The 220,648-nt window shown below is 34.5% G+C and overlaps 1 protein-coding gene, 1 long non-coding RNA gene and 1 pseudogene across 6 annotated transcripts; all 3 read left to right on the top strand.

Moving 5' to 3' along the window:
* The first annotated feature begins 7,607 nt into the window (after nucleotides 1–7,607).
* Nucleotides 7,608–211,194, top strand: AUH (AU RNA binding methylglutaconyl-CoA hydratase). Of its 5 annotated transcripts, none has more exons than XR_007947743.1 (10): nucleotides 7,608–8,007; nucleotides 27,001–27,068; nucleotides 27,183–27,270; nucleotides 59,245–59,331; nucleotides 104,238–104,330; nucleotides 107,542–107,598; nucleotides 183,023–183,210; nucleotides 193,073–193,127; nucleotides 194,152–194,202; nucleotides 208,419–208,462. XR_007947743.1 is itself a non-coding variant. In XM_051962240.1 (10 exons), the coding sequence occupies exons 1-10, from the start codon at nucleotides 7,767–7,769 to the stop codon at nucleotides 209,821–209,823; spliced, it is 999 nt and encodes a 332-aa protein (XP_051818200.1). In that variant the 5' UTR covers nucleotides 7,674–7,766; the 3' UTR covers nucleotides 209,824–211,194. The 5 variants fall into 5 exon arrangements, 3 of the variants coding, with proteins under 3 accessions (XP_051818218.1, XP_051818210.1, XP_051818200.1); XR_007947744.1 differs by lacking the exon at nucleotides 208,419–208,462 and adding an exon at nucleotides 196,204–196,581; XM_051962240.1 differs by lacking the exon at nucleotides 193,073–193,127 and adding an exon at nucleotides 209,746–211,194 and having other exon boundaries at nucleotides 7,674–8,007; nucleotides 208,419–208,466.
* LOC127538479 (uncharacterized) lies at nucleotides 117,521–126,086 on the top strand. Its single transcript, XR_007947746.1, has 2 exons — nucleotides 117,521–119,450; nucleotides 119,670–126,086. It is a non-coding gene; the product is annotated as an uncharacterized LOC127538479 (long non-coding RNA).
* Nucleotides 161,464–165,068, top strand: LOC127538469 (actin-related protein 3-like; annotated as a pseudogene).
* Nucleotides 211,195–220,648: the final 9,454 nt, after the last annotated feature.

The raw sequence follows: 220,648 nt of genomic DNA, 5'->3' as shown, positions 1-220,648 counted from the left end.
TAAACCCTTAGCTGGTTCATCAAATAGCAACCAAATTTAATTGGTTAAAGTGATTGAAGGTATTATTGGAGGATATTAAAATGAAGGGCTGAATATAGGGAATAGTATCCCCATACCACCTTAGGCTATCACTTGAAAGAATATATATTCCACCTAAGCCTGAGCAAAACACAATCGGCTTCCCCACTTTAGATACAATTTCTTTCAAGGTTGGGAGAATCAATACAGTAAGGACATTATTAATCCTTCAAGAAAAACTAGACTTGGGGCAGCTAGGTGGCGTAGTGGATAGAGCACCAGCCTTGAAGTCAGGAGGACTTGAGTTCAAATGTGATCTCAGACACTTAATACTTCCTAGCTCTGTGATCCTGGGCAAGTCACTTATCCCCAATTGCCTCAGCAAAAAAAGAAAAAAGAAAAACTAGACTTAAATTCTGGACTTTGGAGCAAGCAGGAAGTTGTGACTCATCTCAAAATATTGGTTATTAATAATAATTTTCACACAACTTAGATGGAGTTCTGCAGATAGAGAGATTTTCTTCCAGTTGTGTGTAGTGGCTAATCAGGAATATTCCATCTTGAGCATAGAAGCAGAAGTTTAATGCCTTTTCTGAGGTGGACATAAAAAGTAAAAAATTGAAGACAGATAAACATTCATCATGTCCCTGCTATGAAGAAAATATATTCTTGAGATACCAGTATTAGAGCATGAATGTAAAAAATAAAATAAAACTGGAAGTACTCACTTATATGGCTGCTTGTTAAAGATAACATAGATTCAAAGAAAGGAGTAGCAATCATCAAAGATGCAATGATTTTTAAAATGGTGAAACTATAACAAAAGCTGCATTGATGAAATTTAAAATGAATGCTAATAGAAATAAGCCATTGTCACAGACAGAAAGAATTTATTTTCATGTATTATCAGTAAAGGGAAGCAAGGAAGAAAGCAGGCTCATGTTCTTACATTATAGTGAAGTAATCCTTCAAAGAATTGATTCATAATCATTAGGAAAATAATACATCTTAAAATTAATTTTTGAATTAGTAACTTTATAAAAGTGATTTTAAATTTAGTTCTACTATGACAATGATATTTAAGTAGTTTAATAAATTTTTATATTAAATGTTTCTGTTATTACACTGAAAAACAATGAAAGCTTGGGAGTGGCAATTAAGAATAAACAAATTCAAATTATAAGTATAATGTATTTATGTAGATATAATCATTTCTTATTTATCCTGCATATAGTTTGTACACGTCCATTTGTTTGTTGTGTTCTTCATTAGATCATCAGCTTTTTGAGGGCAGGGATTATCTTTTGCTCTTTTTCCATTCCCAACACTTAGCACAATGCCTGTTACATAATAGGTGCTTAATGTTTACTTACTAATTGAACCATTAGGGCCTTCACAAATTATATTCCTACCATAGGAAGTTGGGTTTTCCTTTCTTTCTTCCTTTTAAATCATCCTTTTAGTTTCCTAACGAATTCTTCTATAGACTCCCTTTGGCCTGAGAGATTATAGAAGTTATTTTCCCTTTTACTTCATTAGGATATATCACATATTCATTTTATCTTCATCCTCTCTTTGTTTTATTCCCTTTCACATCTTATAATTTAGTCCCACATAAAACATTGATTCACCAGTATACAAAGTGTTATAAGATTTGGTCTATAGTGTTTTGGTCTTGTTTCTATACCACAATTTCTATTTGGTAAGTGCTTTCACACTTGTTTCCTTGTGTACATTTAGGGAAAAAACAAAACAAAAACAACTTAGTGTTATATGGATATTCTGGTGGTGTCCTAGCATCCTTTTTTTTAATCTTGGATTTTTGTTGTCTCAATTGTTTTAGAAGTTTAAAGCTCTCTAAGACTCCCCTCACGCTATGCAGCTCATAATTGGCCAGCTCAGATTTCTTTGCCAAGTGACTTCTAGATGAACAGAACTGGTCTTAGTTGCATGCTGAACTCTTTTTCTCAGATTTACTGAGGTGTCATAATAATCCCATATCTATTTGTCTTGCTTCACTTTCCTTTGCTCCTCAGTTATCTGAAATTTTTTATGGTACAGTGTATAACTCTTCCTCACTATTTCTATTTTTTGCTACTATTACTACTTGAGCAAAGCTCTGTGGTATGGATCTTACATAGCACTAAGAGAAGGGGAAGGTTAGGGTGGATAATTGGCAAGTGCTTTTATCGTCTTGCTTCCAGTGAAGGCTGGCTATCAGAATTGGTGAAGAAGAGGTTGTTGAGTGAGAGATTAGGTTAGGAATCTCTTCTTTGTAAGTATATATGTGAGTATATGCATGTATATGTATACACACACATATATAAATATATATGTACATGTGTATTCATTACATTTTTTACTTGCTTGGGTTTTAGGGGTTCTTGGTCATGGAGTAAACTGAAATTGCTTTATCTCTGGAACATATCTTCTAAATATTGGGAGTTTTGAGAGGTAGTGAGAAAATAAACAGTCCAAAAATATCCAATTATGTGACCTTGAAGCTCTGAGTTATTTTATTTTATTTTTATTTTTATTTTTTTGCTGAGGCAATTGGGGTTAGTGACTTGCCTAGGATCACATAGCCAGGAAGTGTTAAGTGATTGAGGCCAGATTTGAATTCAGGTTCTTCTGACTTCAGGGCTGGTGCTCTATGCACTACACCAACTAGCTGTCCCATAGTTATTTTAAATAGAATTTCTTTATTTCGTCCTGGTGAGTTTTGCTAATTAATATAAAGGATGATTTAGAAGATTTATTAAATTTTATAATTTTGCTTGTTTTTGTTTAAATTTGTTTCAGTTTTTTTTTAGACTTCTTTACAATAATATTACAGATAAAGAAAAATATCCATTGTCACCACCACTAGATAGATACATAGATAGAAGTGATAGCTATAGCAATAATTCAAGAAAATGAAATTTAAGGAATATAAGGAGAAAAGAAACAAAAATTATCATTTGGGTAGAAATGAAAAAAAAAGATATCTCAGATTTTTGTGCAAAGACTGGACACTGTAGGAAGGCATAAAAAGGAGGAAAAGGTGGTGCCATTCTTACTTATTTTTTGAGGAAAATGAGGAGTAGGGGAACCTAGGATTCCTTCTTTCTAGACTTCATTGTGAACCCCTAATAAATTTGAAGGATGTGACTAGCTGGGAGGAAAAAGGAGATTTAGCAGCCACTGAGTGGAAAGATTCTTAATCTGTGTTATGGGCAGAACTCTTGTACTTGAAACAAGGATTCTTACAAGGAACTAACTCAGTGGAATTAATGAGACAATGGTTATCTAGTTTAACATGGTGATTAATAGTTCTTTAGTTCAATACATGTATTTAGTACTTAATATAGTTCCACAAGATTCACACCTATGATAATGTAATGATAATTACATGATAATGTAATTAGAATAGAGCATATAAGCTGGGACAAACTCAGCCAGGGTGGGACTGAAAGACAGATTCATTCCATGGTCTACCTTTGTGGTGGCTGGAGGCTGAAGTACAAGCTCTCAGACTCAGAGAGATTCATTCCAATTTCATCAAACCTCATGATGGCTGGCCTGTCCTCCTGTTCCCCCCTTTGAGACCAAGGCGGGTCCTGAAAGGCTCTCAAGAAAGAAGGCTCTAGGGAAGGAAACTAGATTTTAAAGGAGATAATAAAGGATTTGGACTTTAACACCTGGCTATTCTTGTGGTGATTATTTGACTGAAAGGAAGGCTGCTCCAAGATCTCCAGAAAACCAACAACATTATAACTCTGCAAATTAGTCGCGAATTTCAAGAATTGTTAATAGATAGGAGTAAAGGAAAAGATTTCTGTGTGCCTATTATAGAAGTCACTTCTGTATATGAGAAAAATAAAGGATAGATGTAAATTCCAGAGGTGGGGAATAATTTATTAGGCAGAGATTGGTATTGGAATTAAAGGTGTTGAAATATCAGATTATTTAAAATGCACCCTCTTCTAAATAGAATATGAATGGCAGAAATAGGGGAGATTTAAAAATTCCAGAGGATGTAGGGTGTGTGTTAAACACACTATATCATTGAAAGGAAAAGTAAGATTGCAATCAGTAATATAGGGATTTCTGAAGGATTAGAACTTTGTATGGACCCTTTCAATACCCTTATTTTGCCCTTTAAGAAATCAGAAGAGACTTAAGGATTAATACAAGACCTTAGAGCAGTAAATAACAGTGTCATGTTAGAGAGCATCAGAAGGGAATAATCCCTGAAGGATCAAGGAGGAAAATGTTTAAAGGAAGTGGCTTTGTAGAGGGAAGAGTGGGGAACGTATATTTGTCCTTATTCCCACTTTGTCTATTTCAAACAGATATTGGAAATATTGGATATAGATATTTAGAAGATATTGAAGCAATAAACCCCCCCTGAAGATATTGGCAATTACCTGATGGGGAGAGAATGTTGAATAAGGACATGACTAGGGAAATTTAACTGTATTATATTAAGGAAGCCATTGAGGTGCTTAAGCAATATGTGATGTCTTTTAAGAAAATTTGGCTGTATGGGGATATGTACAATTGCAAAACAAATATCTGAAAAGTATATAATATATCTAAAGACAAATTAGAAAGTATTGAGGAGCTGTCCCTTCAGAGGGAGAGAGCCTGGTTCCAGAATATTCAAATTAGATTTTACTGAAATGGCACTATTCATTGGTTAGTGGTCCATTTGATAGGATGGATGGGTGCTTTTCCCTGAGCTCTATTAGTAAAGATTAGTAATTTTAGTAAATCTCTATTAGTAAGAGATTAGTAAAATAACATTGGAACAAATTATAACTAGATATACATTGCTAGCGACTACTGAATTATGATAATGGAACATATTTTATTTCCTTTAAGATTTTACAAAAAATAAGAGAGAGGGGTTGCAAATTGAGTCCATCTGCCCTCATCAGGGAAAGTGAAAAGAATGAATCAGGTTCTTAAAAAACAATACAAAATTGATGTCAGATACTAAATTACTTTGGACCAAACTGTGTAGCTCAGAATGGTGTGTGGTCACTATTAAATAAAAAGCTGGAGAGATCTCTAGAAGCAAAGCAAAAGTTTATTGTATGTTCTTGTGAGAAGCGGGTGTCCTTCCTACCAATCAAGCAAAGGAGGAGATGATGAGGTTTGAATGCCCTCAATTCCCAGTGGTCATGAGGTTAGTGGCAATAAGAAAGTTGTTAAAAATCCCCTTTAATTGGCCACAGGTTTAAAAGTGAAAGAATTCACTTATTCCCAAATTATTAGTTGCCAAATGAAATATATTGGACAGAAATCAGTTTACTAAGGAACTGACTTCTATAGTGGCAAAGACTTATTAGGGAAATGGAATTTGGTGCTGAGAATGCTTTCTCAGTGGGCAGAAGGGTCTTAGCAATTAAGTTACTTTAGGCCTTCTGCAAGGAATAGTCCAGATTACTGCCCTTTTTAAGGAGTGTTGGGGTTTCAGGAGCCCAGGTTTCCCAGGCTTAGATTCTTATCAGTTTTCAACCTGGATCTCCTATTGGAATTAATACCACTTCAAAAGGGTGATTTTTGACCAGGATTTCTAATTGAATCAAGGCACTGGCATTCCAGAAAAACAACTTATCTGGGGGAATATGTCTTCCCAGAAAGGGCTAAGACTCCAAAGGGATCACAGATAAAAAGGAAATAGAGTTTTGTGGTGTTCTTTTTCTTCTTTAAAATAATATAAAGGTTCTCTCTGGGGGAGAGAGCAGGTTTCTCGGGGAGGTTTTCTGGAAGCAGCCTTAGTTTCAGTCAAAAGTAATAATCACCCAAATGTAGCCAGGCGACAAAAGATCTTTTATTGTCTCCAATATAGCCCGGTTAGCTTAGAGGCCTCTCTCTCTCTGCTTGGTTCTAAGAGCTCTTGCAGCTTTGTCCTTTGCTTCTGCCTCTGCTTTCTTCAGCCTCCAGATCCAGCACCAACTTGAATCTGTCTTGCCTCTGAGAGAAGGCTTCTGGCTCTCAATCTCCCAGAGTGCTCCTTTCCAACCCCTGTCAATGTTCCCAAGTAAAACTCCTCACTCAGAGAGGGCTTCTGGCTGAACTCACTTGACGCTCCCCTCTCAATCTAAAATCAACTGAACTCTCTTCTGCCACCAGCCAGCCAAGTGGAAAATGGAATGAATCTCTCTCTGAGAGCCTCTGTCTGTTTCTTATATATGAGAAAGAGGAATTGTGGGATACGAGAGAGAGGGATTATGGGTTTTCTCCCATAGTGCTCTCTGGCCCTAAGAGCTTCAAGGGAGGTGTGAATTCACAAAGTTACACAGTTAACTTTGTGAATCTCCCATACTTGTGAACTCCAATCAGTAAAGGTTTAACACAAGCATTGTATCAATTGGTTCTACTTAGTACCTTGTTGCAGGTGCTGGCCCCAAACATCTCAACTCTAATGACTTAACAGTTTGTAAAGATTCCAACACAATTTCTTAAAGGAAACACAACTTCAGTAAAACAACAGTTTCCCTCCAACTTTAGAAGCACCTTTTGGAATAGATTTTACACTTTAAATAGTCCCTAATGCAAACACCCCTCCCACCACAGATCATCATCCTCATTGGCTAAGGGTCTTACATTCTAAATGGGGAATTACCCAAGAAATTGAACTTGGTCACTAAGTACATAGTTGCCCACATTTGATTGAAGTAGGGAGAAAATGATGTCATGGGAGGATAGGAGGATAGCAGGAAGGGGATTTAGGTATACCCTTGAGTCAATGCTCAAGGACCTTCAGGCCTATTCCAGTTCTGAAGTAGATGAAGCCTCACTCAATTTTCACAACTGTCTTGAGAATCTCACCTCATCTCATTCAAAATGTTTGCCTATTGCTTTGTCAAAAAATTAGAATTGCCCTAGAAGAGATCTGAGGCTTTCCCCATGAGATGTTGGTATTTGGTTACCTTATTTGAAAAAGAAAAATACCCTCTTTTGAAACAAAGAATAAATTTTTAAGGAATTATTTACTGGCAGTGTCCTCATCCTTTTCAGTTCCTGGGAAACAAGAATTGTTGACTCAGACAAAACCTTTGGAGTTTGTAATTCCAGGAGACTGGGTGCTTTTTAAGTCCTGGAAGGAGCAGAAGAATGGGAAGGACATTATCAGATGCTACTGATGACCAATACTTCAATGCAGAAGCTGAGAAGGAATGAACTCATTACTCCAGGATTAAAGGACCTGTGGAGGAAACTAGTGAACGGACAATTTATAACTTTAAAAATTGAAGGGCAATTAGGAATGTGGAAGTGGGGGACTAATTGTGTTTGGATGATAGTTAGTATGAACAGGCAGAAACATAACTGTGGACAAATAACTGCATTCTCAGGGTCTCATCCAACTAAGACTATCAGCTATAGAAAAATTACAGGTCTTTACTGATAAAGGAGGTTCAAGGTCACAGCTTCTTAAAACAATGAATGACTCACAGGTCCGGTTTACAATCTGGCAAAAATTCTTAGTCGTACAAATTTTAATCACTGCAGGAATCTTAAAGCCGTAGAAGGCTCCAGGTAACAAAGTAGCAAGGGTGCAAGAGAATAATAAAGTCGTAGCGAAGGGAGTGACGTCATAACGGGTGGTTCGCCTTCCCTATTGCATCCACTGGTCGCCGCATGACCCGGAAGGGACTTCGGAGGAGAGGAGGAGTCCTCATGTCCAAAGGCAGTGGTGCAACTGGGAGTGGCGAAGGGTGACGACAGGGGCGGGGTCTGACTTGTAAACAGAAAGTATGGCTGCGGCTGGTGGTCTCGGTGTCTTGCAGGGATGCAGCGTCCGTTTGGCGGCTGCTTACTTTGCCCGTTTGGGTCATGGGATGGTGGCAGACGGCTCGGGGCCGCGAATGGGTTCGGTGTTCTGGCGTCATTGCTGGATTTCCTCGAGTGCTGGGTTAGGCCTCAGCAGAACCTACGGTACGGAGGCAAAAGGAGAAGAAGAACTGAGAGTCCGATACCTGGAGGAAGAGAACAAAGGTGATCGAGGGAAGGAGGGAGAGAAAAAGAAAGAGAGAGAACCATTTACCTTTTCCCATATCTTTTCTCTTTGATAGAATTAGAATATTACATTATTTTCCTGAGAAAGTGACTCTCACTAAGAAGTGCCTCTAGGTCAGTGTCAGTGGAAAGCATTCTCCGGCAGAACCTATCAAACTTTCTAGGTTGTCAGTCTAGACCTGTATTTCTATCGTCCGTAGCAAAATCGCCACTGAAAGACAGTCAAGTTAGACTTTCTTTCTAGTACAATAGCCCATGGAGATTGTTTTTTAAGTTTGATGAAGTATTCTTATTGAATTGTTATACTAGTGTACTAGGTAAATGTTAAAATTAGGTTTGGAGTTCAGCAAGGAATTTGGTAAAAACTTCTAAAATAATATTGAAGGAAAAATGTGGAGAAATGTAGGCTAGATAATATAGTACAGTTATTTTTATTCATTAGAAGTTGTTGATTTTTGGATCTATCCTGAAAGAAGGGTCTAAGTAGGGGCTCTGTCTAAACTTTGATATTTCCAACCTTTTTTAAAGTGACTTGAAGACCTTGATCTTATATTTATCAAATTTGTAAACTATGTGAAGCCAAGAGGATTAACTATTTTGCGGAATGAGCAAATCATGATCTAGAGATATGTTAGTAAAAGGCCAAATTTAACATGATAAAATTTTGTACTTTAATTCAAGGATCTTCATTACAATTCCATCAATGTGGATACTTTTTTTTTAAAGCCAACTTTTATTATGAGCTTAATTATCAACAATGTAAATATTTCAACTCGCAAAAGACAAAAATTTGGATTATATAAAAAATGTAAATTTTAGACTTTAAAAAGCCTGTTAAATTTAACATTGTAGTAATAAAACTATTCTGTTTGCCTTTGTAATAACAAAAATACCATTAAAAAAAAATCCTTCACATTCACTGTATTTGAGAATACATTCTTAAGTCCCTTACACATTAGTGTACATTAACCTTACACATAGTAGGTGCACATGTTTATTGAATTGAAAACACATTGTGAGCCCTCTCTGTAAGTATACACTTTTCAAGTTAAGCTGTGGTTGTAAGATTTTTCCAATGTACAGCCAACCTGGTAATGAACTTCTTGTAACTTAGCTAAACTGAATTAAGCAACAAGCATATAGGCCATTACTAGACCTTTACTCATAATTCTAGAAATCTAAATTTCAGAAACTTAAAAAAAAAAGTACAAAAGTCCTGGAGAAGACAGTTTAGTTCACATGAAATATATTTATAATTTTACTTGAATGCAACCTCAACATGACTAAACAGTGTGATATAACTACTGTAAACTAAATGATTTAAACAAATTAGAATAAAGGATAAATTTACCTCTCAGATCTGGAGAAGGAAGGAATTTGTGGCCAAAGAACTAGAGAACATTATGAAATGCAAAATGGATAATTTTGATTATTTTAAGTTTAAAAATTTTTTACAAATAAAACCAATACAGATAATAGCATTCCTTTATGTTAGATTATATATCATAACCTATTTAGCTATCCCCAATTGATGGGCATCCACTCAGTTTCTAGGCCCTTGCCACTACATAAAGGGCTGCTACAAACATTTTTATATATATAGGTCCTTTTCCCTCTTTTATGTTCTGGGAAAAAGACCCACTAGAGACACTGCTGAATTTAAGGGTGTGCAGAATTTTATAGCCCTTAGGCTATAAAATACAAAGGAATACAATGTCTTACAAAAATGAATGTTGAAAACTGTCTTTATATATATTTGGAAAAATAAAATACTATTTGTTTTGAGATCCAAATTCTATCCCTTCCTCTCTCCCTCTCCTCCCCTTTCCCTGAGATGATAAACAAACATATAGGTTATATATGTGCAATTATATAAAACATTTCCATATTGGTAATTCTGTATAAGAAGACTCAAAAGAAAGTGAAAAATAGCATGCTTCAGTCTTCATTCACTATCATTTATTTTTCTGAAGGCAGATAGTTAGCTTTATCATTAATCTTTGGGATTGTTTTGAATCACTGTATTGCTGAGAGTTAGCTAAGTCATTCACAATTCTTCATCAAGCAGTATTGCTGGTATTATGTACAATATTTTCCTGGTTCTATGCACTTCAGTATACATATGTTTTTCCAGGTTTTTCTGAAATCATCCTGCTTGTCATTTCATAGTTGATAATACCAGTTTGTGTAGCCACTTCCCAATTGATGATTATTACTTTGATTTCTGATTGTTGGAATTATCACACACAAAAAAAAACTGCTATAAATCTTTTTGTACAAATAGATCTTTTCCCCTTTATTATATGTCTTTGGGATATAGACCTACCAGTAGTTTTGCTAGATCAAATTATATTGCATGGTTTGGTTGTCTTTTGAGTATAGTTCCAAATTGCTTTCCAGAATGGTTGGATCATTTCACAATTTTATGTACCAGTTTAGTGTACTAGTTTTCCCATATCTTCAACATCTAACATTTTCTATTTTTGCCATAGTAGCTTCTCTTATAAGTGTAAGATAGCACCTCGTAGTTATTTTAATTTTCATTTCTTTAATCGATTGTGATTTAGAACATTTTTTCCCTGAGTATAGCCTTGATTTCTTTGTCTGAAAATGACCTGTTCATATCATTTGACCATTTATCAATGGGCAGTGGCTTACATTCTTATAAATTTGTTGGTTCTCTATATATTTGAAAAATGAAGCCTTTATGAGAAACACTTGTAAAGATTTTCTTAGCTTTCTGCTTTCTTGATTACCTTAGTTTTGTTTGTGCAAAAGCTTTTATTTTAATATAATTATTCAATTTGTTTTACACTTCATATGAATTCTTTCCTTCTCCATTGATGAGATGTAAAATTATTCTTTGCTTTTCTAATTTGCTTATAGTATGTCATCCTTTATGTTTAAGTCATACATCTGTTTTGATGTTAACCTTGGTACTTGATGTGATATATTGGTCTATATCTAGTTTGTGTCTTATTGTTTTTCAGTTTTATGTTTTTCAGTTTTATAAAATAGTTGAGTTATCTCAATATCAAACACTGTTTAATTTACCTAATCTATTCCATAGATCATTTTTTTAGCCAATGCCAGATGATTTTGATAATTATTGCTATATAATACAGGTTTGGCTAGACTATCTTCATTTTTTTTTCCGTTTTTCCTATGTGATATCCTTGAGTTTTTGTTTTTCCAAATGAATGTTGCTATTATTTTTTTCTAGCTCTATAAAATAATTTTTTGATAGTGGTATGGCACTAAAGAAATAGAATAATTTAGCTAGAATTGTCATTTTTATTATATTGGCTCAGTCTACCCATGAGCAATTAGTATTTTTCTTTAGATCTGACTTGGTGTGAAAATTGTTTTGCAGTTGTGTTCATATGGCTTTGTCTTAGCAAGTAGATTCCCAAGTATTTATATTATCTGCAGTGAAATTTCTGTCTCTTGCTGCTGCATTTGTTAGTAAACATTTTATACTTTTTAAAGACAATAATCAACTATTGAAAATTTTTGAGGAAGGGAAGTAACATGATCAGATATGTATTTTCAGAATATTGGCAGCTGTGTGGAACATGGATTATAGAGAAAAACTGTAAGCATAAAATATAGGAAGTGATTTTTCACTACCTGAATTAGGATATAACATTTTGGAATTAGAAGGGATATGGAAGTGAAAAGTGTTTGGACATAAAATTATTTGAGGGACAGAGAATCCCTTGCTAAAATCACTTCATGATTTCGAGTTTGGTGATTAGAAAAGAGTTATCAACAAAATTAAAATAAATATGGAGAAAGATTTTGAAGAATGAGAATGAGAATCAATATCCTGACAGGAGGAGACCCAAGAGATAGTGATTGAGAAAGACTTCAGTGCCACCATAAGTATTTTTCCATAGCTTTGCCATTATTAATGAATTAATCAATGAATTCATTGATTCAATGAATTTGATAATTTTATAATAACCTGTGCCAATTTAATGAGCATAGTGGAATCTTAAAATTGTTTTGCATTTCCATGGTAATTTGAGAAATTTTATGAATTTCATTTATATATACATATTTGTTTGAGCATGTTGTCTTCTCATTAAATTGAAAACTTCTTGAGGACAGGGACTGTTTTTTGCCTCTTTGTATTCCTAGTGCATCGTACTATGCTTGGTACCTCATGGGTAATAAAACTATTAAACTCCTAATTTCTTCCAGTAATTATAGTGGACCTTGTGGCTAGTTATGTTTTCCTTTGAATATTAGTTTTTTAGAGTTATTAGTCTTTTGGAGTTATTTGTTTGTGTCTTGAACATTCCTAACCACTATAATAGCTCTTTATCATGGGGATCTTTTTTTTTTTCTTATTATTTTTCTACTTTTCCTAAGTAGAATATTTTGCTTTATGGTGTCAGAAAGGCTTTGTGCCTTTGTAGAAGCAGTGTCAAAACAGTTTGGTTCCTGCTTTCTCTTTGGTCTTGCTGCTGCTTTCTCTAGATATAGGTAATGTTCATTAAATAATATTCATTAAAGATCTCAGGGGCACCTCAGGACCTATCAAATCCAGTATACCCAGAACTATCCAGTCTGAAATTTTTATTGCAACTTTTTTAGATTAGGATGCTGGCTTTTGAGCCCTGCCTACAGTATAGCACTTTGCAAGCTCCAGACCCTGGCTTTGGTTCTGGGTGACACAACTTTAGGATTGACTGGTTTGGGGCTGCCAACTGAAGTGCTTTTTATGTTTAGAGGGATTGAACTTCTCTGGCTCAGTAGAGCTAAGTAGAGCTTTTAGTTCTGGTTACTTAATTGCAAACTCTGGAAATCAAATTTGGAATCACATTCCATCGTTCTTATATTCCATTCCATCAGTTCATCTTACTTAGCTGCTACTTGTCCCTGGTCCATGCCCAATATATTGCCTCAGGCCAGGTCCATTGGATCTTTTTGATTTCTGACTAATGGTTTACTGGACCATAGCTTCAGGTCTCTTCTGATGTCTGCACACTCTAGCTCTAAATTCAAAGTATACAAGCTAGCTCCTGTTTCTGTTTCTTGCACAGTCAAAATTCAGCAGGGAGTGAACCTGACTGTGCAAGTAGCACACAGGGAGAGGCCCAGACACACCTGGGAGCCATTCCAAATCCCCTATGTGCTCCTGGAACCTGTCCTTGTTCAGGACTTAAAAGCTAAAGACCCCGAGCCTTCTCATTGGATAGACTAAAAAGATGTAACCATCTTTAACCAATGGTCAACAATGTTGCCTGTCTGTCTCCCCCCCTTTTTCTCTCCCCCCCCACTCCCAGGTCATATCATTTCCTGCCACTTTACCAACTTCCTATATCCCAGGGTTCAAAGTTCATCCCTCCAGAGATCATGTGGACTTCCCTTTCCCCCAGGTTGCAGCTCTGGGAACAGGGATCTTGTAACTCAATACTGAGAAATACTTCATCCAATCAGTCCTATTCAGTTCCCCCTCTTTTTCATCTGTTTGAATATTTCTCACCCATATATATAGACATCTATCTATCTATCTCTTCCACTAGGGTATCTTTGTGACCTAGGCCTTCAGGCTGGTCCCTTTTCAGTAATAACTGTAATCCACCCTTTATCATTTAGAACCAATACTTGCATATCATGAAAGCTTTCAGGAATCACTTTAGTTACTGCTGAACTTGGCCAAATCTTGAACTACTCTAGTGTACATAAGCAAGCAGGTGACAGGATATTGCTGCTTAAAACAATGACCAGGAATCAGACCTCACTTCCACCAATTCCTACTATCTGTTTTGGAAACCCAGAACAGATTGGCATCTGGTAGCCATAGAACTACAGCACTCTGGAGGCCTGGGGACCTCAGGTCTATAGTCACATCATTCCCACCTATGCAGTCCAGACCCAGATTCATTTGGGATGAAGATCTCATCTGCTGGACCTGCTTCAGGCTGACAAGGGATGTATAGCTGGCCCTACCCAGTGGGGTCTGGACTGAAGAGAGGAGATGAATGAATTGTAAGTGGCAACAACAGTGTCCAATGCTGCATGTCAGAATCAGGTCTCAGATGATTTCAGGTTGACCAAATGGTTGGAATTTCATGGTTCAGAGTCTGGAAGAAGCAACTCTCACAAGTATATTTAAAATACAAGGACTAAATATGAGCAAAAGATAACAAATAAACAAAAGTGGAGTTAATATAGAGATTACTAGGGACAGTAACCAGGAACCCCAGCCAGAAGAAGGCTGGGGGAAAGAGGGATGAGGCTATCATAAATGCCTCTCATCCAAACAGCTTTCCTAGGATAGATACCAAAAAATGTTTTTTTCCCCCCCAAATTCTTGCTTTTGTTTCCTCAAAGGAGTAGGTGCAATGTGTAGAACCATGTCCCTTCAGTGATTATGATCTCTCTCAACAAAAATCCTAGCCTTACAAGGGAAGGTTTTTACCCAATTAGTACAAGTATTAACAAAACTGAAAGCAGTTTGAAGTTCCTACAAAGGGCACATGTGACCCCCCTTTTCAGAATTTACTTGCCTGGGAGTATATGAGGGAATGCAGGATTCGGGCAATTCACCAAGGACAAACAATCAGCCTGCTTTCCTTCACCTGGAGTGAATTCCCCTTCATTTAAGAAACAGAAACCTCTCTAGGTCCGTGAAACAGTAATCATTTTTCTGCTTATTTAATGCGGAATTGTTTGGCTGTCAAAAATTCATTTTCTTTCCATATAGTCCCCTGCCATGATCATGCAAAACATGAAAAACTCATTTGAAGTCAGTATAGATCTTTGATAAGTTAAGTCATGGGTCTTGGACTGGGGTTCCAGGGACCCCAAGGACCTAGTCCCACCTTCCATCAACACCTAATCAAGGGATAAGATTGTCTGCTTTCTCTCAGTGAACAAAAGGGAAAGTGGGAATGGCCCCAAATAGTTGGGTGAAGTAGGCCTTTAGATAAAAGAAACTCTAGCCCCAGGAAGCGAAAGAGTTAAAAGATGTTATAGTTAAAAAAAAAAAAAAATGTTATAGCAGCAACCAGAAAGTCCTCCAGGGTTGGGCTGCAAATTAAAATATCTATATACCTGTGTTGTGTTTTATATCTTCCACTGACCACTTGCTCTGGTTACAGACATTTGCTATAAGAGGAAAAATCAGGAACTTGATTTCCTTAAAGCAGTTTTAATTCAGGCAATTGTCCTAATTTTTAACGTTAGACTCAGGAATAATCAGCTGGATTCTCATTCAAAAGAACACCACTGGGAAATTGAGTCAGAAGATCTTACCTTCAGCAGAGTTGGCCAAGATCATCCTTCTAATTCTTTCCCAGATATTAACTTCCACCTATAACATTAGTAGCTTTTGGCATATTACTTTCTGATGCTGGAACACTGGTTTGATGATCTATCCAGACAGTCATACCTGAATTTAAAACTCCAAATAAATATCAGCTGCAGTCCCAAAAGATTTTATCTCCTGTAGCAATTCTCATTAATCAAAGGTTCAGATGAATCTAGCTCTCAAAGAGCAGAGTAAGAGAGTGATCCTAGAAAGTTATCTTTCATATCTAAGTAGATGGTTCTAGGTTCAACATTACACAGATCATTTTGTTTTTAAAATACCCAATACATAGAAAAATTCTAAATTGCATATTGTCCATAAAAGAAACGTTTTGAAAGGGACAAAAGCAAAAACTATTATTCTTTAGATAATGATACTTTAAGATGACTCGATACAATCAATTTCACTAAAGTGATTAAACATAGTTTTTTTCTCTCCCTTTAGCTCCACTTGGCCTGCTGCAGTCAGGTAATGAGGAAGGAAAAGAAATTATCTTCATTCTTTCTTCATTCTCTGCATGATCCTCCCCAATTTAATTGAATTGCTTTGGAATTTTGAAATGGCCAATTGCCAAATTCCCCAATCATTATTCCCAATGGACTTTTTCTAAAGCTCCAACTTAGGCCAGAGTTGGAGCCTACAGGAAAGTCAGATCTTTCTTTTTCTCTTTTTTCCCCCTAACAAATTCTAGCTCACAGAACAAACATGACAAAGACATTCTGCACAAAAACACAGACAAAAATCACATGGAAATGACACTTTCCCATATACAACAGAAATACCCAAGTGCACTTTTTTCCCCCCTTTTGCTCCAAAGATTTGAGTTGGACTGCCCCTCTCAGAGCATCCAATCTTCTTCCCCCAGTCTCTAGCAAATGCACAGCTGACCGCCCTCCCCAATGTCTTGGCAGACCAGGATCAGAAGGAGTTGACCACCTTTCTAGCCAACCATAGAGTGCCCCAATCCTGTGCCGTTAACAGAACCCCTTAATCTGGATCACTCAAGGCACACAAAGATAGTTCAAGGGCACATTAACAGATAGTGCCTCTATGGATAAAACATGGCTTTGAGTTACCTGGCTCTCTTACCCAGGGTTCATCTTTGAAGACTTGTGTGCCTTCTGTTTGTATCCAAGTTTGTATCTCTTTTAGGCCCATTCTTCACAGAGAGGGAGGCTGAAAGTCTGATCTCAAAGTCAGTTGGAGAAACCAACCTAGCTCCTACCTTGAATCAGGATCCCAGCCATCTCTCTGAGAAGCCACAGATCTCGGGCCAACTTCCCTGTGTGGGATGGATGCAAGACCCCCTTTCCCAAATTAATTTATCAGAGACATCAAGAACAAAGAGAAAGCATTTATTTAATCCCTGCAGGGAGAAGCCCATACACAACTGGGAGCCATCCTAACTCCTCCAGGTACTCCTGGAACTTGGCCAGCTTTCACCTTGTCCAGGTCTTAAAAGCAAAAGAACCACGCCTTCTCATTGGATAAACTAAAAGGATGTAACCATCTTTAACCAATGGTCACCAATGTTGCCTGCCTCCCACAGGTCACATCACTTCTTGCCACTTTACTAACTTCCTGTATCCCAGGGTTCATGTGGGACACCCCTCTCCCCTTGAAGCTCTGGGAACAGGGATCATGTGACTCAATATTGAGAAATATTTCATCCAATCAGCCTTATTCTTTAGGGGGAACATAACTGGAAAAGGCAAGGATCAAAGTCTAAAGGATTTTTTTTCAAATCTTAGGCTACCCTTTGATTACAAAAACCATCTCTGTGCCCAAAAAGCTTACTTTCTTATGGAGGCAAAGTCCAGACAGCTTCTGTTCAAATGTAAAACCTCGGCCCTTGATTATTTTCTTTGATGTCCTTGTGGGTTTCAGTTTTCTAAATTTTTAATTTTCATAACTCTGTGGAAACCAAATCCCCATCCATTTCTTTCAGCTTTAAAACTTAATCAAAATTTCTTAGCATGTTAATTCATAAAGGAAAGATTAGCTGCTGTAATGCCAAAGAAACTGAACAGGATAGAGATTAGAGAACAATTTAATAATTAGTTAAATGGGAGAGATTTACTGGGACCAGATGGATCCATGGTTTGATCCCAGGGCTGAATGAGACTATCATCTCAAAGAATCCAGCCCTGAATGTCAGATACAAGATTCTTTTATAGGGTTACAAGACCGATGACATAATGGGGGAGGTACCTGTATGGGGATGACCTAATGGGGGGAGGGACCTAGGATGAGGATGACATAATGGAAGGAGGTATTGGAGAGGCTCCTGATATGCTAATGATGTCTAAAATGGATAAACACCTTTATCCCATTAAACATTAAGAGGGAATAAGTATAGCCTAAGGTCTAAGATATAAGACTTTTATCCTATCAAACATTGAGATTATAAATTACATAAATAAATTACATACATAAATTACATAAAAAACATTAAGGTTATAAATCACCTGAGGCAGAGTAACTAAATAGGACAATTAGGGAAACTGGGTCAGGACATTAAAAGAGAACTGTGGCAAAACACTGCATTATAAAAAGACCTTTATAGTAGAACAGTTATATTAGGAGACTTTAATGTAGTTAGCTATGGACAAATAATAAAATATATATATATAATTGAATAAATTGCCACAGGAATTTGAGCCCAAAGATTTAGAACATTTTCTGAATGGAATTTTCAGTGGCACATGAAATCTTTACAAAAATTGATATGCATTAGGGAATAGAGATTTTTCAAATAGAGTTCAAAAAGAGTTTATAAATTTTTTTTATAAGCATAAACTCAAAAAATTGTGGTCAAAAAATTTTAAAACTTCACAAATAAAAAACAAAGACAAAAAAACAAACAAAAAAAGAAATTCTTAGCAATATTATCCTAAATAATCAGTGGGTCAAAAGAACAAATCATGGAAACAAATAATGTGAAAAAATAATGATGAAACAATTTATCAAAAATTTGAAGATACAACTGAAGTATTTTTCTGGGGATAAACTGTGAGAAATGGATGGATATTTTGGTTTCCTTAGTTATGAAAATCAAATTGGAGAAATGAAACTTAAATTAGAAAACTGAAATCCACAAGGATATCAAAGAATATTCAAGGGTATAGGTTATCTTCTCCCAAAAGAATGTAATCTCCTTGAGGGCAGAGACTGGCTTTTGTAATCTGGGGTTAGGAAAGAATCTTTTGTTGGGAGAGGGACTGGCAGAGATCTATATTTTGTAATTCCTGTAACATCCAGTTTATGGCGAATCAGGACTTCAGAATAGGAATTAAAATGCTGCCTTTGAAGTTTCAAAGGTATTTCTATTCACCTAGGCACCCATTTTTGCAGGAATGAAAAATAAATCTTTTCTTCATTCATCAGTGAGTCGTGGAGTTCTTGGTAAGATATTTTTTCTTACAAATGGGGACTCTGTCTGGGATGCAGACATTATGAGTTGGCAGTGACCCTTGTCAAAGCACGAGGAAATGTTTCCTGTTGATTTCAATGACCTTGTGGCTCAGCTCTGGTGTTCATAGACTGTGCTAAGACCCTGGATCATAGTGGTAGGAAATCAGGAAAGAAAGTAAAGTAAGTTCTGCAGCAGCCAGGCAACTCTGTGCACAAACCAAAGAACATGGACTATTTAGTATTTTCTTTGGTATCTGGGCCCATCTTAAGGGGTCTGAAGTGTCAGATAGATTGGTAAAATGAATAATTTAATGGCACCAAAGAGTGGGAATTCCTGGGACATACCTCTTATACAGAACTGGAAGAAAGGGGATGTTAGGATATCTAGAGTTGAGTAAATATTAATGATCTGGGATCACTGGAGTATGGAGACCTCCACACTGGAGTGCAAGAATATGAGTTCTGCTCTTAATGCTATCTAATGCTCATTCTTTAGTTCTCTTAAGTTTTCTTAAATTTGTTTTCCTCTGGGCTTTGAGCAATTCACCTTCAAATAACCAGCACTAAACAGTTGTATTGATCAGCTTCAGGGATCTGACTTAAACCACTGGATCTTCAGTCAGCTTAAACTCCTTAAAATGGGACCCTGTAGTATGGCCCAGCTCAACACCCATTCTCAGCAGGAAGTAGTTTCAGAAGATGAAATCATCACCCCCTACCAGAGAACTTTGGGCTCCATTAATTTGGGAAAGAATTGGAATTGGTTGGTAAATGGACCCAAGCTATCTGTTGTAAAGAGTTCATTGATTCTATGAAGGGAGGTGATTATATAAGATTAATGCTACTCTCTGCTATTTGGGGCTTAGGCTAGGGTCATTGGGTTGAGTTGGGTTAATACCATGGAAGGATACCTCACAAACAATTCAGTTTGATGTTTGTCATATTATAGAATTATAGAGGTGTGACTAGTTGTAGACAAATAGATAACCCAGAGCACCTTTGCTCTGGAGAGCAATCATTTTGCTTCTCATGGCAGGGTGAAGGATTCCAAAATGGCATGTACCTGTGTTGTGCCACAGTTCCCTTTTAATGGATCAGTATTAGGAAATCAGTCAACTTGGTTACGTTAGAAGAAATATATTATCTCAATAGATGAAGAAAAATTTGTTCAAAGTATAACACATTTATGTTAAAATCCCCACTAACACCAGAACAGAGGGACAACTTAATACATCTTTAGTATTATCGAAAACAAATAGCAGTACTAGAAGGGCACCCACTGGAAGCTTTTCTAGTAAATAGAATAAATCATGACCACTCATCAAATTATATGAAATACATCTAGAAATACCTGAAATAACAATGAGAAAATAGAAAAATATTAAGGTATAAAGATAGGCAACTATTCTATTTGCTGTTGATTTGCTTAGAAAATCCTAGGGAATCAAGAAAAATACTAATTGTGATATTAACTTTACCAGAGAAGCAGGCTATAAAATCCAGAATACTTAAATGCCATATAATAATTCAATACAATATTCAATAATAGAAAAGGAAATTGATTTCAAATAATTAAAAAACGCATAAGATATTTTTGAAAGCAAGGATCAAAGTACAAAAAGTACTTGCATAGATTTAATTACAAAGTGCTCCTTAAAAAAAAAAAAAAAAGTCAAATATCTGGAGGAATATTAAGTAGCTAGCCAAGGCTTAATCAAGCCAATATAATAAAAATGATAATACTTCCAAAGATAATTTGCTTTTTATGCTTTACTAATCACATTATCAGAATTTCTTTATAGAACTTGTTAAAATTCTTTTGGGAAAACAAAAGGTATAGAATATTAAGGGAAAGAATGAAAAGAGGTAGTGTTGAAGAAGAAACAGAATTTCCAGCTCTCAGGTATATTATTAATCCATAAAACTATTTTATATAGGTTTAAAAAAACTGAGTAGTTCAGTGCAACAGACTAGATATTGTGATCAAATGAGGTATTTGTGAAAAGGATTTTCAAACCTTAATAGTGGTAGTTGTCAGGAAAATTGGGAAGTTATTACTGCATTATTGTGAATGACAGGTAAAGCTTTCTCAAAAAGTCCGAGACTAGGTCTAAGTCATGTAATCCCTATTCCCAGAGGACATTAGGCCTGGAAGATCATCCTTGAGCCTCAGGTTGCAGGAAGTTACATGATCTCAAGGCCTAGAGGTTTCTAAAGGTCAGAGGCAATTAACAGGAAGTGATGTTACACAGGAAGCAGACAATATTGGTGACCATTGGTCAATTATAGTTGCTTCCTTTTAGTCTATCCAGTGAAAAGGCTTGGGTCCTTTGCTATTTAATCAGGTGTTCTGGGTTGTAGTTTTTCAGGTTGACAAGCCCATGTTGGGAGCTGTTCCTATGTGCGCTTGAGCCTCTCCTGCAGAGACTAAATAAATTCTTTCTCTTTGTACCTGAAGATGCCTCTGATCAGTTAATTTAGGGAAGGGAATCTAGCACCTGTCTCACACAGTCAAAAGGTGTAGTTTTTAAAATTTAACTTTAATCATGTTATTTTACCATATATGTAAAGATGCTCAACTTGAATTTTTGTAAGATTCTGAGTTCCAATTTTTTTTCCCTCCCTCCTTCCCTTACCTATCCCTTCCCCACACTAGCAAGCAATCTGTTATAGGTTATACATGTAAATTCATTTTTTAAACATTTCCATATCAATCATGTTGTGAAAGAAAAACCAGAACAAAAGAGAAAAACCATGAGAAAGCAAAAAAACAGGAAAAAAAGGTGGAAATGCTTCAATCTGCCTTCAATCTCCGTAGTCTCTGGATGTGATGGTATTTTCCATCCAAGGTTTATTTGAATTTTCTTGAGTCATTGAATTTTTGAAGAGCTAAATCTACTGTTATAGCTGACCACACAATTTTGCTGTTGCAAAAATTATGTTTTCTTGGTGCTGCTCGCTTCACTTAGTATCAGTTCATGCAAGTCTTTCCAGTCTTCTGAAATCATCCTATTCATAATTTCTTACAGAACATTAATATTCCACTACATTCATATAGCAAGGTATAATTTTAAATTATTATCTAATTCTAATTAAATTAATTTAAATTAATGTCCATTTGGGGAAGTAATTAGGAGTTAGACATATAAAATAACTAAAATGTTCACATCCTTTGTTTCAGATTCTTTTATTAGGCTTCTTTTCCTAGTGAGGTCATTGATGAGATAATGAACACCAAAATATTATAGTAACACTTTGTGGTATAAAAGAGTTGGAATCATATTGATTTGTGGAATATATAAACAATTTCTTTTATCACAGTGAGATTCCATTGCATTTACATACTACAAATTGTTTAAAATGTACATAAATGTTATAATATTTAGTAAAATAAAGCATTATTGGATTTTGATAACTTTTTTCATTTATATGCTCAATCTACAGGGACTGATAGAAGTAGTAGTCATAGTCATTCTATTATAATACACTCTTAGCCAAGAGGTCCTGATGTAAACTGTGCCCCCTTTTTGGGGGAAGGGTGCTCCTGACTCTCAAACCCTCCCGCCCTCTGAGAGGGGCACACCCTTCCCAGATAACTACCAGATAAGTAATCTCATTCAATTGGAAATCTTGCCTAGGGCATAGGCAATGTCCTCTATTGAGTTGTTCAAACTGCTCCCCAGCTCTAGGCCAGATCCTTGAAAGCTAAAATTTTGTACTTTATTCTGTGGGCAATTGGAAAATTGTTTAGGTGTCTCAGTGGAAGCAGAGAGCCCTAGGAAAACTCATAAATTGATGCAGAGTCAAATGATTATGTTCAGGAGAATATTTTACTCAAACATTGTAAAGATAAGCAATTTTGAAAGATAATGATTGTTGAAGGTTTTTTTTTTTTTTTTTAATTCTGAAGCGCTTTTGTTTGAGTGTAAATATAAACAAAAGTATTCTAGGGAAAATTAATCTTGCAGTAGTGTGGAAGAGTGTGAAGTCCGGATTAACACCCTGGATGCCTTAGAAACAGCCTGAGTCAGGATAAACTAAAGTCCTTGATCTTTATTCTTGATCTTTGGGCGGGAGGGGGAAATGGGAGGAGGGAGAGAAGTGAAGGGAATAGACACAAACTCTCCACTACCTCCCTTCTCCTCAAAAAGTGACTGGCTTGTTTTACTCCACCCCCTAATCCTTCTTACAATACTCTGTATACACCAAAAGATTGAGCCAGCACAGAATAGTGAGAAGGACCATTTTCCAAGCATATACTAATAGAATATTGGCTAATAAGTAATTAGCCTTAATTGCTTGGTTGTCTGATTCCAGTGCACTTACTCAGAGTTTCAGCCCTTTACAGAAGAGGATTTGGACAATATGGAAACTATGATAATTCAGTCATGAGATGTTAATAAACTGGACAAGATGGTGGCATTGGGGATAGAAGAGAATGTATATATTAGACATTTTTTCCTGAGGCAATTGGGGTTAAGTGACTTGCCCAAGGTCACACAGCTAGGAAGTGTTAAGTGTCTGAAACCAAATTTGAACTCAGGTCCTCCTGACTTCAAGACTGCACCACCTAGCTGCCCCCTATATTAGACTCTTAAAGGAAGAATTGAGATCACTTAGTGATTAGCTTTATGTGGATCAAAGATAATTCCAAAATTTTGAATCTGGAGTGACCGGAAGAATGTCAACATCATGGCCAAGAAATATTCAAAGGGAATCTCTCTTTTGGAAACAATAAATTTGGTCTTGTTTATTAGAAGTCTGAGTAAAAATATCCAGCAGTTTGCTGAAAGATTAAGTATTCTATGGCAACACCTTTTTGTTGTAGTAAAAGACTGAAAATTAATTAAAGAATGACTGAACAAGTTATAGTATATAAATGTAATGTAATAATTTTGTACTTTAAGAAGTGATAGAAATAAACATTTTAAAGTACTTAATATGTACCAGCAGCTATTTTATAAATATTATCTCAATTGATGTTTACAATAATTCCATGAATTAGGTATTAGTATCTCCATTTATAGTTGAGGAGACAGGCACCACACTGATTTGCCCTTGATCATACAGCTAGTTAGTTTCTGCAACCAGATTTAAAAGTTAAATCTTTCTAATTCCAGGCGCAATCTTCAGTCTTCTATCACTTAGGGATTCAAACAAACTTGAGGTGACTCCATATAAACTGATGCAGAGTCAAGTGATTAGATTCAGGAGAGTATTTTATACAATTTCTACAGCATTGTAAAGATAAGCAATTTTGAAAAACTGAACTTTGATCAAACATGATCCCAAAGGACTGATAACATAATATTTTAGTCATGCATGGCTTTGTTTTACTTAATTATACTTATTGGAGATTAACAAGGAGATTAATTTTTTTTAATGGGAAGGGAATTTGGTGGGAAGAGTAGATTGAGCAAAAATAAAAAATAAAATAAAACAGGATCACTGAAACATTTTTTACGTGCACAAAAGGGAAGTTAAGAGGGAGACAGTTAAACTAGATGAAATTTATAAGCTTAATTTATTATATGCTTTAAATAAGCTTAAAATGATTCTGTTGGAGATTCATGGTTTTATATACAATCCATTTTTTGTTCCTTGTATATGTAAATGTGCACTCTTATTGATGTTGATGAAGTTCAAAATTATTTAAAAAATACTTTTTAAAAAGAAAATATATTCATTATTAGAGATTAGAAGACAGGCCAGGTTAGGATATGTAAACTTGGGAGTAATTTTCATAGAGGTGTTAGGTAAAATCAGAAGAGTAAATAGTATACATTATTGGCTGTTTAGCAGAATAGGAGATTGATGAAGTAAGGACTTGAGGGTAAGAGATCCGCTCTGGTCCCTGTCGAATTTGCAAACCTGAAATCTGTGGCAAAAAGGGAATTTATTTGCACTAAGAAGAAAGTTTGCTAGGAAGACAGCTTTGTTAGTGGGCAAGGCCCTGTTAGGAATATAGCAAGGTGAGTGAAGAAAATAGAATTCTTCACCGAGAAGAAAATATCTTCAGCAGTGAGCAAAATCCTGTTAGGACTTCTGCAAAGATGTCTAGGCATACAACCCTAGATTTTTTTGGGGCTGCTTTGATCTTTGTCCCCAGCTGGGGGCCAACTCCTGAGAGACTGATTTTCAATTCAATTCAATTCAAAATTGAATGAGATTACTTAACTGGGAGTTTGAGCCACTCAATATTGACTATGTCCCAGGCCTAGATTTCCAATTGAAAAGAGATTGCTTATCTTGGGAAGGGTGTGGGCTCTCCTAGAAGAGAGTTTGAGACCCCAAATCACCCTTCCCCCACAGATTAAAGGAAACAGTTTCAGGGTTTCCCCAAAGGTTAAAGGGGACACAATTTACATCAAGATGGCATTGGGTAAAATTTGTACTTGTTATTTCTGATTTAAAAAGTACCTGAAGAAAATAAGTGTGTTTCATTAAGATATTAATTAAAAATACCTTCCCCCCCCCAAATTGCTATTAATTAGTGATAACTTCAGTACATATTCAGCAACTTTTCACTTAGCATTGTATGGCATATCTTTTAAAGAATTGAAAGGTCTTTTAATAAATCAGAGTCCCTTTGCTATCAGTGATTAGTGAAATTTGACTTTGAGATGAAATTTAGCAAAGAATAAGGTAAATAGTTAAAAATGGTTGAGGATAAAAAGAGAAAAACTAGGACCAAATAGTACTCTTTCCTCGATTTTTTAATTCTAAAAATGTTAAATCTATGAAAAACCCCTTCTTTTGTGACTTCTTAAATATGTTATAAATATTATATGTTTCTGTAGAATAAATTTAACTTAAATATTAAGAACCCCAAATAATATAGTATGGTAACATCCTCCTAGTATATATAGTGTATATTGTATAAAGACATTGACTTAATATTAAAATTGATTGGTAGGAGAGGGGGAACAAAGACTGTTAAGACAGTCATTAACATCTATAATTTAATTTGGAAAGCTAGCATTTGCATGCTGTGTCAGATTACCTGACTCCTCAGAGGTCAGAGATTAGGAATAATTCACAGAGCTGATTTTTTTTTTTTTTTTTTTAACAAATTAGGGGAATAAGAAAATGACAGAAACTTGTTTTGAATTTAATTTCAAATGGATAAGTTGGCTTTTCCTAGACTTCATTAATTGTATGCCTGAAGTCCTTTCCTGCAGGTGGTGCCTTTTATATCCAGAAAATGGCCTGGAAAGAGAAATTTATGGTCAGTAGTGTAATGCCGGAGAAACTGAGGCAGGAGAGAGATTAGAGAGTTTTTAATATTTTATTAATGGGAGAGTAAGATTGACTGGACAGGACTCTCGTCTCAGATTATCCAGTCAGACAGAGATAAGTATACTGGGACCAAGGAATCCATATTGGTCCCAGGGCTGGAGGACCCAAAGAATCCAGCGTCCAGCATACAGCTGCCAGATGCCGTTCTCCAGCAATGAATGGAGGAACCCCAACTTCTTAAATACCTTTTTGGAGACAAAGAAGAGAAAGGGAGGGAAAGTTTTTTATCAGGGAGGGGAAGCCATAAAACCTAAAAATTCCAGAGACAAAGAAGTAAAGATATCATGGGTTAATCTTGGAATATTTTAAAGGAATATTGTAAATCCCTAAAAGAGTCAGGAGATCTACTCTTTTATCTTGCTAATTTATAACCTGAGAGCGAATAATCCTTAGTTTTACTGGGTCAGAGACAGAACAGTTAAGGAAACTGAGACAGGGAAACTGAGTCAGGACAGTTAAAGAAAACTGTGGCATAACAGTAGTTGGTAGAGCATATTCACTAAGTTTGGAAAGAGGAACTTAATCTCTGACTAGCCTTTCTTTGCCTGCTGGAAAGAGGGACTTAGCTTCTAGTCAACTCCCCTTTCTGTCAGAAAGGAAAACTCCTTTTTAAAGGAGTAATGCTATATTTAATTATTGTATTTTCAAAATTAACTGCTACTAAATAATAAAGTTTTCTAAATCTCAATCTGTTTACTAAGTCTCTAGGTAATCTAGATTTAAGAGATTGTTAGTTTGCCTTATTTTAGAGCTGGCCCTTCCAAATGAATGTAGCTTAATTCTATAAATAGCTGGTTTATATTCCATTAAATAGATATTCATGGTCTTGTTCTTATGTCTACACCTCTTTTTCATTCTTTTATCTTTAACCCTCCTGCTGGCAACTTCTTTAGAATATTAACTCAAGTGTTTTTGTCTGTTTATTTTTAAATTAGGAATTGTGGTGCTTGGAATAAACCGATCTTCTGCCAAAAATGCTCTCAGTAAAAATCTTATAAAAATGGTAAGTAAACAGATAAATCTATTTGCTGCTTATATTGTAAAGATAAGATACTGACATGAATCTGAAAATGTTTTTTTCTCTCTTTCCTTTCTTCCCTCCTTTATTTCTTTGTAGCTATCAAAAGCCATGGACACTTTGAAATCTGATAAGAAAGTCCGGACTGTTATAGTCAGGAGTGAAGTCCCTGGAGTATTCTGTGCTGGTATGCAAATATATTTTATTCTAAAGTTAGAAAACTGCCACAGAAGCAGTGTCCAAATTGCAAACAAATCTTAGATATTTTAAGAAGAAATATCTGTATCATGTGCTTTATCTATCAGAAGGAAATTGTTAAATTTATGCTGAATTGTCTATCTACTCTATTCTATTGAACTATCTTTCTGTTTCATAGATAGTATCAAATAGTTTTGATAATTACTGCTATATAATGTAGTTTAAGATCTGGTGTGGCTAACCCTGTATCTTTTACATTTTTAAAAATAATTTCCTTTCATAGTCTTGACTTTTTGTTCTTCCAAATGAATTTTGTTATTTTTTTTCTAATTAGTAAAATAATTTTTTGATAATTTTGTAAGAAACAAAGTTTATTTAGCAAGAACTTCACTGACTCACTGATAAATATAGGAAAGATTTTATTTTACATTCTTGCATGAATGGATGCGTTAGTAGACAAAGGCAGATTTTTATTTGTTTTTCTGAAGTGCAGGTCCCTCCTCCATTCTCTATTTATTGGGTGTTAGAGAAATTACAGAATGTGAGTCTCCACTTCTCATTAGTCTCATTACCTAACCAGCTCCTGCCCTCTAGGAGCTTACATTTTTAAGGGTCAAAGTCCAAAGGATTTTTTTTTCAAATCTTAGGCCACCATCCCTGATTACTAAAGCCAATTCCTGCCCCCAATGAACTTAAATTCTTATGGAGGCAAAGTCCAGAGCAAATGGAACACAATGATCAGACCTAAGAGAAATTAACAACTTGATCAGAAACACTAGAACAAAATATAAGATATCTGCTATTAAAAATGATGTGAAAACCAGTTAAAGGAAAGATAATTTAAGAATCATTGAAGTTTTTAAAAACCATAGGAAAAAATAAAGGACCTAAACATATTTCAAGAAATTTGAACTGACTTAACACCTCAAAGAATCCCAACAAAAGGTTATATGCCATGTATTTCATAACCAACATCTATCTAGTGCTTCTGTGTCAAAGAAAAATACTGCAAACATCTTTAAAAAATTTTTATATATCAAAAAGCCAGAGTTAGAATTATACCTAGTAGCTTTTTGTTTAATGAGAGGAAAGCTTGGAATATAGTAATTCAGAAGGGAAACAATATAATCTTATAGCCAAGAATAATTTATCTTGCAAAGCTGGGTATTTTTATTGTATTTTCCTCCCAGTTCTTTGAGAGAGGAAGACAATGAATTTTTAATGGAATAGAGGATTCTTATGAATTTATAAAAGGTCAGAGGTAAGGAAAAATATTAAAATACAAAAAGTCAAGTGCAATATAGAAAAACTTTTCAGTCAGAAGAAAATGCATGATGATGTGTTGGTAAATAATAATGGGTAAGGGAGAATAAAAACAAATATTCCTTCATAACTTTCATGTCTTCAAATGACATTAAAGGAGTTAAATTTTAAAAGGGGGATGCTATGGAGCTATTATTTCTATCCATAAGTTTTAAAGAGAAACGAGAAAGGTTGAATGTTGTGCCACAGTTCTCTTTAACTGTCCTGACTCAGTTTCCTTAACTCTTCTGCCTCATCCCCTTAGTTGTAAGCCCCCCTCCACCCCTCCCCTCTGATCCATTACCATTTGCTTTAAGGTTATAAATTGCTAATGTAAGACGCAAGATAAGGGGGAATTCAGACTTCCTGACTCCTTTGGTCCTCAAGAATTTACTTCTGTTTATTCAGACATCCTGACTCTGGCTTTTAGTAAGAATTTATAGCCACTTCCCTGATCCTGACAGAGCCAAATGGGTCTGTGAAGAAAGTTTCCCGTGTCTGTCCCCTTCTTTGTCTGTAACTTCCCACTCTCAGTATTCTGACTCTGCTCCTGCTTTGGTCTACCCCTATAGTTGAGCCATATGGCTATATATGTCATTAAGAACTCACATTGAATGCTGGATTCTTTGTGATGATAGTCTCGTCCAGTCCTGGGACCAACATGGATCTATTGGTCCCAGAATATCTCTCCATTTAATAAACTATTGAATTGTTCTCTAATCTCTGTCTGACTAGATACTTTGAGACAAGAGTCCTGTCCAGTCAATTATGCTCTTCAATTAATAAAATATTAAAAACTCTCTAATCTTTCTCCTGCCTCAGTTTCTCTGGCATTACATGATGAAAAGAGGGCACCAGAATTGGAAGGAGGAAAAAGGTGGTGGAACTTGTCATTTTTCATAATTGAGTTGCAAAAAAAAAAAAAGCATACAAATATTGAGAAAGGGCTTGGGAGAATGGGCTTCAGATGAAATTCACTCTTATCTGAAATGTACTAAGGAGAATTGAAAAAAAATCAGTCTGTTGTAGAAGTACATAAAATTCAACAGTGAAAAAATCAAGAAAAGAGAGGAAGATGTTTCACCTTAATATGAAATTAAAAGAAAAAAATTTTATAAAGAACTAAAATCTTAAGAGGGTGTACAATATTGGGGTATGGTTGAATATTAAAAACAGAGTTGAGGTAAATGAAAGGGCAGTTTTTTGGAGAGTACAGGAGATGAAAAGATCAAAGATACATATAATAGGGTAAATCTGGGTAAGGAGAAGGGCCATTTTGTTGAAGTTCAAAAGGAAGACCTCAATGTTGGGGATCACAGTGTAGTCAGTGTTGCAAGGTGTCTCGAAGAATTTGTAGGCTTAATTCCATCTCCAAGTCATAGGACAAAGCTTATTGTAATTGTAATGCCAATTGAAGCAGGCTAAGTTTCAAAAGGATTTTAGCAAAGAACCAAAAGCAAGAAGATAGATTTATAGGACAAAGTTAGATCAGAGCTTTGTATTATTTACTAATTTTATGGCTGATAGGTAGGTTTGAGGTGTAGTCTGTTTACCCTTGTCTCAGGAACTTGATTCTCAATGACAAACAGATTATCTATCTGACAATCAGTAATGTTTGTAGGAATATTCTAAGGCCAGAAGACTTTAGAATCATTGACAAATTGTTAGAACAGAAGCACCCTAAGGTCAGGGGACCTCCTCACTGCTATGTTTGACCTAGAAGCTGTGCCCCATTATTTTTCCCCTCTTAAATAGTTTGAACCCCAAATTTATTTGGGATAAAGTGATTGAGATCTCATCTTCTGAAGCTGCTTCATGTTGATAAAGAGTGTAGAGCTATTAGCTAATGATATTCAGGTTGAACAAGTAATTGAAAGTTCATAGCTTGGAGTCTGGAGGAAACAAATGTCACATGTAGGTTAAAAATGAAGGGCCCAACATGAACAACAAAAAAAAAGAATAACAAAGTGAAGTCAGTATAGGGGCAGTAGTCTAGCGGAAGAGACAAGGCTATCATGAATGTCTCTTACCCAGTTTTCTTAGGATAAATCCCAGAGAACATTTTCCCTATTTCCTGCTTTTGTTTCCTCCAAGGAAGAGAAGTAATGGGTAGAATAGTGGCATAATAGTGAAAGAAATGCTCAGGTGCCCTAAGGTGCAAGCACTGTAATGTTTAAAAGGTATTAACCACTGGGTAGAGAGGATGACATGCAGATTGGAGATAATAATTAATCTAAAATGAGTTTGATCTCCTTTAGCAAATCTGCCAGTCTTCCCCTAATATGTATCCATCCTCCAGATAGGTTTCTGGATGGGGGGTTTAATAGCCCTTTCAGAATTTACTTGGGCACAATGGGCAGTTCTGATAGATCTGTTTAATTCATTGTTCCTCCTAGCTTGTGACCATGAAAATGGGTTTTACAAGGGATTGGAAAGCATTTGTTTTTCAAATGAGTTGCTTGGTGTAGGCCAAAGAGAGTTTCCATTGACTGGCCTCTGGGATTAGAAGTTGACCTGAAGGTATTTGTAACCACCCAGAGGGGAAAAGAGTATACCTCCTTTTTTTATCTAGGGCTTGTTCCTAAACTATGATGCAATGAAGGAGTCTGGGAGCTGGGGAATTAAAGGTGCCATGGTGAGGGATAAACAGACAGTAGCATGGCCAGCTGAATCTGCAAGTCTCTTTTCCTTGGCCTGAAGTGAATGCCCCTCTGTTGTCCTGTACATAATGTTTTTCTTTTCTTTTCTCTTTTAATTTTAATAGCTTTTTATTTACAAGTTACATGCATGGATAATTTTACAGCATTGACAATTGCTAAGCCTTTTGTTCCAATTTTTCCCCTCCTTCCCTCCACCCCCTCCCCTAGATGGCAGGATGACCGATACATGTTAAATATATTAGAGTATAAATTAAATACAGAATAAGTATACATGACCAAACCATTGCTTTTTGTACAAAAAAAAATCGGACTCCAAAAGTACAGATAGCCTGTGAAGGAAATCAAAAATTCAGGCAGGCAAAAATATAGGGATTGGGAATTCGATGTAATGGTTCTTAGTCATCTCCCAGAGTTCTTTCGCTGAGTGTAGCTAGTTCAGTTCATTACTGCTCCATTAGAACTGATTTGGTTCATCTTATTGCTGAAGATGGCCAGATCCATCAGAATTGATTATCATATAGTACTGTTATTTAAGTATATAATGATCTCCTGGTCCTGCTCATTTCACTCAGCATCAATTCATGTAAGTCTCTCCAGACCTTTCTGAAATCCTGTATATAATATAACAGAAACTTCTCTAGGTGCATGGATAGCTTGCAGTAATTGTTCCCCTGCATACTTAATAGAGGAATATTTGGCTGTCAAAATTCCCTTTTCTTTCCATGTAGCCCCATGAGTATGCAAAATATGAAAGGCATATTTGGATGGATATACAGATGTTCACTCTTATTCCTTTCCCGAATTCTAAAGCTCTGATGAGGGCAAAAATGCTCTGAACCTGGTAGGGTATTAGAATCTCTAATGATTGGCCTAGGAAAAATTTAGAGGCTTCCTCAATTAGAAGGGCTATGGTAGCCACTGCTGTAAAGTGGGTGGGTTACCTTAAAGACACCAGTTTTTTTTGAGAAATAAGCTAGGGGTCTGAGATAAGGTCCCAGGGATTGAGTCAAGAATCAGGACCCCTAGGACCTGACCTTTCATCAACACAGGGCTAAAACTGGGGAAGAGATTAGTTTAACTTTCAAAGTCTTAAAAAGCCTTGCCCTGATCAGGGCGCCATTTCAGGGGAATTATGTCAGGGGCTGGAATAGAAGAATAGAGGGGCTTGGCAATAACCCCAAATGGGTAACCAAATCCTACAAAATCCATCCATAGCCAGGAAAGTACACAGTTGCTTTTTTGAGGAAGGTTCAGGTTGTGATAAGATTGCTTTCTCTCTGCTGTGAACAAAAGGGAAGTTCAAATACTTAATAGACTAATGAGCAATGTGGGCCTTTAGACAAAGAAATTTCATAGCCCTGGAAGGCTAGGAAGTTAAGGGTCTTTATGGCTGCAGCCAGAGAATCCTCTTAGGTGGGACTGCAGATCAAGATAATCATCTACATACTAGATAGCCAGTGCCTATCCAAAAATGTAGGTGCTGTCAGGGAAGCCTTCAGCTGTCTCTATATTATGGACATGTTTGCCCATGTTAATTGATAGGGATTATGTTAACCTGGATTTTCTCCCTTCAAAGATAAAAAGAAATTGTGTGTCTTTATGCAAAGGTTTGGAATAGAAAGCATCTTTAAAATCTAAGGTAGAAAACCATTGTGTCCCTTGGGATACTTGTATTGGGCTCATGGGCTTCATGGCAAATGGTCATTTGCCCTGATAATAGAAATTTGCTATAAGAGGAAAAAACAGGGACATGGTTATAATAGCATCAGAACAGATCTTTCAGCTTAAGAGCACATACATGATAGGATAAAGCAACCTTATATCTGTTTGACAACCAAATCATGCAGTAACAGTTCCATCTCATAGCCAGACTCAGCAATAATCAGGTGGGAAACAAGAAAACAGAACTGAGAAACTTAACCAAAAGGATCTGACCTTGAGCGGAGGCTAAAGGTTGTCCTCCCAGTTTTTGCACAGATAAGATGTCCACCTATGACAATTCAGGAAGTCATTCCTCTGAGTAACTTAACGGCATTTTTCTCGAATGGTGGGTTACTGACTTAGTGAATAGGCAATCAATTTCAAAACTCAAAAGAATATCAGTTACAGTCTCCAGAGATTTTATCTCTAATATCAAATTCTATTAAATGAAGCTTAGGGATAGGTAACATTATTTTTAAAAGTTTACCAGGACTTTGACATATAGGAGATTTTATTTAATATGTAGATTCTTACTAAACACATTGCTTGTTTAGAAACTATACATTCTAAACAGGCTCATTTCTCAGGGCTAATGACTTTGCTTACCTTGATGGTTTCAAGAAAACTGGCAAGCTTATAAATTAAGGGACAGAGAAAGAACTGAGTTTGCTATTGTTTTCATGGGTTGTACTGTTTGATACTTCCAACTCTGTGAAAGGAGAAAAAAATGCTACACTTCCTCATACTTGGAGGTGAACTGATAAGATTTTCACTTCATTTCTCTTGTTCCCCACACAGTAATTACCAATTTTAGATTTAACATGATGACAATAATTCCAAATAACTTAGTTTACAATTTAAAAATTTTCCTAAATAATAGCCTAAGTAATTTTGTATATGTAATTTAGGGAAGTAGGTATTTTTACCTTAGTTTTTAATTTGCATTTAATTTTCTAGCAAAAGTGAAAATACCTACTTACTTAAATTACATATATGTAATTTAGGGAAGTAGGTATTTTTACCTTAGTTTTTAATTTGCATTTAATTTTCTAGCAAAAGTGAAAATACCTACTTACTTAAATTACATATACAAAATGTTATAAAATGCGATTAACAAGGCTAAATAAGCTTTCCACCTACTTTTATTATTAAATTTATTCTGTCCCCAGCTGTTGTGGCTTTAGAAGTTCTCAGGTGTAATGTTCAGACTAGCTTTCTGGAGGACCTTGGGACCAGCCTTGATCTTAGTGCAGGAGTGAAGGAGGTAGGGGAGCCACCAAGAAGATGGTCAAAAAATGGAATGTCTCATGTACAATCCTTCTCAGTCCTTATATATCTTAGTACAATTATGTCATTAAAGCTTACTGAATATGTGTGGAGAACCATTCTATCACCATACTAAGTACTAAGTATATATGTGAGCTAGAGAACTATCATCTCATCAATTCCACTGAGTTAACACCTTGTTTCAAGTATACTTCTCCAAAGTTCCAGCCCTCTACATCTCCCATTTTCTTTTGTTTTAAAACACAGGCGGTCACATCCTCCCTGATTTCTCAGAAAGAGAAGTGAAAACACCAAAATGGAGGTGATCATGTCCTCCCTGGCTTGTCTGGGGGTGAGAATGCCAAACCAGATATTTTTAGCATGTTTCCTCTGGACTGAAGGGTCTTACTTGAAACAGATGTACATAAATCCATTAGAATGGGGGGTATTACACAAGCACATAGTAATATAACACAGGCTAGTAGTAATGTAACAAACAACATAAGGACTTATATATGTCTATAAGTTCTAGAAGGAGGGTATATAAGTAACAATCACACATATACCTCCTTCAGCAGCTAAGAGATAGTCTAAAACCAATTGTCCATTATTTCATATGTCAGAGAATTCAATGATTCCTGCAAGTTTTGAAGTCCAACAAACAGTCGCATTGACAATTTTCGATGTTCATGAGAGAGTTGTTAACAGCCATGCTTTTTTAGTGGCACATATAGTCAGAAATGGAACCACCTGATGTTTCTTGGGTCTTTTCCTTTGTTTCAAGGGTCTTTTCTGTTTTGCACAAGGTGAATACGGCTCGTTGACACCCATCTGATTCCTTCTCCATCTGTAGAGATAAAAGCAAACCCCCTCCCCCAAGCAGTTAACCTATCTGGTCCCTTCCATTCACCACTTTTTGGATCATTCCATATCACCTAGTGATTATCTAAAGATAGTGGAGCAGCTCACACTGGACACTCCCTTCCAGCAGGTTATAAAATATGTCTGCTGGAGTCAGTGCATCTTTGTCAAAAATAAAAACATTAATAGTGTACAGTGTTCTTCTCTAAGATATAATATTCTCTGAGAGCAAGTTTCTTGAGGGGCTTCTGGGAGCAGCCTTCATTTCAGTTCAAAGTAACCTCAAATGCCACCAGGAGTTAAAGTCCAGATCCTTCATTTTTTTTCCTTCCAAGTATTAGCTCCTTCCTTGGGCCCGGTTAGCTTTCTTAAATGCCTATTTCTCTCCTTGGTTCCGAGAGCTCTTGCTGCTAGTCCTTTGCCTCTGCCAGCTTCAGCCTCTCGTCTTCCCAATGTCTCCAGCCAGAACAAAGGTGAAAGTTGGAATGAATCTGACTCCACCTGCCAGAGAGTGGGCTTGTGGGTTCTGACTTGTGAATCTCCCAAAGTCAATCCTAGTTGAGGCTCCTAGTTTATATATGCTCTCTAAAGATGTGAATTCTAATGTGTGAACTCTCTTAAAGGTGTGAACTAAGTACATAAGTATTGTCTCTATCAATTCTAGTGACTTGGCATCTTGTTTCAAGTTCTGGTCCATAACAATAGTGTAAAGAGACTAATTTAAAATTCTCTAGGGTTACTTGTGACTCCCCCTTTCTTTTGTTTTTGGAAGAGTGTCTTGATGTCTCTGTTTCTCCTCTTTACTACTGCCTGCCCTTGAGGATTAAAAGGTATGCCAGTGGTATGTAAAATCTGATAAAGTGCAAAAAAGTGTACAAAATGTTTAGAAGTATATGCAGGTCCATTATCTGTTTTTATTGCTTGTGGCACACCCATAATGACAAATGCTTGTATAAGGAATTCAGTGACCACTCAGGCGGTCTCTTTTGCTGCTAATATTGCAAAAGTAAATCTTGTTCAGGTATCTACTACAACATGGATAAAAGACAGACAACCAAAAGATTCTTAAAGGGTCACATCCATTTGCCAAATTTCATTGTGTCTCAAACCACGAGGGTTTTTCCCTGGAGGTAGCATAGGAGTGTGGAAAGGAAGGCAAGCTGTACAGGCTTTCACTATGCTCCTAGCTTCCTCTTTTGTTCTCCCAAATTGCAAATGTAAAGCTCGAGCAGTCTGATGATATTTAGAATGAGATTCTTGGGCTTCTTGAAATAAAGGAGTATTGGCCAGCATAGTTAGTAGGCTATTTGCCTTTGAATTTCCATAAAAAATAGGAACTGGAAATCCTCTCACTTACTCTTGAAGTTCCTTAAAAAGCTGATATATATTAGAGGCTACAAATTTTATTTGGGCTGTGGCAATTCTTTGGACCACATCTCCTGAGTAGGCTGAATGAGATATTATATTTACATCTCTTATATGATAAGTAAAAGCTACCATGATTGCATATAATTGATTCTGCCGAGTGGACTGAAAAGGAATTCTGACTATTCTCTTTACAGTTAAGTCATGAGAATATAGAGCATAAATGTTATATTTGGATGCATCTATAAACATAATTGGTCCTTTAAGAGGAACCTTAGAAACCTTTTCTTCAAAAATCTATGGCCAATTATGTAATAGCCAGGTTATCTTTAATGGAGACCCGTGTGTAAGATTTGTAGCTGTGGCCAATAAAATTTGCCACTCTGGGATGGTTTTACAACATGTTTTACAACATTTGTGCATTAGTATAAAAGGTGTATATCTTGTGAGGTCTTATCCTAGATAATTGTAGTACTCGCTTAATGGCCTTTAGAATTCTAGCCAAAAGCACTGGGTAAGGAGTAAGGCTTTGTTCTGGTTGTGCTGGGAGGTTCACCCACTCTATCACACTGTCTCCTTGATGGACTGCTGTGGATGCCTCTTTTGTAGGAAAAACTGATATTTCCAAGGGTTTTTGAGTAATCTTTCAACCACATTGGATAAAGCCAGTTCAACTTCTCTCAAAGCCTCTTGAGCTTCTTTTGTAAACTAGTGTGGTGAGTTTAAAGTAGTGTCTCCTCTTAAAATGTCATGTAATGGTTGTAATTGATAGGTGGTTAAACCTAACACTGGATACATCTGTTGGATATCTCCTATCAGTTTCTGAAAGTCACTTAAGATGTTCAATTTCTCTGTTCTTAAAGAAAGTTTTTATACTGTAAGCATCTTAGGATATACTCCATATCCTAAATATTGAAAAGGAGCATGCTTTTGAATTTTTTCTGGAGCTATATGCAATTTGTAGTTCCTTAGTATTTCTATGGTCTTTTGTAGACATGCTTCTAACATGGATATCATCCATGTAATGTAATAATATAACTTTTGGAAATGCTTTTCTTATTGGAGAAAGAGCAGCAGCAACATACATTTGACATATAGAAGGACTATTTTTCACTTCATGTGGCAAAATTGTCCATTCATATCTTTTATAAGGCTCAGCTAAGTTAACGCTGGGTACTGAAAAGACAAATCTTTTCATATCCTCCTTATTTAGAGGGATAGAATAGAAACAATTCTTAATATCTATAACCCAAAGAAGCCATTCTCTAGGCAGTTGAGTAGGAGATGGAAATCCAAGCTGAAGGGTTCCCATAGTTTCTATCTGTTCATTTACTTTTCTCAAATCAGTCAACATCCTCCATTTTTCCAGATTTCTTTTTTACAACAAATACAGGGTAATTCCAAGGACTTAGAGAACGTTGCAAGTGTCCTTGGTCAAGTTGCTCTGAAATTCCCAGATGAGAGAAAATACAGGACAGCCAAAATAATGTAAATTTAAGAGTATTTATTGCTAGCTAGTGACTGAACCCCACCAGATCAGAGGAGTCAGTGTCAAGCGATTTCAGACACATATTTATAGAAAGAAACATAAAAGTTCCCTAATACATTTATCATACTAAAGGAATTTCATCCTAGACAAGAGGCAAAAATGATCACACTAAGGGTGACATTCCCAGATAGGCAATAAGACAATATTTCTTTGGTTATCAAGTTGTCAAGGTCTTAGGTTTTTTAGGGCAGCACATCTGGGAGTGTAAAAATACCATTTACATTAGGGTGTGGAGAGCTAGTAACATACTTCTAAGTACAGGGTTTCAACATTATGTTTCTCATGGTCCAGAGGGGTGTCCTTCCACTTCAGCTCCTGTACTATATCTAAGGCCTGAATTTTATCACTTGCTAAGGGCCACTGTTCTATCCACACTGGTGTATCAGTTTTCCATTGAATGGGAATAGGTGAGAGTTCAGGCAGGCCTTCAATAGCAGCCTTGACTAAAAAACAAGTATTCATTTGTAATCCTAACTGTTGTAAGATAATTCTTCCCCATAGATTAATGGGGATTTTTTTCTACTACAAGAGAAATAAAATCTCCTGTTTCACATTCAAATATCTATCTCAAAGCGGTAGCACTAAACTTCAGCTGCTATTGATCCTCCTATGCCAGACATATTGATGTCTGCCTTAATCTTTGGCCAATGACTGGGCCAGTTGTCACCTATAATGACTGTACGATCTGTACCTGTGTCTACCAATCCTTTCAATGGTATGCCATTTACATAATGAGCATAGGTCAGTCAACTGTAACAGCTGCAGTCTGGAATATTTCTGGATTCTGTTATTGGGAGTCAAAATCTGAGTAAATATCATCAAGTTTCCTATCAGGAGTGTGTATCAGTAAACCTGATGCTACTTTTTCTCTTGGGTAATAAATCACACATTGTTTACCTGTATTAGTGACTGGGATATTAGTTACACATTCCTCAGTTTCCCAAATCAGTGTATGATTGGACACTGTTTTGTAAACAGTCTCAGGAGGTGAAGTGATCAAACCTATTTTGCCTGTAGGCAAAGGATTTATAGGCAGGACAAAGACATTTTTCACCTTTCCAGGGCATATCTCAGTCGTCCCAGCTGCATACAACTCTATCCTCCCCAATTGTAATCTCTTTCTTCCATCAGGTTCATTCTTGGCTCATTGATCATATCAGAGTACTGAACTTCTAAAAACTTTCTGGGTGTAACATACGCTGCCATCATACTCCAAGTGTTTTTGCCTGAGGCTCTATAGCTGGGCCCCGCTTCCTGTTTACCATTTCTCTGAGTCATTCTACATTCTGATGCCCAATGGAAGTCTCTATTGCATTTTGGACATAGGATTTTGGGTCTTGTTCTCTCACCCTGTCCCCACTTTGCTACATTGAAAGTATTGATGAGTCTCTTTAGAAGTCCCTTGCCAAAAGGGACCCTGTCTTCCCATGATCAGATCTTGAGAAGTCTGCATCATAGTGTTGGTATAAAAGGTATTTGTGCCCACTGTGGCACAATGTCTTATGATCTCATATAAAGGAGCATCCTTGTATACTCCTAGTATAATTCTTCTACAGACCTCAATAGCATTTTCTTTAGCAAGTTGCCTTATCATAATTTCTGTTGCTACATTTTCATCAATAGTTCATATGACAGCTATCTGCTGTTCCATGAAATCAGCAAGGGGTTCATTTGTGCTATTTTTGTGAAGGTTTCCCCTCTATTTTTTTTCCTGGGAAGATACCCCATGCTTTGATAGGAGCAACAATTTGCGTATATGCTGTTATAGGGTAATTAATCTGTGCTAAAGTATCTGCATGAAGACTTAAACCTGCTAGGTGATCAAGGGTGACTGGTATATTAACTCCAGGTTGCCTATTTTGTTGGACTTGTAGTCTATAGAGTTTATTATACTCCGAAAGCCACAACAAGTTTTGTCCAGGTTCTAAACATGTCCTTGCTATAAATTTCCAATCATCGGATTAAAATTTCAAAAGCCAAATTGTCTAATAACATCTTAATGTAAGGTGATGTAGACCCATAAAGACTACAAGCCTTTTTCTTATCTTCAATAATTTTCAAATTAAAAGGATTGTATTTTTTCTTTCTTGACCTGGAGTCAAACTTTTCAATAACAGGGTATGCTTTTTTTCTTAAATCAGATGTATCCTTTAGCTTTAATTAATGCCTTTTGCAATCATGTCAGAGGGGGTTGAACAAAGCTGCTGCATGGGTGATGTTGATTGAGAAGCACCACACTCCTTAATTTCAATAGTACTGTATTTGACTCCTTTCTTGTCCATTTCTTCATGCTTTTCAGCTTCTTTGTCAGTAGCATCCCTCTCCTGCTCTTTTTCCTTTTTCCTTTCTTTGCTTTTTTTTTTTTTTAGAAATTAATTCCTTAAGGCCAATTATATTGTGATATATATAGAATGTTTCCTTAGGAATTGAATCTGGACCATTATTATTGTGATATTCAATTAGTTGCTCTCCCATTAGTTTCCACTTTTCTGGCTCTAATTTTTCTTCCTCAGAGAACCATGGAGACGTATATTCTAATGTATCAAAAAGTCCAATGATTTGCTTTCAATTTACCAACAAACCTTGCTCCTTTATTAATCTAACTATGCTTGCTACATACTTTCCTTTGGGTGGAAAAAGGCTCTTTTTTTCGTATTTGCCCCATTTTAGTTGAAAAACAAAAGCGACTAGTTTACTCACCCCATTTTCTGGTCACAGGAACTTCTCCACTGAACTTATGATCACATCAGTCAAGCTGTTGAGTGTAGATCCTTATGTCCATGTTTGAGCGCCAAAATGTAATGTTTGGACTAGATTTCAGGAAGACCTCTGGATCAGCCTTGATCTTAGTGTAGGAGTGCAGGAGTGCAGGAGGTAGGGGAGCCACGAAGGCTGATGATCAAAAAATGGAATGTCTCATATACAGTTTTCAGTCCTTATATACCTTAGTACAGGGGTCCTCAAACTTTTTAAATAGGGGGCCAGTTCACTGTCCCTCAGACTGTTGAAGGGTCGGACTATAGTAAAAACAAAAACTTTGTTTTGTGGGCCTTAAATAAAGAAGCTTCATAGCCCTGGGTGAGGAGGATAAACGTCCTCAGCTGCCGCATGTGGCCCTCGGGCTGTAGTTTGAGGATCCCTGCCTTAGTACAATTACATCATTAAAGCTTATTGAATATGTGTGAACTAGAGAGCCATTACATCACCATACTAAGTACTAAGTATATATGTGAACTAAAGAACCTTCATCTCATCAATTCCATGGAGTTAATACCTTGTTTCAAGTATAGTTCTCCAGAGTTCCGGCCCTCTACACTCAAAGAGTATTTTTATTAGTTTCCCTTGTTTTAGGGAGAAAACAAGACAATTCTTAAAATTGAGATAGGACAGATTTTAAAATTGACTTAATTTTAGTTAATGAAATTTCCTAAATTCTTGTTGGAATCTTTACAAACTATTAAGTCATTAGAGTTGATAGAGACAATAATTATCTAATTAAGCATGGTTCAGTATGATTGATCTGATCTTTCAAGGAGATGTTATGAGCCAGAAGAAACAAGGTACTAAGTAGAATTGATAAAAACGATGCTTGTGTTCATACCTTTAGAGCGCTCATATAAGCAAGAAGTTCTTAGGGCCAGAGAGCACTCTGGGAGGAAACCCATAATCCTACTCTCTCAGAGAAAGAGCATAATTCGAGTTCAGTGAGCTAGTCAAGGGAGTTCAGCTGAATTAGATTGAGAGGGGAGTGTCAAGTGAGTTCAGCCAGAAGCCCTCTCTTGGAGGCAAGAAAGATTCATTACAACTTTTACCTTGGTGCTGGCTAGAGGCTGAAGAAAGCAGAGGCAGAAGCAAAGGACAAAGCTGCAAGAGCTCTTAGAACCAAGGAGAAAGATAGGCCTCTAAGAAAAACTAACTGGGCTATTTTGGAGGAAGCAATAAGCGATCTGAACTTTTAACACCTGGCTGCAGTTGGGTGATTATTACTTTTAACTGAAACTAAAGCTGCCTCCAGAAAACCTCCCCAAGAAACCCTCTCCCAGAGAACCATTATATTTTAAGAAGAAAAACACCACATTTTGGCGCCCTGATTTCAGTGGAAAAGCCTCTGATCCTGATCCACTGGAAAAGTCTCCTCAACCCAGAAATTAGGGTGAGTACAACAAAGAAATTTTTTTTTAAGAGTTAAAGTAAAATTTTTTTTGAAGAATTAAAGTAGAATTTCAGCTAAGATGGGACAGATGTTTAGAAAACAGGCTTCTGTTTCTGTTCAAGGAAAATTTTAGAGAGCATTGTCAAAGTTATGAAAAGCCAAGGCTTGATTATAATTTTGCAGCAGATCACTGAACTTTTAGAAACTGTAAAGCACATATGTCCTTGTTTCTCTATGGAAAAGGAATTGGATCCAGACGAGTGGAAATTGGTAGGAGCGGGATCTTTGTCAATTCTATAATAAAAATGGACCTAACTCAATTTCCAAAGACATACGTAATACATATAATTTAATACAACTGGCTTTAGGAAATTTTATAAGTATTAAAATAAGGAAAAAGAAGAAATAGCAGCAGGGAGAGGTGCCAACTAAACTAGGGGAAAAGCAGGAAGAATCAGATAAGAATGGAGTTAAGTACAATTTTGAGTGTGATACTTCACAGCAGGAGGAATTAGATCATTCCACATCTCATGACCCTCCCCCCTCAATTAACCCTTCATAGATGGAGGAAGAAAGGGGAAGGAGAGAGGCAGAAACACAGTCAGCTTTTCCTGTAAAGCAGAATATGACAAGATTAGAAAAAGCATTAATTAAGGCAAAAAATGAAGGAGAAGACATATCTGATTTTATATATGCATATCCTGTGATTGAAAAGCTTGACTCTTCAGGTCAAAAAGAGAAAATATACTCCTTTTAATTTGGAAAAAATTAAAGATTTGAAAAAGGGTTGCACTCTTTATGGGGCTACATCCTCTTATATTAAGCTGTTACTAGATAGTTTGTGTTATGAAATCTTAACCCCGAATGACTGGAAATCCATAGCAAAGACATGTTTAGAACCTGGACAAAATTTGTTGTGGCTTTTGGAGTTTCATGAATTATGTAGGATTTAAGCCCAATGCAACAGGCAAACAGGAACTGTTGGACAAATCACTTTTGACCAACTAGCTGGTGAAGGTCAGTATAGAGAGAATTCAGAACAGATTTATTATCCCATAACAGTGTATGAGCAAATTTCTAAGGCTGCAATAAAAGCCTGGAATTCTCTCCCTGGACAGCAAGATGGAAGTAAAGCTTTCACAAAAATAGAGAAAGGTCCCAATGAACCTTTTGCAGATTTTGTGGGACGTTTGCAAACAGCTATAATAAGAACCATTGGAGACAATGCAGCAACAGAAATAATGACCCGACATCTGGCTAAGGAAAATGCCAATGAGATTTGCAAAAGAATTATATGGGTGCTAGACAAAGGTGCTCCTTTAGAGGAGATCATAAGATGCTGTGCCACAGTGGGCACAAATGCTTATTATGCCCAAACTATGATGACACATGGAAAGACAGGGTCCCTCTTGGCAAGGGACTTCTAGAGAAACTCATCAATGTTTTCAGTGTGGAAAAGTTGGCCTTTGAGAGCTCATTGTAGAAATGGAGATAGAATGAGAAGACAGGGTGAGAGAAAACTCAAAACCTCATGTCTAAAATGTAACCGAGGCTTTCACTGGGACTCTGAATGTAGATTGACCCAGAGAAGTGAGAGACAGGGCCCAGCTCCAAGGTATCAATCAAAAGATAGGTGGGGTATGATAGCAGCTGAGGTTACACCCAGAGAGTCTTTAGAAATTTAGGACTCTGATGTTATCGACCAACAGAAAAGCAATCAGGATTACTGTTGGGGAGAATACAGGCCTTTTAACCCAACAAGGTAGTATCCAGTGCAAACAGCTCCAATGTAAATTGCCAGATGATGAAGAGAAATCCCAAAAATGGTAAATAGAAGGGAATTAGATAGGTTAACTGCTTGGGGAAGATGGTTTGCTTGTATCTTACAAGTAGAGAAGGAATCAGATGGGTGCCAATGAGGCGTATTCGCCTTGTCCATCAGAAAGAAACAGAAAAAGTGAAAAACCTCAAAACAAAGGAGAAGATTTAAGAAACATCTGACACTGAAAGAGCATGGCTGACAATGAGACTGTTGAAGGAGTTTTGAAATCTTCAGGAATCATTGGATTCCCTAACACAAGATGAGACTGTTTCAGCAGGAATCATTGCATTCCTTGAGATAAAAAATTGTTGATGAGACTTTTGCAGTACTTAAATTTTCATGTTGATTCATGTTATTTGTTACCTTACTACTAGCCTGTGTTGTATTGCTTTGTGTTTATATATTTTATGTAATTATGTGTAATGCCTTCCATATTGATGGATTTATGTACACCTTGTTTCATACCTGTTTCAAGTGAGCCCCTTCAGAAACCTGTTAATCTAATTTGATTTTCTATTTCCTTTGGTGTTTTCATCTCCCTTTCTGAGATGTCAGGGAGAGCGTGACCACCTTCTTTTTGGGGTTCTCATCTCCTTGAGAAATCAGGGAGGTCATGATCACCTTATGTTCTAAAACAAAAGAAAAAGGGAGATGTTGGAATCTTTACAAACTATTAAGTGATTAGAGTTGATAGAGACAATAATTTTCTAATTTAGCATGGTTCATTGTGATTGATCTGATCTTACAAGGAGATGTTATGGGCCAGAAGAAACAAGGTACTAAGTAGAACTGATAAAAATAATGCTTGACAACCTTTAGAGAGCTCATATAAGCAGGAAGCTCTTAGGGCCAGAGAGTACTCTGGGAGGAAACCCATAATCCTACTCTCTTGGAGAAGGAGCATAAATAGAGCTTCAGTGAGCCAGTCAAGGGAGTTCAGCTGAATTAGATTGAGATAGGAGCGTCAAGTGAGTTCAGCCAGAAGCCCTCTCTCAGTGGCAAGAAAGATTAATTCCATTTTCCACCTGACTGACTGGAGGCTGAAGGACAAACCTTTGGATTTGGAGACATTCGGAGGGAGCTCTTGGAACCAAGCACAAAGATAGACCTCTAAGCAAAACTAACCGGGCTATATTGGAGACAATAAAAGATCAGAACTTAGCACCTGGCTGCATTTGGGTGATTATTGATTTTAACTGAAACTAAGGCTGCCTCCAGAAAACCTCCCCACGAAACCTGCTCCCAGAGAGAACCATTATATTATGTTAAAGAAAAAGAACACCACAAATTCTGATTAAATGTTCCAAAAAAACTTAATTGTCATTTTGGTTATTTTCCAATTCTTACAAACCATTTATTTTTTGTCAGCCAGGAAAGGGTTAAAGTGTCAGTTTTTACTGATAGGGTCCTCAGAAGTCTGACTCTTGATAATTGAAAGCAGTCTGTTTGTTGCCAGAGTTTTAAAAGTTGCAATGAACTACTTTTCTGTTTTCCTGAAGTTCCCAAACTCTTAAAATCTTGTTAATAGTCAATGCAAATAGATTACAATTTACATATCTCTTAAGTGGGCTTTGATTAGAGCTCTTTTGAAACAGATTTACTATCATATATCAAGTTTCACTAAACTAAACATATTTTCTTTCTCTCCCTCTCACCCCTTCTTTTATGTATCCCTGCTGTAGTCAGGGAAGGAGAGAAGGGGGAAGAAAGAGAAAGAGACTCTTTTTGCTCTATGCATTATCTTCCTAGTGCTGGGGAAGGCTTCATTTATACAATATAGCAGTTAACATTCATATAGCATGTTTTATGCTGAGCACTTTTGCAATCAGGTGATATTCACAAGAACCATTAATTACTATTTCTTTTTACAAATCAGAGAACTGGACAGAGATAAAATAATTTGCCATAAATTTCATAGCTAATAAATATCCACAACTGAAAAAGAGAATGGTAGGCTTACCAAATGCAGAAGCTGACTGGTTTTCTTACCTTGCACATTCTGGATGGTGCCAGGAGCACCTGGCGTCTTCCCAGGCAGTTGCTGGACAGAACTGGAATGGAAGGTGCTTAAGACTGGTGTGACTGGTCCCAGGATCTCACTTTGATGGTAGTTTTAGGTGCCAGGACTCAGGGAATGCCAACTTACTTCAATCCCATTCCCCCAAACTGGGTTGGGGAGGTGTTTGAGTAAGGTTACATGAGATCCCTCACTGTTGCTGTTTGCCCTATTTCTACAGGTGAGGTAGAATTTGAGTTTCCCTACATTTTCTTAGAGTTCTCTTTTCTTAATCTGAAATAAGAGGGGTTAGCAGACAGAGGCTATATTGATCTTGTTAACAATCCCCATGATTGAGATATCCTCAGGACTCCAGAGAATGGAGTGGAGATGGTTCCTTAATGCCTTTGGGGTATTTTCTTTCCCAAAGGAGCAGAAGGGGACTCCAGACAAGATAGTAGTCAAAGAAGGGTTAGCTATTTATCTAGTTTGTTTTTTTCCTTTTAGAATGGAGCAAAATATTAGAATATCTCCAATATTTCAGGAATTTTTCTTGCAGACTTAAAATGACTAACTGCCAAACTTGTTAATCATTGCTCTCAGAACTTTGAGAATTGGCTAAGGTGTTATTTTCACTTTAATTAGCTAACTTTATTTCTGTAGCCTCCAAATTGGCCAGAGCTGGGGTTCACAGGAAAAAAAGTTAGGCCTTTTTGCTTTTTGAGATAGGAGTCAAGGATGTTAAGAAATCTTTCCAGCATTCTAAGTATAGCATAGAAGTTTTTTGTTTTTGTTTTTGTTTTTTTGCTGGTTACATTTAAAATCTTTCCAGAGAACAAAATCTAGCTCATAGAACAAACATGACACAGACATTCTGCACATGACACAGACATTCTGCACTCAAGACAAAATGTCATGAAAGAGGACTGTGTCATCTTTGCTAAAAACCATCCTATAGTACTTTGTTTCTTCTGGCTTTCCAGAGAAAGTGGAAAGGTGGCAAAGATTCTCTAGGAACTTTGCCAAAAATTGCAAGAATTTCCAAGTCTGGGTGTCAAGGAAAATTTTCTGGGCATGGAGTTACAACGACCCAGACAAGCCTTCTCCCATTTGCTTGGGGTATCCCAGCTATAGGACTGAGGGAGAAAAAAAGGGGGGGGTCTTAGCTCGAAAAGTTGCCTCCAAATATTGAGGTTCAGAAGGGAGACCCCAAAATGTTGGGGATCACAGACTGATGTCACGAGGTGTCTCAAAAGAATTTGTACTCTTGAAACCATCTCCAAATCAAGGGGCAAAGTTTATTGTAATTGTAATGCCAATTGAAGCAGGTTAAATTCCAAAAGGATATTAGCAAAGAACCAAGAGCAAGTAGGTAGATTTATATATGTTACTTATTTACTAATATTATAGCTTATAGGTAGGTTTAAGGGGTGATCTTTTCACTACTGTCTTAGGAATTTGGTCATCACTGACCAACAGATTATCTACCTGACAGTCACTAATATTTGTAGGACTATTCTAAGGCTAGAAGACTTTAGAATCTTTGACAGAGTATTAGAACAGAAGCACTTTAAGGTCAGGAGACCTCCTCATTGCTATGTATCCCTTAAAAGCTGTACCTCATCATTTTCATTATAAAATACTGAGGGATATGTTAAGAGAGTGAGAAGGTAGTCTGTGAATGATTTTTGCTTTTAGGAAATCAAAGAGTTAGTTTAGTAGTGAAGTCATCGAGGTTGTTGATGTGTCTTTTCCAGTTGCAGTGCTCTAGTATTAATTTGTGTGGTGTTTTCTTCTTTAAAATAATATAATGGTTCTCTCTGAGAGCAGATTTCTTGGGGAGGTTTTCTGGAGGCAGCCTTAGTATCAGTTAAAAGTGATAATCACCCAAATGCAGCCAGTGGTTAAAAGTTCAGATCTTTTATTGCTTCCTCCAAAATACCCCCGTTAGTTTTTCTTAAAGGCCTCTCTCTCTCCTTGGTTCTAAGAGCTCTTGCAGCTTTGTCCTTTGCTTCTGCCTCTGCTTTCTTCAGCTTCCAGTCAGCACAAAAGTGAATCTGTCTTGCCTCCGAGAGAGGGCTTCTGGCTCTCAATCTCCCAGAGTGCTCTGTGTCTGTCCCAGAAGTACTCCTCTCCAACTCCTGGGAATGTTCCGAAGTAACTCTTGGCTCTAGCTCAACTCCAACTTGTGGCTTCTTCTGAACTGACGCTCCTCCACTCTGAATCTTTTCAGCTGAACTCCCCAAGAGAGCCTCTGTCTGCTTCTTATATATGAGAGAGTGGGATTATGAGTTTCTCCCATGGTGCTCTCTGGCCCTAAGAGCTTCAAGGAAGGTGTGAATTCGGGTATTTCATACTAAACCCTGAAATCTCCCAAATGTGTGAACTCCAATGAGTACTTAAATACTTCTTGCTTATATGAACTCTCTAAAGGTGCGAACACAAGCATTGTATCAATTCCATTGAGTTAACACTAGGATTTTTAACATCTCCCTTGAGTTATCACCTTGTTTCAAGTTGAGTTAACACTAGGATTCCAACAAATTTGATTTTGATCTCAGAACTAAGAAGGAAAACTGGGAGAACAGAGAGAAATGAAATAGAATGAAGTGTAGGAGTTCCAGAGTTGAAGGTCTTAAAGTTGAAAGTCTCTGGGTTCAGAGGGTACTATGGAAAACTTTTTTTTTCTGTTTTTCAAAATACACACAAAGGTAGTTTTCTATATCCACCCTTGCAAAATATTGTGTTTCAAATTTTTCCTCTTCCCTTTCCCCTTCCCCTAGAAAGCAGGTAATCCATTATAGGTTAAACATGTGCAGTTCTTCTAAATATATTTCCATATTTGTTACACTGTGCAAGAAAAATCATATCAAAAAGAAAAAAAAAAACCATAAGAGGAAAAAGCAAGAAAACAACAATAAAAAAAGGTGAAAATATTGTGCTTTGATCCATATTCAGTCTCTATAATTCTCTCTCTCTGAATGTGGATGGCATTTTTCATCACAAGTTTATTACAATTGTACAGGGGTCCAGCCTCTGCAGGGCTTGAGCAGGAGGAATAGGGTTGGTGTCAAAGGAAGACAGGAGTTGTAAAGTAATTTGAATGAGGAACTGATGGAAGTGATGCTCCCACTTCTCTCCGGCTCCTTGAGGCTTTAGTTTATACTATATCATGATCATACACTTTTCTTTAGGTCAACATAGTCTTCAGACATGTGTCTTTATATGTTACTACATTTGACATTTAACATTTGAGTAAGTTTTTTATGGTTGTGTTTATTGATTACATTTCTCGAAGTCAATAATGAAAGGTAAATGTTACACAAGGTTAAATGTCAGTGAATTTTGTTAGTTTACTTATGTCTTCTTTGTCAATTCTATGGATTTTTTGATTCCTGACTTGAAACCATATACATAGGCATTTAGGGCAATTCCTAGTTATTCTTTAACCATCTTTTGGTTCCTAGGTATACTGATCTTTTCTGACTCTGAATTGGTAAACACCATTATTTCTTGGACCTTTGGATTCTCTCCCATAGTGACAATGCTTTCCATAGTGTTTTCTCCTTTATCATTTGTCTCAGTGAGTGATTAGTTTTATTAGGACAGAAATATGCATGTGGATATGTTTCTAGTTAACTTGCCCAAATTCCCTTTGTTACCAGATTTTTTAGATAATGTTTTAGTGCCAATCAAGCCAATTATAAATAATATAGGAAGTAGTAGTCCACTAATGAGGATCATAGAAGGAAATGGTCCTGTATGAGTGCTGTGTACATTGGATCTCACTGCTGGGCTTTGCCAATCAGCTTAGAGATTGCAGCTTCCAACACAATTGCTTTGAATCACTTATTGTTGAAAAGAGCTAAGAGTATAATAGTTGATCATCACATAATCTTGTTTATGTATACAATGTTCTTTTGGTGTTCTACTCATTTCACTTAGCATTAGTTCAGGGAAATCTTTCCAGGCTTTTCTGAAATCAGCCTGCTCATCACTCATAGTAAATTAATATTCCATTACATTCATATACCATAATTTTTTTAGCCATTCCCCAACTGATGGGCATCCATTCAGCTTCCTGTTCTTGCCATCACAAAAAGGTCCGCTGCAAACATTTTTGTACATGTGGGTTCTTTCCCCTTTTTTTGGATCTCTTTAGAATACAGACCTAGTAGAATAGAGCAGTTTGCCTTTAGACATAGTTATAAATACCTCTCAGGACTGATTCACGTCACCACCAACAATGGATTAGTGTCCTAGTTTTCCCACATTCCCTCGAGCATCTATTATTATCTTTTCCCGTAATTTTAGACAATCTGTCATTTGCATTTCTCTAAACAATAGTGATTTAGACCATTTTTCTTCATATGTCTAGAAATAGCTTTAATTTCTGCTGAAAATTGTTTGTTCATATCCTTTGACCATTTATCAATAAGGGAATGGCTTGTATTCTTATAAATTTGAGTCAATTCTCTTATCTTTTAAATTCCCCGTCCCCTACCCTGTCCCCCCCAGTTTTCTGCTTCCCTTCTAATCTTGGTACATTGTTTTATTTGCACAAAATTGTTTAAATTCAATATAATCAAAATGATCTATTTTACATTTCATAATGTTTCCTAGTTCTTCTTTGGTCATAAATTCGTCCCTTCTTAGGGAGAACATTCTTAACAAAACAAAGGATAGAAGTAGTCAGAAATGATAACATGTGGTTTTGATTTGTAACTTTTGCTTGAAGAACATTAAAGCATTGAAAACATTAAAGAAAGTAAACTTTGGATTAGGGGAAAAAAATCCGTATGTCAATCAAATTTATATAATCAAAGATTTTCTGCTTTTGTTTGTCATGTTTTTAATGTCCTAATATGTGGTCAGTTTTTGCAAAGATGCCATGCATGCTGAAAAATAAGTCAATTCATTTTGGTTCCCATCACAAGAGATTTATTTTATTTAATTTTTCTAAATTTCAGTTCAGTTTCTTAAATTATCTTGTTTATTTCTTGTTAGATTTAATTATTGGTTGAACTAAAAGAGTTTTGTTGAAATCCCCACAATTTCTTATTATCATCCTCATTACCAAGACTTTTTACATTAAAGATTTAGATACTATGTTTTCCACATAAATATTAAATACTGACATTGTTTTATTATCTCTACTGCCTTTAAACACAAGTATTGCCAAATCTTGATATCAGTCTATACGAGCATGAAATTTTAATAAGTATATAATTACTTTGCATTTTCAATTGCATGTTAAATGGAAGTCCTCAGTGTATCATTAAGTGTTTTTGGAATATGAAAATTTCTTTTACACTTGCAGTGAGATCTGAAAAACACTGTTGAAGTTGTAGTTTGAGTTTGGAAAATGTAGCAGCTACAAATTTCATCTTTTGACAGCACAGAACATATGTAAAATATGACTTGTGATTCAGACAACCTTAGTTGTCATTGAATAATTGACTAATGTACTATGCTTTCCATTTAAAAAGTGCCATTTTGCCTTGTAATTTCAGATTAAATCAGCAATTTCCAGTCTATAGCAAAAGTGAATTTCCAAAGTCATTCAGTATTCAGTTAGTTTCCTATTGGTTAGAAAAATTTTCATTCTCAGCCTTGAGCCCTAAAAGATCACAATCAAATTTGTTTTCTCTTCTTTTGACACGAATTAGTAATTATGTAAAGGCAGTAGTTTTAGCTCTTGAAATGCTATTGAGTTATAGTTATTGAATTGTGATTTATGTTGTGCTAAGTAGTAATGAGAAATAATAAGAGCTCCATTTAAGATCTCTATTGCAATTTTTAACAGCTATAGACAAAGCATAAATGAATAAATATAATTGTGTTCCAATATAATTTATTCATCAGCACTAAACTATTATTTTAATATAATTTTCATATCACAAACTAGTATTCTATTTTTTCCAACCATTTAAAAATGTGAAAAAAAAAAACATTCTTAGCTTATAGGCCATGTGGTTTATTGTATTTGTCCCATAGACCATATTTTGCTAAACTTTAATCTTAGAAGAAAAAATAGGAGGGCTATTCTAGGGTGTAAATGAGGAAGACAAGGGAAATCACTTTCTTATAGAATCCTAGATACATGAGTTGACATTTACAAACATGGAAGAAATGAGACTGATGTGTATCACGTGAATCATAAGTTCACCTGGACTGGACAAATGAGTTTGGACACATATAAAAACACAAAAGGAGTATAATATAGAAATATATGATACTTACTGGAGAAGTAGAAGGAAGTAAGGGAGAAGTGACAAAGCTGGAACAAATTTCAACAACATAAAAACCTGTGTTGTCAGAACAGAAAAAGAATATCTGCATTCCCACAAAAATTTGTTCCTAATTTCTCAGAACTCCAGTTCAAAAGAAATTTTCATATTTTGAAATACATTTAATACTACAATTGAGACCTTTCCATGTAATCTGGTGAATCTTAGTGAATGAATGAAAATAGAGCTTTTGTTGGAAAAGGTAACCTGAGAGTCAGTATCATTAGGAGGGAGACATGCCTCTTTAAGAACCAAAAGATCAAAGGAATGGGTTAAGGAAAAGTTTCAGGATGAAAGAAAATTTATTACCTCTGGACCAGATCTTCTAGAGGACACACTAGAAATGATGCGTAGCTTTAGAGTGACTCATTGGGAAGGAAAGAAGGAAGAAAGAGGAGGAAACTTAATTCACATTAAGAACTTACATATACTTATTAACAGAAAAAAAGTCTTTACCCTTAGAGGCCTTATCTTCTAATTGGTAAAGACTAGAATTGAAGGGATTAGATTTAGGAGGATGGGAATAAACTTTTGGTAATGTGGGGCTTTAGAATTTCTGGGACTGGAAGAATATGACCAGTTGAGAATTTGTTAATCATTTGGGAATGAATTTAGGTAGATTATAATTTATCCTTAGAGGATTGGCTTTACCAGGGTAACATCCTTTCAAAAAATAAGACCACCCTGAGGAGGGGACCAGCAGTAGCAGCCAAGGAAATGGCATTTTTTTCCTTCTATTAACAGGCCAGACCAGGCTAGGGGAGTGTCCCTAAATGGAATGGTATCTCTTTCTCCCTTATGATCACATATTCATAATTAATTTGCCCATATCAACATCAGAAAGATCAATTTGCTCATTGTATTTCAGAGAAAAAGACAATGAAAAAATAATTCACTGCATAAGGATTTTAGCTGTATGATGAAATATACAAATAAATTCAGAATTTTAAAAGTGCATTGGATTGGTGAAAATGTAATCAGCTGGATTGTTCAGGAGGATTTATAAATGATTTTTTGTTAATCTTTTAGTTATCAGTTGATATCTATCCTATGCAAGTTATTCTCAAAACTAGAGGTGTTCTACAAAAATCCTTTTTATGAGAAAATAAGTTTTCTCATAGCTAAATCAGTGGAAAGACAATCCAAAGAAAGAAAAGAATATGCTAGTATCACTTTTGAATATTGATTGATAATTATAAATAAAATACTGATATGAATGCTATCACATCTAAAAAATATTATTTATGAGCAGGTTGTATTCATACTACAGATTCAAGAATAGTTCATAATTTGAGCAATCATAAATTAAATTCATAATATTAAAAAGAAAAAAATTCAAAACCACTCTTGCATTTAAGAACTTAGGGTAGTTCCAAAATACCAAAAGAAATACTTTATAGAGGTAGGCAAAATAATAGCATAAGTTGGAGGAATAAAAGATTTAAGAATCTCAAGGGAATAAGTAAGAAGAAGGGGGCAATTTATTTTTAGATCTTAAATCATGTTATAAATTGTTAGTAGTCAAAAATGTTATCAGTTAAAAGTAAATCAGAGAGCAGACTAGACAAGGAAGGAAAAGGACCAACATCTTAGTGTTCACTAAACCTAAGACTTTATGTTGCTTGGGGATGAACTCATTTGAGTTCTTTAACAAGAACTAATGGGAAAACTTTGAAAGAACTTCGACAGAAATCAAGTTTAAGTTATAATCTTGTTACCCGGTGCCACAATGAACTAAAAATATACATACATGTGTACACTCATACATAAACACACAACATATATATTACCAATACATATATGTGTATGTGTATATACATATACACATATGTATATGTAAGCCCTTGCATATTAAAGGTCATACCACAAAATAACCAAATAACAGAGGAGAATCTGATCATAGTTTTTACAACTATTGATGGAGAAACTTTTTTTTTTTTTTAAAGATTTTGGGGGTAATTTTTATTATAGCCTTTTTTTTTATTCCTTTGCTTCTCCCATATTATCAATTTTTCTTAAAAAAGAAAGAGAAAAATATAAACAAAACATGTACATGTATATATTTTTATGCATATGCATACACACACACGTGCATATACATATAGGGCAACTAGATTGTGCTGGGCATCTTCTTGAATTTAGATCTGTTCTTAGAAACTTTGCAGTTGTATTACTCCAGGCAAAACATTTAACCCTATTTCCCTCAGTTTCCTCATTTGTAAAATGAGCTAGAAAAGGAAATCACAAACTATTTTAGTATTTTTGCCAATGATATCCCAAATAGGGTCATGAAAGTTGTGCACAACTGAAATCACTGAGCAACAGATATATGTACACACATATATGAGACAATATATGCTATTTTTCGCATTTGTGAAATGCTCCTTCCACCCAACTTTCACTTTTAGCTCCAAGAAGCAATAGAATGCTCAGTGGACATAGTCCAGTAAAACATTTTGGCACACAGGCTTAACCAGGTTGAGGGTAACTGAAGGGTTTCAAACACTTGAGTGAGTTTGATGGATATCTATCCCAAGCATAAAAATATTTCACCTGGCCGAATGGACAGATGTGAACAATGGGCCACGAAAATGACTGAAGCAGGTACCATGGAATACTTAGAGCTTGGTTAGACATTGAAGATACCAAGATCTTCCATTGTATCTCAGGCCATCACCAGTCATCTTTACTTGTATTGTGCCATTGCACTTGAGTCACTCTGGAGTAGACTCCACTCTGAATAACTTAAAGCCAATTTATGCTTTAGTTAGAAGACATGACCTATATCTTTTTACCCTTTTTACTTATCATAATCCTGTGGATTGTCAAACAGCAGGTATATATGCATGAGAAGCTGTGTCAGCATGCTGCGCATAGGCAATCAAGTGTATCTTCTCACTAGATGTAAGCAGCAGTGGGATTTGGCAGCCTCTTAGGGTTCTGAGCAGCAAGCTCCCTGTCTCCCCCCCCCCCCCCCAATATTTAATAGTGTTTAATCAAATTACATGTAAAGGTAATTTTCAACATTTCATTTTTGTAAAATTTTGATTTCCAATTTTTTCTTTTTCCTTTTTATCCTCCCTTTCCAAGATAGCAAGCAATCTGATAAAAGTTATATATGTATATACATATATATATATATATATATATATATATATATATATATATATATATATACACACACACACAGAGAGAGAGAGAGACCGAGAGAGAGAGAGAGAGAGAGAGAGTCATGTTAAACATATCCTCATTAGTTGTGTTGTGAAAAAAGAATCAGGACAAAAAGGAAAAACTGCAGGAAAGAAAAAACCAAAAAAAAAAGTTAAAAAAGTAATTTTCCATCTGCATATAGTCTCCATAGTTCTTTCTCTGGATGTGGATAGCATTTTTGCCTCATGAAAGTTTGGAATTATCTTAGATCATTGTATTGCTGAGAAGAGCTAAGGCTTTCATAGTTGATCATTGCACCAAGTGGTGCATCCAAATTCTTAAAGAAGTAGTTAAATGAATTGCAAGAAAAAATAGACAGCAAAATGATAGTTGTGTATGTGTGTGTGTGTGGGGGGGGAGGTGGGGGGTGGGGCTTCAAATATCCCTTCTCAGAACTCAATAAATCCCACCAAAAATAAACAAGAAAGACACTAAGAAAGTAAATAGAATATTAGAAAAGTTAGATATGATAGATCTTTGGAGAAATCTGAATTAGAATAAAAAGAAATATAACTATTCTAAGCAACAGTTGCCACCTTCGTAAAATTAGACCATGTAATAGGGCACAAACCCCTCAAAATTGAATGTAAAAAGGTAGAAATATCTACTATATTTTCAGATCATAATGCAATAGAAATTATAATCAACAAAGAGCAGTAGAATAACTTAAAAATTAACTTGAAATTTAAAAACTTTGAACTTTGAAATTTGTCAAAAACAAATCATAGAAACAATAATTTATTAAAGAGAATGACAAAATGAGATAAATATCAAAATTTATGGGATGCATTCAAAGCAGTGCTTGGGGAAAATTTATTTCTCTGAATTCTTACATGAACAATATGACCGTACTTTTTTTCAGTGAATTAGGCGTACAACTAAAAAAAACTTTAAAAAGAACAAATTAAAAATTTCCAATTAAACAAAGCTTGAAAATCAAAAGTGATATTAATAAGATGGAAAGTTAAAAAAAAAACTATTGAGCTAATAAGTAAATATAGGAGTTTTATGAAAAAAAAAAGAGACAAGCCATTGATTAATATATAAAAAAGAAAGAAAACCAAACAGCCAATATCCAAAAAAATATATATATATTAAAAAAAAAATTAGAGTTAAATAATCACCAATGAGAAATTAAAGCTATAATTAGGAAATATTTTACTTAATTATATACCAATAAATTGGACAATTTGAATAAAATTGAAGAATATTTAAGAAAATATAAAATACATTAATTAACAAATCAGGAAATAGAAAGCCTAAATAATCACATCTTGGAAAAAGAAATTGGAAAAACCATTAATGAATTTCCTGGGAAAAAATTCTCAGGACTAGATGAATTCATGAATGAATTCTGCTAAAATTTAAAGAATAATTAATTCTAGTACTATATAAAGTATTTGGAAAATAGGCAAAGAAGAAACCCAACCAAACTTCTTTTATGACACAAATATAGTTCTGGTAACTAAACTGAGAAGAGCTAAAAAAAAATTATAGACCAAATTCTCTAATGAATACTGATACAAACAATTTTAACAAAATATTAGCAAGGTGATTATGGCAATATATCACAAGAATTATACACTATTAGCAGGTAGGATTTATACTAAGGATCCAGAGTTGGTTCAATATTAGGAAAACCAACAATTCTAATTGACCAAATCAATAACAAATCTAACAAATTATATTATTTTAATAGATGCTGAAAATGTTTTTGACAGCACTAATTCCTATTAAAAACATTAGAGAGCATGGAAACAAAGGGAATATTCTTTAAAATGACAAGTAGTATCTGTCTACAACTCTCAGCAAATATTTTTTGTAAAGGGGGTAAACTTGAAACTTTACCAAAAAGATCAGGGGTAAATATAGTTATTATCATATCACTGTTATTCACTATAGTATTAGAAATGTTAGCTTTAGCAATGAGAGAATGAAATTGAAATTAGAATAGGCAGTGAGGAAAGAAAACCATTTGTAGATGACATGATGGTATACTTAGAGAACCTAGAATTTCAACTAAAAATTATTTGAAATAATTAACAACTTTAGCACAGTTGTAGATATGATACATATAAATCATCACTACTTTTATATATCACTAACAAAGCTCAGCAGCAAGAGATAGAAAAAATTCCATTTAAAATAACTAACAAAAAGTCAAGAATACCAAGGGGATCAATGGAAAAAATTACAAAAGAAGGTATTATAGTAATACTAAATCTCAAACTATAAAATTAACTATCAAAACCATCTGGTGTTCTCCAAGCAATAGAGAGATAAATCAATGGAATATATTGGTTACACAAGACAAAGTAGGCAGTGACAAAAGTAATCTCATGTTTGAAAAACCCATTTAATTAGTTTAGGATAGTTAGGGGTACTTCATTTAAAAAAAAAATTCCATATCTCAACTTTGTGAATTGTAACTTTCTCTCTGAAACTTCTAGTGAGGGGTCTTTGACTAGCATAGAACTCAGGCCCATATTTTTCCAGACCAATAGAAATGGCTCTTCTTTGCATATAGGAAATAGATCATGTCTAACAGCATATTGAATACAGTGCTGGCCCTGGAGTCAGAAGGACTTTTTCTTCAAGTCTATCCTTAGATACTTTCTAGCTGTGCAACCATGGGTAAGTTAGTAAATCCTTTTTATCTCAGTTTGCTCATTTATTAAATAAGCTGGAGAAGAAAATGGCAAATTATTCCATTACTGAAATACCATAAAAATCCCAAATGCAGTCACATAAAGTCAATTATGACCAGAAATACCTGAACAACAATGATATTGGAGATTGGAATCTCAGGTTTTGTTGTTTTTTTGCTTTGGGTTATTTCCTCAGGATAGAAGGGTAAAGTCAGGGCTGGCTTTAGTAGCACACATAGTGTTCCTGAGGAATAGGAGGAGGCACAAATTTTTGCTATAATGAAATGAAATCAGTTGCCAGCATTAGCAGTGGAGTAAGGATCAGTTTTGTAGCAATTATCTCAACCTGCTCTGCCTAGTCAGAACTCCAAGGAACAAGATGCCCTTATATTAGGTATTCCCTGGTCTTTATTTTTCTGCTTCATTTTGTGTGTTGTGTTTCTCCATTAGATTGCAAGCCTCTTGAGGACAGGGATTATCTATCTTTATTATTAATTTTATTCCTAGCACTTAGCAGAGTTCCTGGCACATTGTACAAATGCTTGTATTGAAATATTTATTGGATTGGTAGTAAGGGGAAGAAGCAAAGACCTTGGATAGCTGGGGAAAGAGGGTTCAGGAAAACATGTGAGTCCCTGAGACTAAGAAATGAATAGAAGTCCCCAGCAGGAAATGGCAAAAAGCATAGATGTCACTTGTAGTAGCACTGTCAGAAGAGAGGGTACTGGCACATTCAGTGGCGAAGTGCAGATTCACTGCAACCCATTGCTTACTATAATGTGAAGTTGATTAAAATTTTCATATTGCATCATTCCTTCCCAGAGACCAAGATGTGATACTGTTGAGAAGAGACTTGCTTTATTGGCAAGGTGAAAGTATATAACCAGTCCACACACAAGAAAGCTGGCAGTGCCTTTTGAATTAGTTCATAGGAAAAAGTTCTGTATTCCCTTTCTCTTCTCATAAGGCTTCTAGGGGAAGGGAGGTCTTGTCTTATGGATCAGAAGCACTAAGTAGATAATAATATTATATTATATTATTTATTTGAATTTATTTTATAATTATTATATTATAATAATGAATTTATTTATGCCTACATATATATATATATGTGTGTGTATGTATGTATGTCTTTTGTAGGTGCAGACCTTAAGGAAAGAACTCAAATGAATTTAAAGGAAGTTAGTTCTTTTGTCTCCAAATCAAGAGCATTAATGAATGAAATGGGTGAGTAAACTCATTGAAGATGACATTAAAAGTGTCATAATATGTGAATAAATGCTTGTGCATAAGAGTTTAGCCAGAAGTATATTTGTAATTAAATTATTATGACTTATAGATAACTGTTTTTAAACTATGCTCAGTATAGTATCTTTTTGGAAAGTGTGTGTGTGTAATCTTAAAAACTGACATTTAACTAATTAGCCTTGAATTGTTATATTAAAAGATTGAATAATAGCATTAAGTTGAAAGACCTTTAAGATGATTGTCTAATCCCCTCATTCTGTAGATGAGAAAACTGAGGCTCAGAGGAATTAAAATACTCACTGAGGGTTACAAAGATAGTGAATTGCAGAGCTAGGATTTGAATCCAGATCCTTTGACTCTAGACTTGTCTCTCTGTTTGTTGTCCTTTTAATTAAGTAACACAAGTACCATATGTGGTAAATATGAACTAGATTCAGGAGAGTAATAGATTATTTTAATAAATTATTTAAAAATAGCATAATAGAGATTCAATTCATGACACCAGAAATTATGTTTTAGGCATTCATCACAGTTGCAAAGGAATGCTATTTATTATGTGAGTTAACACACAGGAGTTAGCATGGAAAGGGTTTTAACAATTAACAAGGGGAAAGATAAGTTCCCTTTTGGAACTTACAAATAACCAGAAGTAAGATGCCATTAAAGGGAATGTGCCATGAGATAGGAGTATGCCATTGACAGGTAGGCTAAATCTATAGAGGAGTTTAGCAGAGTAACTCCAAACAGAGGTTATCAAGGGAAGGGGATTACACTATTGACTGGCATGCTAACCTTAAAGATGTGAAATTGTGCAAAACATTTTTGTATTAGCTACCTTTTTTTTGGTGGCGGGGGAGCAAGAAAAATAAAATGAAAAATGTAGATTTTATTTCTACACTCAGTATTTTTCATTATGATTTCTTTGGACTTGTCTTGATCAGAGTAGCTAAGTCTTTCACAGTTGATCATCAAAATATTGCTGGTACTATGTCCAATGTTCTCTTGGTTCTGCTCACTTAACTTATATAATTAATATATCTTTTCAGGTTTTTCTGAAATCACCTTGCTTTTTATTTCTTTTAGCACAGTAGTATTCCATCACAATTATGTGCCACAACTTGTTAAGCCATTCCCTAAATGATGGGCATTTAGTTTTCAATTCTTCATCATCATTAAAAGAACTTTGATAAATTTTTTTAAATATATGTTCTTTCCCTTTTATCTCTTTGGGATATAAACTTAGTGATATTACTGATCAAAGAGTATGCACAGTTTTATAATCCTTTGGACATACTTCTGAATTGTTCTCCAGAATGGTTAGACCAGTTCATAATACAGCAATAATACATTAGTTTGCCTATTTATTTATATCCCTCTAGCATCTGTTATTTTCCTTTTCTCTCATGTTAGCCACTCTGTTAGGTGTAAGGAAACATCTCAGAGTTGTTTTAATTTGTATTTCTTTAATAAATGATGATTTGGAGTGTATTTGTGACTTCATAGCTTTGATTTCTCTTTTTTTGAAAATTGTTTATATCCTTTGAACATTTATCAATTGGGGAATGATTCTTATTTTTTATAAATTTGACTTAGTTCCCTATGTATTTGAGAAATGAGGCCTTTATCAGAGAAACTTGCTGTTTAAAAACAAAACAAAACACTTTCATGCTTTTTATTTTGGTTACATTGGTTTTGTTTGTATAAAGATGGAAATGGCAAAGCACTCCAATATCTCTACCAAAAATACTCCCAGACGAGGTCACAAAGAGCCAGACATGACTGAAATAATTAACTGACAATAATAAAAATCAAAATTATTCATTGTATTTTCCATGATTCTTTCTATCACTAATTTGGTCATTAAGCTCTTCCCTTACTCATAGATCTGAAAGGTAAAATTTTGTTCTCCTAATTTGCTTATGATATCACATTTTTGTCTAAATCCCATTTTGACCTTAACTTGTTACATGGTCTATATCTAGTTTCAGCCAGACTACTTCACAGTTTTCCCAGCAGGTCTTGTCAGATAATGAGTTCTTTTCCCTTACCTTCCAAATTGGGAACTTTGGGTTTCTCAGACCTGGGTTACAATGGTCATTTCTTGCTCTATCTAATTAATTGTTCCCTCACTTTGTTTCTTAGCAAGTACTCAATTGTCTTTGCAAAAAAGAAAAATAGCCATCTGTATTTTTACTTCCAAGTATCTATAGATTTCCTCTACATAGAGATTATACTTCGTGTGTGTGTGTGTGTGTGTGTGTGTGTGTGTGTGTGTGTGTGTGTGTGTGTGTGTCTTAAGGGGAATAGATTTCATTAAACAGACTCAATAGGTAAATTTGTCAGTTTTCATTAGAGGATTCACTATGGCCTTGTTAAGTGGGGAAATTTACATATCACTAAGCTAACTAAGAAAATTCAACCTAAGGGAAATATTCTCTTAGTTTCCTAGTTCTTTTACTAAGTTATGTTAAGATGCTATTACATTGTGTTAAGTTGCTGCTGTCTAGTCTTTTCTGTCCTGTCTCTTTGTGACCCTGTTTGAGGTTGCCATTTCCATCTCCAGCTCATTTTATACATAAGTATTTGAGGCACACAGGATTAAGTAATTTGCCCAGGATCACACAGCTAGTAAGTGTCTAAGGTCAGATCTGAAGTTAGGAAGAAGTGTGACTTTAGACCAGCATTCTCTGTCATCTAATTGCCCTTCAATTAAGTAGAATAACTAACAAATAATTAAAACACTTCCCTTTATTTTTTTTATCAGGAAAATGTTATACAGTTAACACTGTTATTCTATAAGTCAGCTTTTGATTAGGTGACTAATAATTTTTGGTCAACTGTTCAACTTTCAGCTTTTCCAAAAAGTTTCAGGAGAAATGGCTCTGAGCCCAAATAATAAATAAAAGGAATTTGGCTACATCTCTCTTGAAATCAAACGTAAACACTATGGAACATTAAAACCAAAGGAATACAATAATGATCATTAATATTAAATAACAAAATTTCCTTGTTCCTGATAAACTATCCCAGTGTTCATTAAGTCAGCATGTTTCATTTTTGAATTCCTAGCTGTCACATGTAGCCATTTAATCCCCAAGCAGTTTTCTTTGGAAATTCTGAAATAAGCCTTATTCTCAGGGCAGTTCTGGAAGCCCTTCTAGTAGACCCACTTATTTGATTCCAAGTCATGAGCAGAGATACCTTATTTAAAGTTCTATATTTTCAGTAACAGGGACTCGACACAATTTAGAACAATCCTTTAAATTTGGTTTTCCAGTAATTACTTTGTGTGGTAAAAACCAGCTCAAACTTTATAGAATTAATCTGATTAACAATAGAGCTATTAGAACATCAAATTGGGAAATCACTATTCCCCTAAAACATGAGAGAATCTTTCTATCTCTAAGTAAACCCTATACTTAATATAGACAATCTTATCCACAAGCTTTGAAGTTTCAGTTCCAGGGTAGAGAGGCCCAACTTTGTAGCCCAACCAAAGGAATAAGAGCATACCTGGAGGTAGCAACATGGATTAGGGGTAGAGAGAAGTGTCCAATGTTGGGCCTTAGGATAAAGCTCAGACAGTAATAGTAAGAAGGGCCTGAGACTTAAGGCATCATTCCTCACACCTCAGGACTAGAACTTGATTATAATAAATAGCTGCTAAAAATAAAACAATAAAAATAAAAAGGAGTAAACAAAGAAAAAGTGGATGGTGAATAACCCCTCCTTTTTCCAGGGAGAAACATCACATGGTCTCAAACACAGAAAAAGTTCTTGGAAGCACTTTAAAAATCAAGTAAGATCAAGGAAAAATTAGAAAAAAAAATCAATCTAAGAAAATCAAGAAAATTATGAAAAGAAAGTTCTCCAGCTGGAAATAGAGAAATTCAAGAAAGAAAATAATTCTTTGAAAACAAGAATTGGATGAAGAGAAGCTACTGATGTTATGACACCAAGAAATAATAAAACAAAATTAAAAGAATGAAAAATAGAAGAGAATGTGAAACACTTTATAAGAAAAACAACTGATCTGGAGAACGGATTGAGGAGAGACAATTTAAGAATTGTTGGTCTCCCTGAAAAATACAGTTAAAAAAGATTTTGATATAACATTACAAGAAATTATCAAGGAAAATTTCTCTGAAGTTTCTAGAACAAGAAGGCAAAACAGAATTAGAAAAAAATCTGCCTATCGTTATCTGAAAGAGATTCCAGGAGAAAAAACTTAAAGCAATATCATAGCCAAATTTCTAAATTTTCAAGTTAAGGAGAAAATATTGTAAGCAACAAGGAAAAAACCCAAATATTGTGGACTTACAATAAAGATTTACATGAGACCTATCAACTACTATATTGAAAGATGATGGGTCTTGGAATACTGTATTTCATGGAGCAAAAATACTATATTCTATGGAGTTGGGGTTATGACTAAGGGTAACTTATCCAACAAAGTTAAGTATGATTCTGAATGGAAAAAAAAAGTCGTTTAATGAACTAAAATATTTTCAGGCATTTATGACAAAAACAGCAGAACTTAATGGAAAATTTGACATATAAAGTCAAGGAAAAGTATAAGGTAAATATTAAAGAACAATTATAAAGGCCTCAATGAGATTACATTGTTTACTTATATTTGAAAATGTTATTAGTACTCTTATGACTCTCATTATTTGTGTAATTTGAAAGAAGGGCTTGGGCTGAGATGTTATGATGGAATATTCCAAAAAGCAAACTCTAGGAAGAAATAGAAAGGAGTAAACATGATTGAGTCAAAGCAAACATTGATATAGAAGTAGTAATTTGGAGGGACTAGTGCTGGAATTCTTATTCATTAGAAATGGATTAAAGGAGGAACAACATACATTTCTAGAAGTATTCTATATTTAGAAAGAAATAAGTCATGTTTTCAGGAAACATAGTAAATATATGTGTGTGTATATATATCTATACATATATATACAGTATATATCCTACTTCTTAGAAGAAACAGTCTAATTTTTTACTTTTTCAAATTAAAGTTTACTAGTCTGTTAATACTGAAAAACTTTTATCCTATTAACCTTCTTTGAGGATATATATTATCCTCATATTGTCTTGAAAGAATTAGATACTTTAAAGACCTAAATGTATAACTTACCTTCAAGTTGTTTTAATTCAGTTTCCAGTTTGAATTGTTTCAGATGTGACTAACTCTGTGACCCTATTTGGGTTTTTCTTGGCAAAGATACTGGAGTAGTTTGCCATTTTCTTCTTCTGTTTTAACATGTGAGGAAAACTAAGTTAAAGAGGATTGAAATGAACTAAAGAAGATGAGTCTTTCTGACTCCAGACCCCTATCTATTATTATCTAGGCCCTATCACTATGCCATTTAGCTGGATGGGAGGGCAAACCCCATTCTTTATTGTAGTCTAGATGTTTTTGCCATAGCAGTGGTGGGTGGAATGGCTGGTACTGGAGCCCTTTTTATGTCAAAATCCCTTGCTTTTTCACTCTCTCTCCCTTTGCTGGTATCAGTTCTATTCTTTCCCCTCCATTTCTTCTTTTCATAATCTTCAAATGTAAACTGGTGATGTCTTTGCTTTAGCCCTCATAGGGGCCAATCAGATTTTGCAGTTCCCCAATTCCTGCCTTCCCTCTGTGTGGATAGTTATTTATTGAAGTTATGCTTTCTCTTGCTGTGGTGCTGTGTGCTTTGAGGGATGTGGTATTTTTCTTCTTTAAAATAATAATCTTTCTCTCTGGGGGAGAGCAGGTTTCTTGGGGACGTTTTCTGGAGGCAGCCTTAGTTTCGGGTAAGAGTAATAATCATCCAAAATTCAGCCAGCTGGTAAAAATGCAAACGTTTATTTTCTCCTTCCAAAATAGCCTGGTTATTTTTAATTAGTGCCTCTCTTTCTGCTTGGTTCCAAGAGCTCCCTCCAAATGTCTCCAAATCCAAAGGTTTGTTCTTCAGCCTCCAGCCAGCCAGGTGGAAAATGGAATGCATCTCTCTTGCCTCGGAGAGAGGGCTTGTGGGCTTCCTCCCAGAGTGCTCCTCTCCGATCCCAGTCAATGTTCTGAAGTAACTCTCTCTAACCCGAAGTAACTCTCTTCCGAGAGAGGGCTTCTGGCTGAACTCACTTGACGCTCCCCTCTCAATCTAATTCAGCTGAACTCTCTTTTGCCACCAGCCAGCCAAGTGGAAAATGAAATGAATCTCTCTCTGAGAGCCTCTGTCTGTTTCTTATATATGAGAGAGTGGGATTGTGGGCTATCTCCCAGCATACTCTCTGGCCCTAAGAGCTTCAAGGGAGGTGTGAATTTGGATATCTCATACTAAACCCTGAAATCTCCCAAACATGTGAACTCCAGTGAGTAAAGATGTGAACACAAGCATTTTATCAATTAGTTCTACTTAGTACCTTGTTTCTGGCCCAAACATCTCCTTGTAAGATCTGATCAATAATCTATCAACTCTAATGAGTTAGCAGTTTGTAAAGATTCCAGCAGAGGGTTATACTACCGAGCCCTGTCTCTTTGAGTTTGTGACTTTTGGGGGATTAGCTATGTCTGCTCTTTATAGTTTGACAGGCCAGAACTAAGATCCTGTTGGCCTCAGAACCTATTTATAAGAACATGTGCTGATGCTCTTCTAGCACATTTCTAGATAGATACACCAAGCTTAGTGTACCCCAAGGCTCCTATGTTTATATTAGTACTGTCACAGACTTTCCCAGGGTGACAAGATCCTAAGAATCTTCTAGAAATCCCTTTGCTAGTTAAGTGCTTTTAGAGTTTTTATTGGACAGATTTCTTGATATGGTCACTAGTAAAGAGAAAAGGGAAAAAGAAGAAAAAAGTATTATTTCCTTCCCCCTGAAGGAATAATAAGGGGAAAAAAATGTGGAGAACAAAAGCAACAGATTCTAGACTTTTCCTTCTACTTTCAAGAGGATCAGATCTCAGGCCTCAGCAGTCTGATGGTGCCAAATATATACTGCACAGTGGATTTCCTAATGCAAAGTGGTGATTGATGAACTGCAGCTGCATCAAGAGCACCAGGACCATAGTAGAGACATTTCTGTGTAGTCTGCAATTCTGTATCACCTTTTACTTCAAGTTCATCAATAGTAAAATGAATATGACATGGTTATCAGTTTTTGCATGCTTCCTGACCTGTGATCTAAGTTGATACCAAGGCTTTCCAAGTATTGCTGCTTGGTATTCCCTAGCTTAATTACCCACTAAAACCTATTTCTTCCTCTGGCTCTGTTAGAATGGTGATACAAAATATTTGCCCCATTAGAAGCCTCTCCTGAAGTGAGTGCCATACTAGGGCCTGGGTAAGGACTGTCCCTTATCTGGATATAGGATGTCACTAGATGGGTTTAAGGGATCTCTTTTATTCCACATAAATTCACAATCAGCATAACCGGGCAAAGATCATTTTATCTCTCCCATATCATTAGAAATGGAGCCACTCCCACAATTTTATTCCATAGTCCTTGAAGCTCTTTATGAAAAGAAGTTATACTAACCATTGATGAAGAGACTTGCCAATTGAAAGTTATCTGAGCAATTTCCCTGGGATGTGCAAAACCCCTATGGATTACTCATATTGAAGCCCAGGTGATTGTGTAGGCACTAAAACAAAGTATTTGAAGTTTTAAGCAGTTTTTTGCTCATGATCATGGAACTTGAGGGTATGGAGTAGTCTTATGTCTAAAAACAATCCATTCTTTTCAGATATATTTTCTTAGAGACTGCAACCAAAAAGTTGCTGAACTTGAACTGGGGTAGTGTTGTTTTTTAAGGACATGCCATTTGGGAAGTGGGGTACCCTACTATGATAATGACATGACAACAAAGATGTGGTTTCAAAAACTCATTCAACACATAACATCATCTACCTGAAAACCCAGCAGACCTAATCTCAGATTCTTTAGTAAAATGGATCCTCTGATTAGAGGTAGTGATACAATGAGACCCATAAAGAAGTAGGAGATCCTTTCCCCCCTTCTCACCTTGTTAGAGGTCTTCTGGTGCATCACCCAACTTATAGTAGGCAATTCTGAATAAAGGGTTATTTATTACTTAGTAATAGTAACTAGGGCATCATAGTAGGAGAATAACTACTTTGCAAAATCAGTATAATAAGTGGCTTCTTTGGGAAGTTTTCATCTTCAGAAACCTCACAATCATTTGGTCTGGCCATCCTTAGGTTAAGTATTTTACGGCTGTTCTGGATCTCACTTGAGGCACATTTATAGATGTTTTGGTAATTGGGGGCCCATTAGAATATCCAAGTGAGGAATATCTGTTCTCTAAAACCTAAAAAATCCAGTAAGCATTTTGGTTTCTCTTTTGGGTTGTAGGGAATTCAGTGTTAGACTGCTTTCTAGAGCCCCCAAGTTGGGGTGCCAAAATATACTATGCTTTCTGGAGCCCCCACAATATACTATCTGGTGCCAAAATATACTCTCTGGACTAGCTCTCTGGAGGATCTTGGGACCAGCCTGAGTCCTTGGTCTTAGTGGAGGAATGATGAAGCAGGGGACACACAAGGCTGGTCAAAGATGGAGTCCTGGAGTGTGTTTATTTCAAGTCCTCTCAGTCCCTAAATACCTTAGTACAATTACATCATGCCAATTACATGTGCCCACTATAAAATCATTGTATCACCACATCACCACATCACCTTACTCAAGTGCTAACTAGAAGCACCCTGCTATTGATATATAAATGCATCTTTATTGTAAGTATCCTTGACTTCTCAGGAAGGGTGAGATGCCCCAAGGAGAGATGGGGAGCCAAACCAGACATTGTCAGCCAGTTCCCTTTGGGCTGAAGGGTCTTATACCTCACCCAGAGTTCCCCATCTGTGGTGCTCTACATCAGACCTTTATTATGAATTGTATTTTGAATTCATCTGGGTTCTTCCTATCAGTTATATTCCTCAAAACTACTAAGTAGGTTAGGCCCTGATTTAATTAACCTTTGATCAATTAATGGGTTACTTTCTATCCCTTATTCCTTATATGGTTACCATTTAATTCAGGACCTTACCTATTCTAGCTTCATAGTCAATATTGTGTTACCAGTGGTGTACTTCCATGCCAGGGGAAAATGACTTAAGAGAAAGGAAAACTGTTCCCTAAGTGTTCCTCACAGGCAAAGGAATGGGGGAAAAGTAACATTTATATAGCATCTACTATGTGCTAAGGCACTGTACAAATATTTTTTCTCATTGGGTTCTTATAACAATTCTGGGAGGTGGATTAGTGTGATTATTCCCATTTTATTGATGAGGAAACTAGGCAAATAGAGGTTAGGTGACTTGCCTGCCCAGGGTTACATAGGTAAGTATCTTAGGCCTTCTTGACCTTAGGGCTAGAACTGTAACCACTGTGTTTTTGCCTCCATGAGTCAATCTATTGATATTTACATCTTAGGCACTGTGCTGGAGATATAAAAGAGGCAAAAGAAGCTTATAGTTTAGTTTAGTGGGGAATAATATGCAAATAAATATATACAAAGAACAGAGAAATAGTAAGTAATAATAGTAATTAGAGGGAAGCAATAGAGAGCCAGTGCCATGTTCAGATCTATCTATACTGTAGGAAAATTGCAAAGAAAAAAGCAAATCTACTAAAAATAGATTAGAAAGGGAGAGACTTGAGTAGTGCTGATTTGTCAGTAGGATATTGTAGTAATCCAGGTGTGAAACGATCTGGGCATTGAACTAGAGGGTTGGCACGTTAAGATGAGAGAAAAGATATGTTTAAGAGATGTTGCAAAGGGGAAAAAGGGCATTGACAATGGGTTGTATATGGGAGAGTAAGAGATAGTAGTAGACATGACAGTTACTTCAGCTTCCTTTTCTTGTCTGCTATAGACACACACACAAGACAATCTGCCTTTTTTTTTTTTTTTTTAAAAAAACTGGCCAACAAATTTTATTGTAAAGGAAGTTGGTATAAGTTAAGTACTTCTCCACCCTTTTTCTTCTTTGTTACTAGAGAGATACATTGAACATAACATCTGTAGAGGGCCAGAACTCTGGAGAAGTATACTTAAAACAAGATGTTAACTCAGTGGAATTGAGGAGATGATGGTTCTTTAGTATACATATTTTTAGTACTTAGCATGGTGATGTAATGGTTCTCTAGTTCACACATACTTAGTGTACTGTAATGATGTAATCATATCAAGGTATTTAAGGGCTGAAAAGGACTGGAAAGGGGACATTCTATCTTTGACCAGCCTCGTGGTGGCTGTCCTGCCTTCATCACCAAGGACTCGAGCTGAGCCCGAGGTCCTCCAGAAAAGCTACCCTGAACATTAGAAACATCCACTCCCACAGGGTACTTGGAGTATGCCTTTTGAAACAGGTTTATTAAGAAAGCAATTCATCAGCAGCCTAAAGGGATGCCAGTGACACTGTATTGTGATGTCCAGAAGAGGTTCAAAGCTTCCAAGTTTAAGACTTCTCCAAAGATTCTCATACTACTTGGTAGTCCTGGACCACTCAACTTTCTTATATTTAGATTTAACGGACTTTAGACATGACTTATAGTCAAGGTGAATTTTCCCTCCTGAAGCTCAGTTCTTCCTTATCTAGAAGCCATATCTCCAAGTTTTAGAAAGAGAAGAAGGATGTCAGTTATATCAGGGCTACTGGAGACCAGTAGTCAGGTTACCATCAGTATTCTACAGGACCACAAACAGATTACAGAAGCACTCTGATTTTCACTTGAGGAGCGTTAGGGGACAAACAGTTCTCCTTGTCAGCCACCTCTCTGTGAGTCACCACTCACTGAGCTCATTGCTGCTGGGTGTCAATGGAAGTCTCTTCATTTATTAAGGGTAAGATATGATGCTGGCACCATTTAAGTTTAATGCTGGGAAGAAATGAGACACTCAAAAGTCCTAAGAAAAGTGATTTGCTTAGCTGTAACATAGAGATAATATTAGCAGAAATATAGTAGTTTTGAATAGACCCTTATCTCTATTTGGAAACATTAAAATGTTTCTTAATGACTTAAATATTTAAAAGAAATAACATTGTACAGAATAGATTTGCAGTTTTATGTGCAGTAATCTTTATTATGCTATGTTATGGAAATGTTTTAATACAAAAATTAAAAATAAGGAAAGATAAACATAATTAGGTGGAGCAGGTAATGATGACTTGTGGGATCTTAGGATTTCCACTAAGTCAAAGAGGACCAGATTTCATGCAAATGAATCTTCTTTATATTCTTAGAAGATGAGTTGCATCAAGAGGAACAGGGGCAGTCAAATTCCAGGGAGAGTCTCTTTTTAGGGAAAATTAATCATGTAAAGAGGAAGGTTTGAACTAGGTTTTTCTTTTTGACCGCCATGATAACTTTTCTACCTTGTACCCTGTAGATATTTGCTGAGGTGTGTGTGTGTGTGTGTGTGTGTGTGTGTGTGTGTGTGTGTGTGTGTGAGAGAGAGAGAGAGAGAGCTGTGCTCCTCTAGAGCCTTCCAAGTTACCTTCATGTGAAATATTGATAGTTTTCGTGACCTACTGTCATCAAGTGACAATCAGAAACATGACATCAAAATATCAAAAAAAAAAAAAAAAAAGTCAACTTGGTAAACTTCTTATGGCAATGACCCAGTTTGAACTTAGACTTTTCCTTGGTCAGTACTGTGCCATAATGAGACATTAGAGTAGCACTATGATTAGGCGGCTCAAGTGATTGTTTTGGATAGAATGTTGGGCCCTTAGACAATTAGCCAGGAAAACTATATAAAAACTATGCCCAAAGAGCTGTAAAACTTTATGTATAACCTTTGGTCCAGCAATATACTATTTGATCTGTATCCCAAAGAGATCAAAGAAAAAAAGAAAGGATATATATGTACAGAACTATATATATCTATCATCTTCAGTTGTGATAAAACATTGGAAACTGAGGGGCTGCCCATTAGTTGGAGAATGGTTCAATCATTCATGGCTTATAATTGTATTGAAATAATACTGTGCTTCAAGAAATAACGAAGGGAATTGTTTCAGAAAAACCTGGGGAGACTTAAATAAACCGATGCAAAATGAAGTGAGCAAAATTAGGAGAACATTGTTCATAGTATTAGCCATATTGTAACAATAAATAACTGTGAAAACTTAGCTACACTTAATTGCTGCAGTGATCCACAAGAATTCCAAAGATCTCATGATAAAAAATGCTCTCCACTTCCAGAGAAAGAAGTGATATCAGTGCAAATTGGAACTTTTTTTTCATTTTCTTTTTCTTTTTCTTTCTTTCTTTCTTTTTTTTTTTTTTTTTTTTTGGTAATATAGCTAATATGGAAATGCTTTGTTTCACTTCAAATGTATAATGAATACTATATTGTTTGCCTTCTAAATGGAACTCAAAATAAAAGAATGGTATATTCTCTCAGTAATCTTGAGATTTATTTGATTTTAATTAATTATTTCTGTTCTCTCAAGTGAAACTTTTTTTTGTTTGTTTGTCTTTTTAGTTGGGATCATTCTTCCAGTTTCTCTAGAGGGTGCCATGAGCAAATATTTTTAGGTGAAATAAGTACTATGTGTTAACAGATTTGAAGTATTGTAGCCTTATTTACAATTTCTGGTGGAAGAGTGTGGGCATCACAAAGATAAACAGTATAAGGTAATTTATTCAAGTTTTTAAAAATAATGTTAGTTATTATGAGTATTATTGAAATGAAGGGTACTATGGAGTTGGATTTTGGAAGACCTGTGTTTGACTCCTACATCCCACACTGTTTAGCTCTGTGACCCTGGGCAAATCACTAAACTTATGTGTTGTCTTCTCCTTGTCCATAAAAAATTGCTACTAATAATAGGATGTGATGAAAATCAAATGGATGATGAATGTTGTTATTATTAATGTTATCTCATTCTTCTGTAGAATGCAGATAATGATGGTCCTAGAGCATGTCAATGTCCATCCCTTGGCTGCTATGGGAATAGGTGGATATAATACTGAGGTCAGGAAAATCTGAATAAGAGTTCTCATTCACTTATTTAGTAGCTGCTCTAGGACCAGGGAACATTCTAGGGTCATTCCACACCTTTCAGCAGACGTTTCTTTATCTATAAAACGAGGAGTGATATTAATAGTATGTCCAATAAGTTGTTTTAAGTATCTAATGAGATTATATGTGTTCATATAAATATATGTATCTGCACACACACATACATACACAGAGATGTATGTATATATTATATTTTACTAATTTCAAAATTATGTCCTCTGTGTTTGCAATTTTTTATGTTTAAAAATGACTGATTTTTATAAATCAATTAAAGTATTTTAAATGTAAATTCCTTTTCTTTATGGTTACACAAAGCATCTTCAGGATCACTCCAGTGGCAGATAGAGATATCTACTTTATTGTGTTTTCTCTGGGTTTCAGTTTTTAAAGCTTCATTGAATCTCTATATATGTTATTATGAGAGCCAGTTCTGTTACTGTTGGTAAAGTTTGTCACCACATTGGCAACAGAATCAATAATTTTTGGGGCATTTGTAAAAATCATCTGCTCATCATTGGGGGCTTATGATCATATGTCAGCATAGGATGGGTTCATATGAGTAAAATCTTAGATTCTTGAATAACTTAAATAAGCTAAGTAGAAAGTTCTGAGGACTGAGTAAATAAAAATTAATTTAAAGTTGAAGAATCATGGATACTTGTATAGAGGAGGTTTTATTTGACCTCATCTTTGAGGGCCATAAGCAATCATAACGAAGACAGGATAGATTCTCTCAGGGTAGAGAGCATAGAGAACAAAAAGTATGGTGTCAAAGTACATAGCTCAGTACTCTTTGGAAAAGGCAATTTCTCCTACAGCATAGTGTAGGTGGAATTAAGAACTACTTAGTTATATTCCTATAGTAGAGAAAACCTATAAGATTTATTATGGTATAATTAGAAATTCAACTTGCTTCCTTCTGCCTGCTCCAACTCAGTACTTTGTCATTGCATTTACTTCTGTAAGACAATAAAACAATTTGGGAATATGATTGGCTATTTAGAGTAAGGCTACATTGCTGATGTCTTTACTCTACCTCCCACTGTCATTTCTTGCCCAAATATTTGTCATCTGGCCAAGAAATTATTGTTCTTCAGACCCTTTACTATCTAGATCTGTAGATTCTTCTTTTCTTGGATTTATTTCCTGGGTTATGGGGGAATGACAGCTTTGCTGTATTGGACGCTAACCTTGCCTTTCTCATTTTTGAATTGTAATTCTGCCCTTATATCTTGTTGTCTGCAGAATCCTTTTTATGTAGCTAAATAAACTCTGTTCTTTTTGAATTTATCTATGTCTTTATTTGTTATATATCTAGAGCCTTGGAGAAACTGGCTCATTCAGAACAAGATAAGGAGTGACACTGTCTTCAATAAAAAAAAATGATTTAAATTTCTGAGTTCCATGCCATGGCATGCTTTGCATTTGAGTTCTTTGATATTTGGTAGAATCCCTTTGCTCTGGATTCAGAGTACCGATCCCTCCTCAGCTGTTTTGCCTCATAGATACTGTAGTTGACTTGGCTGAGTATTTAAATATTAACTATCTTTCTATTTTGCCAGTCTTATACCCTAGGTAGGAGTTGTCTTTTTACTTCAGGATGTGTGGGACAGTGACCCATATCCAAATTAAAAGCAGAGATTGTCAAGATTTAAAAAAAAAAAAAGATTTATTACCATTTCCTTAGAATGGGCAACTCCTAACAAACAAGGTGTCTGTAGAGGAGTGCAAAGCACAAACTGCAAAACACAAGATTAAATTGACCCTAAAAGTAGAAGTCCCATCCCCATTCCCCACCCCCATCTCCATTCCTCTCTGACCTTTTCTCCCATTATCTGGGGAGGCTTACATTCTAAACAGGAAAACCTTCCCAGAAACAAAAGAATATTAGTAGATAACAAACTCTTAGTTTAAATTTCTTTAGAGAACCTGTTATACAAGCAGATATTCTTGGATGAGAGAATTCTATTAACTGAATTCCCAAAGCCATCATCCCCCCTTGAAAGAAGTACCTAAATGCTAATTAAGAGGTGGGGGTAAACAGGAGGGAAAATGTTCATCCAAAACAATCGAACAGCTGCAGCTTTTTAGCTATAGCTCAGCTTGTTATTGTAGTCTCAAGTCACAATTAAGGCATAATTTAGGGTCACATTCCCATGAGAAATTCTTCACTCAGTTTATCCCATTCAAGGGGAATTCCTTCACCAGGACATTTTCCTCATTACTAACACATAATTTCTCTTTTTGTCTGTTGTTTGAACTCTCCAAAGATTGGAGGTTAGATTGGGAAAGGTTACTGTTATTTGTCCAAGCAGTTGGTTAAGTTAACTATGACAGTGTGATAACTCAGACATTTGAAAAACTTGTCATGCTAATGTGTTTGAGATATTGAAAGTCACAAATGAGCTGCAGGCTGTGGCCCTGATCCCAGCTAATACTCAGTGTCTTAACTGTGTTTTTTTCTTTTTTTTTAATTGAATAAGTGGAACATTTCATATTATCTCAAAATTATGGCTAATCGCTCATTAGTGGATATTGTAGATGAATTTCTTTAGAAACTCTAGGATACTGTGATTTCTTTGCTTCTTCCTTGCTAGTTAACTACCAAATCTTCTAGTTCTATTAGAGAGAAAGAGTCATATTTTGGCTCCTAAGTCAGAATTTAGCACTGAATGCTCTTGAAGTGATACATTTAATATTTGGAAGGTTTGATAGTACCTATTTAGAATGAATTAGCCTTGGTGGGGATCATGAACAAATTTGGTAAGCATGTCTTCATCTTTATTGGTATTCTGGTCTATCGTCTTTCTTCTCTTTTATTTTTAAATACATTTTTATTGATATCTTTTGTTTTAGATAAATTATTTTTTCCATTTATATAATTTGTTACTGCACAAACTTTTTAGTGGTTCAGCTTACTTCACTTTGAGTATATATCTTCTGTGCTTCTCCATATTATTATTATTTCTTACAGCAAGTAATATTCTATTACATTTCTTACTTCACAGTTTGTTTAACTCTTTTCCAGTGAATTTGTATTTATTTTGTCTCCAGTTCTTTGCCATTCCAAAAAGTGCTTCTGTAAAGTTTATGGTGAGACTGTCCTTTTTTTGTCATGTACATTTCTGAGATATAAATTAACAGTGAAATCTCTGGATCAAAATTACAGACATTTGAATCACTACTTCTCATAATTCTGGATAGCTTTCCAAAATGATTTGGCCCATTTACAGTTTTGCAACCAACACTATAGTGTTCCTGTCTTTTCCACAATCCGCTTCCAGTTTTTATTATTTTGACCTTTTGTCTTTTGCTAAATTTGCTGGATATGAGGTGAAACTTGAAGGTTTTGATTTTTATTTCTCTAATCATTGAATTTTTGAGCACTCATTCATATTATTGTTAATAATTCTTAATAATTCTTTTCAGAATTCAGAATTTTCAGAATCAACCCATCTTGTAATTTTTGCTCAGAAGTTTTGTTGTCTTTAAATCAAATCCAAACAAATCAGATTCTATATTTTCTATCTCTTTTTTTTTTTAAAACTACTTTCACATAAGTGCCTTGTCACTCTTCTGTTCTAACTAAAATGATCTGATCAGTGTTCAGTGAACTTATGTAGATTTTTACCTCAATACCTTAAATCTTCTTTGGTGCTCCTACCTTTACACTTACCTTTATATGTCCTTTAAATAATTTTATTTATGAATTTTTTCATCTAAAGTTATCTCCTAATATGCCACCCTATTAACATAAAAATAGTTAAGTAGAACAAATTATATTTGACAATGTATATAGCATTTTGAACCTATGCTTAGCTATTTGTGTACTGACAGGAAGGATATTACATCGTTTATTCTCTGAGGAGAAGCTTCATTTCAGTTTTTCTGACTTCACCTACCTTTTAGTGTTATTTTCTTTCATATTTTTTTAGTCATGGATATTGTTACTTTGATTATAATTACTTTGCATTACTTCATACAAGTTTTCTCTCATTTCTCCAAATTCTTGGAAAGAAATTTGTCATTTTTTTTGGTGCAGTAGCATCCCATCATCTCCATATATTTTGATCAGCCATTTCCAAATGGATTATGCATCCCTTTTTGTTTTCAGGAATTTTTTTTGGTGGGGATGATTTGTTTTGGGCTGCAAATAGAATAAAAGGAAAACATACAAATTTTGAAAAAAAATTCATTAAACATTTAATAATGTCTGTCTGACATGAAAAAACTATATACAGAATTTACAAATTTATCTTCAAAAACTACTCCCCTGTAAATACATGGCTAAGAGATAAGATAGGCACTTTTCAAATTAAGAAATAGAAACTATCAGCAATCATCTGAAAAAAGTCTACAAAAGTTATTAATAGAGATTTAAACCTTTTACCTTTCATTTGGTAATGATGGAAAAATTGTTGAAAGAACTATGTGAAAAAAATGCGTGCTACTTTGCTGCATGGGACTCTGAATTTGACCATCATACACTATACTTAAACGTTATAAAATTGTTCATACCCTTTGACCCATTCATCCTATTACTAAATTTATATCTGTTATTGAGAAAGAGAAGAAAAGACCCAGTATAAAAATATAATGAAATGTACATAATAATAAAAACCTAATTTTAGCCATAAACCTGCCCAATATTACAGAATGGCTGAAGAAATTATGGTGTGTGGATACCATGGTTTTATACATAATGTTTAGTATGAAGAAAGAAATATAGGAAGCCATGATACAGAATGAAGAAAAAAAAATTATACACTGACAAGAACTGTGTGAGTGAAGGCTAAACGGGGAAACAGAATTCAGGTTAAATATAAGTAGACTTCATTCCCATTATTTTGCTGACACAGATTTCCTTTTATTTTGATTGATAACACAATAACTGGCATGTAGTAAATTAAAATTTGATTAAGCAATATTTACATTTTCATTGCCTTGCCTTGTGTTCTAGGAGTCCTCAAATCTTCATAGATCTTTGTTTGAATAACCTTCACCTGAGGCACCTGAATTTTAAGGATTACTAATTCATTTCTTTCCCCCTTCTTCCTTCCTTCCTTTAGGATACTTCTGTCTGCTTATTCTTCATGGGAACAGCTCATAACTGTTCTCTCTTTGTTACTTCAAAGAAGCTCAGACAAGGTGAGACTTCCAAAGGATAATAGCCTTTTTGCAACATGTAAAAATATTGGGTCATCATCTAGCCTTTTCATTCTAACTGGACTTCTTTACTTTTACTAGTTTCTTCAGTTTATCACATTTGTCTTACTTCTTTCTGGTTTTTGTTGAATGAAAGATTGGACGTATATCATCCTACTTAAATTGCAGTTAAGTTAGATTTAAGTGACATTGTACTGATCTTTGCAGAACTTGTTATCCAGTGGTACACATTCTTTTCTTTTGATTTTTGGAAATCATTTCAACATTTTCATTTATTTCTTGTTGTTGATGAACAATCCTATGTGATTTGAATTAGCATTCCTTCAGATGTAAACTGCCTCCTTTTGGCTGTTTTCGGGATTCTTTTATTGATACCAGAACTTTGGAATTTGGTGGTTATACTTTAGGTGAGTTAAATGTGAGGCTCCTCTCTGAAAGCATCATATAGATTATATTTATTGTTCTGTATTTTGCCCTCTTTTTCTAGTACTTTTGGGCATTTTTCTTCTATACTTTCTTAAAATGATGTCATACTGTTCCTTTATGGTCAGCAATTCTTATATTCATTCAGCTCTATCTTCAAGAGAAATTCTCCAGTGATCTTCCAATTTGGGTGTCTTTTCTATATGCTCTAAGATTTGTTCTGTCTCTGAATTTTTGAATTCCATCTCTACCATTCTCTTCAGACTGTATATGATTTTATCAAACTTTTCTACTATCTGTTTAAAGTTAATGACTTTCTTGTTTTCTTTTTTTTGGTCTTTTTTTGTTTATCTTTATAAGGAAAATTTTAAAAAGCATTCTAGTTGTGATTTTTAGCTCTTCATTCAGTTCTTTCATTAAGCTCCTTATCTACTCTGCTACAAATGTTCCATTCATGTTTCTGTAAATCTCTTTATTATACCAACTTTTTCTTTTGTTTAAGATTATTATTTTCTTTCAGAAATATTTGTAAATTTTTGCCTTCATGTATCACACATGTTTTTTTCCTTTAGTTAAATCAGTAAATATACTGATATTTGTCAGTATATATCAGTTTTTTTCCCTTTGCCTCCTTGATGGGAAGACTGTCTTAATTTTTGCCTTTGTTTATCCAGCACTTAGCATAGCACATGGAGCATAGATAATTTTTTTTTTTGTTAAAATTTTTTGGAAAAATCTCTCTATATACTTTTACCCTATTTTGTTTGTTCATTATAGTAGTACCTCTTTTTTTTTTTTGTTGTTGTTGCTGTTTACTCATTTCTCTGGTCTTTTTATTTTTATTTTTATTTTTAATTTTTGCAGTATCCCTTACAAGGATTAATTTTCTTTCCTCTCTTTTTTATTATCATTTTTTTGGGCAAATATGACATATTTCTTGTTGTTTTGAAGTTATGAAGGGAATCTGGGCTTAGATTTGACCATTCGCTCAGACTTCTTAGCTGTAAGTCCTTTCCTTTTAGCATGACAAATCTCAGAAGTATATGTTATCATTCTTTTTGTTGTTTTGATTAACTGTTTTGGGTAATATACTTTGTTTATTTGCTCTATTCAAACAAAATTTATTAATTAAAAATATGTTTGCTGGGACCTAAGGGTTAGTCAGAAAATGTTTAAAGTTTTAGCTACCATGACATTTGAGGGATAAATTTGTTGTTTTTTTATTCACTGTTTTTACAGTCAAGCTTTTGCTGTGAGATAATTAATTTTTAACCCTATATTTATATTTGATTTTATTCTTTAAGTGATATTCTGTAATCATATTCCTGTTCTCTGGATGAAAAAGCTGATACGTAACTTAGTTCAATCTTCCTTTCTCTGAAGAGAGATACTAAAGCTACAATTGTTGTTAAAGAAAAACTCTGTTCCCTTAGGAACATTATCTTAACATTTCTTCCAAGGTGTGTAAAGTATCCTTGAGAAGCTAAGGATAGAGAATCAGATCTGAATTAAAAGCCAGAATCTTATATGTTGTTTACAAGAAACACATTTATTTAAAGGGCAGTTTTTCTCAATGATTTCTTGAAAGATGATTTCTTGGCCTCGTTTTTCATCATGGCTTCACCTAAAGGCATTCTGCCTTTGCTATCCTTTTCTGGCTTTGTATTCTGATCATCCTGTCTCCATAGTAGGTCTTTATGGTCAGATCTTTTTGCTTTTTTGCTCAATTTAAAAGAATGAGGTCTGCTCCTAGTTATAGGGGAGATTGTCCTGAGCTTGCTTTGCAAAAAGACAAGGGCTTCTCACTAACTGTGCTGGAGCTGGTGATGCTGCAGTCTTCCCCATTGTGCTGAGGGAACCACTAGGCTCATAAGGCCTGCCTACACAATATACTAGGATTCAAGGGCTTACAATTTGTCTTTTGAAATTGTGTTGGTGATCTGAAATGTGGTCTGCTGATCCACTGGCCTTCTGAACCAGGACAGGGTAATCAACACTCGCTAAGAGCTTCCCCTTCACAGATCCTGATGCTGTGCCTTTCCTGGCCTGAAATTCCTCCTGCCCAATTGTGACAAACTTTCCTGAAGTCCTTCCAAGATATCTTGAGATGGAAAATTTTTACACTCCAAATTTTTGTGGTTTCTGTCACTCTAAAATCTCTTCAGAGTCTTGATCTTGTGTTTATTCTGAGGGAATTTCAGAAGAGTTCAAGCAATATCCTGTCTACTACCATTTTGGCTCTTCCCTTCCTCCTCCCCTTGGCTCTTATATATTAAATGTTCTATTGAGTTCAGGTTTGTTTTAGACAAAATCCTCAAAATTTGACAGTTTGTTGAATGACCATTTTAAAAAATTCACTATTAAATTTATTTTTACTGAAAATAATATTTTTGGCCACAATCCTAGTTCTTTTGGTTATTGTTCAAAACTTTTGTTTTTGTTTGTTCCAGAACTTGTGATCTGTGTAATCTTATAGTTCCAGCATATTTGAATTGATTTTTGTTGTTATTGTTGTTATTATGGCTGTAAAATTTTGTGTTTAATCTAGCATTTTTGAAACTTACCAGTGATATTCCTATATGTTTTCTTTGTGGTTGACCTCTTTGAGGTAGCGATAGTGGAATTTTTCTTTTTTTTAAATAGTATTTTATTTTTCCAAATATATGCAAAGATGGTTTTCAGCATTCACCTTTGCAAAATCTTATGTTTCAAATTTTTCTTCCTCTCTTTCCTCCATCCATTTCCCCAAGATAGCAGGTAATCCAGTATAGGTTAAATTTGTACAATTTGTGTAAACATATTTCCATATTCGTTATGCTGCATCAAAAAAAAAAAAAAAAGTCAAAATGGAAAAAAAATCCCCAAAGGGGGAAAAAAAAAAGTAATCACAAAAACCAAAAAAAAAAAAAAAAAAAAAAAAAAAAGGTGAAAATACTATCCTTTGATGCACATTCAGTCTCTCTAGTTCTCTCTCTGAATGTGGATGGCACTTTCTATCACAACACTCTTGGAGAATGGCCTTGAATCACTTTTATTTTTGAAAAGAAGCAAATCACAATTGATCACAATGATTTTGTTCTATCTCTAGTTTTCCCTTTCTATTACTTCAGTATAATTTTCTTTAATTATTTCTTGTACTATTTTGTCAGAGTTCTTTTTGTAGTTAAAGCTTTTGGCTAGTCCAGTTATTTTCATGTTTTCTCTTCTTAATATGTTTCCCAGATCTATTGTTTTGTTTTAATAAGATGTTTTATATTTTTTTTATATATTTTTCATCCTTTATGTTTTGTTTTATTCTTTCTTGGTCTGCTTATAACTTCACTGGCTTCTCCTTGTCCAATTCTAATTTTCAAAGAGTTTGTTTTCTTCTTCAAGACTCTGGATATACTTTTTTATTTAGTTGCCTTGTTTTCATAATCTTTTTTTTTTAAATTTGCTCAGGCAATTGGGGTTAAATAACTTGCTCAGGATCATACAGCTAGGAAGATTTGAACTCAGGTTCTCCTGATTTCAAAGATGGTGATCTATCCACTGCGCCACCTTGTCAGGTTCTTCATCTGCTGGCAACCGGGTCTTACCTCTAACGGTCTTCAGTGTGCATCTTGACATGCTAGCATGTCAACAAAGGGAATCACAAGCCAGGAGAGATGAAATTTGTAGGCGCTTTATTAATGCATGTTCATGTAAGAGATTACATCTTTCCTCTTCCTTCTCTCTGTCTGTCCCCCTCCTTTTATCCCATATTCACCAAGATGTTGCAAAAGCTGCGTCAACAATCTGAGGTAAGCAAGATGAAACTTGTATAGCCTACAGAGGAAGTTCTGGAGCTCTTACCTGGGAACAAAGCCACTTATTGGAACAATTGATGTATGGAACACAAGGAATCTTATCTCTGAGGCCTTGTCAGTCTCATAGTGTTTGTTCCTTGTGACCCTCAGTTTGCTCTGGGTCTCATATCCTTCCAAGGAACTGCACAGTCAGTCCCTTACAGGTCCCCTTTCTTGTTTAGCGCAGAGTGCCTACAACTCCTGGGGGAAAGAATGCCGAGGAGGGGAAGCATAAAAAGAGGCAAGAGTACTTTTCATTGTTCACACAATAAGTTTTATGACATAAGGGAGTAAAAGAAGGAGTAACAAAATTGTTACTGCTATTGTGACAAAAGGCATGACTATGGAAAACGATCATCCTGTACAAGGTTTGTGTATTCCCGGGGCCTACCTAGCATCATGTCAATGGACACAATCCTTAACTACTCACAGTCTGTATATTTAGCTTCAGAAAAATAGATAGGTGGGGTTGGTACTAGTCCTGTAAAATTGAACCCAATGGATGGAACAGTCACATGGTTCCACAATTTTTTCAGACCAAACTCTTTCCCTACCAATTGTGATGTCTTGCCTTCCAAGATGATTTCTGGAATTGCTTCACCCCAGGTAACTATTTGAGGCCAAGGCAGATTAGGGAGTATGGCCCATTGTCTCATGCCCTCATTCATTGGTATAAGAGTAAGGGCTGTCAGCAATCATAACGGGGTTGCCATGGTTTTCCTGTGTCTCAGATTCCTCTGTCCTCTTTTCCCTCTCCTCTTTCTTCTTCTGTGGTATTTCTGCACTGGAATTTTCCATCACTCAGATGCGCCTAATTGGTACCCACTGACTCCCGGTTTCTTTGGAGAGACAAACAGACCCTCGTCCCCAAATGAAGTCCTGATATGGCCCTTCCCAGTTACCCACCGGGATCCAATAAAGGACTTGACTAATGCCCTCTGTTGAGAGGTGATGGGGCTCCCAAAAAGAGCGCTTTAGGCTGACAAAATGTCTCATGGCTGTGGTTAGGTCCGAGGCAGGCAAAAGTTGTAAAAAATTGTATGTATATTGTATGTATATAAAAATTGTATGTATATATGGTCTTATCCAAATGACCCTGAATCAACCTTCCCTTTCCCCTTTCTTGTTTTGCAAGGATCTCTTTTAAAATGTGGTTAGCATGTTCCACAATGGCTTGCCCAATGGATTATTTTTTGCCTGGTTTTCCTTATTTTAGAGCCACAGAAGGCATAGCATTCTCCTCATTTCCTCTTTAAAATAAACTGTTTCCAAAATTTCTAATCAAATGTTGCTGACAAACAATTATCAATTCTCCTGCCTAAGTTTAGCCCTCTTAAACTTTCTGCTGTCTAATTCCATGAAAACAAACTTGCTAATAATGATTTCTCTTTCATCTCCTGGGACAATTTTAGAAGCATGCCTAGTTTTCCCACAGGTCCAACAGATCAGAGGGCCCCATATTTAGCATTTTTGATTCTTCGACTCTTTTTTCTTTCCCAATCTCTCCTCACATATACCTTCGTTGCTTCTTTCAGTAATTTCTCAATTGGCTTGTTATTCCATTCTTCCAATTTCTGCAATTTCTTATTTATGTCTTGCCATGAATTGGAGACAAAATATAGCTTTAGCACCCTACACAAGAATCCTTCTCAGGATCTAGCCAATCGGTTTATTTACTTTCTCCCAATATCAAGTTTCTTCCCAAGTCCACCACACTTCCCAGCTTAACTTTCTCTTTCTTTCTTGCTACATACTTTTCCTTCTGTTTCTAAAATATTATCTCCCCCAAAACACATTCTTTCTCAGTCTTTCTATGGCTACACTTCCCAATCAGTTCCTTCTTTGCAAACAATTCTTAAGATTTTATACTCAGAATAAATCTAGCATGTACAAGGCAACAGTAAAATTATATGTTTATAAAATTATAGTAGAGTGGAGGGAAGCTTATCATTGGGGCTACAAGCTGAGTGCATTACATCACTCCCTAACCCAGCCTTTGGGAAGAACTGAGACAAGGGCCAATAGGGCCCTAGCAGGGCTCCTCCCGCAATTCAGGGGGGATGAGTAACCAGAAAATGGGGCCCGGTTTGGGGATAGACTGGGCGGGAGATGCTTGTTCTATATCTTTCTCTAATCCTGATTTTCCCTTGAAACTGATAAATTCTACTTTTGCTGTTACTCTGGTGAGGGGTTGGCTGGGACAGGTCTTTTTCTTTTCTTTATTTGTTCCATTTACCCTGCTCTCAGGTAACAAGGCTTCTAACTTTCTCAGTTTGGTTACAGGGTGTGTTATGAGGGTAATGGGGGCGGCCAGTGTTCCTCAGGCTCTTCTGAGGCCGTTTTTTTGGAAGCTTATTTTACTTTCAGTTTGGCTTTACACAGCAAAGTTGAGCTATGGGCGGCTAGCTCCTTCAAACGCAACCTTTACTAGACTAAATATTATAAAATCTTTATCCTCTAACAGCCCAGGTTGACTTTCTCATAACTAATCATTTGTTCTCCCTTTACCTTCCATTTGGCTTTATCCAAGTTGATGTCTGCCAGCCAAGGAGACCCGTCAACTTTAGAGATAAAAGTACATAAATCTTTCAATAGGAGTGTAACTGCCTGCTTCTTTATTGCCTTATGTAACTGCCTAGTCCAGCTCTCATTCTCCTCTGGCTTGGTTACAGGCAATTTATTGCTCATCTTCCCGCCTGAATTCTATCTATGGGGCACTCCCAAAGTCTTCCTGCCTTTTACAGGATCCCAGTCCTCTTCCTGCCCCTCAAGGTCCCATGTTGGGTGCCACTTGTCAGGTTCTTCATCTGCTGGCATCCAGGTTTTACCTCTTACAGTCTTCAGTGTGCATCTTGACATGCTAGTGCTCTTTTTGGGAGCCCCATCACCCCTCAACAGAGGGTACTAGTCAAGTCCTTTATTGGATCCCGGTGAGTAACTGGGAAGGGCCATATCAGGTCTTAATTTGGGGACGAGGGTCTGTTTGTCTCTCCAAAGAAATCGGGAGTCAGTGGATACCAATTAGGTGCATCTTAGTGATGAAAAATTCCAGTGCAGAAATACCACAGAAGAAGAAAGAGGAGAGGGAAAAGAGGACAGAGGAATCTGAGACACAGGAAAACCATGGTAACCCGTTAGGATTGCTGACAGCCCTTACTCTTATACCAATGAATGAGGGCATGTGACTCTCAACAAAGGGAGTCACAAGCCAGGAGAGATGAGATTTGTAGGTGCTTTATTAATGTGTGTTCAAGTAAGAGATCACATCTTTCCTCTTCCTTCTATCTGTCCTCCTCCTTTTATCCCACATCCACCAAAATGTCTCAAAAGCCTGTGCCAACAGTATGAGGTAAGCAAGAGGGGAAGCCTACAGAGGAAGTTCCAGAGCTCTCATCTGGGAACAGAGGCACTTATTAGAACAACTGATGCATGGAACACAAGGAATCTTATCTCTGAGACCATGTCAGTCTTGTAGTGTTTGTTCCTTGTGACCTTCAGTTTGCTCCAAGTGTCATGTCCTTCCAGGGGAACTGCACAGTCAGCCCCTAACACCACCTAGCTGCCCCCCTCATTTGATTTTTAAAGTCTTTTTTTGAGTTCTTCTATAAATTCTTTTTGGGCAGGTGGTGATTTAATTTAATCTCCTACTCTTTGGGGTAAGAGAGATCTCTGAAGATGAACCCAGGTCTTCCCTACACTTTCTTTGACTGTAAAAAAAAAAGGGAAACTCTTAGCCAAAGTACAGCTGCATTGACTACTCGGTCCTGTTTCAGAAGACCAGTGGATCAGCAGTAACTTTCTTTGAATGTATTCTTTTTTCCTTTACCTGCTCATTATATTTTAAAATAAGAACTTATTAGTGTGATTACCTCTAATCCTGCAGCTGAGGGGATGATGCCTCTGACTTCAATTTAGTTCTCTTTTCTGATCTGGAAGCCCAAATTAAGAACTTCACCTTCCTCTGAGTACCCACAGTCAGCAGCCACCCTATTCCACTGCTTCTGCACTCACCAGGCATATATTGTTTTCTTCTCACTCAGAGCCACATCTCAGCAGCACAGCTGGGTGTGGTATTCCCTATCAGCAGAGATTTCCTCATTCTTCCCAGACTCAGACCTCTTTCCCCGACAACTGCTCCCACTTTTGGGTGGTGAAAGTTCTTGTGGTTGGGGCTGAGGTTACCTCCAAACCCTGTTAGCTTGGCTTTGTACTTCACAGAAGTTAATTCTTGGTCCTGTGGTTTTTCTTTGGGGCTGCTGCAGTTGTCTTGTTTTTTTTTTTTCCATGGGTTTGTTTATGTTAGCTCTGAAGTGCAATTTTGTTTTATTTGTGGGGGAAATCTAGAATACTTCCAATTTTCTGACCTCCCCCATCTTCCCACAATCTTCCTCATAATAACTTTCTAGGATGATAATATTTTTCTGTTGTTTGCTTATTTTCACACCCAATTGTTGACTTTTAACTCTTTGTTAAAGTAGTTTCTGCTTCTAGGGTCAGGGGTGCACTGTGAAGCTTCAGGATTTTTATATAGCTGTTTTCGGAGATATTTCTAGGGACCTATAAATTTTCAGTTCTTCAAAGTGACATGCTCTACGAAAAGGTGTTTGCTACTCTCTTGGGCTGTTCTCTGACTACAACCACTCTTTTCTGCCTTGAGACTCAGGATTGTGATCGAGATCAGAGTATGGGCAAAGCCACAAATTCTGCCTTAATGCTAGCAAAGAGATCCCTATGATCTCTTTCTGACCAATTGTTTGACAACCTTAACTACCTGTGGGTTGAAAGCTTTGATAACAGCCTCTGCTGATTTAGTGGCTCTGAAGGTCTACTTCTGGTTTGTTGAGACTAGTGCTATGCTCCTGTGGCCTGCAATGGACTGTGCTTTACTCTTATCCTGATGCAGTAGATATTTCCTTATTTTCTGGGTTCTGGTACTCTAGAATTTGTTTTGAATCATTACGTAAAGATATTTGGAGGGGTTTGGGGGAGAGCTTGAGTGAGTCCCCTGCCTTTCCCCTACCATCTTGTTTTGCCCTTCTTTACATTTCTTTTCAGTGGAATTTCTTCATTATTTTATGATGGGTTTGGGAGTAACATTGATGTACTGATAGTTTTTACATATGAAATTTATAATTGAGCAATATGAAGTAATTTTCATTTTATTTTTCTTCTGTTGCATTGCTATAGCTAGCATTTTAAAAAGTATAATATAGATGTTCCTTTATATATAATGTTGATAATTAGGTTTAGATAATTATTTGGTATCTTATACAAGAAAATTTATTTTCTTATTTATCTATTCTTTTATTTTATGTTACCAATTTATCCATTTTTTCCTATTTTTTTAATAGAAGTGGGTGCTTTAAATATTATTACTTTTTTTTTGCACCTATATTGATGCAGTGGGTTTTTTTTTTTAATAACTTTTTATTGATAGAATGCATGCCAGGGTAATTTTTTACAGCATTATCCCTTGCATTCACTTGTGTTACAATTTTTCCCCTCTCTCCCTCCACCCCTTCCCCCAGATGGCAAGCAGTCCTTTACATGTTGAATGGGTTACAGTATATCCTAGACACAATATATGTGTGCAGAACCGAACAGTTTTCTTGTTGCACAGGGAGAATTGAATTCAGAAGGTATAAATAACCCGGGAAGAAAAACAAAAATGCAAGCAGTTTACATTCATTTCCCAGTGTTCTTTCTCTGGGTGTAGCTGCTTCTGTCCGTCTTTGATCAATTAAAGCTCTCTTTATCGAAGAGATCCACTTCCATCAGAATACATCCTCATACAGTATTGTTGTTGAAGTGCATAATGATCTCCTGGTTCTTCTCATTTCACTCAGCATCAGTTCATGTAAGTCTTTCCAAGCCTCTCTGTATTCATCCTGCTGGTCATTCCTTACAGAACAATAATATTCCATAACATTCATATACCACAATTTACTCAACCATTCTCCAATTGATGGACATCCTTTCATTTTCCAGCTTCTAGCCACTACAAACAGGGCTGCCACAAACATTTTGGCACATACAGGTCCCTTTCCTTTCTTTAGTATCTCTTTGGAGTATAAGCCCAGTAGAAACACTGCTGGATCAAAGGGTATGAACAGTTTGATAACTTTTTGGGCATAGTTCCAAATTGCTCTCCAGAATGGCTGGATGTGTTCACAATTCCACCAACAATGTATCAGTGTCCCTGTTTTCCCACATCCCTTCCAACATTCCCCATTATCTTTCCCTGTCATTCTAGCCAATCTGACAGGTGTGTAGTGGTATCTCAGAGTTGTCTTAATTTGCATTTCTCTGATTAATAATGATTTTGAGCATATTTTCATATGTCTATAAATAGTTTCAATTTCTTCGTCTGAAAATTGTCTGTTCATATCTTTTGACCATTTATCAATTGGAGAATGGTTTGATTTCTTATAGATTAGAGTCAATTCTCTATATATTTTGGAAATGAGGCCTTTATCAGAACCTTTGATTGTAAAAATGTTTTCCCAGTTTATTGTTTCCCTTCTAGTCTTGTCTGATGCAGTGATATTTTTAAAATTTATTTCATATGGTCTGTTGTTTTTAAAGATTCTCTTAAATAAACCAGCTATATATTCCTAGGATAAAGTGAAAAAAAATCAGCGTATAATCTTTTTAATATTGTAGCCTCTTGGCTAAGATTTCATTTAACATATATGCAGCAATATTTATCAGACATAATCTACAGTTTTCCCGTGGCTTTTCTTTCTCACTTAAATATCAAAATCATATTTTGGATGAATGCCTTCCTTTCTTATTTTTCCAGAATATTTTATGTAACATTGGAATTATTTTTTCCCATAATGGATAGAATTTACTTATAAGTGCAGTTGTTCCTACGGTAACACCTTCTCCTACCCTTCCTTTTAATAATTCATAAAAAATAAAAAGTAATTTCCTTTTTCTGAAAATGAATTATTTAAATATTCCATTATTCTATTAATTTGAGGCATTTTATTATTTTAAAAATTAATCCATTCCATTTATTATGAGTTTTGATGCAAAATAATTGGGTAAAATAGTTTCTAATATTTTCATTTATTTCATCTTTAATTGTGTTATTTTAGTTGTATCCAGAAATTTTTATTTATTGCTTCATTATTATTTTCTCTGATGAAAATTTTTAGTTCCATGAAATATTTTTATTTTATATAATTTTTTTTAAAGCTAAACAAATGTCTACATTGACTGTGTACCAAAAAAATGCATGTCTCATTCTTCACTCACTATCCTTTACCTCTCTTGTCAGGAGAAAGTAACAAGTGTCATCATTAGACTTCTGAAAGTTGAATGAATTGATTCTTTTTCTTTTCAAAATCCCTAATTCTTTCAGTCTTGATCTTTTTTGTATTGCTATCATTCTATCAATTATTCTCCTTGTTCTGGTCACTTTAGTTTGCATCAATTCATGTGATTTCTTAAGCTTCTCTGAAACTAATTCCTTTACCTTTTTTTTTTTCCTAGCACAATAGTATTCCATCACATTTATATATCATAAAAAATTCATAATAATAATTTATATTAATACATAAATAATAATTTATATGCCATACATAATTGTTCCTTCATTCTCCAGTTTAGAAACACCTACTGAGATTCCCATTTTTTAATCATCTTGAAAAGAGATGTAAAAGTTTTTGCAAATTCTTAGTTAATATTTGTTTTGTTTAGGATTAATTCCACTCTTAATCTTTTCCTTTCTTCCCTTTCCATCTTATTTCCATCAGGACATAACTTAAAAAAAAAAAAAAAAAAAGAAGACACATCATCACCATTCTTAGGTTTTGTCTAATTGGAGCTCTCTGTGATCTCTGATGATGTTAGGGTTCAGAGGAGAATATATTTGAACATAAGTATCCATTTCCCCCTCTCTACCTCCTAAGTATTATGTTGAGTTTTAACGAATAAGTTGAGATTTAATGGATAAGTTATTCTTGGCTATAAGCCTATGTTCTTTATCTTTTAGAGTATCTTATTCCAAACTCATCATTCTTTTATAGCTGTAGTTATTAAATCTTGTAATCCTGACTTTGGTTTACTTGAATCTTTCTTTCTGGTTGTTTGCTAGGTAAAGAACATCTAACTGCTCTGGATTTTTGCTGAAATGTTATTGCAACTTTTCATTTTGGAGTTTCCTTTAGGAAATGATCAGTGATTTATTTCTCTTTCTGCTTTGCTCTTTGTTTTTAAGAGATTTGGGTAGTTTTATGATTTCTTGAAATATGAAATCTAAACTCTTTTTGTGTCATGGTCTTCAGATAGTCCAATAATTTTTAATTTTTTTCCCCTCCTTAATTTGTTTTCCAGTTCAGTTGTTCTTGTTGTGATCTATCCCACATTTATTTTCTTTTAAAAAGTCTTTTGATGTTGGTTTACTATTCTTGAATAATAGAGTCATCATCTTCCATTTGGTTCGTACTGCTTTTTAGGGAGTCTGAAACTTAGGTAAGGTTCTGTATCTGTTCAAGGTTTTAATTTCCTCTGTATTCTTTTCTTCTATGTTTCCCATTTCTTTTACAATTTCTTTATTAGCTAGAGAATTCTCATTTCATTGATAAAAACATTTTTTTCCCCACTCTTCATATTTTCCAGAATTCTAGATGAACTTATATCTCAAATGTGTTTTTCTTTAGGACTTTATTATTTGAGTCATTTTCTTCTTCTGAGTTTTTTCTTAAGAATCTCTGTCACCTTACTACCTTTTTTTTTTTTTTTTTTTTAGGATAATTTTTTTTTTTGCTTGTATATTATTCCAGCTCATTTCTTGAATTTAGACTTCAGGTGTAGGCTGGGTTCTATACAATTTCATAAGTTATTGTGTATAGTTCAGGTTGGGAATCTATAAGCTGTCAGTGCTATCAATATGGCCTGATCCAGATCTGGACTCTACAAGTTTGTGACCTGATGTTGGGTGTAATGTTCTGGTTAGTTTTCTGGAGGTCTTGGGACCAGCCTTGGTTTTAGAGAATAATGACCATCAGAATAGTCAGGGATAAAGTCCAAAGTCTTTATTGTCTCCTTAAGTCTCCTTGTCTGTGTTAGTAGTCTCAGCCAATCAGCCAGACAGCAGTCTGCACTATAATGTCCTGCTTTCTAGTCAGCAGTCTGCAATGTAATGTCCTGCTTTCTAGAGCCCCCACATTGGGGTGGATTAAAATATAGTGTCCAGACTAGCTCTTTGGAGGATCTCAGGACTAGCCCAAGTCCTTGGTCTTAGTGGAGAAGTGATGAAGACAGGAGAGCCAGCAGAGGCTGGTCAAGTCATCTTCTGTGGTTGTTTGTCCCCAGTTTATATACTCTGTTACAATTAAGCCAATCCTTATATCACTAGGGAGCCATTATTTGTTGTAAGATTAAATCAATCATACTGAACTAGAGAATTATTAATCACCATGCTAAACTAGATATCCATTGTCTTATCAATTCCACTGAGTTAACACCTTTCTCTGGAGTTCTGGTCCATATTATATCTCCCGATAGGTGGTTACATCTCACCTTTCAGGGAAGTGAGAACCCCAAAAAGGAGTTGATCACGCCCTTCTTGATGTCTCAGGAAGGGAGATGAAAACACCAAAGGGAAATGGGGAGTCAAACTAGATTTTGTTAGCGGGTTTCTGAAGGGGTCTCACTTGAAACAGGTATACATAAATCCATCAGCATAGGAGGTATTACCTAAGCACATAGTAATATAGCACAGGCTAATAGTGATGACTCCCCCCACAGCTGGTGCAGTTTCAGTGTGGGTACATGAATTATACATGCAAGTAGTGATATAACAAACAACATGAACCAGCATGGTATTGTAAAAGATTTCCATAAATCCTAGAAAGGAGTATATAAATAACAATCACAAATACACCTCCTTCAGCATCTAAGAGATAGTCCAAAATCAAACTATTGTTCATTACTTCAAGTGTCAGGGAATCCAATGATTCCTGCAAGTTTTGAAGTCCTGCAACAGTCTCATTATCAGCCATTCTCTTTCAGTGTCAGATATTTCTTAGGTCTTCTTTGTTTCAAGGTTTTTTCTCTTTTTCTGTCTCTCTCTGAAGGCAAATATGGCTTGGTTTCACTCATCTGATTCCTTCTCCATCTGTAAAACTACAAACAAACCTTTTCCCCCAAGCAATTAACCTATCTGGTCCTTTTCCATTCACAACTTTCTGGCTCTCTCCACATCACCTGGTGATTATATTGGAGATGCTTGCACTGGACACTGCCCTTCTGTTGGGTTATAAAACCTGTATTCTCCCCAATTGTAATCCCTTCCATCAGATTGCTTCTCGGCTGATTGATCATGTCAGAGTACTGAACTTCTAAAGATTCTCTGAGTGTAACCTCAGCTGCCATCATGCTCCAATTGTTTTTTGCCTGGGTCCCTGGAGCTGGGCCTCTCTTGTTTCCCTGAGTCAATCTACATTCTGTTGCCCAATGGAGGCCTCTGTTGCATTTTGGACATAGGGTTTTGAGTCTTGTTCTCTCACCCTGTCTTCTCACTCTATCTCTATGCCAGCATTGATCTTTCAGATGCCCTTCTTTACCACATTGAAAGCATTGATGAATTTCTCTGGAAGTCCCTTGCCAAAAGGGACCATCTTCCCATGTTCTGCATCATAGCCTGGATATAAAAGGCATCTGTGCCCCTGTGGCACAGCATTTTATGATTTCCTCTAAAGGAGCATTTTTGTGTAGTCCTAGTATAATTCTTTTACAAACCTCATTAACATTTTCTCTAGCAAGTTGTTTTATCATTATTCCTGTTGCTGCATTTTCACCAATAGTTTGTATGGCAGCTGTCTGTAGATGTCCCACGAAATCAGCAAAGAATTGATTTGGACCTTGTGCTATTTTTGTGAAGGCTTCTCCTCTGTCTTGTCTTCCTGGGAGCGTGCCCCATGCTTTGATAGTAGCAGAAGCAATTTGCTCATATGCTGCTACAGGGTAATTAATCTGCGCTAAAGTGTCGGCATAAAGACTTATACCTGTTGGTTAAAGGTGACTGGTATATTAACTCCCGGTTGTCTGTTTCATTGGTCTTGTATTCTACAGAGTATTCACTATACTCAGAAAGCCACAAGAAGTTTTGTCCAGGTCCTAAACATGTCCTTGCTATATATTTCTAATCATTGGGGTTAAAATTTTAAAAGCATATTCTCTAATACCTTCTTAACATAAGGTGATGTAGCCTCATAAAGAGTGCAACCCTTTCACTGGGGTTAAAATTTTAAAAGCAAATTCTCTAATACCTTCTTAACATAAGATGATGTAGCCTCATAAAGAGTGCAACCCTTTCACTGGGGTTAAAATTTTAAAAGCAAATTCTCTAATACCTTCTTAACATAAGATGATGTAGCCTCATAAAGAGTGCAACCCTTTCACTGGGGTTAAAATTTTAAAAGCAAATTCTCTAATACCTTCTTAACATAAGGTGATGTAGCCTCATAAAGAGTGCAACCCTTTCACTGGGGTTAAAATTTTAAAAGCAAATTCTCTAATACCTTCTTAACATAAGATGATGTAGCCTCATAAAGAGTGCAACCCGTTTTCAGGTCTTTGGTAATTCCAGATTAAAAAGAGTTTATCTTCTTCTGGCTTGACCTGAAGAATCAAATTCTTCAATTACAAGGCATGCTTTTATTCTTAAATCAGATATATTCTGTCTTTTTTTAGGTTTAACTAGTGCCTTTTTTAATCGTGGTATAGGGGGTAGACAAAGCTGCTGCATGGGCGTCACTGCCCTTCTCCTTCTACCTATGAAGGGGAAATTGAGGGAGGGTAATGAGTTGGGGAATACCTTAATGTCTCCTGCTGTGAAGTATGACATTCCTTAATTTCATCAGCACTGTACTTAACTCCTTTCTTGTCTAATTCTTCATGCTTTTCAGCTTCTTTGTCAATACCATCCCCCTCCTGCTCTTTCTCCTTTTTCCTTATTCTAAAACTTATGTAATTCCCCAAAGCCAATTGTATTATGTTTTCTGTATAGAATGTTTCTTCAGGAATTGAATCAGGACAGTTATCATTGTAATATTCAATTAGTTGTTCTCCCACTAGTTTCCACTTATCTGGCTGTAATTTTTCTTCCTTAGAGAACCAAGTAATGTTTCTAAGAATTCAATGATCTGCTTCCAAGTTATAATCAAACCATGGCTTTTTATTAGCTTAACTATGCACTCTACATACTTCCCTTGGGGTGGGGAAAGTTCTTTTCTAAGCATTTGTCCCATTTCAGCTGAAACACTAGTTTAGCCCTTACCAAAATTTCCTGCTTGTCTATTTTTATACTCACCGTATTTCTGGGTCACTGACTTCTTCACTGAACACCTGATTGTGTCAGTCAGACTGCTAAGTATCCTTACGTCCATGTTCAGGTCAAAATATAATGTTCTGACCAGTTTTCTGGAGAGTCTTCTGACCAGCTTGGTCTCAGCAGAATATCACCACGAGAATAGTCAGAGATAAAGTTCAAAGTCTTTATTATCTCCTTCACAGTCTGTCTCCTTTGCCTGGGGCTAGGTTAGCTTTCTGGGGGACCTTCAGATGGACCGTGATCTTAGTGGACAAGTGAAGGAGACAGGAGGTCTTTATCTTCGAGTCTGGCCTCCAGCCTCCAGTCTTTAGTTTTCAGCCTCCAATCTCCAGCCTTCAGTTCTCTGTCTTCTCTCCCAGATCTCTTAGCTCTTATATACTCTATTATAAGTACATCATCATAGGTGTCAACTTGTAGAACTATACTAAATACTAAGTATATGTAAACTAGAGAATCATTATCTCAGTTCCACTGAGTAGTTAACACCTTGTTGTAAGATTACGTGTTTTAAGTACATTGGGCCCTCTACAGTTTTCTATATTTATTTTTGTAAGATTTTGAATTCCAAATTTTTTTTTTCTCTCTCATCCTTACCAGCTCCTGCCCCAAGATGACAAGCAATCTGGTATAGATTATATATGTACAATCATTGTAAACATTTCCATATTAATTGTATTGTGAAAAAAACAGAACAAAAGAGAAAAACTATGAGGGGAAAAAAGCAAGCAAACAAAACAAAAAGGTGAAAATAGTATGCTTTGATCTACATTCAGTCTTCATAATTCTCTCTCTGGGTGCAGATGGCATTTTCTATCCCAAATCTCTTGGAATTGTCTTGGGCCACTGTATTGCTGAGAAGATCTAAGTTTGTAATAGTTGATTATCATATAATCTTGCTGTTACTGTGTACAAGTGTTCTCCTGGTTCATCTCATTTCACTCAGCATCAGTTCATGTAAGTCTTTCTAGATCTCTCTGAAATCATGCTGCTTATCATTTCTTACAGAACAATAATTTTTCATAATATTTATAAACCAAAACTTATTCAGCTTTTGTCCAGTTGATGGGCATTCACCTGATTTCTAGTTCCTTACCACCAAAAGAGCTACTACAAATATTTTTACACATGTGGATCCTTTCCTATCTTTTAGGATCTTTTTGGGATATAGACCCAGTTGTGACACTGATGGATCAAATATTATGCATAGTATTGTAGACATTTGGGCATAGTTTCAAATTGCTCTCCAAAATGGCTGGATTAGTTCATAACCCCACCAAGAATATGCCAGTTTTGTCATATCCTCTCCAACATTTATTATCATCTTTTCCTGTCATCTTAGCTAATCTGATAGGGGTTGTTTTAATTTGCATTTCTCTAATCAATAGTAATTTAGAGGTGACTTAAATTTTTTCATCTGAAAGTTGTCTATTCATGTCCTTTCACCATTTATCAATTGAGGTATGACTTGTATTCCTCCTTCTGTTCTTCCTTCTATTAGCCTTCCTCTTTCCTTTCCCCCTTTTCCTCTTATTTCCCTACAAGATGAGACTAGTTTCTATATTAAAGTAAATATGTTTGATATTTTCTTTGAGGCAAATCTGATGAGATTCAAGTTCACACATTGCTTATGTCCTTCTCTTATATACTTCAAGTGTAATAGATCTTTTTGCCCCTTCATGTAATATAATTTACCCCATTTTACCTCTGCTTTCCTCTTCTTCCAGTGCAATTCCTTTTGCACTTATAGTTTCTTTTTTGTAGCATCACAGTAAAGTCAAATTATACCTACACCATCTAAGTATACCCCTAATAAAGATACAGTTCTCAAGAGTTAAACATATCATTTTCTCATAGAGGGATGTAAACATTTTAACCTTTAAAACCCATAGTGTTTCTTTCTTTCCCTTTTTATCTTTTTGTGCTTCTCTTGAGTTCTATATTTGAAGATTGTATTTTCTGTTCAGCTCTGGTCTTTTCATAAAAAATAAATGAAAATCCTTTATTTCATTGAATGTTCATCTTTTCCCCTCAACAATAATGCTTAATTTTGCTGGGATAGTTGATTCTTGGCTGTAGTCTAAGATCCTTTGCCCTCTAGAATATCATATTCCAGGCAATTTAATCCTTTAAAGTGGAAGCTGCTAGGTCCTGTGTAATCCTAATTGTGGTTCCTCAGTATTTGAATTGTTTCTTTCTGGCTGTTTGCACTATTTTCTCCTTGATCTGGTAATTCTGGAATTTAGCTATAATATTCCTTGGAATTTTCATTTGGGAGTGTCTTTCAGGAGTGATTGGTGGATTCTTTCAATGGCTTTTTTACTCTCTGGTTCTAGGATATGTTGTTGTCTAGGGCAAAAATGTTGTCTAGGCTTTTTTTTTTTTTTTTTTTTTTCTTTTCTTTTTCATTGTGGTTTTCAGAGAGTTCAGTAACTCTTAGATTGTCTTCCTGGATCTATTTTTCAGGTCAGTTGTTTTTTTGATGAAGTATTTCACATTTTCTTCTATTTTTTCATTTCTTAGGTTTTGTTTGATTGATTTTTGATGTCTTACTAAGTTATTCACTTCCATTTCTTCAATTTTAATTTTTAGTGAATTATTTTCTTCAGTTAACTTTTTTATCTCCCTTTGCATTTGGCCAATTAAACTTACATGAGTTGTTTTGTTCATTGGACTTTTTTTTTTCATAAAATCTGTTTTTCATAAAATCTGTTTTAAGCTTTCATTTTCTTTCCCCATTTTTCTTCTAATTCTCTTTTAAGATCCTTTTTGAATTATTCCAAGAAAGCCTTTTGAGTTGGAGACCAACTTATGCCAACTTGAGGCTTCATCAGGAAATTTTTTTTTTCCTTTAGTGTCCTTAGGGTTTGAGGTTTCCATAATAGCTATCTATTATTAGAGGTCTTTTTGCTTTTTTTTTCTCATTTTTAAAGATTGAGGTCTGATCTTAAGGTAAAGGGGAGATCCCAAGTTTCCTCTACAAACAACAGTGGCTTCACTTGGAGCTGATCCTACCAGCTTCCTTCCTATGTTGGGTATATGTAGCCAAGTCCTGCTTGTTATGCTGGGTTTCAGGGCTCACTATTTGCCTTCTATATTTGTGTTGATGTCTCACATCTAGTCTGCTGATTCACTGGCTTCTGAACCAGGACAGAGTAGTCCACACTGCTGGATTTTGGCTAAAAGCCTCCTATTAAATTCTCCCAGTACATGTAGGTCTCTATGGCCAGGATCTCTCTGTGCTGGACCCTGTTCCCCTCTCCTCTGCCTGATTGAGACAAACTTTTCATGAAATTCTTCCAAAATATCTTCTGCTAGAAATTTGTTACACTACAGATATTTGTGGGTTCTGTCAAAAATCCCTTAGATGCTTGATCCTTGTATGCTTGTATTCCTATAAAGTTGACTCTTTTAAAAATATATTTTAGAAATGAAGACTTTATCAGAAAAAACAGACTATAAAAATTGTTTCCCAGTTTTCTGCCTCCCTTCTAGTGGCTACATTGGTTTTGTCTGTGTAAAATCTTTTAAATTTAGTATAATTAAAGTTATACATTTTGCATTTCTTAATTTTTTCTATTTTTTGTTTGGTCATAAATTCCTCCCTTCTCCAAGAACCTGATAGAAAAATTATCCCTTGCTCTTCCAATTTGTTTGTAATAATTACTCTTTTATGTCTAAATCATGAATCCATTTTGACCCTATCTTGAGATAATATGAGATACTAGTCTATGCCTGGTTTCTGCCATACTAGTTTTGTAGATCAGCTTTTTTGAAGTGGGAATATGTAAAAGAAAGAGAAAATAGCCATCAGTGAGAAAAAGTCAAGTACCAAGGGAACAGAATAGTAAGCAATAGAGCTGATCAGTAATGTCAGATGCTTCTAAGAGTTCAGTAACAGTGAATACTGAGAAAATAATATTGAATTTACTGATTACGACTTAATTAGAAACTTAAGAGAGCTGTATCTGTATTCATGATAGAGTTAGAATCCATGTAGAAAGTTGTAAAGGAATGAGAATGTGATTGATAGCATGTGTTTTCTTCTTTCTAGAAATTTATTTCTATTATATACATGCATTTTAAACTTCATTCCAGTACCTTTTCTTTCACATCTCTCCTCAACTTTTACAACAACTCATTCTGTTATTTAGAAGAATAATTTTGAAAGTGTTCATTTAATCAAACTATACTTAAAACAAGACTCTGAAAACTTGGTACACATCAGAATTCATCATCAGTGTGACTCACAGTCCTAACGTACCGTCTCATATTGTATGATGTACATTGTCCATGATTTGCCTTATAGCCTTCCAGTCAATCAACTGACATTTATTGGACGACATGCTATATAATAAAACATAGAATCAGTAAAGAAAATAATACATAATTTACAAGCATATGTGTCACAATAAATAAAGCAATATTTATTCTTTTTAATAGTATTTTATTTTTCCAAATGTATGTAAAGATAGTTTTCAGCATTCATTTTTGTAAAAATTTATATTACAAATTTTTCTTCCGTCTTCCTTCACATCTCCCCTCCTTAAGATAGCAAGCAATGTGATATAAGTTAAATTATGGGCTATCCTTTTAAACATATCTCCATATTTGTCATGGTGTTAAAAAAAAAAATCAGATAAAAAGATGAAAACACTGTGCTTCGATCCACATTCAGTTTCTATAGTAATCTCTCTGAATGTGATTGGCATTTTCGATCCCAAGTCTATTAGAAAGCAACATTTAATCTTTAGGAGCTTGGTTGGAGGTTGTCCTTTATTCTCAGAGAAGACCAAAATGGCACCATTTTATTGGAGTCAAGGTACAGTGTGACCAGTTGTGGCTGATCAGACCAATAACAGCTCAGAAGACATGTCAGTCCATGTAAACATTTGGAGGGGAAATGTCTTTAAAATTATATGTCTGATGTTTCTTTTGAACTACTGCAATTCTGCTTTTCTCATAGAGCAGAATACTATTTTTGATGTGTGCAAAATAAACTGGACCGTGCTATTACAGAATCTCCTATGTCTCAGAAATGATTCTGAAATTTTTCAAAGACATTCACAGTTGATAATTTTCCCATTGTGTAGAGAGACCTCTGTTTTATTCCTGGCATTTCTCCTGGAGTTGTCAGATAGCAAATACCATCACCATTCCTTGGTCTTCTTTAAAGCCATATTGGCTCACAGGTAGATGACCATCAAAGGATCAGCTTATTAAATGAGGTCTCTGACAAGAATCTTGCCAGTAGTGACTTAAAAGAAAGATCCCACTCTCCTACCCTGTGATTGTCACAGAATAGAGTTGGGTAGTAGAAGCATCATTGAACTGGAGAATAAGTTCTTGCCATATAATCTGGAAATTTTCATTCAGTTTTTATATAAATAGCGGACTTTCTGCCTTGTAAATCTGTGCTGGAATACAATCAGCACCAGATTCTTTGCCACACAAAGAAGAAGCCTAATGGCCTTCAAAACCTTTCCTTTATTTGGAAGTTTACTTAGAGAGGGATTGATTTCAATCTGAGGTATAGTCAGTGGCTTCAGCTTTGACTAGTGATCTGTTGAGAGTACTGTCATCTCTCCAGGATCATATTTTTATTATTGATCAGTGTGGCTCAGTAGCACTGAGTAGGGTCTTTGGTCCATAAATAGCTTTGAGGGCATTATAAAAGTCTTTTATTTTGTGACTATTAGTGTAAAATTGAATTTCATCTGTTTTCTAATTGAGCCAAGAATTCTGTATCTTTTAAAGCTTTGTGTGCACTTTACTTTTTATGGAATTAAATGTTGCTTTCTTACAAATGGACGAACTATACGGTAAAACTCTATGGAGTTCTTGTTTTTTGTTAAGCAAATTTTGGATTTCCTTATTATTGTCATCAAACCAGTATTAATGTTTATAAGTTTTTTGCCCAGACGAGTTTGCTGTATACAAATCTCTGAAATCTTCCTATATCTTTTCTACTCCACTGTTATAAACCATGTATTGGCACAACTATCCCTCCAAATTACCTCCAAACTCACTCTAATACATTGACAGTAAGTCTTTTGTTAATTATCTTGCCTTGGGACCACAGCTTTTGTTGAATATGAAGCTTGGAGAGGATAAATTTTATGATCAAATCCATCATTCTGACACATCATCTTTGTCACTTTCACTTTTTTTCTTCTTACAGTAACAGTCTATTAAATGCCAATGTTTGTTGCAAGGGTGTGTCCATGAAATTTTATTACATTTAGGTAAGTAGAAAACATTGTTCATGATGAGAATGTCATGAGACGCACTAATCTTAAGTAGTTTGTAAATATTACTGTTGCTGTTTCTGACTCTATCCCTTCCAATGACACCCTTCCATGTCTGATAGTTTTGCCTAGTCTGTCATTAAAGTCACCCAGAATTATAAATTGTTCTCTTCTAGAACATTGATGATGATCTTTAGGTCTTCATAAAATTTTTCTTACACTGTATCAGGTTTTGTCATGTTGGGATCAAATGCACTGTTGATAGTGGCATGGTGCTTTTCCTGCTAGTGGCAGGATTATCATGGATCTTTCATTTCTTTTGGAAGGTAGACAAGTTTGTTGACTAGTGTAGATTTGATTGTAAAGGATAGTGTTGTTGATGAGAAGGTCATGAGATGCATAAGTCTTTTCAGCAGTAAGTGAACATTGCTATTGCTCTTTCTGACTTATTTCCTTCCAAGGACTTCTTGTTGTGTCTAGTAGTCTGCCCACTCTTGCTTTGAAGTGGCCCAGAATTATAAGCTTATCCTCTATTAGTACATTGATGATGAAGGTATGCAGGTCTTCATAAAATTATTCTTTAACCTCATCAGATTTCATCATGGTAGAAGCATATACACAGATGATTAATGGCATAGTGCTTTTTGCAAGTGGCAATCACACTGACATAGACCTATCATTCATAAAAACTATAAGATAAAAACATTATATATAAATAACATTATATAAAAAACATTATATATAAATAACATTATCAAAGCAACAAGATAAGGTACTACAGGTCTGCTTCTAGAACAGGTGTTCTTTGTGGCATCCATGGATAGATTTCAGGACATCTGTTTTTTTTTTTTTTTAAATTGATAACTGTTATTAAATGTAACTTGTTTCCTTTGTAATTCTTTGTGTTTTAATTTATTCATTTAAAACATTATGCTGGGAAAGAATCAGTAAGAAACATTAATGACCACCTATCCTCTACTCCCCCACAAAAAGCTCTAATCAAATTGGCTCAAATTTTTGAGGATACAAGCCTAACCCTGTTAATAAATGGTCAGAGGATATGAACAGACAGTTTTCAAATGAAGGGATTAAAACCATCCCTAATCATATAAAAAGATGCTCTAAATCACTATTGATCAGAGAAATGCAAATTAAGATAATTCTGGAGTACCACTTTATACCTCTCAGATTGGCTAAGATGACTGGAAAAGACAATGATAAATGTTGGAGGGGATGTGGGGAAGCTGGGATACTAATACTAATACTAATATAATATTATTATTATACTAATTGATGGATTTGTAAACTGATATAATAATTCTGGAGAGCAATTTGAAACTATGCCCAAAAGCCTGTGAAACTGCTGGATCAAAGGGTATACTGTGAAACTGTGCATACCCTTTGATCCAGCAGTTTCTCTTCTGGGTCTGTATTCCAAAGTGATCATAGAAAACGGAAGGGAATTCACATGTACAAATATTTGTAGCAGCCTTTTTTTGGTAGTGGCAAGGGAGTGAGTGGATACCCAACAGTTGGGGAATGCTGACTAGGTTATGATATATGAATGTGGTAGAATATTGTTGTTCTATAGGAAATGATCAGCAGGCTGATTTCAGAAAGGTCTGGAGAGATTTATATGAACTGATGCTAAGTGAAGTAAGGGAAGCCAGGAGATCATTTTAGATAGTAACAGCAAAATTGTGTTGTCAGCTGTGATGGACTCTTTTCAGCAATGAAGTAATTCAGGACAATTCCTTAGTCTTGTGATGGAGAGACCCATCTCTATCCAGAAAGAGGACTATGGAGAGTGAATTGTGGAGCACAATATATTATTTTCACTTTTTTTTGTTGTTGTTTCTTCTGGTGTGTGTGTGTGTGTGTGTGTGTGTGTGTGTGTGTGTGTAGCATGATAAGCATGGAGGAATTACCCATGTTTGACCTATGAAGAGAGAGGGAGAGAGATTTGGAGGACAAGGTTTTACAGAGGTGAATGTTGAGGTATATCTTTACATGTATTTTGAAAAATAAAAAGCTATTATTGTTTAAAAAATAAGCTCTAATCTAGAATATTTAGTATTTTGTAAAAATGTAACACTTGGGCTCACTAGATGATTCATTCAACTCATTTTCCTGTTATATATTTCCTCTTAATACATTTCTTGCATACAAATCATTCTTCTTAATATTCTACATATTTTTACATATTAATAAACATTAAATTATTCTCCCCACCTTTCTACCTCCCCCTTCCCCTTCAGAAGGGAACAAAGAAGAAAAAATCTGATAGCATATGTGCTTAGTCAAAGAAAACAAATTTCAATATTAGTCACTTCCAAAAATGAATTTCCTGTTGTGCACCTTGCATTTATCACCTTTCTTTCATTTGAGTGGATACTTTTAATATTGGACCCATATAGAATAATGACTGATCATTGCATTGATTAGAATTCAGTCTTTCAGTATTATTTGTTTTTACCATAATGTTATTAGTGTACACATTATTCATTTTTCTGCTCATTTACTCTGAATCGGGATGATATTTAAAAAATTCACTTTAATTATTTCTTTATTCCATTATACTAATTTATGGTTATGTTCAATTACTCTCCTCAGTTTGTAGTTATTTGCTATTCCAAAAGGAGCTGCTATAATTATATTTGGACATAGCCATCTTTTTCTCTTTTTCTTTGATCTCCACAGTAAACAGGTTACTAAATCTGTGATATAATTCCAAATTGCTTTCCTGAAAGACTGGAACCATTCACAATTCCACCATAGTTCATTAGTGTGATTATTTTCTCTCCCTTCTACCCAACATTTGTCTTTTTCTTTCCCCTCTAACTTTGCACAGATCTACAAATCATGTCTGCTGTACAGAAACCAATTGTTCCCTGTGGAAAATGATGACTTCAAAAAAAAATTTTAAAGAGAAAAAAAGAAAATGATAATTCTTGCTTCAATGATAAATATATTTCCACCCTGTTATAACCAACCCATCCAAACTATGCTGGTGATCTTGAATTCCCAGTTTTCATTGTTCAGGCCTCAGTGAACACATTCTTATTCCTATCCCTCATCAATATAATTATGTCCTCTACACACACACACACACACACACACACACACACACACACACCCCTTCTCAATTTCCCACTCTAGAATTACCTAACCTTTCCACTGAGCTCTTTTTGAATTGCTGCTTCAGAGGTCACAAATTAGATTTCACCTTAAACTTTTACTTTTTTTATTTTTCACTGCCTCCGTGCACACATTGAAGAAACTTGGCTCCCTCCTAATACAACTTCCCTAGATGTCCTTTCCAACACTGATTCAGTCAACTAAACAAATAAAGAATTTTTATTAGATAGAATTATTTAGCAAGGATACCTTCAGCCACTGATTTTGGACAAGTACAGCTTTTCAGATCTATCTGTTTCACTAATTTCCTCTAGAGATGGATCTAGCAGAATAGCAACAGATGCTTATATGAGATTGAGGACTTCTTTAGGTTCAAAGAGTGTTATATACTCTCTTCTCAGTGCTTGCTTATTTGAAATTTGACATATTATCAAAAGTAGTTTTTATTGCATTTAATCAATCATTGAAGTAGGTAGGATTCTAGTTCTTAATATGGTAGCTAAATAAGTTGCATTTTTCTAAAGGAGAGTATCCCATTGTATTACTTTGTAGATACTTGTTCTGGTTCTTTATGTTAAACATGGAACTGTGTTTTTATTGAAATGCTAAATAAATATTTAGGTAATGTAATTCACTTAATCTTATTTATTTGTTTGTTTGTTTGTTTATTGCCAGGAGGTTGAATGTTAATTTTTTTCTTGCAGCTAATCTTCCCGTGCCAACTATTGCAGCAATAGATGGAATCGCTTTGGGTGGTGGCCTTGAGTTGGCTTTAGCGTGTGATATAAGAGTAGCAGGTAAGAATTGTTGTTGCTGTTATTCAGTCATTTCAGTTGTGTCTGATCCTTTGACCCTATTTAGAGTTTTCTTGGCAGAGTTACTGGAGCAATTTTTCATTTCCTTCTCCAACTCATTTTATGGATGAGGAAACTAAGGCAAACAGTATAAATCAATTACTTAATACTGCTCAGGCTCATACAACTTGTAAGTGTATGAAACCAAATTTGAATTCAAGAAGATGAGTCTTCCTAATTCCAGGTCTGTTATGTAACTCCCCTTTTAGCAGGTAGGAATATGGCCTGTTAAAATAGAATGTGTGAAGACATTGCCAAAATATTATATTCAGTTCTTTGATTCCAAATTAATTACAGTTTCCTATTGGGATTAGGATGGTGATTTAATTGCAGCATGGAGTCCAACTAAGATCATACTTGACCATTAACTTGAGCTACTTTTTTTCAGGCTTTGTAATTTTTTAAATCTTTATTTAAAAAAAAAAATTCTTAAATAACTAATACAAACACACAAAAAAATTTCCATATACAGAGTAGAACACAAAAAAAGAGAGAATGTTATATATTATACTACAAATTTCTATTGACAGCCTGCATTTAAAACTTGTTACTTTTTTCTTATAAATATTGTTAGTATATTTTGTTTTTACATTGTCTAAGTTTCTCTTTTATCCTTTGCCTTCTCTATCCTAGAGACCATCTCATATGTAAAATAATTTTTAAAAGAAAAAAAGGGAAGAAGAAAACAATTAGGAAAACCTTTCAATACCTTGAAAAAAATCTTGACAATATATGTAGTATTTTACTCTTGTGGGTTGCCTCCCACACCTCTGGAAAGGAATGGGGAAAGGTTTCTTTTAATATCTCTTTTTTAGAGTCATGCTTATTTGTAATTTACAACTTTCATTTTGTCTTGCTTTATGGTTACTTTTTCCATTTACATTATTTTTATTATACATTTTTTTTTTCTTAACTATATTTAACTTTCCATCTGCTCTGCCCTTTTTTCACAATATTGTTTCTTACAGCGCAATAACGTCCCATTACATTCATTACCATCATTTGTTTAAACATCCACTTTTGTTTCTACTAAATATCTACTTTGTTCCCAGTCCTCCCATACATATTTTGCAGTTGGGATTGGAGGATAGGAGGTTTTTTTTTTGGCATTAATGACTTACTTGTAGTCTATGCAAAAAGACATATTCTTATCACTTTTACTTCAAGTATTAATAGTCTTAGCATTATTTTCTTATTCCATCTTTTATCTATGCTTTATTTAAAAAAAATTACTGATATTCTATTCTTTATAAACTTCTTTACTGTGCCCTGTATGTATATCTTACATATAATGTTAAATAATTCATAGTCCCTGTCCTCATTTTGACACTAGCTATGTTCTTACCACCTCTTGACTTGGTGAAGTTGCCTACCCCTGTTTGTCATAGTTTCCTTTACAACTTTAAAATTTACATGGAAAATGAAGGGAAACAATACTTTTGTAAGAAATTGACAAAAATCAGTTCTTAATGAATTTTCTATCCACTGCCTCACTTTGGTTCATAATCTCTTTCTCTTCCTTCCCCCCTTCCTTTCTTATATTTACCACTTCTGAATAGCCTTTATTGAAAATAGAATACACATTTTTTTCATATTATATAATGTCTTTTTTATGTTTAGTCACTTCACAAGTATTTATTAAGTGTGTACTATGTGCTGTGTTGGGAAAACTTCAAAAATATCTACTTTCCTCCCATCTTGTTATTTTGGCACTCATTTTGTTTGGTTATTTTCTTTTATAATTTAAGATTTTAACTCTTAAAATAAAACATTTAAGGAACTACATATGTTATCACATCTGTAATAAACAGATTCTAAAAATAGTTGGTTTTGGATAAAATAAAATATAAATTTAGATGTTATAAAATAAATGTCAATAGATCATGAAAAATGGAATTTTGAGTTATTCTGCTATCAGAATTATAAAAAATATTTCTTGGTAAGTAAATGGAGAAATTCTTAGTTTGTCTTTGAAATAGTTAAGTTATTTGATCCTAGAGAAATATTCTGGCAAGTACAGAATATATAATGATACAGAGCTAAATAAGTGAAACTAGGAGCACAATTTACAGTATAGAGTAATACATTATGTAGAACAACAATTTGGAGAGATTTGATAAAACTGATCAGTGATAAACTAAGTCCAAAAAATAAATATATTTCTAACAGAGCAGTGATTAACTTAAAATAAAGAAAGGGACACAATTTTTGGATGCAGTAAATGTGGGAATTTGTTTTGGCAAACTCTGCATGTGTATTGAAGGCGTTATTTTTGAGGTTTTGTTTTGTTTTAATATTTGCTCAATTGGGAGAGATGATTATAACAGAAAAGATATTAATTTAACAAATCGAAACAAAAAACAAAGAATATTTATTGTATGACATACATCTATTTAAATGTAATTTATTTCTTTAGTGCTAATGTTAACATCAGCATTGAATCACATTGCCGGATTGGAATGATTCTATCCACTTGCTATTAAAAAATGTAGATAGATAGATGGATAAATTATTATATGTACATACATATATGTATGTATATAATTTAATGCATTGTCTTGATGGAACTGGTATTGATATTTCTATAATTGGTAATGAATGGGGATTATTTATTTTTTAAGATGTGTTAAGTGTATAGGATCTAAAGTGAATACAATTTATATTTTTAAAATTACATTGAATTATATTTTAAAATCATATTACATTTGCTATGTAAAAATTTGTAAAAAATGCACAAAAGTTAAATATAAAAGAATATGAACAGTTTTACAAAGATAAAAATAAATAATATATTAAATTGTTTGACTCTAAAACATAATCATTAAAAACAGATCTTTTACTAATCTCACAATCCTTCTGAATCACAAGAGCTGGTCTCATTTCTCTATCATCAAGTTATTAGGCCTGATAATTGATTTTACTTCACCATCATCTTGTATATAACAGTTATTTAGTGCTGAATCATTCTCAATTGGGACAATTGCTTGGGTTTTTAAATATGTGCAAATTCACTGATACATTTACATAATCAAATGCCTTTTCATGTCATTATAAGACGTTTAGTGACTTAGCAGATTGTTCTAAAATCTTTTGATATGAACTTTTCAACATAATAAAAATTTGCTTCAGATTTTGTTTTTCTTTTGTTTCATAGCCTCTTCTGCTAAAATGGGTTTGGTTGAAACAAAATTGGCTATCATTCCTGGTGCAGGTATGAATTTAGTACTTTCATTTATTTATCTATATATCTAATTTTTTTTAAAGAGGCAATAGCTTTTTTATTTGAAGAGGAAATTCAGCTATGTAGTCAATTTTATTGAAGAGCTCATATACGAAAAATGCCTTTTCTCTTTATATATTTATATTAACTGTGTAAAACTGTGTAAAAGTGGCCGCCACTGATCCTAGAAGTTATACCACTTATTTCCGAAGGCAGAGTGTTCTAATGAAAAAGTGTTGGATTTTGAGTCCAAGGACATTGTTTCACATCCTAATTTTGCTGATTTGCTGTGTGATCTTAGGCAAGTAACTTAGCCTTTCAGCACCTTAGTTTTTCATGTGTAAATGCTGAAATTGTGCAATGTGGCTCCCTATGTTTCTTTCCAACTCTCTTTCTGTTATAGTATAATCATATTCTTTGTTGCACTTGTCACATAAAGGGAAATAATCATGGGATCGTGAAAATGAATGGAGGCAACATAGCAATATTTCTTTTTTTTTTTTTTTTAATGATTTTTAAATACCTTTTGTTTTTAGCATTGTAGAAACTTAAGTCAATAATTCTTCTCTTAACCCTTTCCAGAAAACCATTCAACATTTTAGATGTTTCTCTACCTCTCTAAGAAATGCATAAAAGTTAAAAAATATAGTCTACCGTAAAATTGGAGACTTTTAGATTGAATACACAGTAACATATTGTACTGAATAATTTGCTAATTAGTGCTTTTGTGAGTTAAAGAACAATGCTGTTATTTCCAAATAGTATTTCAAGCAAAGAGGAATTAAATACAAGGATTAGTAAAAATAGTGCTCTGTTAAAAAAAAAAAAAGAAAAGAAACAAAAGGTGACTTTTAATTTAACAAATTAAATCATTTTAATAAATTTTAAAATTAAATTTAAATTAAATTTTATTTTATTTATTGTTTGTAATTAACACACATTTGATTTCTCTCAGTTGTGCCTCTCACTTTATCCTTTGATAGGGTGTAATGGAAGCAAATGCCAATTATCATGCAAAACACATTTCCACATTAGTTATATTCAAAAATGAATGTCTGACTCTGCATATCTAGTGTCATCATCTCATAAGAGATGATGTCAGGAGTTGGGTAGTATTTTAAATCAGAACTTCTTGAACTTTTCCCACTTGCAATTCCTTTTCACCCGAGAAATTTATGTTTAACCCTGGGTATACAGGTATGTAAAGTACGTATAGAAATGAAACATTTACTGATAATAAATCATAATTCATGATCTACCAGTTCAGTTACTAGACTCAATATGGGATTAACACCCACAGTTTAAAAAGTATATATGCTATAATAATATATAACCCCCTTTCCTTTTTATTTATTTTTTTGTTGAGGCAATTGGGATTAAGGGACTTGCCTAGGGTTCTACCACTAGGAAATGTTTAATGTCTAAGACCAGATTTGAACTCAGATCCTCCCATTTCATGGCTGGTGCTCGATCCACTGACCAATAGCTGCCTCTTCCTTTTTTTTGTTGTTGTTTTTTGAGATCATCAAAACAACAAAAACTCAAGTCCTCCATCTTATTTGACTCCATGAATCCATTGGGACATTTGCATGTTTCTCCCTAGGTCCCCAAATAGAATGGAAACTTTGCATCCTTATAAAGTTGTATTTTTTTTCCTGATTGCTCACATTTTTTTACCTTTTTATATTTCTCTTTATTCTCATTTTTCTATGTCAAAAGTTTCTACTCATTCAGGAATGCTTGGAAATCCTCTGTTTCATTGAAATTTCTATTCTTATTTAACATATACAAGACTGCTTGTTGTCTAGGGGATGGGGTGGAGGGAAGGAGGGGAAAAATTGGAACAGAAGTGAATACAAGTGATAATGTTGTAAAAAAAAATTACCCTGGCATGGGTTCTGTCAAAAAAAAGCTATTAAATAAATAAATAAATAGATAGATAGATAGATAGATAAATAGATAAATAAATAAATAAATAAATAAAAGACATTTCTGTTCTTTGATTTAATTAATCTCAGCAATGTAGTGATCCAAAAATAATACCAAAGGACTCATGGTGATGCATCTACCTCCAAAGAAAGAATTGATATGCTATTTTTCACTTTCTTCCCCTTTTTAAAAAAAGTTTTCTTAGACATAATGATTAATACAATTGTACGTGTATAATCTTAATCATAAGGAAGGATAAAATTTGGAACTCAAAACTTTAAAAAAAAATTAAAAATTGTTTTTGACAAACATTAGTAAGCATCGTATATAATGAGGATAAACTAGAACCATTCCCAATAAGATCAGGGGTGAAATAAGATTATCCACTATCACTATTGCTATTCAATATTGTATTAGAATCAACTAGTTTCATTAGTTAAATCAACTAAAAAGTTATTAGAAATAATCCACAGCTTTAGCAGAGTTGCAGGATACAAATAAATCTACATAAGTCATCAGCATTCTTATACTTCACTAACAAAATCCAACAGCAAGAGATACAAAGGGAAATTCCATTTAAAATAACTGTTGATAGTATAATATATATTTGGGAATCTATCTGCTGAGGGAAAATCAGGAACAATATGAGCAAAACTACAAAACTCTTTCCACAGAAATAAGTCAGATCTAACCAATTGGAAAAATATCAAATGCTCTTGGATAGGTCAAGCGAATATGATAAAGATGACAATACTAATACTAAAACTAATCTTTTTATTTAGTGCTATACTAATCAAATTCCCCAAAATCTATTTTACTGACCTAGAAAAAAATAACAAGATTTGTCTAGAAGAATAAAAGGTCAAAAATTTCAAGGGAACTAATGAAAAAAAAAATCAAATGAAGGTGGCCTAGCTGTATCAGATCTACAAACTATATTGTAGAGCAATGGTCATCAAAACCATTTGGTACTGACTATGATCAATTGAATCAGTTGGACTAGTTGATTAATGGAATAGGTTAAGTTCACAGAACAAAATAGTCAATAACTATAGCAGTCTAGTGTTTGAAAGACCCCAGTTTTTGGTATAAGAATTCACTATTTGACAAAAGTGCTGGGAAAATTGGAAACTAGTATGGCAGAAACTAGGCATTCATCCAATTTAACACTATATACCAAAATAGGGTCAAAATGGGTTTATGATCAAGGCATAAAGAATGATATTCTAAATAAACATAGAATAGAAAGGAATTTGTGGGCAAAGAAGAACTAGTGATCATTATTGATCACAAAATAGATAATTTTAATTATATTAAGTTAAAAAGTTTTTGTACAAACAAAACTAATGCAGACAAGATTAGAAGGAAAACAATAAACTGGGAAAACATTTTTTCATTCAAAGATTCTGATAAAGGCCTCATTTCCAAAATATATAGAGAATTGGCTCAAATTTATAATAGTTCAAGGCATTCTCCAATTGATAAATGGTCAAAGGATATGAACAGACAATTTTCAGATGAAAAAATTGAAACTATTTCTAGTCATAAGGAAAGGTGCTCCAAATCACTATTGATCAGAGAAATGCAAATTAAGACAATTCTGAGATACCACTACATACCTGTCAGATTGGCTAAGATGACAGGAAAAGATACGACGAATATATTAGAATGTGGGAAAACTGGGACACTAATATATTGTTGGTAGAACTGTGATTCAACCATTCTGGAGAGCAAATTGGAGCTATGCTCAAAAAATTATATCAAACTGTGCATACCCTTTGACTCAGCAGTGTCAAAGTGTCCAAAGTGACCAGTGTCAGTGGGCTTATATCCCAAAGAGATCTTAAAGGAGGGAAAGGGACCCTATGTGCAAAAATGTTTGTGGCAGCCCTTTTTGTAGTGGCTAGAAACTGGAAAGTGGATGCCTGATAATTGGAGAGTGGCTGAATAAATTATGGTATATGAATGTTATGGATTATTATTTTTCTGTAAGAAATGATTAACAGGATGATTTCAGAGAGGCCTGGAGAGACCTACAAGAACTATTGCTAAGTGAAATGAGCAGAACCAGGAGATCATTATACACAGCAACAAGAAGACTGTACAACAGTCCATTCTGATGGACATGGCTCTCTTCAATAATTAATTGATTCAGACCAATTCTAATTGTTCAGTAATGAAGAGAGCCATCTACATCCAAAGAGAGGACTGTGGGAACTGAGTGTGGACCACAACATAGCATTTTCATTCTGTTGTTGTGTGCTTGCATTTTTATTTTCCTTCTTAGGTTTTTTTTTCTTTTTTAGATATGATTTTTCTTGTGCAGCAAAATAACTGTATGAATATGTATACATATATTGGATTTAACATATATTTTAACATGTATTGGAATACCTGCCATCTAGGAGAGAGGGGGTAGGGGAAAGGAGGTGAAAATTTGGAACAGAAGGTTTTACAAGAGTCAATGTTGAAAAATTACTCATGTATAGGTTTTGTAAATAAAAAGCTATAATAAAAAAATTGTTTTAACATTTACTTGGGGAAAAGCAATATTTTATTTATTTATTTATTATTTTAGCTTTTTATTTACAAGTTATATGCATGGGTAATTTTACAGAATTGACAATTGTTAAACCTTTTGTTCCAATTTTTCCCCTCCTTCCCTCCATCTCCTCTCCCCGAAGGCAGGTTGACCAATACATGTTAAATATATTAAAGTATAAATTAAATACAATATAAATATATATGTCCTAACAGTTATTTTGCTGTACAAAAAGAATGGGCTTTGAAATAGTGTTCTGTTAGCCTGTGAAGGAAATAAAAAATGCAGGTAGACAAAAATATAGGGATTGGAAATTCTGTGTAATAGTTCATCATCATCTCTCAGAGTTCTTTCTCTGGGTGTAACTGGTTCAATTCATTACTGCTCTATTAGAACTGATTTGGTTCATCTCATTGCTGGAGATGGCCACGTTCATCAGAATTGATCATCATGTAGTATTGTTGCTGAAGTATATAATGATCTCCTGGTCCTGCTCATTTCACTGAAAAACAATATTTAAAAAAAATGTTTATTCTCCTCTCCTATATATATTAATTTTTTCTGGGTAAGTTACTCTTGGCTGCAAAAAAATTCTATTTTTCAGAATATTCTTAATCATGATTTCCCCTCTTTTAACATTCAAGTCAAGTCAACAAGCATTTATTAAATGTCTCCTGTAGCCAAAAACGAGAAAGGCAAAATCAGCTCTTGCTTTTCAAGCAATTTTGGAGATAGGCTGAATACTTTGTATGAACCAGATATAGCCAAAATAAATTGGAGATAACCTAAGAGTAAAAATACTAACATTGAAGGGACTGGGCAAGGCTTTTTGTAGAAAGAATATAGGGGTTTAGCTGGAACCTGAAAGAAGCCAGGGAAGGAAAGGCATGAGGAGGGAGACAATTCTGGACATAGAGGAGAATCAGAAATATTCGAGTCAGAAATATTTTGAGCAAGAAATGGCAAAGATGTTGGTCTCAGTAGATCAAATAATGTATGAGAAGACTGGAAAGATAAAGAGGAATCAGATTGCTAAGGGATTTAAAAACCAAAGAGATGATTTTATATTTGATCTTAGAAGTTATAGGGAAATAGTGGAGTTTGTGGGTAGGATGATTATTATTAGATTGATGATGATTATTATTATTAGATGATTATTATTAGACCTGTGTTTTATTTAGAAAGATCACTTTGGTGTTTAATAGAGGAGTAGGGAGAGATTTGAGGCAGGGAAACCAACCATGATGTGAACAACCAAGAGTGAATTGATGAAATTAGTTGTAGAGAAGTGAGTATATATGAGAGAGAGATAAGTATTCTCAAGAGATTGGATGTGAGAGATGAGACAGTGAGGAGTTGAGCATGATATTTAGCTTACAGACCTGGATGAGATGGGAAGGAAGGTTTTTAAGGAAAAGATAGACTTTAGTTTAGGACATACATGTTTTGTGATAGTTTTATTATATAAGGGACATCCTCTTGGGAGGACATAGAGTTCTCCTATTGACTCTGCTTTCTGCACTTGAATTCACAGTATCATATTCTCCCAATGTAGGTGGGATTATTGATAGCTCCTTGTCTGAGTATCTAGTTTATGTCTAAGAAATAGTCTATGGGCCAGCCAGAGATGTCAGGGAAAACAACCTCTCAATCAGTTTGGGTGCTGAGAATAATAGTAAAATAATGCAAGACATTATTATAAGTAATAGAGAAGAAAGGGAAGACTATAGAGAGGAAGAGGAAGACCATTTAACTCAGGCATACATATTAGCAGAGTAAAATTCGTGTAAGGGTAGTACAGTGTTGGGGAACAGAGACACATAGTTCCATTTAGCAGGAAGGAACTAGAGGGAAAGGAGTCCACCAAAGTCCTTTCTGGAAATGGATTTCTTATTCCCCGATTTTGGGTGGTCCTCTTGGAACTGGCTGATTTGCATGTAAAGGGTCAAAGCCAATTATTATTAGGCAGTTTGTTATCAGGAAGTAAAACAAGCTGATGTAAACAAAATATCATTTGAGTGACAGCCATATTAACCTTCAAAAATATTGTCAATATTATCCCATGAATATTTTCAATATGCTTACAGCCTTTTAAGGGAAGACCATCAAACCTAATCTTATAACAAAGATTTCCATGCACGTATTCTATAAATTATAGCCTTTTCTAAGGGGAGACTGTCATGAACCATCAGGACCAATTTTATAAAAATCCAGATTTAGCTATCATTGGTCAATTGAAGATTCAAGACTGCAGGTCAGGTGAGAGATTAAGGCTAATCCATTTTGAAACTATGGAAACGAATGAGATCATCAAGTAAAATTTAGAAGTATAGACAAGAGAAGACTAGGAACACCTAATAGTTTAGCAGGCTTGATATGGATGGAGATTGAGCCAAGGAGATTAAAGCAGGAGTGTCAGATATGAGGAGAATGAGAAGAGAGCAGTGTTAACATTTTCAAAATGCAGTTTTTTCTCATCATTCCTGGTTATTTTTTCTAAAATCACAATTAACACTGAATTAGTAATATTGGATTGTTGCTCTTAGAGGAAATTCAGGGTTTGATTTCTGAGAGCCTCCAGTTATATTTACTTTAGCATCACATTCTTCTTTTTTAAAAATAATAATTGCTTTTTATTTTTCAAAACACATTGTTGTATTCTTCTTTTTTATAATATAAGATGGTTCTCTGGGAGCAGGTTTCTCGGGGAGGTTTTCTGGAGGCAGCCTTAGTTTCAGTTCCAAGTAATAATCACTCCAAATGCAGCCAGAAGTTAAAATCCAGTCCTTTATTGTGTCCTTCAAAGTCTTGAGCTTCAGCCCCTAGCTCCCTCCAAATGTCTCCAGCCAGCACAAAGGTGGAATATGGAATGAATCTGTCTCCGCCTCCGAGAGTAGGCTTCTGTGCTTCTGTGTGGGCTTCTGTCTCTGGCCCTGAGAGCTTCTTGCTTATATCCTGTATACTGAGTACACACCAATCATATCACCAGGAAACCATTATTTGTTGTAGGATTAAATCAGTTCTAAACTAGATTTAAACATTGTTTCCTCGATTCCACTTAGTATCTTGTTTCAAGTTCTGGCCCATAACATCTCCTTGTAGGATCAGATCAATCATACTGAACCATGCTAAATTAGATAATTATTGTCTCTATCATTTCTAATGACTTAACACTTTGTAAGGATTCCAACAATACATGTAAAGATAGTTTTCAATATTCACTCTTGCAGAACTTGTATTCTGAATTTTTCTCCCTCTCTCCTCATTTCTCCTCTTCCCTAGACATCAAATAATTCATAGGTTAAACATGTGCAGATTCTTCTAAACATATTTCTATATCATGCTGCACAAGAAAAATCAGATCAGAAGGGAAAAAATGAGAAAGCGTCCCATTCTTCTAATGTTTAGGAATATTAGACAGTACTTGAGCATAACATTTAGGGGGGCATTTTAAAAAGCAAAACTACCAAGAAATAGCACAAAAATATAAAAAACACGGCACTAAATTAGATTGTGAAAAGTCTACTTATTTATAATATGAGAGGTGAAATAAGAAGGCAGAGATTCACTTTGTTCAAACTCAGGTGGAAATGTGCTTGGGTCACTCAAATTTTTACCGCCATGAATGTCTGCAAATGTCCATGATAGCAAATTTGATTTTTAGGGTTATAAATGCATTTTAGTGAATAATTATAATAGCTAACATTTATGCGGCACTTATTGATGAGGTGCAAGAACTGAGGATAAGAGATCCCCTCTGGTCCATGTTGGGCAGATTACTTGAAAAAGAATTTACAAACCCGAAGTTTGTGGCAAAGGGGGGATTTATTTGCACTAAGAAGACAGCTTTCTTAGTGGGTAGGGTCCTGTTAGGACTACTGTAAAGAAAATGTCTTCATTAGTGGGCTAAGTCCCAGAAGGGCAAATAGTAAAGTTTTGGGGTTCAGAGTCACCTTTTATTAGCCTTCTAAGACTTTATCAGGGTTTGCCCAGCCCTTCTTCCCCACCCTTCTCCCCCCCAGCTGGGAGTAATTCCAGGGCCTAATCTCCAATTCAGTAGAGGGTGGTAATTATGTTTCAGGTCAAGATCTCCAATTGAATGAAATTACTTATCTTGGGAAGGGTCTTGTCTGGGAAAGATGTACATCTCCCAGGGTTTGAGACACAGAAATCCCCCCCAAAGGGGACACAGTTTACATTTGAGTCCCCTCCCAAGTTAAAGGAGACACAATTTACATCATTACCATATGTTAAAACTCTATGCTAAGCACTTTACAACTGTTATCTCATTTAATCTGCAAATTATTCTGCCCAGTAGATACAATTGTTATCCTCATTTTATAGATGAGGAAACTGAGGCAAACAGAAGTTTAAGTTAGTAGGCAAATTTGCTAATATGGAGTTGGAGAATAATGAGATTTGGCTTTGGTTTTTCCCCCCAAATGCATCATATATATCTTTGTTTGCTGTTATAGAAACATCACCAATAAAGTTCCTACAGGCTTTAATGATGCCTATATACATTTCTAAAATAGATGGGATAGGAAGAAAATTGTGTGAATAAGGTGCTTTCATCCATAGTAGTTAATGAACATAGTTTCTCCCAAAAGTTTGATGTTAATAGATAAAACTTCTTTAACAATTCTCAGTATCTTTTTAGTTGCTCTGATGAATAAGAGCTTCTGCTTCTGCTGACAAATAAAGGGAGAATGGAAGGAGAAATAAAATAGTAAAAGTCAAAAATATGGGAGAGAATAATGGAAATTTCTGCTTGCATATTTCTGCTTCAGAGTTGTAACAGAAAAAGCCACTCAAGGGGGAAATGCACAAATAAATGTGGCAATTGTATTCTTCAATTTATACTTTAGATCAAATAGACAATGTTTACTAAATGGATAAATGAGTATAGTTGTATTTGAAATGTCATGTGATAATTAATTCAGAAGATCATCCCTTCACACTAAGACCTTAGAAATTGTAAAAGTAAAATTATCATATATTGCCACTGCTATATGATGTTTTATTTCCTGAACACCATTGTGTGAACTTTCTACTGAGAAAAAAACAATTTAACTTGTAGATTTTGTGGATATGCTTAATTGTGATTTGTGAGTATAGAAATAACTTACAAAATTTTGTAGAAAGGTGAAATCTTTGCTTGGAAAAGAAAGTTAGATTCCTAATTCATACTTTGATTAATGGATGGATAGAGTAGCATTATAAAGATAAAATTGTCTCATAGACAAGGAAAATTATTTGATTACCATATGAATTATTAGAAAATATTTTAAAGTGTTAATACTTTATTTCATAGCTTGAAAATAACAAGTAAAAATTGAAAAATGAAATTATTAAATTGATGATTCAAAACCTTGTTAAATGTGTGTTCTATCATTGTGAGGAATTTGGCATAACAGAAATTTATATTATATTGTTGAAAAAGTAGCACAGGCTCCATTCTTTTTCCTTTTAAGAAAATGCAAACAAGTACTTGTGCTTTCTGTAGTAATGTTTTCCTTAATTGAGAACATTAAATAACAATTGTATTTATTAAGTTAGTCAGTGATTATAAAATCTTTCATCTGATATGACTGGGAAACTTACCAGTCTTTATTTAATTTTCACTTTCTTTTTAGGAAATTAAGTAAAAATTGAGTAGTGGAATTCTATTCTCCCCACTGATAGAATTGAAGATATTATCAGACAAGACAAAAAACACTGGGCTGCTGTACTAGAGTATATACAAATAGCATATGGAACTAGATTTCCCTTAGTATTGGCTAGATTAGGGTAATGATCAGCAAATATTCTTACTAGTAAAATTGTACATTTTTTTCTTTGCTTTAGTATTCATTTAAAAAATTTTTACGTTTCTAGTTTTTTCCCTTCCTCCAGTTCCTTCCCTATCCAATTGAGGAGGTAAGCAAGATGATGGTTCTTATACAAGTGAAGTTATGAAAAATGCTTCCATATTGGCCATTTTTTTAAAAAGCAAAAAAAAGGGGGGAGGGGTATGTTTCATTCTGCACTCAGACTTCAGTTTTCTTTTTGGAGGTGGTTAGCATTTTTCTTTGTGAGTTCTTTGGAATTGTCACAGATCAGTGTATTGATTAAAGTAGGTAAGAATTATAGTTGAAAATCACAAAAACTTGCCATTACTATGTATAGTGTTCTCTTGGGTTCTGTTCATTTCAGTTTGCTTTAGTTTATGTGAGTCTTTATAAAACCATTCCCTTTGTCATTTCTTACAGTGCAATAATATTCCATCACAGTTTACCACAATTTGTAGAGTTGTTTCCTTATTGATGAACATCTAATTTCCAATTCTTTCCTACTACAAAAAGAGTTATTGATTTTTTTTTGCACATATAAGTCTTTTTCCTTAAAGTTGCTTAAACTCAAATCTTTTATTAGCCTTTCTAAATGAAATATTAAAAATAACATTAAATTTCATTCCTAATCTGTCTCCAGAATATGAAATCTACTCATGAATAGAAATTATTTCTTAATTTTCTTTTTAAATTTTCTTTCTGTTTCATTCTAATTACCACAGGGGGTGGGGAAGAGGAGAAGAATAAAAAACTCTTCTCTTTAGGAAATTATTTTTGTATTCTTTTTCTTAAAGGACTTTTGTGTTTTATTTTGTTTTTTTCTTCATCCTACTGAAACTCAGTCACTGTCCCTGGTTTTAGTAGGTGTTCCAAGATTTATTTGCTGTTTTTAAGTGTATAGTTCAAAAATTAACTTTTATTTCATTGACATAATTTCTAGTGTCTTGGAGTTTATTTATTCCCAGCTTGTTAATATTAATCTCTCACTTACTCTCCAAAATCAAAGAAAAAACAGAAATAAATAGTCATGGTCACCTTATTAAGCGATTAGTTTATATTGAGCTACTAGTTGCAAGTTTGATCATGGTTTGAAAAGGATCACAGTTTATAGAAGCAGTGACCTACTTAAGTAAGACATCACCAACTTTTAGTCGATAAATATCATAGCAAGTTAATTAAATTAACAGCCTCTAATGGCTGTTTAAATTTATCTCAGTTTGAGCAATATTTGTTGAAATACATCAGAACAAAAGGGAAAATGATGATAAAAAAAACCATCCATGCAGTCTTTTTAATTGAAATGTCTAAGGTTCTTTGTTGTTTTAATGTAATGGTATCCAATGGTATCCAGGACAGCCAATTTCAGAATTGTTGAACTTACTTAAAAACCATGATGAAAAGAAGAAAGCCTGGATAAAATTTTTCAAGGAATTATTAAGGAAAAATGTCTTGATATCCTAGAACCAGAGGGCAAAATAGAAATTAAAAGAAATTCCAGAGCTTCCAGATCAAGGAGTGTAAAAGGCTGAAACTATGAAAAGGTATGCTTGTCCATCAATAGAATGTAACCTTTTATGAGAGTAGATGTTAATTTCTTTTTTAGTTTTACATCCCCAGCATTTCATTTAGTGCTTGAGATATAGAAGGTACTAAATATGTACTTGTTTAATTGAAATAATTGAAACAGTAAGCATCTCTTTATCATGTCATTATTATAAAACATTTTATCTTCCTGTTTTTCTTCCCTTATTTGATTTCAGAATTGTCATTGTGATTCAAGTTTGATAGCAGTCAGAAAAATGAATATCACCCTCAGTTTGTGTGCAGATTATAATCTAAAAGTTCAGCCAATATAGCCTAACTTTTATCACATCATCCACAATAAAAACCTCTGATTTAAAGATTTCCAGTGGTAAGAATTTAATTTTCTCCTAAAGAAATTCAGTATTCTTTGGATATCCCTAATTTCAGGGAAGTTTTTCCATATTTTGAAATAATTCTGCTTCCCTGGCACAATTATCTTGTTCTGTTCTCTAGCATCAAACAAAAAATCATCTCTATAATAATCTTTTAAATATGTAAGCACTAAACTTATTCTCTACTTCACCAAATTATCCAGATATTATCAGTTTCACTAGATGATCCTCTTAATAAAAAGGCTAAGTTCCTTCACCTTCCTAGACACAGTCTTACATCCAAGGATAATTTTACCATACTTTCTAAAATTTTGCACCCTGAAAGCTAGCAGCAAGACACTGAACCCCAGGACAAAAGCCTTGGAATCAGAGGTTAACTATTCTCACCTAAAAATATCAAATCACAAAATAAAAAAATGAACAAAAAAAGTTGGAATAATCCAAAAAAAACCCCCAAAAACCCAAGAAAAAAATGTCAACAGCATAGAAAAAGTAGAATTGACTAAATAGAAAAGGAGGGAGAAAATCTCAGAGAAGAAAATGATTCATTAAAAATTAGAATTTGAGAAGTGGAAGCATGATGAAACAAAAAAGAAAAGAAAACGAAATTTCTAATTGAAAAGAAAACTGATCTGAAAAATAGATCCAGGACAGCCAATTTCAGAATTGTTGAACTTACTTAAAAACCATGATGAAAAGAAAAAAGCCTGGATAAAATTTTTCAAGGAATTATTAAGGAAAAATGTCTTGATATCCTAGAACCAGAGGGCAAAATAGAAATTAAAAGAAATTCCAGAGCTTCCAGATCAAGCAGTGTAAAAGGCTGAAACTATGAAAAGGTATGCTTGAATCAGACAACTGAGCACTTAAAGCTAATTACTTATTCGATATGAGATGATGACTATTAGTATATGTTAGCATTACACAGAATTCAGCAATTTTCACACTAAAAAACTGAGGTACTTGAAATATGACTTTCTGGAAAGTAGAAGAGTTAGATTATAACCAAGAATCACATACCTATCAAAAATGAAGATAATCCTTCAGGGGAGGGAGGGAATGGATATTTAATGAAAGGAATTTAACATAAATTAAGATGAAATGAAATTTAATTTAAAAAGAGAATTTTAATTAAAAGACCAGGAATGAATAAAAAAATAACCTTCAAATACAAGATTTAATGGAAAATAAAAAATAAATAAGAGAGAAAACATAAAACTTGTAAGGTAAGACTGTTTATATTACCATGTGGCGAGAGATTTATCAATTGTAAGAAATTTATTACTGTAAGGGCAATTAGAAAGCATATACTAGGAGTAGACAGAGAGTGTGGATGTAAGCTTATAGAGTGTGGATGTAAGCTTATTTTGATGGGATGATACAAAAAAAAAAAAAAACCCAAAGAAATGAAAAAGAAGATTGTACTAGGTGAAAGAGGGGGAAGACTGGGATAAGTTATTTCTCATAAAAGTAGCATAAAAGAACTATTATAATGGACGAGAATATGGTGGGGGGAGGTAGTGGTCAGGAAGCTTAGAAATCTTACTCCCATCAGAATTAGCTTAAAGAAGGAATAACATAAACACTTAGTTGTGTACAGAAATCCATTTTATATAAGGAAAGTGTGTGTGTGTGTATGGGAGTAAAGGGATATTAGGAAGCAAAAAGGGATAAGAGAAAGGAGCAGGGGAGGCAAAAGAAAGAGCACATTAAAGGGAGGCTGATCAGAAATAAAACACTTGTGAGAAGGGATAGTGTGAATTTAGGTAAGAGAGAAGCAAAAACAAAGGAGAAATAGCACAGAGGGAAATACACAATAATCATAAGTATAAATATGAATGTGATGAATTCACCCATTAAATAAAAGCTGATAGAATGAATTAAAAGCCATAATCCTATATAATGTTATTTATAAGAAATACATCTTAAGCCCAAAGACACACATAGAGTAAGATAAGAAGCTGGAGTAGAATCTATTTTGCTTCAGCCGAAGGGGAAAAAAAAAAAGCTGGAGTAGCAATTGTGATCTCAAAGTAAAAATAGGTTTAATAAAAAGAAATAAGAAAAAATATCGAAAAGATAACAATAGACAATGAGTAATATGTACCAAATGGAATAGCATCTTTTTGAAGGATATGTTGAACATATTTTGCTATAAGAATTAAATAAACCTAACCAAAAAATGAACAAGAAAAACATTAAAGAGGTGAAGAGCATTCTGCAAAAGTTAAATATGATAGATCTCTAGAGAAAAATGAATTCACAAAAGTTGACCAGATATTAGGGCATTAAAAACTTCACAACTCATGCAGAAAAGCAGACACAGCAAATATTCTTTTTAGGTCATAATTACATTAAATAATGGGCTGTGTGTGTGTGTGTCCCCTCTTTGAGTCTGTTCAGATGAGAATGAGATTCAGATGTTATTAGTCCTCTAAACATCTCCTTTAATGTGAGATAATTTTTGCTATTCTTATTTTTCCCTTCTTCCAGTGCATTCATTTCCTTATCTTTCCCTTAATTTGCATTTTTCTGATCAATAATAATTAAGACAGTTCTGAGGTACCACTACATCCCTCTCAGATTGGTTAGGATGACAGGAAAAGACAATGATGAGTGTTGGAGGGGATGTGAGGAAACTGGGACACTAATACATTGTTGGTGAAGTTGTGAATGGATCCACCCATTCAGTAGAGCAATTAGGAACTATGCTCAAAAAGTTATCAAACTGTGCACACCCTTTGATCCAGCAGTGTTTCTACTAGACTTGTATTCCAGAGGGATCCACATGTGCAAAAATGTTTGTGGAAACCCTTTTTGTAGTGGCAAGAAACTGGAAACTTGAGTGGATGCCCATCACTTAGAGAATGACTGAATAATTTATGATGTATGAATGTTATTGAATATTATTGTTCTATAAGAAATGATCAGTAGGATGATCTCTGAGAGGCTTGGAGAGACTAACATGAACTGATGCTAAGTGAAGTGAGTAGACCCAGGAGATCATTGTACATGGCAAACAGCTAGATTATATAATGATCAATTCTGATAGATGTGGCTGTTTGCAACAATGAGATGATTCAGGCCAGTTCCAGTGATTTTGTGAAAATCAGTCATCTGCACACAGAGGACAGTGGGAACTGAGTGTGAATCACAACATAGTATTTTCATTCGTTTTGTTGGTATTTGATTGCATTTTGTTTTCTTTCTTACTTTTTTTTCCCCCTTTTTGATATGGTTTTTCTTGTACAGCATGATAATTGTGGAAACATACTAGAAGAATTGTACATGTTTAACATATGTTGGATTTCTTGCCATCTAGGGGAGGGATGGGTAGAAAGGAGGAAAAAAAATAGGAATACAAGGTTTTGCAAGGTTGAATGTTGAAAATTATCCATGCATATGTTTTGAAAATAAAAGGCTATAATAAAAAATCTTAAATTAAAAAAAGAGGGTCTATGATATGTTTGCAGCTGGTGTATTAAACTTGAAATTGTTAGAAATTTTTTTTTAAACTCAGAAATACAGCATATTTCTTAATGTGTTTATGTATATTATATTTATTTAACTTGAATATCTGTAAATTGTATTGTGTGTGTCTTCAATGCTATTATATATGTGTGTGTGTATATATATATATTCTTGATTATAATAACTGGCATTAAATATTGCTTTAAAATTTGCAGAGTTGTTTACACTTGTTCCTTGATTTAGTCCTTGTCACAAACCAGTGAGGGAGGTGCTATTACTGTCCCCATTTTATGAGTGATGAAACTGATGATGAGAGAGACCATGAGAATCACATAAGGTCACATACCAATAAGTGTTTGAAAAAGAATTTGACTATTTCTATGATATTAAATAGCTGTCTTAACATATCTGTGAGTTCACTAGATGCATATATGACTTCTATCATATGTAATACATGTTAAATAAAAATATGTATTATACACACCAAGAAAATGTGCCATGTTGTTTTTAAATCTCCTTAAAATTTTTTTGAAGTAGATCACATTAATGGATCTCTGATTTTGTTGAGTGGGGTACTTACCTGTGACATATTTGTAACTTGGTACGTGGTCTTTGAAAACTAATATAGCTGAAAAACTTGTAGTCCCTTTGGTCAATTTGATGAGATTTTAAAAAATTGACATATGATTTCATTGCTGTAAGGAAACTCCTTGTATATTTGGAGTACCAAATATATCAATACTTTCTCTGTAATTTATGGTCTTAAAAGAATTCTCTGGGGTATCGAGAAATTAGTTTTGTGTGGATACACAGATAGTATATTTCAGAAATTTGAATCATAGCTCAGGATTTTTGGCCACCTTTCTATCCACTATGCCATGCTGCTTAATAATTAAAACTCTAGAAATAGCACATCTAACCATATGGATTTTCTACTTTATTGAAATCCAGTGTCTCATTGCTTTTAGGTTATATAATTATAAGTGCTATTTTTCATCTTTGAATGCTTTTCACAACTTTATCACAGAGAGCCTTTCCCATTATACTTTCAAAAGTCAGATAGCAGAGTAAGAGCTTACAGCATTGCCTAAATTCTCCCAGAATATCTTCCACAACCAACTACAAAATGTACCAAACTCTGAGCAGTAAAGACCCCCACCCCACCCTCCCACCTCACCCATCCCCACCAAATGTTAAAGTCAATCAGTTTTTCAACCCAGAGCATAAAGAGGAAAGTGGACACTAGGGTGTGGGCTGCCTGAGAACACAGCATAAAATCAGAAAGCTGTTTTAGCCTTTTCTCTGGTTAAGTGATGGGGAGCAGCCAGTCTCCAGAAATCATAAGGGGCCCAAAAATTTAAGCAGAAGGAACTCTGCTTCAAATAGATCATTCCTATACTACCCTTGGGAGCAGGATCTAGCATATCTGGGAGCAGGAACTCTTCACACAGTTCTGGTCCATGGTGCCAGGGCATAGAGTAACAGTAGTTGTCATGAGGAAGGGAGAAGACACCTTCCCTGTGTAAGGAGTGGACTTTACTCCAGGTAGCCAGTGAAAAGACCTCTCTCTTGAAACAATGAAAACTTACAAGGCCCTAGACTGAGTCATGAAAGACAAGCCAATCATAATCTGAGAGGTGAGCAGAGCCTTATTCTCTAACACAAAGTCCAAATATAAGAAGTAGGATGAAAAAAGAAATCTACTACCGTGTTTCCCCGATAATAAGACCTATCCCGAAAATAAGCCGTCCCCTTACTGTATAAGATTCCTCTAAAATAAGCCCTCCCCTGAAAATAAGCCCTATTGAGATTGCTACTGTAGTGAACGTGATCCCCTGTGCTACATGCTACATTATGGTACCCTCTGTATGCACCGTTTCCCCTCCCCTCTGCTCCCCCACCCCGGGTGAAACGCACGCCACGCTCTGAGCTGCAGCAGTGAGCGCGTCATCCTGTTCTTCCCCCAGTGATTTGCTTGCTGGCGCCATTGAGAGCAGTGCCGTGGAGGAGAGCTGAGGCAGGACAACATAAAAACCCCGGTATGTAAGCGGGAGTGAGGGGGCATGATGGAGGATAAAAGGGGCATATTGGAGGATAAAAGAAGAACTCAGGGGGCATGATGGAGGATAAAAGAAGAACTCAGCCAGCACTCACCGCGCTAAAGAAATGAAGAACTTCCTTGCAGAGAGAAGAATAGATCAAGTAATGATTCCTGCAGGAATGACTGCCTATCTCCAGACCCTTGATATTGCAATAAACAAGCCATTCAAGGACCATTTGCGCATGGAAGTCAATGACTACATTGAAAATAGAATGGAAAGAAATCAGCATGGAAACTTTGTGAAGCTCTGTCTGCAAGAAGTCGTGACTTGGGTGAAGAAGTCATGGGATAAAATTACTGACAGCTTGTCGCCAAGGCACTAGGAGCAGGTTACCTGGACAAGACATGTTCATTTAAAGAGAGCTATATTGCTGGACATGACAGATTGGGTCCACTTCTTCTGAAGGAAATAGAGGCGAAAGACATCCAGGACGGAATTCAGGGTATGGACACTTATGACGATGTTGTTGAAGAAGATGACATGATCATTATTGAATAAAGGTAATTTTTTTGGTTCACATTTACCTGTTTATTAAAATTGCTGTCAATGTTCATTAAAATAAGCCCACCCCTGAAAATAAGCCCTCTGGTGTTTTTCTGTTCAAAAAAATAATAAGACAATGTCTTATTATCGGGGAAACACGGTATAAGGGGCTTGTTAATATTTAAAAAGAAAGAAAAAAAGTAAAGCAATTATGTAAACCAAAATAAGATTTTATATGTTAAACAAAGTGAAATAACGTGAGCACTGGTCCCATTTTATATAGTGTACATAATGATTTTAATTGGGGCTTTCTTGGCAAGGATTCTAGAGTGGTTTATGATTTCCTTCTCTAGATTATTGAGAAAATTGAGGCAAATAGGATTTGACCAGGGTCACATAGTTAGTATACATAGTCAGTGCCTCAGGCCACATTTGAACTCAGGTCTTCATGAGTCCAGGGCTGATGCTCTGTCTTTTGTACCACTTATCTGTCCTTCTACATGATGTAATTACATATTTTTGTAGGTTTCTGGTATAAGCAATAGAGGGGAAATTTTTAAATATTTTATAATTCTGAGGTTTCTATTATTACATTTTAAACATCCTTGTGATTTTGTAAGCTTTTATTTACCATTGTGATTCCTTATTCATGCTTCCTCATTGATGCAAGTGGAATTGTTTTTGTTCCTCCTCTTTAGCAGTTACAGGAAAGATTAAAATCTCTGGATTTTGAGGGTGTTCGAGGTGTCCTCTTATTGTTACAAATTGAAATATTTTTGAAATCAGAATTTTCTGGTAGGCCAGAGCAGAAATTGATACATCTGCTATTGCTACTGCTTCCTCTTCCTCCTTCTTTCCCTCCTCTTCCTTATCATTTTTCTTTTTGTTATTATTAGTAAATAACATCTAGAAGTCTTTGTTATTCAGAAGAAGGTTTAGAACATCTTTAAGGAATAGACTCTCCCTGATTATAATTAAGGTGGAATTTTTTGCTACATATCTAATGGGCTCAGTGCTAGGTAATTACCGAGGCTGATCAGAAAGGAATATTCCTTCTACTTTTAAGATCTTGATTAAGGCAGTTAATCTTCCCATTTTTTGTGACAGAAATATATTTGAAATCAATAGGAGGCCTTTCTATCCTCTATTATTTCTTGAGAAATCAGAGTTATTGTTTCTGTAACAGTATTTCATACTTGTCATTTCCTTTTCCTTTTGCTAGCTATCTTTCTGTACATTAGGGTCTTTTCCAGGGAGTTCTGCCTTTTCATTATGTTCCCAAAGTACTTATGCTTCAACTTCATTATTTGCCTTTTCAATAAATAGTCTGCATTAATGCCTTTAAATATTTTTGCTTATTTTTTTGGGGAGTGGTGGTGTTTTTATTTATTTTTTTTTCTTTTTCTTTTTTCTTTTTAAATTTTAATATCTTTTTATTGATAGAATGCATGCCAGGGTAATTTTTTACAGCATTATCCCTTGCACTCACTTCTGTTCTGATTTTTCCCCTCCCTCCCTCCACCCTCTCCCCCAGATGGCAAGCAGTCCTTTACATGTTGAATAGGTTACAGTATATCCTGGATACAATATATTTGTACAGAACCGGACAGTTTTCTTGTTGTACGGGGAGAATTGAATTCAGAAGGTATAAATAACCTGGGAAGAAAAACAAAAATGCAAGCAGTTTATATTCATTTCCCAGTGTTCTTTCTCTGGGTGTAGCTGCTTCTGTCCATCTTTGATCAATTAAGGCTCTCTTTATCGAAGAGATCCACTTCCATCAGAATACATCCTCAAACAGTATCGTTGTTGAGGTATATAATGATCTCCTGGTTCTGCTCATTTCACTCAGCATCAGTTCATGTAAGTCTCGCCAGTCCTCTCTGTATTCATCCTACTGGTCATTCCTTACAGAACAATAATATTCCATAACATTCATATACCACAATTTACTCACCATTCTCCAATTGATGGACATCCTTTCATTTTCCAGCTTCTAGCCACTACAAACAGGGCTGCCACAAACATTTTGGCACATACAGGTCCCTTTCCTTTCTTTAGTATCTCTTTGGGGTATAAGCCCAGTAGAAACACTGCTGGATCAAAGGGTATGCACAGTTTGATAAGTTTTTGAGCATAGTTCCAAATTGCTCTCCAGAATGGCTGGATGTGTTCACAATTCCACCAACAATGTATCAGTGTCCCTGTTTTCCCACATCCCCTCCAACATTCCCCATTATCTTTCCCTGTCATTCTAGCCAATTTGACAGGTGTGTAGTGGTATCTCAGAGTTGTCTTAATTTGCATTTCTCTGATTAATAATGATTTGGAGCATATTTTCATATGTCTATAAATAGTTCAATTTCTTCGTCTGAGAATTGTCTGTTCATATCCTTTGACCATTTATCAATTGGAGAATGGTTTGATTTCTTATAGATTAGAGTCAATTCTCTATATATTTTGGAAATGAGGCCTTTATCAGAACCTTTGATTGTAAAAATGTTTTCCCAGTTTATTGTTTCCCTTCTAATCTTGTTTGCATTTGTTTTGTTTGTACAAAAACTTTTCAATTTGATATAATCAAAATTTTCTATGTTGTGGTCAATAGCGATCTCTAGTTCTTCTTTGGTCATAAATTCCTCCCTCTTCCACAGGTCTGCGAGGTAAACTATCCTATGCTCTTCCAATTTATTTATCATCTCATTCTTTATGCCTAGGTCATGAACCCATTTTGACCTTATTTTGGTGTATGGTGTTAAGTGTGGATCAATGCCTAGTTTCTGCCATACTGATTTCCAATTTTCCCAGCAATTTTTGTCAAATAATGCATTCTTATCCTAGAAACTGGTGTCTTTGGGTTTGTCAAACACTATATTATTAAAGTTATTCGCTGTTTTGTCCTTTGAACCTAACCTATTCCATTGATCAACTAGTCTATTTCTTAGCCAATACCAGATGGTTTTAGTAACTGCTGCTTTATAATATAATTTTAGATCTGGTACAGCTAGGCCACCTTCATTTGATTTTTTTTTCATTAATTCCCTTGAAATTCTTGACCTTTTGTTTTTCCATATGAACTTTGTTGTTATTTTTTCTAATTCATCAAAGTAGTTTTTTGGGAGTCTGATTGGTATAGCACTAAATAAGTAGATTAATTTAGGTAGTATTGTTACCTTTATTATATTTGCTCGCCCAATCCAAGAGCATTTAATATTTTTCCAGTTGGTTAGATCAGACTTAATTTGTGTGGAAAGTGTTTTGTAGTTTTGCTCATAAAGTTTCTGATTTTCACTTGGCAGATAGATTCCTAAATATTTTATACAATCAGTAGTTACTTTAAATGGAATTTCTTTTTGTAACTCTAACTGTTGGGTTTTGTTAGTGATATATAAGAATGCTGATGACTCATGTGGGTTTATTTTATATCCTGCAACTTTGCTGAAGGTGTAGATTGTTTCTAATAACTTTTTGGTAGAATCTCTGGGGTTCTCTAAGTATACCATCATATCATCAGCAAAGAGTGATAATTTGGTTTCTTCATTGCCTATTCTTATTCCTTTAATCTCTTTCTCAACTCTTATTGCCAAAGCTAGCATTTCTAATACAATATTAAATAGTAAAAGTGATAGTGGGCAACCTTGTTTTACTCCTGATCTTATTGGAAATGGTTGCAGTTTGTCCCCGTTACATATGATGCTTACTGCTGGTTTTAAATAGATGCTACTGATTATTTTAAGGAAAAGTCCATTTATTCCTATACTCTCAAGAATTTTTAATAGGAATGGATGTTGGATTTTATCAAATGCTTTTTCTGCATCTATTGAGATGATCATATGGTTTTTGTTTATTTGATTATTAATATGGCCAATTATATTGATAGTTTTCCTAATATTGAACCAGCCCTGCATTCCTGGTATAAATCCTACTTGATCATGATGTATTATCCTGGGGATGATTTTCTGTAGTCTTTTTGCTAATATCTTATTTAAGATTTTAGCATCAATATTCATTAGGGAGATTGGTCTATAATTTTCTTTCTCTGTTTTCAACCTACCTGGTTTAGGTATCAGTACCATGTCTGTGTCATAAAAGGAGCAAACTCCTTCATTCCCTATTTTTTCAAATAGTTTATAAAGCATTGGGGCTAATTGTTCTTTGAATGTTTGGTAGAATTCACATGTAAATCCATCTGGTCCTGGGGATTTTTTTTTTAGGGAGTTGATTAATAGCTTGTTCTATTTCTTTTTCTGAAATGGGACTATTTAAGCAATTTACTTCCTCCTCTGATAATCTGGGAAGCCTATATTTTTGGAGGTAGTCATCCATTTCGCTTAGGTTATCAAATTTATTGGCATAAAGTTGGGCAAAGTAACCCCTTATTATTTCTTTAATTTCCTCTTCATCAGTGGTAAGTTCTCCTTTTTCATTTTTAAGACTGCCAATTTGATTTCCCTCTCTTCTTTTTCTAATAAGATTTACCAAAGGTTTATCAATTTTATTGGTTTTTTCATAAAACCAACTCTTAGTTTTATTTAGTTCAATAGTTTTTTTACTTTCTATATTATTAATTTCTCCTTTTAATTTTAGAATTAAATTTAATTTTAGAATTTCAAGTTTAGTAATTGATTGGGAGTTTTTAATTTGGTCTTTTTCTAACTTTTTAAGTTCCAGGCCCAATTCATTGATCTTCTCTTTTTCTATTTTATTCAAGTAAGCCTCTAAGGATATAAAATTTCCCCTTATTACTGCTTTGGCTGCATCCCATAAATTTTGATATGATGTCTCATTGTTGTCATTATCTTGAGTGAAATTATTAATTGTATCTATAATTTGCTGTTTCACCCAATCATTCTTTAAGATGAGATTATTTAGTTTCCAATTACTTTGTGGTCTATTTACACCTAACTTTTTGTTGAATCTAGTTTTTATTGCATTGTGGTCTGAAAAGAAAGCATTTACTATTTCTGCCTTCCTGCATTTAATTTTGAGGTCTTTATGTCCTAATATATGGTCAGTTTTTGTGTAGGTTCCATGAACTGCTGAGAAGAAAGTATACTCCTTTCTGTCACCATTCAGTTTTCTCCAGAGATCTATCATACCTAATTTTTCTAATATTCTATTTACCTCTTTAATTTCTTTCTTATTTGTTTTGTGATTTGATTTATCTAAATCTGAGAGTGCAAGATTGAGATCTCCCACTATTATAGTTTTGCTGTCTATTTCTTCTCGCAACTCTCTTAGCTTCTCTTTAAGGAAGTTAGATAATATACCACTTGGTGCATATATGTTTAATACTGATATTGCTTCATTGTCTATAGTACCCTTAAGCAAGATATAGTTTCCTTCCTTATCTCTTTTAATTAGATCAATCTTTGCTTTTGCTTGATCTGAGATAAGGATGGCTACCCCTGCTTTGTTGACTTCACCTGAAGCATAATAGATTCTGCTCCAGCCTTTTACCTTTAGTCTGTATGTATCTCCCTGTTTTAAATGTGTTTCCTGTAAACAACAGATTGTAGGGTTCTGACTTTTGATCCAGTCTGCTATCCGCCTCCTCTTTATGGGAGAGTTCATCCCATTCACATTTGCGGTTAAAATAACCAATTCTTCATTTCCTGCCATCCTAATATCCCCAGATTATACTTTTCTTTTTCTTGCCCTCCTTCCCTTCTTCCCTATTGGTCCCACTAACGTCGCACAGCTCTCCCTCTTTAGTATTCCTCCCTCCTCCTTTTGAATCCCTTCCCCTTTCTTGTACCCTTCCCTTATTACTCTTTTTCCTTCTCCCTTTTCCTCTCCTACTTTTTAATGAAGTGAGAGAAGAGTATGAGTAAAACAAATATGTCAATTGTTTCCTCTTTGAGCCAACTCTGATGAGAGTAGGATTCACACAATGTTCCTCCCCCTAAGTTCCCTCATATATGATAGGTTTCCTTTGCCTCATTGTCGCATGTAGTTTCCCTCTTTTTATCTCCCTTCTTCCCTTTTTCTGACACTATCCTCTTTCCATTTCTACTTCCCTTTTTTATGTTCTATCAGTAAGATCAAATTATACATATGGTTTTTATGTATATTCACAACAGAAATACAGTTCTCAAGAGTTCCTTTTACCTTTTTCTGCTTCTCTTGATTCCTGTTGTTGAAGATCAAATTTTTTGTTTAAGTCTGGTTTTTTCCTTAGAAACAGATGGAATTCCTCTATTTCATTAAATGTCCATCTTCTTCCGTGGAAAAAAATACTCAGCTTAGCTGGATAGTTTATTCTTGGCTGCATTCCAAGTTCTTTTGCCTTTCGGAATATCTGGTTCCAGGCCCTTCGATCCTTTAATGTTGAGGCAGCCAGATCTTGCATGACCCTTATTGTTGCATCTCGGTATTTGAACTGTTTTTTCCTAGCTGCTTGTAAAATTTTTTCTTTAGTCTGGAAATTCTGAAGTTTGGCCACAATATTCCTTGGAATCTTTATTTTAGGGTCTTTTTCAGAAGGTGTTCGATGAATTCTTTCAATGCCTATTTTCCCTTCCGGTTCTATTACTTCTAGGCAGTTCTCTTTGATGATTTCCTGTAAAATAGTATCTAGGCTCTTTTTTTTCATCATAATTTTCTGGTAGTCCGATGATCCTCAGGTATCTCTCCTAGATCTATTTTCCAGGTCTGTTGTTTTTCCAAGTAAATATTTGACATTTTTTCCAATCTTTCATTTTTTTGGTTTTGCTTGACTGATTCTTGATGTCTCAATGAATCAGTCATTTCTATTTGTTCAGTTCTAATTTTTAGTGAGTTATTTTCTTCATTAGCTTTTTTTACTTCTTTTTGTATATGTCCAATTGAGTTGTTTTGCTCTATGGAATTTTTTTCCATTTCACTAATTTTTTTTTTTAGTGAGTCATTTTCCTTTTCCAATTCGCAAACTCTGTTTCCCAATTTGCAAACTCTGTTTCCCTGCACTTCTTGGGAGTTTTTTACCTTTTCCAACTCACATTTCAAGAAGTTGTTTTCTTTTTCCACTTTATCAAATTTTTCTTTTAGTGAGTTATGTGTCTTTCCCCTTTTCTCTTCTAGCTCTCTTTTAAGGTTTTTAATAGTCTCTTCTAGGAGAGCCTTTTGTATTGGAGACCAACAATCATCTGGAGACTGTTTGCTATTAGTCTCTTCAGGGTTGAAAAGCTGTTCTCTTTCTGTATAGAAACTATCAATCGTTCTTTTGATTTTTTTACTCATTTTGTTAAAGCCTGTAAGGTTTGCCTTCAGAGCCAGGAGGTTACTAGCTTCCTCTGCAGAGCAGTGAAAGGTATATGGACAGGTAGCTGTCCTGCCAACCGGCTACAAAAAGCAGCGAGGTACTGGAGTGCTCTGGGAAAGAGTTCCCCACCCGAAAGTAACTCAGGCCTGCAAGGCTGGCCTGGGAAAGTGCCTTTCAAAGAACCTCAGCTGTGTGAGATAACGACTGCCCTGGGGCTAGACACTTAGCAGTGAGAGTTTCACTGCCCCAAGCCAAACCCTGCCCTGGGCCTATGGGTATTAGCAGCTGAGCAGTGAATGGATTTGCAGGGACCGGAAGTGTCTGCCGGGGAAGCGCAGTTAGCTGGGGAGGTTCTATTGCCCCAGGCCGAGCCCCCCACACTGCCTATTAGAGGCTGCCCAGGCTGTGCCCCGCTGTCGTGCAGATTAGTAACTGCCCCCACAAAAGCCCCAAACTGCCGGATGTGGCCACAGGGCTGCGATTAAGTCTGCCTGAGTCACTTCCGGGTTTGAGGGGTTACAGCCAGATCTCGTTAGGTTCTGGCATTTTTTAGAGGACCCTCTGTTTTAGGCTTTAACTTCTCTGCCAGTTTACTGCTTTGTAATCAAGGCAGAGCAGTTAGCCTATAGCAGAGTGGTCTCTATAACTTCTCTAGCCACAGAGATCACCCCCGCCCCTGGTCTGCTCAGGACGCTAGCCTCTCGCTGCCTGTGCTAGTCTGTTCCTGGCCCCTCAGGACAAACCTTTCCTGGCGAGCTTCCCGATCGGCTGGTAAGTTGTAGTGCTTCTTATCTTCATGAATTTAAGCAGTGAAGAGTTATTTTTGAGGCTGGATTAAATAGTTGGTTATGAGGGTAATGAGAGGAGCTTAGAGAGTCGTGTGTGCCTGCTCCGCCATCTTGGCTCCGCCCACTGGTGTTTTTATTTTTAATAGCATTTATTTTTTCCAAATACATCTCAAGATAGTTTTCAACATACATTTCTGTAAGACTTTGTGTCTTACACATTTTTCTCCCTTCCTCCTTTAACTTTCCTTTCTTCAAGATAGCAAGCAATTGATATAGGTTAACAATTAAATAATTTTAAATGTATTTCCATATTTGTCATTTTCTGCAAGAAAAATCAAATGAAGTGGGGGGAAAAGATAATAAAAAAACAAACAAGCAAAAATAAAAAAGTAAAAATTCTATATGCTTCAATCCACGTTCAGTCTCTGCAATTCTCTTTCTGGAAGTGGATGGTATTTTCCATCCCAAGTATATTGGAATTGGCTTGAATCACTATAATGCTGAGAAGAGCCAAATCCTTCACAGTTGATCATCACTGAATTTGTGGTGACTGTGGTTTCCTTGGTTATGGTCACTTCACAAAGCCTCAGTTCATGTAAGTCTTTCCAGGCTTTCCTGAAATCAACCTATTTATCATTACTCATAGAACAATACTATTCCATTATAGTTATAGACCATTACTTATTCAGTCATTCCCTAACTGATGAGCATACACTCAATTCCCAGTTCCTTGTTGCTACAAAAGAGGCTTTTACATACTCAGTAGTGAATAAGTATTGACTTATTTGACTTTCTTGCTGTCCAAGGGGCCTCTCAGAAGTGTTCTCCAGCATTGATTCTATAAAACTCAGACTTATTTATAATGCAACTTTCACAGCCATATATTGCTACTTGAAAAATTCTACGTTTGACTATCTATACCTTTCTTGACAAAGAGATATCTCTGCTTTTTACTAAGTTGTCCAGATTTGTGTTGGCCTTCTTTTGAGCTAACAAGCATCTTTCAGTTTATTGGGTTCAGTCACCATCTGCAGTGATCTTTGAGTCCAAATATATAAAATCTGATACTGCTTCCATTTCATCTCCCTTTATTTGCCAGGAAGTGAGGGGATCAGTCGTCAAGATTTTAGTATTTTTCATATTAAACTTCAAAATAAGTTTTTACTCTTTCTTCTTTCACCTTCATCAAGAGGTTTCTTAATTCTTTTTCACTTTCTGCCATCAGAGTAATATTGTCTGTATATGTGAGAATGTTGATATTTCTCCTAGCAACCTGAATTCCAGCTTTTGATTCACCCAATCTGGCATTTCACGTGATATATTCTGAATACATGTTAAACAAATTATTGTATATTTGTTGTATTCCTTTCCCAATCTCAAATCAGTCAGTTGTTCTATTTTTAGTTCTGACTATTGCTTCTTGGCTGGCTTTCCCTGTTCTTTGGAGACAAGATGATATGATACTTCCATCTCTTTAAGGACTTGCCATATTTTATGCTGATCTACACAAATAAAGCAGAAGTAGGTATTTTTTAAATCTTATTTTATTTTTCTGGTTCTCCCTTACTTTCTCTATAATTCAGTGGATGTTAGCAATTTGGTCTCTGGTTCCTCTGCCTCTTTGAAAAACTAGCCTGCTTTTCTGGTTATTCTCAGTTATTGCTAATGATCTTTTAGGATTTCAGGTAATTTAGCTGATTTCCATCATCTCCATTAATCTTATTATTAACAATGTTTCCCAAGGGGCATCTGACTTCATCAGGATGTCTGAGTCTAGATCAATAGCTACACCAATGTGTGTAATGGGCTCGAGTTGATGCTCTGAGATCCCAAGCATGTGAGGCTAAATAGCAATTGGATGATACTCTATTAATATATGCTTGGAGAAAGAATGGTCCCGCCCACTCTCTGTGCAAATTTTGGTGTGTTGTATAGGAAATAATGTAGAGATGATTTTGGTGGGCGGAGGGAGAGAGGCAGAGAGACTGCTGACCAGGCTCGTGTCACGACTGCTCTCACTTCTTATCGCCATTCCCCCTTCACCTCTGCAAAGCATAAAGATCGAGGATTTTCTCTTAACCTGAATTCCTGACTCCGGCTGATTTTAAAATACACAGTCATCACACTTGGCACCCAACGTGGGAACCAAGGACCCTACTTTCACTGAAGAAGTCTCCGGTGACCACGAAATTAGGTAAGTATTTTAATAGACAAACAGGGAACTCACTTTGTTAAGGGCTAAACTAGTAACCTTTTCTGGCTGAAATCGGACAGATGTTAGGAAAAGATTCTCCTCCATCTCCACCCCCACCTCTATTCCTACCCCTGCCCGGAAGTGGCGCTATAGAAAGCATGTTTAAGCTCATTGAAGTACAAGGGTTAATCATAACTTGGGAACAGATAGCTAGACTTCTGGATACATTAAAACGCACCTCCCCTTGGTTCTTAGAGGAAGAGCAAATCTCTTCAGATAATTGGACATTTTAATAGGGCAACAACTCTGTGCATACTACAATGAGAAAGGTCCTCATTCAATTTACATTGAAGCATTCTATGTATACAGTATAATACAGTTAGCCTTAAAAAATCCTATAAGTTATAGAAAAAAGAAAAATTCTAGGAATAGCCAGATGAGGAAGTACCAGGAAAAAGAGGAAGACAATGAACAGATTAATGACCATATCCCCACATGGCATGGAGATTTAAGTGAGGCTCAAGGGTGTGGTGACTTTCCATCCCACAAGGCAGCTTCAACCCCGCCTAAGGAGCTGTTAATTGATTCTGCTCCATCAACTCCACCTTCCAGGATGGAGAGAGGAGAGGTAGTGGGAGGGGGGATAGTGACAGCACCAGCACCTCCCTTCCCCCTGCATCCAACTGCTCCTATGAGTAGATTAAAAAAGGCACTACTCAAAATTACAGCGGAAGGGGAAAATGTAAATGAGTTACGACCACACATTTTTCCTATGATTCAACAGTTTAACTCAGGGATCCTCAAACTTTTTAAATAGGGGGCCAGTTCACTGTCCCTTAGACTATTGGAGGGTCAGACTATAGTAAAAACAAAAACTATGAACAAATTCCTATGCATGCTGCATATATCTTATTTTCAAGTGAATAAACAAAACGGGAACAAATACAATATTTAAAATGAAATAAAGTTAAATCAACAAACTTACCAGTATTTCAATGGGAACTATGGGCCTGCTTTTGGCTAATGAGATGGTCAATGTCTGGTTCCATATTTGTCACTGCTAGTCGTAACAAGTGATGCAAGTGTGCATCCGTTAGTCTTGATCTGGTTGGAGATTTCAAATGTTTCATTCTAGAAAAAGTCTGTTCACAGACAAAAGTGTTGCCAAAGATGGTTTCCATTTTGAGTGCATGGTTCCTGAGATGAGGAGATGAGGAGAGAGATGCATAGAAATTATGAAGGCTGCTTGACTTAAATGCGTCTTTCAGAGAGTCACAGTTCTGCAGTTCAGCCAGTTCCACTTGGTAAATTGTATCCATATTTTCAATGTCAATAGAAAATGGGTTACGGAAAAGCTGTATGTCCTGTTCATGGAGATGAAGCTCTTTAAATATAAATTGGAACTCCTTTTGCAATTTTTCCAGTGAATCCACACATGTTTTGTTTGGGAATGCAATCAACGGTTTTTCCACTAACAGATTTTGAGTTGTGGGGATGTGGCAGAAGTTTTCCTCCTTCACTTGTTTGATGAGGAGGCCTCATTTTACTTCAAATGCTTTGACATGTGATTGCATATCACAGATGAGCTTCCCCTTTCCTTGAAGTTGCATATTGAAATTGTTGAGTAGTTTGATTACATCTGTCAGAAAGGCAAGGGGTCATTTCCATTCTGCATCATTGAGCTCTGGTACTTCTTTGTTTTTTGAAAGCAGAAAAGTTGTAATCTGTGGAAGTAAGTCATAGAAATGTTTCAAAACTCTCCCTCAACTCAGCCAGTGGACTTCTGTGTGATATAGAACATCTTCATACTCAACATTTAGCTCAGACAGAAATTCCTGAAATTGTCTGTGATTTAGTGCATTAGCTCTAATGAAGTTAACACAAAATACCACAATTTTCATAGCAGAGAGCCACTTCAGTGATTTACTACTACACAGTGCTTGTTGGTGTATGAGGCAGTGTATGGCTGTTGGATGAGAATGGTTATGTTTGTCCATCTTTTGGTTAATGTGAGCAATTATTCCTTTCTTAGACCCCACCATCCTAGGAGCACCATCAGTTGTTACGCTGGCTAGTTTAGCCCAGTATAGCTCCAAAACATTCATAGTTTGGCAAACCTTTTCATAGATATTCTCTCCTGTAGTTGTTCCTTTGATGCTTTGCAGGGCAGCAAGCTCTTCTGTGACTTCAAAATAATCATTCATCTCACGAATAAAAATTAGAAGTTGTGCAGAATCACGAACATCATTGCTTTCGTTGAGTGCCAAGGAAAAATGTGAAATTTTTTTAATGGAGTTTTGCAAATGCTGATGCAGATTGTCTCCTATTTCTTCAATCCTCCATGTAATTGTAGGTCCTGAAAGACTCACTGTACTAAATAAATCGGCCTTCTCTGGGCATATCTCTTTGGCAACAGAAAGAAGGCATTCTTTAACAAATTCTCCCTCCACGAATGGTCTGCCAATGCATGTTATTAGCTTGGCAACTTGAAAATTGCTTGCAGTGATGAAATATTTAGCTGCTTCTGCTTCACAAACATATTTTGCTGAGTTGTCAATGTATTTTTCAGTTTTAATACTTTATCTTTTCTCACTTCTCCAACCAAACAATCATATTTATCTTTATGTTGAAGTTCATAGTGTCGACACAAATTATATTCTTTGAACATAGACACTTTATTCTGGCATATCAGACATAACAACTCTTTCCTTGTATTGCATGAAAAAGTAATCATAAGTCCACTGTTCTTTGAATATCCTACATTCCGCGTCAATTTTTCTTTTTCCTAACATCATTATTTCCTAGGGATTCCAAATTGTTATTAGTAAAATACCAATATATACATACAGTGCTACAAAAACAATACACCAGCAATAACTTTGCCCACACAGAGACATAAAGACTGCAATGCCCAACTTCCTCCAAGCTGCCTCTGCGCTGTGATACCTTTGTTTCTCACACTCTCTCTCCCGCTCTTCACGCCTCCGCTTCCAACCTTCACTGCTGCAGTGAATTCCCCCTGCAGCGGCTGTGACAAGCGCAGCATGCACTGTACATCTCCCGCGCCTGCCTGTTGTGGTGGCTGCAGTTACTGTACTAGGCTGCAGGCCATCAGTTCTCCATCTTCTGCATTTTTTTCCCTTCCCCACACCATACACCTAGGCTCCTGGGAACTCACTTCACCTCGGTATCGCCTCCCACTCTGTCTCCGCTTCTGTAGCCCAGTGCCAGAAATGTGCGTTGCTAACGCGAGTTTAGGTCAAATGTCACTTCCAGTCGGATTTTGCCATAACCCAGTGGGCCGCATCTGGCCCACAAGCCATAGTTTGAGGACCCCTGGTTTTAACTCTTCAGGTCAAGAAAGTAGAAAATATGCTCCTTTTGATATAGAAATCCTCAAAGCCCTGAAAAAGGCTTGCACTCTTTATGGAGCTACATCAGCTTATGTTAAGATGTTATTACAGCATTTGGCTTTTGAAATCTTAATCCTTAATGACTGGAAATCTATAGCAAAGGTATGCTTAGAACCTGGACAAAACTTGTTGTGGCTTTCTGAATATAGTGAGCTCTGTAGGATACAAGCCCAACAAAATAGTCAAAGTGGAGTTCATACTGCAATCATCTGTGACCAATTAACAGGTGTAGGTTCTTATGCAGACGTCACAGTACGGATTAATTACTCCATAGCAGCATATAAACAAATTGCTGCTAATGCTAATAAAAGCATGGGCTTCTCTCCACAATAAAGACGACAAGAGTGAGACCTTCACAAAAATAACGCAAGGGCCAAGTGAACCCTTTGCTGACTTTGTGGGACATTTGCAGACAGCTATCACAAGAACTAATGGGGAAAATGCAGTAACAGACATTTTGATAAGGCAACTTGCTAAGGAAAATGCTAATGAGATTTACAGAAAAATTATACTAGTTCTGCGCAAGGATGCTCCTTTAGAGGCACTCATAAGATACTGTGCCAAAGGGGGCACAAATGTCTTTTAGAGCCAAGCTATGATGCAGACTTCATATGGGAATACAGGATCCCTTCTGGCAAGGGACTTCCAGAGAGACTCGTCAATGCTTTCAGTGTGGTAAAGCAGGGCAGCTGAAAGCTCAATGTTGGTATAGAGACCGAATGAGAAAATAGGGTGAGAGAACAAGACCGAATATTCCATGTCCAAAATGCAACAGAGGCTTCCATTGGGCCTCAGAATGTAGACTGATTCAGGGAAACGGGATGAGGGGCCCAAGGCAAAAAAATACTTGGGGCATGATGACAGTTGATGCTACACCCAGAGAGTGCCTAAAAGTCCAGTTCCCAGACATGACCAATTAGCCAGGAAGCCATCTGATGGGAGAAAGGGATTACACAATCACAAACAATCAGCCAGGAAGCAACCTGATGAATAGAGTTGTATGCAACTGGGATAACTGAGATACCTCCTGGAGAAGTGAAATCTGTTCCTTTCCCGCTTATGGATCCCTTGCCTCCAGGCACAGTAGGCTTGATCATTTCACCTCCTGAGAGTATGTACAAAACAGTGTCCATCCACACACTGATGTGGGAAACTGGGGAATGTATAGATAATATCCTAGTCACTAATACAGGTAGAAAATGTGTGACTTATCACTCAGGAGAAGTAGTAGCAGCACGTTTACTGATACAGATTCCTAATAAACAATCTGGTGATAGTCGCCCAGATTCTGACTCCAAGCAAAAAAATCCAGGAATATACTGGACAGCAGCTGTGACAACTGACTGACCTATGCTCACTACCTATATAAATGGCATAACATTAGAAGGAAGACATAGGTACAGATCATACAGTCATTAGAGGTGCCAACTGGCCCAGTCATTGGCCAGAGATTAAAGCAGACACCTACATGTCTGGCGTAGAAGGATCAATAGCAGCTGACGTTAATGCTACCTCTATGAGATGGACTTTTGAAGGCAAAACAGGAGTTTTTACTTCTTTTGTAGTTGAAAAATTCCCCATCAATCTGTGGGGAAGAGACGTTTTACAACAATTAGGGTTAAAAATGAGTACTTTGGTTTTTTAAGTCAGTGCTGCTGTTGAAGGCCTGCCAACACTTTCACCTGTTCCTATCCAATGGAAAACTGATACACCAGTGTGGATAGAACAGTGGCCCTTAGGTAGCAATAAAATTCAGGCCTTATTAGATATAGTACAGGAGCAGCTTGACCAAGGACACTTACAACCTTCTCTAAGTCCTTGGAATTCCCCAGTATTTGTTGTAAAAAAGACACCTGGAAAATGGAGGCTGTTGACTGATTTAAGGTGAATGAACAGATGGAAACTATGGGAACTCTTCAGCCTGGAATTCCATCTCCTCTTCAGTTGCCTCTGAGGCCTCTTTGGGTTTAGACATTAAGGATTGTTTCTATTCCATCCCTCTGGATAAGGAGGATACGAAAAGATTTGCCTTTTCCGTGCCCAGTGTTAACTTATCTGAGCCTTATAAAAAATTTGAATGGACCAGTTTTGCCACAGGGAATGAAAAACAGCCCCACTATGTGTCAAATGTATGTTGCTGCTTAAGAAAGAAATCTAGCTAGTAAATCCAAAGATATGTTGGGAGGGAAAAGAAAAAAATAAGTCTGCTAAAATCATCTGCAGATAATTGCATGATACTTATACACAGTAGGTGGAATATTGAGTTCAAAGAAAAAAAACATAGAGTAGACTTCTGAAGAATACCTTCACAAAAACTGGCCTTCTATTAAGGCATAAAAAACCTTACAAACAAATGCAGAAAAGTAGAAATATTAAATGTACCCTTGTTAAACCATAATGCAATCAAATTGATAGTAAAGTAGAGATTAAAAAATGATTGTAAACTAAATAATCTAATCTTAAAGAATAAGTGAGTCACTGGGAAAGTCATTTAATCTCTCTATGCCTTATTTCCTCCTATAAAAATGAGTATAACATTATTACATTAGATGATAATGCAGATGCATACACAGGTTCTTGTAACTGTAAATTATTGCTAAATATAACATATCGTTATTATTTTAAATCATATTCTAAATATGTTTCTGTAGGGTACTTGGTTCACAGTTGAGGAAATTTAGCTATTTCCAATATGGGAGACAATGACTGTAATGGAGTACTCTTCATGACTGAAACTCATGTAATAAATCTATGAAAGAGTTCCAGATGATAGCTTTAAAAGATAGAACTACTGTTTCTATATAAAATCAGTTAACTTAGGAAAATTCCATTTATTTAATAAAATTAATTTATTGTTTATTCATTTTAAAAAAAGGTGGGTCGAACAAAAAGTTATAGAAACACTAAGTAAATAATTCACTAAAGATAATCACAGCAATGTCTCTTTATTCAGTCATATCCAATTCTCTGTGACTCCATAGACCATTTATCCCTCTGACTCTTGTATCTTTCTATTTCATCCCCTGCCATCCCATTCTCCTTTTGCTATCAATCTTTCCCCAAATCAGAGTCTTTTCCAATGAATCTTGTTTTCTCATTTTGTGGCCAGAAGATTTAAGCTTTAGATTCAGTATTTGTCCTTCCAATGCATAACCTAAATTAATTTCTTTAAATGTTGACTGATCCTACATCTTTGCTGTATGGTGAGATTCTTAAAAGAGTTCTCCAGCACAACTTAAAAATGTAGATTCTGTGTTGCTCAGCGTTCCTTGTAGTCAAAATCACAACAATGAAAAAGAAAACATAAACAAAATTTGTGGGAAACAACCAAAGTAATACTTGGGAAAAATTTTATATTTTAAATATAAAATGGAGAAAGAACAGATGAATTGGGCATGCAACTAAAACAATTTAGAAAAACAGATTTTAAATCCCCTATTAAATATCAAAAATCCTAAAAAGCAGAAGAAATATTAATAACATTGAAAATAAAAAAAGACTATTGAACTTAAAAATTAAATTAGGAACTGTTTTTCTGAAAAAATCAGTAACATGATTAATTTGATTTTTTTTAGTCTCAAAAATGAAGATTAATGTACCATTAAGGAAGATGAAATTAAGGCAATTATTTAGAGGTATTTTGTGCAATCTATGTGTCAATAAAAGTAACAGTTTTTGATACTTAAACCAGGGAGAGGAATAAATGAAGGAAAACTATATACCAGTTTCCCTTATGAATATTAATACACTAGCAAGGAAAAGCTGCAATAATTTATCACAAAGATCATATGCTAGGTATCCTACCCGTAGGATTTATACTGGGAATACAGGGCTGCTTCATAGTAGGAAAACTATAAGCATAATTGATCACATCAGTTAAAAAAATTATATGCTTATTTCAAGAAATACTAAAAAAAAGATGTTTACAAAATAGAATGCTTGTTCTATTTAAAACACTTGAAAGCAATGGCATCAATAGAGCTTTTCTTAAAATGGTAAAGTTGTATTTAAAATCAAGAACAAGCATTATTGGTAATAGAGATAAGCTAGAAGCCTTCCTGGTAAGATAAAGATAAAGCTAGTACATCCATTACCCCATTATTATTTAGTATTGTATTGAAAATGCTCCTTGTAACAATAAGGCTAAGAATTGGAAGCAATAAGAATAGGTAGTAAGGGAACAAAACTATCACTTTTTGCAGATGATATGATAGTATACTTGAAACCCTGGAATATCAATTAAAATTCTTGTTGACCCAATTAACAACTTTATCAGGGATGCAGAATATAAAGTAAATCCACACAAATCATTAGCATACATACATATCAGCATAGTATCAGCAAAATATGCAAAAAGAAATAGAAAAATTCCATTAAAAAATTGGGTATAGTATAAAATGCTATCTATCAGTCTATCTACTAATCTGTCTACCTTGATCATACCCAGGAATATAATTACAAAACTTTTCGCACAAATAAAGTTAGATCCAAAAATTGGAGAAATATTAATTGCTTATGGATAGGCCAAGATAATACAATCAAAATGACAGTTTATTTATTCACTGTCTACCAAAGAATAACTTTATAAAACTAGGAAAAAATTCATCCAGATGGTCAAGAATATTAAGATAATTGATGGAAAAAAAGTAAAGAAATATGGCCTTCCAGTAACAGATTTTAAACCCTATTAAAAAGTGATAATCATCAAAAACATCAATAATTACATGAAGTTGAAAATTTTTTGTACAAACTCCAATGTGACCAAAATAAAAAGGAAATGTGAGAAATTATTTTGATCTCTACTCTATTCCAATCAATACTAATCAATTTGCTATGATTCCATAGGCATAGTAAATATAAGTTTTCTACATTAGGCCCCAGAACTGTGAGCTGCAGATTATATATTTATTTGCTTAATCCTAGTAAGCTAACTAGAGACCCACATTGTTTTTCCTTATTTTGGTGACCAAGTTCAGCAATGATGGAGATGACTTAATTACATTTACAATTACAATACAATTACAATTCCAAACTTATTTTTTAAAAAGCTTTTTATTTTGAAAACATATATATAAGATAGTTTTCAGCATTTACCCTCCAACTTATTTTTGTACCTCTGAATTACTTTTTTTTTTTGTCTCACATGAGCAGGTAACCATTTTGTGACCACTTTGTCAGTGGAGATGCCCTATATTTCATCCAACCCAAGATGATGCATCATTTTTAGATCTATGGAAGTCAAGATACACCAACCATTAGGGTTATATAGTTTGTATAGCCTCTTTAGAATGTTCAAGTAGCAAATCTTGCATCAGGTCTTAAAAAAATAAGGCCCTGGAAGAGGGGGGCATCTTGGATTATGAAGAAGATCTGAGGTACACTCCATTAGAGGGGACCACATGGTAAAATATCATTGGCTCAGAGCTCTGCCTCAATCTCTCTTTTTGTAGATTGGACAATTTAATCCTCACAGAAAACAAGAAACTGGTGGGGGAAGGAGGATTTTTATAGCAGACTTTTTTGAAAAAAGTCACATTTTGTAAACATATAGGGAATTGAGCCACATTGATAATTAATGGTTATTTCCCTGTTGATGAATGGTCAAAGAGCAGTTTTAAGAAGAGGAAATCAAAGGTATCAGTATTCATATGAAGTAATGCTGACTAATAATTTGAAAGTGCAATTTAAAACAACTTTGAAGTACTATCTCATATCTATTGGATAGGCTAATAAGACAGAAAAAGAAAATGGAAAAATGCTGGAGAGGACATTAATTGGGACACTAATATACATTGGTAATATTATGAATCAGTTTAATTATTCTAGAGAGCCATTTAGAGTTACGTCCAAAGGACTAACAAATTGTACATACGCAAATATATATGCACTTAGTAATACCATCACTAGGTTTGTAGATACAAGGGGAAGGACCTTTATGTACAAAAATATTTATAATAGTTTTGTTTGCTTGTTTATTTGTTGTGATGCAAAGAATTTGAAATTGAAGGGATATCTACCAGTTGGTGAATGGTAATCAAGTTGTAGTATATCTTTGGATGGAATAGTATTATAGAATAGTAAGAAATGGCAAAAAGGATTGTTCCAGATAAACTTGAGAAAACTTATATGAACTGATACAAAGTGAATAGCATCAGAAGAACATTGTTCACAATCAACTGAGAAAGACTTAGCTACTGTGATCAGTGCGCTTATCTGTGACAATTCCAAAAGATTCACGAAAAATGCTTTCTTTAGGAAGAGAAATTATAAATTCTAAATACAGATTCAAACATGTTTTCACTTTATTTTTCTTGCTTTTTTTAAACAACATGGATAATATGGACATAGTTTTGTATGACTTCTTATGTATAATGAATATCATATTGCTTTTCTTTTCAATGAGTAAAATATGGCTTGGAGAGAGAGAATTTGGAACTCAAAATAAAAAAGAATGTTAAAATAATTTCAAATCAGTTAATCTTTCACATTGATGAGGTCTAGATAGGGGGTACCTAAATGAAATTAGTGTTTAATTGAGGTCTAGTGGCAGATTCGGGGTACAGGGAGGCAAATGGAGCTCCCCTGCAACCCCTTTGAATTCTGCACAAGGATATAGAGTTAAATGAAGTCTAGTAGCAGCTCGAGAGTTTCCAATAAAGGAATTTATTGGCCTGAAAAGCTAGATTGATAAAAGAGGTTTATTATGGGGTTTGGAAATAAGGTTAAAGTATAGTTAAGGAAACAGGTGAAGGTAGAGATAAGAAGGACATTGGAAACAGGATTCCAGTTGACAGAGATCCCTGGCATGTCAGGTATAAGGCTGGCATGTTTGGAACCTCTGCCAAGACAGATTTCAGCTTAACAGAGATTTAGCTAGAAGGGACCTCTGGGTGGAGTCCCAAGTTGGCTCAGATCCAGGTGAGGCTGGAATTCAAATGGATCAAGATTTGTGAATCAAAAGGGCCTGGACTGATCAACTAGGAGGGGTTAGGAATCAGAAAGAAAGGAATAATCAATTCTTAAAGAGTCCACACCCACATCAATATCATAATAAAGTATGTCAATAATTCCAATAATTAATATGAACAAAATGTATTCTTTATTTTATTTAAAAAAACATTCTTGTCTTTTTTTTTTTTTTTTTTTTTTTTTTTTTGCTGCAGCAATTGGGGTAAAGGAACTTTTCCAGGGCACACAGCTAGGAAGTGTTAAGTGTCTGAGGCCAGATTTGAATTCAGGTCTTCCTGACTTCAGGGCTGGTGCCCTGTCCACTGTACTACCTAGCTGCCTCCTTCTTCACAATTTTAATGAGATTTAATTTCTGGCTCTTAAATGAAAAAGAAAAAAAACTGCTTCAAAATGACTCATATTTCTGCCTTTCTATATAAAATATGAAACAATGCAACACACAAACTGGAAATGAGAATCCTTTTAATTACTTGTGTAAAGCTTAAATTCAAAATAGCAGCAAATTCAATTTCATGTTCTCAATATGGCTAATCTTTTAAATATTACTTTTCATATGAAGTAAAATCCTTTCTTGCTCCTCTTAAATGTTGTTTTAAGAAGGCTAAAAGAAAATTACTTTTGAAAATAATTCCAGAGTCCATCAATATGAAAATGTGCTTATGTTTTTTTTTTTTTTTTTACTAAAATGGGGGGAAAAAAAAGGTTAATCAAGGAAATGTGTACTCTTGTCATTTTGAAAGACAGTAAATTTTTCATTCAAAACATAAAATAGTTTTCCTTTTTCCTAAAACACAGAAAATGAGCCATACTTTTTAGATAAGTGTTTTGCAACAAAGTATTAAAATATGCAGTATTCCCTGTAGAGAGCATACTTTAAAGGAAGAATATTGGCATGTTTGAGCATAGTTGCATTGACTAGGGAATGCAGTTACTGTAAGGGAAACAAGATCCTTATTTTTTCCATTATGACTGAGTCCATTTCATTTTTTCTCCAACACACTGGCCCCTTTTACAATTCCCACTCTTATCTTAAATCTCTTCCTGTTTTCAGGCTGCTTCCTTACTGCCTGCAAGCATGTCTGTCTTCAGAAAATCCTCACTTTGTCTGTCTATACCTGTTAAGTATCACGTTATAACTCTCTTCTCCTATATGACTAAATTTGAAAAGGTTGTCTCTAAGAAGTATCTCCATTTTTTTCTCTCGTTCTTTTCTTAATTTCCTGAATTCTTACACCCAGCCTCAAAATTCAACTGAAACTGCTCTCTTCAGACTTATTAATGATTTCTTAATTACCAGATATAATGGCCTTTTCTCAACCTTCAAATATTTTCCTTTCTAACTATTCTGGTCTTTCTCTTTTCTGTCTGACCATTTCTTACTCTCTTTTAATGAATCTTCATCAAGGTCATATCTTGTGATGACTGCGTAAAAACCCTGGATGCCTTAGAATAAGCCAGAGTCAGGATAAGCAAAAATCTTAGTCTTTATTCTTGGTCTTTAGGAATAGGATTGAATTGGATGGAAGCAGAATCTCCTCAACCTTCCTTCTTCATCTCCCACCTTGAGATTGACCCTGGCTACTCTTACTCCACCCCTTAGTCCCTCCTACAATTCTCTGTATACACCAATTAACAAGCTAGTACAGAATCGTGGGAAGGGCCATTCCCCAAGCACATGCCCATAGAGTATTGTCCAATTGGTAATTAGCCTTAAGTGCTTGAACTGACCTCAGTGCAACAACTCAAGAGTTTCAGCCCTCCACAACATCTGATTGTAGTTGTCTCCCACAATTGTTCTATGTGCCCTCTCTATTGGTTTCTTTGTTGCTTTTCAAATAAGACTTCATTTTCTGGAACTCAGAATTGAATTTTACTTTTCTTTGTATCCTCTTTGTACCATTCCTAGCATATGGTAAACACTTAATTAATGTCTATTGATTGGCTGAAGAAAAAATAACAGAAAAAATATAATCAGGATGAAAAGAACAGAAAATAAATGTAGAACTTTAAAAGAAAGTAATATTACATTAAAAACTCAACAATAAGTCCCTTTTCACCTATAATTAGTATTCTTGATTGCCCAGTGTGAGAGTGGATATATTAGTGGAAGAGTTAAAATATGTCATTCTTGCTACAAATGAATTAAGGAAGGTGTAATTTAATGGGAAGATAGCTCTCAGATATTCCTTGGAGAGGAATATAAAGGAGAGAGAACAATGGGTTTTCTTATATATCAAAAGGCAACAAGAAATATTTATTTCATGGGATATGTGGTCATCATTTTTTATATAATACTAATAATAAGCATTTGCAAAAAGGCCATGATGAAGAACTAGCAGAAAAAAAATTATGAAAAAACTGAAAATATCCTCTGAATTAAATCAGCATAGAGTTTTAGTATTTTGTGACTTTACTTTGAAGGTCGGGGGGAAGATGAGGATGAGGCAAAATATATAGGAAAGTATAATTCAGAAAAAAAGTTTACTAAAATTACAAAAAAAGTGTCATGCTTCTATCATAACCATTTAAAAAAAGAAACACTACTGAAATCAGTAGGCAATGGATATGAAAAGTAGCAAATAACAAAAAATAAAGTAATATTTTCATGTTGGGGACCTTTTTTTTTTTTTATTTTGGGGGTTATTCCCAAATCCTTTATATAGTCAGAACAGTGATTGTCAAGAGTATGACCATGATTAGTAAAAGAGAAAAGGAAAAAATAATATCAAAAAGATAGGCAATTAAGCAACAATCCTGAACAAGTAATTCAGATAACATAAATTGGACGTAGATTATAGAAATAATATTGACATTAACTGTAGTAATTTTTATCCAGTTAACCAATGTAAATTAATTATGTGTCCCCTTTATTCTCACTTTCCACTAAAGTCATAGCTCCCAGTCTGCAGAGGCTGCCTTCTACCAGCAACCTAAGGCCTTGGACAATGTAGTTATCATTATAGTATTTGTAAATTAATTGTTTAACATATATGAAATTGTTTTTATCATTTTATTAGATTCTTAAACTTTTGGATATTGTCCTCCAAATCTTTTTTCATGTAAGCCCTATTTTTTTAAAATCTGTGTCTGTTTTGCATAACATGTTGAATTTTAGAAACATATGTAATGTTACAGCAGAATTAACTATGAATTGAAGGTATCCTTGATAGTATTTTAGGACACAATCAGGCTTTCAAAAATAATTGAAGGAGATAAAAATGGGTGATGCATTTTTTTTATGAAAAAAAGGTTTGACTTACTAAAACAAAATGTTTCCATAAAAGCTTTTTTACAATAAGATATCTCCCAGTTAATCAAAAGCATTCAAAATTCCTTGGAATAGATAGCTCTGTTCTTTGGCCCTTTTGTTATAAACATCAAATGACAGGTAAATCCAGTTCAAGACTGCAAAAAAGACTGACAATATCTTAAACAATGATGGAATTGGAGTCAAGCTAGGATAAGTACGAGGGAAAATGAATATTTCAAATGAAACTGCAATAGAAAAGAATAATACAGAAGTGTATCTGGTATAAATAACCCAAAGCCCCATTCCCACCTGCAATAGGACAGACAAGGAACCAACATAGGCCAGCCCAGGGATGATAGTAGGAAATGGAGCCATTACCCAGATCCCACCCATAAGAAGTGATACCTAGGTATCCAGTCCCAGCCAGACCAGCACTATCTACAAGGTGAATTGAAGGCCCAACCTATGGCAGGAGAAGTTGTCAGTTCAGGACAGTCCCATTTGCTGTAAGAAACAGAGTAAGCAATCATCAGGATCTAGCATCCAGCTAGCCTGTGCTCAAACAATACTTGACTAGATGATGTCTAAAGAATGTGGGACTTACTTTTGGCTTCCAAATTCAAGATAAGCAGAACCTACTTAAATCAGGAATAAAGGAACAGATTTTGCTCAAGCACACGTCCTAAATTAGAAAACAAGACTGGAAATACAAGTAAAAAAAGAAAATAGTTACTACAATAAATGAGAGAAGCTCAAGGTGATAAAAACCCAGAAAAAGAGAATAAATCTGAAATGGAAAGAATGTCCTGGTCACAAAGACCTGGAAGAAAGCTCATAAGATCTAAAAATGGCAAGGAGATTTAATACCTTATAAGAAATAATAATAAAACTCATTTAAGAATTCGATTCTTTAAAATTTGGCAGGCAAAAACAATTCTTACATAACAAGAAACATTACAACAAAAATCAAAGATTTGAAAAGAAGCAGAAGAAAATATTTGCTAGATATAAAAAACAGCCCACTAAGGAGCCAGTTAATGAGAAACAATCTTGAAAAGAGGAGTAACTCCCTCCCCCAATAGATAACCATATCGAAAGAAATCAGAAATGAAAATTACCCAGATGTCTTAGATCCAGAATACAAAATGAAAATGAAGGAATCCTCTAGTCTTCTTCTGAAACTACAAAATTAAATCTCCAAAAAGTAATAGCCCAAATCCAGATGTTTTATTATTGGGCATGGGAAGATATGATAGAAGAAGCAAATCATTTCGCTTTTAAATCATGTTAGGCAAACTCTTCTTTCATCTTTTTAATAAAGAGGTATAGGCAAAGAAAGTGTTATTGGAGGGTGTTAGGATTCTTACAAGGTGCTAAGTGGAATTGAGGAGACAATAGTTAAATCTAGTTTAGCATTGATTTAATCCTACTACAAATAATGGTTTCCCAGTGATATAATGATTGGTATATACTCAGTATGGAACATATAAGGGAGGAGCTCTCAGGGCTAAGAAGGATAAGCCCAAGCTTGGGGCCTCAGCTAGGATTCAGTGGAGGAGATTCACAAGCCAGAGAAGGCAGCTTAAGCTCTCAGAACCGAGATTACAGAAGGCCTCTAAGAAAAACTAGCTGAGCCCCAAGTAAGGAGATAAGACTTTGAAGAAGACGATAAAGGACTTGACTTTAACTCCTGGCTGCATTTGGGGTGATTACACTGAACTGAAACTAAGGCTGCTCTCAGAAGCCCCCCAGGAAACATGCTCCCAGAGAACAATACATTTTTCAGAGAAGAATATTACAGGAGGGATATAACACAATTATTAATAACCTTGAACATGAATGAGATAAATTTATTCATAAATTACAAAAGTATAGTGGAACAGATTAGAAAGCAGAACACAGATATATCATGTGAAAAATACATTTAATGACATACTATTCTTAAAATATTTCATTGTCGATGTTATTGCTATGATATAAATTGTTCTGGTTCTTCTCACTTCACTTTGCATATTTCAAACTGAGATTTAAGTGACTTCCATTGTTCTTACCCTTTCTTTATTTGTATGAGCTTTTACTCTGGATCACTTCTGTATAGATTGTTAGGAAATAACAATCTCCCTCATTTCACCTCTTTGCTTTCCTTTCTTCTTTTTAATATCAGTACAGTATGAATAATATACAATATAAATCTCAAACCTGCATCATGTTGCACTTGCCATGTTGTCATTCTTTTAACATAATGGTTCTCAAAAAATACTTTATACTACTTCCCTTTTATCAAAAGACAAATTACTTCATCCTCATAAAGACTTCTGATTGCTAATTTTTATGTACTTTTTTATGTTTCTCTTTGCTCCTATTTATATTTCATTATTTATTAAATTCCTGTCTTCATCAGGAATGTTTGAAAGCCCTGCATTTTCCCCTATAAAGTTCCATTCAGTTTTACTGAATTAGTTATTATTTGTTGTAAGCTTGTATTTTCTACCCTTAGAAATATGTTCTATACTCTTTACTCCTTAAGTGTTCAGTTTGGTTTTGTTTTTTAAAAGTGTTACTAAATAGTTGTAAGCTTATATTTCCTACATGGGAAAATTATTTTTTGTACTCTTTACTCTAATGTTTGTTAGTGGGAATATCATGTTCTTTGCTCTTTACTCCTTAAATGTTTGTTAGTTTTGTATTGTTTTTCAGAAGTTTGTTATTAAATCTTGACTGTCCACTGTTTAGCTATCAAAGTAATCTTCCTAAAGGGTAGGTCTGCCCTTGTTACCACTCTGCTCAATAAATTTCAGGATCAAGTGGGTCTAGTGTCTTTGTAGTTATTTACTTTGTATTTTATTTATTGTCTTTTATAATTCTTCAATCTGACTTGTCCCCATTTATTCTGTGATCCAGAGACATTAGTCTCCTTGATATTTTCTTTCCTTCTTTCTTTCTTCTTTTTTTTTTTTTTCTGAAGCAATTGAGGTTAAGTAACTTGCCCAAGGTCACACAGCTAGGAAGTGTGTTTAAGGCCAGATTTGAACTCAGGTCCTCCTGACTTGAGGGCTGATGCTCTCTCCACTGAGCTATCTAGCTGCCGTTCTCCTTGGTATTTCCAAAAAAGAAATTCTGTCTCCCAATATCCGACATTGTCATTGGCTGTTTTCCATGCTTACAGTGCTCTCTCTTTTCTTTGCCTCCTGCCTTTCTTCATATCCCAACAAATATCTTTTTTTACTGGAAGACTTTCCCAATCCCTCTTAGTTCTAATGCCTCCCCTCTGTTCATTACTTTTAATTTGTGTATAAATTTTGTTTGTACATAGTTATTTGTAAGTTTTCTCTCCAACTAAACTACGTTACTTGAGAACTAGGAATGTCTTTTACCCTTTGTTGTATTCCCGAGTACTTAACATAGTGCCTGGCACATAGTAAGTGTTTAATAATTATTTATTGACTGACTATCAGATTCCTCCATACTTCAATTCTTTCTAGTCATTTGAAGTTCATTTTCTTTGACAAGGAAGCTCAGATTTTAGGTATAATGTTCCTGGGAGTTTTCCATTTGAACTTTATTTCAGGATTTGACTAATAAATTCTTCCTATTCTTTTTCTGCCCTCTGATAATAAGAGATCTGGATAGTTTTCTTTCATGATTTCTTGAAATATGATATCTAGAGTCTAGGTAATGGCTTTCAAATGGTTAACAGATTTTTAAATTATCTCCTCTGTTTTCCTTATATATTCTATTCTGCTCCCACAATCTTTGGACTTCGTTTTGATATTTCCTATTGTCTCATGGAATCATTGTCTTCACTTTGTTACATTCTATTTTTTAGGTACAATTTATTATATTTTAAAATTCATTTAAAAATACTTGGTGACTTCACTGCATATCTCATTTATGTCTCCCTTTCTCCTTTCACACTTTTGAAAGAACTTCTCTTTTGAAGAATTTATTTTATTTTCAATTCATGCAAGAAAATAAGCACTTTCAATACACAGTACAATAAAAAATATTTTTTTCTTCCCTTCTCCCCTCTGCCTTGCCCTGGAGATGGCTACCATTAGACACAAGTAGAGGTTATGTACACACACACACACATATATACACATACATATGCATACATACATAATATGTAAAATTATTCTATACATACTTCTATTTATCAGTTATTTCTCTAGACTCAGATTGCATCTTTATATGTCATTTATTTTTAATTTGTATTTTTATAATAGTCAAAATAATTTAGTTTACTCAAAGTCATTCTTAAAACAAGATTGCTGTTACTGTATACTGTGTTCCATTCCTTCTGCTTATTTTAATCTTCATCATTTTGTGCAAGTCTTTCCATGTTTTTCTAAGATCACTGAGCTCATAATTTCTTATAGCACATCTCAAATTGATCAGTATTCTTCAATTGATGGGGATCCCTGTAATTTCCAATTCTTTGCCACTACTAAGAGAGCTGCTATCCCTTTCTCTTATAACTTTCCAAGTTATAATTACTATTTGTAAATTTCCTTCCATTTTGTTTTCTTTCTCTCCCTCTCTTTTTACTCTATCCCTGTTGCTTTACTTTCTCTAATCCACTTTCCTACCTACCGTTTCATCCAGCCCTCCAAAAGTCCTCTGTCCCCTTGTCCCTTGAATATCAATTCACACATTCTTCCAAAAAGTCTTCCTCCATCTTCCCTAATCCTCAAACCTGCTGATTGTTGTTCATTTCTCAGGTCTTTCCCTATTTCCAATTCACTCAACTGTCATATTGATTTTCCTAAAGCCTAAATCTCTTCTTTATTTATCATCTTTCATTCTTGATTTGATTTATTTTTTTAATTATATTTAGCATATTTCAAATAATAATGGTAGAGAAAAAGCATCCTTGCTTTACTGTATTAGTATTTGCTAGGAAAGTTCACCTAATCCATTACTATCAGCTGTCAGTTTCCAGTATGTGCTTTTAGTCATATTAAATAAGCTTTATCCAAAGTCTTTGCCATTATTTTTTGTTTTCTTTCCATAAATAAGAGTTGTATGTCATGAAGAGCCTTTTTTGCATCCATTGAAATAATCATATGGTTATTGTTATTTTTATGATTGTTAATTGTTATTAGTAAATATAGAAAATACTTTGACAAAATATAACATTCATTTATCTTAAAACATTGAAAAAGATAAGTTTAAATGAACCCTCCTTTAATAAATAAAACAGAATTTATCTAAAGCCAAAAGCTAGTTCTATCTGACATGTAGAAGTGGCATTTCCATTAGGATCAGGGTAAAGGAAGGATGTTTATTGTCACTATTCTTATTTAATGTAGTGATAAAGATTTTAATTATGATAATAAGATAAAAAATAAAGTTTGAGGAAATAAAGAAGGATAGTGAAAAAAAAGATTTTATTGTGTTTTGCAAATGGTATGTGTAATGTCTAGACTAGCTTTCTGGAGGATCTCTGGACAAGCCTTGGTCCTTGGTCTTAGTGGAGGAGTGAAGGAGGCAGGAGACTCACCACGAGGATAGCCAAAGATGGAGTCCTCTCTGTGTTTGTGTCTGAGACTCAGTTCCCAATCCTCTTAGCCCTTTACTATCTCAGTACGATTACATCACTACAGCAACTGAGCATGTGCCAACTGTAGAACGTTACATCACCATATCACACTAAGTATATGGCAACTAGAGTATGATCACATCATTACATCACATTAAGTAAATGTTTGATTAGAGAACCATTATCCCATCAATCACACTGAGTAGGTGCTTAACTATAAGCACCCTGCTGTCCTTGATTCTAGTCTACCTTTCCAGAGTTCTGGCCCTCTGCAGATATGTATGATTATTATTATTTTTTTGAAGGAGAAAAATAGAGAAAGAAGAGATCAATGGATTGGGCATGCAATTAAAAATAGAACTAGAAAAAGAAAAGATAAAAATCCCTAAATAAATAAGAAATTGGAAATCCTAAAAGTCAAAGGAGTGATTAATAAAATTGGAAGTATGAAAATCTTTGAATTAATAAATAAAAGTAGGAGTAAGTTTTATGGCAAAAATAGATAAATTATTAGTTAATTTGATTTTTTTAAAAAAGAAAAAACAAATCTCAGATGTCAAAAATGAAAAGTATAAGTTTACCACTATTGAAGAGGAAATTAAAGCAAGTATTAGGAACTATTTGATAAAATGCCAAAAATATGCCAATAAATCTTAATAATCTAAGTGAAATGAGTGAATATTTACATAAATATAAACTACCCAGAATAATAGAAAAGGAAATGGAATATTTCAATAACTTTTTGAGAAAAAGAAATTGCATAAGACATCATTGAACTTAATAAAAATATCTTCAGCATCTCTCTGATTTACAAGAGAATTCAAACAACATTTAAGGAATCATTAAAGCCATTCTGTAGATTATTTGAAAAATAGGTTAAAAAACAAATCCCACCAAATTCCTTTTAGAACACAGATATGGTGCTGATATAAGGAAGAATTTTTTAAAAATTTAAAAAGAAAACTCTAGATTAATTTCCTTAATGAATATTGTAGAAAAAATTAAAATACTAGCAAGGACATATCATAGTGATTATATACTGCGACCAGTGATTTATATGAGGAATATAGGGCTGCTTCACTATTAGGGAAACTATCAGTCCAATTGACCTTATCAGTAACAAAAGCAACAAAAATTTTGTGATTATCCCAATAGATAAAGAAAAAACTTCTGAAAATAACACATTCCTATTTAAAATGCTAGAAAACATAGAAATAAATGGAGTTTTCCTTAACATAATATGTAGTATCTATCTAAAACAATCTGCAAGTATTATCTGTAATGGGGATAAGCCTTCCCAGTATGACCAGGGATAAAGCATGGAGGCCCATTACTCACCACTATTATTCACTCTTGTTCTAGAAATTCTAACTGGAAGAAAAGAAAAATTGAAGGAACCAGAATAGAGAATGAGCAAACAAAACTGTCACACTTTCAGATGATATTGAGGAATACTTAGAGAATCCTAAATAAATAACTAAATAGAATCTAGTTGAAAAAATTAACAACTTTTGCAAAATTGCAGCATATAAAATAAGCCCACATAAATAAATCATCAGCTTTTCTATATATTACCAACAAAATTCAGCATGAGAGCTAGAAAGAGAAATTTCATTTAAAATACCTGGAGAGAATATAAAATACTTGAAAGTCTACCTACCAAGACAAACCCAGGAACTAAATGAACCCAATTTATAAAACACTTTTCACACAGATAAAGTTAGACCTAAACAATTAAATACTTAATTGCTTATGACTAGGCTAAGCCAATATAATAAAATTGATAATTTTACCTATATTAATTTATTCATCTAGTTTTATGTCAATCAAACTACTGAAGAATTATTTTATAGAGCTAGGAAAAATAATAAAATTCATCTAGAAGAACAAAAAGTCAAGCATATCAAGAGAATCTATTGGAGGAAAAGGAAAATGGCTTAGCAGTTCCAGATCTCAAAATATATTATAAAATGATAATCATCAAAAACCATTTGGATAAGAAAGAAAATGGTGGATGAGTGGGATAAATTAGGTAAACAATACAAAATAATAAGTGACTGTAGTAATATAGTATTTGATTGATGTAAAGAGCCAAGCTTATTAGACTCGGATTCACTATTTGACAAAAACTGCTAGGAAAACTGGAAAGCACTTTGGCAGATACTAGGTATAGACTATTGTCTTACACTGTATACCAAGATGGATACACGATTTACACTTTAATGTTGATACCATAAGCAAACAATTTACCTCTCATATCCATGGAGAAGGGATTATGACCAAACAAGAGAGAGCATATTATGAAATGTAAAATGGATAATTTTGACTACATTAAATTAAGAAATATAGCAATATTGTACAATGATGAATTCTGAATGACTTAGCTAGGTTTAGCACTACATTACCAAGCAATTTTGAGGGACACTTGACAAAGGCTATCCAGCTGCAGAGAAAGATCGAAGCAAACTTTCTGAAAATTTTCTTGTTTTTTTTTGATCTGTGTTTTTTCCCCTCATAGTATGACTAATATGGAAATGTCTTTTTCATGACTGCACATGCATAACTTACATCAGATTGCTTGCCTTAATGTAGTGGGGGGTGGGGTGAGGGGTGAGTGAGAAGGAGAGAAGATGATAGTTTGGAACTTAAAATTTTTTAAAGTGAATGCTAAAAATGTTTAATAATGTTTAAAATATTTAATGAAGAGTAACACGGAGATTCAACTAAAATGAATTGAAAACATAATGACTGTAGTAAAGTGTTGGTGTTCAATTATGTCTGATTCTTTTGGATCACTTTTGGAGTTTCCTTAGCACAGATACTGCAGTGATTTGCATTTTCTTTCTCCAGCACATTTTATGCTGGATGAGAAAACTGAGGTAAACTGGATTAAATGATAAGATCAAGGTCATACATTTAATAAGTATATGAAACCAGATTGACTCCAGACCCAGCCTTCTATCTACTGAGCCACCTAGCTGTCCTTAATAAAGTGGCAGGATATAAATTCAATACACAAAAGAATCTCATCATAAAAAAAATCAATCTACCAAAAAATCATCAACCTTTCTTTATATTCTTTTTTCTTCCCCCGGAAGAATTGGGATTAAATAACTTGTCCAGGGTCACACAGCCAGGAAGTGTTAAGTGTCTAAGGCCAGATTTGAACTCAGGTCTTCCTGATTTCAGGGCTGGTGCTCTACTTTCTTTATGTTCTTGTTGTAAACATCAAACAAAAATTTTTATTGTTGTTATAAATAATTAATTGTTCTGAGACATCAGTAGTATACTAAGTACAAAGCTGGTTGAATATGAATTCTACTTGTGAGACATACTAACTTTCTTACCTAGGCCAAATCCCTTAATTCAGGAAGGCCCCAGACATTTCTCTAATATGTTATCTAATAATAGACTACTAGATTGGTTTAATATAAGTTTTTGATCAGGTACTGAACCTTCTGGAAGGTGGAGAGGCCCTTACACTACCACTCCATTCAACCAGCCCCTAGACCCTTAACCTTCAATCATCCCAGAATTAGAGCAAGATCTTGTCAGTACTTGGCAGATAGGCATGGACTGAACTCAGACTTAGATTAGTCTCTGACCGGTTTTGGCAGGAAAGATGGTAAACTTGATCTCCATTTGATCTCCTTCCAACAGCAAAGCAAAGGAGCAAAACCAAGCTCAACCCAGCTCCCTCAGCAACACTCCTTGGAAATTATGAACGTCTTACTTTCTCTTCACTCCTACTTCTTTTACTTTCTCTTGTTTTTCTCCTTACCCCTTTCTTTTATTAATCAAAGACCATTTTGGTAAAATTGCCTCCAACCCACTCTTCATTTTTTCATTCCATTCCCCTCAACTCTCTTCTATCTATGTTCTAATTTAATTTGCCCTACTCCATTATCCTCTTTTCATGCTCCTTGCATCTGTTAGCCCTCTCTGAGAATGGCTTCCTTCTGATCATACTGCATTGCTACTTTTCTGTAGTGAGTGTACATTTTCTCATTACTCCTCTCCCCAAATACACATATCCTAGAGAGAGAATTGTAACATTCCTTACCACCCCCTCACTCCCAATATCTAGACATTCCTTTTGCTCAGCATTCAGTCAAAATTTTCCACTCGAAATTATTCTAACTGTAATATAATTGATCCCCAAGTCATTTTCTCTTTTTCTCAAGGAGTTGTTCATCATTTTTTCCTCCCTACATCTTTTTCTTATATTAGGAGATTTAATATCCACTTAGATGTTTCCTCAGATTCTTTAAACACTTAATTTTCCAACCTTCTTAAATCATATGACCACCTCTACTCCATACTTCTACTTATCTAATTAGAAACTCTGATGTTCCCATGTTTGATAACAACCTTCAAAATTTCACTTTTTCCTATATTTTGTCTCATCTAAATTTGTTTTCATCAAAATTAAGACTATTAGAGAATTGACTCAAAGTTATTTAAAAAATCAAGCCATTCTCCAATAGATAAATGGTCAAAAGGTGCTTCAAATCACTATGGATTAGAAAAATGCAAATTAAGACTACTCTGAGATACCATTACACACCTCTCAGATTGGCTAAGATGACAGGAAAAGATAATGATGGATATTGGAGATGTGGGAAAACTGAGACACTGATATATTGTTGGTGGAACTGTGAACAGAGCCAACCATCCAGGAGAACAGTTTGGAACTATGCTCAAAAAGCTATCAATCTGTGCATACCCTTTGATCCAGCAGTGTTTCTACTGGGCTTATATTCCAAAGATATCTTAGCGGAGGGAAAGGAACCCACATGTGCAAAAATGTTTGTGGCAGCCCTTTTTGTAGTGGCAAAGAACTGGAAACTGAATGGATGCCCATCAGTTGGAGAATGGCTGAATAAATTATGGTATATGAACGTTATGGAATATTATTGTTCTGTAAGAAATGACCAACAGGATGATTTCAGAGAGGCTTGAACTGATGCTAAGTGAAATGAGCAGAACCAGGAGATCATTATACATGGCAATAAGACTATATGACAATCAAGTATGATGTACGTGGCTCTCTTCAACAATGAGATGATTCAGACTAGTTCCAGTTGTTCAGTGATGAAGAGAGCCATCTACACCCAGAGAGAGAACTATGGGAACATAGCATTTTCATTCTTTCTATTGTGTGCTTGAATATTTGTTTTCTTTCTCAAGCTTTATTATTTTTCCCTTCTTGATTCAATTTTTCTTGTGCAGCAAGATAATTGTATAAATGTGTATATGTATATTGGATTTAAAATATATTTTAACATATTTAACATGTATTGTACTACCTGCCATCTAGGGGATGGGTGGGAGGAAGAAGGGGAAAATTTGAAATAGAAGGTTTTGCAAGGGTCAGTGTTGAAAAATTACCCATGCATATGTTTCATAAATAAAAAGCTATAATAATTTTTATAAAAAAAGATTAAGGCTATTACCCTTGCTGTGACTTCATTACTTTCTCTCTCCAGTGTTAACTATAGTAGTTGACCATTTTAACTACATTCTCCTCTGTTTTTGTTGTTGTTTATTTGTTTTTTGGCTGTATATTTTTTGAAATTTTTTATAATAACTTTGTATCTTCAAAATAGATACAAAGAACAGGCCAGTACTCTTCCCCTGTGCCCACATGCCACTACCATTTCAGCTTTCTTTCTGCCTCCAGGGGGCTCAAGACTGGTCCAACTGTGGATGTGGCAGCCCTTGCTGCCAGCCTCTGATCTCCCTGTATCCAGCACAGACGTGGAGCGGTAATGGCTTTAGTGAGAGCAGAAGGAGGCATTAGGTGACAGGTTGGCTTCCAGCCTCTATGGTAGACTATGGCACTGAGTATACATAACTTGAACATGTTGGAAATAAAAATCACAAAATCTTTCATGAATTGCTCTTGAGGAGTTCAAAGTAGGAAATCAAGCACAAAGGAGAGTGATAAAGGGTATTGACGATCTAGACTTCTTTATAGGGAAGAAGCACTAGAAAAGCCAATTTGTGTAACAAAGTGGCCAGTCTGTCATGATATAGTTGAAGATTGGTACTTGATGGAAAGATTTATGGATCAAGAGACCTTTAAAATACCTAAGGGCAGAACCTGAAGATCATTATTTTCTTTGATGGACTGGACCTCCACTAAAAACACCCCAAAACAGGGAATATACAGGTAGAATTATGTTTGAATCCTTTAATGTACTAAGCCTTTACATAACTGTACAATCAGTCCTTGATTTAGTTTCATCAAGTTAGATCATAGAGTGAACATTGACTGGTACAGTTATAGATAGTAAAGATGTTGTCATTCATGTCATTCCTATGGCTGAAGTGTATGTTATTGGTAGCTGTATCAAGCCCATTCCAGTTGCTGGCAGAGATATAATATTTTATTCAGCATTTACTGAGAGAACAAGAAGTAGGAATTGCTTCTGAACAATCCTTGGAAACAACTAAAGCAGTGAAGGGACATTATAGTTATATCTGCCCAAATTGAGTCAAAGAATTTAACAGGTATGATACAAATGGGTCAAAGTGGATTAAACAGAATATTGAAATCAATGAAATCTCAAAAAATGAATTTTCTATTGATTTTGGATATGAACAGTTCCTGGGTCCAAAAATCTCCTTTTACCTAGCGTTAGTTAATTCAGTCTTCACACAGCCTATTCAGAAGTAGTAGATGAAATAATTCAGAATTGTCCCATCAATGTCAGATATCCTCTGTATAAGAATATTGATTTTGAACATTGACTACAACAAAATTTGAAAAGAACTATTAATGTAAGACTGAAACTACCTGAAGAATTAAGTGGTAGTAGATTGAAGCCCAAACCTATTGATGTGCAAGCCATTACATACCACATGCATAAATATGCAGTGTGGTTTAGGGGATCAATGCTGGCTTCTACACTTGTTTTTTGTTTTTTTTTTTAATAACTTTTTATTGATAGAACCCATGCCAGGGTAATTTTTACAGCATTATCTCTTGCATTCATTTCTGTTCCTATTTTTCCCCTCCCTCCCTCCACCCCCTCCCCCAGATGGCAAGCAGTCTTTTACATGTTGAATAGGTTACAGTATATCCTAGACACAATATATGTGTGCAGAATGGAACAGTTTTCTTGTTGCACAGGGAGAATTGAATTCAGAAGGTATAAATAACCCGGGAAGAAAAACAAAAATGCAAGCAGTTTATATTCATTTCCCAGTGTTCTTTCTTTGGGTGTAGCTGCTTCTGTCCATCTTTGATCAATTGAAACTGAATTAGCTCTCTTTATCGAAGAGATCCACTTCCATCAGAATACATCCTCAAACAGTATCGTTGTTGAGGTATATAATGATCTCCTGGTTCTGCTCATTTCACTTAACATCAGTTCATGTAAGTCTCTCCAATCCTCTCTGTATTCATCCCACTGGTCAGAACAATAATATTCCATAACGTTCATATACCACAATATACTCAACCATTCTCCAATTGATGGGCATCCATTCATTTTCCAGCTTCTAGCCACTTCAAACAGGGCTGCCATAAACATTTTGGCACATACAGGTCCCTTTCCCTTCTTTAGTATCTCTTTGGGGTATAAGCCCAGTAGAAACACTGCTGGATCAAAAGGTATGCACAGTTTGATAACTTTTTGAGCATAGTTCCAAATTGCTCTCCAGAATGTCTGGATGTGTTCACAATTGCACCAACAATGTATCAGTGTCCCTGTTTTCCCACATCCCCTCCAACATTCCACATTATCTTTCCCTGTTACTCTAGCCAATCTGACAGGTTACACCTGGGTTCTATACCAAGCATGCCACACCCAAGAAAGAACAATATTAAGGTAAATTTTTTAAAAGGCCTCATGATACTTGCTTATACACTTAGATTATCAAGTTATTTAAATTTTCAACCATCCAAAAAAAAATACTGTTTTCTTCACAAGTGCTTTATCTTGCTATTAACTGATGCCTTCTAGTGCTTTTTTTAATACTCTAATTTTGTTTCTTGCTTTAAAAGGAAAGTAAAGATAAGACTTGGATCAGAATTGCAGTTATGTAATATTTCTGATAAGAAATCTGTCATAATTGGTGTGTATAGAGCATAATACCATCTATAAAGACACAAAATTTCTTTTCATATTTGTTTCAGGCTTTTAAATCTTTATAAAATAAATGATAAATTTTCTGAAAGCACCACAATCTGCAGTTGGATTAGCAAGGATTATTTTTATGTGCATACAGTGTTAATTTTAGAACTAAAATATTGACTGCTTTCATTTTGATAACTGTACCAATATTTGATATTTTCATTTGCATAATAAATATTCACAGTTTGAATTTTTTCCCAGTCACCAACAATAAATTTGAAGGTTAGATTTTCATCACATTTATTTCATTCTTTGATAATGGGAGAAAAATGCTAATAAAATGTTAAAAACCAACCAATACCCCCTCCCTCGCAAAAAAAAAAAAAAAATCATGCAAAGATAGCCTTCAATACTCATCGCTGCAAAACCCTATGCTTCAAATCCTTTTCTCTCCCTTCTTCTCCCATTTCCCCATGGAAACAGTAAGCAATCCAATACAGGTCAAATTTGTGCAATTCCTTCAAACATATTTTCACATTTATCTTGCTGCACAAGAAAAATCAGATCAAAAAGGAAAACAAAATGAGGGAGGGAAAAAGACAGGCAAACAACAATAAAAAAGTGAAAATTCTGTATTGTGATCAACATTTCAGTCCTCCTAATCCTCTTCGTGGATGTAGATGACTCTCTCCATCACAAGTTTATTGAAATTAGAGTGAATTATCTCATTGTTGAAAAGAACCAAGTCCATCAGAGTTGATCATCACATAATCTTGCTGTTGCTGTTTACAGTGTTCTCTTGGTTCTACTTACTTCACTTAGTATCAGTTCATGTAAGTCTCTCCAGGCCTCTCTGAAATCGTCTTGCTAATCCTTTGTTATAGAACAATAATGTCCTATTACATTTATATGCCATCACTTAGTCATCCATTCCCCAATTGCTGGTCATTCATTCAGTTGCCAATTCCTTGCTGCTACAAATATTTTTGCACATGGGTTCTTCTCCCTTTTTTATGATCTCTTTGGGATACAGACCCAAGAGAGACACTGCTGGATCAAAAGTTATTCAGAGTTTGATAGCCCTTTAGGCATAATTCCAAATTGCTCTCCAAAATGGTTGGATCAGTTCACAACTCCACCAACAAAATATTAATGTCCCATATTTCTCACATTCCCTCCCAACATTTATCATTATATTTTCTCGTCACCTTAGCCAGTCTGAGAGATGTGTAATGGTGCATTTCTCTGATTGATAGTAACTTAGAGAATTTTTTCATATGATTTAAAATTGTTTTAATTTCTTCATCTGAGAATTGTTCATATCCTTTCACCATTTGTGGGAGAATGGGTTGTATTCTTATAAATCTAAGTCAGTTTTCTATATATTTTAGAAATGAGTCCTTTATCAGAACCCTTGGATCTAAAAAAATTTTTCCCCAGTTTTCTGCTTCCCTTTTAATCTTGGCTACATTGGTTTTGTTTGTACAGAAACTTTTTAAATTTAATATAATCAAAACTATCCACTTTGCATTTCATAATGTTCTCTAGTTCTTCTTTGGCCATAAATTTCTTCTCCACAGATCTGAGAGGTAGACTATTACTTGTTTTCCTAATTTGCTTATACTATCACCCTTTATGTCTAAATCATGAACCCATTTTGATCTTATCTTGATAAAGGGTATTAGATGTTGCTCAATGCCTAGTTTCTGCCACACTATTTTCCAATTTTCCAACAATTTTTGTTAAATAGCGAGTTCTTATCCCATAAGCTGGAGTTTGGGTTTATCAAACACTAGTTACTTTACTTACTACAAGACTACTGTCTTGTGAACTTGACCTATTCCATTGATCAGTTACTCTATTTCTTAGCCAGTACCAAATGATTTTGATGACTGCTAGTTTATAACATAATAAAGTTTTAAGTCTAGTACAACTAGGCCATCTTTGTTTGCATTTTTCCATTAATAAGGTGAATTTTGATATTTTTTCTAGTTCTGTAAAATAATTTCTTGGCAGTTTGATTAGTATGACATTGAATAAATATATTACTTTAGGTAGAATTCTCATTTTTCTTATCTTGGCCTACCTATGAGCACTTGATATTCTTCCAGTTGTTTAGATTTAACTGTTTTTGTGGAAAGTGTTTTCAAATTGTGTTCATATAGTTCCTGACTTTGTTTTCACAAGTAGACTCCCAAATATTTTATATTATCTACACTTATCTTCCTGTCTCTTCCTGCTGGATTTTGTTGGTAACATATAGAAAAGCTGATTATTTATGTGGATTTTTTTTTTTTTTTGTATATTGCAACTTTGCTAAAAGTTCCAGTATTTTTTTAGTTAATTCTCTAAGTAAACCATTATATCATCTGCTGTGATAATTTCGTTCCTCATTACCTACTCTTAATTTTTTCAATTTCTTTTTTTCTTTTATTGCTAAAGCTAACATTTCTAATATAATATTGAATAGTAATGGTGATAGCTGGCAATTTTGTTTTATCCCCATCATTAGGAATGCTTTTAGTTTATTCCCATTATATGATGCTTCCTGCTAATTTTAGGTAGATGCTTACCATTTTAAGGAAAACTCCACTTATTCCTATGTTCTTTAGTGTTTTTAATAAAAATAGGTGTTGTTTTTTGTCAAATGATTTTTCTGCATCTTTTGAGGTAATCATATGATTTCTGTTAGTTTGGTCATTGATATAGTCAATTATGGTAATAGCTTTCCTCATACTGAAGCAGTCCTGCATTCCTGGTACAAATCCTACTTGATTAGATCTTGATGATAAATTGCTGTAATCTCTTTGCTAATATTTTATTTAAGATTTTTATATCAATATTCTTTAGGAAAATTGGTCTATAATTTTCTTTCTCTGTTTTGACTCTACCTTGTTTATGTATCAGCACCATATCCGTGTCATAAAAGAATTTGGTAAGACTCTTTCTTCTGTTTTGTATAATTTGTATAGTATTGGAATTAATTGTTCTTTAAATGTTTGGTAGAATTCACTTGTAAATCCATCTGACTCTGGAGACTTTGTCTTAGGGAGTTCATTAATAGTTTGTTCAATTTCTTTTTCTAAAATGGAACTATATATGTAATTTATTTTCTCCTCTATTAATCTGTGCTATCTACATTTTTGTAAGTATTCATTGATTTCTCTTAGGTTATCAAATTTTTTAACATAAAATTGGGTAAAATAGCTCTTAATTATTGTTTTAGTCTCCTCTTCCTTGGTGATAAATTTACCCTTTTCATTTTTGATACTGGCAATTTCATTTTCTTCTTTTTTTGTAAATTTGATTAGATTAATCAAATTAACTAAAGGTTTATTTTGTTTTTTCCTTAAAACCAACTCTTAGTTTTGTTTATTAGTTCAATAGTTTTCTTACTTTTAATTTTATTAATCTCCCCTTTTATTTTCAGAATTTCAAATTTGGTATTTAATTGGGGATATTTGATTTGTTCTTTTTCTAGTTTTTTTAGTTGTATGCCCAGTCTTCTCTCTTTCTCTATTTTATTCAAGTAAGCATCTAGAAATATAAATTTTCTTCTAAGAACTGCTTTGGCTACATCCCATAAATTTTGTTATGTTTTCTCATTATTGTCATTCTCTTGGATAAAATTAACAATACTTTTTATGGTTTGTTGTTTCATCCACTCATTCTTTAGGATTAGATTATTTAATCCTAAAAAATTCCTAAAATTTATTACTTCAGCTCTCGCTAATGGTTCTGGATCTATTCTTTCTCTACACCTCATTTGTATAACATGAGTACTATTTTTACTTTAACTCTGCCCATTTTTCTTTTGAGCTACTCTATTGTTGATGTGAATCTTAAACATATAATATATATTTCCCATGTTAAAAAAATTTAACAGTTTGTCCATGTTTAAACAATTTATCCATATTGAATTACTTAAAATTCATCTTTGATATTGGTTCTTATAAGTTAAATTTTCTGTTAAGTTCAGGTTTGGTTGATAGAAAGTCCTGAAAATTTGCAAGGTCGTTGATTGTTCAAAATTATAGATAGTTTGCTGGATATGATATTGTTGGGCACAGGCCTAGTTGTTTGATGTTAGTAGATATGATTCCAAGGCCTGCAGTCTTTTATTGTAGCTGCTGATAAATCTTGTACAATTCTAATTGTAGGTCCAGCATATTTGAATTTTTTTTCTTGTTTCTTGCAAAAATTTCCATTTGATCTGGGAGTTTCAAAATTTGTGTTTTCCACAAAGGATCTTGTTCAAGTGGTGACTGATGGATTTTTTTTTCTATTTCTACTTTCCCCTCATGTTCTATCACTCCAGGACAATTTTCTTAGATCATTTCTTGCATTATTCTGTCAAAATTCGTCTTTTTGCTCACAATTTTCAGGCAATCCAACTCTTGATCTGTTCCCCAGATTTGTCATTCTTATTTTTTTTTTAGTTTATTTTTAATACACATTGTTTTATGAATTATGTTGGGAGAGAAAAACCACAGAAAATGGGGAAAAAAACATGGAAATAATGAAAAAAAAAAGAAGTGGACATAGCATGTGTTGATTCAGTCCCTTAGTTCTTTCTCTGGTTTCAGATGGCATTTTATGTCCAAAATATATTAAGATTCCATTGGATCACTGAACTATTGAAAAGAATTTGAGCCTTTCTTATTTGATCATTGCACATTCTTGCTATTATTGTGTATGTACAATGTATTTCTGGTTCTGCTTGTTTCGCTTTGTATCAGTTCATGTAAATCTTTCCAGACCTTTCTGTAATCAGCTTGTTTATCATTTTTATAGAACAATAATATTCTATACACCATAACTTATTCAGCCATTCCCCAATTTTACTAGCAATGCATTAATGTCCCAGTTTTCCCACATCTTCTCCAACATTTATCGTTATCCTCTCTTGTCATCTTAGCCAATCTGAGAAGTGTGAGGTGGTATCTCAGACTTTTTAAATTTGTATTTCTCTACTAAGTGATTTTGAGCATTTTTTCATGTGAGCGTAGATGGCTTTAATTTTATCATCTGAAAATTGTCTTTTCATATCTTTTGACCATTTATCAATTGTGGAATGACTTATATTCTTATAAATTCGACACAGTTCTTTATTTTGGAAATGAAACCTTTATCAGAAATACCCAGTTGTAAAGATTTTATCCCAGCTTTGTACTTCTGTTCTAATCTTGTTTCTGTTGGTTTTGTTTGTGCAAAACCTTTTTAATTTTGTGTAATCAAAGCTGTCCATTTTGCCTTTCATAATATTCTCTAGTTCTTCTTTAGAGAAGTTCTTCTTTGGCTATAATTTCCTCCCTTCTTCAAAGATCTTATAAGTTAATTATCTCTTGTTTTCCTAATTTGTTTATGGTATCATTTATGCTCAAATAATGTATCCATTTTGACCTTATATTGTTATGGGTATGAGGTATAGGTTTATACCAAGTTTCTGACATAGAATTTTCCAGTTTTCCCAGCACTTTTTGTCAAATAGCTTGAAATTTACCAATCTACTCTGCCACCTTCCCAAAATTTTCTCTCCAAATGTATTGAGGAGTTTTCATTAGACAATTTGTGTTCCAAGCTCTCCTGCAAAATTCTCATTTCCTTCCCCCATTTTTCTTCTAACATTCTTTTAAGATCCTTTATGAATTCTTTTAAGAGAGGCTTCATATTGAAGTGTTTTGCCTTTGTGTCCTCAGGTTTGAAGTCTATTCTTCCCTTTCTTCATGATAGCTCTCTATAATCAGAGTGCTTTTTGCATTTTTGCTTGTTTTTAAAGGTTGCGGGCTGCTTCTAGGGCACAGGGGAGATTGGATCAAGCTTTCTTTACAGAGAGCCACAAGGATTCTCATGCTGGGTGGGCTCAACCAAGTCCCACCTGTTATGCTATGTTTCAGAGGCACATTGTTTGCCTTCTATAATTACATTAGAGGTCTCACAGCTAGTTTACTGATTTCCTGACTTCTGACAGGACAGAGTAGCCACACTGCTGTGTTTTGGCTAAGAGCTTCTCACTCTATTTCCTGTGCAGGGCCTCTTTGTCCTGTGCCTCCCTGCACCATGCTGCTAGGCTGCATCTCTCCCTACTATCCCCCCATGACCTCCAATTTCTCCCCGCAACCAATTGAGACAGATATTTTTCCAGAAGTTCTTCCAAGATATCTTCTGCTGGAAATTGGTTACATTCCAAATATTTGTGGGTTCTGTCACTTTAAAAAATGGCCTGAAATGTGAAGATACCAGGAACTGTTGGATTACATGGGAGCCACCTGACAGTGGCTGCTGGAGATCCAACCCAGAATGGATCGCCTCTTGTGAGAGGATGATACAAGGAGACTGAGAGGCAGTTGCTATTCTTTAGAACCTCTCTGACTGAGAGGCTATTGTGTCCTTGGACCTCTCTCCTCCTCTTTCTGCCTCTAGTTTATCTCATTCCCAGTCCGCAACACTTGTGTCAGCAAAAACTGCTTTGCAACTCCTTCAGATATTATGATCCACAGTTGTGGAGTCTCTCGAATTGACCTGTCTTATAACACTGAGACTTGATCTGGTGTTGATTCTGAGAGAAGCCAAGAAGAGGTCTGCAAAGTTTCTTCTATTTCCCCTCGTTTTTTAAATCCCTTATCCTATCAGTGTTTTTTCCTTGCCACATCTCCATCTTAACTCCACCATCTACCTTCTTTGCTCCTATTCATCAAGCTGCTACATATTAGCTAAGTCTCACAACCATGCTGACATGGTACATTACAGATTCATGTTATTCAAACTCACAACTTCGGTCCTCATTGTAGTTAGCCATTCTTTTCTTGCCTAATTTCTCACAGAAGCTATTCCCAACCTTCTTTTTCTCTAGATTTCCCTATTTTGTTTCCCCCTGCTCCAGTTGACAATCTTCTTTCTTACTTTACTGAAAGAAATAAAAAAGAAATTTCTGTGTTAGCTTCTTTTCTCCCCATTTTCTTCATCTCAACATACTTTGCTCTCCCCTTGCTTCCCTAATACTCAGCAGAGAGGTAGCATTTTTCCTTGTCATGGCCAACTCTTTTATATGGTCTTGCTCCCATACCCTTCTAGCAGTTCTCTAGTAAATTACACCCATAGTCAAGCCCCTCCCTTTTTCTTAACTCTTTAACCTTTACCATTTCACTGAATCTTTCCCTTCTGCCTTCAAACATGCCATAGTCTTATTTTTTAATCTCCCTCACTAGACCCTAAGACTAGATCCCTTTAACTTTTATCCTACATCTATTTTCCCTTTCTCATCCAAACTTCTTTAATAAGCTGCATGTCCCCATTGGGAACACTTCTTCTCCTAACCTTTTACTCCTCAATTTACTTATACTTCATCACTCAGCTGAAATTACTTTTTCCAAATTTACCAATGTCTCTTAATTGCCAAAATTGATTGTTATTTTCCTGATCTAATCATTTGACCCTTGACCATTTTCTCCTCCTAAATATTCTCTTCTTTTGGGGTTTTTATGAGATGATGTTCTTTTTAAATTAATTAATTAAAAATTTAAATATCATAATTGAAAAACAAAAATAAAACATTGTCATGTGCACAGCAGAACATGAGAGGGTTCAAAATATGAAACAAATTTCCATTTCAAGAAAATCCATATAGTAAATATACATTGTGTTCAGAGCTCTCCAACTTTTGTTTGCTTTCTTTTAGGTTTTCTTTTGTTCTCTCCTGAGCGCTTTTTTATTTTATTCTTTTTTTGCCCTTTCTTCCCTGTCCCTTCCCTAGGAAAGTTACAATTAAATGTGGATAGATAGAGAAATAGATTAATCCATCTCTGTAGATAGGTCTATATGTATGTATATATATAAAGAGAGAGAGAGAGAGAGAGAGAGAGATACATTTACATACACACATAGATTTATCTTTCCTTCATAAATGCAACTCTTTCCATATTTTTCTAAATGTACCAATTTCCTATGTCACAGCAATATTTCAACTTATATTGTTTAGTTATTTTAAATAGTCTAAAAACAATATCAATTAATATGGCTGATACATAGTTTAGTTTTCCTATTTTTCTCTATTAAATCTATTTTACCTTTAACTTTGTCTGAGATCAATGATTACCATCCTCACTTTTTTTTTAACCCAATAAATTCTATTCCCAGTCTTTATTATAATGTTTGTATGTATTTTCTTATTTCCTATCCCTTCTGATTTTTCTTTTTACTTCTACCTGCTACCTTGCCTTGCACATATTTAACTACTCTTTCCCCAACAAGAATCTTTCTCTTATCTTTCTTCTTCTTTTTCCCTCCCTCTTTATCCTATTCCCATTAATCTTCACATCTTATCCCATTGCCATTAATCTACACACCCTTCTATGTATAACTCCTCTTTTATTGTATTCCCTCACCCTCTATTATCATTATAAATTGAGAAGACTTTTATTCCCTTCTAAATGTATATGTTCTCTCTTTAATCCTGATCTGATATAAGGTTATCTTTAAAAATCCTTTCTTTAACCTCTTCTCTCTATCCCTTACCCTCTTCTTTCTAAAATTAGAAGACTTAATACACACACACACACACACACACACACACACACACACACACGTATATGTGTATTGTTCCCTCTTTAATCTATTTTCAATGAGCAGGGTTCCAGAATTACTAACTCTGTTCCCTCTAGCTAATTTCTCTGTCAGTTCTTCCTCATACCACACACACACACACACATACACACACACACACACACACACACACACACACACATACTCTTTTTACCTTTTCCTAACTTTTTAGAATCATATCATAATCAGCTCTATCTCAATCATTATTTAGAACAACTCAATTACTAATGACATCTTAATAGAGATAGATGGTTTGCATTGTTATGCCAGAATTCCCTTTTAATGTCCTGACCCCCCATTTCCCAATTGTCCTATTTAGTTACTCTGCCTCAGGTTATAATCTTTCCCTCTTAATGTTTGATGAGATAAAGGTTTTATATCATTAGGCTATAATAATTCCTTCTTAATGTTTGACAGGATAAAAGTCTTTCCATTTTAGATATCATTAGAATATTAGTAACCTCTCCAGTACCTCCCTCCATTGTATCATCCTAGGTGCTTCTCCCCATTAGGTTATCCCCATCCAAGTACCTCCCCCATTATGTCATTGTTTTTGTTATCCTATAAAATCTTGCTCTCCCGATACTCACTGCTGGATTCTTGGAGATGCCCTGCGATAACAGACCTAATATTGACACTACTTTATCAAAAGGTATGCAGTCTTATAGCTATAGTTCCAAATTGCTCTCCAGAATGATTGTATTATTTCACAACTCCACCAAAAGTTCAGATCTTTTTGAATCAAAATCCTGAAAGTCTGGCAGTTTATCAAATATCCTTTTTTGTTGTTCAAGATTATGCTTAACTTTGTTGGGTATGATGTTTTCGGCTTGAATCCCAGTTCTTTTGTTTTTCTATATGTAGTGCTCTAAGATCTGTGATCTTTTAATGTAATTGCTGCTAGCTCTTGTATAATTTCAATTGTATCTCTGCCATATTCAAATTTTTGCTCTTTGTTTCTTGTAATATTTTCTCCTTGGCCTGGGGGTTTTGAATATTCCTATAGGTTTTCTTTATATGTCTCTTTCAAGTGTTAGTTGGTAGATTTTTCTATTTCTAATTTCTCCTCTTTTTCTAACACTTCAGGACATTTAAAAAAAAAATATTTCTGGTAATACTGTATCAAGATTTTTTCCCTTAGCTTTCAGGTAGTCCAATTATTCTTCTTCTTATTATTTTTTTATTTTCTTGATTTATTTTCCAGATCATTTGTTTTTCTTATGAGATGTCTCACATTCTCTTCTATTTTTTATTCTTTATATTTTGTTTTATTATCCCTTAGTGTCTTATAACTTTATTGGCTTTCTCTTGTTTAATTATAGTTTTTAAAGAATCATTTGAAGACTTAGGATTCTGTATTTCCTTTTCTAGTTGATTGACTTTCTTTATATATAATCTTGCTTTCTTGATTATTCTTTCTTTTTATCTTTTTTTTTTTGACTTCTATAAATTCTTCTTGAGCAGTGACAAAATAATTTGACATTATTTTTTGAGGTAGAAGAAGCTTTTTTTTCCCTTTAGTATCTTCCTTTGAAGATGAACCACAGTAATAACTTCCTATATTTCAGTTTTCTCCTTTGATTACTCTTTCTTCCTTCCTTCATTCCTTCTTTCCTTCCTTCCTTTCTGCCTTCCTTCCTTCCTTGGTACTTGATCCCAAAGATGGATCATTTGGTCCCAGAAAATCTCTCCATTTAATAAACTAATTATTAAATTGTTCTCTAATCTCTGTCTTGCTCAGTTTCTCCAGCATTACACATTTCATAAGTAGTTTGTCTTTATTGAGTCTGTTGTAATTAGTCTTATGTTAATTATATATTTATCTTGAGTCAGATTTTCTTTTAAGTTAAGGTCTTTTCAAAAAAAAATTTTCTTCTCAGTAGTACCTTATTTTTTCAAATTCATGTAAAATAGTTTATAATATTAATTTTTGTAATATTTTGTACTCTAAATTTTTCTTCTTGCTTCTATTAATTCACCTCTCCACAAAACAGCAAGCAATCTGATATAAGTTAAACATGTGTGGTTCTTTTAAACCCATTTCCATATTTGTCATACTGTGCAAGAAAAATCAAACCCAAAGGGAAAAAGCCACGAGAAAGAAAAAGAAAGGCAAACAAACAAAATATGAAAATATTGCATATCCATTCTAAGTCTATTGGTATTGCTTTGAATCACCACGTTGCTTAGAAGAACCAGGTTCTTCACAGTTGATCATCATATAATATTCTTCTGATTCTGCTCGTTTCACTCAGCATCAGCTCATGTAAATTTTTCCAGGCTTTTCCAGGCTGAGCCAACTTGTTCATTATTTCTTATAGAATAATAATATTTCATTCCATTCATATTCCATAATTTATTCAGCCATTCCCCAACTGATGGGCATCCATTCAACATCCAGTTCCTTGCCATTACAAAAATAATACTTGAAGGTCCTCTTAACTGCTTTATACTTAGAATATAAGGAAATAATAGCCAACAGTCTAAGTCTTGGAAAATAGAGGTTGGGTGAGAGCTGGAGGAGCTGGTAGACTTTTGGAAGTTTTTTTGTTTTGTTTTGTTTTGTTTACCAGAACACTGAATATAACAAAGTGGAACCTGGATTTTATTTTTTTAAGTTACGAGTAACTATGGAAAATTTATGGACAAGAGAGTGATCTGATTATATTGTGCATTTTGATAGGCTAATTTTTGTAGATAGAAGTATATAAAAAAAAGATGAAAGTCAATATATGAGAATGGGGTAAGTCAAAGGAAAATAAACCAAAGTAAAAATGATATTTCTGTAGGAGGGGGAAAGGAACCAAATAACAATAACCACTATTATTTTCCAAATTGAAACAACAGATTAAACTACATTAATTTTCTTAATATTAAAATTTTCCTAAATGGCCACTGACTTTACATATTCACCAAATCTTTAGTGGATGTTGAATTATAATGCTGACCATGTGAATAAAATCATTACTGAAATGGAAGGAAGGATAGTTGTGGGCTTTAGAGAAATGCTTCTAAATGGCTTCAAATCAAACAAAAGTCAGTTGAGTTTGAGTATTATCAACAAGAACTCAAATTGGGAGGGAGGTTGAGGATATGGCAGAGATCATTCATAAGTAGATGGGCAAGGACCTTTTTCTCCCAAGATAATGTAAGACTCCAGCAAAAATAGAAGGAATCCTTGATAATATGAGCCTGTACCTCATAGGGAGCCTTTTTAGCTTTAAAGAAGTGCCTGATCTCTATTTCAGTCACTTATATGTTCCCATGTGTTCCCATGGGTGCTCTGATTGTCTTCCTGATAGCTTTTCTCTTGGCATCTGTACCACATCTTTACTGCCTCTGCTGACTTTCTTGGCCCTCTTCAATATCTGCTCCTTCAATTGAAGTATTGACTTGAAATAGATGGGTAATATCATCTGAGTATTATTCCAAATTCTTGCTGGGTGGAATTATTTTCGACATATTTTGATTTACTCCCAACCTTCTGTCAACATGGATCAAATAGGAATTGACCATGCCACTTCAGCTCCATTACTTTCAAATCTCCAGCATTTTCTGGTTCCAACTTTGATCTGGTCTCTCTCGAAAGGGTTGTGATTCGTACATGATTGTATTTGTTGTATTTGTAAATATAATATTTTTACTTAAAGAGCTGTGCTGCCTGGCACCTAGGAAATCCTTAATCAATTCTTGTGGTTTGACTGAAGACTAACCTGAGAAGAAGACCAAGAAGGAAGGGAAGAGAAAAGGAATAAACATTTATTAAGTGCCTATTATATGCTGAGTGCTCTTTACAAATATTATTTTATCTTCATATATAACTTGGTAAGATAAGTACTATTAGGCTGGAGCATAGTGAGTGAGGTACTTAATAAATGATTAAGTACTCCCATCCCCTATTTAGAAATCAGGACACATGAACAAAATTAAAATTTTTTGCTATTTCAGATTACTTTTTTGGTTTTTTAACATAGAGAGTTGGTTTAAGGAATAGAGACCTAACTATCTAATTCAGAAAGACCTCTCTTAACCTTTCATTGCCACATGCAACTCTCTTAAGATTATACATAAATTGTAGAGTAGTTTGTGATCTGAATTGCGACAGTGGATTTCTTTACTGTGCTAATGAAATCACAGGTCCAGACCAAAAATGTGAATAAAGAATAAAAAACTGAAAGTTACTCACAGTTTTTTCTTTTTGGAGGGGGAGGGAAGAGGTGAGGTATGAAACATAATGTCTGGTTCTGAATTCAAACTGATTACTGATTCAAACTGAAAACACTGATTAGCTCTCTGAACATGGAAAACTCACTTCATCTCAAGGTAGATAATATTTAAAATGAGTTATTTTTATTATTAGATAAAACCACAGACAACCCTTTACTACAAGTATAAATCCATAATTTTTAGTTGTTTTTTGAGTAAAAGTATTATCTTCATACTATTTTTGCTACACTATTAAATTATTAAATCAATGCAAAGTTTTTGAATTGTCAGTAGTAATAGCCATATTTCCTTTTGGGCCAGAAATGATAATGAAGAATATTTTCCTTGTGTTACCTGTTTTTTTCCTCTTCTTATATAAATATAATTACTTTTTCTGAGAATCTGATCTACAAACTCTTACTGGAGTAAAAGCAGCAACATACATTTGGCACATAGTAGGGCTGTTTTTCGTTCCCTGTGGCAAAACTGTCCATTCATATCTTTTATAAGGCTCAGCTAAATTAATGTTGGGCACTGAAAAAGCAAATCTTTTCATATCCTCCTTATCTAGAGGGATAGAATAGAAACAATCCTTAATGTCTATAACCCAAAGAGTCCATTCTCTAGGCAACTGAGTAGGAGATGTAAGTCCAGGCTGAAGAGTTCTCATAGTTTCCATTTGTTCATTTACCTTTCTTAAATCAGTCAACATTCTCCATTTTCCAGATTTCTTTCTTACGACAAATACTGGGGAATTCCAAGGACTTAGAGGATATTGTAAGTGTCCTTGCTTAAGTTGCTCCTGTACTCTATCTAATAAGGCCTGACTTTTATCTTTGGTTAAGGGGCACTGTTCTACCCACACTGGTGTATCAGTTTTCCACTGAATAGGAACAGGTGAGGGTGCAGGCAGGTCTTTAACAGCAGCCCTGCCTAAAAAGCTGAAGTACTCAATTGTAATCCTAACTGCTGTAAAATGTCTCTTCCTCACAGATTGATAGGGATTTTTTCAAGTAGAAAAGGAGTAAAAACTCCTGTTTCACTTTGAAATATCCATCTCATAGGAGCAGCATTAATTTCAGCTGCTACTGATTCTCCTACACCAGACATGTAGGTGTTTGCCTTAATCTTTGGCCAATGGCTGGGCCAGCTAGCACCTCTAATGACTGTACCATTTGTACCTGTGTACAGCTCCAGTTTGCCTATTTCATTGAGTATAGTTCACTATTTTCCAAAAGCCACAAGTTTTGTTCAGATTCTAAACATGTCCTTGCTATACTATAGATTTCCAATCACTAGGGGTTGAAATTTCATAAGCCAAATCCTCTAATAACATCTTAACAAAAGACAATGTAGCCCTATAAAGAGTGCAACCCTTTTTCAAATCCTTGATTTTTTCCAAATTAAAAGGAGTGTATCTTCTCCTTTCTTGACCTGAAGAATCAAATTCTTCAATCACAGGGTATGCTTCTATTAAATCAGATATATCCTGTCCTTTTTTTTTTTTTTTGCTTTAACTAGTGCCTTTTGTAGTCTTGTCATAGGCTGCTTTATAGGTGGTACTGATTGTGTCACTGCTCCTCCCCTTCCTCCTCACTCCACCCATGAAGGGTTAATTGAGAGGGGAGGATCATGAGATGGGGAATACTCTAATGGCTCCTGCTGTGAAGTACCACACTCCTTAATTTCATCAGAATTATACTTAACTCCATTCTTGTCTAATTCTTCATCCTTTTCACTTAGTTTGTCAGTATCCTTCCCCTCCTGCACTTTCTTCTTTTTCCTTATTCTAATTCTTATATAATTCCTTAAAGCCAATTGTAGTAAGTTGTATGTATAGAGTGTTTCTTTAGGAATTGAATCGGTACCATTGTAATATTCGTTGTAATATTCACTCAATTGCTCTCCTACTAATTTCCATTCTTCTGGATCTAATTCTTTTTCCTTTGAGAACCAAGGAGATGTGTACTGTACTGTTTCTAAAAGTTCAATGATCTGTTCCCAAGTTACAATCAAACCTTAGTTTTTTTATCATTCTAACCATGCTTTCTACACATTTTCCTTGAGGTAGAAAAGACTCCTTTCTAAATATTTGTCCCATTTCCACTGAAACACTATTTTAGTCCTTTACAAAGTTTTGGAGACTTTTCCATGGAGATCTTGTCAATCTGGATTTAAATCCTTAGCCCCACATTGGGTGCCAAAATGTAGTGTTCTGTTTGGTTTTCTAGAGGTCTTAGGAGCAGCCTTCGTTTCAGTCAGAGTAATCATCACAAGCTGTTAGAGTCCAAATTCTTTATTTCCCCTTCACAATCTAGTTTCCTTGCCTAGGGCCCAGGCTAGCTTTCTTAGAGGCCTTCCAGAGTCGGAGAAACTAAGGAGGAAAACCCTGCCACCAAGGTGGTATGAGATGGGATGAATGAGTCTGGCTCACCTTCACTCCGAGAGCTTGAATTCCTGCCTCCCGTCCTTTGTCTTCTCTGGCTCTGACTCTGGCTGAGTTTGTCCCAGCTTATCTGCTCTCTTATAATTACATTATCATAGGTGTGATTCTTGTAGAACTATATTAAGTACTAAGTACATGTACTGAACTAGAGAACTATTAAGCAATCTGCTAAACTAGATAACAATTGTCTTATCAATTCCACTGACTTAACAACTTGTAAGAATCCTTGTTTCAGAGTTCTGGGCCATAATAATTTTTAAAAATTTTTAAAAATCAGATATTCTTATTTGTATAGAATTCACAATCAATTTATTCCACAAAAAATGCCTCTTGAAATCAGGAGTCCTCCATTTTGATTACATTTTTGTGATCATGGACAAGTCACTTACCATTACCAAAAAATAATTAATCCCTGGAATCTGTTCATATAACATTTGTTTTTATCATTTATTTAAAAAACATAATTGGGATTTTTAAAAAATTAAGAATAAGCACAACTCAGATAACATTGCCCCAAATAACCGTATTTCATAATTATGCTGTTGATGACCTATAGTCTAACCTATTATCATAGAAATCATGCTTTGACATTGTTTAATTAATGCCCATTTTACAGATGAGGAAGATATCAGAATGGTTCAGTGACATATTAATAATAGTACTTATAGAACATGATAATTCACTAGATTAACTGAGTGAAAGTTGACTTAACTTTTCAAATCTTGGAGACTGAAAAGATGGTAAAAGGAGAATTGGTGTATGATTTTTTTGTTTGCAAATATTGTGAATTCAGTTAATCCTTTGAGACTGAAATGCAACAAAGTCTGAATCAGTTCTCTATTGCTTGTACTTATTTTGGTTTAATTATTAACACCAAGAAGTCACAAGTTTTCACTATCCAGTATGAGGAACCATTGATTAAAAGCAAATGGAGAAATTTTGAATGCTATCCAGGGATATACACATAGATGATGAAATTGATGCATCTGTTGCTCACTAGCTTTGATAGCTTGCCATTTGGAGTCTTCAAAGGAAAGTATAGAGAAGAAGTGTTAAGACTGCCAACCAAAATTAAAGTCATTGTGCTGACCTCATTGCTATATGCCTTTAAAACCTGACAGTGTCATAGCCATGCTAGGAAATTGAATCTCTTCCATTTGAAATGTAGGAAGAGTCTGAAAGTCAGCTGGCAAGATAAGGTACCAGATACAGAGGTCTTTTCTTGAGTAGACTGCCAAGCACTTAGATCCTCCTGCAGAAAGCCCATCTCCAATGGGCTGGCCACACCACCTTGGTGGCAGGGCTCTCCTCCTTAGTTTCTCCAGACTCTGGAAGGCTTCTAAGAAATCTTTTCAGTCTCCAAGATTTGAATGCCAAAAGTATATCTGCTTAAAAGACTTTTATGAAGAACTCTTTTAAGGCAGATACTAAAAAAGAGGTCCGAAGAAGCAACACAAGGACACTCTCAAAGTCTCTTTGAAGAACTCTGGAATTGATTGTGTATGGGAGTCATTGACAAAGGACCACCCAGCATGGCATATCTGCATCAAAGAAGGTGCTGTGCTCTGTGAGCAAAGTAGAATTGTAGTAGCTTAAAAGAAACAATTGTAGTGCAAATTTAAACATTTCTACTCTTTGTGGACCTAATACCTAATACCCAACCTGTAGTAGAGCCTTCTGAGCTCATATTAATCTTAACAGCCACTCAGATATACTGTACTTTGACTCCAAGATAGTGATACCATTTTGGTCCATTTTGAGAATGAAGGACGACCAACTAATGTTTTTTATTTGTTTTGTTTTTCCTCCATTGCCACCATATAAAACAAGAAAATTTACCATTTAACTTTAATGTATTTATCAGGAATGCATGGGAGTCCTCCGTTTCAGTCCTCTATTTCCCTCCTGTACTGTTTTGCTGAGTAAGTTGTTTTTAATTGTAAGCCTATAACTTTTACTTCGTAGAATATCCTATTCCAACTTCTCTGATCTGAACTTATCTGGTGCTTACTAAATCTTATGTAATCCTTACTGCATCTCCTCAGTACTTGAATTCTTTCCTTCATTTTGTGCTATTTTTCTTTGAGTTGGCAGCTCTTGATACTATAATATTATAGGGAGTTTCATTTTGGAGTTTCTTTCGGAGATGACTAGTATACTCTGTATTTCTCCTTTGCCCTCTGATTGTGGGCATTTGAGCAGTTTCATTTGAGGATTTCTTGAAATATGGGCAAACTCTTTTTTGGTCAATAGTTTTCAAGAAATTTCAATGGTTCCCAGTCTCTCACTCCACTGACCTATTTTCCATGTTTATTATTTTACCTTGTATTTTCTTCTATTTTTCAGTTTATTTTTGTTTTAATATTTTTTATTGTCTCATAGAGTCATTATTTTCAATTTAGTTCATATTCATTTGAAGGGAGACTGTTGCTTCAGTTTTCTAAAACTTCATATTCCAAGTTCTTATCCTTTCCAGATCCATAGATCTCTTTTAAAATAATTTTTTACCTGGGGGAAAAAATACAATTCATATTTCATTAACCCAGAAATTCTAAGTGTTCTGTACCTGAGCTATATTTTTCTTTGAGGCTTTGCTTATAGAGGGTTTGCTTTGTTTTGGAGTCATAATTTCTTCTGGGTTTGTGTCTTGAATGTCTATGTCACTATTAAGCTATTAAGCTTGGCATGGTAAGGTTTTTTATTTATTTAATAGTTTAAGGCTGAACTTTACTTTTGGAAAGAATGTCTGAGTTGAGTTGTTTATTATCCTTAGGTCTTTCTTCTGATTTCTTGGCAACTTGAGTGTGTTTCATTATTCCAGGATCCCAAGGACAGGTCAGATTGGTCACCTGTGAGATTTCAGTCCTCCATATAGTATTCTGATCAATGAAAAAGTCTGGTCACTGTTTTCCTGAAATGAACTTTGCAACTTTTGGACTTTCATTTGGGTCTGCATGATGCTTCTATTGGCTTGCCCTTGTTGAAAGTTCCAGTAAATTGATATAGATGTAGCCCCTATCAGCCAATTGGAATGCTCTGAATGTTTAAAATAACAAAATTACAGTCTCCCCTTTGGTCTGGTAATCCTATCCTTGTTTTTCCCTTTCAAGCTTCATACTAGACTGAAAGCTATAATTGAGACTCTGCTAAACACCTCAGTTAAAGCTACATAGCCATTATTTGCTTCTGAACTTATTCCAACTCATTACATAGACATCAATCCCTCCTGATGCTGGAATACCATCTAGAACTGTATAACCCCTTTTTAGCCTGCTCTATGAGCCAAATTTCACATTACTTCAAATATGGTATTAATACCTATTTTTTTTACACCCTTCTTTTGTGGGGGCAGGAAGAAAAAGGGGAGAGAACAGCTAGTTGGCACAGTAGATAGAGCTATAGTTGCAAGAATACTGCCTGAGTTCAAAATCTACCCTCAAACATTTACTAGCCCTTTGACTATGAACAACTCTCTTCTTTAGTTTCCTTGATAATAAAATGAGGATCACTTAATAAGGTTTTTTGAAGATATAATAAATATTACATTGTTTCTATATGTTTTATATATATTTTTATTATAATAAAATATTTATAAAACATTTACCACAGTGCCTTATACTTCAATGTTTAATAGGTATTTAATAAATGCTTATGCCCCTTCCATTCTTTAAGAGAAAATGTGATCATAATATATTTGAAAAAGAAAAATGACTATAAATCACAAGTGGTTAATGTTAATGTAATGAAGTCACCTACAAAATTGAAGAAAGGTATTAGAAATAGTAACATGTGATTTATAGGAAACTCAAATGTCAGTTGAGATACTTTAAGTAAATCCAGAAAAACAAAGGTGGTAATGATGGTTTCAAATAAGGCAAGAATAAAAACTTTCATGTTTAAAAAAGATAGACAAGGAAATTAAATTATGCCTTAAGGCATCTTCTTTAATGAAATAATATCAATGAAAAAATACAAAATGTTAATTAAACTACAGAGGAATTGTGATTGTTGGTAAACTTAGTGTACTCTTTTCAGATTTAGACAAAGATAAGGGGAAAAAAGTAGTTAAAGATCTGAATAGAAGTTTTAAAAATTTTATTATAATATACCTGTTGCCAAATTTCTTAAAGAATCATAAAAAGTATATACATTACTCATTTTTATATGGGATTTTTTCATTAATCTCAACAATGATGTATTGATCAGTTTTGTAAAACTTTTTTTTCACTTTAAAACGATACTTGTGTTAGTAGTATAGATAGAAGGCACATTTTGACAATGAAGGAGATCTAGAAACAAACAAAAATGAAAATTTCATATTAAAACTTGGAGGTTTATGATATTATATTTAAAAACTTGTGTCAAATAATTGTTTTCATTTTCAGTTTTTGTTCATATGTTACAGGAGGAACACAGAGATTACCTCGTGCCATTGGTATGGCTCTGGCAAAGGAAATGATCTTCTCTGCTCGTGTATTAGATGGCCAGGAAGCAAAATCAATAGGATTGATCAGCCATGTTTTAGAACAAAATGAAATGGGAGATGCTGCCTACAGAAAAGCATTAGCCTTAGCAAGAGAATTTTTACCTCAGGTAATTCTGATTATAGTTTTTTTATTCTATTGTTGGTTTATAATAGATCGATGGTTAACAAAACTATCCAGCAAATTTACTGGTAATGTGAACTGCCTAAAAGAAAATTTCTTTTAAGTTGTAAAATAGAAAATGTGTCAATTTAACAAAAAAAAAAAATCCATTTCTTTTTGTTATGGCTTTGTTATGAGTACATTTTTCTCTCATTATTCAATGTACATGCTTTATACTTTGCTTCAACATCTTAATGTTCTCATTTTCATAACTGGAACAAATGACTTTAGTAAGATTTAAGATACTTAGGAAGATACTTAAGACTTAGGAACTTATATTTAAGTAGATTGTCTTCCTCTATCTGTGATGAATTTCATTAATTCTTTAACTGGTTCTTGGAAGTTGTATTTGTTAGAATCATATTCCAAATAATTATATTAAATCTATAAACATTTTATTTAATTTTTAAAGTAAACACATATATTTCTTTTACTTATTATAGTATATCACTTTGTTTATACACAGTCACTATCCGGCACACCTTCTAAAATTGCCCCTCTCGTCTGTGTTTACAGAAGTTGTAATGGGTTCAAAACCTGACACTAAATAGAAAACATTTAGTAGATATGGCATGGTCTACCCAGTGATTTTTTTTTAAATTTTTTATTATAGCTTTTTATTCACAAGATATATGCATTAGTAATTTTTCAGCATTGACCATTGCAAAACCTTCTGTTCCAACTTTTCCCCTCCTTCCCCCTACCCTCTCCCCTAGATGGCAGGTAGATCAATACATGTTAAATATGTTAAAGTATATGTTAAATACTATATGTGTATATATATATATATATATATATGTATATATATATATACATATATATATATATATGTATACACACACACACACACACATATGCATATCATATACATATCCATACAGTTATTTTGCTGCACAAGAAAAATCAGACTTAGAAATAAGGTAAAAATCATCTGAGAAGGAAATCATAAATGCAAGCGGACAAAAACAGAAGGAGTGGAAATGCTATGTTGTGGTTCACACTCATTTCTCATAGTTCTTTCGCTGGGTGTAGCTGGTTCTCTTCATTATTGAACAAATGGAACTGATTTGGTTCATCTCAATGTTGAAGAGAACCACATTCATCAGAATTGATCATCATATAGTATTGTTGTTGAAATGTTTAATGATCTCCTGGTTCTGCTCATCTCACTCAGCATCAGTTCATATAAGTCTCTCTAGGCCTTTCTGAAATCATCCTACTGATCATTTCTTACGGAACAATAATATTCCATAACACTCATATACCATAATTTACCCAACCATTTTCCAATCGATAGGCATCTTCATTTTCCAGTTTCTAGCCACTACAAAAAGGGCTGCCACAAACATTTTTGCACATACAGGTCCCTTTCCCTTCTTTAGTATCTCTTTGGGATATAAGCCCAGTAGTAACACTGCTGCATCAAAGGGTATGTACAGTTTGATAACTTTTTGAGCATAGTTCCAAATTGTTCTCCAGAATGGTTGGATGCATTCACAATTCTGCCAACAATGTATTAGTATCCCAATTTTCCCACATCTCCTCAAACATTCAGTATTATCTTTTCCTGTCATCTTAGCCAATGTGACAGGTGTGTAGTGGTATCTCAGAGTTGTCTTAATTTACATTTCTCTGATTAATAATGATTTGGAGCATCTTTTCATATGGCTAGAAATAGTTTCCATTTCTTCATCCAAAAATTATCTATCCATATCCTTTGACCATTTATCAATTGGATAATGGCTTGATTTCTTATAAATTTGAGTCAGTTCTCTATATATTTTGGAAATGAGGCCTTTATCAAAACCTTTGACTGTAAAAATGTTTTCCCAGTTTATTGCTTCCCTTCTAATCTTGTCTGCATTCATTTTATTTGTACAAAAACTCTTCAATTTGATATAATAAAAATTTTCTGTTTTCTGATCAATAATTATTTCCAGTTCTTTTTTGGTCACAAATTCCTTTCTCCTCCACAGATCTGAGAGGTAAACGATCCTATGTTCTTCTAATTTATTTATATGCCTAGATCATGAAATCATTTTGACTGTATCTTGGTGTACGTTAAGTGTGGGTCAATGCCTAGTTTCTGCCATACTAATTTCCAATTTTCCCAGCAGTTTTTGTCAAACAGTGAATTGTTATCCCAAAAGCTGGGGTCTTTGGGTTTGTCAAACACTAGATTATTATAGTTATTGGCTATTTTGTCCTGTGAACCTAACCTATTCCACTGATCAACTAGTCTTTTTTTTAGCTAATAATACCAAATGGTTTTGGTAATCACTACTTTATAATATAGTTTCAGATCTGGTACAGCTAGACCACCTTCCTTTGATTTTTTTTCCATTAGTTCCCTTGAAATTCTTGATTTTTTGTTCTTCCAGATGAATTTTGTTGTTATTTTTTCTAAGTCAGTAAAATTGTTTCTTGGGAGTCTGACTGGTATAGCACTAAATAAATAGATTAGTTTAGGTAGTATTGTCATCTTTATTATATTCACTAAACCTGTCCAAGAGTATTTAATATTTTTCCATTTGGTTAGATCTGACTTTATTTGTGTGGAAAGTGTTTTTCAGTTTTTCTCATATAGTTCCTGACTTTCCCTTGTCAGATAGATTCCCAAATATTTTATAATATTGGCAGTTATTTTAAGTGCAATTTTTCTTTGTATCTCTTGCTGTTGGATTTTGTTGGTGATATATAAAAATGCTGATGATTTATGTGGATTTATTTTGTATCCTGCAACTTTGCTAAAGATGTGGATTATTTGTAATAGCTTTTTAGTAGAATCTCTGGGGTTCTCTAAGTATACCATCATATCATCTCCAAAGAGTAATTATTTAGTTTCTTCATTACCTCCTCTAATTTCTTTAATCTTTTTCTCAACTCTTATTGCCGAAGCTAGCATTTCTAATATAATATTGAATAATAATGATGATAGTAGGCAGCTTTGTTTCACTCCTTATATTATTGGGAATGATTCCAGTTTGTCCTCATTACATATGTTGCTTACTGACGGTTTTAAATAGATGCTCCTGACTATTTTAAGGAAAAGTCCATTTATTCCTATTAATTGGAATGGAAGTTGGATTTTATCAAATGCTTTTTCTGCATCTATTGAGATGCTCATATGGTTTTTGTTAATTTGGTTATTGGTATAGGTAGTTATGCTAATAGTTTTCCTAATATTGAACCAGCCCTGCATTCCTGGTGTAAATCCTACTTGGTCATGGTATATTGTCCTGGGGATGATTTTCTATAATCTTTTTGCTAATATTTTATTTAAGATTTTTGCATTAATATTCATTAGGGAGATTGGTCTATAATTTTCTTTCTCTGTTTTCATCTTACCTGGTTTAAGTATCAGTATTCTATCTGTGTCATAAAAGGAATTTGATAGGAGTCCTTCATTCCCTATCTTTTCAAATAGTTTATATAGCATTGGAGTTAATTGTTCTTTAAATGTTTGATAGAATTCACATGTAAATCCATCTGGTCCTGGGGATTTTTTCTCCAAAGCTCTATCATATCTAACTTTTCTAATATTCTTTTTACCTCTTTAACTTCTTTCTTACTTGTTTTGTGGTTTGATTTATCTAATTCTGAGAGTGCAAGATTGAGATCTCCCATTATTATAGTTTTGCTGTCTATTTCTTCTTGCAACTTCTCCTTTAGGAATTTAGATGCTATACCACTTGGTACAGATATATTTAGTATTGATATTCCTTCATTTTCTATGCTACCCTTTAGCAAGATATAGTTTCCTTCCTTATCTCTTTTAATTAGATCACTGTTTGCCTTTGCTTGATCTGAGATAAAGATGGCTACCTCTGCATTTTTTACTTCACCTGAAGCATAATAGATTCTGCTCCAGTCTTTTATCTTTATTCTGTATGTTTCACCCTGCTTTAAATATGTTTCGTGTAAACAACATATTGTAGGATTCTGGCTTTTGATCCCAATCTGCTATCCACCTCTGCTTCATGGGAGAGTTCATCCCATTCACATTTATGGTTAAAACTACTAATTCTGTATTTCCTGCTATCTTATTATCCCCAGATTATACTTTTCTTTTTCTTTTTCCCCTTACCCCCTTTCCCAGTATTAAACTTATGGGCACCACTTGCCTTATGAAGCTCTCCCTCTTTAGGATCCCCTCCCCTTTGAGTTCTTTCCTCTTTCTTATACCTTTCCCTTTTTTTTTTTTTTTTCTGTATTCCCTTCTATTTAGCCTAATCGTTGTCTTTTCCCTTTTCCTCTCCCACTTTTTAATGAGCTGAAAGGAATTTCTCTGTAAACCAAATATATCTAATCTTTTCTTTTTGAGCCAAATCTGATGAGAATAAGATTCACACAATGTTCCTCCTCCTCCCTTAATTCCCTCAGATATGATAGGTTTCCTTTGCCTGTTCATGAGATATAATTTCCCTTTTTTTTACCTCCACTTTTCCCTTTTTCTGATACAATCCTCTTTCCACTTCTAATTCCCTTTTTTTTATATTATAAAAGCAAAATCAAATTATACACATGCTTTTTATGTGTACCCGTAACAGAAATACAGCTCTCAAGAATTCTTTTTATCTTTTTATGCTTCTCTTGAGTCCTATATTTGGAGGTCAAATTTTTTGTTTAGTTCTGTTTTTTTCATTAGGAATAAATGGAATTCACTTGTTTCATTGAATGTCTATCTTCTTCCCTGGAAGAAAATGCTCAGCTTAGCTGGATAGTTTATTCTTGGCTGAATTCCAAATTCTTTTGCCTTTTAGAATATCAGATTTCAGGCCCTTCGATCAAGCTGCTAGATCCTGAATGATCCTTATTGTGGCTCCTCGGTATTTGAATTGTTTTTTTCTGGCTGCTAGTAATATTTTTTTCTTTAGTCTGATAGTTCTGAAATTTAGCCACAATTTTCCTTGGATTTTTTATTTTGGGGTCTCTTTCAGAAAGTTTTCGATGAATTCTTTCAATGCCTATTTTTTCCTTCTGATTCTATTACATCTGGGCAGTTCTCTTTGATGATTTCCTGAAAAATAGTGTCTAGGCTTTTTTTTTCATTATGGTTTTTAGGGAGCCCGATAATCCTTAGATTATGTCTCCTAGATCTATTTTCCAGGTCTGTTGTTTTTCCAAGTAGATATTTAACATTTTTTTCCTATTTTTTCATTTTTTTGGTTTTGTTTGACTGATTCTTTATGTCTCAATGAATCATTCATTTCCATTTGTTTAGTTCCGATTTTTAATGAGTTATTTTCTTCGTTAACTTTTTTTACTTCTTTTTGTATATGTCCAATTGAGTTTTTACATGAGTTGTTTTGCTCTATGGAATTTTTTTCCATTTCACTAATTTTTTTTTAATGAGTTATTTTCTTTTTCTAATTCACAAATCCTACCTTCCTGGGAGTTCTTTATGTTTTCCAATTCACAAATTCCGTTTCCCTGGAACTTCTTTATTCGAGGAGATTGCACCCCACCCCTGGTCCACTCAGTGTGCTCTAGCCTCGGTGTTCTGCCTCCCTGTCTGTGCTGGCCTCCTCCTGTCTGATCTAGACAGACCTTTTCTCGTGATCTTCCAAGTTATTTTTGGCTAATTTGTTGTACTCCCAATATTTGTGGATTCTACCAGTCAAGCACTATTTCAACGGCTGAATTTGGTAATCAGTAATGAAGGTAAAAAGGAGCTCAGAATGAAGTGTGTGTCCTCTCTGTCATCTTGGCTCTGCTCCCTTTCCCCTTCTCTTCCCATGATTTTTCAAAGCTGATTGTTTCCAGTCTTGTATATTACTTCATTACTATCTCTGAGAAAGAAGTATCCTTCTTCCTTGACAACTCATATCCTTCCTCATTCTTTCTGGAGCTTTTCCTCCTCCATTTATCCCCTTTCATACTTATTTTGGTCGTATTAATAAGAAATCTTCAGAGCTTTCCTACCAACTGACAAATAAAGTCCATATCTTTAGATTGATGTACAAAGCTCTGCATAATTAATTTCAGCCTGGTAACATTTCATATGTTTCTTTTTCAGTAACTTGAAAATAGAGGGGAAAAAAAGAGAACACTTCAAACCTTTCTTTTTTTTTTTTTTTTACTGGAAAAGGAAAAATAATAGTATAACCTCATGGTCCTTTAGTAATTCACCAGTTTTTAACATCACTTTGAAGTGTTGATCAACATATCCTCATAGTTGAAATATAGGTGTAATGATCCTAATACATGGTGCTGCTTTTATCACAGCCTTCAAAGGTATATATGATTATAACTGTAGGAGTTATAAATACCATGACAAATGGATGAATTATTTGGAAATTAAGAGATGTCTAAAAATGTTTTTACTGGTTTATTATGATTAATGAGTTCCCCTTATGAAAATATTTAAAATTCCTTCAAAATTCCAATCTTGAGAAAAATCAGTACAGTACAAGCAAAATCTCTAATAAGAGACATTTAAATGACTTGAGGGTGGGATTTAGCATATTATGTTCACATTACAAAAGGATTTACCGTAAGTTTTTTTTTAATGATCACAGTACATTTCAGATAAAAATCTTCATTATGCAGTATTTCCAAGAACATTCTACAAAATTAATTACATCTGTCTTAATATAAAATATTGATTAATAGCTCTCATTATCTTCCATACTTAAAAAGTTTTTCTGCTCCTCCTTTTAAATCTTTATTTTTGGAAGAACATCAAGAAGGCCAGTATTATAGAACTGCAGAATATGTGTATGTTTGTGTGTGTGTGTGGCGGGGGAGGTGGGGGGGTGGGGGTGGTGGTGGTAAGGTGTAAAAAGATTGGAAATTAAGAAGGGTTCTGGTTATGGAAGTCTTTAAACATTTACCATCCACAAATATATAGAATAAATCCCTCTTCCAAATGGTTACCCTCTATAACAGTATTAGGTCTATTTCATGAGTAGATATCACACTGTTTTATGCCTTACATGATTTTAGTAATTAGAAGATAGTTGTACTCTTTTAGAGTATTCTTTCAAACTTTCAGAGAATCTTACATGTTCTTAACATTATCATGGGAAATACTTTGTTGAAGGAGAATCTTTAAGGCATCTCACTTTATCAGATCAAATGCTTTTGTAACTCTAAATCTCACTTTATCAGATCAAATGCTTTTGTAACTCTAAAGATGTATGGTTTGTTAATAGTTTTCCATTTGCAAAGGCCCATCTATTTCTTTCTCATATTTTCAAAAGTCATGTACAAAGTATTTTTATGCACAATTTGTAGAAATGGGAAAATAGGCATATGAAGTTGCAGTTATTGGGATATAGATATATGTGTATGTGTTTACATTTTATCTGTGACTATGTATATATAAATATATAAGAATTATGTGTATATATATATCGCCTTAATGTTATTTTAAAAAAGTCTCTGAGTCTCTCTTTCTCTCTTTCTTTCTGTATACAGAGAGAGAGAGAGAGAGAGAAAGAAAGAGAGAAAGAGAGACTCAGAGACTTTTTTTTTTAACATTAAGGTGATTTTCCCCAGGTATTTTCATCTTCTGATCCTTCATATATTTTGACAATTCGCCTCAACCAAAAAAATCTTTAAATTTAAATTATACTTGATCCAATTCAATTTTTCTTCCTATCTCTGTTTTCTTATTGGTATTCTTACTCTCTTATACTAAAAAGAAAAGTGATATTAAAATTTAAATGTGGTAGTTCCATTGTTTTTTGTGATGAAAACTTTATAATAAAAATCTTTATAGATTTGTTCCATCTGTTTTTCTGTTGCCCTTATAGATTAATCTAAGGATTAAATTGGACCCTCAGAATAATTTAATTATTTTTCTCTCTGAACTTTCTGCAAATTTGATTTTTCTCTTTATTACTGCTTATTCTTTTTAAGACTATTTTGTTCATAATCTTCACATAAAACATTTCAGAGTTGGAAATAAATTCATTGATCATAAAAAATCCCCTTTAAAACATCTGACAAGTAGTCACATCTAGCCTTTGCTCAAAGATTTCCAGTGATGAGAGAATCCATAACTTCATGAAGCAACTATATATTTTTGGATAATTCAAATTTTCTTTTCTTTTCTTCTTTTTGCGAGGCAATTGGGGTTAAGTGACTTGCCCAGGGTCACATAGCTAGGAAATGTTAAGTGTCTGAGGTCAAATTTGAATTCAGGTCCTCCTGACATCAGGGCTGGTACTTTATCCACTGTGCCACCTAGCTACCCGAATTCATTTTTTTAAGGAAGTTTTTTTCCTTAGAGGAAGCCTAACAATTTTTCTCCAAAAGATTTTCTGAATTAAGCTTATATTCTAAATTGTTGTTACCTTTGTCTGCTGTGATTTTCTACTTGGCTAGGAAATAAAGCATTTGCCAGAAGAGCCAATTTCTAGAATCATTGTTTTTCTCATTGTGGTCATCAATTTATATCAATTGAATTCTTTAAAAAGTGGTTATAATCTCTATTGATGTCCATTCTTTAATATCTCTCCCTTTTTTTGGCATTAAAAGCTTATTAAATAGATCCATTTGGAGTTGCCATTTATCTTTTCATTTGGAATTGATTTTAATATTGGCTTCAGAAGATCAGTGAGATAATAAAGACAAGCAACTAACTTTAAAATGATGCTCATATCATTAGTCATTTACTACTTATTAAAATACAAGTAATTTTATTTTTATTAAGCTACTTTATGCTCATCAACTCCTGTACCTTATAGAATTTCTCTACTCCTATATTTTCTTCAATAAATATTGTCATTTAAATTGCAATTATCATCATGGAAGCTTTCTTTTAGCTAAGTTTATTATGAGCCCTGCACAAAAGATGACCAAATGTGCCATAAAATGAAATTTCTTTTTGTCTTTGGTTGCATGATGAAATCTAGTATGCCAATTCTTTTGTTTTCCTTTATAAGTAAGGGGTAAGATATTCTTCCATTTAATTTCCTTGTGAATACTGGTTCCATTTATGTTAAAAATGTCAATTTATATTCAGTGTCTTCTGTAATACATTCATTTGTTTATAACTAAAAAAAAAAATCTCATATTTAGAAATATGAACAAATCACATTTATAGACAATCTAAAAATTAGATAATTCCTACAATTATCCCCATTTTTTGCCTTTTTGAAACTACAGAAAGTAAAGGGGTGTTTTCATATTTAGGCTGTTTTGTAGTTTTCTTTCTTTTCTGAAAAGTTGCCTTGCAAGACTTGTGTTCCATGAAAGACTAAATTTAAAAAAAAAAAAGACTTTGAAAATTTTATAAATTTATAAAGAAGATTGTATTTATGAATATTACCAAATAAAATTTGAAATGAAATATGCGGAACCTGTAGTTTATTCTTTATGATTATTATTTTAAATAATAGAAAAAAACTTTTTTAACATGGGATTATTCATCTATTTTATTTCTATATTGATTGAATTCAAAGTGTTTAAAAATTCTCAACTTACTCCTGAGAAGAGAGAAGAATATATAAGAAGTTCAGATTTACTTATGATGGAAATTAAAACAGATGTGATTTCAAGGCATATTTTTTTAAAGCTTTTATGTTTTGTAAACAAAAATATTTTATTATATTTGAAAGCTTTGCCAATGACATAAGGAAGGGATGATCAAAGGAAATAAAAATTATTTTCCTTTTGTTTTGTACTAAAATAAGAATATATAATGATTAAACCATTCCAGGAAAAGTGATTTGAGTTACTAATATCCTTAGTTTGTATCTCTTTTAAATTATAAATCCCATTCATAAGAACTATATTCAACAGATACCAATGCAAGTTGTAGCCAACTTGTAACTACAATCAAGAATCTGATTTTGCAGGTGTGGGAATTCTCTCCATCTAATGCAGAATAGCACCTCATCTGTAAATTGTTAGGTAAGTCTTAGTTGTCAGAATGAAGTTCAGAAGATTAAGGGGTTTGACCTAGTCAGAGGTGGAATTTGAATGTTGGTGGTTTTCCCAAATCTGCTTCTTAGCCAAATAATATTGCAACCAGAAATAAGTTTTGAAAAAAATTGTTTTAGGTATTTGATATTTTAAGAGAACACAATTAGTACAACATCTAACAAATGATTAAGAAGACTATCTAGAAGGCAAAAATTCGATCAAATATATGATTGAAATATGAAAAATATAGTAAAAATACTTTTTTGTTACATGCTATTAAACCAGAAAAGTGAATAAAAACATGACCTATTAGATATAATCATTGTGATGATGTTAGACAATTTAATCTAATCTTTTCTAGTGAATTTTTTAAAAGTTCACAAAGTTATTTAATCATTTATAAACAATCTTTAACCTATTAGAAAAAAATGAACACATATGGGACAATTCCCAAGGGCAAATTATATTTGCATGATAAGTTAGCAAATTTCATTTTCTTAAAAGAGTATAGTAATACTCTTAGTGCTTTAAGAGAGCCTACCCAACCATTCTCCATTTTTTAGTCTTACTAACTTATTTATGTCAGGACAATGTGTGGTGATAGTATTTATTTTTATTAATATATCTAATTTAATGTATTCATGATAACAGGAAAGATGCTAAATAAAAGTGAGCTATTACTGTTATAGTGAAGTATGCCTATATTCCATCTGCTCTCTAAATTTTTATTGGAACCAGTTTTTTTTTTTTTAATTTAATGTAGCAATAACATTACATCTAAATTCTAACCTTAGATTTGGATCTGTGTTTGTTTTTGTTTTTTGTTTTTAATTAGACCTTTGTGCATATTAAAGTCAAAGAAATCTATAATCTACTTATAGCACCTCAAAGGTATTATTGTTGAGTGTGACTTAGATTTGATTAAAGGGAGTTCTACATTATACTAGGAATGCAACAGAATCATTACATAAATATGCATTCAAAATTTCTTTTTCTTTCTTATGAATTTTAGGGACCTGTAGCAATGAGAGTGGCAAAACTAGCCATCAATCAAGGCATGGAGGTAAGTTCATTGTAATCTTTGTTGTTATGGGAAAGGGTTTAGTGAGAATTTAAAAATAGCATGTGTTTTAAGATATATATATGTATGTATGTATATAGTTTATACCTTTTGAAAAGATATCTGACTGCAAAATTGAGGTCAAATATATGATCAAAATATGAAAAATATAGTACAAATACTTTTTTGTTTACATACTATTAAACCAGAAAAGTGAATAAGAACATGACCTATTAGATATAATCATTGTGATCATGTTAGACAATTTAATCTAATCTTTTCTTGGGAAGTAATATCTTGCAGAGGTTGGGGGGGAAACATCATAAATAGAAATAGAAATTTGTAAATAAAAAAATACGTGGCTTTTATTTTTGTATTATTAATTTTATTCTTTTGCGATTATGGTTAGACTGATTTTTAATTTAATAATAACAAACATCAGTAATTATACTCTTACCACAGTGATATCTCCCTCCTTACCTCTACTACCTTTTGTTTTCCTTCATTTCCTTTAAGATTCAGCTCAGTTTGTGGGAGAATTCTTGTGTTACTTACCCTCAAGTTTCTAGTGTCATTCCTTCTAAGATTACCTCCCATCTACTCTGCATATATTGTATTTACCTAAATATTTCCATGTTGTCTCTCGCAGTAAGTTTCTTGATAGATCAAGGACTATTTTTCGTAACAAAGTTTTGATCATATAGTAAACACTTAATGAACTTATCCCCTAGAGACCACGAAAACGTCCATTCTCTTCCCTTTTGCATCAGGCCCTCAGCCATTCAGAGAAAACATCATCTAATCAGTTCTCAAGCATCCAGAGTAGGTACCTTTATTCTCACTCAAATGTTGGCCACATAGTATGTGAGGATCACCTTTGGATAACTGGGTCCGACAGAGTCAATCACGATGTAGATAACATCTTTCTAAACTCACTCTTCTTCTGAAACTTCTTTATTCAAAGGTCTACCAATCTTGTAGATTCTTAACATCCCTGTTTTCTTCTATTCTTCCCTCCCACTGACTTCACATGTCTAGTGACTTGACAGTGTCTTATTATTTCTACTTGTATGTCTCTTATCTTTGATCTCTTGATCTCTCATCTTTATCTATTTATAAATATTCCATCAAATATTTACAAAGATTCTATCCTAATTGAGACCCTCATCTCATCACTTCTACTCTGGATTAGTGCAATTAGTCTTCTTTCTAATGGATCTTCCTCTTCAAAGTTTCTTCCTACATCCTCCAAACAGTGAAGTGAAGATCAGACTAGATCATTGTATTGATTCTGGCATCATATATAAGAACTTCACAGGGGCAGCTAGGTGGCGCAGTGGATAGAGTACCAGCCCTGAAGTCAGGAGGACCTGAGTTCAAATCTGGTCTTAGACACTTAACACTTCCTGGCTGTGAGACCCTGGGCAAGTCACTTAACCCCAATTGCCTCAGCAAAAAAAAAAAAAAAAAAAAAAAACTTCACAGCCTGGGGACCCAATGTAGCTTTCTGATTATTATTAGATATTGCTCTGCTTTGTGCACTCTAAATTTCAGATAAATTGACTTTCTTATTATTCCTGACCTCTTTAGTTTTCTTTACATGTGACAGTCCTTCATTCTCTTTGCCTTTGCAATGGCTATCCCTACGTCTTCCCCTCTGCTCTTGCCCCTTTAGAATCCTTAGTTTCTTTCATGACTCAGTTTAAGAATCATGTTTTAAATAAAGTTACTACCCTATCATCCCATCTCCAAATGCTTTCCCTCTCAAAATTGCCCTGTTGTATTTAAGGGCAGGGACTCATTATGTTTCTAGAATTATGTATTTAAAGTTGGAAGGGACTTTAGAGATTATTAAGTCTAATCCCGCTTATTTTACGGAGGAGGATATTAATGCTGAAGAAGTTAAGTTACTTACCCAAAGTCACATAGCTAATAAGTATCTTAATTTGAACCCAAGTCTTCCATAGTCTACTAAACTATGTTATTTCTCATTTTTTTTCCTAGCACAATTTCTAGTTTAGATCTAGACCTAGCATAATAGTAAACATTTAAATGCTTGGAGGAAATTCTCAAATCAATTCTCAAAGGAAAAAGAAAAAGACCAAAACATAGAAAGAAAAGAAAGGGAACGTTCAACATCTAAGAAAAAGAGCTTTAAAGACAAAAACATGAAAGACAAATTGGAAAAAAAAACAAGTATATTGAAGGACAAAGAGCATAATAAGGAAGTATCATATATAGGAGGTGAAAAAATAGACGATGACAAAGAAGCTCCAAAGACTGATGAAAACAAAGTACAGCAGAATGGGAATTGCAAACCAAATGAAGAAAATCTTATTGCCAAGGCAGAAACGATACAGGGCCAATAAATGTGTACCGCTACACTCAGCTGTAGAGTGGAATCCAAAGCTTTTAATTCTCTCATTAAGAAGCCAACAGTGAAGTAGTCCAGTCAAATATAGATATGTATGAACAGCTCTTACAGTAGTCAGATGATTTTATGGTCCTCTTATTACAGAGAAAGGAAACCAAGTATGGACATTATGAAAACAAAGGGATGTTACCCAAACTGACTCATCTAAAATCCATGCATTTCCATGATGGCTGACCTACTTGTGAAAAGATTTTGTTAGTGTTTGCCAAGAACCATTACAAAGATCTGTACTATGATCAGAAAAATGGAAGATAATGCATTGGAAGCTGTTCAAATACTGCTAGTTATTGAATTTTGTATTTTGCTTTTTTGTTTTAATTTCAATATATATTGTTTGATGATGTGCTTGAAAATGATGCAAAATATATAAATATCCCCCATAAATGAAATAAGACATTACTTCACAGTTTTAAAGTGATCGTGTTAAATACCTTAGGAGATTTATTTACTTGGTTTCAGCAACCACAAATTTAGCCAAGTCTTCAAATTTATGAAATGAGTCATAGGAAAATGAAAAGAAATATATTTTTTAAAGATGGGAAGAGTTATGGATCATATTTCTAGATTCAAGGATTTAGAAAAAAGTGAATATCTTGCCATGAAGAATTTACATAACAGAAACTACAAGAATAACAAACTTTCAAAAATCTCTAACCCTTAAATGATCACATGCCAGCATTATCTCAACACAGTGATTTGCTGGTTTTCTGCAGGTAAAATTCATAAAAGTATTGAGCATCAGAATGTTATGTTTCTCTTTTTTAAAAGGCAAGTTTTTGATTACCTTTTCTTTTTTGACAAGAAGTTAAAATAATATTCTAACCAGCATATATTCTCATTAAATATACTTAATCTGTGCAACAAGGTAAAAATGACATTTATAATTTTTGTTTTTTTAATTTTCATATCATCTTTTGATATCCTCTCCATTCTTTGTTCAAAAAAAAAAAAGCCGCCTCTTTTATTTAAAAAAAAAAAGAGTGAAAAACAATTAAACAAAATTAACCAACATATTAATCAAGTTCAACCATATATCCTATTCCATATTCATTGTTACCTGCCTCTGCAAATAAGAAATTTACATTCTCATCTTTTCTTTGAGACCAAGTTTGGTTATTAAAATACATAGCATTTAGTTTCATTTCATTTGCTCTTTCCATGTCCATTGTTACAATTCCTATGTGTTACTCTCCTAGTTTAGAACTTTGCACCAATTCGTGTAAGTTTTCCACTGCTTCTCTATATTTTCCATATTTCTTTCTTATAGTACAATAATGTTCCAATACATTAATGTGCAATATTTTTTTGAGATGAACCTCACCTCAACAGGCACCTATTGTTTCAAATTCTTTACGACTTCAAAGTAAACTATGAGATATACATTGTCAAACATTGCTAATATGTGCACCTTTTGCTTTACTTAAACTATATTACTTTACAGAAGGGTGTTTGAGGTGGGAAGAAGATTTTTAAATTTTCTTTTTAATTGGGGAGAAGGAAGACCTGGAAGAGAGGGAAGCTACTGATAAGAACAGCAAAACAGGGAAAAGGGGGTGGGGAAACAGAGAGAAAGAAAGATAAGAAATTAGCTTTTTTTTCTCCTGGGGTTAAGTGATTTGCCAGAGTCTCACAGCTAGGAAGTATTAAGTGAGATCAAATTTGAACTCAGGTCCTCCTGACTTCATGGTCAGCACTCTATCTACTGTGCCATCAAGCTGTCCTGATGAGCATTTTTTAAAAAAGAAAAGTGAATAAAATGGGGTTCAAAGACAAGTGGACCAATGTTTGAAACTAACTTACTGAATTTAATATGTGCTTTATTTAAAAGCGAGTACATAATGAGATCATCCATAGTTTTATATACAGTCATCTTTTCCTGTTCTTTGTATCTGAAAATGTTCAAGTTTATTGGTGTTTGTCAAGTTCAGAATAATAATTCTTTTTAATAAATTTAACCTGGTCTGAAATTAAGATCAAGTTTGGTCTTAGAGATAAGATTGCATTTCCCTCCCTTCTTTGCAGAGAAAAGGATATTATGACTATGGAACATTCATAAGTAGATAGATACTATGTTGATTTTGCTAAATTCTTATTTTCCTTTTAACTTGTTATAGGAAATGGTTCTCTGTGGGAGGGAGAGGAAAAAATATATATTATAAAATATAGTTAATGTAAGCACAAAAGATATTTTTAAGTGTTTTTTTTTTCATTATTTATATTATTGCTTTCTTTTGGGTATGTGCTGAACCATAGGATATCTGAGTCAGAGAGTGTGAACATTAATGAATTGTAAAATAATTCCAAATTACTTTGAAAAATGGTTGGACTAACTCAGAACTCCACCAGTGATATATTAGTGTGCTTGTTTTCCCACAACCTCTCCAACATTATATACTTATATCATTGACCATCGTTGCCAGTTTGCTCGGTATGAAGTGAAAACAGCAAAGTTGTTTTGATTTATATTCCTTTTATGTAATGGTTCAGAACATTAATGGATATTAGTAATTTGTGATTATTCTGTGAAGAACTATTTTTGACCATTTATTAATTGTTTATTTTTTTAAAACTTATAACCAGTGTGTAGTCAAAAAAGTTTACAGACCCACTGCCTAAGAGAGTGACAAGATGCCAATCCAAATAATACACAGCATTATATAAAAAGCAAAGGCTGACAAATGGAAAAACTTATTGGGATTGACAGTATTCAAAAGCAAAACACTTTTGAGGATGGATAAGGTAAAAGGAGAGAGAGTAGAATAAATGGAGGGAGGGAAATCAATAGAGGGAAATTCACAGTTAGTAATCATAATCATGAAAAATATTTTAAAGCAAATTTCTCTGATAAGGCCTTATTTCTCAAATAAATACACACACACACACACACACACACACACACACACACACACACACACACACATAACGAGCCATTCCCTAATTGATAAATGATCAAAGGATATGAACAGGTAGTTTTCAGACAAAGAAATTAAACTTCTGTAATCATATGAAAGAGATACTCAGTCTCTTTTGATTAGTCAGATGCAAATTAAAACAACTCTTGAGGTACAACCTTATATCTCAGATTGACTAATATAACAAAAGAAAAATGACAATGTTGGAGGAGAATTGGGACAATTGAAGCACTAATACATTGTTGGTAGAGTTGTGAATTGATCCATCCATTTTAGAGAGCAATTTGAATTTATTCCCAAAGGGCCATAAAACTGCATACCCTTTTACTCAGCAATATCACTGCTAGGGATCTATATGTACAAAAGTATATATAATAGCTTTTTTTTTAAGGTGGCAAGAATTGGAAATTGAGGGGATTTCTGTCAATTAGAGAATGTCAAAACAAGTTGTGATATTTAATTGTGATGGAATATTATTGTACTATAAGAAATGATGAGCAAGAAAAACTGAAAAAACTTACATAAACTGATGTAAAGTGAAACAAGCAGAACTAGGAGAAAATTTTATACTGTAATAGCAATAGTGTACAGTGATCTGCTAACAGTGATATAACTATTCTCAATAATACAATATCCAATACAATTCTGAAGGACTTAAGAAGAAAATTGCATCTCTAGAGGAAGTACTGATAGAGTCAATGCAGATAAAAGCATACTTTTTTTCCCCCCAACTTCATTTTTTTTTGAATTTGGGGGTGGGTAAAGGAGGTAGATATGACTAATATGATGATATAGATATACGAGTATAGTCATGCGAAGTATATCAAATTGCTTGCTTTCTCATTGAGGGGTACAGAGAGGCTAGGAGAGAGAGAATTAAGAACTCAAAATTTTTAAAAAGTGAATGTTAAAAATTGTTTTGCACGTATTTGGGAAGAATAAGATTTAAATATTTATCATTTTTTTAAGCTTTCTTGAGATGGAGCCAAGATGGCATAGTAAAGGCAGGGACTTGCCTGAACTCTTTCCCCAAACCCTTCCAAATACCTTTAATGACTAAACAAATTCTAGACCATCAGAACCCACAAAAAGATAGTGTGAAGCAATTTTCTAGCTAAAAACAAACTTAGAAGGTCAGCAGAAAAGGTCTGAGTAAAGTAGAGAATTGAGAGTGGAGCCATTTGGGCTCAGGCCACATTACCATAGCCCTGACCCACCAAACTAGCATCCTTGGGAACTTCTGAATCATCAGCAGCAATGACTTCTAAAGCTCTCAGCCAACAGATGGAAAGGAAGTCAAACAAATGGTTAGGAGGAAATTGGAGAGGCCTCTTTGCTAGCACGGAGGCAAGAGTCTTTTGCTTAGCCCATTAGGTTACAGTTCGAGGACAAGGAGGAGCAGTAGAACTTACAGCCACAATGGAATAGAGACCTCAGAGTTCCAGGGCAGAAAAGAGTGATTGTGGTCGCTCTCCTGACTTGTGCTTTGGTCTATGAACAACCACAGAGTAGTAAAAACAGTAAAAACACTTCTTCCTAGTTCATAACATCTTGAAAGGATTTAAAATGTACATATCCCTAGGAGTTCTAAAAATAGCTATACAGAACACCTGAAGCTTGAGACATTGCACCCTTCACCTTGGAAACAAAGCCCTAAAGTCAAGAAATAGGCTGAGAAAATGAGCAAAAAACAGAAAAAGATTCTGATCATAGAAAGCTACTGTCATTACAAGGAAGATCAAAATACAGTCAGAAGATAACAAAGTCAAAAATCCTATATCAAGAGTCTCTAAGAAAAATAATAATTGGTCTTAATTCATGAAAGAACTCAATGGGGATTTGGAAAATCAAATAAAAAGGATAGAAAGAAAATTGGGAAGAGAAATGAGAGTGATGCAAAAAGAAATACAAAACGACAATGAAGAGAAGAATGTCTTATAAAGCAAAATTAGCCAAATGAAAAAAGAGATTCCTTAAAAATTAGAATTGAGCCAACAGAAACTAACTTTATGAAAAATCAAGAAACAGTAAAACAGACAAAAAAAAAAAAAAACAAACAAAAAAAGGCGGGGGGAGGGGTGGGGGAGGGAGGCAGGAACAATGGCAAATAGTTCATTGGAAAAACAGCTGACTTGGAAAATATATCCAGGAGAGAGAATTTTTAAATTATTGGACTACTTGAAAACCATGATCAATAAAAAGTCCTTAATATTACCTTTCAAGAAATTATAAAGGAAAACTGTTCTAATATTCTAGAACCAGAAAATAAAATAGAAATTGAAAGAATTCATTGATCACTTCTTGAAAGAAATCCCAAGATGAAAATTCCCAGGAATATGATAACCAAATTCCAGAATTCCCAGGTCAAGGAGAATAGGGAGTTACTATCAAGATAACACAAGATTTAGCAGCTTCTACATTAAAGCATATGAGGACTTGAAATATGATATTCAGAGAGTAAAGGAGCTAGGATTGCCACCAAGAATCATTACCCCACAAAACTAAATATAATCCTTCAGGGGGAAGAGTGAATAATATTCAGTGACATAGAAGACTTCCAAGCGTTTATGATGAAAAGACCAGAGCTGAATAGAAAATTTGATTATTTAAATATAGGATGTAGGAGAAGCATAAAGAAAGGAATATCATAAAAGGGACTTAATAATATTCATCTGCTTACTGATATCCTACATGGAAGGATGATACTTATACCTCATAAGAACATTCTTATTATTAGGGCAACTAGAACAGGCATGAATTGAATATAAGGGGATAATGTCTTTAAAAAAATTAAAATTAAGGGATGGGAGAGGAATATACTGGAGGAAAGGGAGAGGTGAAATGCCATAAAATATCTGCCATAAAAGAGGCAAGAAAAAGATTTTACAATAGAGGGAAGGAAAGAGGGAGGGGAAAGGGAGAAAGTGAACCTTACTCATCAGAATTGACTCAAAGAATAACATAAACATTCAAATGGATATAAAAAGTCATCTTACCCTACAGAAAAGTAGGAGGAGAAGGAGATATGAGAAGGAGTGAGGGCTATAGAAGGCAGAGTGTATTGGGGGAAGGGGTAGTCAGAAGTAAATCACTTTTGAGGAGGGAAAGGGTAAAAAAAGGGAGAGAATAGTTGGCAATGGAAATTGTGAACAGAATTTTGAAGTAAGTTCTCTGATAAAGACCTCATTTATCAAACATATAATTAAGTCAAATTTATAATAATTTAAAAAAAGAGCTATTCCCCAATTGAGAAATGATCAAAAGATATGAACTATGCCCAAAGGGTATTTTACAAATAGCCTTTAAATATAAATATCTGAATATCCTTTAACTTAGTAACACTGCCACTAGGCATAAATTCCAAAAGAGATCTTTTTTAAAAGGGAAAGGACCTCTATGTACAAAATTATTTATACCAGCTCTTTTCTGGGGGCAAAGAATTGGAAATTGAGGGGATGCACATCAATTGGGGGAAAATTAGATAAACTGTGGTATGTAATTATGATGGAATACCATTGTGCCACATGAAATGACAAGTAGAATACTGTCAGAAAAACCTGGGAAGACTTCTGAGCTCATGAAAAATGAAATATACTTGTGAATAAAGTAATAGCAATATTTTAAGATGATCATCCTTGAATGTCTTTACTATTCTCAGCAATATAATGACCAAGACTAATGTGAAGAACTTACAATGAAAAATGCTATCCATATCTAGAGAAAGAACTGATTGTGTCTGATAGAAACATACTTAATTATTTTTCTTGCGTTTTTTCCGGGGAGAGGGAAATTCTGTTGTTTTCTTTTACATCATGACTTTTATGGAAATGTTTTGCATAATTTCACATGTTCTTCCATTGTAGGGGTAAGGAGAGAGGAAGGGAAAGTATCTTGAACTAAATATTTTAAAACCAAATGTTTAAAATTGTTTTCCATGTAATTGAGGAAAAATAATTTTTTTTTTCAAAAAAGAGAGTACTTAAACAAAAAACTTTGTAAGAAAATAGTTTTTATAGTTTAGAAATCAGTGCAAATAGTTTTCTGGACTAGCATAGGACAGTGAATTGGTTTTAAGTGATGAAGGTCTGTGCAGAGTCATCCGCCTTACTCTCTTCTCCAGAGTCATTGGAGTCCAGTGGCAAAACCTCCCTCAAGATGACTGGAGATGGCCCAGATACAGTGGGAGACCTTGGCCTTTTTAATCTAAGGTCTTTCCCAGATCTCAGTTTCAGAGATATGAAATATAAAGAGATGATAGCTGAATCAGGAAATGGATAAGATTTACAATCAAGGAAGTATATATTAGAAGAAAGAAAAAAAAAAATGAAGGCTGTGAACAAAACCTTAGAAAACATCTATCTGGAGCAGTATTAGAGAAACTTGCCAAGATCATAGAGTAGGAAGAAAAGCAACATAGATTCCTCTACAACAATTGCAACCAAAAACTTCAGACATGCAGCAAACTAAGGTAATGATTAGAAATTAAGAAAAAAACCACAGTGGATCATTTTTTCATTACAAAATAAAAAATTCAAACCACAAAGCAGGAATTGTAGAACTGGTGTGTACTGAGATTAGTTTCCCAATCCTCAAAAGAAGAAAGGGCTGATACTCTGACCCTATAATGAAGTTTGGAATCTCATATTCATTCCAGGGTACAGAGACTACACTTCTTTCTCACGGGACCTTTAGCTTAGTCCCTAGGCAAAGAACAGGACTGCCATGCTGTCCCTCAACCTAGGTATGGTTAGACCCTGTAAGTTAGTGACCCAGGGAGAAATAATCATGGTATCTGTTATCAGGATCAGAATAATGTCATGGCATTATCTCTCCAAACCATGGAGAAGATTTTAGAAGCAGACTTTAGAACTCTGATCCCCAGCAGCAAAACACCAGATAGGCCAGGACCTTTAGACATCAAAACAGGCCACCAGAAGTGCACATAATTTGACCTTAATACAAAGCCCCAAATAAGTAAGAAAAAGAAATGGATATTATGATAATAGGGATGCCCAAGACAGAAACTCAGGAGTATAGTTCCAGATATACCTATGAGTTAGCCCTTAAAGAAAAACATAACTAGGGTACAAAATAAATTAGAATTCCTAGAAAAAAATGAAGCAATAGTTTAAAAAATAATTTTAAGGTGAAAGATTTTAAATGAAAGAGAGCTAGGAGGAAAAAAGAAATAGAAAAGAAATAAGAGCTACAGAGAAAAGACTTAGAGGAAAAAAATATAACTACTTACCATAAGAGGTACAAAAGTACTCTTACCAAGTATGAGACTCCCAAAAAATTAGAATGGACCATATAGAAGTTAATGACTCCCTATGTTTATAGAAAAAATATATATGGTACATCATGTCATATAAATAACTGAACTTGAAAAAATATAAAAAAGAGAATTGGGGTTTATTGGATTTATTGGAATTATTGAAGATCAGGCAGGGAAAAAAAAAAACAAAACAGGGGCCTAAGTAACAAGATGTCACAATCAGAAAATCATGGAAAAATTGTTCAAGGATGTGCCAATAAAACTGATAAAATGGATGAATATTTTAAAATGTACAATTTATATATAAAATTAAAGAAAAACACAAAGGGAGGATTTAAATTATCCAGACACAGAAAAAAAACCCCAAAATTATTAAATTTTGAAGGTGATATGATAGCTTAAAGAAAATTAATGGAAACAATAAATTTAGCAAAATAGCAGGACATAAAATAACTCTACATACTTCATTGCTTTTCTTTACCAACAAAACTCCAGAGGAAGCAGCAAGAAGAGAAATTTTATTTAAAATATCAATACAATTTCTAAAACCTTTGAGAGTCTGTCTACTAACATAAAAACTTTATAAATAGAACAACAAAACCTCTTTATATAAATGGAGACATAACTAATTGGAGAAATATTACTTGTTCTTTATTTGGACAAGCCAGTATAATAAAGAGGGTAATACCACCTAAATCACTGTACCATACAATTCAAACTTCCAAAAGATCACTTGGTAGAATTTTTTAAGATAAGAAAGGAAAGGAAAAAATTCATCTAGAGAAATAAAACATTAGAAATTCCAAGGAAATTTAAGTAGGAAAGAAGAGGGCATAGTATAACCAGATCTGAACTATACTATAAACCAATTATCATTAAAATAATTTGGAACCGTTTAACAATTTTTTATTTTGGATCTGTGAAATAAATTAGGTATACAACACATGGAAGCAAATCAATTTAGCATCTTCGTGTTCAATAAACCCAAAGCTAAGCAATAAAAACTCATTGTGACAAAAACTACTAGAAAAGCGAACAGCAGTCTGTCAGAAATTAGCTTTAGCTCTATATATTATATCATGTAACAAGATAAGCTTTAAATGGTTATGTGTCCTAGATATGAAAAGGTATTTTTTAAATGAAGGAATACATAAGGGATTGGATAGCATAAACAGTGCATGACCACACTAGGGAGAGAAACACAGAATTTAAAAAGGACAATTTTGACTAAGTCTATTCCCCTCAAAAGAAACCCAACACTGATAAAACTAGAAGAGACACATTTAAACTGGGAAAAAGTCATTACTTCAATTTTATCAAAAGTTTCATTTCACACACACACACAAAGTGTATGTACATATATGGAATCTTTTCCATATTTAGAAACAAGAGTTATTTGTGTCCCTTGGAGGAGGGGTGCATGGAGGCCTGTCTCAACTATTTTAAAGCACCTATGTCCATCTGTGTCAACACAAGGCAACCTTTAACTCCTGCTGCTAGTTCTGTCTCCAAATTGAGATATGGAGCACCTCTAGTGCAAAGAACATCTTTGCCTTTGATGAAAAGTTTTCCATCTCCCTCTGTGCTTGTCTCTCTTTTTTTTTTCCCCCTTTGGATGCTATCATCCAAATCCAAAGTTTTAATAACTTTTTATTGATAGAACTCATGCCAGGGTAATTTTTTACAACATTATCCCTTGCATTCACTTCTGTTCCGATTTTTCCCCTCCCTCCCTCCACACCCTCTCCCAGATGGCAAGCAATCCTTTACATGTTGAATAGGTTACAGTAATCCTAGACACAATATATGTGTGCAGAACTGAACAGTTTTCTTGTTGCACAGGGAGAATTGAATTCAGAAGGTATAAATAATCCGGGAAGAAAAACAAAAATGCAAGCAGTTTATGTTCATCTCCCAGTATTTTTTCTTTGGGTGTAGCTGCTTCTGCCCATCTTTGATCAATTGAAACTGAATTAGCTCTCTTTATCGAAGAGATCCACTTCTATCAGAATACATCCTCAAACAGTATCATTGTTGAGGTATATAATGATCTCCTGGTTCTGCTCATTTCACTTAGCATCAGTTCATGTAAGTCTCGCCAGTTCTCCCTGTATTCATCCTGCTGGTCATTCCTTACAGAACAATAATATTCCATAACGTTCATATACCACAATTTACACAACCATTCTCCAATTGATGGGCATCCATTCATTTTCCAGCTTCTAGCCACTACAAACAGGGCTGCCACAAACATTTTGGCACATACAGGTCCCTTTCCCTTCTTTAATATCTCTTTGGGGTATAAGCCCAGTAGAAACACTGCTGGATCAAAGGGTATTGTGCTTGTCTCTTAAAGAGAAAGAAAAATGTTGGTGGAGCACAAGACTTCTTCCTCCGGCTTTGCAAGTTGGTCTTGATTTCCCAGTTTTTTCTTTCTTAATCTACATTCTTTGAAGAGATGAGGAGTTGAAAAGCAGGACTGACCATCTGACAATGTGTCTCCTCTCTCATATTCTACTTAGCTTCAATCCAAACTCAGATTTCTTTCAATTGGGAATTGGGTCTCTCTTCTGAGTGACCATTTTCATACCTGATCATACCCTTCATATCAGATTGATTGTTGGTGGTAGATGTGAATAGCCTAAACTTCAAAGGAAGAGAAGTTATTGAGTAAGGGTAGAGTCTTAAAAGTGGTAGTGGGGAGAAAATGGTAACTCTTGTAGATAATCATCTAAACTCCTTTCTCCACCCAACCCCCCACTATTTGATTATTTGTTCTCATCTTTTCAACTCTCCCACCCCAAATTTTCAACCTAACTCCATCTAACCTTTCCACTATTCATTTTAGAATACCTATTCCCATTTCTTTCATCTACTAGCTCTTAGTCAAGCCAGGCTTCCCATTAATGACACTGACTCTATGGCCCCTCTTTCCAGCACTGCCTTTACTCTCATTTGTGCCCCTCAGTTTACTAGTTGAGATGGGGCAGTTGTAATACTCCTAGCTTCCCATTGCCATTTCCAGATTTTCTCCCTGGCTCCATCATTCAGTAACCTCTTTTACTTTGAGATTTATGCTGTTCGCATTTACTACCCAATCAAAATCCTGATAACTGTTGTTTACAGACCTCAGGTCACTCTCCTTCCTTCCTCAATGAGCTTGTTACATGGCTCTCATTTTTCTTCTTTCCAACTTCTGACCTTATAATAGGAAACCTCAATGACTCACTTTCAAATACACTTATCACTCAGTTCCTCAGTCTTCTCATTTTTTTTTGACCTATTTCTCCATCCCACCTTAGGCAGCCTTTGGTTTGACCAGGATATATACTGTGAATTAAATTATAGGAAGAGATGAAGAGAAATACTTTCTTTTTAGGACTAAGAGAACATATAACTTACCTGAACTTGTTTTTAAAAGATTATTTTAGTAAATAGAATTTCTAATGGTTGCAAAATAGTCAACATTTGAAAATTCAAAAATGTTTCTTATGTTCCAGTATTATGTTTCTAATTCTGGGAGAATAAAATAATTAATTGGATTATATTATAAGTATAACTTATTTCTTTCTAAAGTAAATAATATCTTTTCCCCCAGGTGGACTTAATCACAGGTTTAGCAATAGAAGAAGCCTGTTATGCTCAGGTAATTTTTTAAGTTAAATTATATTTCAATACATTTTTACATTTGGTGTTTGTACAAAACATTTTCAATTTGATATAATCAAAATATTCTATTTTGTGGTCAATAGTGATCTCTAGTTCTTCTTTGGTCATAAATTCCTCCCTCTTCTACAGGTCTGAGAGGTAAACTATCCTATGCTCTTCCAATTTATTTATAATCTCTCAATACATTTTTAAAAAATAATATTTAACAATAATAGGATGTAAGCTTCCAGAAGGAAAAACATTTTTTTCCTGTTTATTCTTATTAATTAATTAGTATAGTTGTTGGTCATAATTATTTTTATTACTGTTTGTTGATTTAATATAACACCAGCAAGAGAATAAAATATAGATTAAAATGAACACTTTTTAATTCTTTAGTCTTTCCATTGAATTCCTTTATCCCCTCCAAAATTTTTTTGCTAGAATATGTTAATTATGAAAACTTCTTAAATGTCTAGATTTGTTTTATATATATTTATATCAGTAATCTGGCAATTTGGTCTAATATAGATCTTATCCTATATCAGAGTGTCACTCAAGGCAAAAAGAATCTGGAGCCTATATTCCCTGTGCTGGCACTAATCAAATAAAATGTATTTGGGAAATGTTTAACAAAGCAAATAAAACATGGATAATGTTAATTTGTGCTTTTCTAAGTTAAGATGCAGCTGTGAGAGATCTTTTTGTATTGAGTTTGACACCACTGTCCTATATTAAGAGTAAATTAGAATATTGTTCTGTGAGCAGAATTCAGTTTTCTGGTTAGTTATCTAGCTATTAATATTAAACTTCCTAATTGTTAAGCATTTCAGTTGAATGAACTATGGTTTTCAGTCCTTTCCCAATCTATTTTTTAAAAGTACATTTATTTTGGCAGTGAAAAATAGATGCAATGTATAAATCATATGAATTTTTATCTTTTTTTTTTCACAAAATTTAAATTCATTTTAGGTCATTCTATATTTACCTTAAAAAGCAAAATATATTTTTGTATTGTTCTGAAAATATAGCTTCCATCTGCTTAATGATTACTTATTGTTTCCTGAATAAAGCAATTTAAAAATAGACATTTTCATATATCAAAGAGGGAAAAGCCATCAAACTAAACTTGAAGGGGGGGAAATAACTTAGAGAATTTTGCTTTTCTTCTCATATAATTTATACAATCTAAAACTTGTTTTCAAACCTCCAGAGTTTATATATTTTTACGCTGATCTGTCATTCTAGCACTTAACCCATTATTTTGTTGTTCTTAGACTATTCCAACTAAAGACAGACTTGAAGGTCTTCTGGCTTTTAAAGAAAAAAGGCCCCCTCGTTTCAAAGGAGAATAAAAGACATAGAAGCTTTGTCACTCAAATATGATCTTTCTACTTCTGGAAGTATTTTTCTGGTATATCTTGAGGCAAATGGACTTATAACCACCAAAATGAAAAGCAACCTATTCATAGAATGCATTTGGAATGTGCCCATTCATGTACTTCACTTAAGTATATATATACTGTTATGTTCATTTGAATTTATGAAGATTGTATATACTAACTCAAAGCCAGATTTTTTTAATTTCATGTGTTATTAGATATCCCATTCCCTAATTTTTAAAATGTGAATGATTCCTATAGAACAGACCTAAAATACATTAAATATGTGTCATATTGCATCGGGGGAAAAAAAGGTGAACTTCTATACACCAAAAATATGAGACATACCAAATAAGGTTTTAAAAGATTATGTAGATTTCATATACATGTGTTAATATACATATAATTCAGAAAGAAATTAAAAGATAATTTGTATGTTGTAAAATACAAATAAAGTTCATGAAATGAAGCTATATCTGCTTATAAATTACCAATGTCTCGTTTTTGATTAAATCATTCCATATCAACTTTTCAGAGAAATAAATTGAAATAGATCAAGTAAATATAGAAAAACAGAAGAAAAAATTAGAAATTGATCAGCCAGTTTCAGATTGCATGATCAAAGCAATATGCTACAGTGGACAAAGTCCAAGATGATCCAAGAACTTGGTTTCAAATTGTATCTTCTTAATACTTATATGACTTTAGGCAAGCCAGTTAAGCTTTCTGCTTCACTTTTCTCATCTAAATGGTGTTTGAGGTACTTTTCCTCTCTAGATCTATGATGGTATGCTGAATAATATTAAGCTAACATGTTCAAACACTAAAGGCCAAAAGGCTTTTTTAAGGTTTCTAGAAACAGAAGTAGCATACTCCTCCCAACACACACATAAACATGCACACACATTTTTCGTTGATATTTTTTGGTTTCACATCGCCTTCATTTCCCAGAAAAACGTCCTTTATATAACAAAGAATACAAGGGAGATTGGAAGAGGGAGGAAATTGGAAGAGGGAATTGCAGGAGGAGGCAAAGTTTAAAAGTTTGGCAAAAATAGCATAACCAGTCTCACAATCTATGCAGTGTTACCCATCCATAGCACCCTCCACCATCAACAGTCTCTGCAAAGAAGATGCTGTTCCTCTTCTTTCTTTCACAGTCATTATTATTATTATTATTATACAGCATGCAGTTTTGTTGTTTCTTGTTTCCATTTATATTGTTCTACTCGTTGTGTATTTTCCCTGGCTACTTAATCAACCTTCCATCAGTTTATGTCTTCTTATGCTTCACTTTATTCTTTATATTCAGATATAGCACAATAAAATTTTTCTTGTTATTCAGTTTCAGTTGAATTTTACTCTTCAGTGACCTCATTTGGGGTTTTCTTAGCAAAAATACTGGAGTAATTTTCCATTTCCTTCTCTGGCTCATTTTTCAGATGAGGAAACTAAGGCAAACAGGGTTAAGTGACTTACCCAGTGTCACACAGCTAGTAAGTGTCTGAGCCAGATTTGAGTTAAGGAAGCTGACTCTTCTTGACCCGGTACTATATTCACTGCACCATTGAGCTCCTTCTACTACAGAATTTACTTTGTATATTTTGTTTGTATATTTACTTATTTGTGTTTGTGTTATCTCCCATCAGATATTTAAACTCCATGAGAGCAGGTACCTTCATAGGGTACTACCACATAAGGGACAAGGCTTGTGATTTCATTGGTTTGGGTAACTCTCAAGTGAAGAAACTCCTATCAGTGCAAGTGGGCAGGCATCTCCTCTGTAACTTACAGTTTTAGAGAGCTTCTTAGAGTAGTGACTTCAAACTCAAATAGAAAAAGATCCCTCCAGGCCACAGTTTCCTTAGAAAATCACAAATTGACATCATTTGCATTGTATTACGTTTTTATTTTGTTAAACCTCTTCTAATTGCATTGTAATCTTCAGGATACACAGGCTTCTGAAGTTTAACTTCTCTGTCCTAGCGCACCTAAAAGTTGTATCATTTTCCCAAGATCACATAGCCATAGGAATTTGATTAGTGAATTGAATATTCCAGATAACTAGTTTTGGATCACGATGGGAAATAGAACAGATGACTATTTCTTTACAGATTCCTATCCACTCCTCATATGTTCTCACTTCCAAAAAGCAGATAAACTAGTAAAAAGAGCATCATTTTATAATGATCTCTATTGAAGCCATACCTTTGCTGCTACCAAAAGTGTATATATAAGTGGAGACGGGATATTATGTCCACAACATCGTGTCACTGGCTAGGACAAACTGAAAAGAAGAAAATTATGGACAGATGAATTTGTAGCATACATAAAAGGAATAAGGAAATAGCACATATAAAATGCTCAAGGAAAATGGGTATTTAAACATTAGAAGTAGTGAAATAATTGTGAATGACTACTTTTTAAAATCAGTATCTAAGCCTAAGAAACCCAAGTGTTATCCAAATAGACAATAATTTCCCAATTTTCCACTCTGAACTAGGGAAGTCTATATTCTTAAAGTGATATATCTTAAATTTTTATTTTCATCTCTATATTCTTTCGATGACAAAGTATTTTGCATTTATTGGCTTATTTCCTTTATTTGACTTTGTTTTTCCCTTTCATCTTGCCAAAGGCCATTCAACAGGTCATACCATATCAAAAGACTTTTTTCCCTTCTCAAATGTTGGAATGCTAATTCTTTAACAGGATCATGAATTTGGAGCTGTTAAGGACCTAAAGTCTTGTCCAGTTTTAATCCTCTTTGTTCAGGTTTGATGCTGAGACAAAATAAGGTACTCATGAATCACTGAACATTTAGTAAAAGATGAGTTTTACTTTACCAACATAGTAAAAAATATGTTAAAAGTATCTACAGCCAGGATACAGTGGCTCTTTGTTTCTCTGGAAACATCCCCTTTTTTTCCATCTGGAAATGGATATTCTGCATCTCAGATACCCACCAAGGCTGAAAGGCCTGGACTTTTTATTGGCACTAGGTTAGGAAAGGGCATCAGGGAAGCTATCAAGTACCCAAAGTACTCCTAATCAAGTACCCCAAAGGTACTTGATAGGAGAAAATGCTGTGTCAGTGAAGCTGATGGGAAACTGTATCAGAAAACTTATGTTCTACCATACCCCTCATTTTATATAGGAGGAAATTGATGCTTAGTCACTTGCCCAAGATCCTACAAAAAGTAAGTAGCTAAGCCAGTGTTTTAACATTGGTCCTCAGGCTCCAGATCCAGGGTTCTTTCTACCATATTATTCATTTATTAAATTGAAGAGGAATCTCTCCTAAGAGTCATTTTTCATTTTTCATTGAAGTAGCCTAAAACTAGGAAATTCAAAGTGGGAAAATATTGTACTCATTCTTCACATTTGATATGGAAAATTAGATTCTTTCAAAATTCTTTGATAACCATAATAGTTGATAAAATTTATTGTCAGAAGTTTGCTTATTTTAAATAAAACTAAGTTGTTAATTTTTGTTCAACTCCTGAATATATTCATCTACAATCTTTGTTAAAGTGGCTATGCAGATCTGTGGTTATGACTTAGTCATAATGTGAATGTATGGGGATTAAAATTGCTCCCTCTACAATAAGAGACTGAGGCAAAGCACTGAGACAATGGCACTCTATCAAAAGGTCTATGGTTCCCACTAATGAGGTGGATGTCAGATCTTCCTTAGAATCTGAGATGACCTCTCCTTCCAGGGCCCTATTCTTATAGAACTAGGTGTATAGACATTCCACAGTGGCTATATCAGATAAAAATTCCATCAATTGCAGTCTCAGGAACAGGGAAATTAGGAACCATTCATGGGTGAAGGTGTCATGTTATCTCATGCAGTCCTCTGGTCTTCCAGGAATACTGGAATGAGTGGGGCTTCAGAGCAGCTTCTAGTAGATTTGCTTCTCCAGTTCAGGTTACTCTTACCCTCTTCTCTGTTAAATATCTCTGACAAAAATAAGTCTAAATACAATCTTAATTTGCTATTATAATAACCAGTTCAGATAGAGCCAGCCCAAACCTTGATGACAGTAATATGAACCAGAGAATTTACATTTTTAGGTAGATTCAAATAATTGAAAAATTAAAAAATTCTGAATTCATATTTTCTCTTTAGCATATAAGATGGGTGAAAGAGGATGAAATCTTGTTAGACATGTATAGGACTGCTTGCCATCTGGGGGAGGAAAAAAATCAGAACAGAAGTGCATGCAAGGGATAATGTTATAAAAAATTACCCTGGCATGGGTTCTGTCAATAAAAAGTAAAAAAAAAAAAAAAAAAAAAAAAAAAAAAAAAAAAAGAAATCTTGTTAGAGAATTTTTAATAAAGTACCTTTTTTTTTTTTTTTTATCATGATGAACCCTGATAGACAATTGAATTTATTTGATAGTTGTAAAGGAGAAGCCTACCTCAGCTCATGCCAAGAGGGTTCTTCTAGCCTTCCCCATGAGAATTCCACCTGTAATTCATGGATGTTAGCCCCAAATAATTACAAACTGGCATCATGGATCATTGGCTTTATAAAATTCTTTGAAGATCATAGCCAGAATTAGACTCAGAATAATATCAATTACAGTCCCATGGGGTCTAACAGCAAGTTCCAATATTCATAACTTCATAGGTTTAGGTGGATTCGGTTACTAAGGATCACAGATCCTTGATATAGATTAAAAAGTTCCAGGTATTTTATTTTTTATTTCTAAAACAAGCCATATTCTCAGATTAGCTCTGAAGGGGCTTTTTCCTTTTAGAGCTGCTTCTTGATACAAACTCGATATAAAATAGAGGTATAAAGAATTACTATCTTAAAAATACATATTTCATCTGAAATTTAAGAGATTTTAAATTTGTTGCATTATGAGGACCTGAATTGGAAAATGAAGCTTTATCTTAATAAAATTTTTTGAAATTTGTCACATCTCCTATTTAATAATATTATCATGATGAAAGAAGATTATAAGGTAGTCTCTTATCTATAATCCAACTTGACAATTCAAAATTATTCCTTACTACTAGGATTTATTACTTAATTAAAAATTACCAGTAGGGTTTATCTTCTTTTACACTTGGCCCTATCAGTGGAATTTACTATGTGAGAAGAAAGGCAGAGACATAGCAGTATTAGTTCTGTCTGATTTCAGGTATGAGTCATAGGCAGTCAATTTTATGATACAATATCATAGCCAGAATTATTCAGGTGGGAAAATGTCTTATTTATCAAGATGGAAATAGGTCAAAAGAACACTCTCTTTACTTTTGCAAGGTCATTCTCGCAACTTTCCCAGGGACAGATATCAACTTATGGCAGTCCATTTATGTCCTAGAATAGCAAATTGAAGTTTCAAAATTTCAGTAATAGCTAAGTGATACATAATTATTTTTTCTCATATATTGACCTCAAAATTTCATTTAGCATTTTAAAATTATTAACAAATTTCATCCATTTGCTATCATTATCCCCTGCCTTGGGTTTGCAGATAAAGCCAAAGGGAGAACATCAGACCATTTCTAGAATATAGTGGGTTGAGAATGATATGAGATTCTCCAGTAGACTCCATATAAGTCAAGTGAGTCATAACTGGGCATAATTTACTAAGTGAAAGCTATGATATTAAACTAGTTCAGCTTTGGTCAAGGACTACCCGTGCACAACAATCGCTGTAAATACTCAAAGAGGGGATATAAGCTAGCAGACTTATCAATATGACTTGAAACATAAGCTAATTAAAAGCTACACAAGGTGGTTAAATTACTATCATGTAAGTTGCCAGTGCAGTAATGTCTGTAGTAATTCATCCTTGCTTGATTGAATCTGCTATCCCTTGTGTGCCATATTGGCCTTGCTTATGAACTAAAATATATCTCAATCATTCAGATTATTTTTCTTCAGATAGCTGTTTATATTTGTATAGTTGTTTCCACTTCTTTTACCACAAGTTCATACACAGTGAATAGTTGGTTCAAAATAATGACATCAGAAGATACAATTTTATGAGTTTCCTAATGATCCCAAGTGGCACCCACTAATTATTAGTCTCATTTATCCACTTTTGGTGAGAGAGGTCCTCAATTGGCAGTGCTAGAGTTTCACAGTTTCCCTCAGTAAGGTTTATCTCAAGAAACCTTACAAAGATCTCCTAAGAGGATTTTACCCTGTTTTTCTCCCATCAATAAGTACTATTGTTATTCTAGTTTTTTTTTTAAATATATTTTAACAATCATGTAGTGTTGGAGAAACTGAGAGAAGATAGAGATTAGATTTATAATATTTTAGTAAGTGGAGAATTTAGACCAGCACTCAAATAGGACTCCTGTCCAAAAGATGTTTGACTCCTCATTGGCTGAATGGAACTCTTGTCTCAAAGCATCTAGCACTCAACAAGTAATTCCAGAGACTTTTATAGGGCTCCAGGTATTAGGGAAACAAAGGCAAGGCAGGGCAGAACATTGGGTAAGTGGAAATTCCAGGAAAGAACCATAACTTTTAATTCGGACAGGTTGAGGGTCAAGAAAGTTGTCGAGCAGGAGATAGAAGTCTGAGACAGGAGATATCCAGGCATTTGAGATAAGCTATCTGGAGTTTTATGACTCTTCGGAATGTGAGAGTAGCCAGAACTTTGAGGCCCCAATTCTTTCAGTCCCAATGGGGCAAGGAAGGGGTGTGTGTGGCCACAACAATTCTACTCAGGGCATAATAATTCAGGGATACTGAGGCAGAATAATTCAGGGAAAGTGAGACATTACATCATATAACAGATTTTTTAATAATGTAACAGTATCTAGATTGAAAAGAGGAAGAAACTTGCTTTAATAGATAATAATTTAGTTAAATAACTTTCAAACTTATCAATTATACAAAATAATTTATCTTATTACCCCAAGCATTTTCATGTTAATCGCAATAATTTATGTAGTGCCCAACATGTGCCAGGTTTTTTCTGTTCCTTATAACTTGCTTAAGTCTATTTTTAGTAATACTTCAAAATGTTCAGTCTATAATTTCCTAATGTTGTTAACATTCCTTGCCAGTTAGGAAAAGTACCTATTGAAATACTGGGCGAGAGAAAATACAGGACAGACAACATAATGTAAATTTAAGAGCGTTTATTGCTAGCTGACCAGAGACTGAGCCCCCCAGAACCAAACTAGGGGAGTCAGCATGGAGCAGTTTCAGAGACACATTTTTAAAGAAAAAAAAATCCACAAAAAATGCTTTGAAACATTTATCATACTAAAAATTCCATTCCCAGACAGACGGCAAAGGTTATCACACTAAAAATTCCATTCCCACATAGGCGGCAAGGGTTAACAATATTTCTTTAAGTTTTATATTTGTCAAGTTGTCAAGGTCTTAAGGCAGCACATCTGGAGGCTGTGTGTGCCTGCAGTTGGAAACAGAAAATACTACCTGCGTTAGGGAGTAAAGAGCTGGCAACATAGTTCTGACTGAAAACAGAGCTGAAACCAAAATAATGCTCTTATGGTCTCAGTAGTGCATAAGCAGATTGGCATCCATTTCACTATAAATGGGACAACATTTTGCTCAATTGTATTCTTACAAAGTTGAGCACTATAGTACTCATCCTTTATACAAACGGGCACTGTGTTAAGTACTTCAACAACTGTGGGTTTCTCCCAATAACCCTGTGAGCTAAGTGCAAATATTTATTATTCCCTTTGTAGATATAAAGACTGTTTGGATTATCTCATTTATTAGTATTATAACATCTCCAATTCAAAAAATAAATAAATGAAAATTAAAATAAAATATCTCCAATCCAATCAATTTTGATTTATAATTACTAGTACTAATAACTACTGGTAAATAATTAAATTTTGAACATTATTTTATATGGCTTATATTTTAAAATTTATTTCATGATGACACTCCTTATTTTCCATTACATTCTTTCATTTACCCAAGGAGCCAAACCAATTCCTTTCAATTTTCTAAATTACTAATTGAAACTAGAACACAAAGATAATCCTTTATTAATCAATTAATAAGCATGCATTTTAAGAAGCATATTTTGTAGTCTTTTATTGATTGGGAAAGGAAGACACGCAGGAACTGTCAACGGGGTATTGCTTAAGAATATTCTTAAATCAGGGCAGCTAGGAGGCACAGTGGATAGTATACCAGCCCTGAAGTCAGGAGGACTCAAGTTCAAATCTTATCTCGGACACTTGACATTTCCACACTTGACGTTTTCTAGTTGTGTGACCATAGGCAAGTCATTTGATCCCAATTGCCTCAGGAAAAAAAAATATTCCTAAATCTTTAATCTTTCATGGGATTAAGACCCCTGAAATTTCCTTTTCAATATTTATGCTGAAATTGCAAACAATTCCCAACTTTCTTTATCCACTCACCTTTAACTTTTCTTATTTCCTTATGCAACCTTACTCTTTCTTTTACTAACTTAATTACTCTAGTAAACCCCTTTTGGGTTCTTTAGTGGTTACAAATACAAAGTTTATACCAATTTCTTTAAGGACTTTTGAGGAATTTGGATTGATTACAATCACATATAGATGGTGGTAATAGTGGTTTGGTTTTTTGGTTGTTTTTTGTTTTGTAAGTGATTGTCACATAAACTCAAAAACAATTCAGCTAAGTTTCTCATTGTAATGTATCACACTTATAGCAAGCAAGATGACTTTAGAGAAGAAAACCTCTGTCTCCCCCAAAGTTAACCTCTTTTATGCTTGTAAAGCATTCATCTAACTTTTTTGGCAGTGCACAAGGGGATCATCCAAAGGCCAACTTTGGCACAGGAATGTAACAGGAATTGCACTATTGAAAAACTGATAGTGTATTTTTCTGAAAGGTTCGAGGAATGACTTTTTCTTTTTCCTTTTAAATCACTCAAAATTAAGTCTATTTATTTTGTTTTTTTAAATGATTTTACAAGTTTTGTTTTTCCCTCTCAAAATGTCAGTATTTTTTTTACTTTTATAAACCACATGATCAACTTAATTTATCTTTTCTAATCTGGGTATCCTCCATTAGCTTGCACTGAGTTTATTTCTATATCTGTCTTGCTTGGTGCCCTCAGATTGAAAAGGTAAATGATAGGATGAATGGGTTTTTCTTTAGATTATGCATGAGGAAGTAGTATAATACTTGGTGATTGGGTGAAGCATGGAGCTTAATCAGATTAAGTGGTCATAAAATGGTCATCTACTCCTGTTGGACTAGAGAGAATTCTCCACAGGTACAAAAATATAGAAGAGGACTTCCTATGTACTTAAGACACCTCTGAAATTCTGGATTTGGTCACCATGTGACAAGGAAAAAGAAGTATAGCCTCTAGTTAATTTCATATAATTATGCAAGTGAACTTAATCTGCAACACACAGCTGTAGTGCCTTATATAGAGAAATTTGATGTGATTCTGTCAAACTGATCAACAACACTGATTGGAATAGACGAGGGTCTGAGTGTATCATTTCTCACAAATGGATTTTATTAAAATTCATATTTAGCAAAATATTTAAATGTAAACAGATTATATTTGGTGGGACCATACACTTTGCTTACTAATAAATTTGCTTAATTGATTGTTTCATAATTTGCAAGTAAAATGCATTAAAGCCTTTAGGGTCATTTGTTGTGTCAGGACTAGCTCTCTGGAGGATCTCGGTACCAACCCAAGTCCTTGCTCTTAGAAGAAGAGTGATGAGGCGAGACTCACATATATGCTCAAAACATGGAGTCCATTTATTCCAAATTCTCTCGCCTTTATATGCCCTAATACCCTTACATGACCAAAGCAACACTGCACATGCACTAACTCTATCTTGCATATGCAGGACCACATAAACAACTTGTTATTGTTATGTAGATGACTCTTTGCCACTTGGTATCACTCTGCTTCAGTTATAACACAGATTGTCACTGCCTCCTCACTTCTCAGGAAGGCCAAGAGTCCTGAGGGGAGATGGGGAACTGAACCAGACATACTTAACAGATTCCCTCTGGCCTGAAGGGTCTTATACCTCACCCAGACATCCACTATCTGTGGCCCTCTACATCTCTCCCTTCTGTTTAATTGAAGCAAGTATACATCAGTAGTTAAATCCATCACCACGGGAGAAATCACACAAACAAGTAGTAATATAATAAACAATATGAATCAACATAAGAGGAATCACACAGGAAAGTAATGATGTAACAAGCAATATGAATCAGCATGAGAAGAATCGCACAGGCAAGGACTGATGTAACAAATAATATGAATCAACATGGTATTAGAAAAGATTTCCATGAGTCTTAGAAGGAGGGTATATAAGTAGCAATCACACATACACCTCCTTCAGCAGCCAAGAGATAGTTCAAAACCAATCTATTATCCATCACTTCATGTGTCAGGGAATCCAATGATCCCTGCAGGTTTTAAAATCCTTCATCAGTCTCATTATGTCTCAGAGAAGCCAATGATTCATCCAGCTTTTGAAGTCCTCCATCAGTCTCATGAGCAATTATTTTTATGGTCATGGTGATGTTCATGAGCCAATTACCATACCATAGGGCTAACTGCCATGCTCATTTGGTGGTGGTCATAGAGATGGAACCCACCCAATGTTTTTTGGGTCTTCTCCATTTCAAGTGTTTTCTCTTTTTTTGTCTCTCTCCCATGGACAAGGCAAATATGGCTTGTTGACATATCAGATTCCTTCTCCATCTGTAGAGACACAAGCAAATCCTCTGCCCCAAGCAGTTAACCTATCTGGTCCCTTCTATTCACCACTCTTTGGATCTCTCCACATCACC

The sequence above is a fragment of the Antechinus flavipes genome, chromosome 1 (assembly GCF_016432865.1).
Source record: "Antechinus flavipes isolate AdamAnt ecotype Samford, QLD, Australia chromosome 1, AdamAnt_v2, whole genome shotgun sequence".
Taxonomy (NCBI): domain Eukaryota; kingdom Metazoa; phylum Chordata; class Mammalia; order Dasyuromorphia; family Dasyuridae; genus Antechinus; species Antechinus flavipes.
The sequence above is the reverse complement of the archived record's forward strand: the minus strand, read 5'-3'. Positions and strand labels throughout refer to the sequence as shown.

Coding starts and splice junctions, on each gene's coding strand:
- AUH (XM_051962240.1), top strand. CDS start 7,767: ATGGCTGCGGCTGGTGGTCTCGGTGTCTTGCAGGGATGCAGCGTCCGT. Junction 27,069..27,182: donor GTAAAAATCTTATAAAAATG/GTAAGTAAACAG, acceptor ATTTCTTTGTAG/CTATCAAAAGCCATGGACAC. Junction 107,599..183,022: donor GGCTATCATTCCTGGTGCAG/GTATGAATTTAG, acceptor CATATGTTACAG/GAGGAACACAGAGATTACCT.